The sequence below is a fragment of the Podarcis muralis genome, chromosome 8 (assembly GCF_964188315.1).
Source record: "Podarcis muralis chromosome 8, rPodMur119.hap1.1, whole genome shotgun sequence".
NCBI lineage: Eukaryota > Metazoa > Chordata > Lepidosauria > Squamata > Lacertidae > Podarcis > Podarcis muralis.
Genome location: NC_135662.1, coordinates 9578323 through 9866680, shown reverse-complemented (window position 1 = coordinate 9866680; position 288358 = coordinate 9578323). Strand labels below are relative to the sequence as shown.

At 45.7% G+C, this 288358-nt stretch overlaps 1 protein-coding gene and 1 non-coding gene across 4 annotated transcripts; both read right to left on the bottom strand.

Annotated features, from left to right (window-relative positions):
• Nucleotides 1–48991: 48991 nt before the first annotated feature.
• TRNAA-UGC (transfer RNA alanine (anticodon UGC)) lies at nt 48992–49063 on the bottom strand. The gene has a single exon. It is a non-coding gene; the product is annotated as a tRNA-Ala (tRNA).
• A 44367-nt stretch (nt 49064–93430) lies between these two features.
• Nucleotides 93431–212710, bottom strand: ZFAT (zinc finger and AT-hook domain containing). 3 transcript variants are annotated; one of them, XM_077932723.1, is made up of 17 exons: nt 178527–178895; nt 170382–170434; nt 168695–168865; nt 162028–162294; nt 158240–158413; nt 154391–154547; nt 151319–152763; nt 147597–147829; nt 133274–133361; nt 131030–131179; nt 126718–126891; nt 124138–124226; nt 117169–117307; nt 108056–108174; nt 107264–107381; nt 106052–106182; nt 93431–97278 (listed from the first exon to the last, which is right to left on the bottom strand). In XM_077932723.1, exons 3-17 carry the CDS (start codon nt 168846–168848, stop codon nt 97036–97038), a joined length of 3681 nt encoding a protein of 1226 aa, XP_077788849.1. In that variant the 5' UTR covers nt 168849–168865; nt 170382–170434; nt 178527–178895; the 3' UTR covers nt 93431–97035. The 3 variants fall into 3 exon arrangements, with proteins under 3 accessions (XP_077788849.1, XP_077788850.1, XP_028591943.2); XM_077932724.1 differs by lacking the exons at nt 170382–170434; nt 178527–178895 and adding an exon at nt 212687–212710; XM_028736110.2 differs by lacking the exon at nt 170382–170434 and having other exon boundaries at nt 178527–178894.
• Nucleotides 212711–288358: the final 75648 nt, after the last annotated feature.

Sequence of the window (288358 nt, the reverse complement as noted above, 5' to 3'; positions counted from 1 at the left end):
TTTCTCCCTCCTCTAGCTGCCGCGTCACACTGTTGGCTCATGTCAAGTTTGTGGTCAACCAAGACTCCTAGATCCTTTTCACATGTACTGCTCTCAAGCCAGGTGTCCCCCATCTTGTATTTGTGCCTCTCATTTTTTTTGCCCAAGTGCAATACTTTACATTTCTCCCTGTTAAAGTTCATCTTGTTTGTTTTGGCCCAGTTCTCTCATCTGTCAAGGTCGTTTTGAAGTGTGATCCTGTCCTCTGGGGTGTTAGCCACCCCTCCCAGTTTTGTGTCATCTGCAAATTTGATCAGGATGCCCTTGAGTCCATCATCCAAGTCGTTGATAAAGATGTTGAATAAGACCGGGCCCAAGACAGAACCCTGTGGCACCCCACTAGTCACTCTTCTCCAGGATGAAGAGGAACCATTGATGAGCACCCTTTGGGTTCGGTCAGTCAGCCAGTTACAAATCCACTGAGTGGTAGCATAGTGAAGACCGCATTTTACCAGCTTCTTTACAAGAATATCATGGGGCACCTTGCCAAATGCCTTGCTGAAATCAAGGCAGGCTACATCCACTGCGTTCCCTTCATCTACCAGGCTTGTAATTCTGTCAAAAAACGAGATCAGGTTAGTCTGACATGACTTATTTTTCAGAAATGCATGCTGATGGATGCACCAATGTATGCACCAACCTTTATGCTAACCATGGTTAGTGCCCTACCAGAATTTGCAACCATGGTTAGAATCCCGTCCCTCCCCCCACCAAAAAAATAAATCCTGGTTGCAGCTAATCATGGATAAAGGCTGATGCATGGATTATACTTACAGAGGTTAGCACTGAAAAAGAACAGGGGGTATATACATACCAGAGGGGAGGAAGATGGGTGTGGAAATGATATTATTATTATTATTATTATTATTATTATTATTATTATTATGGCATCCAACTCAGAGGTGCTGGAACTGAGTTATGGTGAGTTCCGACACCTCTCAGGTGGGTGCCATTGCCTTTCTAAGAGAACAAGGGAGGTGTTCATCCACCTCTTTTTCTAGAAAAATAGCATTGATTATGATTATTTCAATTATGAATTGGTTCCTCTGAAGCCTCGCAAAGCAATTTCACAATAAAATAAAAGCATATAAAATAATTGCATATGTTGAACAGTTTAAAATCAATTACATGTCTCAAAATGGTTAGAACAATTCCATTAATATCTATATCTATACATAATGCAATACAGATGGGGGCAGGGGGAATCTCCATTTAGAAGGCTTAATAATAATAAATAATAATAATAATAATAATAATAATAATAATAATAATAATAATTTATATCCCACCCTCCCCAGCTGAAGCCAGGCTCAGGGCGGCTAACAACTATAAAAGTAACACAGCATTCTAAAATCAATTCAAAATCAAATTAATGGCAACCATTGGGCCAGAGTTCTGTGAGGATTGCCAAAGGAGGTCAGGCTGTGCCCTGGCCAAAGGCCTGGTGGAACAGCTCTGTCTTGCGGGCCCTGCAGAAAGATGTCTAGTCCCACAGGGCCTTAGTCTCTTGTGACAGAGCGTTCCACCAGATCGGGGCCACGGCCGAAAAAGCCCTGGCTCTGGTTGAGGCCAGCCTAACCTCCCTGTGGCCCAGGACCTCCAAGATGTTTTTGTTTGAAGACCGTAAGGTCCTCTGTGGAACATACCAGGAGAGGCGGTCCCGGAGGTACGAGGGTCCTAGGCCTTATAGGGCTTGCTGAAAGAGGAAGATCTTTACAGATTCTGCAAAGGCAACAGAGAAGGACCCTGACTGCTATGTAATGGGAAGGCGTACCAAATGGCAGGTGCCACCACACGAAAGGCCCAGTTCCATCATTGTGAAGAACCAACCTCCTGATAAGTGGGTCTCTGACATCTGCAGGATGCTCTCTCCTCTGCAGCAAACACAGTGACTGGTTGGAAATAAGGGGTGAGGCGATCTTTTAGGTACCCTGCTCCCAAGCTGTACAGTGGTACCTCGGGTTAAGTACTTAAATCGTTCTGGAGGTCTGTTCTTAACCTGAAACTGTTCTTAACCTGAAGCACCACTTTAGCTACTGGGGCCTCCTGCTGCCGCTGCGCCGCTGGAGCACAATTTCTGTTCTCATCCTGAAGCAAAGTTCTTAACCTGAGGTACTAATTCTGAGTTAGCGGAGTCTGTAACCTGAGGTACCACTGTATAGGGTTTAGACCAGGCGTAGGCAAACTCCGGCCCTCCAGATGTTTGGGACTACAATTCCCATCATCCCTGACCACTGGTCCTGTTAGCTAGGGATGATGGGAATTGTAGTCCCAAACATCTGGAGGGCCGGAGTTTGCCTATGCCTGGTTTAGACCTCATGTAATATTACGCTTGCAAGAGGCATTTGAAAAGTTTTTCCACACTGTAGCCATAAAGAAGGAAAGCACAAATTATTAATTACTACATTAGCAGGATTGGCAGCAGCAGCAGCAGATATATTCTATGCTTGTGATAATATTTTATTCTCTTGCTAATTACGGTGTTTCAAATGCGCATTTTACGTTTGCCTCCCTTTAGTGGTGTTTTCTTCTGAAATATTTAAGATAAAAGAATTATTAACTTGGCTTCCTTTAATGTGCATTCTATAGCTTTATTTTTAAAATATTTAAGATAATACTTTAGTTCCTTGTTAATTACGTTGCTTTGAATGTATACTTTGCATTTGACTTTCTTCTGCAACGTTTTATTCTGGATTGCCTTATTTGAAGTTTTAATGTAGGTTGTAAACCACTTTTGAGAGCTCCCCACCCCTTAAAAATATAAAGCAGCGTGGAAATGCAATGAATGATAACGAATAATAATAATAATGAAGTTGCCACCGTTCCTCCGCTTGGCATGCAACATCTCCAATGCTGGGATTTACAATCTTTCCCCCTTTCCCCTGTTCTCACTCTTTTAACTCAGGATAATGGCTCTCCACGGGCAGCTATTAATGCATTAAATCATGTTCACAACTGTTGACACAATGAAGGCATCTTGTATGGCTCCTTTGGAAGCTGCCAGGCATCAATTAGCTCAGTGATATTTACATAAATATCTCCATTTTGGGGGCAGAATTGTCCATCTGTTTTGCTGAGAATTTAATTACTGCCATTAAGCAGGGGAAAGCAGAGTGGATGGCTCTTGAATGTTAACCTCCTTTCCAAGACACAACCAGAGGCAGGACACAAGGCAGGAAACCAGGCAAGGACAGGTACAGGATCTCAGGCAGGATTTAGCATACAGCAATCTTGCTCCCGCAACCTGGGGCGGGGTCTGACAGCCTTTTATCTTTGTCGGGGTAGTGGCCAGTCCTGATCCCCCGGCGACTCACCTCCCTGTCTTGCCCGAAGGCAAGCACTCCTCCTGTGAGTACTGAGGTCTCTCCTTCTCTCAGACCTTAGTCTCTGCAGCTCGGGAGACGTCGGTGGGTTACTAGACCCAGGGGCTGCCTCAGCCTCTCCTGACCAAGCCGGTAGTGGAGCAGCTGTAAGTGATGGCCCAGCTGAAGGCAACAAGGTAATCCCCGCATCTGGAGCCAGGGCAGGCTCAGGCCCCTGACTTGGCCCAGCTGGTGTTTGTTGCAGGGGAACCTGTGCAGAGTGGGACTCTTCAGGATCAGGCCCCAGACTAGGTTCAGATGATGCCTGAGGCAAAGGATCCAGTACAGACTGAGTCTCCTCTGGTTCAGAGTCTGAGCCCGAGTCCCAGGCCATCACAATGACAGGTGCCCCCAAGGAAGTGAAACAACTGCAGGTGCTTTGAGAAAAGCCTTGGCACAAGATTAATGTTTGTGGTTACCCAACTGGTTTCCTGTAGGTTAATGTTTTCACAACGGTGGGAATGTGACAACAGATTCCATTTAAAATAGGACCCAAAATTGTTATTGCCATCTGTCTGTCTTGGGAGGCAATGGAGGACTGCACCTTTGGGAGTGAAGTTAAATTGTTGGAAGGTTACATTGCTAGCTGTGGCTGTAGAAACCGATACAGGAGAGACATGTTTTGTTGCAGCTGGGGCAGATGAAGGTGTCTGGTTGTGCTGCTGCAGATGCACCAGGGCCTTTCTTCTCTCTGCGCTCCTCCCAGCTGTCATTCCTCCTCTGGTCACGGCTATGGATGCACAACCTGACTGTCTCCAGGTTGTCTACAATGGGTTGCCAACACAGCGGGGTTAATGTTGCCAGCCTTCACATCATGTTCGCAGACATCTTTGTAACACAGAGTTGGCCTGTTGCCTGAAGCCAGTTCCCCATAGGGCACATTTTGGGGGGTCCTACTATGCCAGACCCATGGGCTGAATGCAGACCTCTCTATCCGGCCTGTGGGTCTCTCATGAGGTCATATTTCTCACAGTTCAAAGTATTGGTGCTGACTTTTACAGCCCTAAACAGCCTCGGCCCAGTATACCTGAAGGAGCATCTCTACCCCCATCGTTCTGCCCGGACACTGAGGTCCAGCGCTGAGGGTCTTCTGGCAGTTCCCTCGCTGTGAGAAGCCAAGTTACAGGGAACCAGGCAGAGGGCCTTCTCGTTAGTGGCACCCGCCCTGTGGAACGCCCTCCCACCAGATGTCAAAGAGAAAAACAACTACCAGACTTTTAGAAGACATCCGAAGGCAGCCTTGTTTAGGGAAGCTTTTAATGTTTAATAGGTTATTGTATTTTAATATTCTGTTGGAAGCCGCCCAGAGTGGCTGGGGAAACCCAGCCAGATGAGCAGCGTATAAATTTGTTGTTGTTGTTGTTTAGTCAATTAGTCATGTCCGACTCTTCGTGACCCCATGGACCAGAGCACGCCAGGCACTCCTGTCTTCCACTGCCTCCCGCAGCTTGGTCAAACTAATGCTAGTAGCTTTGAGAACACTGTCCAACCATCTCATCCTCTGTCATCCCCTTCTCCTTGTGCCCTCAATCTTTCCCATCATCACGGTCTTTTCCAGGGAGTCTTCTCTTCTCATGAGATGGCCAAAGTACTGGAGTCTCAGCTTCAGTAATAAATAATAAATTATTAGTATAATTTAAATTAATATAATTTAAATAATAATTTATTATTATTATTACTATCCCTGTGCCATGCTGTCCCTGACTTCATTTGCCCACCTGGAATGTGACCTTCATGTGCAACAAAGCTTCTTGCTCGCCTCAATGGAGAGTTTTGTCTGTGTGTAGAAATCTCTGGCTTGCTGCGATGTAGCTTATTGTACAAAGGCGCAGTATCCAAAAAGTTGCATCAGTCGTGGTTGGAGATTGGAGGGGCAGAATGCAGGGAGACCAAACAGTAGGTGGAGTGGGAGCTAATGACAGGCTGAGCCAGCTAAGTCTCATTTTCTCCCCATCCTCCTACCTGATGAGTTCTACAAGGGCAACACTGAGATGGAAGAAGAGGAAACAGACAGGGAGTTCTGCAACCCCCTGAACTGGTTGTAAGTAAGAAGGCAGAAAGGTGAGGGCTGGGTGAGGGCAGATTGAGGTCAGTGGGGCAATACCCCACCTCCCCTAATGGACCACTTTCCTAAGAATATATGAACTGCCTGCTGGATCAAGCCAATGGCCCAACCCAGTCCAGCATCCTGCTCTCACAGTGGCCAACCAGACGCCTGTGGCAAGCCCACAAGCAGGACCTGAATGCAGGATCACTCCCCTCTCCTGTGGTTTTCAGCAATTGGTATTCAGAAGCATTGCTGTCTCCAAATGTGGAGGCAGATCATAGCCATCATGGCTAGATGCCATTGAACAACCATAGATATAAATGTAGATCTTCTGCATCCTAAGCTGCTCATCCTGGTGGATCTTGCCATAGGATTGGCCCCTAAATGGTTCCTCATCCTTTCAAAGGGGATTCTGCAGGGTAGGTTATGAATGTCCATTGTGAAACTTAAAGGTAAAGGTAAAGGGACCCCTAACCATTAGGTCCAGTCATGGCCGACTCTGGGGTTGCGGCGCTCATCTCGCTTTATTGGCCGAGGGAGCCGGCATGCAGCTTCCGGTCATGTGGCCAGCATGACTAAGCCGCTTCTGGCAAACCAGAGCATGTTACAATATGGATGCAATGCGACCGCGAGTAGCAGGTGGCTTGAAAGCAAAACATAATGGGAATGTTGGAACTGTTCCGTGGGAACAGAGGGAGAGTCTATTTTCAGTGCAAAGCACCAGAATTAGCTCAGAGTGAAATATGACCTGTACAGGAAGTACAGGAGGAGGAGTTTTGTTATCTTTTTTGATGGAGTCTGAAGAGAGCAGACGTGTTTCTCTGTAATGCTGCAAAGACAGAAATAAAGGCATGTAAATACATTTCTGTCTATCTCTTTCCCCTGCCTGGGAGGGGGGGGGGAAGAGCGGTGTGTTCTTCTCAAGTTGAGGAGGATCGCCGATCGCGACCTAGCCTGCATCTGCCGGGGAATGCAGACAGGGAGGTCACCAGGAGATCATGCCGGGTGCCTGGAGAGTGGCCAGTTTCTCCTGATATGGCAGATTTCCTAACAGAGCAGCACATGGAAACGCCGTTTACCTTCCCGCTGGAGCGGTACCTATTTATCTCCTTGCACTTTGATGTGTTTTTGAACTGCTAGGTTGGCAGGAGCAGGGACTGAGTAACTGGAGCTCATCCCGTCGCAGGGGTTCGAACTGCCGACCTTTTGATCGGCAAGCCCTAAGCTCTGTGGTTTAACCCACAGCACCACCTGTGTCCCTATTGTGAAACTTAGATGGTTTTTATTTAAATCTAAAAATATGCATTTATCACTAAATGCGCATCAGTAAACTAAGCCCTCCACTCGGGGCAATCATGTAAACGGCACCTGATTGTCTGTGTTAGGCAAGCAAACATTTCAACATTTCCTTATCTTGCTTTGTACAACACCCACCTTATTATTTCTATAATTTCCTCCCTTTATCTCTGTGACTATTCTCAACAGAGATAATGATGAACACTGCAAAGTAGCCTTGAGTTATTATGGGGGAAATTGGAAACGATCACGTTGCATTCTAATGCGATATCGCTCATTTCTCACTCAACCTTGTAAACATTAAGTACTCTCTCATCTAATCCCAAACCCAGAGGCAGGAGACACTCTCCAGCTGGGCTGCTTTCCCTGAGCCCAAAGTTCTTCCTTTTCTGTTTGAAGTCTCCAACAAAGCATCTCTCACAGAATTCAGGCTCTCTGGGGATCAGAAGCAAAAGAAATCTCTCCAAGAGCTAGCCCCTCTCCTTTCCCTTATGCTCCGTCAGAAGATGTCCAGAGGGAGTCCAGAACGTATGAACAGGCTGCTGGATCAAGAATTTAGTCTTGTTCTCAACCCTACCCACTGCTGAGTGGAGCCATGCAAGGTCGCTTATACCCAACAGAAAGCTCTGGCCCCATCCTCAGCCCCAAACCTTCATCCTGAGCCAGACGAATGAGACAACTGTCATCTCAAAGGCTTCCAGCCCTTAGGAGAGGAGCTGGCAAAGTCTCTCAGCACTGGCTCCTTATTTCGGACCCCTGGGGCAGGGGAAATAATGCAGTCTCTGAAGGCACGTAAAGGATTGCGAACAGCACCGGATTTAGGTCAGTACAAGCAGTTCACCTGCACAGGGTGCTGAACGGAGGGGGTGCAAAATGGAGAAGATTCCAAATTGAAAATATCCATTTGGGGGCACTCAATTTTATCCCCACATGGTACCATATTAAGACAGATTACCAAAGTCCGCCCCTTCCACCAGCTTACTGAAGCTAAGCGGGTCTGAGTCCAATTGGTACCGAGATGGAAGACCAACAGGGAACCACGTGAATGCCACATTGGGTTCCAGGTGGAAAAAAGGCAGGATGTAAATGGAAGGAAATAAAAATCATTATCTACTCCTGTCCCTTTTTTCAGCACACCAGCAGCTGGGATAGCTCAGTTTCAAGGTGATGTCAGGCAAGCACAGGTTATCCACAGGGCAGGAAAGAACTTGAGACATGAAATGCAATTAGCTGTTGTTCACAGAAAGTAACAACACAGTAGTATTCCTCTGGTTCATCTCATCTAGCTGAAGATGTTGCTGAAACTGACCACTGGCCCCAACTTTCCCCTCTAGACTCTCACTCTGGATCCCTCTGAAGTAGACAAAGGGGGCATCAAAGGGGTGGACTCCTTCTCTGGGCCTGTCTGGACTGTTGCTCAGCTCTCTTCTTGAGAGTGGTGGTGGTGGTGGGGGGCTGTCCTGCTATTGGCTGGCAGGGGCAACTTCTAACTCCTCTCTGTCTGAATCTGGGCTGACACTGAGACTCTCAACCTCCAGCCCTATTCTGAAAGGGCCTGCTTCTCCTGACCCCACCTTGATCACTCAAACCTCCTGCTCCTAGCACCTCCCAGCTCATCCCTTCCTCAGACTACTCCCCAGTGTCTCCCCACCAGGATCCGGGTTCTAAGAATTCTTCTTCTATGTCCTCCCTAGGGGGCTCTTGGGAAGAGGAAGAGGAAGAGGAAGAGGAAGAGGAAGAGGAAGGAGAAGGAGAAGAAGAAGAAGAAGAAGAAGAAGAAGAAGAAGAAGAAGAAGAAGAAGAAGAAGAAGTAGTAGTAGTAGTTTGGATTTGATATCCCGCTTTAACACTACCCTAAGGAGTCTCAAAGCAGCTAACAATCTCCTTTCCCTTCCTCCCCCACAACAAACACTCTGTGAGGTGAGTGGGGCTGAGAGACTTCAAAGAAGTGTGACTGGCCCAAGGTCACCCAGCAGCTGCATGTGGAGGAGCGGGGACGCAAACCCGGTTCACCAGGTTACGAGTCCACTGCTCTTAACCACTACACCACACTGGCTTCCACCACTGCTCCTCATCCAGCCTTTCCCTGGCACTCAGTTGGTAGAGCATGAGAATCAAGCTCCACGTTGGGCAAAAGATTCCTGCATTGCAGGGGGTTGAATTAGATGAGCATTGCGGTCTCTTCCAGCTCTACAATTCTATGATTCTACGACCAACCAACCCCCCCCCCCCCGTAAGGTGGGACCCAAAAATTTCAAGTTCAATACAAATTTTCTGGCTGCTTTCTCAGACGGATGCATCATGAGACCCCATTCAGAACATAAGCTGCCTTATAATGGTCAGAGCATTGGTCCATCTCGGTTTATATTATCATCACTGGGTGGCAGTGACAGTCCAGGGTTTGGGACAGAAGTCTTTCCCTAGCCCTACCTTGGGATTGAACCTGGAACTTTTTGCATGTGATGCATTTGCTGGCCTCGGTCCAGTATACCTGAAGGAGCATCTCCACCCCCTTCTGGCAGTTCCCTCACTGTGAGAAGCCAAGTTACAGGGAACCAGGCAGAGGGCCTTCTCAGTAGTGGCGCCGCCCTGTGGAACGCTCTCCCACAAGATGTCAAAGGGAACAACAACTACCAGACTTTTAGAAGACATCTGAAGGCTGCCCTTTTTAGGGAAGCTTTTAACGTTTGATGCATTACTGTATTTTAATATTTTGTTGGAAGCTGCCCAGAGTGGCTGAGGAGGCCCAGCCAGATGGGCGGGGTATGTATGTATGTATAAATAAATAAATTATTTATTATTATTATTATTATTATTATTATTATTATTATTATTACTACTACTACTACTACTACTACTACTACTACTCACTGAGCAATGGCCCGTCCCCAGACCTTCCAAATTCAGAATCATTTTCTTGAGAAGCAGTTAAGCCTCATCAGAATAACTTTGACTTTCCATTCATTTCATGGGTGGGCTGGGGAGGGGGGTGAAATTATTGCTGCAGCAGAAATGCACACTCTAATAATGGTGCCAATTAATGTGCATATCTGATTAGTGCTGCTACAATCTATCCGTTTTTTAAAAAAAAAAAATTGTGGGGCTTCGCACACCCTGACAATCTAATTCGGGGGAACTAAATCATTACAAAACTTCCTTGCACATTATTCCGGAGGCAGCCAGCTCTACATTATCAGAATCGCCAGCTCTGCCAATCCTGTCTGGAAACCTGAATGTGTTAGGTCAGCAGGCACAATTTATGGAGAATGGAGCTGGTACCTGTTTGGGGAGTTTTATTATGTTTGGGCAATGATGTGCCATTTCGAGAGAGCTGCTTGCTTCTAAGAAAATGACACAAAATTGCCTTGATGAGCGAAATGAAAGCGGAGCGGCAAATATTTGCACTCCCGGCAAATCCTTTCCTGCGGATAAATTTTCCACAGAGAGAGAAGAAACAAAAAAAAAAAATGCCAGTTAGGAACTTTGGCTATGTGGGTATTTGTATTAGTGGTAGTAAGAGTGCATTTATTTATTCATTGCTTTCCACAAAATAAAGTTTCCACATGATTGCAAAAATCTAATATGTAAAACAACTCGACAACCAAATCCATAGAACGAGTATGCAATAAATCGATGCAATGCAGGAATCTAAAGCACCCATGACAGATGACCACCCAACCTCTGCTTAGAAACCTCCAAGGAAGGAGAGTCCACCACCTCCCGAAGAAGGCCGTTCCAATGTCTAACGGCTCTTAACATCAGAAAGTTATTCTTCGTGTTTAGATGGAATCTCCTTTCTTGTAGCTTGAAACCACTGATTTGGATCCTACCCTCCAGAGCAGGAGAAAACAAGCTGGTTCCATCTTCCATGTGACAGCCCTTGAGATATCTGAAGATGACTATCATATCTCCTCTCAGTTTTCTCCTACCCAGGCTAAACATATCTGTCATGGTCCAGTCTATGGGTTATCGAAGTCCCGGCTGAGGACTTCAGGACCGGGGGCAAGATGGCAGGGTGGGAGCAGGAATGAGAGTCCAGAAGCCAGGGGTCCAAGGGTCAGGAAGCAGGGAGTCATGAAGTCAAGGATCCGATGGTCGAGAAGCAAGGAGTCTCAAAGCCAAGGGTCCAAGGGTCAAGAAGCAAGGGGTCAAGAAGCCGAGGACCAAGGATCAGGAAGCAAGAAGCCAAATGCAGCAAGGCAGGAAATGAATTGCTGTGGCAAAGAGCCGAAGGGAAATGCTGACCTTATATCGATTCCCGGCTCTTGCCACCAGGTGCAGTGAGTTACCAAGCTGCCTCACCTGTGCAGCCGTGCCTTGCCTCTCCAGAACAAACTTAGGAAGGCCCCAGTCCTGCAAAGCCCTACTGGTCACAGGGCCTGGCTCCTGCACACACTCCTGAAAATACCCAGCTCAATCAACCATTCTTCATAGGGCTTGGTTTCCAGACCCATGATCATCTTGGTTGTTGTCAACATCCTTCTAAAATTGTGGCACTCAGAACTGGACATAGTATTCCAGGTGTGGTCTGACCAAGGTAGAATAGAGCAGGACTTTTACTTCCATTGATCTGGACACTCTACTTCTGTGGCTGCAGCCTAGATCAGGAGACACCCTATGGGCCATAGTTTTATTTATTTTATATCCTACATTTTCATCATGATCATATGTTTCCAGAACTATAACACAGTTTGAGGCCAGGAATATAGGTGCAAAGGATAAGAAACAATATTTTCCCCCACCTGCACCATGTGTCAGAATCACTTCCCATCAAAACTGTTTTTTGGGGATCGGTTTCTTTAAAAAACAAATGGAGATCTCTCCACTGCTACTGACAGATCTTCTGGATTCTGGGGCCTTCACACTCCATATCCCACATCCCTGTCTGTGGGCAGACCCAACTGGTGGCTTCTTATGACTGACAGTAAGTGCCTCGCATGCCACACTGTAGGGGTTCCTGCCGAGTTGGTAAGATTGAGCGATTGAATAAGACTGTCTGAGGGTGCCACTTTGCTGTGGAAAAACAGCAAAGACTCACGCAGCCGAACACCACTCAACTCTTCCTTGCAATCCGTTGTGACAAATATTCTATTGTTCCACTTTCTGTGTTTAGACAAATTCTTAATGGCTTTTGGGCTCCCGGGTGGTGTCCTTTTGATGCGTATTTGCAATTCAGATTTGCTTTCCAATTTTTTAGACTTCACTAGGTGGCGGGAAGGGGGCTTCCTGTTGAGCTTTGAGAAGGAGATGACGAAGGAAGCCTAACAAGACTTTACACTCACCTGCTAAAATTATTATTACCTTTATATCCCACCTTTTTCTCCATGGTTCATCCCTCCTCATTTAATCCACACAACAAGCCTGTAAGGTAGGATAGGCTGAGAGACTGACAGTAAGCTCCATTGCCCAGTGGGGATTTGAACCCTAGTCTCCCAGGTCCCAGTCCAACACCCTAACCACTATACCAGAACTTACCTGGCAGTCATAGAAACATAAGAAGCTGACTTATACCAAGTCAAACCATTGAGTCAATCTAGCTCAGGACTGTCTACAGCAGCCTTTCTCAAACTTGGGTCCTCAGTTATTGTTGGACTACAACTCCCACCATCCCTGATCACTGGTCCTGGTAGCTAGGGATGATGGGAGTTGTAGTCCAACAACATCTAGGGACCACAGATTGAGAAAGGCTGGTCTACATTGACTTGCAGCAGCTTTTCAGGATTTCAGGCAAGAGATTTTCGTAGCCCTACGAGTAGTGGAGATGCCAGCAGTCAAATCGGGGACCTTCTGCTCCACTACTGAGCTATGGTTCTTTCCCCTTCAGCCAGATCCTGCCTGGCTCTTTCATAGCGCCAAAAGCAGCAAGAGCTTGAAACGTTTCCACCTCCTGTCATATCCATCCACTGGATCTTTTGCCCATTCTCATCCTTCACCTGTTCTGGAGCATTGCCAAAAGTGATCAAAGTCACGGGTGATCCAAGTCCCAGCTGGGGACGTCGGGACCGGAGGCAAGATGGCGGGGTGGGAGCAGGAATGGGAGCCCAGAAGCCAGGAGTCAGGAAACCAAGAGTCTGAGGGTCAGAGAGCCAGGAGTCAAGAAGCCGAGGGTCAGGAAGCAAGGAGTCACGAAGTCAAGGGTCCGAGGAGCAAGGAGTCAAGGAGCCAAACACAGCAAAGCAGGGAACGTGTTGCTGTGACAAATCCGAAGGGAAATGCTGACCTTATATCCCTTCCTGGCTCTTGCCACCAGGTGCTGTGAGTTACCAATCGGCCTCACCTGTGCGGCTGTGCCTTGCCTCTTCATAACAAACTTAGGAAGGCCCCAGTCCTGCTGGTCACAGGGCCTGGCTCCTGCACGCACTCCTGACAAAAGGTCTGGTTGCTACATGAAATGGCACAGGTGCCAAGTGGTATGGATGGAGAAGCTGGACCCTCTCTGGCTATTTTGTAGCTTTTAAGGGGGGTGCAGATAGACTCTCAAGGCAAAGCACACCTGGCAGTCCTAACCTGGTCATTTGTATATCTCTCTGTCAGAGATGAAGGCGATGACATGGATCCAAAAGCCGAGCTAATGCATCCTCTGGCAGATGAGGCTTTCCTCTTAAGCTTCCATTGATTTGCAGAAAAACAAGCTATCATATTGCAATATCTCAAAAAGGGGGGAGGGGGTTCAGGTGATTGCCAAACAAAGGACTGAATCTTGTTCTCCTTTCCAGGAGTATTTTCTCCTTCTGATCCTCAAGAGCTGTGCCATCACTCCCCTTCCCTGCCTTAATGTTAGAGAGTCAGGTTAAACTGCTGGAAGTCCAACACGCTTGATCTTATGGGGAACAGCCTGAGCGCTTTGAAAGTACGCACCCCATTCTTCCGATTGTATATTGCTGTAGCTAAAATTTTAATCTTGTATTTTCTTTATACATCAGATGTCAAAGAGATAAACAACTTCCTGTCATTTAGAAGACATCTGAAGGCAGCCCTGTTCAGGAAAGTTTTCAATGTGTGACATTTTAATGTATTTTTAATCTTTGTTGGAAGCCACCCAGAGTGGCTGGGGAACAAATAAATTATTATTATTATTATTATTATTATTATTATTATTATTATTATTATATCATAGAAACCTATCCTGGGACCTTATGGTGAAGGGGGAGTGAGAAATAATAATAATAATAATAATAGTGATAATAATAATAATAATAATAATAATAATAATAATAATAATAATAATACAATATTCCTGCCAGTTGCTGCTAACCCAGTGGGGGGGGGGGGAAACCAGCCTGCATTATTCACCCTGAAACCCTAAACTCCTTTGGTCTCTGCCCACCAACACACAGCTGGAGGAAAGGCTCCACCCCTCCTTGACTGGGACATCTTGCTTCTACAGTCTCTAAGAAGTCTTCAAGACCACATCTGCACCCTGTATTTATACCACTATTATATCACTTTAATAGTCGTGACTTCACACAAAGAATCCTGCGAACTGTAGCTTGCTAAGGATGCTAAGAGCTGTTAGGAGACCCTATTCCCCTCACAGAACTGCAATTCCCAGAGTGGCTTAACCATCAAATCCCTCATCCCTGGGGAACTTCAAATGGTTGTTGGTCAGAGCCAAAGAAGCCAAGCCAGGAGTCAGGCCAAGGCAGAACCAGGAAAAAAACAAACTATTGTTCCCTTGTGTGAGGAGGACGGAATCCCAGTATGAGCAGGAAGTTCTAAGAAGTTCTAGGTGGGGTTATGTCAATGAGAAACCTGGGTGGGTGGACCCACTTCAGTAGCTGGGAGTTTGTCATATCACAGAGGTGCTCCAAGTTTGTGTGTGTGTGTGTGTGTTTGTGTTTTGCCTCAGCGGCTCTCCAAATGTGGGAACACAGAGCCATGGCTAGCCACATTCAACCCTGAAAACCCTTGACATGATGCTCTGCATTTCTCAGTATGGGAATATATGGGTTCCCACCACCATTCCTGGTGAAACTCAGGAATGTTTGCTGGAGATGCCTGAATTCTTGAATTCTGCAGGACATCCATTCAGGGGATATATGAAATATTGTTTCCCCTTCAAATTACCAGCCATTCGAAAGCTTAGACCAGGCATGGCCAAACTTGGCCCTCCAGCTTTTTTTGGAACTACAATTCCCATCAACCCTGACCACTGGTCCTGTTAGCTAGGGATGATGGGAGTTGTAGTCCCAAAACAGATGGCGGGCCAAGTTTGGCCATGCCTGGCTTAGACCATCATGGGCTGTAGGGTGTGTGTGTGTGTGTGTGTGTGCAATAATTGCAACAAAAGAGTTTTCCTTCCTGTTAAGGTTTCGTTGTAAAAAAGGCAAGCGGACTGGAATCTCTGCTTTATGCTTCTCCCTATTTGCTACACTACACTTCCCTGATTGCTGCATGGAAGTTTTCAGGTCTTCTGCAAGACACTTGCTGCTCCAGAGAGGAGTTTCTTTTTCGTCCCCGGACTGATTGATAAATGCTTCTGTGATGTGCTCAGATGATGAATCACTTTGCTGCATTGAAAAGCGATGCTCTCAACGTCCCCACAGCCAAATCGGTTCGAAGACCAGCCGTACCAGATGCAAAGCCTTCGTTCTCATTCTATCTCCATAAATTAAGTCTGGACTTTTTCTACTTGCTTTTACTCCAGGTAAAAGAAACCCTTCCACCATCTACAGTGGTACCTTGGTTCTCAAACTTAATCCATTCCGGAAGTCCATTCCAAAGTGTTCCAAAACCAAGGTGCGTTTCCCCATAGAAAGCAATGCAAAATGGATGAATCCATTCCAGACTTTTAAAAAACAACCACTAAAACAGCAATTTAACATGAATTTTACTGTCTAACAAAACCATTGATCCATAAAATGAAAGCAATAAACAATGTACTGCAGTCACACAATCAATCAGTCAGTAGCTGAACTGGGTTCCACACAGTCACAAAAACAAAACAAAAAGAGCCACAAAAACAAAAACGCAAAATAAGTAGCAAAACCAGACAGACCTCAGCGTAACACTCAAAACGGAAGTGTGGCACTCAAAACAGAAGCATAACACTCAAAATGGAGCATGTTCAGCTTCCACAAAAAGTTCGCAAACCGAAACACTTACTTCCGGGTTTGCAGTGTTTGGGTTCCAAGTTGTTTGAGTACCAAGGTGTTTGAGAACCAAGGTACCACTGTACTACCTATGACTTTAAAAAAATAAAAATGGCAAGCCAACCAGAGAAGATTTCTTGTTCTAATCTGCCTGTCCTTTCGGAAATGCAACTGGATGCACAGCCTTTATCTCAAGACAAAAAAACCACATCTGCCATCATGTAATTTACATTCTCTCAAAGAAACCGAAGGTAACACTAAAGTATTTTGACAGTGGGCTGATAGCTAACAGTTCTAGCTCCGGTGTCACAATAAGCCTCTCTCTCTCTCTCTTTTATCTCTGTCGAGACTTGGCTTTGATCTTTTCTCAGGCAATGTAATGTTATGCCCGGATTTGGTAGTAAAATGTATGCTGTCAAACTGAGTCATACCTATAAGGACATTATAATAACACAATGTAGTGCTAGTCTAGGCCAAATATTCTCTATGTTGAAAACAGTGCATTTCACACCTCTGAATAACAAAACAAACAAAAAATAGTTTGCCAAACATTTGGGGATAAGTAGTCATTGCTTCTCCAAGTGCCACAATTTCCCAGGGACAGTCCCGGATCTATTGAAGCCGTCCCGGTTTCTCATTTGATTCCAGAATGACCCACTTTTCCTTAAGACATCCCTATTTTCATTGGAGAAATGTTGAAGAGTATGATAAAGGTAAAGGGTAAAAGGACCCCTGACCATTAGGTCCAGTCGTGGCCAACTCTGGGGTTGCAGTGCTCGTCTCGCTTTATTGGCCAAGGGAGCTGGCTTACAGCTTCCGGGTCATGTGGCCAGCAGGACTAAGCGAACCAAAGCAGCTCACGGAAATGGCGTTTACCTTCCCGCCGGAGCGGTACCTATTTATCTACTTGCACTTTGACGTGCTTTCGAACTGCTAGGTTGGCATGAGCAGGGACCGAGCAACGGGAGCTCACCCCGTTGTGGGGATTTGAACTGCCGACCTTCTGATCAGAAAGTCCTAGGCTCTGTGGTTTAACCCACAGCGCCACTCGTGTCCCTCGGAAAGTATGATAGGATGTCCCTATTTTCATCTGAGAAACAGGTTTTCTCCTATTTCCGCTGGTGCTTCTTGACCTTATTTTCCATCTTCTTGTATTCCTCCCAATCATCCAAGTCTTACTCTCATTACCCCAATTCCATTTCATTGGCTATGACAGGCAACCTCTGTGATTTTGTTTATATGCGTCAGTGGTGTCATCCCATCAGTCTCAGCATTGTGATGTCATCAGCAGGCATCATCAACACAGGCCAGAGCAAACAGGATTCACCAACAACATGGCTGTGAGGGCAAAGAAGGAAATTGGTGCTAGGAAGAACAGGACCAAACAGCACAAATGAGAAATGAAAAGACGCTTTGTTCCTGTTTGTTTGTTTGTTTGTGTGTTTTCTTCAGAAAGAAAAGATATGTTTGAGCGGAGAAAACCCTCTGGAAATATTTGCCACGTCTTTGACATTCAGCAATCTTTTGATAAGTTATCTCAGTAGTCTAATATTTGCCTTCCCTACCAGATTTCAATATTTGATATTTGACCATTGCTATTTGCCTGCGGAGACACAATGGTATTTGCTTCCTATAGTGGACAGGCAGTTGTGTGTGTTTTTAATATTTGGTGATATATGAAAGTTTCCCCATGTGAGATGAACTAGCCAGAACCTACACTCACTCCTTGGTCAACGATAGGATGGGCTGAGTATTTCAGTCCCATTTTCGTCTTGCTGACCATCAGTCATAGGTTTGCCCTGTCCTGTTCCATTGCATACCATTGCACCCCATTGTGTGCCATTATGCTCTCTTCTGCATCACTGTGTGCGTATTGTACACCATTTCTGTGCACCTTTCACATGCAGCTGGGAGGGTTTTTTTCTTTTGCATGAAACGCACACATCTCAATGTTTTTTGATGCAATCATCAATACAATGCATAGCTTGCATGCATCTTTTATGTGAAATAAGTGCTTCCATGTGCACCTTTGGACATTAAAAATGATTTCAAAATCTAGAGAAGTGTATTTCCGAATTCTGAAATGCACTTTTCTGGCCAAATAATGTGTACAAAAATGCATTTACTGCGGCAAAGTGTGCATAAGAACACATACAATAGTGAAAATAACATACATTTTTGTATGTATGTATTATGTATTATATGTATTACAATGTATTATATTTTTAAGGAAAATTGCAAAGCATGAATATTGCATACTGTGTGTGTGTGTAAAAATGTAATAAAATTGTGAAAATTTTTCATGAGGACTTTTTTTTTAAAAAAAAGAATAATTTGCACACAGGCATGGAAATCTGGAGAACTAAACCTAAGGTTGGTAAAAATGAGAAACCGAGGGAAACTGCAATTGATGGATTCGCCCATCCCTAGGTAGAGCATCTCTAGATTTTAGACAGAAGGCAGTTCTTCTCCAGAAATTTAGGCCTGTGAAGGCCAGTGTCAACACCTTTAGTTGTGCCTAGAAATGGAGGAACGCAGTAAAGGTTTCTTAAAGCAAGTGAAATCAGTTCAAACTGGCATGGTTCAGTCTAGGCACCTGAAATTCCCCCCAAAAAGTCTTCAGGGGCAGTCTCACATATAACACATCACAGTAATTACTCAGAGTAGACCTACTGAAATGAATAGAGCTGAGTGGGTCATGACAAATTACTTTCAGCGGTTCTACCCTGAGTAAAAGTTAGTTGAATGCAACCCGGGGTGCTATATATATATATATATATATATATATATATATATATATATAGGAACCATCAAAGGTGGACTTTAATATCAGAAGGAATTGTGCAGTTATATGAATGGTAATTACTGGAAGTGATCCTTGCACACACATCAAGGCCGCCGGAGGGCCAGCAATGTATTCCAGAAATGATCTAAATAATGGAAGGATCTCAAAGTCCTATTCCAGAAGCCGAAGATATATTTGAAATGGCTGTTTTGCTGGCCATCTTCCAGCTAATTAACTCGGCAATAAAAGCTACCACGAAAAACACACATAGAGGGGATTCTGTACCCATCAATGTCCTTCTCCACTGAGCAGAAACAGCATTATGGGTTTTTATTGGGACAAGAACAGCCGTTCACATAACCCCTCCTTATCTCCTTTCCTCTGCGCTTGTTATCGTGTTCCTACCCGTTGCAAGTGCATGATAAAAGAATAGACATTTCTGATGGCACAGGCTGTTTGCTTGCCAACGACGTCAAATTAAAATGACTTGCCCAGATGGCTCTGTTGCCTCCTCCTGATCTCACAGATACCACATCCCAAGATTTAAAAAAAGATAAATCCTTCAAAAGGCAAATCTCAAATCAAAGCCGTTCTGCTCAGCCTTGAAAAGATGGAGAGGAATGAGCTAACCCTATTGGTACCAGCAGCCAGGGTGGGATTGTTTATTATTGGTTCGTTTAAATGGGTTTCACTTACCGTAATTTCAATCCACCTTTCTATATTGCTATACACAGGGCGGTTTGCAAGATGAAGAAACAACAAAATATAGAGCAAACAATTTTTTAAAAAGAAAGAAAGAAAGGAACATTTCAGGGTGTTTTAACAGAATGAAGAAAAACAGCAACAATAAAATATTACACTAACACATTAAAAGCCTAACAATCAATTTACAACTCGCAAGGATGACAGGGAGATTAAGAGGAAATTCAGTACGGAAAGTTAATAAAGATTGGATAATGTTTACAGAATACCTTAACAACTATTGTGATAATGGTAAACTCCTGGCAGACTTAGAATGAATCTTGAAATACAAAGAAAGTACATAACAGAAATTTCCTGATAAGAAATGGGGAAGTTAAAAAATAGAAATGAACTGTATGCAGATTAACAAAACGTAAAATAGTACAATGAGCAGAATTGGAAGTTAGTGTCTAGACTCTAAGGTGTGTTTATGTTCTAATGTGTGTAGTGTGTATTGTTTGTACTACAAGTATTGTCTAATTTAAATAGTATAACTTATGTTATGTGTAAATTGATGTAAATTGATGTATAATAAAGGTGATTTTAATATATATATTTTAAAAAAGCACAACAATCACATTGAAAAATGGATTTACATGACATATCCAAATCACCCTCTAATGTTGCCATTGCTCTTTGGTATCTGATATTCCAAAAATGTTTTTAAAACATAGATTAAAAACTCCTGTTTAGCAAAGAACCTCTTGTGACGATCCGATCCAATACAAGCCAGTCGTATTAAGAAATTTGACAACTTCATATGAAATAAAGTAATATTCATTGGAATGCAATAGTGCACAAGATTTGGCTGCTGTCGTTCAATATAATATTATTGGGGTGGCTCATGATGGACCCCAGCTGAGATCCCTAAATTGCTTTGTGTGAACATAAAATAATTTGTTTTCAAAGTATTAGCATCCTGGTGCTTGTTAAAATGCTGGTGCAAAATAATTAGTTCCCCCAGTATTAACATTCTGTCATTTCATCTGCTTGTTGTTATTCATGTATATAGCATAATCAGTGTGCATTGGGTTTTAGAGAGAGCAACGGAGCAGGTCCCTGCCCCAAGGTGCTTACAAAAGCATAATTCAACACAGAGAAATGACAAAGAAAGGGGAAAGAATGTGGGGCAGGGAAAGAAGCAGTAAACAAGGAATTATTGTGAAAACAAATGTTGGAAGACTAAGGACAGATCGAAGGATTCCCTTATTCTCAATGTTGTTGTTGTTGTTTAGTCGTTTAGTCGTGTCCGACTCTTCGTGACCCCATGGACCAGAGCATGCCAGGCACTCCTGTCTTCCACTGCCTCCCGCAGTTTGGTCAAACTCATGCTGGTAGCTTCGAGAACACTGTCCAACCATCTCATCCTCTGTTGTCCCTTTCTCCTTGTGCCCTCAATCTTTCCCAGCATCAGGGTCTTTTCCAGGGAGTCTTCTCTTCTCATGAGGTGGCCAAAGTATTGGAGTCTCAGCTTCAGGATCTGTCCTTCCAGTGAGCACTTAGGGCTGATTTTCTTCAGAATGGATAGGATTGATCTTCTTGCAGTCCATGAGTCTCCTCCAGCACCATAATTCAAAAGCATCCATTCTTCGGCGATCAGTCTTCTTTATTGTCCAGCTTTCACTTCCATACATCACTACTGGGAAAACCATAGCTTTTACTATATGGACCTTTGTTGGCAAGGTGATGTCTCTACTTTTTAAGATGCTGTCTAGGTTTGTCATCACTTTTCTCCCAAGTAGCAGGCATCTTTTAATTTCGTGGCTGCTATCACCATCTGCAGTGATCATGGAGCCCAAGAAAGTAAAATCTCTCACTGCCTCCATTTCTTCCCCTTCTATTTGCGAGGAGGTGATGGGACCAGTGGACATGATCTTCATTTTTTTGATGTTGAGCTTCAGACCATATTCTCATAGCACATAGTTAAAACTATGGGACTCCAGACCCTCAAACTGTCTATTTTCTAAGGACATCCCTGATTTAGAGAAGCTGTCCCAGTTTCTGATTTGATCCAAAATGTCCCACGTTTCCTTAGGTTGTCCCTATTTTCATTGGAGAAATGTTGGACGGTATGGAGTTATCTGAACCCCGGGCTGTCTGAAGGCAATCCTGTATAGGGAAGTTTTTTTAAAAAAATATGCTTAAGGTTTTATTATTTTTTATATATGTTGGAAGGCTGCCCAGAGTGGCTGGGGCAACCCAGTTAGATGTGTGGGGTATAAATAGTAAAATTATCATTATGGAATGGGATGTCCCCACAATATCCCACCTTTATTCCAAGGAACTCATGGGGTGGATCTACACACTGTGTGTGTGGCGGGACACACGCACTATAAATAAGTCAGAAATTAAATCATTATAACAAAAGAAAACGCTATGGAAAACTGCAAAGAATTTTCTTTTGCTCTCCAGCGCCATCTGGTGTTGCATGTTTATAATGCTGCTTTTGACTAACGTAGCTGAGTCCAAGGTGGCTCCCTATTTTATCATTTCAACAATCCTGCGAGGTAGGTTAGTGTGTGTGAGAGAGTGGTCCAAGGTCACCCAGGGGGCTTCATGGGGATTTGAACTCAGGTCTCCCTAGCCCTAACCCAGTGCTCTAACCGCTATAGCACGCTGACTCTCTCCCCTGCTCACATTGCTACTTGAATAACATGGATGGGATGAGCAGCGGAGGGAGCAGTGCTCATAAGATCCACGCACATTCCCAATATTTTTCAGTGCCTTGGCCATATTTATCAGAAAGAGCTATTAATGTGATACTAGCTCAGATAAGTATGTGATTAAAATGTGATGGGAATAAATATTTACCCAGATGGCTGCTCCCACCTCATTTTAACAAAATTAGCGGTATTTGGTTTTATGACAACAGTTCTGAAACTGGCAATTTAGTAAACAATTCATTCTATGCTTTGATGGCGAGCCGAATATGCGTGTGTGTGTGCACGCACGCGCATAGAACTTTTAGTGCACATAACTTTCACCTAAACAAATTGGAGCACAAGTAATTAAGCAAGTGGTGACAAACTTATCAAATTTATGTTTATTAAGCCAGCTCCATCACTTTGGTAGCAGGCAAGTATTAAACATGAGTAATGGCTTGCTGTGAAGGTAGATGCAATTATCGGGGAATAATCACTACGAAGATATTGCGCCACCCAAAATTAATTTATCACAAAGAACAAATGCAATTAATTGCTTGTCGAGCAAGAATATAGAGTAATGGCATGATGATCACCAAGTGTGCTCAGCTGAGCTGGCAGTGCCCCCCTCCATCTTTCCACGCCAGCAAAGGGCAGCATGGGTTTGGCCAGCCACAGGAACATACTGGGGGTTGGGAGACAGCCTACCCCAGCTGCTGGGACCAGTCAGGTATTATGGTAGCAGCAGCATTGCCCATTCTAGCATTGCTAATTAAGCAGGGCTGTTTCCCAACCTCAGATACAGTGGTACTTCGGGTTACAGACGCTTCAGGTTACAGACTCTGCTAAGCCAGAAATATTACCTCCGGTTAAGAACATTGTTTCAGGATGAGAACAGAAATCGTGCTCCGGCTGCGCGGCGGCAGTGGGAGGCCCCATTAGCTAAAGTGGTGCTTCAGGTTAAGAACAGTTTCAGGTTAAGTACGGACCTCCGGAACGAATTAAGTACTTAACCAGTAAAGGGACCGCTGACCATTAAGTCCAGCAATGGGTTGCGGCGCTCATCTTGCTTTATTGGCTGAGGGAGCTGGTGTACAGCTTCCGGGTCATGTGGCCAACATAACTAAGCCACTTCTGGCGGACCAGAGCAGCACACAGAAACGCCGTTTACCTTCCCGCCAGAGCGGTACCTATTTATCTACTTGCACTTTGACATGCTTTCGAACTGCTAGGTTGGCAGGAGCAGGGACCGAACAACAGGAGCTCACCCCGTTGCGGGGATTCAAACCGTCGACCTTCTGATCGGCAAGTCCTAGGCTCTGTGGTTTAACCCACAGCGTCCCATACCTTTTCCTTAAAGGTAAAGGTAAAGGGACTCCTGGCCATTAGGTCCAGTCGTGACCGATTCTGGGGTTAGAACATCCCTATTTTCACCAGAGCCATATGGGAGGGTGCGGAGTTATGCAACCCCTGAGCCAAGGAGATATGTAACAGTACAACCTACAGAAGAAATGTATAGGGAGGTTTTTTAATGTTTAATGTTTTATTATGTCTTTATATAAATTGGAAGCCACCCAGATTGGGTGGGACAACCCAGTCAGGTGGGCAGGGTATAAATAATACTGCAAGAAGACCAAACCTATCCATTCTGAAGGAAATCAGCCCTGAGTGCTCACTGGAAGGACAGATCCTGAAGCTGAGGCGCCAACATTTTGGCCACCTCATGAGAAGAGAAGACTCCCTGGAAAAGACCCTGATGTTGGGAAAGATGGAGGGCACAGGGAGAAGAGAAGACAGAGGACGAGATGGTTGGACAGTGTTCTCGAAGCTACGAACATGAGTTTGACCAAACTGCGGGAGGCAGTGGAAGACAGGAGTGCCTGGCGTGCTCTGGTCCATGGGGTCACAAAGAGTCGGACACGACTAAACAACATTATTATTATTATTATTATTATTATTATTATTATTATTATTATTAGTTTGGTTATATAGTTACTCATCTCCTTGACATCTGACGGGAAGGCGTTCTGCAGGGTGGGCACCACTACCCAGAAGGCCCTCTGCCTTCACTTCTCGCATTGAGGGAACCACCAGAAGGTGCTCAAAACTGGATCTCAGTGTCCGGGCTGAATGATGGAGGTGGAGACAGTCCTTCAGATATACAGGACCAAGGCAATAATCACATAAGCAATAACTTCTACAACTAGTAGAAGGCTTAAATGCTTCCCTTGGTGCTTTGATGAGTTGAAATCCAGCGAGTTTGGCATCACCTGAGTCTGTCTCCTTCAGGTCATCATGCCTTACTAGGTGTGTGGAATTATCAATTCATGTATCCCAAATCAGTGCTGTCTGAGCTGAATACAATTACCGCCTCAGAGTGACGGTGGCGGTGCTCTTTAGCATCCTTGCCTGGGGAGATCAATATCCATCATTTCTTCCACTGGAAAATTCAATAGGTAATTGCTCAATTCACGGCGTGGCTACAGAAGCTAGCAGAATACTTTGTGCTGGCCATCTGCTCTACAATACCAATATGCATCCGCAATGTGGACTCTCAATCTTTTTCCTCTTAATTTTCACTGATTATACTTCTGCACCCGTGCCAAGTATTTTCCCATAAGCCTCGTGCCAAAATCCTGAAATGTTTACTTTTCTCATGAAACCATCTAACGAGCGAAGCACAAGGGTGATGATAATGGAACTATTAATAAGGGGGCTGTGCTGGAGTGGGCTCCATTTTACCGTGACAGAAAAGGGCACAGAAAGAAAGGTGATTTGGGGAAGGGCTGTAGCTCAGTGGTGGAACATCTGCATTACATTCAGAAGTTCCTCGGTTCAATCCTGGCATCTCCAGGTGGAGTCAGGAGGGAACTCTGCCTCAAACCCTGATAAGACAAGACAGCACAATGGTCTGAATCAGCATAAGTCTGTTTCCTATGTTCTGTGTCTCCAAAAAGTTTTACACATCACTTGGGAAGACAGGCGAACTAATGCCTGGAAGAAGCAAAGATCACCAGTGTCAAAGCAATTATTCTTCAGCATCAACTTCGTTGGACTGGTTTTGTTGTGCGGATGCCCGATTATCGTCTTCCAAAGCAGCTACTCTATTCCAAACTTAAAAATGGAAAGCGTAATGCTGGTGGTCAACAAAAGAGGTTCAAAGACTCTCTCAAAGCAAATCTAAAAATAATGTAGTATAAACACCGACAGCTGGGAAACACTGTCCTGCGAGTGCTCCAATTGGAGAAAAGCCTTTACCAAAGATGTCATGGGCTTTGAAGATGCTCGAACTCAGGACCCAAGGGAGAAATGGCCCAAGAGGAAGGCATGCTTAGCAAATCCACACTGTGATCAGCTCCTGCCCAGAAACCTATGTCCCCACTGTGGAGGGATGTGTGGATCCAGAATTGGCCTCCACAGTCCCTTACGGGCTCACTATTAAAACTGTGTTTATGGAAGACAATCTTACTCGGCCAAGAGTGATCACCAAAGAAGAAGATGTCCCCCAGAGGCATCACCTCAGGATTGTTAAGGGCTTCAAACCTGACCATGTTCCTTCACAGCTCAACATCATCTATGGGGTAGATGGCATTGTGTTCTTGCGATGACAGAGGTATGGGTGGCAGCATAAAAATTCTGAAAGCATCTTTTACTGGCCAAGGGCATCTTTTCCCTGTCCAGTTGTATTTATTTGTTCCCAGTGCAATACTGGTGACATTTTATATGAAGGTGGGGCATCTATTTCAAATGCCAACTCAGGCACCCTATGCAAGAGCACCCTCCCCTTTATTTTTGGAAATGGTAACTTAAAGACAATGAAGAATCAGTTCAAAACGGTGGTAAGATTTTATGAACTGTATCATGTGATGAAGAAATGCATCATTTAAAAAAATGCAAAAACACAGAGTCACAATTGGTGAACAGAAATTCTGCAAAGTTGGTAAGGGGGGTGGGGAATATGAATGTGCAAGTTTCGCAAGGAGAAAATTAGAATTTTGAAGCCAGAGGTGGGTCTTCCTGGAAAGTATTAAAGATAAAAAAGATGAGCTATGGTTGGAGATGCACAAATCTTTCCATTTCTAATATCTGCAACCTCAGTTTGCCCCATTGCTGCATCAGTTTGCAAATTTGTTTTATTTTTAAGTCCTCATGAAAATTCATCATCATTATAGTGCAAAGTTTTTAACATACATGTATGTATGCAATTTTTCCTAATGTACACATTTTTGCAAAGCAATTTTCACTAACATATGCATTTTAATGCACACTTGACCATGGTATATGCATTTTTGTACGCATTATTTGGCAGGAGAGCTGCACTGAAAATCCAAAGGAGCGTGAATTTGGAAGGGTGATAAGCTCACAATTCAGTCCAAACTAAATTCATTTATGTATGCATTTTCTCCTAATATACACCTTTTGCCAGCAATTTTCCCTAACAGGATCCCCCCCCCCCCCGCTTATTTTCATTAACACACACTTTTTAAATACACTTTCACCCCAACTATATTAATAACAATTAATATAGGACAATGCACACAGTGACTTGCGATCTCGATCACACGCAGTCTGTAGTCCGCTGGCAGCAGGAGTTCAATAAGGGTATGTCTTTGAGTTAACATCTTACATCAAAAACCTGACAGTACCTAACTATCGAAGGCTTTTCACCAAAGCCAGACTAAATGTCTTCCCCTCTGCAGTACTGGATGGTAGGTTGAGAAGAGTTCCCTACCAGGACAGACTTTGCTCATGTGCTCAAGACATCGATTCCATAAATCATATTTTGTTGCATTGTGCGAAGTATGAGCAGGCCAGGACTGAACTGATACTACCCTTGCTGGTGCCTTTCCCGGGAAAATCAGAGGCTCATTATGTCAGGTTCCTACTGGAAGACCGGACAAAAGCTAGAACGTTGGCAGTGGCAAAGTTTTTATCGGTGGTTGCAAGAACAAATGAGCCCTATATTCTAAACAAAATGCTTGATTAACCTGGAGGTAGGCTGTATGAACTGTGTATTGATTTGTAATGTTTTGTTGGGTCTCTGGACTGTAATAAAGATTGTTGTTGTTGTTGTTGTTGTTAATAACACACATGATTTAGTTGGGAGAGCTGCACTGCAAAATTAAGAGAAGCATGAATTTCAAAAAATAGCTGCATTTTGGTTCACAAATTGGTTCAGCAGACTGACATGATATTGCAAACTGAAAGGCCATCCCTTGCCGTAACAGATCGCAAAGCAAAAAATATGGACAAAATCTGGAGGTGATTTGCAGCTTTTTGCATCGCCCGTCAAAAACATGGGAGAGTCCTTGAATTTTGAATTTGCCTGATTTTTTCATCCCATCCCTAATTATATCTCTTCTCTCCCCCTCGTAGAATTTCCTGTTGGCGAGAAAAGCATCTCTCTAGTAAGTGCTTCTTAACATGCTGCCAAAGGAAGCCCTTGGAGAAATAACGAAGCAAGCCTCGTTATAGTATCCATTTCTGCTAAAAGCCATAGCCGTATAACACACCAAAAGAGAGAGAGAGAGAGAGAGAGTAGAACATTCTGCGGTTGATAAAATGAACATTAATATAGAATTACACTAATGCAGTGGAAAACTGCCCAGATAACAAAATGAACCATTTTCTAATATACTCACCTGTACCTTTCCGAGGCTTTTAAAGAGTGATTTGCAACTATGTTAACAGGGCTGCCTGCAAAGCATTTCTGAAAGCGAGCTGAGCTGTTCTATCTGCTCACATAATCACCCTGCCATTCCATTTAAGCCAGATTGCCTCCATTCTGAGGAAATGCTAATTAACAACCATTTAGACAGAAAGAGCTACGGTTTTACAAGTGCAACAGAGAAGGTCCTCTTATAAGGAAAGAAAACCCTTTCCCCCACATCTCAGAAAGTGTTTTAATAAAAATCATCATCAACTCAAAGTAATAATAAAACATTGGGCCCTGGAACATACGGAATGTCTTACATAGCGTCAGTCACAGAGACTAACTTAGCCTTGTCTGTAGCAGAGGAGTCGGGATCTCAGACCTGAAGGCCAAATCCCTCTCTGCCTGGCCCTCTGGACTCTCCCCACATGCCACACCTCCTCCCTGGCCACACCCTTCCCAGGCCACACCCCTTCCCAGTCCGCTTCACATCCTGATTGAGTGCTGATACCTGACTAGAATGAGTCATTGAACTCTGCTAACGCTTCTTACTTGCCTGGAAAAAGAGGGTCCAAGTCAGCCTCCTGCACAAGGGTCAATTGTTCGTTTATTTCTCCAACCAGTTTTGTCTGCCCCGGCCCACTGCTGTCGCCTTAGTCGCCACTAACAGGTCCCAATGCATTTTGAGAGGACGTAAGCACCAATCAGCTGCTGTCCTCACAAGAGTAACAATTACAAGAAGAGAGTTGTGCTCGCTGGGCCCCTTTATATCTACAATGGCATTGTTCGCAGGCAGGGCTGTAGCTAGGGGGTGGCAAGGAAGGTCCCCACGAGAGTGTGCGTGCAAAATCAGCTGAAAAATATGTCCATAAATATGTGTATAAATAAAAATATTGATTATTGCCTCATAAGGAAAAGTTTTAAATCGAGGGTCTTTATATGATATGTGGGGTCCCCGTTTCCCCCCTATTTTTTCTGTGTCACGTTCCTTTTTCAATAATAGTAATAATAATTTCTTTATACCCCGCCCATCAGGTTGGGTTTCCCCAGCCACTCTGGGCGGCTTCCAACCGAATATTAAAAACACAATACAGCATCAAACATTAAAAACATCCCTAAACAGGGCTGCCTTCAGATGTCTTCTAAAAGTCAGATAGTTGTTTATTTCCTTGACATCTGATGGGAGGGTGTTTCACAGGGCGGGTGCCACCACCGAGAAGGCCTTCTGCCTGCTTCCCTGTAACCTCACATGTCGCAGTGAGGGAACCACCAGAAGGCACTCGGAGCTGGACCTCAGTGTCTGGGCTAAGCAATGGAGGTGGAGACGCTCCTTCAGGTATACAGGGCCAAGGCCGTTTAGGGCTTTAAAGGTCAGCACCAACACTTTGAATTGTGCTCGGAAATGTACTAGGAGCCAAGGTAGGTCTTTCAGGACTGGTTTTCTATAGTAGATAGTAGCTGCTGATCGGCTGGGCATCTGAGATGCAATAAACCCTAATTGTTGGCATCAAACATTAAAAACCTCCCTAAACAAGACTTCAGATGTCTTTTAAAAGTAAGATAGTTGCTTATTGCCTTGACATCCGCTGTAAATTTCACAAACTCCAAATACACACTATTTCACATTGCGTACTTAGACTCGTGACATTTCAGTCAAGCACAACACAGCTTTCCAGGAGTTGTGGGGAGGTTGGAGGAGAGGTGGAAAGAACAGCTAATTTGTCCATGGCTAGGGGGCTCAATCTGGACAGTTCTGTCAGGGGTGAAAGATCACCTCGCTGCAGCTCTGTTCGCAGAACAGCCGCACGTCAGAGGAGGAAAGCTTTGAAGGAAGGAGTCTGCTGTGCGTTCATAGGCTCTCCTTGCAGTTGAAAACTTGGTGGAGCAGGATTCTAAGTCAGACCAGAAGCCAATGCATGTACAGTCCTCATTCCCTGTCTCAGACCTTCTCCTTCTAACACATGCAAGATGGTGGACATGCAACAGAACTCACTCTTCTCCTCATGCGCTGACTTATTTCCTCTCAGAATCATAGAATTGTAGAACTGAAAGAGACTCCAAGTGTCATTTGTTCCAACTCCCTGCAATGCAGGAATCTCAGCTAAAGCATCCATGACAGATGGCCCTCCAACCTCTGCTTAAAATCCTCCAATGAGGTGGGTGGCACTGTGGTCTAAACCACTAAGCCTCTTGGGCTTCCCGATCAGAAGGTTGGCAGTTCAAATCCCCACAACGGGGTGAGCTCCCATTGCTCTGTCCCAGCTCCTGCCAACGTAGCAGTTCGAAAGCATACCAGTGCAAGTAGATAAATAAGTACCACTGTGCTGGGAAGGTAAATGGCATTTCTGTGTGCTCTGGTTTCTGTCACGGTGTTCCGTTGAGCCAGAAGCAGTTTAGTCCTGCTGGCCACATGACCCGGAAAGCTGTCTGTGGACAAACGCCGGCTCCCTTGGCCTGAAAGCAAGATGAGCGCCGCAACCCCATAGTCACCTTTGACTGGACTTAACTGTGCAGGGGTCCTTTACCTTTTCTACTGTCAGAAAGTTCTTCCTGATGTCTAGTCAGAATCTCTTGTGTCGTGTCTTGTTCAGACTGCAAGCCTGGGAGCAGGAAATGTCTTGTTTGTAGGCATATGTAACCTGCTCTGGGAGGGAAACCTATACCTGCAAGATTTACATGAGGGGTGCCTTGTCAAATATGGTTTTAGATATGTCTAAATGTCAGTGGATTGTGTCCCGGTGATTTGGGAGGTCCGGCTTGCAGGCTTTCGATGGGCACCAGGTTGGCCACTATCAGAAAAGGATGAGGGAGAAAAGAGGCCATTGGTTTGATCCAGTATGGCTGTTCTGGATCATGTTTTATGATTTATGTTCTTATGAGAGTGTGAACCAAAAAAGCCACTTCTGACATAGAAGGAGGTGGGGTTGCGGGCTTCACCCTCCCACCATGCGTGCGGGAGCTGGCTCTCAGCCTCCGCGCGATTGAGGGAATCTTGATCGCATTATCCCCTGGCCAGCCAATCGGCTGGCCTGGGGGGCGTGGCCTGCTCCATTTAATGCAGGGGTGGCCTGGGATGTGGTTGGAGGATATGATGGCTGGGATTAGGGACTGGTTGCAGGTTTGAGGGTACTGGCGGCGAGCTTTTGCTCGAGTGGCGGTTAGGCATTGGTATTGGTATGTAGATGGAAGGGGGGGAGGAAGTGCCATCACCTCCCCCGCATATTGAAGGGTCGTCTGATAAAGGATTTCGGGGGCGTGGCCCTGTCTGAAGCCTATGGAGGTGAGGGCCTAAGGCACGCCCCCGAGCGGTGACCCTGGGGGAGTTCCTAGTTGATGTGCATCAGCAGGACTCCCCCTACTGGTGGTTAACCCCTCCCGGACTTCAAGCGAACAGGCAGAAGCCGGATAGTCGGTAAGGACCAATGCCTAAGCCAATACCGCTCATCACCTGTAACCAATAAAGTTGTGGCCATATTTAGCCCATTAACCTTAAATATCTGTGTCACGTGTCTTTATTTCCACTGGGGGGAGGCGGGAACTCGCCACGCAACTCCTGAGTTCTAGTACAGTGGTACCTCGGTTTTCAAATGTGATCTGTTCCGGAAGACGGTTTGACTTCCGAAACCTTTGGAAACCAAAGCATGCATTTCCAGAAGCATTTACATCTGGAAAACTCAATAAGAAGTTTGGTTTCCGAAAAGTGTTCAAAAACTGAAGCAATTACTTCCAGGTTTTCAGTGTTTGAAAGCCAAAATGTTCGACTTCTGAGACGTTCGAAAACTGAGGTACCATTGTATTTGAATGAAATTCAGAGTAGCAACTTTCCCCCTCTTCCTTTGCTCTACTTTCAAGTTGTTCCTGCCCTCCTGAGCACAATATTAAGGTTTCTTTAATCTGGAACCTTCCCAGATTTTTTAGGTTGAAATTAATCTCCCTCTTAAGACTTTGAGTCCTCGGGAGCCAAGACAGCTCTGTGCTTTAAATTAGTGAAGCTGAATCCACATACACTCACAAATCAATAACCTAAAATAAAGCAAGAAATAAATCATGGAAGGAAGACATAATTCTGTAAAATACATTTGGAAGTAATAGAGGAGTAACGATGGATGGGTGTTAAAAATAAGAACTGTTTGGTATAAAAGACTGAGTGTTTGACCCAGCCCAGAAAAGAAACAATGGGAAGAGCTGGCAGAGGCTAGAGTTCAGATTTGGCTTATTTTCCCCACCTAATCCTTCCTCAAAGGGCTGTTCAGAGAATAAAACTGCTCAAGCCCTTGAAAAATATAGTGCCTAGGGCAGGGGTCTGCAACCTTTAAGACAAAAAGAGCCACTTGGACCCGTTTCCGAAGAAAAACAACAACTGGGAGCCGCAAAACCATTGCGATATTTAAAACAAATATATCTCCGGAGCCGCAATCTGACAGCGGGCGGGAAGGTGACGTCGGGACAGTGCGTGACCAACACACGCACCGCCCCCATACGACGTCACAGCAAGTACAGTGCCCGCCACAGTGGGGAGTGTCGGGGCGCACAATGCACCTCCTCCCCTTGCTAGTATCTGCCCCGGAGCCGTGGCAAAGGTGTAAAAGAGCCACATGCGGCTCCGGAGCTGCGGGTTGCAGACCCCTGGCCTAGGGAGATGCAAGGCATAAAAGTGACCAATTTGTTGGCTATTTGCAGTATGGTAGCGCTGCAGAGAGCTTGCTGGGGAGATCATGCATTAAAAAGAAAAGGACTCAAAAATAACTTAAACAAGGTTTTAATAAGAAAAACAAAAACTCCATTTACACTAATACATCAACAAACCAGACCCAACCACCAACCCATCCCCCAGGGTAATGGGAGAGCTAGGCGCTGCTCCTTATATACTAAACCCAAATGCTGACACACCTTAATCAAATACAACTCAGCAGCACCTGCTATGTTTCACAGCTGTAAAGCTGGGTCTCGTTATCTTGCTCTGGCCCTTGCTCTGGCCCATTGGAAAGACATACACATCGAGTGGAACAATGATGAACCTTTACATTTAAAGAAACCATTCAACACAATTACCTGAGGTGCACATTTTGAGAATGCATATAAGGGATCAAGGATCAATTGCTACAATTTAAATAAAAAAATGGAGAAGCGATGGGATTGTTATTATTTTTAAGCAGTTGTCTGTCTTATTTCAGGGCTCAGTCTCTGCCAGGGATAAGGATGCTCAGGCTCAGGTGAAGGGCCTTTTCGGTGGCACCTCCACACATGTGAAATTCTCTCTTTGCTGAGCTATGCCTAACCCCCTATCTCTATACAGTGGTACCTCTGGATGCAAACGGGGTGCGTTCCGGAGCCCTGTTCACAACCTGAAGCGAACGTAACACACAACTGCGCGACTGCGCATGCACGGGTCGTGTTTCACCACTTCCGCACATGCACGTGATGTCATTTTGAGCGTCTGCGCATGCGCAAGCAGTGAAACCCGGAAGTAATGCATTCCGGAAGTAACTGTAGTTCCTGGTGGTTGGTTAACAAATACAGTGGTGCCCCGCAAGACAAACGCCTCGCAAGACGGAAAACCCGCTAGACGAAAGGGTTTTCCGTCGCGGAGGTGCTTCGCAAAACGAATTTCCCTATGGGCTTCCTTCGCAAGACGAAAGCCCATAGGGAAATCTCCAGGACAGCGGGGAAGCGCAGCGCCTCTTCCCCACTGTCCTCGGACCTCCTCCCGCCGCCAGGCTTCGGAAGGCTGCTCCGAAGCCTGGCGGGGGGGCGGAGAGGATTTTTAAAAACCCCAGGACAGCGGGGGACTTCTCCGCTGTCTGGGGCGATTTTAAAATGCTGCCGGGCGGCAGCGCTGACGCCCGGCAGCATTTAAAAAAACCCGGGACAGCGGGTTTAAAATCGCCCCGGGCGGCGCATTTCTCCGCTGTCCCGGAGGGCTTTTGAAGGCAGGCGGGGGGAGCAAAGACTTTCGCCCCCCGCCCGCCTTCAGAAGAGGTCCTGGACCCAATTAGATAACATGGATTAGTTGCTTCTGCTGATATTAATAATTGATGTCATTGATCTATGCTTTTCACTGAAATGAATCCCAAAGCAGCTTACAAACAATAAATAATAATAACATGATAGAGCATAACAGAACATCACAAAAACACAAAAAAACCCCTGTGAGTAAAATACTGACTTATATGAAAAGCTAAGTGTCTATGATTTATTCTAGCCTAGGTATTTTTGTGGGGAACATTTGATCAACGGTGGATGAGGGCAGAAGCAAATCTAACCAAGTTTTAATGTGCTTGGGAGCAATTGCCATGGTGCTTAACTCTTCTACAAGATAATAATAATAATAATAATAATAATAATAATTTATTATTTATACCCCGCCCATCTGGCTGGGCCTCCCCAGCCACTCTGGGCGGCTTCCATAAAAACCAAAAATACAGTAAAATCACATGTTAAAAACTTCCCTGAACAGGGCTGCCTTAAGATGTCTTCTGAATGTTAGGTAGTTGTTTATCGCTTTGACATCTGCTGGAAGGGCGTTCCACAGGGCGGGCGCCACTACCGAGAAGGCCCTCTGCCTGGTTCCCTGTAGCTTTGCTTCTCGCAATGAGGGAACCGCCAGAAGGCCCTCGGCGCTGGACCTCAGCGTCCGGGCAGAATGATGGGGGTGGAGACGCTCCTTCAGGTATACTGGACCGAGGCCGTTTAGGGCTTTAAAGGTCAGCACCAACACTTTGAATTGTGCTCGGAAACGTACTGGGAGCCAATGCAGGTCTTTCAAGACCGGTGTTATATGGTCTCGGCGGCCGCCCCCAGTCACCAGTCTAGCTGCCGCATTCTGGATTAATTGTAGTTTCCGAGTCACCTTCAAAGGTAGCCCCACGTAGAGCGCATTGCAGTAGTCCAAGCGGGAGATAACCAGAGCATGCACCACTCTGGCGAGACAGTCCGCAGGCAGATAGGGTCTCAGCCTACGTACCAGATGGAGCTGGTAAACAGCTGCCCTGGACACAGATTTGACCTGTGCCTCCATGGACAGCTGTGAGTCCAAAATGACTCCCAGGCTGCGCACCTGGTCCTTCAGGGGCACAGTTACCCCATTCAGGACCAGGGAATCCTCCACACCTGCCCGCCTCCTGTCCCCCAAAAACAGTACTTCTGTCTTGTCAGGATTCAATCTCAATCTGTTAGCCGCCATCCATCCTCCAACCGCCTCCAGACACTCACGCAGGACCTTCACCGCCTTCACTGGTTCTGATTTAAAAGAGAGGTAGAGCTGGGTATCATCGGCATACTGATGAACACCCAGCCCAAACCTCCTGATGATCTCTCCCAGCGGCTGCATGTAAATGTTGAAAAGCATGGGGGAGAGGACAGAACCCTGAGGCACCCCACAAGTGAGAGCCCAGGGGTCTGAACACTCATCCCCCACCACCACTTTCTGAACACGGCCCAGGAGGAAGGAGCGGAACCACTGTATGACAGTGCCCCCAGCTCCCAGCCCCTCAAGATGGTCCAGAAGGATGCTATGGTCGATAGTATCAAACGCCGCTGAGAGATCCAGCAGAACTAGGAAACAGCTCTCACCTTTGTCCCTAGCCCGCCGGAGATCATCAACCAGTGCGACCAAGGCAGTTTCAGTCCCATGATGAGGCCTGAATCCCGACTGGAAGGGATCCAAATGGTCCGCTTCTTCCAGGCGTGCCTGGAGTTGTTCGGCAACCGCTCGCTCAATCACCTTGCCCAGGAATGGAAGATTTGAGACTGGGCGATAATTGGCCATCGTGGCCGCATCTAAAGATGGTTTTTTAAGAAGCGGTTTAATAACCGCCTCTTTCAGCGGGTCTGGGAAGGCTCCCTTACAGAGGGAAGCATTCACCACCCCACGAAGCCCATCGCCCAGTCCTTCCCGGCTAGCTTTTATAAGCCAGGATGGGCAAGGATCCAGGAGACAGGTGGTTGGTTTCACTCGTCCAAGCAGCCTGTCCACATCCTCGGAGGTAACAGATTGGAATTGATCCCACTCAACTTGACTAGACAGAACTCTAGCACTCTCCCGCCCCGGCCCTGCTCCCACGGTGGAGTCTACTTCTTCCCGAATCTGAGCGATTTTATCTGCAAAAAACTTTGCAAAATCATTGCAGGAGAACATGTGGCCCGTACTGGGCCCCGATGTTGCAGGTGGTTCCGCTAAATTGTGAACCACCTGAAAAAGTCTCCTGCTGCTGTTTTCTGCAGATGCAATAGAGGCGGTGAAGAAATTCTTCTTCGCCGTCGCTATCGCCACTTGGTAGGCTCGACGTTGAGCTCTAACCTGTGTCCGGTCAGATTCGGAATGAGTTATCCGCCACCGGCGCTCTAGCTGTCTCAACGATTGTTTCATTGCCCTCAGATCCGTGGAAAACCACGGGGCTGTCCGGGCTCCATGCAATCGGAGAGGGCGCTTCGGAGCCAAACAGTCAATAGCCCTGGTTAACTCCACATTCCAGCGGGCCACCAGGGAATCGGCTGAAAGGCCATCAACATGGGATAAAGCATCCCCTACCACTCTCTGGAAACCATTTGGATCCATTAGGTGGCGGGGGCGGACCATCCGAATTGGTCCCACCTCCCTGCAGAGGGGATGGGTCGCAGAGAAGTCCAGTTGCACCAGGAAGTGATCTGACCATGGCACTTCTTTCATTTCGCTTTTACTTAGTGTCAGATCACCAACATCCATAGAGGTAAACACCAGGTCCAAGGCATGTCCACGGCTATGGGTAGGGCCAGACTTATTCAGGGACAGCCCCATGGAGGCCATGCTTTCCACGAAGTCCCGAGCGGCCCCTTGTAAGGTCGTGTCGGCATGGATGTTAAAATCCCCTAGGACGACCAAGCTAGGTGTCTCCAGGAGAACATCCGCCACGACCTGAAGCAGCTCGGACAGGGAATCCTTGGTGCAGCGGGGAGGTCGGTACACCAAAAGGAATCCTGTAATGCCCCTATTGCCCAACTTCCAGAACATGCACTCAGAAAACTGGGTCTTCCCAATAGGACGCCTGGTGCAAACTAATGACTTCCTAAAAATCACTGCAACCCCCCCTCCCCGCCCACATGACCTGGGTTGCTGTGCGTAAGAGAAACCTGGTGGACAAGCAGCAGCAAGGACAGGCCCATCTGCTTCATCCAGCCAAGTCTCTGTCACACATGCCAGGTCAAGTCCTCCATCCATGATCACGTCATGGATGGCAGTGGTCTTATGAATCATTGACCTGGCATTGCACAGCAACACTTTCAGGTCATGTGGGTATCCCTTGCTGATTCTAGTATCCATCCGGTCAGGACCAGACCCGGAGGCAGGAATAGTCCTCAGACAACGACTAAACCTGCCCCCTCTGTAATGACATGGTCTAGTCTTAGCGTAACTCCTCCTCCTACCCGTGATCACTGAGATCAGTTGTCCCAGTGCATCCCCCCCTGTGGAACAAGAGAGTGAGAAGCTTTTCCCCAAACCTCTCTCTCCAACAGAAGGCACAAACGTCAGAACTACATTAATGTGTGGAAGAAATGCCAAACACAGTGCTGCCGTGCTCTGCCACTAATCCATCCTGTCCTGTCCTTGTCGGGTGCCCTGTAGCTGCGGCTTTGAGCAAACGGTAAGATTATTGTCCTCCCATTATTAGATGTGAGATCTCCATTGAGCCTCGAGCCCTAAAGCAAACAGCATCCCAAATTCTTTAATTTCCCGACTGCAATATCTAAGTAACACCGTGTGCAATCAATAATGCTATTGATCAAATTTTGGACGGCGTCTATAATAAGCTCTTGTGAAGAATGCGCTAGCAAAGAGCTTGCCCTCTACAGCAGCTTGCCTATTAAAATATAGGTCACTGTGTTTATTTAGTTCTTTTATCGAAGGTATTTCTGAAGTACCCTTCAAAATCGTATTTCAGTTTACAAAAGAAGAGAAAAGAATGAAACAATTAAAATGGAAATGTCAAAAAGGCAAATAAGCTAAAATCCACAGAATTCTAAAGCCAGCCTTAAAGAGTCAGTAAGGGTCAACACGGTATCTAAAAAGTTAAGAAGAACCTGTCGTGGAAATGCAGGATGTTCGTTATCTTGAATAAATAGGCGAGATCACAGATAACCAGCAAGACATCCAGTAGGTAACCCTTTATTTAATTCTACTGCAGTACGTCAACCCAAAGGCACTGCCCTGAACAAATACTTCACCAAGGCTTTTATAGAATTTTGTAACTAATAAATAATTAGTAAATATTAGCAAATGCATCAAAGCAACGAAAACATGCATGCGACATAGGTTTTATCTCTATTAATTTCCTTTATTGCTGCTTATATTTCTTATCTTTTGATACATTATCCTCTGCCGTGTCTTTACTGTGGATATGGCACAATATGACTGTGCTACCAAAGGACTTACACAGGATATGCTACAGAGTTCAACAAACAGTCGCAACAGCAGTTAATTAGCAGAAGAGCAAACAGTATTGGACTTTGTCCTGAGCAGAGGGTTTCTCCAGTTCAGTTTGAGGAAACACAATTTGTCTTTGTCTTTGGTTTTTATTATCTATTCTCTGTCTTTTATGTTGTGATTCTTTGTTGTGAACCTCCCTGAAATCTATGGGTATAGAGTGGTATAATTTTTTTACATATCATAATTGTTGTAAGAAAAACTGCTTCCTTTCCCTTATGGGGTATTCTGGAGCCCATATAGAATTTTTAAGTGGGTTCCCTACCGGTAGGAGAAAATAGCAGAGGCCAACCAGAGTATATCTGAGAAGCAAACCGGCTAGTAAGCCTGATTTTTATTAAAGGAACTGTTGCAACAGTGTCCCCACTCACCAAATGCAGGAGGGAGGAGAACCCTGAACAATGGTGCTCAAGCCCTTATATAGACTTTTGAAATTGCCCATCCTGTAGCCCAAAACTGCCCCCCAAAAAACATTATACATGAATTACAGAATGAGGTGGTCTACAGCAGAAATCCTGTCTGCCAGGATACCTAATAATGGTCACTGATTGTATTACCTTGGCAGCCTGGCCATTCTTTTGTGATGGTTAATAGTTTAGTTCCTGAGTCCAGGTCACAGGCTCACCCAATTCATACACAAATACGCCTTTAAGACAGGATTTGCAAGCAAAAAGACAATGGGATGGCTTTCCCCATTTGCCTCCCATTCTGCAGAGGAATATTTGAGGCCATTGGGCGAGTCAAAATGGCTTCAGGATTGCTCTCCCATACTATTTCGGGCACATGGTTCATATATATAGATATGTGTGCATTTATGAATATTTATTCTATATTTGAGACCTTAAAATTCTTTTTTTTTTTAAATGTTTTATTAAATTTTCTTTCAAACAGTCAAAGATTTACAGAATAAAGAAAAAGAAAGAAACAAAGAGAAAAAGAAATACATAGAAACCAACTTTCCAGAATATTTTTACCATTCCAACTGGACTTCCCCACATCTTCCGAACCCTGCGTTCTTTGCGATAAAAGCATCAGCAATTTGTTACCTTTTTCCATATCTTACTGTATCTTTCAAATATTATGTTTCTAAATTCAAAATACTATGTCTCAGTTGTTTGTACCTTAAAATAAACATAATATAGTTATTTCATATTGTCCACCTCGTCTTTCTTATAACTTAATTTCCAGTTCACCTAATCGAGTTGCTGAAGCAAAAGTTTCCTAATCATGCACATTCTTAACATTCATACAACTTGTAATGTTTTTGCAAATAGTCCTTAAATTTTTTCCAGTCCTCCTCCATTATTTCCTCTCCCAAATCTCGGATTCTGCCAGTCATTTCAGCCAATTCCATGTAGTCCATCAACTGCGTCTGCCATTCCTCCAGCGTGGGTAAATCTTGTGTCTTCCAGTACTTTGCGATGAGAATTCTTGCTGCTGTAGTAGCATACATAAACAAAGTTCTATCCTTTTTTAACACTTTCTGGTCTACCATGCCCAGAAGGAAGGCCTCTGGTTTCTTGGGAAAGGTATACCTAAATACCTTTTTTAACTCATTGTAAATCACTTCCCAGAAGGCCCTCACTTTTGGGCAGGTCCACCAGAGGTGAAAGAATGTCCCTTCAGCCTCCTTACATTTCCAACATTTGTTATCAGACAGGTGATATATCTTAGCAAGCTTGACTGGGGTCATGTACCACCGGTATATCATTTTCATAATGTTTTCCTTCAAGGCATTACATGCCGTGAACTTCATTCCGGTGTTCCATAACCTTTCCCAGTCCTCAAACATAATGTTATGCCCAATGTCTTGTGCCCATTTTATCATGGCAGATTTAACTGTCTCATCCTGTGTGTTCCATTTAAGCAGCAAGTTATACATTCTCGAAAGTATTTTGGTTTTTGGTTCTAACAATTCCGTCTCTAGTTTCGATTTTTCCACCTGGAAACCAACCTTTTTGTCTGTTTTAAAAACCTCTTGAATCTGAGCATAATGTAGCCAGTCTCGCACCTTATTTTTTAATTTCTCCTGGCTCTGCAACCTCCAATTGTCTCCGATTTTTTCAATTATTTCCCAATATTTCGGCCAGTAGGCCTCCATGTTGGGTCTTTTTCGAGCCTTAGCCTCCACCGGTGAAAGCCACCTCGGGGTCTTACACTCTAGTAAGTCTTTGTACTTCATCCAGACCATAAATATTGCTCTTCTGACAATATGGTTTTTAAACAGTTTATGAACTTTAACCTTGTCGTACCACAAATATGCATGCCAACCAAAAGCATTGTCAAACCCTTCCAGATCTAGGACATCAGTGTTCTCCAACAAAAACCAATCCTTCAACCAACAGAAGGCTGCAGATTCATAATACAACCTCAGGTCTGGCAGGGCAAACCCCCCTCTTTCTTTCGAGTCAGTTAGTATTTTAAACTTTATTCGGGGCTTTTTGCCCTGCCAGACGAACTTGGAGATGTCCTTCTGCCACTTTCCAAAACATTCCACTCTGTCCACAATCTGTAGGGCTTGAAACAAAAATAACATTTTCGGCAATACATTCATTTTTATAGCTGCAATTCAACCCAACAAGGAAAGTTTCAATCTTGACCAAATTTCCAAATCTTTTTTAATTTCTACCCAACATTTTTCATAGTTGTCTTTAAATAAATTCAAGTTTTTGGCGAGACCTTAAAATTCTTATAATAACAATACAGTGGACACTCGGATTGTGAATGTGATCTGTGTGGGATGCACGTTTGCAACCCACAGCATTCGCAACCCGCAGCGGCGTGTCTGCACACGCACGGGTTGCGATTCGGTGCTTCTGTGCATACGCAAAGTGCAAAGATTTAGCGCTTCTGCGCATGCATGACCGCCGAAACCTGGAAGTAACCCGTTCCGTTACATCCGGGTTTCGGCGGGTGCATAACCCGAAAAAACGCAACCTGAAGCGGCTGTAACCTGAGGTATGACTGTAATAATAATAATTTGCATTGCTGTTTTCCATTTATAATGCGATTTAAGGAATTTTGGGCTAATAGAATTCGCGAAGCAAAGACAGGGATAAAAGGCATTTCCTTCACAAACTTAATAAGAGTCTGCCGTCTCAGGCCAATGGCCCATCTAGTCTAGCATCCTGTTACCACAGTGGGCAGCCTCATGCCTATGAGAAACTCGCAAGCGCCACTTGGGCGCAACAGCACCTCTCTCCTCTTGTGATCCCCAGCAACTTACATTGAGGGCCTTGCTATCTCTAGCAGTGGAGATGGAATATAGTCATTGTGGCTGGTAGTCTTAGATGGTCTCACTCTCCATGAATTTACCTGTTCCTCTTTTACTGCCATCCACGTTGTTGGACATCACATGGGAGCTATGTCAAGAACTCCTTTATTTTCTCTGTCCTGAATTTTCCAACATTCAGGATGTCCCTGAGTTCTAGTGTTATTGGGGCAGAGGGGGACGGGACTTATCTCTACTGACTTTCTCAGAAGTCCAAACATGCAGGTGTCTGTGTCGACCCAATAGCACACCTGGCGCTACCACATTCACCTTTCAGTTGTCCGACTAAGACATTCCTGTTCACTCATTTCTGTTGGTCAGTTTGACTCATTCTTGTCATAGCACTCTCTCACTTAAAAAAAATTAATTAAATTATTTATTTGGTTTTTTCAAATTAAAATTTTAAAGAGATATCTCAAACATAAATAATAAAAAGGAATCTCCTGGACTTTATTATTATTATTATTATTGCTCATCTTTCACTGACGTGGGAAGAATTTCTCCTTTTTATAGTATGTTATAGTATTACTTGGTGCTGGAGGAGACTCTTGAGAGTTCCATGGACTGCAAGAAGATCAAACCTCTCCATTCTGAAGGAAATCAGCCCTGAGTGCTCACTGGAAGGACAGATCCTGAAGCTGAGGCTCCAAGACTTTGGCCACCTCATGAGAAGAGAAGACTCCCTGGAAAAGACCCTGATGTTGGGAAAGATGGAGGGCACAAGGAGAAGGGGACGACAGAGGACGAGATGGTTGGACAGTGTTCTCGAAGCTACCAGCATGAGTTTGACCAAAGTGCGGGAGGCAGTGGAAGACAGAAGTGCCTGGCGTGCTCTGGTCCATGGGGTCACGAAGAGTCGGACACAACCAAACGACTAAACAACATAGTATTACTGGATGAGCACTTTAAGAATTTGCTTAATTGGGTCTTGTTTTCTTTTCATATCTGGTTTTGAACTCGTTCTTATGCTGTTGGTATTACATCTATATTCCACCTTTTCTCCAAAGAGCTTGAGGTGATGTATACTCTTCTCCCGCTCTTGCAGGAGTAGGTTAGGCTGCAAAGTAGGTTAGGCTGAGAGATAGTAGCTGGACCAAAAGTCACCCAGTGGGTTTGATATGGGTCCTAGCCCACCACTCTAACCAACATCCCACCCTGAGTCTAATGACTCTAATGAATTAACTAATAAATGCCATCAGAATATAACGTACAGAGTGGCTGAATATAGCACGATTTTGCAATTTCTTCAGCTCAGCGGAGTGTGATTGAATGGCAAAGATGGCATAGTGCTTAGAAAGTTGGGTTTTGAGTCTGGGGTGAGATGTATGTGCTAGGTTCACATCCCTGATCAACCACGAAGGCTCAAGTTGCAGAACACATTGTGCTGTAAAAAGAGATCTGCAGCCAGCTGAAACGAAGCATTTCACTCTTGATCCGAATTGCAGGTCCTCTTGCAAAGGGGTGCCACCATTTAAACTGCCAGCCTGAAGCTGGAACCCCAGCAAAGAAAAGGGATGACGTATCCAGCCTTGGCTTGGTTCTTTTCTGCGGCCTCCAGCTTCCCGTGACCTAAGCAAACTCAAAAGCCTTGTTACCGCCTCATTCAGCTGACACAGCTTGGAGGGCTAGTCCATTGCCCTGGCACCCTGACAGATGACGCCTTCGTCAGAGCTGCACCCTCCTATGCCCACAGCTGCATTAAACCACTGCGCAACTCAGATGGGAAGGGTTGCATGAAGGAGGTCCTCCAATGATGATGCTCATGTCTAGGATGGTACCACTGAAGACAGGCAGTCTGTCCATCACCAATACATTCTGAAATGTTGCCCATGAACAGATCTCCAAACCATGCACATAAGAGGAAGAACATGGATTCACGTCCCTTCGGTATCTGTGTTGGGAGCGACTGTGCACATGAATGAATGAAGCATTTTCATCCACACCCCCTCCTTTTTTGCCTGCAAAGCAGAAGCCGGAAGGAGATGACTATTTGGGTCTTAATGAACCAAAATGGACTCTCATCTGTAAGAAGGCTGGGCAAGCACCGCGTCTTGGAGAGTCTAATTGCATGATTGGGGTCACTGGCCCGAGACAAAGTTCTGCCATCCCTGATCGTTACCAGCTAATTAAAACTCCAGAGCTTAGTGATCTATCACAGACCAAAGAGAACGGAACAGCCTGGGGTTCTAATTTAATCATATGTGGGGAAGGTTTTGTGCATATTTGGGGTTTTTTTGCCAGCTCCCGCTTTGGGGAAGCAGGGCATGGAGAGAGCTTACTATTATGTCCGTTCAAATATTGATCTAGGTTGAACAGCTGTCAGCTCCTGGAGCTGGAATCTACAAATTCTTACCTCTTTCGCTCTGCTAATGATTTTTTAAAAGCCTCAAGCCTGCAATGCAAGGCTGTAAGGAGCATCACGTCACATCAGATCAAAGGTCCTGGATAGTTCTAGGGAGCTGGCAGGCAGGCCATGAAGACAACAGCCCTTCCCTCTTGTATGACCCAGGCTCCTGTTATCCAGAGATTCTGGGTGTGTGGGGTGTGTGGAATGTTAGGGGGAGGGCAGCAGTATTTGCAGGCTGTCATTTGTCCCTGCAAGCAAACATCGACCCCATGCTCTGCACCAGCTGTAGCCTCCAGACCAACATCAAGGGCTGCTTCACACAAACACATTGCAGTAATCCAGCTGTGTGGCTAATAATAATAATAATAACAATAACAATTTATTTGTACCCCGCCCATCTGGCTGGGTTTCCTCAGCCACTCTGGGTGGCTTCCAGCAAAGATCAAAAATACATTAAAATGTCACACATTAAAATGTCACACATTAAAATCTTCCCTGTTCTCTCTCATCATCATCATCATCATCATCATCATCATCATCATTTATTATTTATACCCTGCCCACTCTGGGCAGTTTCCAACAAAATATTAAAATACAATAGTCCTTCAGATATTAAAAGCTTCCCTAAACAGGGCTGCCTTTAGATGTCTTCTAAAAGTCTGTAGTTGTTTTTCTCTTTGACATCTGGTGGGAGGGCGTTCCACAGGGCGGGCGCCACAACCGAGAAGGCCCTCTGCCTGGTTCCCTGTAGCTTTGCTTCTCGCAGTGAGGGAACCACCAGAAGGCCCTCAGCGCTGGACCTCAGTGTCCGGGCAGAATGATGGGGGTGGAAATGCTCCTTCAGATATACTGAGCTACCAATACACGGGCAGCTGTGGTCAAGCCATTCTTCCCCAGGAAGGGCCCGAGCTGGGAAAAGCTACTCCCAGCCACTTGCACCTCTAGCGATAGAGTTGGATCCAGGAACATCCCAAACTAGGCACTCGGTCCAGTATATCTGAAGGAGCGTCTCCTCCCCCATTGTTCTGCCCAGACGCTGATGTCCAGTTCCGAGGGCCTTCTGGCGGTTCCCTCACTGCGAGAGGCCAAGTTACAGGGAACCAGGCAGAGGGCCTTCTCGGTAGTGGTGCCCGCCCTGTGGAATGCTCTCCCATCAGATGTCAAAGCGAAAAACAACTACCTGACATTCAGAAGACATCTGAAGGCAGCCCTGTTCAGGGAAGTTTTTAATATGTGACATTTTTGTGTATTTTTCATCTTTGTTGGAAGCCGCCCAGAGTGGCTGGGGAAACCCAGTCAGATGGGCGGGGTACAAATAATAAATTATTATTATTATTATTATTATTATTATTATTATTATTATTATTATTATTATTTGACTTGATCCTTCTGTGTAAGCACAACCCCATTCAGGGCAGGCAACTTACTGACCTCCAGGACCTGGAAAATGCTCATCCACACAGCCTCCACCTTGCCAGGATTTAGACTTGATTTATTAGCCCTCATCCAGCCCACCACTGCATCCAGATGCCTTCTTGGCCATCACCAGTTCAGATTCATGAGTCCATCAAGAGGACTCAATGAAATGATGGAGTCACAGCAGAGTTTCAACTTGGAATTCCAATGCACCTCTCGTTCTCTTGAGACGCCAAACCACATTGTAAGGCTTGACAGTTCAAGCACTGTGGACCTTAGCCAAAGAACGGTGTCGTCTCTTCGTTCCAAGTGCACTCCAACAGTACCACAATGTCATTACTGGGTAGTTCATAAATCCCAGAGTTGTTGGCATTTATTGATTAAAGCTCCAAGGTAAATTGATCAGTTGCTCTCTCTTGCCAGCAGGTTATTAAAATAATACAGTGGGAGGTAATAAACGCCATATCAGTGACTCATGGAGATAAGACCGTGTGTCTACTACAAGTCTTGAACCTCGGCCAAGGAATGGTGTGGATCTTCTTCATGCATGCACCCCACTGCCTCCAGTCTTCTGGGCTTTCTTTTTGGGACGAGCAACTTTAAGGATGAGCAACTCGCCCCCATTCCTGCTCCACTGTTGTTTTATTCATGGTTATCCAGTCCATTAGGCCTAGGAATGTAGGGCAGCAGAAGGGGAATTAAATTCCTGGATTTTCATCTAAACTCTAAGCTACACACCAATCATCCTCTCCTTCCTTTATTGTACAGTTTGGGGTTGAACAAGGGGAACAATGTTTTGAATGTTTCCTGAAATGTAGAAAGTCAGCAGGGCACATCAGGAGGGGTGTCCTAGCCTCCTGTGCAGCTTCTTTTCTATGTGCAAATGTATTTTAAAGAAGATTGCAGAGCATTCCAAAAAAGTGATTATTTCAACCAAACATGATATGCCGTACTTTTCTGTCCATAAGACGCCCCCACGTATAAGACGCGTATAAGAGGGCATTCCACAGGGTTGGTGTGACTACTGAGATGGCCCTCTGCCTGGTTCCCTGTAACCTCACTTCTCGCAGGGAGGGAACCTCCAGAAGGCCCTCGGAGCTGGACCTAAGTGTCTGGGCTGGATGATGAGGGTGGAGATGCTCCTTCAGGTATATGGGGCATAGTAAACCAAAGGAAAGAGAAGTTTGACTTCAAATTGCGCATGCAGGTGATTCAGAAGCGACATGGTGAACAGCTAAAGCTATATGGGAGAACTGGGAATTTTAAATTGTACAAATGTCACCATCGAGGAAACCACCTGGCCAAAGTTTCACCCACAAACTTTTGCTGGCACAACCTTCAGCCCTATCTGGTGACCAGCAGGACATAGGAGGAATTCTGGAGACCAAAGGCCCACCTCTGGTCCAGCATCTTCTCCTCAGAGTGGCCAACCAGGTGCCTACAGGAAGCCTGCGAGCATTAGCACAACTGTGCCCTCCCTGCTTCTGAATCTCCGCCATTCCGTGTTCAGAGGCATGCTGCCTCCCAATATATTTCATCATAGAGGTTATTCTCATCAGGGCCATACTATGGAGGGAAACTGTGCAGGAACTGCCAGAAGGCCCTCAGTGCTCGATCTCAGCTACAACGCACCATCTCTTGACCAGCATCTTGTTCTCACCAAACAAGGTAGCTATGGAGATCCTGCTGGAGAAGGAGCTGACTGCAGCAGCGCCTCTTCCCCACTTGTGAATCCCAGCAAAGCACACACTGCCTCCAATCACTAGTAGCCACTGGGACCCCTTCTCCTCCGTGAATTCATCTAATCCTCTTTTAAAGGATCCAAGTTGGCGGCTGTTGCTACTGCACTTGTAAGAGTCTCTTTAGCTTTCCTCCAGCCACTGACGGTTGCTTCGTCCTTCCCAGAAATTGCTCCTTCCTCTCAACATCGTTGTCATCCTTCCTTAGCAGCTCGGTAGCACATGGAACAAGGAAATGAGGAAAACAGATTGATGTTTGAGAGGCCCTTTGTGGATTTCTGGCATGCATGTGTGCGTGTCGTATTCTCGCTTTTTAGAAAAGGGGGAATTGAAAGGCTGGTGTGTATCTTGAAGATTTCGATAGCTTGGGAAACGTGCACATTAACAGTCATCTCCTTTTCCGAGGATTATGCTCGGGAGATCAACAGCTCCAGCTTAAGCATGATGAATCCCTGGCAAAAGATGAGGGGGAGAAGATTCATTTTTATCTCTGCAAGACCCTCCTAATGAAGTAGGGAAGGACTGGCTCACTGCAAACACGGTAGTTCGTGATGACCCCTGCTTCGTTGGATTAAGTTATAGGACATCAGTACACCAGACACCCAAACCAGTTTAGGTGAGTAGATTGGAGGAGGGGTTTTAAAATGCTCCCCCCCCCAAAAAAATAAGAAGAGAATAAGACCTATTTCTTTTTATTTGGGGGGGGATCCTTCTTCACTAATGTAGGAGAACTCACTGTTAGTAGAAACATCACAGTGGTACCTTGGGTTAAGCAATTAATTCGTTCTGGAGGTTTGTTCTTAACCTGAAACTGTTCTTAACCTGAAGCACCACTTTAGCTAATGGGGCCTCCAGCTGCCACCGCACCACCAGAGCATGATTTCTGTTCTCATCCTGAAGCAAAGTTCTTAACCTGAGGTACTATTTCTGGATTAGCGGAGTCTGTAACCTGAAGCGTATGTAACCCGAGCTACCACTGTATGTATGTATGTATGTATGTATGTATGTATGTATGTATTCATACCCCACCCATCTGGCTGGGTTTCCCCAGCCACTCTGGGCAGCTTCCAGCTGAATATTAAAAACAATACAGCATCAGACATTAAAAACTTCCCTAAACAGGGCCGCCTTTAGTTGTCGTTTAAAAGTAAAATAGTTGTTTATTGCCTTGACATCTGCTGGGAGGGTGTTCCACAGGGCAGGCGCCACTACCGAAAAGGCCCTCTGCCTGGTTCCCTGTAGCTTTGCTTCTCGCAGTGAGGGAACCGCCAGAACGCCCTCTGTGCTGGACCTCAGTGTCCGGGCTGGATGATGGGGGTGGAGACGCTCCTTCAGGTATACAGGACCGAGGCCATTTAGGGCTTTAAAGGTCAGCACCAACAATTTGAATTGTGCTCGGAAACGTACTGGGACACAATTTTGCATATCTCCAGTCAGCAGAGGGCAGGGTTGAGAACAACCGATAGTCGGGGGGGGGGATTGCACTAAATTTGCAAGCACCACCTCTTCCTCTCCCTGCATGAAACAACCATAAAAAACCCTAGGTCTCGTCATGTAGACTTCAGATCCAACCTATCCTTGTAAATGGGAAGAAACTGTAATTAAGTAGCCTTTTTTTCTTTACAAATGGAAGCTCTCCATGTGTTTTCTTTTAACCTTTTAAGCAATGCTACTTAAGCAAGGCCCCACTCTGACATCGCAGAGTGTTTTACATATTTTGTTGGGAGCCACACAGAGTGGCTGGGGCAACCCAGCAGATAGGAGGCGTTTAAAGACAATCATCACCATAGACTTCCTGGGAATGGTTGTAAACCAGTATTTTTCCTTCCAATCTTCCAATCCCAATATTACAAGTTCATTTTCTCTTCCGCGCAAAAAGCCCATAAAAAGCTTCCAGTCCTGAATAAATGCTGATGGCGATTTTTCTCCAACATGTTAACTTTGCCATCTCCACCAAGTCCAATAGTTTCAGCAGCCATTCCTCTATAGTGGATAGGGCTGCATCTTTCCATCTTCATGCATGTAACAATTTCGCCACTGAGATTGCACACAGCAATCTTGCTCTCCAGAGTTTCAGACAGAAAGTCTCTCCCAGACCTACCTGGAGACGCCGGGGATTGAACCAGGGACCTCCTGCATGCAAAGCTGGTGCTCTACCACTGAGCCACAACCCCTCCCTGATATCTTTCCCAAGATAACCTTGGGGGTTTTCTATGTAGAACATGCAACCGAATGATGGGTATAGCATAGACCTGAGTCCTCTGTACACACTGAGAATCCTTATGGCTGGCTGACAACCAACAGCCTTCCAAGCACACTTTGGCCCATCCATCTTGATGCTCTCCTGCAGCTTTTACGGTCCTTAGCTTGCTGGCTGATGGATGAGAAACATCCAGCCACATTTCACGACGCCTGGATTACCTAATGGCTTGGGAGGTGGGGGGAAGAGACAGACTGATTCTCCTGCTGCATCTGGTGTCCCCATCTACATAACTTGAAGGATGCCGAACCACCATCTCAACTGCTGCTCAGTTCCACCCCATTGTGTGCTGGATCTGTCCAGTCTTACCTAAGTCTTACCTAATTTCTAGCAGGTACCTGCTGCATTACTTTAAAAAAAAGAAACCTGTTTGGAAAGGCAAACAAGAATTCCATTTTCATACCCTCCCCTTACTATATGATCTGTGCTCCCTGTCCTTATATACCTTTGCCCCAATCCTATTGTTAAGCTAAGGTCTCTCACCCTACGTTACCAGCATAGAGTGGGATTGCCCTCCGTTGAACATTTTCCCGGACCATAAATGGATGGTCAAGTGATATATACAGTCATACCTCGGGTTGAAGTAGCTTCGGGATAAGTATTTTCGGGTTGCGCACTGCGGCGACCTGGAAGTAATGGAGTGCATTACTTCTGGGTTTCGCTGCTCGTGCATGCGCAGATGGTCAAAATGACATCACGCACATGCGCAGATACGGGTTGCGTTCGCTTCTGGATGCGAACAGGGCTCTGGAGCGGATCCCGTTTGCATCCAGAGGTACCATTGCACATCGAACACGCAAAGATAACCACAGCTACACCTCCACCCGAAGGACACAAACTGGTCTGCAATCCTGGCCTAAGCGAATGTAGGACATATGCCAACACAGTCAAAAATATTTTTAAAAACAACAACTTCACACATACACACACACACACACACTTGTTCTGTCCTCACACCCAACACTTTGTGGTGTCATTACCACATCTCCAGAACCTCTGCTCAAAGGAGTATGCTGGCAAAAGCTCCACAATGCAAAGGGAGGTGACCAGTCTATAACCTGATGACTGAAAAAAACAAAGGAATAGAACTAAAGGAAAAGTCATGGTAATACAGTGGTACCTCGCAAGACGAATGCCTCGCAAGACGAAAAACTCGCAAGATGAAAGGGTTTTTGGTTTTTTGAGTTGCTTCACAAGACGATTTTCCCTATGGGCTTGCTTTGCAAGACGAAAACGTCTTGCAAGTTTGTTTCCTTTTTCTTAAAACCGTTAATACAGTTGCGACTTGACTTCGAGGAGCAACTCATAGCACGCAGTGTGGTAGCCTTTTTTGAGGTTTTTGAAGACTTTGGTGATTTTTGATTTTTGATTTTTTTCCCCCAAAACTTTTCCGAAACCGTGCTTCACAAGACGAAAAATTCGCAAGACGAAAAAACTCGCAGAACGAATTAATTTCGTCTTGCGAGGCACCACTGTATTGCTAACATTAAAAATTCAGACCATGAGTCAAACCTGCAGACAGTGCCCCCATCACCTTGTTCTAAACACTGCCCCAGAGTTTTCAGCAATGAATTTCTCCAACCTAAGTGTCAGGTGGCAGAAGCAGGTTGCCAGGAACTGAAACAACAAGGAAAAGTCCTTACCAACTGTTCTTTATTCAATATTCACAGAGAGAGGCTTGGAAGTGCAGCCTCTAGGAATAACGGTGTTACCCTGAGTGAGTCTCCACTCCCTCCCTCTCTCCCATCATGCATCATCACTACAGGTGCTGAGAAGTACCCTCTGCCTTTGAGCTCTTTGCTCTCCTACTTTCAATGCTCACCAGGTTCTGGGAGGGAGGGGTCTGGAATGCTTTCTAAGGACACTGTGTCCATCAGCTGTTGCATTCCTGGTGCTTCTTCTTCCTCCTCTCCCATTATTTCCCAGCTTTTCCCCTCATCTGCCTCTGAGCTGTGACCTCCCTCAACCCCCTGATGTAATTCTGAACTGTCTTCTTCTTCCCTGGAAGGGTCAGGCTGGGTAGGCGGTCTCCACCATTCCTCCTCTGCCCAGTCCCTGACACGAAGTTGCATCTACAGTGGTACCTCGGGTTACAGACGCTTCAGGTTACAGACGCTTCAGGTTACAGACTCCACTAACTCAGAAATAGTACCTCAGGTTAAGAACTTTGCTTCAGGATGAGAACAGAAATTGTGCGGCGGCAGCAGGAGGCCCCATTAGCTAAAGTGGTAAGGTAAAGGTACCCTGACCATTAGGTCCAGTCGTGACCGACAATGGGTTTGCGGTGCTCATCTCGCTTTATTGGCCGAGGGAGCCAGCGTACAGCCTCCGGGTCATGTGGCCAGCATGACTAAGCCACTACTGGCGAACCAGAGCAGCGCACGGAAACGCCGTTTACCTTCCTGCTGGAACGGTACCTATTTATCTACTTGCACTTTGACGTGTTTTTGAACTGCTAGGTTGGCAGGAGCAGGGACCAGGCAACGGGAGCTCACCCGTCTAACCCACAGCGCCACCTGTGTCGGGTTTAACCCACAGCGCCACCTGTGTCCCTATCAGCTAAAGTGGTACCTCAGGTTAACAACAGTTTCAGGTTAAGAACAGAACTCCAGAACAAATTAAGTTCTTAACCCGAGGTACCACTGTACTTCTGCATGGCAGCGCCCCCACTAATGGATGGTCGGAAGGTGGTATTTCAGCTACTATCTCAGCAGTTTTTAGGTGACACCAGAGCCAATAGGGTTCCACCTGGTCCTGTACACCTGCTGATTCTACCCATGCTTGTCGGTCTGAGCTAATCTGGCCACCCACTTGACTGCCAGCCTCGCTGCCTCCGGACCACCAGCCCTGACACCAAGTCAGAATCACTCTCCGCAGCTGGGCTGTTGGCCAATTCACGTATATCCTCCATATATCTAGCATAAAGGGGAGACATAAATCATGCTGCTATGAGTAATAGCAGCCCACACTGTACTGCTTGTTTGGCAGTGTAATGAACCTCCATTGTGATTCAGTTCTCTTCTTGTTTCATTCGACTCTTCCCCCCTCGCTCCCCACCCTTTAAAGATAGCCTACAAACAAGAGTGGGTGATTGCATTCACAGTGGGGATTATCAGCCGCCTCCTTCCAAGCCATTAAGCATGGGCCGCAATAAAGAGCGCGTTGTCCTGTTATGATACTGAATCTGGGTAATCCATCAAAGAAGTCAAAACACAGAACTCTGGAAACAAATCACCTAGAACTGATTCGCCAGATGCAAAACCCAGCCACAAAAGTCAGAACTCCGAGCTGCAAAAAGCTGCTTCATACAGCTCCAGGGACATCAGAGCTATTTGGTTTTCACCTACTTTGTAGCAACCATCACAACTTTGTAAGGTTAGGCATTGGGTAAGCCTTGTTCGAATCCCCGTGATGGGGTGAGCTCCCATTGCTCGGTCCCTGCTCCTGCCCACCTAGCTGTTCAAAAGCACGTCAAAGTGCAAGTAGATAAATAGGTACCACTCCGGTGGGAAGGTAAACGGCGTTTCCATGCACTGCTCTGGTTCGCCAGAAGCGGCTTAGTCATGCTTGCCCCATGACCCGGAAGCTGTCTTTGGACAAACGCTGGCTCCTTCGGCCTTTAGAGAGAGATGAGCACGCAACCCCAGAGTCGTCCGTGACTGGACCTAACGGTCAGGGTCCCTTTACCTTTAACCCTTGTTTATGGGATGGGAGGTTGTTGCATCCACCTGCCCCTCCACGTTAAGGGTATCCTGTTAAAGGGATTCCAGGGGTGTGGCTCATGTCTGAAGCCTGGGCGTGGGCTAGGGCTAGGCCACAACCCCATTGGGGACCCTGGGGGTGCCCCGATTAGATGTACAGTGGACGCTCAGGTTGTGAACGTGATCCGTGCGGAAAGCACGCTCGCAACCCGCAGCGCTCAGAACCCACAGCGCCGCGTCTGCACCCACGCAGGTTGCGATTCAAAGCGAGATTTAGCACTTCTGCACATGCGCAAGCACCAGAACCCGGAAGTAACCAGTTCTGGTGCTTCTGGGTTTGGAGCAGTGCGCAACCCTAAATTGCGCAACCTCTGTAACCCGAGGTATGACTGTATATCATAGGGCTCCCCCTACCGGTGTTTTAGCCATGTGATGGGCAGGAGTCAAGATATAGTCCAGTTTCACCCAATGCCTAAGCCAAACCGCTCACATCTGTAACCAATAAAGTTGTGGCCTATATTATCCCATCAACCTAAACATTCATGTCCTCGGGACCTTGCCACACAAGCTTCTTCATGCGCCCAGGGACATCATAGCAGGCTTCTTGCAGAGGAGCAAGAGTCTCAGAAAGGTTGGGGTGGAGCTGGAAATCAGTGAATATCAGTTGCTGATAGGGGAAAGTGCTCTTATGCCCAAATCTGGCTTATGGGGTTTCTCCTGGGGCACTGTGAGAGTAGGACGCTGGATGAGATCAGCCTTTGGTCTGATCCAGCAGGATTTTTATCATTTCCTTAACTTCCCCTCCAAAAGATTCCTTTCCCTCCTAGAATGATTCTGCAATCTGTTTTGCATGTAAAATGCCATCTTGCCCTTAAGGGGTATTGTGGATGTAAGATATTGAGAGATGGGAGTCATTAAACCTTACCCTTTGAGGCAGGTTGAATGCTCTCAAAATGCACATTATTACCATATTTATTTATATTCTGAGAGGACTTCCAGTTTTTATATCTGGATCATATTTCCAAAAAAATAAACTCCCTGTTTAGGAAATGTCTTTGGGGTTCAAAGCTACCGAGAATATCATTGCAGAGAATGAAGTTACAAATTAAGGAAGGTGGATTTGGAATGCCAAATCCAGAATTATACCATCATGCATATTTATTGGCAAGTATCAAACATTGGATGGGACGCGGGTGGCGCTGTGGGTTAAACCACAGAGCCTAGGACTTGCCAATCAGAAGATCGGCGGTTCGAATCACCGTGATGGAGTGAGCTCCCATTGTTCAGTTCCTGCTCCTGCCAACCTAGCAGTTCGAAAGCATGTCAAAGTGCAAGTAGATAAATAGGTATCGCTCTGGCGGGAAGGTAAATGGCATTTCCGTGCGCTGCTCTGGTTCGCCAGAAGTGGCTTAGTCATGCTGGCCACATGACCCAGAAGCTGTACGCCAGCTCCCTCGGCCAATAAAGCAAGATGAGCGCCACAACCCCAGAGTCGGTCACAACTGGACTTAATGGTCAGGGGTCCCTTTACCTTTACCTTTATCACACATTGGAGACCTGCTGATGGTCTTAATCTCCCAAGCTGGGCATCCTTAAAGTATACATATACTGTATAACACCTTTGGTTGGGTGGACAGTATTAGGATCAACATATTTGAAAGTTCCAACAACCCTTGAAACAATTAAATCAGTTAGAAAGATATGGAATATATTAGCTAAAAAAAATAAATTGGATCCATTTCCATATGCTAAACTTACTCTGTGGGGAATTCCTGCTTTAATAATTGGGGGAAAGGGGTATTGGGGCTGCAAAAAAGACTCTAAATATATTGCAAAAAATAGTCAAAGCAGACATAATTGGGTGAAACAGGCTGCTGAGCTAACCTGACAGAGGACACTTTATTTTCCCGTGTGTGTATATGAGAGAGAGAGCCTCTGCTGAGAACAAGAAAACCATGGTTGGAGAATGTATTTCCACAAACCTGACTTCTACTCTTTTTTTAATAAAAAAAAAGGAAAGAATGAGCTGAAGCAATTACCTTCGGGCAAACATTTAAAAACCCATCTTGCTTCTTTATTACAATCCCCAAAATTAATGACTGTGAAAGAGACCTGTTATGCCATGGTAATACTAGATAAATCTCCTGGTCTTCATCTCTCTAATATGTAGACCTTTGATGCAGCCTCTGTTCCTCTTTCTCTCCCTCTCCTTTATCAGGACAGTAATTCCTGGAAGAAGAATCTGTCCAACCCATCTTTCCATCTTTTCACCAGATAAGAATCTGACCTATTGCTTCTTTCAGAGACTTGCATAGTCTACAAAGACTTTCAGAGACTTAGAAGTTTATTTGGTTCTATGTTTTCAAGAGAATCCATCAAGACTGCACATTTTGTGACTTTCAGAGATTTAAAAGATTTCTGTTTGTTTGGTTTTGCAGAAGGTGCATATTTCATATACCGTATTTTTTGTTCTATAAGACTCACTTTTTCTCTCCTAAAAAGTAAGGGGAAATGTGTGTGCGTCTTATGGAGCGAATGCAGGCTGCACAGCTATCCCAGAAGCCAGAACAGCAAGAGGGATTGCTGCTTTCACTGCACAGTGATCCCTCTTGCTGTTCTGGCTTCTGAGATTCAGAATATTTTTTTTTCTTGTTTTTCTCCTCCAAAAACTAGGTGCGTCTTGTGGTCTGGTGCATCTTATAGAGCGAAAAATACAGTATTTCATATTGTTCAATGTTCTGTATGGATTATATAAAGAGTTGATATTGATATTGCATTGTTGTGCTTGGTCATTGTGTTGCCTTGGATATTATCAACCCATCTTCCTGCCAGCCCTCTGTGAGTTTATCGACAGGCCAAAACTCTTTTCAGGAACTATAAGGTTAGAACCACCTAAACAGTATAGAAATTTATTCATGTATGTGACCACAGCAGCAAGAATATTACTTGACCAAAAATGGAAAGAAGAAGTCCTGATGGAAGAAGAATGGATACAGAAACTTATGAAAGATGCAGGAATGGTGAAACTTACTAGGAAAATAAGAAATCAAGATAACAAACTTTTTAAAAAATAAAGGAATGGAAATGGTGTATTGCATATTTACAGACAAACTGTAAACAGATAAGGACATTGGCAGGATTATTGCAGCTTCAAAAGAGCGTATATTTAAAGTAGACGAATAAAAGAATAAGTTAATTTTAGAATACAGTGGTGCCTCGCAAGACGAAAAGAATCCGTTCCGCGAGTCTCTTCGTCTTGCGGTTTTTTCGTCTTGCGAAGGAAGCCCATTAGCGGCTTAGCGGATTAGCGCTATTAGCGGCTTAGCGGGCTTAGCGGATCAGCTGTTAAGCGGCTTAGGGGATCAGCTGATAAGCGGCTTAGCAAGCAAGAAGCCAAAAGCAGCAAGGTAGGGAACGTGTTGCTGTGGCAAAGAGCTGAAGGGAAATGCTGACCTTATAACCCTTCCTAGCTCTTGCCACCAGGTGCTGTGAGTTACCAATCAGCCTCACCTGTGAGGCTGCACCTTGCCTCTTCCAAACAAACTTAGGAAGACCTCAGTCCTGCACTGATTCCTATTGGTCACAGGGCCTGGCTCCTGCACGCACACCTGACTCTATCATCTATATCTATCTGTCATCTATCTATCTGTCATCTATCATCTATCTATCTATCTATCATCTATCATCTATCATCTATCATCTATCATCTATCATCTATCTATCTATCTATCTATCTATCATCTATCTATCTATCTATCTATCTATCTATCTATCTATCTATCTATCATCTATCTATCTATCTATCTATCTATCATCTATCTATCATCTATCTATCATCTATCTGTCATCTATCTATCTATCTATCTATCATCTATCTATCTATCTATCTATCTATCTATCTATCTATCTATCTGTCTATCTGTCTGTCTGTCTTTCTATCTATGTATCTGTCTATCATCTATCTAAATGTTACTAGGAAAACGCTTGCAGAGGCAGCCCAATTCTTCTGGGAGGTGGATGGCATGGATTTGTCCCTGAGAGCCAGTGTGGTGTAGTGGTTAAGAGCGATAGACTCGTAATCTGGGGAACCAGGTTCACGTCTCCGCTCCTCTACATGCAGCTGATGGGTGACCTTGGGCCAGTCACACTTCTCTGAAGTCTCTCAGCCCCACTCACCTCACAGAGTGTTTGTTGTGGGGGAGGAAGGGAAAGGAGATTGTTAGCCGCTTTGAGACTCCTTCGGGTAGTGATAAAGCGGGATATCAAATCCAAACTCTTCTAAACTGTCCTTTAATCTGCCCCTGTGTAGTCACAGTGAGGAACATGATCTGGAGCATAAGGACTGGTCCCCTCTAGCAAATCCTATCCCTGTGATTTAGGATGTAAGTTACAATCAATCAATCAATGAGGCATCATAACTAAATTTGGCTAACACAGGTGTGACTCCGGGCTGAAAAATAATCCGCCGCCTCGTTTTAATTGCTGCTAATTAAAGGAAGAACGTTAATGTGCGGAAACCTAATTTGCCATATGTCCTGGCAATAATTGAAGGGCAGGGAAAAGGGTAAGTGTGCGTTAGATCATAGGAATGAGGCTCCTTAGCCCTAATAAAACACATTAGTGTCATCGGAATCCCTTGGTATATTTACTATCATGTTCACAGCCGTCCTCGAGGCATCTGCTGGGATTCAATTATGAGGGGTGCCACCAATCTGTTAAAATTGTTGTTTCAAGCTGCGTCTGGGTTCCAGTGTTGTAGCATATCCAAGTTTTTGCAAGGTTGATCTGGATGGAAATATTATTTTGGGGAAAGTTTTTGGAAGCAAAATAATGGGACATTTCAAAGGAACAAAGCAAAACGTATGTGCATGCGTGCACACACACACATCTCTGATTTTTTAAAAATATAATTTCTATTTATTTTCCATTTAATATTACACATTCATATCATCTTTATCCACTATACCGCCTTGGCTTTTAGAGCCTATCGACTTCCTTCCCTCCCGCCTCATGGCTTTCGAAATTAACCTTTATATCATTGCAATTTACACATTTTCCAATTCTAATTACACTCATTACAGAATAGCTCAAAAATTTAAATAAATATAGAAAGATAGAAAACTTCTCATTGCAAGTCTTCACATAACCCTGCTAGCGATGTTAATTGCTTATGATGATCTTTCAGATATCATATGAATTTACCCCAGTCTTTTTGGAATACTTGATCGTGCTGGTTTCAGATTTTTCCCGTCAGCTTCACCAGTTCTGCAAAGTCCATCATCTTCATCTGGCACTCTTCTTTCATTGGTACTTCTTGTTGCTTCCATTTTTGGGCTAAAAGAATTCTTGCTGCAGTTGTTGCATACATAAGCAGTCTTTTATCTTCCCTTGGTATCTCTTCACGCACTATACTCAATAGAAAGGCTTCTGGGGGTTTTTTAACAGAAGTATTTTTAAACGCTTTCTTTAACTCATTATGTTATGTACTGAGCTGAATCCTAGAACAATAAGATCCAGAATGAAGTAGTCTGATTGGTTCGCAGGAGCCACCCAATCCTGCTCCAGGTGGAAGTGAATCCACAACCTGATTGGCCTTCAGGAGCAGCCAGTCAGGCTCCTGGATGAAATGAATCAGCAACCTGATTGGCCTGCAGGAGCAGCCGGGAATTAGCCAATCACGGGGGGCCCATTGTGTAAATAATGCATATATAGCTAGACGTTTTGGGGAAAGTTTCATTCATTGCTACTATGAGCTGATTAAAGACCATGAAATTCACAATTGACTCAGAGTATATTTCACATTATATACCATTTCCCAGAAAGCCTTTACTTTACCTCTTTACAACTCCACCACACATCTCCAATTTTTTAAAGCGTTTTTTCACTTTAAAGGAATTTTATATCAGTCCATTATAATTGATACTATTGATTCGTACTCTTCCTGCCTCTCCCACCACCACCCCGCTGCCCCAACTGAATTGTGTTGACTTCTAGCCCAATTCTGAAATGAGGAGCTAAATTAGCATATTGTCGGAGGCTCTGCCGAAATGAATTCTGCAAGGAGATTCTTAAGCTGCTTCTGTAAGTGGCTTTGCTGCAGTGGCTTTGCTGTTGATTCATAAAATCATAAAAATTGCCTTCCTGTAGAAAGGCCTGCAAGTCACGTTCTCTGCCACAATGGCATCAGCAAGAACAATAGGCATGAATGTATACAGACCATCAATGGAAAAATCCCTAGCAAAATGCAGAAAAACAGGCCCTGCAGGTATCCCTATTTTCCAGGGACAGCCCCAGACTTAGAGAAGCCATCCCAGTTTCTGATTTGTTGCTGGAATGCCCCACTTTTCCTTAGGACGTCCCTATTTTCATCAAATAAATGTTGGAGGGTATAGTAGGATGCCCTTGTTTTCACTGGAGAAATGTTGAAGGGTCTGGAGTTATGCAACCGCCGAGCTAAAGAGCAAAGTAACTATGCAACCTTTAAAAGACATCTGAAGGCAGCCCTGTATAGGGAAGTTTTTCAATGTTTAATGTTTTATTATGTTTTTATATATGTTGGAAACCTCCCAGAGTGGCTTCCAACATGCAGTGGTACCTCGGGTTACAGACGCTTCAGGTTACAGACTCCACTAACCCAGAAATAGTACCTCGGGTTAAGAACTTTACCTCAGGATGAGAACAGAAATTGTATGCTGGCGGTGCGGCTACTGTATAAAAAATGAGTAGTAGTAATAGCAGCAGCAGCAGTAGTATTGAATAGGACATCTCTATTTACATCGGAGAAATGTTGAAGGCTAAGGAACAATGTTCACTGAAAGATGTTATCAGATTCAGCTTCCAAAGTGACCAATCACAGCAGCATCACTGGATTCCAAAAACAAACAAACAAACAAACAAACAAACAAACAAACAAACAAACCATGGAAGAGAAATTCTGGTCTTCAGTAGGATCTCTTCAGTTTGAATGAGCCATGTAACTTCAAACTGGTAAAAGGTAAAGGTAAAGGACACCTAGACAGTTAAGTCCAGTCAAAGGCAACTATGGGCTTGCGGCACTCATCTCACTTTCAGGCCGAGGGAGCCAGCGTTTGTCCACAGATAGCTTTCGGGTCATGTGGCCAGCAGGACTAAAGCGCTTCTGACGCAACGGAACACTGTGAAGGAAACCAGAGCGCATGGAAATGCAATTTACCTGCTCGTCACAGCAGTACCTATGTATCTACTTGCACTGGCATGCTTTCAAACTGCTGGGTTGGCAGAAGCTGGGACAGAACAACGGGAGCTCACTCCATTGCGGGGATTTGAACCACCGACATTCTGATCGGCAAGCCCAAGAGGCTCAGTGGTTTAGACCACAGCATCACCCACATCCCTTGCAAGCTGGTACAACTGAGCAAGCCGGCATCAGTATACCAGCTCTAAGGTCAACCCTCCCCTGCCCCAAATCTTCCCAAACAGTATTTCTCCCCCCCCCCCCAGGCCCAATCCCTGAAGGAAGAGCAAATGGATTTATGCTAGATTGTGCCTTTTGGCAGTTAATGATTCAACGCCTGAATAAATAATCTTGGAATATATCTCTCCGTTCAAGATGGATGAGTTGCCACACTGGTATTAAAGATATTTAAGAATTACCATCTGTGATATAAATCATCCAGATGTTCCCCAGGATGTCGCCGTGTAGAACAAAAACGAGGGTGTGGGAAAAGCGAAAGGAGATGGATGTCACCTTTGGACGCTTTTGACCTTAATGTATTTGATAAGTATCACCTACCTGCCTCAATCTTCCTATGCAAAAGGCAAATTGTTTTATGGGTCACACAAATGGCACGTAATGAAAGATTAGATACTGTAAACATTTAAATGGCTCTTGTCTTCTCAGTGTCTCCAGAATCAATATATAAATGTCGACGGTTAGCATTTGAAACTAGATCGCCCTTTGTAATGAAAAGTCCTTTTTCATTCTAATTTTGCTGCAGGTTTTATGGAAGGCAATTTTGGGCCTTGCAAGTCATTTTGGTGTCTCTACTCTGAGTAAAACTCCACCCCTTACCTAGAACCGGAAAAAAAAAACAATTCTCCTAAGACAACTTTGCTTGAAGAATTAAATAAATAAATGCGTGTTTTCTTTTATCCTAATTTGATTTTCACAAGAACTATTTATATTGTTGAATTCAATATGGTAAGATGGCGGATAGAAAGGGTAGCACAGTATAAACTGTATCTTGAATTTGTAAATGGATACTATTGCATTAAAAATTATAAGAAATAAGGCTAAGATGTATGTATTTTTCTTAAAGTCTAATTTAAAAAAACAACAACAATGGGTTGTATCCAATGCTGGTGCTACTCAAAGAAGACCTATTGAAATTAACTATCATAATTAACTTAGATCCATTAGATTCCTCTGAGTGGAATCCTGCCTCCACCCCACAAAAAATGAATTCTGGAGTTTTTCTTCCAGGTTTTGGATGAGTGCAGAATTTCCCCCCAGATTGAACCATAGTCTTCCTTTATAGGTAGCAAAAAGGTTTAGGGACATTAAGGTTCACTTGGGCTCTTTCGTGCATTTGCAGGAGCCTAAACCACTGACCCTCTTGGGCTTGCCGATTCGAAGGTCGGCGGTTCGAATCCCCACGACAGGGTGAGCTCCCATTGCTCGGTCCTTGCTCCTGCCAACCTAGCAGTTCGAAAGCACATCAAACTGCAAGTAGATAAATAGGTACCACTCCAGCAGGAAGGTAAACAGCGTTTCCGTGCGCTGCTCTGGTTTTGCCAGAAGCGGCTTAGTCCTGCTGGCCACATGACCCAGAAGCTGTACACTGGCTCCCTCAACCAATAAAGCAAGATGAGCGCCACAACCCCAGAGTTGTCCACGACTGGGCCTAATGGTCAGGAGTCCCTTTACTTTTACTTTTACCCAGTGGGCACATCCCAGCAAAAGTTGTTGTTGTTTAGTCCAGTGTTTCCCAACCTTGTGCCTCCAGCTGTTTTTGGCCTACAATTCCCATCATCCCTTGCCACTGGTCTTGCTAGTCAGGGATGATGGGAGTTGTAGGCCAAAAACATCTGGAGGCACAAGGTTGGGAAACACTGGTTTAGTCGTTTAGTCGTGTCCGACTCTTCGTGACCCCATAGACCAGAGCATGGCAGGTGCTCCTGTCTTCCACTGCCTCCCGCAGTTTGGTCAAACTCATGTTGGTGGCTTCAAGAACACTGTCCAACCATCTCGTCCTCTGTCGTCCCCTTCTCCTTGTACCCTCCATCTTTCCCAACATCAGGGTCTTTTCCAGGGAGTCTTCTCTTCTCATGAGGTGGCCAAAGTCTTGGAGCCTCAGCTTCTTGATCTGTCCTTCCAGTGAGCACTCAGGGCTGATTTCCTTCAGAATGGATAGGTTTGATCTTCTTGCCGTCCATGGGACTCTCAAGAGTTTCCTCCAGCACCATAATTCAAAAGCATCAATTCTTCGGCGATCAGCCTTCTTTATGGTCCAGCTCTCACTTTGATACATCACTACTGGAAAAACCATAGCAATAGTTACTCCCAACTAAAATTGCATGTTTGTTTTAAGGCTCATCCACAATAGGAGTTTTAGGTAGCAATTAATGCAATTTATGGGCAAGTCATTTCATTTTTCCAAGTTCCCCACTTTTTGTGCCGTGCTTCTGCTTGCAAGATTGCTCAAGTCATGGCGTAGCCAGCCTGGGAGCCTTAGGAACTAATTTGAAGCAGCTTTGAAAGGACAATGCAACAGTATCACTTAGATCTGCCTAGATTTGTAAGATGAAATAAACTGGGTCATTAGATTATGTGGCACAGCTAATGAGACGTTTTGGTTTAATTACTTGAGAAAAAGCCTCTAATCATCTGAGATGGGTTTTTCTTTTCTTTTTCTTCTTTCGGGAAAAATATTGTCTGGGAGCAATATTTGGATTTGGGGGACAGATGGATACCAAAATTCAGTGTCCAAATACCACCAGAGCCCCTGTTTTCACCCCATCCCAAGGAACATCACTGGGGGAGAGAAACCATACTGTTTCTTCTAAGGTTTCAGCTTGGTCCCAAACCACTTCTCTTTCCTCGTCTCTTGGCTAAGCCTCCTTTAATGAGTTCAGGTGTTTTTTTGCTCCTTCATCTGCTCTCTCCAGGAGTGTCGTGTAATTAACCATATGAGCGAGGTAGGGTGCCACAAGAAAGTGTCGAGCAACACAGCTTTGATGCTATGACTTGCGCTAAAATGATTGTCTGGTTTGGAAAGTAAAATCGGATTGCTTTTTTAGGCCAGCGTCTAAGGTTTAAATGAAATCTGTAGATTTAATGGGTGCAGGGGGGGGGAGAGAATCTTTGCAGATGTGCATCAACCTCAGTGTAGGCGTGAAACTAATTCAGAAATTGATTGCAAAAGGGGGGGGAGCAGATGCTGAGATTTTGAGAAGTGCACTTCCTATCACTTACTGAAATTTCCCAACTACTCACATCTTATTATGCATCATTGTATATGCTCCAGTTGCATCTCACTCGGGAAAGCTATAGTTAAAGCTATGGTTTTCCCAGTAGTGATGTATGGAATTGAGAGCTGGACCATAAAGAAGGCTGATCGCCAAAGAATTGATGCTTTTGAATTATGGTGCTGGAGGAGACTCCCATGGACTGCAAGAAGATCAAACCTATCCATTCTGAAGGAAATCAGCCCTGAGTGCTCACTGGAAGGACAGATCCTGAAGCTGAGGCTCCAATACTCTGGCCACCTCATGAGAAGAGAAGACTCCCTGGAGAAGACCCTGATGTTGGGAAAGATGGAGGGCACAAGGAGAAGGGGACGACAGAGGACGAGATGGTTGGACAGTGTTCTCGAAGGTACCAGCATGAGTTTGACCAAACTGTGGGAGGCAGTGGAAGAGTGCCTGGTGTGCTTTGGTCCATGGGGTCACAAAGAGTCGGACACGACTAAATGACTAAACAACAACAAAAGGGACAGCTCTGGTTTTCTAGCTACCCGTCCTTGTAAATCGCTTCTGTTGCATGGTTGTAGAAACATAAGATCCACTGGATCAGGCCAGAGGCCAGTCTTATCCAGCATCTTGTTGTCACAGTGGCCAACTAGATGCCTGTGGGAAGCCAGCAGGATAGACCTGGGTGCAACAAGGCTGTCCCAACAAGGGGCAGAGCTACCTGCCCCGGCACCCGGAGTGACGAGGGGACGAGGCTAGCCGCCCTCATGGCGAGCATCCCCAGCTGTCCGCCGTGCACACAGAAAGTGGGGGGGGGGGCGCTAGCCACCTGGACAGCGAGCGTCGGGGGCATCGCTAGCCACCCACGGCCGCATCAACCCTAGTGACCCGCCACCCTCACAGCGAGCGTGGGGAGGTGGCAGTGTGGCGATGTCACCCACCCTCAAGGCTGACACCTGGTGCGGAGTGCACCTCCCGAACCCGTCTTACTCTGCCAGTGGTCCCAACTGTACTGAGTTTAAGGGAGCTCACCCCATTAAATTCCATCAACTCCACATGAGGGGCAGCGCCAGCAGTTAGATCTCACCTCCTCCAAATGCCCTTTGAAAAAGAAGCGTCTCAACAAAGGACTTATCCACACTTCCTCACCTTCCAGGCACAGAGTGCGCTATAATGTCTGAGCGCTCAGGTTTTTGTTTTTTTTCTGCTCTGGAACTTTCCGCATCAAAGCTGAATTGGAGCAAACAGCAATCCACAGAGAACCCAAATTTCTGCTTGTTGCACGTCAGTGTTAAAGAGTGGGTTTCCATGGGGAAAGCACCAGGGCAAAAAACAGAGCCCTCGAACACAGAGCTTTAAAGAAAGTGGAAGGCAAAATGTAGGTGTGGATAAGCCCTAAGATAAGCTTCACCCCTCCCCAAAAGCCTGGGCAAAGAGTTGCATCATCACCAGGTGCCAAAATGCTATCAATGTCACCAGGAGATGCACCTCATAGGAGAGGTCATCCCTGTTGTGAGCATAGCAGCAGGGATCATTCAGTTAGAAACGTAGGAGTCAATTCTGTTTACAATTAGCCAACCGGGGGGGGGGGGAGGGGAGGCATTGCTGAGCAACCCCTTCTGATGGAAAAGTTTGTTTTTGCTGGGCAGGTTGGGTCAACGAGTGCTTTCTTTTTCTTTTTCCCTGCCAGCAAACAATTAACGATCAGCAGCTTATGACTGGCCGGGGTTCCAGGATGGGGAGTTGAAAAGAAGAGGATTTTGAGAGACAGTCGGTAGGTTGGGAGATAGGGAGTGAGAGGAGAGAGAGTTGGTTCGGGGTAGAATCATTCACTCTGAGGAATATATCAAAAGCTACAGAAAGGAGTCTCTGAGCTTGGTGTGAAGGACAGTCTGTGGTGTCCTGTAAGAGTAATTAGGCCAAGAATTAACTGGGAGGCTGAGCCAGGAGAAGTAGAAGCTGTGAGGATACAGTCTACTTAGGTCTCATTCCAGTCAGGAGGGGAGAGATTCTTCTACAAAAAGAGAAGACTCCCTAACCAGTTAAGAGGGGTGTGGAGATCCCTTGGGTCTGTTACTTGGAGTCCCTCAGGAGTAGGGTTGTCTAAGGGGTGTGCAACTGACAGGAGGTACCACCTTGTTGAGGGGACGCGGGTGGCGCTGTGGGTAAAAGCCTCAGCGCCTAGGGCTTGCCGATCGAAAGGTCGGTGGTTCGAATCCCCGCGGCGGGGTGCACTCCCGTTGCTCGGTCCCAGCGCCTGCCAACCTAGCAGTTCGAAAGCACCCCCAGGTGCAAGTAGATAAATAGGGACCGCTTTCTAGCGGGAAGGTAAACGGCGTTTCCGTGTGCGGCTCTGGCTCGCCAGAGCAGCGATGTCACGCTGGCCACGTGACCCGGAAGTGTCTTCGGACAGCGCTGTGAGATGGGCGCACAACCCCAGAGTATGGCAAGACTGGCCCGTACGGGCAGGGGTACCTTTACCTTTACCTTTACCTTTACCTTTACCACTTTGTTGAAGAACCAAAGTATTAAGTGGCAACAGCTGTGCAACAACTGAGAAGGAACTGAAGTGAAATAGCATTCTGATCTGAAGTATCCTATGTTTTACCCACTTGTGTCATAAAACTCCTTTGTTTAATAAAATCTTTGTTGTTTATTTGATCAAATCCTGCCTGAGACTCCAAATTATTTAGTTTTTTCTCACACAAGTTAATCTGGGGTGGTTTGTAGGAATTCGTGGAACTGGTGTTCTGTGAGGTGGGTGCACTATATTTAAGTGAGGGCAGGCCCGACGATGCCAGAGGGCAAAGTGCCGTCGTGCCATCGCACCCCTCAGATTGGCAAGATCCTTGCTGAGGTAACTCAAGTTCTGACTGGCTGTGTCGTTCCGAAGGAGTCCCCTCCCTGTGTAGTTGTATGCCACCATTTTCTCAACAAGGCCTGACCGTAGAATACAAAACCTTGTTTCTTTCTCCTCAAGTTGTATATGTTGTGGAGCTTACTGCCATGATATACTCCCCTTAAAAGCTTCTTCCTTACACACTTAGATCGTCTGCATAGTATTAGTGTCATGAAATGGTGTGTTGCAGTTTCAAATATCATCAATTAAATCCTTGGCTAATTAGGCTCAGTTGAGAAAATTGCAGCATAATCAAGCCCAAAAGTTTTTTGGGTTGTTTTTTTTTTAGGAATTCAGGGACCTGAATATTCATCTGAGGAGGGTTGGTTGACTCCATCCTCTCCACAAGTGATTGCTCCTTATTGTTTCAAGTGGCCTTTTTGATTAGCGTTCCATGTTCAGCCATGGGGCTAAACAGTTGCACTCATTTGCTGATGATTGTGATGCGAAATACGCTCTCCGAAGGGAGATGCAAAAATGAGCTGATTGTGATTTAATTAGGACTCGAGAATCTCCATGAGCATTCAGGGGATCTGAAGGAAACAAAACAGTTTCCGGCAGTTTTAGTTTTCTCAGGGTAAAGTAGGATTCAGGCAGGAGGAGCCGCACATGGAAACAGATTTTTATTAGTGGGTCCTTCTTGCCACATGAGCAAAAGGCTTGTGGGAGCAGGAATGGTAGAGGCCCTGCATCAGGCATAGGCAAACTCGGCCCTCCAGATGTTTTGGGACTACAACTCCCATTATCCCTAGCTAACAGGACCAGTGGTCAGGGATGATGGGAATTGTAGTCCTCAAACATCTGGAGGGCCGAGTTTGCCTATGCCTGCCTTGCATCCAGGGGTGGGTCTGCATACTATAGTGCCCTGTGGGAGCCCAAAATTTGGCGCCCCCTTCCCCCAGTGAGGTGCTGGGCTTTGGGAAGGAGGCAACAGATTCTGGCAGGGTTCTAGAGCCATCCCACCTTCTTCCCAAAGTTGGGAAAGCACTAACTAAGCTTTGAGAAGGAGTCGGGAGGACTCTAGGACCCTGTCAAAGCCTCCGTCCTCCTTCCCAAAGCCCAACGCCTCATTTGTCAGGCTTTAAGATGGCGCCTCCTCAGCTCAGCGCCTAGTGTGTGTGCACAACTCGCACAGCCCTAAATCCAGCCCTGAAATTTATCTTGTGTTGAAATTGCACTCTCGTTGCAATGCCAAACTGATGACCGACATTACAAACTCAGCAGAGCTGGCTCAACCATTGGGCAGACTGAGGAGGCTGCCTCAGGCGGCAGAAGCCCCAAGGCCGCAGCCCTATGGGTGCCCCAGCTGCCCTGTCACCTCTGCAGAACCATGCCAGTATCAGCTGAAAAACTGCAAGATCTTGCAGAGTGCGCAAGATCTTGCATGATTTCTCTGACATCTCGCCCAAGTCAGGCAAAATCTCACCCCAAATTGGTGCCAATGCTGCTGGCAGAGTTGGCAGTGTGGGTCAAGTGGTGCTGGCAGCAGCAGGAATGGCGGCAGTAGCAGGGCAAAGGTGACTTCCCATTTCGCAACAAAACAGGACACACTGCCCTTGTTTGCAGGTGTGGGGAGTCAAGGCTGGTGAACATGCATGGATGGATCATGGATCTAATGTTGCTTTATCCATCACTTGGTGCTTGATTAATCAGGCCTGGTGTAGGCATACCGCAGAATGGGAGTTGCAGAATGGATTGCACCATTTCAGACTGCAGGTGGGGAAGGGAATTACATTGGCGGTCACTATTCCCCCCCACCTGGGGGAAATTTTGTGGCAATATATCACCATGCAGCATCTCTTGAGGTGGTTTTTGTTGGGAAAGCTGGAGGCCACTAGGAACCTCTGGAAAGAACTCTAGCTGTGGGGAGTTCCCCCTTCCACAATTTGCCCCCCCATCCCTGAAATAAATGTGTAACAAAAGTCATTTATTTCTTAACACATGCTAAGATCACTTCCACTGAAATCTGTGAGCTGCAACCCTATACCCACTTACTTGGAAAGAAGTCCCATTGAATTCAGTGGGTATTTCTTCTGAGTAGGCCCGTGTAGGATGGGGCTGGTTATTATTAAAGTGTTTCGATTTGGGCTTCCCTGACTACCCTTTACGCCTCCACAGGAATGCCCGTTTCCCTCTTTCGAGAACATTTGGAGCGCATAAATAGATGGATTAAACCGAAAATGTGGCTTGAGAGATATTAAAAATGCAGCACTTTCTGCGAGATCTGAGTGCAGCCCAGACTGGAAATTGTTTGGCAGTTTGTCACCTGGGCTCGTCCGGATAAAAGAGCAGCTCCAGTGCAATTGCATTCCCATGTTTTGACGTGAATCGGGCTGCGCTCAACTCCTTCACATTCAATTCTGCAGAGCTTGTGTCCATCCCGCACATTGTCTTGGTGCATGAATAATGCATTGCAGCCCCTTCATTTGCCATTATCATTATTGCGGCTTTAATTAAGTAAAACAGCCTTGCCCGGCTATGGCAGCCGTGCGAGGCGACGCTCAGTTTATTAGCTGGCATAGCATAACACGGAGATTGGCGCTAATGGCTTGGAAGGGCACAAGCACGCCTCGGTTTGAACAGTGGGAGTCCAGAGTAGCAGCAACAGCTTCGTACAGTTGAGTGATGTTTAGGAGAAGTGGCACTATAGAGAAATGCAATCTGATAGGGGAAAGCCTTTTACGGTTTTACAATTTGGAGCGACGTGAATAACAAGATGGGTTTTTCTCAGGTGGCATGGTGGCTGGCTGAGCAGGACTGATTGAGGAGAAGAATAGGGAGAAATCAAGGAGTATGAAATGTATCTGTCTTTTCAATGACAGGAGCCTTGCTTGTCTCCAGCAACTGATATTCAGAACTACAAGTGCAATCTGCAACAAAATGTTCCAGCGCAGACTGCTTCCTGTTCAGGCTTGCATTCCATTCCCCCAAAATTTTAGTCAGCATTCCATGCCAACTGAGCATGCCCAGGCTTCATTGGCCTATTTGTAGGGTCTCCCTCCCTCCTTCCCAATGAAAACCTCTGGGTTACCCCTGTTAGAATTCCTGCTCCATGATTGCAGTCATAGGATTGTTGTCTATCACATGATGGTATATGTTTCCACTCCACTAAGTGGGAAGTGACAGAGACAGGATGTTGGTGTTACTGTGTTCCGTGAAGTGGGACTATTGTCCTTTGTTCTTTTTTCTCTTTGCTGTCTGATGCTAGAGAGAGAGGGAGCCATGTTGCAGTGCTCCCTGTGTGTTTATATGTAAACAAAGTAGATTAGCCAAAATGCTGAGTTGCTGAGGTCTGTTACGCAAGTTGCGCAAACTCTGTGGATCCCTAAGTGTGCCAATGTCTGTTGGCATTGGTTGCTGTGATGTTTGGGCAGAAGAAAGCTTTTGAAGCTCCCGAACGATCGACCAGGAGGGAAAGAACATGCCAGTAGGGCATGTGTCTCTGCCAGGGTCCTACTCGAGTGTAGGACGAGCTCCGACAACCCCAGGCCTAACGATTCCTTTCTTGTGCATGGGTATGAGCTACACAATAAACAGCCCTCACTTCCCAAACATTGGAAATCGGAGGAAAGAAGCTGCCTCTGAACATGGAAGGTTTATTGCATTTTCACGACTGATTGTTGTAGATAGATCTATCCAACCAACCATGAATTTGCCCTGTCCCTCTTAAAGGCCATCTGCAAGGCAGTAGCGTAGCAAACCAGGGGGTGCGCTATGGGGTTCTGTAGGGAAGCACGGGGGTCTGTACTGTGGCCTGGTGGCTGCCAGGTGTTTTGGGTGCTGCAGGGGGGCGGAGCCACTTCCTGCCCCTGAAATCAGCAGCTGGCTGCCCTAAAAGAAAGCTCAGCAGCTTTGATTTACTCAAGAACTTTGGTCTGCCCCGGGCACCAGCAGGGGTTGCTACACTACTGTAGCAAGGACCACCATTAATGCAATGTTACACCTGTAAGCTGCATCAGGCTCTGCAACAGCTCTATGACAGTGTCTGGGAACAATCCCCATAAGATGTGTCTCCTGTTAAGCAGCTGCTGTCAAATTCGTGGCCACCACCGTGGCAGCAAAATCCATTTTTTAAAAAAATGCCCTCACCTGCTCTGCTATTTGAGGGTGTTGGGGAGATAGATGTATGAGAGAGCTTTCTGCATTGAAATGGAATGGCCACTCTATAGCTAAGAGAAGCATGAAAATGTCACAGGGATGTGGGGAGAAGGAGGTTTGGTGTCAGCTGCAATTGCCAGGCCAGAGTCAGCATTAAAGGCTTTGAACATTCTTGGTCTTTTGCTTCCAAAGCAGGTAGATGTTCTCCTGGGCTCTTTAAATCACACCATTTTTTTGGACTTCCAAAGCATGTCCCAAAGCCTTAGCCTATGGGAAAGCCCCAGGTGGGCAGCTGACATACCGTGGGCAGCAAATGGGACAGCATTGATTTTGAAATTTATGCAGCTGTTCTAGCAGAAAATCATTTTAAACGGTGAAGAGCCCCTGGAACACTGTGGCTGGGTGCAGGATTGCTATTACAGTCCAGCAATTTATTTATTTATTTTGAAGTGTGAAAGAAATCTACCGAGTTCCCAGAAGGAGAGAGAGTATTTTGAACAGGCACTGATGCAAGGAAGGAAATGAAGAAGGTGGAGGGAGGGTGAAGGTTAAATGATGGGATTTGATCCCGCAAAATAGAGGGGGCACCAACATGGATGGCTTTAGGCAAACTCAGAGAAGGAGAAGAGGAAGAGGAAGAGGAAGAAGAGGAGGAGGAGGAGGAGTTTGGGTTTGATATCCCGCTTTATCACTACCCAAAGGAGTCTCAAAGCGGCTAACCATCTCCTTTCCCTTCCTCCACCACAACAAACACTCTGTGAGGTGAGTGGCGCTAAGAGACTTCAAAGAAGTGTGACTAGCCCAAGGTCACCCAGCAGCTGCATGTGGAGGAGCGGGGAAGCGAACCCGGTTCACCAGATTACGAGTCTACCGCTCTTAACCACTACACCACACTGGCTCTACATGCTTGACACTATGGCAGGGGGCGGAGAACACAGCCATCAGGGTTCATGGCCGCTGATAGCCCTATTGTCCATGGATTTGTCCAGTCCCCTTTTAAAGCAATCCAAGTTGGCGGCCATTGCTGCATCCATTCCATAGTTTGACTATGTGCTGTCCACCGCTCTTAACCACTACACCACACTGGCAACTTGCCACAATGGCTATGTTCTGTCAGTTGCTGGGAATCACATGTGGGAAGTGCACTGTTGCACTCTTGTCCTGCTTGGGGGCTTCTCATAGGCATCAGGTTGGCCACCAGGTTCCTCTTAAGCACTTAATGCAAGGGTATTTGCGGGTAAATCAACTGGGCAATGAAAGGCTCAGTGGTGTAGCGTGGGAGGGCCACAGGGGCAGTTGCCCTGGGTGCAAAATTGTTAGGGCCACAAAATTTCAAAACCTGCCTCAGTACAGTTGTGTGCTTCTGTCACTGGGCTCTCCATGCAAACCAGGAAGTGATCTCTCAGACAATGGAACGGCTCTTTTTTTCTTATGTATGTGGTTGCGATCTCCTGGGTGACACAGATGCCATTAGGCAGTTGAATATTCATGCAGACTCCTTCCATTTCCCTCCCTGCAGCCCCAGCCACTGGCAACCCAGGCACTGACAGGGCGTCTATTGCATTTATACCCCACCTTTTCCTCCAAGGTGGCACACATGGTTCTTCCCTTCTTCCTCAGAGCTGGATTTATGGCAGAGAGGCCAGTGGCGACACCCTGGGCGCCGAGCTGAGAGGGTGCCGCAACTGTGACGTAGTGCACATGCAGAACAGAAGACGAGAGGTGAAGGTGCAGAATTTTGACCTTGCACAGGGTGCCTCTGACATGTGAAAGACCAAGGTCTGCCCCGCCCACAACAAACCTGCGAGGTAGGTTAGGCTGAGAGGCACATCATGCGCTGGCTTGGACACAACCTCCACTTGGTCTGCCCTGCCAGTCCCAATGCACACCTGTCAATGCTCCTGTTCTCTTTCTGCTCCTGTTATTCACCCCCTCACCTGTTGGGAGTTGCACTTGCTTGCTAAAGCCAGTGTAAGAGGAGAATGAATGTCAGGACTGGGGAGTTAAAAGGGTGGGAGAGGCAGTGGCTATCTTGTCTGACAGAGAGCCTTTTCTGTCTGTGACATGCTGAAGTGTAATTGTGGGGGAAACAGCAAGGGGCAGCTAACACTGAATTCTCATTTTGAATGTTCACTTCATCCTATGTGTAAGCAAGTAGAGGAGATTGGGGCTACTACAGCTCAAAGCTGCAGCAATCTCCTTTCCAGCATGCTTAAATTTCTGGTGTGAGGGTGTCTTTCCAGAGCAGACAGAATCTTGTGTTCCTTCTATTCTAGCTCACATGCCTTATATATATAGCAAATCTTTCTTTCATACACATCATTTAAATCCACGTGTATTTTTCCATCAGCTTTCCCCTCCTAAGCCACAATACCGTCTCCTACAATTTAAGATGAGTGCTGATAACATCTGCCCCCCTCCCACCCACCCCCCACTTTGATCCTCTGCTCTGAAAAGTCAATCTTTTCATAAGTTTGATGAATAGGATATTTTTCATCTGTGGACATCAAAGGATTTCATTAGCCTTTATTGATTTAAGCCCCACATCTCCCCTTTGAAGGAAGAAGATTTTGTTACACCTGTTTTTTTCTTTTTTTAAAATAAAAAGATGGGAGGGAAACTCAAGCGCAAATGCACAGTCAATGATTTTAGAGAGAGATCCCCCGTGCTTTGAATACCAAAACCTTGTGGTATATTCACCCATAGTTTGAAGCTACTTTCACTGGACATCCAGGTGAAATTTTAACATCCAAACCAGGCAAACGTTAACAATTATTTTGACATCATTGCCTCACCAGTAGCCTTAGTTTCCATGTGCTAAGCTGTGTTTATGCACAGCACATAGTCAAACTATGGGATGGATGCAGCAATGGCCGCCAACTTGGATTGATTTAAAAGGGGACTGGACAAATCCATGGACAATAGGGCTATCAGCAGCCATGAACCCTGATGGCTATGTTCTCCGCCTCCTGCCATAGTGTCAAGCATGTAGAGCCAGTGTGGTGTAGTGGTTAAGAGCGGTAGACTCGTAATCTGGTGAACCGGGTTCGCTTCCCCACTCCTCCACATGCAGCTGCTGGGTGACCTTGGGCTAGTCACACTTCTGTGAAGTCTCTCAGCCCCACTCACCTCACAGAGTGTTTGTTGTGGGGGAGGAAGGGAAAGGAGAATGTGAGCCGCTTTGAGACTCCTTAGGGTAGTGATAAAGCGGGATATCAAATCCAAACTCCTCCTTCTCCTCCTCCTCCTCCTCCTCCTCCTCCTCCTCCTCCTCTTCTTCTTCTTCTTCTTCTTCTTCTTCTTCTTCTTCTTCTTCTTCTTCTTCTCCCCCTCCCTTCAGTAACTTCTCAGATAAGAATTAACAAGCAGTTGGTAGATTTATCATCCTTTTATTACAGCTTCATGTTGCGAGCACAAATACACAGCTCTCCACAAGGAGGGCAGTTGCCTACTCTAAACCCTCCTCCCGACTTCTGAAGCAAGAAAGGCGCCAACAGGAAGTCCCCCCTCCCTCTGCCTCCTTTGTTCTCTGATACATTCAGACCGCTGAGTCCAGGGAGAGGGAGGGTCCCTCATGCTCTTGATTGACGTCTCTTCTAGCTGTCCCCTCCCTTATGGTTCCCCTGTCATTATCTCGTAGCTAGGTAACTCCCCTCTACACTGTTCAGGTTCTGTGTTTGCATCTGCCTCCCTCTCTGCTTCTGAAAAAGCTGGAGGCAGGGGTGTGGGGAGGAATATGCTCCCTCCTCTTCTGAGAGAAGCTGATCTACCTGCGACTGCATTCCCCAATCTTCAGATCCAGACCAGTCCCTAACTCATAGGCTGCATGTATGGAAACCATAGGAGGGGAGAGTGTTGCTGTCTTCAGCAGGCCCAGTGCTGGTCTATGCCCCATACAGTTTGAGGGAGGGCAAAAAGTGCTACCATGGCGCCATCAGAAACTGACATGGGTGTGTGTGCAAGAATAAGGTCATTTCTGAGAAGACAAGGTGCATGCTAACTGCCCCGTTCACATCCATCCCTTGTTATCTGAATACCAGGAGCTCCCTGGACACTGAGGAGTGGTGGTTGGATATGGATGAATTGGGAGTTGGAAACTGGCTTGGAAAAAGGGATCAGTGATCCGGGGGAGCCTGTGACAGCCAGGAGACGAGAGTCAGAGTCAGGAGATGCTGCAGGATTGCAGAGTGAGGACTGGAGATAGCTCAGGTTGGTGTAGGGTCAAGGGCTCCCACACCTCTTCCTGCTGCCCCACCTCTGCTCCACTGTCTCGCAGGACCAGGAGAGGACTGAAGTGGCAGGAGCAGAAGGTGACCTGCAGGCAGAGTCTCCGCCTGCTTGTGCACAACTTGAGTGGGGGAGATACATAAGCCGAGTTTGGGGGCAGGACGTTTCTGTTGCTGCAACTGCCTCATCGGGTGCATGCCTAGGAGTAGCTGAGACATGGGACTAATGGACCTGCCTGTCAGATGCTGTCAGTGGCTCCCGGCTGGTTGCCCAGGAATGTATAAAGACAAGGAGAAGTTTTCTGCAGTCCTTTTTTATTTCAGTCTTATTATTTTATTATTTTATCTTATTTCAGCCTCTTGGATAATGGCTTTGTCCTGAGTGAATCTCTCTCCCCACCCCACCCCATCTCTCCCACTTCCTCCTTTGTCATTCTCGTCTCTTCTATGGGTGCTGCTATGTGCCCTCTGTCTTTGAGCTCTTTGCTCTCCTACTTTTAAGGCTCGCCGGGTTCTGGGAGATGGAGGGTCTGGGATGCTTTCTAATGACAACATGTCAGCCAGCTGTTGCTCTGGCTCTCCCATTATTTCCCAACTTTCCCCCTCATCTGCCTCTGAGTTGCTACCTCCCTCAAACCCCTGTTGTAAATCTATACTGTCTTCCTCTTCTTCCTCCCTGGAAGGGTCAGGATGGGGAGGCAGTTTCCGCCATTCCTCCTCTGTCCAGTCCCTGACACCACCTTTTCCTAACTTGAAAGCGTACTTTTGACAATAGTTAATTCCTCCCTTTGGACATTCCTTGCCGTGACACTGGACATTCCTTGCCTGGCAGTGCTGTGACACTGACCTTCTCCCACCGTTCTCTTATCTGCCCACCGACACCCTTTAGATTGTAAGCTCTTCGGGGCAGGGACCCGCCATACCCATTGGTGCAACTTTACCCATAGTAGTGAGGGCTCTGCTGTTTTGCACATTTCCCACATCTGTTAATTTGGAGGGGGGGGAATTGCAGTGAGTCACTGTGGCATGAAGTGCTCCACAGCATCTTTTTTTGCTCCAGTGGATCACTGACGCAGAGAGGGAAACGGAGATACAAATGAGCTGCTGAAGCGGAAGGGAGTGCCAACCCACGAAGCAAAAAAAGAGCAGAACAGGGGGAGGGAATCTGCACAAATTTTAGTATCATTAGTGAAGGTTGGGGGTCTCTGGAGGCAGCAAACTTTGACCGGCAATAACACACAGTATTTACTCAAAATCGTTCAGTGTGCACAAATCATTTGCTTTAGCGCAGTAAGCCTTACAATACCCATATCAGTATTATTTCCCTCATACCGCAGAGAGGGATGGGCAAATCTTTCTATTTCGGTTTCTCTGTTTCCAGTTTTCCCCCATCTCAAGTTCAGTTCTCCACAGTTCCACATCAGTTTTCTTAAAAGAAAAGAAAAGTCATCGTGAAAATTCAACAATGTTTTTATTAAGATGCCTTTTTTTGCGGAGCATTTCCCTCCCATATAATGCATTTCCGTGTTATTTTCGCTAATATTTACGTTTTTAGGCACACTTTAGCCTAGCAAATATATTTTGTACGCATTACTGGGCCGGAGAACTTGCATTGCAAAATTCGGAAAAGTGCACATTTTGAAGAATTTTTTCATTTCGGGGATCATACTGGAAAATATAAATTATGTAGGTTCACCTTTAAATGTGAACTGAATCAAATCCCTCCTCCATCCCTAACTGCAAGGGATAGTGGCAGCTGAGTTTTTTTTTAATCTCCATTGGAGACAGTTGCAAATGGGAGAAAGTATAGAAACAATGATCATTAAAAAGAAAAACGAAAGAATCTCCAAGTCAGCTCTTGATTATTTTATGCGCTGCTGTAAATGATGAAACGGCAAGGCAGAAAAGATATTTTAATTTGTGTGATCCATCAAAATATTTGGGACTAGTCTTGTTTAAGGAGCCTGGACTGAATTGTTTCTAAGACTCAGCATTCTGGCAAATATATCTGCTGTGACCTACTAGTCCTTTGAGGATATCCACCATCTTACGGGGTGTGCATGATCAATGTTCATCACAAGTTCCTCCCTGTTTTACTGAAGCTTATGCTGATCTAAGGGAGTATTAATGAGCTAGAACTTCTGGTTTTCCCTCTATGCTCTCTTTGTTCTCAGCCCTGAACTAGAGAGAGGTCTAATCCTCTATTGATTGGAGGTGATGTAAACGACACATTTCAATTTACCTGATCGATCGTGGCAGCTGTGGGGAGTCAGAGGCTTCTGAAATAGGTATTTCTCTACAATCAGCTCGTAAATATATCTTTCATTCATGACATGCGCTTTTAAAATGTAGAGATAAAAATTCATGGCCCCTTGAAGTATCAAGGTATCTTAGCTGGTCATATGCTGAATGTGAGACAGCTGTGTGATCCAGCTCCAAAAACAGCTAATACAGACTTAGGATGCATTTACAGAGGTACATAATGCCCAGAACACAACCACTAATAGCTCCATCCTATTTCACACTGGTCAGATTTCAGTTGGGTAGGGGTGGGAGACAAATAAGATTATATTTGCATTTTAATGAGAAAGTACCTAATTTGCTGGGACGCAGGTGGCGCTGTGGGTTAAACCACAGAGCCTAGAACATGCCGATGAGAAGGTTGGCAGTTCGAATCCCCACGACGGGGTGAGCTCCCGTTGCTCAGTCCCTGCTCCTGCCAACCTAGCAGTTCGAAAGCATGTCAAAATGCAAGTAGATAAATAGGTACCGCTCTGGTGGGAAGGTAAACGGCGTTTCCGTGCGCTGCTCTGGTTCGCCAGAAGCGGCTTAGTCATGCTGGCCACATGACCTGGAAGCTGTACGCCGGCTCCCTTGGCCAATAAAGCGAGATGAGCGCTGCAACCCCAAAGTTGTCCGCAAATGAACCTAATGGTCAGGGATACCTTTACCTTTACCTTTACCTAATTTTCACTTCTCAAACCAATCTGTGATTCAAAACACAGCTATCCTCCGGAATTCGCATTTCTCTGATTTTTGAGGTGCAGTCCTCCAACCCAAGAATGTGTACAAAAATGCATGGATTACTGAAAATAATATACAAAAATATTAGGGGGAATTGCTTGCAAAAAAATGTCAAGACTGAATTACCAAAAAAAAAAAAAAATGTATATATTGGGAGAAATTTGCACTGAAAGGCTAACATTTCCACGAATCTTTTTTTAAACATATAAATAAATCACAAATTGCTCTGGAAACATGGAGAACGGATTGGGGAAAAATGAGAAACTGAAAAGATCAACTCCTCTGTGAGGAAAGGTTGCAGCTTTGGAAAGTCATTAATTTAGACAAAAGGCAAGTAAGAGGAGACTTGATAGAAGTTTGTAAAATTCTGCATGGTATGCATGAAGTGGATAGAGAAAAGTTTCCCCACCCCACCCTCTGTCCTAAGGCTCAAACTCAGGGTTGTCTAATGAAGCCAGATTTTGGAAGACTCAGAATAAATAATTCACTTTTTCATGTAGTGCGTAGTTTTACACATCACTTGGGAAGACAGGCGAACTAATGCCAGTGTACTGGAAGAAGCAAAGATCACCTGTGTCGAAGCAATGATTCTTCAACATACATCAGCTTTGTTGGACTGGTCATGTTGTTGGGATGTCTTCCAAAGCAACTGCTCTATTCCAAACATAAAAATGGAAAGTGTGATGCTGGTGGTCAACAAAAGAGGTTTAAAGACTGTGCAAGTAGATAAATAGGGACCGCTTACTAGCGGGAAGGTAAACGGCGTTTCCGTGTGCGGCTCTGGCTCGCCAGAGCAGCGATGTCACGCTGGCCACGTGACCCGGGAGTGTCTCCGGACAGCGCTGGCCCCCGGCCTCTTGAGTGAGATGGGCGCACAACCCCAGAGTCTGTCAAGACTGGCCCGTATGGGTAGGGGTACCTTACAAGGCAAATCTAAAAAAATGTAGTATAAACACCAACAATTGGGAAACACTTACCTGCGAGTGCTCCAGTTGGAGAACAGCCTTTACCAAAGGTGTCATGGGCTTCGAAGACACTCGAACTCAGGATGCAAAGGAGAAACGTGCTAAGAGGAATTCACGCTTGGCCAATCCACACCGTGATCAACTCCTGCCCGGAAACCAATGTCCCCACTGTGGAAGGACGTGTGGATCCAGAATTGGCCTCCACAGTCACTTACGGACTCACTGTTAAAACTGTGTTTATGGAAGACAATACTCAGCTACGAGTGATCGCCAAAGAAGAAGACATGCAGGGTATCTTCTGCACAGGTGTACTGGCGGCAGCATTTGTTTTCTGAAACGCAGGGCAGTGTCAGGAGCCCAGGCTGCCATCTTGATAACACAGCACGCAAGTCGTAATTAGCTTGAAGATTTATTGGAAAACAATTAGCCTCTGACGCTCTAGCCAAGCGTCAGTGTCTTACGATTCAGTTGACCCTTCTAAGGAATGTTTCCAGCTTCTGCAGAACATCCTGAACCTATGACCCTTACATTTCTGGTTTTGTTTTCCGTCTAATACCTTTCCCATTCGTCTACTCCTGGGGCTCATGGGGTTAAGTTCCTGCTCTTCAGGTGAGGAAATGCTCCCCCTGCCTTCTGATCCTACCTATGCTTCTTGAGAGCGTTGGCTTCTCTCCAGCCTGCCCTCTGCTAACGGTTTATCTACATTCCTTTCAGTGTCAAGAAGGGGAGAGTTGACAGCCGACTGCTTACAGCTGTCTGAGAGAAAATGCAAGCCTCTCTGTTGCTGGCTACCTTCTAACTCATGCTGGACTTCTCTGCTTTGGGCAGATGGGCTCATGACAGGCAGGCCTTTTACTCAACGCCAAAGCCAAATCTCTCTCTCTTGTTATGCAGCCTATATTTCAACACCACCCCAACTCTCTTCCTCGCATGCCTTCCTTTCAAAGCTTCACGCCCAAGTTTCTCCAGGTGTATTGAATTGTTGGTACACTTAGCGCAGCAGAAGGGGGAGATGCTCTAAAGCTTATCAATCAGCAGCGAAAAGAATTTCTGGTCTATCTCGTAGAGCAGTAGCCCCGGATAGATAATGGAAAACTAGACCCTTGCTAGAAATCATTATCAGAGTCTGGGTCAAACAGGAAGGCAGCGGGGTGACTATTCACGTAGAAAACAGACGGTTGCTGGCTCTCGGTGGAACGGGCAGCTCTTTTGCTCAGGAGCTCCTTGAACATTATTTATGGGAATGTGGAATGTTAATATATCCATACATCTAACACATTGTACATTATACATCTGGGCCGTCTTAACTTTCTGGTGGAGTTGGGAGTTTGGGTGGGGTGGGGCTTGAGCTTCAATGGTTCTGCTCTTACCTCCAGGGATGTTTCCAGAAAGTAGCCATGGAAAGTTAGCGCTCAGCCCCATGGGAGTTGTCCTGCAGGTTTCCATATTGTCCCCCACGCTATGAAGCCTCAGGAGATTTGGAGATATGTGTCATCAATATGCAGATGACATCCAACTCCATCTCTCTGTCCCAGCTGACTCTAGAGAGGCAGCGGATGTGTCAGCCAGTGCTTGGAGGTGGTGATGGGTTAGATGTCGAGCAATAAACTGAAGATGAATGTTGGTATGATGTGTCCCAGGTTCTCATGTCTGGAAGTGAGTAAACAGACAGTTCTGGATGGGTTGCACCTCCACCCCAGTAAGAGCAGGTCCGCAGCTTGGGTGTGCTCCTGGATTCAACAGTCACTGGAGGCTCATTGAAGTGCCATTTTCAAGCTCTGGGTGGTTTGCCAGCCACAACCCCCTGTCCGACAGAAATGACTCGGCTACTCCCCTCTGTGTTCTGGTAACTTCCAGGTTGGGTTACTGCAATGTGCCCTGCTTGGGGCTTCCCTTGAAGAGGACATGAAAACTCCACTTGGTTCAAAATGCACTGACCAGATTACTGGCTCAGGTTCCGTTTAGATCTGAGGAAGTCAGACTATCCTCTACCATGGCCAGAGCCTTTTCAGTGATGGCTCTGACCTGGTGGAATGCTCTGTCCCATGAGACCAGGGCCCTGCAGGATTTAACCTCCTTCTGTCGGACCTGTAAGACAGAGCTATTCCAGCTGGCCGTTAATCTGAATTCAGCCTGATCTTTTATTTCCCTTCCCTTCCGTCCCCCTCCCCTTTTATGAAGATCACCCGCTCTGAAACCCCACAGCTAATTCTCCCCCGGTCTCCTCGCTGGCCCAAGTAGGACCAATTCAGCCAGCTAGCCCTGGGGATTAGCTAATGCTTATTTCCCATAAGCTGATTTTTGAATTTTATTGTTATTCATGTTCTTATACTGTATTTTATGCTGCTTTTATAATGTTTTAAATTTGTTGTTAGCCGCCCCGAGCCTGGTTTTTGAACTGGGAAGGGCGGGGTATAAATAAAAATTTATTATTTATTATTAGATCTCATGTATCTCCTGTATTAAAAGCACCTGCATTGGCTGCTGGTTTGTTCCTAGCTAAACTCAAGGTGCTCACACGGGTGTTTAAAACCCTAAACGACTCAGACCTCAAGCTACAAGAAAGGAGATTGCGACTAAACATCAGGAAGAATGTTCTGACAGTAAGAGCTGTTGAACAATGGAATGGTCTCCCTCTGGAGGTGGCGGACTCTCCTTCCTTGGACGTTTTGAAGCAGAGGTTGGGTGGCCACCTGTCACAGATGCTTTAGCTGAGATTCCTGCATTGCAAAGGGTTGTACCGGATGACCCTCTGGGTCCCTTCCAACTCTACAATTCTATGATTCTACCTGAAAGACCATCTCCATCCCAACAGACCCCCTCAGGAGATAAGACTGGCAGAGGGGTGTGTATGTCCTACTGGTTGTTCCACCTCCCTCAGGATGGAGGTGACCCAGGGGAAGAGGGCCTTCTCTGCCGCAGCCCCTCCTTCCCCACAGAGTTGTGCCTGGCATCTTCATTCTACAGCAGTGTTTCTCAACCTGTGGGTCCCCCGATGTTGTTGGACTACAACTCCCATCATTCCTAGCCAGCATGACCAGTGGTCAGGGATGATGGGAGTTGTAGTCCAACAACATCGGGGGACCCACAGGTTGAGATCTGCTGTTCTACAGCTCTTGACAATGCTGAAGATACGACTCTTTGCCCTGGTGTTTGACCCCTGAGATGAATTTTAGGACCCACCGTATTTCTGCAATTTTTTTCAGGTGTTTCGAATATTGCGTTTCCAACTCAACCTGGGACCTTAGCTTGAAGGACGGGTAATTAATAATTATCATAAGGATAATAATTCTCTTAAAAATGGCTGCTGTCCTGGGTTTTACTTCTCTGCTGGTGCTTTCCTAAAATACTTCCCCTCACATAAATCTGCCCACCAACAGAACACTATGGTTTCTATGATCACACGCTTATTTCACAGGTGCTTTCTAGAAGAGTCTTCGTAGGCAGCTTTCCCTCTGAGGTGTCAACCTTATGAGCACCAGACGCTGCTAATTAGTGAGAAAATTAAGAACACTCTAAAATCAGCTGCATTTCTATTTGGGGCAGCAGGTTGCGGGGGGAGGTTAAATTTGCCCATAATTATTTTTAATTTTAATTTCATATTGAAAAGCACGCTGTATGAGGATGATCGTATGTGCAATTAACATTTAATGGCTTTTCAATATCTCTCTATCTTACTCAGACCATATTCAGGCTTTTCCTGAATATTGGCATGTTTAATTTCTATGTTTCGTGTCCCGGAATTTGAGATCTTATTAAAAATAAAAAGGCAACAACATTAAATTGATGCCTCGAGTTAATGAAACCATGTATTGGTGCTGTCTTTGTTATTCAATCTGCGCTCAAAGAAGCGTGCAAGCATTTCCTATCTGTGGGGGAAAGCCACAGTGACATTTTTTTTTAAAAAAAATATTATTTTACAGCTGTTCTTTTAATAATTCATGGCGGGTTGAAGTGACAAGGGAGAGAGAGCGCTGGTGTGTGCCTGTGTGTCGGCGGACGGCCAACCACGATTTATTCTGCCTGAGTGACAGCGGTGGCTCTGACACCCAGCCTGTATCTTTGACTATCTGCCCACAAGACATTTTGCTGTCCTTTCTCTGTCATTCAGAGGATGAGATTGCAATGACAAGTGTGACACCACCTGTCATCCTTTCCACCTTCCGATAACAAATGGGCGCTGTGCCCCCCTTGCTCTCTCCCGCCCCCCGCCCCCAAGACAATGCTCTTTGCGTTAATGAGATTCCATTATCACATTCTGTGGTTTCCCCCTCATCTCCTCTTGCAGCCTACCTGAAATAACCATTTCGGAAAGGGACCACCTCTGAAAAACTCTCTCTGCCAATGCACCGTAAAGTCTGCAGCACAATGATGTCCCTGTGGGATATTCCTGTGTGTGGGATTCTGCAGTTTTTGCATTTCCAGATGAAACACCCAATGCCGGAGTTGCTGGTGTGATGTAGGATCGGCTGAAGCTTATGCAGTTGGCTGCTGTGGACCTGGTAGTGGGACCATGGCCTTTTTTCTCTCTGCGGTCCTCCCAGCTTTAATTTCTCTTCTGGTCACTGCTATGGACACACAACCTGACTCCCTGTCTCCAGGCACTGCGATAGTCTGTAAGGGATTCTGTCAGGGGTGCAGGTGGTTGCTCACGAGTAAACAGCCAGGACTCCGACCTGCCTTTTACGGGTTTTATTAAGCTCAAACTATGTACAGTGCAGAGGGACGCACGTAGCGCTGTGAGTTAAACCACAGAGCCTAGGACTTGCTGATCTGAAGGTCGGCGGTTCAAATCCCCATGACGGGGTGAGCTCCCGTTGCTCGGTCCCAGCTCCTGCCAACCTAGCAGTTCGAAAGCACGTCAAAGTGCAAGTAGATAAATAGGTACCGCTCTGGCGGGAAGGTAAATGGAGTTTCTGTGCGCTGCTCTGGTTTGCCAGAAGCAGCTTAGTCATGCTGGCCACATGACCTGCAAGCTGTCTGCGGACAAACACTGGCTCCCTCAGGCAATAAAGCAAGATGAGCGCCGCAACCCCAGAGTTGGTCACGACTGGACCTAATGGTCAGGGGTCCTTTACTATGTACAGTGCAGAAACCCAAAGTTCATGTCCGTCTCAGTCATTTGCAGATTCCAGGAGTGACTCCTTCCTGTCCCCCCCCCCAGCATAAGAACTTAGACACCCCAAATCTCTGCCTCCTTTCTTTATATTTGACCCCTTGCGAAAACTAGGCGGCAGAAGCGGCATGTCTGTTTCCCGATCAGTTGGGCTGGGTGCGGTGCTAGGGCTCACAGTAACCTCTGTGAGCCTTTGCCTCACTTCCCCCCTTTTTCTCCCTCCGTTTCACAAGAGGCGTCACTCTCTCCACCCCCTGATAAAGTGTTACTGCTCAGCAACGTTGGAGGCTCCCTGTACGCTTCTGCCCCCCTCCCCACTTTCAATGGCAGTACCCCAACAGATTCCCACATGGCAGGTTGATGTTGCCAGCCTTCACGTCACATTTGAAAACATCTTTGTAATGTAGAGTTGGTCTGCCAACTGGCCTGGTGCCAGAAGCCAGCTCCCTCCCTTGGGAGATCCTGCCATCTTACATTCTGTGGAGGAGACCAAGCCAGCGTAGAGGTCACTGAGACACATGCTGGGGATGTGGGCTTATGTCAGAGGGCAGAGGAACCAACCTCAGCGGCAGGTTGCCAGGAACAAATAAGACATGGAAAAGTCCTTACCATCTGCTTTTATTCAGTATTTACAGAGGGAGACTTGGGAATGCAGCCTCTTGGAATAATGGTGTTGTTCTGAGTAAATCTTCACTCCCCCTTCTCTTTCACTTCTTCATTCATCAACAACACACCCACACCCATGACTGCCACTTAGGGCCATCTGTCTCAGAGCCCTTTGCTCTCCTACTTTTAAGGCATGTCGGGTTCTGGGAGATGGTGGGTCTGTGAGCTGTCACCTCCTTGGTGCTTCTTCTTCCTCCTCTCCCAATATTTCCCAGCTTTCCCCCTCATCTGCCTCTGCGTTGTGACCTCCCTCAAATCCCTGTTGTAATTCTGAACTGCCTTCTTCTTCTTCTTCTTCTTCTTCTTCTTCTTCTTCTTCTTCTTCTTCTTCTTCTTCTTCTTCTCTGGAAGGGTCAGGCTGGGGAGGTGGTCTCCACCATTCCTCCTCTGCCCAGTCCCTGACAGCTTGGGACAGAACATTTCTGTTTGGAATTCTGTCCTGCCATTTGAGTTCCACCTTAAACAGCATAAACAGATTTCTAAGGAAATCAGCCCTTAGCCCTGAGCACTCACTGGAAGGACAGATCCTGAAGCTGAGGCTCCAATACTTTGGCCGCCTCATGAGAAGAGAAGATGCCCTGGAAAAGACCCTGATGTTGGGAAAGATTGTGGGCACAAGGAGAAGGGGACGACAGAGGACGAGATGGTTGGATAGTGTTCTCGAAGCTACCAGCATGAGTTTGACCAAACTGCGGGAGGCAGTGGAAGACAGGAGTACCTGGCGTGCTCTGGTCCATGGGTCACGAAGAGTCGGGCATGACTAAATGACTAAACAACAACAACATAAACAGCAACCTCTCCGTTGATGCTGAACTGGACAAGCGTATCGGCAAGGCAGCTACAGCAATGCCTCTCCTTTCCAAAAGGGTTTGGGGGGATGTGATGCTAACGTCCAATGCCAAGATGAAAGTCTACCAGGCTTGAGTGCTGAGCACGCTGCTTTATGGAAGTGAGCCATGGACCATTTACAATTGTCAGGAGTGATGCCTCAACAGCTTCCACATGCACTGTGTCAGGAAGATTTGGGGTGTCGACATTGTATTACAATATGACATCAACAGTAATTTGAAACAATTTATCCCCCTCTCTCCCTTCAGTTATATAAAGCCATATAATGATGGTTATCTAGGTGTTGATAAAAAGAAATGGCGCACACTGATATTTCGAAGCATGCAGCCTCTAATTCTCACATGAGGATTTCAAAATCATTTGCTTCCCCACAAAAGCCTTGGCTTATTATGTTCAGAGCCACGGAGATTTCGCTGCTCCTTCTTTCCCTCTTCCTCCAGGTGGACGGAGGCAGGTGACAAAAGTTCACATTCTGTTATGAACAGTCGATTAAAGCCGCTGAGGTTGCTGTTGGCTAGCAAAGAAGATTGTTGCTCTCTGCACTGGAGGCTTGCAAGCAGAAAGGTCACCCGGCCTCCGGAGTGGCGAGATGAACCTCGCAGAAGTTGCAGTTTCTGCGGAGGAACAGTGTAATTACTTCTGCAGGCTTGCAAAAGGATTAAACAGACTTTATTGGGTTGACTCCAGCGTGAGCCAGCCATTGCCATTGTTTCATAATAATTAACATGCAGATTAGAGAAAATAAAGTTGGAAGATCCTTTTTTTTTTAAACTTGCATTAAGACAAATATTTCCTTTCAAAATGCCAGTGGCCTTTCATGTCTTATTTTAGCACTTGTCTGCTAGTAAGTGTTTTCACTCAGCCCTATTTTTTTCTGTACAGAACGAGAAAGTCTTTGTACATTTCCAAGCCTTTTTATTAAAATGCTCTATCCAGATGCTATATCTATTGGGTTCAAGAAGAGCACAGCCTCACAGGAGCTTAGATATAAATTGATTTGCGAACTTTAGAGCCTGGTTGCTAGATAAGATGGCTCTTAAAAAAGAAAGAAGCGTTCCTTATTTTATTGCATTACATTTAAGCTAAATAATGCAGTCCTTTTTATGTGGGATGCAATTTAGAATAACAGAGTATGCAAATTAACAAATGTTAAGGAAAGAAACCGGAATAATTTCCAAGATGCAAGGCTCTTTTTTTTTTTTTAAGGACTTAATAGATTCATGGAAGAATTTGAAGGACATTACGGAAGGACACCAGGACACAGGCTTTGTAAGCCAAATTCCCAGGATAATTAATTGAAAACATAGGAAGCTGCCTTAGGTTCAGTTGGACCATTGATTCATCAAGCTCAGTGCTGTCTATACACTGATTGATAGCAGCTCTCCAGTGTTTCAAACAGAGGAACTACTAGAAGAACTACTACCTGGGATTGAACCAGCGACCTTCTGCATGCAAAGGAGATGCTCTTATCACTGAGCTAAATTTTTCCTCTTTATTGGATGATTCCAGGGTCTTCTAGTGTTAAGAGAGCGCACATTCTTCTTCACTTGCTCCACACCACTTTATATGAGCTGGACCATAAAGAAGGCTGATAGCCGAAGAATTGATGCTTTTGAATTATTGTGCTGGAGAAGACTCTTGAGAATCCCATGGACTGCAAGAAGATCAAACACATCCATTCTTAAGGAAATCAGACCTGAGTGCTCACTGGAAGGACAGATCGTGAAGTTGAGGCTCCAATACTTTGGCCACCTCATGAGAAGAGAAGACTCCCTGGAAAAGACCCTGATGTTGGGAAAGATGGAGGGCACAAGGAGAAGGGGACGGCAGAGGATGAGATGGTTGGATAGTGTTCTTGAAGCTACCAACATGAGCCTGACCAAACTGCGGGAGGCGGTGGAAGACAGGAGTGCCTGGCGTGCTCTGGTCCATGGGGTCACAAAGAGTCGGACACGACTAAACGACTAAACAACAGCATTCTCGGCTCATCACAAAACACCAACCTAACAAGAGCCCTTCTGGATTAGACTAAATGCCCCTCTAGAACCTTCATCCTCCTTCCAACAGTAGCCAGCTATCCAACCATGATGTCTCCAGGAAGCCCATAATCCGCATATGAAGACAAAAGGCCCTTCTCATTGTTGCACCCCATGAACCCATGGTGTTCAGTGGTACACATGGAGGGTCCAAACGGACACCTTTGCTAAAATCCATTGACAACCTTCTCCTCTTCCGTGAATGTGTCTAATACTCTTTTGAAGCCATTCAAGTTGGTGGCCAGCGTGACACCTTGTGGCAGCAGCTTCTGTAAGTCACTGAGCACCATGAAAATAAGCGCTTCCTTTTTTGTGTCCAGAATCTCCCACTACTCAATTTCACGGAATGGCCCCAGGCTCTGTTGGTAGGAGAGGAAGAATAACTTCTCTTTACCCACTTTCCTTAAACCACACATTTTATGCACCTATAATGTGTTCTCTCCCTTGCCTCTTTTTGTAAACTCCCAAACACTATGACTTTTCTTCGCAAGGGAGTTGGCACGGCCTATTATTTGGTTGCCCTTTTCTGTCTTGCTGAAAAAGGTGCCATCTACATTTGCATGATCAGGCTGCTTTTCTTCTAAATAAAAACACATTTCCTCGATCAATACGTGCTCATCCATTCCAGCCTTAGAGAAGAATTTATGGCACCGAAGAAAAAGATCCAAAATGCAACATTTGGGAAATAACTCAACCCTCCATCCCATATTTTGAGCAAATGAGGATATAAAAGTAACAGTTATGAGGAATATGAAACCAGAATTTGTGAGTTATCCTGAAATGTTTGTTTGCTTGGCACCCATAAGACTTGAGAAAGTCAGTGTAAATTACCGTCAAGCGAAATGCTGTTTTGTAGCTGACAAAGCTATGTACTTTTCTGAAGCGAACCCCTTCACACAAGCTACCAGCCTGTGTTGTTATCAGAACAGGAAGTTACTACACATATTCAAAGATCACCTTTCCATTGAACAATGAGTGGTACATTTTATTTATGAAATTGCAGTTTAACTAACACTTATTTCAATAGCTCAATAACAAAACTCTATTGAGAATATACACACGTTTAAATTTAATTGGTTAATTAATCCATTTAAAAGACAAATAATATCTATTCAGCGTTATTTAATTGGCCGATTTAAATTATGCTGAGGCACAGGTCTCTCTTTTGGAGAAGGTACAGTGGTACCTCAGGTTAAGTACTTAATTCGTTCCGGAGGTCCATTCTTAACTTGAAACTGTTCTTAACCTGACGTACCACTTTAGCTAATGGGGCCTCCTGCTGCCGCCGCGCCACTGGAGCACAATTTCTGTTCTCATTCTGAAGCAAAGTTCTTAACCCGAGGTGCTATTTCTGGGTTAGCGGAGTCTGTAACCTGAAGCGTATGTAACCCGAGGTACCACTGTACTCGGGTGGCAATCCTTTCTGAAACTCTGTCACTGTGGGTGATATTTGGCCAGAAGGACCAGTGGTCTGACTCATTGTGCGACAGCTCCCCAAGATCCTGGACTAAGCTTTGCCTTCTTGGAGAAGCCAGAGACTGAAACTGGACCCTTTTGCACCCACAGCATATACTGTACCACAGCCTTTCTAGGACTAGGCGAATGAAAATGTTTAGGTACAAATGTCCAACCCACCACAGAATATGCTTCCCTTGCTTCTATGCGTATCCCAGCAGCTGGTTCAATTCTGCTCTTTTGGCTCCTTCTTCAGTAAAAACTAAAGGAAAAAGCAATCCCCACCCCTCTCTCTCTGCCATTTCATTCTCTCTTGTGTAGTTTATGCTTTTTTAGTTTTCCTTCCAGTCTCCATTTCTCTCTTAAGCCCACATGCCGACGACACAGTGGGCATTCTTCAGAAAAGGTTGTGAGGGCAAGTACCTAACCAACAAAGACTCCTGTCCCTACAGGTGCTGTTGTGACTTCCATCAGCTTCAGCCAGCATGCGAAGAGGAAAGGGATGATGGGAACAGTAGTTCAACAACACCCAAAGGGCCAGTCTACAAGTTAAGCCAGAGTTCAAAACCCCACTGAGTCATGAACAGGCCAGTGGCTCATCTAGCCTAGCATCCTGTTCTCAGAGTGGCCAACCAGATGCCTGCAGGAAACCAAGGAGCAGAACATGAGCACAAGAACATGAGCACTCTCCCCTCTCAGGGTTTCCATCAACTGATATTCAGAAGCATTGCTGCATCCAACTGTGGAGGTAGAGCATAGCTGTCATGGCTGGTTGTTGTTGTTTAGCCGTTTAGTCGTGTCCGACTCTTCGTGACCCCATGGACCAGAGCACGCCAGGCACTTCTGTCTTCCCCTGCCTCTCGCAGTTTGGTCAAACATGCTGGTAGCTTCGAGAACACTGTCCAACCATCTCACCCTCTGTCGTCCCCTTCTCCTTGTGCCCTCCATCTTTCCCAACATCAGGGTCTTTTCCAGGGAGTCTTCTCTTCTCATGAGGTGGCCAAAGTATTGGAGCCTCAGCTTCACGATCTGTCCTTCCAGTGAGCACTCAGGGCTGATTTCCTTAAGAATGGATAGGTTTGATCTTCTTACAGTCCATGGGACTCTCAAGAGTCTCCTCCAGCACCATAATTCAAAAGCATCAATTCTTCGGCGATCAGCATTCTTTATTGTCCAACTCTCACTTCCATACATCACTACTGGGAAAAACATAGCTTTTACTATATGGACCTTTGTTGGCAAGGTGATGTCACAACTTTTTAAGATGCTGTCTAGGTTTGTCATTGCTTTTCTGCCAAGAAGCAGGCGTTTTTTTATTTCGTGGCTGCTGTCACCATCTGCAGTGATCGTCATGGCTGGTAGCCATAGCCTTTTCTTCCATGAATTTGTCTAATCCTCTTTTAAAGCCATCCCAAGTTGGTGGCCATCATTGCCTTCTGTAAGGAGAAAGTTCCATAGTTTGACTATGCACTGTGTGAAGGACTTTCTTTTACCCACCCTAAATCTTCCAACGTTCAGCTTCCTTGGATGTCCACGAGTTCTGGTGTTGAGAGAGAAACGTTTCTCTATTCTCTTTCTCCACGACATGCATGATTTCATAAAATGCTATCATGTCTCCTCTTCTTCGCCTTCTCTCTTAACTAAATGTCCCAAATGCTGCAACCGTTCTTCATAAGGGAGTCGCTCCATCCCCTTGAACATTTTGGTGACTGTTTTCTGAGCCTTTTCCAACTCCACAACATCCTTTTGGAGGCGAGGCAATCAGAATGGTACACAGTACTCTAAATGCGGTCATGCTGTAGATTTGGTAGGGGCATTATGACATTGGCAGTTGTACTTTCCTTTCCTAATTATTTCTAGCGTGGAAGTTGTCTTTTCTACAGCTGCCACACATCTTCATCGAGTTAACTACTCTGACTCAAAGGTCTCACTCCTGGTTCATCACCTCCAAGCTGGACCCCACGAGGGTGTACATGAAACTAATATTTTTGACCTCAACATGCATCACCTTACACTCTTTTGCAATTGTGGCGATCACACAGGGTCCCCGGACGTTTAGCGGTCTATTGACCCCTGTGCCACCACTGTGCTCGCTTCCCCGCTGCCACCAACTCGTTACTCTCGGGTGAAACACTGAGTCCAGACAGTTGTTAAAATTGAGCCAAATACAGTGGTGCCTCGCAAGACGAAATTAATTCGTTCCGCAAGTCTCTTCGTCTTGCGAGTTTTTCGTCTTGCGATGCACGGTTTCCCATAGGAATGCATTGAAAATCAATTAATGCGTTCCTATGGAAACCGCCTTCAGACCAGGTCCGGGGACAGTCTGTCCCCCGACCTCTTCTGAAGGCTGGGGGGGGGGGGACAAGGGCTTTTCTTCCCACCCCCAGCATTTTAAAAAACCCCGGGACAGCGGAGGACTTCTCCGCTGTCCGGGGCGATCTTAAAATGCTGGCGGGCGGCATTTTAAAATCGCCCCGGGACAGCGGAGGACTTCTCCGCTGTCCGGGGCGATTTAAAAGCCCCTGGGAAGGCAGGCAGGGGGGACAAAGACTTTTGCCCCCCGCCAGCCTTCGGAAGGTGTTCCTGCCCCGCTGCCCGGCTTCGGAGGAGGTCCGAGGACAGTGGGGAAGACGCGCTGCGCTTCCCCGTTGTCCCGGAGATTTCCCTATGGGCTTTCGTCTTGCGAAGGAAGCCCATAGGGAAATTCGTTTTGCGAAGCGCCTCCAAAACGGAAAACCCTTTCGTCTAGCGGGTTTTCCATCTTGCGAGGCGTTCGTCTTGCGGGGCACCACTGTAAACAAGTTTATTTTATAAGCATCAACAAGTTTATGGTTTCTCAGATAATTTTCCTGACAGTATCTTAACTTTAGTTTCTTTACTGGCCTATACCTTCCTAATACCTTCTGACTGATTCTATCAACTGTTTGACTGACTCCTCTTAACAGATTCTCTCACTCTCTCACATAAAGACTAACCCAACCCACAGACTTCTCCTCTCTCCGTCTCTTCTAACTCCAGACTGACTTCTCAACCACCCTAACTCTAACTCCTCCCCTTGGGTTCCCATTGGTTAGTCAATTTACAATTAGTTAACCCTTTCCTTATGAACCCAGTATGATGTCACAAACCTAGGAGGGCAAACACCACAGCAATGAATTGTGTTTGTCATTATATTGCCCATTTGTGAAGCCTATGGGTGATCAGTCAGTTGAGCATGAGACTCAAGGCTGTGGGTTCGAGCCCCGCGTTGGGCAAAAAGGTTCCTGCAGTACAGGGGGTTGGACAAGATGGTTTTTCCAACTCTACAATTCTATGATCCTGGGCCTGTAAATCCCTCTTAATCTACTCAAGAGGGTGTGGAGTCTTATATGTGGGATTGTGCTGAGATTATGAAGAACCTTTTGTTGGTTGTGCCCCAAACAGTCTAACACAGATAGCCCTCTCTGGCATCAAATTATGGCAGATATACTAAACACACAAATAAGGTAGGAGGGAAGTTATTAGTAGAACAGAATGAAGACTAGAATAAATCTTTGCCAAAAACATACACAGGGTGGAAAAAACCCCAAGCCAAATGTTATTACTGCATTCAGAGCAGTCATAAAGGTAACATTTGCATAGACTTACTGTTCGGCTTTCCATCTGTAAAATGCATCACATTTAGTCAGGAAAAAACAACAATAATTTCCATCCTCAATCGGCAGGAAGCAGAACTACTGTTATCAGGCTCCAAACAAGCCAAGCCTTAAATTGCGGTAGGTGTGCATGACAGTGATATATTAGAATTTTTCTTTTAAATTACACCTGTCACGGACAGTGGAAGTGCAGAGTCAATTTGAAAATAATTTACTTGAAAATTTGTAAGCGATGCATGGCAAATTAGTTTTCGCATCCCACCCCTGCAGCCAGATATTAACACAGGCAATTGCTTAATTGATTCAGAAAGGTTTCTCTACTAATAGTGTGAATCTTGCTACCGTTTAACAACACTGCTCCAAATGCAGTTTTAATGGCAAATGGGCCGTAGATAGAGTAGCTGAAGATTTGAAGAAGAAAAAAGAGAAACACATTTTGCAGCTGTTACTTTTCCTTTTCCAGATTACGGCAAAGAGTAATCTCTGCAAACGAACAATGAAGTTTAATTGGAAACCACAATACAAATTCATTTGCTGCATTAGCCCCGGTTTTCTTTGCATCGCGCCTAGATGATAATGAACAATCCCCATTTACCTCCAATTAATGAATGGGCAAGCATTTTACCTTACTTGCAAATATTGCCTTCAGTTCAACCTGGCTTCCATCAGCTAATTGGCATTTGGAACAGTGAGAAAAACAGCTACCAACCTTATCATCAAAAGAAAGAATCTCCCCCAAATCACACTGAAACCCCAACACAGTATATTCTTTTTTTCTGAATGGTCAAACAACAAGTGCGATGGAAAAGCCAGATAATTAGCTAGCACAGAAAGTCTTCTAAAATGTTTGCGTTTCCTGCAGGCTTTGTGCCATATGGAATTTCGGTCAGCATATGATTAGGGTTGAAGCTAGCCCAATTGGATGGCCAACTTATGCCCATTTCCAATGCAATAGCAACCCTTTTACTGTGCACTGGGTCACCACACCGGACCTGTCTATGTGCCAATCCACATTTCCAAAGCTTGAAATTCTTGACGCCAAGGAGATACTGATCCTATTAAGCTCCAAGTGGGCTGGTTTCTGAAGGAGAGATGCTTCTGACATTAAGGTTTTCACAGGTCTGCCTAATTGCAAAGAAACACCCTTCAACCAACTCAAGACTTGGAAAAAAATATGATTTATTGGGTTGGGTAATTTTTTTTTGTTTTTAAGGGCAGGGAGAACACTTGCTGAATTTGTCTAATTTTAAACCCACCGAACAGAACACGACAGACTTGCGTTATTAATTTTTTTTTTTTGAAGTTCAGATAAAAAAAGATTATCCCTCCCCAAAATAAATGAGATGCACATGATGAAGTCATGAACCACAATCTGTTAGACATGCTTCAGTCACTTGAAACCATGCTTAACTCTGAGATGAATTTGGTCACAAGGATTAAGAATGACAAATCTCTTAGTTCAGATTCCCTTATTTATAGTCATTCAAGCCATCTGAGCATTACACTCGCAAACATGACTGTTTTTGTACATATTAACAAGAACAATTCCTTAGAGATCACAAATCAGGCCTTTAGTGAAGGGTAGAATTTCAGTGTGTTCAGAAGGCAATTTCCCATTTTAACCTAGAAGTGTTTGCGTATCTGATTCACGAATCACATAGCCATTTACACCCTGAATAATTTGCATGTACATTCAGAATTTCAAAACATAAAAGTGCAGGAACAGGGGGAAATCTTTTACATCTCAGGGTGTCCAATCTTCGTATCAAGCATCCTACTGGAGACAGGATAGCTAATTTTAAAAGGTCATTTCTCTGTTTGGTGTGCATCCATTGTCTTTTTTATTATTTTTTATTATTTATTGGTTTTTCCAAATCATTGCAAATCCATACAAATTTAATTTAATACAATTTCTTAAAATAAAAATAAAAATCAGGTTTCCCACTCCTGTTACAAGCATATGTCCATCTCTTCCTCCTGTTGCCCCATCATCTCTTCTTCCATATCCATTTCATCCTTATTTACTTCTCGTTGTCCGTTTTGTGTGCATCCATTGCCATGCCATTTAAACCATCGCTACTTTGCGGGATGCGACATAAAACCAAGTTTGGAGCCATAGGCAGCTGTAGCAGATGGACTTACAACAGAAATGTGTAGGTTCGACAGAAGCTAGTATCTTCCCCACATGCAGTTTAGGACACCGCACTGAATACACATAAATGTGATCCTGCAAAACAGTGACGGGAGTTTTACATTTTCACCTTGTCTGATATTTATTTGAGGAACGGGGGTTTGAGATTACAAAAAAAGAAAGAAGAGAAAGAGTTTTGTCTCGCATACTGGATGACACCCCAAAACAGAGTTTGTGTGAATGACAATACAAAGGATGCACTGGTGAAAAAAGGCAGGAGCTGTATAGTTGCTGTATATTCAGCCAGTTCCTGCACTCTAACCCACAACCTGTCAGGTGGTAGAGGACCCATCCCCCACGGCAGGTTGCCAGGAATGGATAAGACAAAGAAAAGTCCTTGCCATCTGCTTTTTATTCAATATTCACAGAGAGAAGCTTTGGAATGCAACCTCTTGGAATAATGGTGTTGTCCCGAGTGAGTCTCCACCCACTCAGTTTCTCTCACTTCCTCAAGCATCATCACTACAGGTGCTGCAATGTGCCCTCTGCCTTTGAGCTCTGTGCTCTCCTACTTTCAATGCTCACCAGGTTCTGGGAGGCGGGATCTGGAATGCTTTCTAAAGACACTGTGTCCATCAGCTGTCACCTCCCTGGTGCTTCTTCTTCCTCCTCTCCCATTATTTCCCAGCTTTCCCCCTCATCTGCCTCTGATTTGCTACCTCCCTCAAACCCCTGTTGTAATTCTGAACTGTCTTCTTCTTCCCTGGAAGGGTCAGGTTGGGGGAGGTGGTCTCCACCATTCCTCCTCTGCCCACTTCCTGACACAGCGCAAGGAATTGTCACTCTCACATGTCAGCTGTGAGATACCCAGTGAGATGTGACATTGTTCGTGGAGCCCAGTGGATAAGTTCTCTGCTGAAAGCACTGCCATGTAGTCCAAATCACAAGCTGAACATGGGACATAAAATCAGGACACATAGGGCCAAATTAGATCCACTCCCAAAGGCCTACTGGAAAAAACCACGTGGATAAGCTGGTGTAGTCAACATGGTGTCATCTAGAAGTTGTTAAGATTCCATTCGCTCTGGCCAGAGGAGGCTATGGCAAGGGATGATGGGAGTTGTCTGAAAACATCCAGAGGGCACCACATTAGTTTCCCCTGAAATAGAGTTTTTCTCCAAATTGCATGCCCTTTTCTCCACCAAGAGCAGAGTGTTTGAGCCCTTACAGTAAGAGATGCTTGCATCTCTACTTTGGGTGTTTCCTCATAGCGGGTATCTATTTTATTATTTAAGGAGATAGAAAAAGAAGAAGACTTCCATAGATCACCTGTGTCTAATCAATACAGAAGAGTGATTCAGTGCAGCTCAAGGATGCAGAGTTAGTGCTTTTGGTTTTGGAGAAAATGCTCAACGTTTGCCAGGCTGGGAGAAATAGGATCCCGAAATATCATTCTATCACTGTGGCTTCCACAGATTTTTTGGCTTGGTATTACTTCTCAGTGCTTCAACATGGCATCCATTGTATATTATATGAGACATAACCCTGTAGCGGGTGTGTTAATCTAAAAAACTGTGCCCAAGCTATGATTTTTTTAAATATATATTTCTGAAGTTATTGCTATTGCTTGCAAAAAAAGGAAAGGGGGAGACAAGAAAAGAATGCTTCACGGATAGAAAAAAGAAGAAGGGAAGAAATCCACTATATATCTCCAATATACGTGTCCAAAATATGTCACAACCATAAAACACTTGCATTTCGGAAGGGACTGTGCATCTGAAAGACCCTTAGAGGTGGGATCTTTTCACTCGCGTGTCAGATTAGATCCCATCCAAATAAAAACGTGGCATGCTCACTGGCACAGAGTCCCGGTTTAAAAGATTAAAAGATACAAGATAAAAGAGAACACATTTCTTCGGGTAATGATCTCGGGTCTTCAACAATTCACAGTGACAAAAGGAAGGAAAGCTGTCTTTGGGGAGGTTAAAATGCTGAACACCATTTAGAAAAACCGTTTAGGAAGCAGCACTGAAGAACAGCTGGCTCTGATTCACACCACCACATTTTCTGCATGTTGAGTGAACCCGACCCAATGGAGCCTGTTCTTCTGAACAGCTTCGCTGCAGGGCCTGTTGCTTGGCAAGTCTTAAAATCTGAACTTTCCGGGCGATTGCCAAAATTGTCCTTTTCCATCTACAGTCTTCTTAAAGTGCATAACACGCACGCATTTTAGCATTTATCAAGTGCTGTCCACTGCCATTGCCTCCTCTAGCTTTCTTTTTTGGTTCACCTCTTGCTCTAGGAAAAGTATCTTTTATCCCAGAAGGTAGTGGTCATGACCATCCATCTGCATGGATCTGCTTGCTGCGACTTCAGGCGTTCCTTACGAGCAGGGGAGTAGCGCCATGTGAAAGGAAGCTGCGCATGGCTCAGTACGTACCAAAACGTTTCCTGGCAAAAAGAAGAAGCCACCAGTCCAGTCAACAACCACGTGCGCCATCTGCCAAAGACCAAAGATATGATAGAGTAGCAGCTGCGGGAGGTTCTGTTCTTGCCCAACATTAAATATACATTGGAAAACAAAGCATGTAGCAGTTTGGCGGTACCAGAAGGCTGGTCTCCCTTGGGAATTTTATCTAGATTTTCTGTCCAGGCTCCTCCTGCTCTTCCAGCTGCTCCTCCACAGACTGCATGTCTTGCACATACACAATAAGTTCAGAGGCCTCTCCCCCCTGGGTGTAGACTGTCACTGTCCCGATCCCTTCCACCTCGTCGGAGGAGACGACCAAATGGTGCTGCTCGCCCAGCTCGACGGACGCTTGCTGCAATGTTTCCTGAATCATCACCGTGTGGTTGGCTGACTGCTCCTCTTCTGTCACCTGCGAGAAAACGGGAGACGTTACAAAGGGTTTCTTTGGATGGCGGGGCTGCAATGTTGCTAAAACGAGAGCAAGGAAACCTAGGTGCGTATAAATGACTGAGCCCCGTATTTCATAAATTATTGGTACTAAAGGAGATTGCAGTATTTGCTTCAGTTAAATAACAGATGAGCTCGTACAGCTGATGACCCACTAGGGAAGGAATGTGGGTCAGTGGCAGAGCCCTGCTTTGCATGCAGAAAGTCCCAGGAATACTGAACTACTGAAAGACCGAACGGATGTGCATTCATAACCAAAATTTAAGGGTTTCAAAGCATGTACAGGCGTTTCATCGCTGGCAAGGGAACAGGAGAGCCGAGGCGATGACAGAGGAGTTTGGTTTCCTTACACACTTTCCCTTTGCTGAATTGCAGCCCATGAGTTTAAGCAGTTGGTGCCACAAGGGGAATACAGGCACATTAGCGCATTGATATCCACACAATCGACTAGAAGCAATTCCATACTAAGGAGATGTATCTGAACAACAGCGTAGATTAGCCCAGCACCATGGCTCACTTGCCAGAAGGACTGGTCACCATTATTATCAATTTTTAATCCCACCCACCCAAGGACCGATATTATCCTCTGAAGGACCACGAGAAAGACTGAAGGAGAGAACATGTCTGATCCAAAGTCGCCTAGTGAGGTTCATGGCTGAGCAAGGATCACCAACACATTATCCACTGCGTTATTTGCATCATCTGGAGAAATAAGTACAATTCCAGGAAGCCATTTATGCTGAAGTGAGTGTGTTTTAATAATCACACCCCAACACCTGACACCCTCTGTCCCAGCAAATATTTATTCAAAGTGGTGTGCACTAAGATGGTCAGCCTTGCAATGGTTATCTTTGCTGTGAGCCACTGTAGGGAGACAGCAGAGCATGTAATTTATGCAGAGGTTGGTCACCATCGTTTGTTCTGTTGGAACTCTTTCTCTGTTCACCTCCTCCCATGGGGCAAGCTGGAGTTTTGCCCCCCCCCCCCCAATGTGGTCTCCCAGACCAATGGCTACTTTCCCAAGGGGAGCAAAAATGAACTGCATTTAATCGACAGCACACAGTTTCAAACACGAAACATACTCCCTGGGTGTTTTTAAAAAAGGGACAATTTTCTTTCAACGGACGATTTGGATTAAAAACGAGTTAACTCGGAACATCTGAGCCCACTTTACTGTGGATTTTCATTCACAGATCTGCAATTGCCAATGCGCAGTCTTTTGAAACGGAAAGTTGGGGGAAGGGATCAACTCTCCCCCAAATACAACTTGCAGAGTACCTGCAAACTATATCCACTTAATGCCCGTCAGGCCAGTAATGGAAATATCAGATGGCCCAAGGCTCCCTTCATTTCCAGCAAGTATGCTCTCTGAAATAATAATGGTAATAGCAATGAAGCATGAGCATGGGAGAGAGGTAAAACAAAAAGAAAGGGAGCCATCATCATTATTTTTTTTCCTGGAGGAAAGAAAAAATGCAATTGCGTTGTGCCAAAAGGTTTGTTATATGACGCAGCTGTGCTCAACAGAAGGACATTTTATGTGTACATTGATCAGTATATGCCAAGCTGGCTGCGCCATTTAATTGATTTAGGCTGGCTTCTTCTTTTGTTTGGAGAATGAATATACTTTATTCAGGTTTCGTTTCTGTTTAATTTCATTCGAAGGAGGAAAGACGACAACACAGGAGCTGGAGCTCTAGTGAAAAAGCCCAACGCAACACCTCGCAGTGACAGGCGGCAACCGGTAAGCCATGCAGGCGAAGACACTCTACTGAAAACAACCATCCTTTACTCTTCCTTTGGATTCCCTGTTTCTAATAATACTGTGAAACAGCACAGAGCTGGGAACTTGCTGGGCCATGGGGGGAAAGAAAGGCATGTGGTAGCCCAAGTAAATAAAGATCATTGGGAGAAGAGGCAGAAGACACCAATCATTAACGTGTTAGATTTATGATAGGGCCAAGCTTAGCAGTCTCACTCAATTACATCATTACTACTACTACTACTACTATTATTATTATTATTATTATTATTATTATTATTATTATTATTATTAATTTATTTATACCCCGCCCATCTGGCTGGGTTTCCCCAGTCACTCTGGGCGGCTTCCAACAGAACACTAAAATACAATAACCTATTATACATTAAAAGCTTCCCTAAACAAGGCTGCCTTCAGATGTCTTCTAAAAGTCTGGTAGTTATTTTTCTCTTTGACATCTGGTGGGAGGGCGTTCCTCAGGGCAGGTGCCACTACTGAGAAGGCCCTCTGCCTGGTTCCCTGTAACTTGGCTTCTCTTAGCGAGGGAACCGCCAGAAGGCCCACGGCACTGGACCTCAGTGTCCGGGCAGAATTATTATTATTATTATTATTATTATTATTATTATTATTAAATTCTGTTGGTGCTGCTCTCATGATGCATCACGGATAAAACTAGCTTGTTGTGCTGCCTCAACCCAGTCTCCAAACAAAGGGGGAACCGAGTTCTTGTTTTTCACTTACTGCTTGTGGGAAGCAGAGCCCCAGAATTGCAGGGCTGGAAGGAATCACGAGCATCATCTAGTCCAGGGGGTCAGCAACCTTTTTCAGCAGGGGGCCGTTCCACCGTCCCTCAGACCATGTGGTGGGCCGGACTATTTTTTTTGGGGGGGGGGGGTGAACAAATTCCTATGCCCCACAAATAACCCAGAGATGCATTTTAAATAAAAGGACACATTCTACTCTTGTAAAAACACGCTGATTCCCGGACTGTCCGCGGGCCGGACTGAGAAGGCGATTGAGCCGCATCTGGACCCTGGGCCTTAGGTTGCCTACCCCGATCTAGTCCAACTCTCAGCATTGCAGGAATCTTTTGTCCAACGTGGGGCTTGAACCCACTGCCCTGAGAATAAGGGTATCGCACTCTACCGATTGGGAAGGATGAGCTTGGGTTCAAATGGAACAGCAAGCCATGCTCCGGCTTATTTTGTGGCGTGGCGGCAGTGGGGAACTTCAGCAACTTCTGAGCAGCATGCCTTAACTCTTTGTTTTAAGCTGCATTTTAATACGAAGTGCGGACATTAACAAGGATAGTAAAGATGTACCCGTAGGGTTGCCATATGTCCTCTTTTTCCAGGACACGTCCTCTTTTTCATGATGAGAGTCGACATAGAGATCCATAGTCAGAAGTCGGCAAATGTGTCCGCTTTTTTGCTCTTCAAAATATGGCAACCCTAGATGGTGCAACTGGGAGCAGGTTTCCCTGGCGCACCACTTGTAAGGAAAGTTGGGAGAGAAGTGTGTTTGTGTGTGTGTGTGTGTGTGTGTGTGTGTGTAGAGGGAGAAAACCAGAGGATCAATGGGTCAATCAGAGGATCTCAGCTGGCTTCACGGAGTCTGTCAGCTGCCTACCAAGGTACTGGGCTATCCAAGGCAAGCATTAAGAACTGCACAGATTACACATATATAACAATTTATACTGCTGGATCTAGACAGGTAGCCAAATGAAAACATATATGGCCATTGAAATAGGTACGCAAACCTCTATTTCAATGCTGTGTTTGGATCCAAAGAGATTTGTCACTGAGTGATGGAATTTCAACGTCTTTTCAGATGGCAGGGGGAGGGGGCCGTTTAGTTTTCCAGGTGGTATCACAAAACAGGTTTGCAAACACCACACACGTTTATTCCTAAGGCAACAAGCCTCGCTGCCCAGTATTCACAGAGCAAGCAAGTATATTGTAGCCGGAATGGGATTCGAAATTGGCTTTGTTTACGTTGAAAGCCGCACATAATTTTAAATGCATCTGAGATGCGCAAATAAATAACAAGGAGAGGAAGATAAATAAAAATGCCGCTGACGCGAAAGTGAAATGAAACTAGAATCTCATTTGGCGCAAGGGCGACAAACGGAATGCTTATTCAATTTTATATTCTCCTGAAATGAAAATGGCCAATAAAGAAAGTTAACAGCCTCTCTACCTGCCTTTATCCAGATGTTTTTCATTGGTTTTGTCATTCCAGGAAAAATGATTAACTGCTTTCACTTGTGGAGCTCCTTGTTCTTGTTCTCTCTCCCTCCCTCTCTCTCTCGGACATCTATCTATAATCCTCTTAGCATGACAAATTGCTGTGTTTTTCAGGTTGGCACACTTCATGTCAGCTCAGCACTTACATGCCCTCTGCTTAGGTCCTATTGGATTGATCTACTGGGGGAATCTTTCCCAAAATATTGCTTTTTTTCCTTTATCCCTCTAATAAGGGAGTTAATGAGACAACAGCAGCTTCCAAGCCAACTGGAGATGCCCTTCCATTTCCCCCCCTGGCAGCACCTACATTCTTTTCAATTGCTACCTGAAGCATCCTCCTTGCTTACTGGCAAGAGCTTGATGCACCATCTATTTGTGTGTGACCACGCACACGCGTGGTGCTGGTTACCTGGAAGTGGTAACCAGAAATGGGAAGCACCCTGGAGATCCCTCCTGGCTCGCAAGAAGTCCCAAAGAGAACCTCAAGATGTGCTGTACAGTGGTAGCTCGGGTTACAGAGGCTTCAGGTTACAGATGCTTCAGGTTACAGACTCCGCTGACCCAGAAATAATACCTCGGGTTAAGAACTTTGCTTCAGGATGAGAACAGAAATCGTGCTCCGGTGGTGCGGTGGCAGCGGGAGGCCCCATTAGCTAAAGTGGTGCTTCAGGTTACGAACAGCTTCAGGTTAAGAACAGACCTCCAGAACAAATTAAGTTCTTAACCCGAGGTACCTCTGTACAGGGAAGTGAGGGGCACATGAGGCTCGTCCACCTGGGAAGGTAGCTCATCTAGGCTTTGCAGGATATCTTCAGGAGAAGAAAAGGCTAATCCTACACAAATCCAGAGTGGAGTCCCTAAGGTGGTTGGACGGCACCTGGTATGCCTCCTTCTGGCAACTCCTGCAGCCAAGCTGGTGCCAAACCTATTGCTCTGCTTTCCTTTGGGCCACATCAGCCAGATCAAGAGGGGGACCTCCATACACACTGCCTAGGCTTGCACCCTGGGGAGGTCACTTCGGTGCTGCCAGTGCAGCAGATTGACTTCACCCCTGGAGACACACTCCATTGGCTCTCAAGACAGATGAATGCCAACAACTTTCAATCTTTCCCCCTTGATAAAAAAAAAAATATCAACAAGAAAGATGGCCCATCCTCTGGTTCATTTTAGGTGCCCCTGTTTGCAAGTTCTATAGCTCTAAAAAGGTACCCCTGCTCATACGGGCCAGTCTTGACAGACTCTAGGGTTGTGCGCTCATCTCACTCTATAGGCCGGGGGCCAGCGCTGTCCGCAGACACTTCCGGGTCACGTGGCCAGCGTGACAAGCTGCATCTGGCGAGCCAGCGCAGCACACGGAACGCCGTTTACCTTCCCGCTAGTAAGCGGTCCCTATTTATCTACTTGCACCCGGGGGTGCTTTCGAACTGCTAGGTTGGCAGGCGCTGGGACCGAGCGACGGGAGCGCACCCCGCCGCGGGGATTCGAACCGCCGACCATGCGATCGGCAAGTCCTAGTTGCTGAGGTTTTACCCACAGCGCCACCCGCGTCCCTATAGCTCTAGGATGTATCTAATTTTTACATTTGTCAATAATAATAATTTATTATTTGTACCCCGCCCATCTGGCTGGGTTTCCCCAGCCACTCTGGGCGGCTTCCAACAAAGAATGAAAATACATCAAAATGTCACACATTAAAAACTTCCCTGAACACGGCTGCCTTCAGATGTCTTCTAAATGTCAGGTAGTTGTTTATCTCTTTGCATCTGATGGGAGGGCGTTCCACAGGGCGGGTGCCACTACCAAGAAGGCCCTCTGCCTGGTTCCCTGTAGCTTTGCTTCTCGCAGTGAGGGAACCGCCAGAAGGCCCTTGGCACTGGACCTCAGCGTCCGGGCAGAATGATGGGGGTGGAGACGCTCCTTCCGGTATATAGGTATATATGTCAAGATCTAGCATGGTTAATGATGATTTTACAATATGACACCCGAACGAAGCAGCCTCCTGTCTTCTGTGTTACATTTATGAAAGTGATTTAAAAATGTGTGATGGTGGAACCTGGACACCATTTTTTGGTTTCTTACACATAGCCCCTTACGACTAGATGTACCTGCTCACGTTTCAACAGTGTATTTCAGAAAGCTGGGGATCAAGCAACAAAGAATAGTTGGGGCGTTTATTTCGCTCAACTTAATTGAGATTCCGCAGGGCTAGCCAATGAATTGTCCAAGTCCTCAGCTAGTTTGGTTGTCTCGGGCTGCCAAACCGATTCCCCGAATCATCACTTCTACTGAGCAGAGACACCCTGGGGGACGCGGTGGAATACAAAGGAGACTACAAGGAAGAGGTGAGGAGTGGGAAGGAGCAGAAGCAGCCATGCAAATTTTGCAAATGGTTCTGGCCCATGTGAAACCCCGTACCATTGCTACTCAGTTATTAAAGTGTAAAAGGTAAAGGACTTCTGGATGGTTAAATTCGACCATGGGGTACAACACTCATCTCACTTCAGGCTGAGGGAACCGGCCTTTGTACGCGGACAGCTTTTCTGGGTCATGTGGCCATCATGACTAAACTGCTTCTGGTGCAACGGGACACCGTAATGAATGCCAGAGTGTACAGAAATGCTGTTTACCTTCCCGCCGCAGTGGTACCTATTTATCTACTTGCACTGGTGTGCTTTCGAACTGCTAGGCTGACAGTGTGAGGTAGGCCAGTCACCCCAACTATTTGAAAAGGGGAGCCTCGTGCTGCTTGCAGTGGCTGCTAGAACTGGTGCCCCAGCCAACACAAGCAATATACAATGAGCACTGCCAAAGGCGAGGGAGAATAAGAGGAAGATCATGCCAAGATTATTTAGAGTGTAGCCATTTTCATCTGTCACACAAGCAATGCTTCTTGCTCAGCAGTTGGACTGAAACCGAAGGGGCGGGGGAGGGGGGGGAGATCACACTACTCCGTAGCTCTGAGCTGCCACAGGATTATGGCTCAGGCCTTTCAGCAATCCTTGAGCTTTATACTAGTCTAGCTTCTCAACATTTGATAAGGACTCCCTGGAATATGAATGCCCCCCTCCCCCGATCATCTGCATATATAAATATATTTGCTTTATCCTATGCTTCTATCCCCCCCCTTTTTTAACACAAAAATGATTAGCATAATGCCACCAACACAAAGATTTGAAACAAAAGCTGCAAAGGAAGTCATTTGGCAATCAACACAAGAATTTATCTCAAAGGGTGTCTACATAGAATAAAAGCTAACAGTATATAACAAGGACTCAACGCCTTATGCAAGTATCTGAAAACATACAATTTTATTGAAATGTGTTTTTATGAGCAAACCACGATCTTAAGGTTCTTTATGAATAATGAAAGCCCTCATTATAAAAAGAGGGTGAGAAGGAAGACTCATACCTCCATTAGAAAGCCTTTTTTTTTTTCTTCCTGACTCTAACAAAATCCTACAGATCAAATAAGTCCCCAGCAGAACTTCTGCAACCTCACTGCTTCCAATAGCTTGCAGATTGCTACCTCATTACAGGATGAAGCTCAGAAGTGGAACAGAATACAGGTCAATTTTCTCAACTCTCTTGCCTAGAGGCCAATTTAAACAGCCACTTTCACCACAATGTGGAAACCTATCTCTGGAAGAAATGTAGCTACTCTGAACCAAGCAAGCCAGGAGGCAAATGGCACAAGGTTTCATGAGACTGCAATCACATCAGTTTTCTTGTGGGGGATTCCAAGTTTGAGAGTGCGGCCCCCCTGTGTCAAAATCACTCCTGGATGTAGAATGCCAAAATGTGTGTGAGAGAATGATGCTTCAAGCTTTCCCCCACCTGCAACATGCAAGGACATTGAATGCAGCGAATGAGAAAGGAAAGAAGTTTCCAAGATCAGCGATGTCTCCATCCTTTCACCCCCCATCCTGAGTTGGAACCGTCCGGGGAAAATATTGCATGCATGATGTCTTGCTCGCCAAGCTGCCAGTTGCTCAATGCACTAACGTAATAGGCTCACAATAAGTATTTTGATGTCATCTATCAAAACCAGGACGCGGGTGGTGCTGTGGGTAAAAGCCTCAGCGCCTAGGGCTTGCCGACCAAAAGGTCGGCGGTTCGAATCCCCGTGGCAGGGTGCGCTCCCATTGCTCGGTCCCAGCGCCTGCCAACCTAGCAGTTCGAAAGCACCCCCGGGTGCAAGTAGATAAATAGGGACCGCTTACTGGCGGGAAGGTAAACGGCGTTTCCGTGTGCGGCTCCAGCTCGCCAGATGCAGCTTTGTCACGCTGGCCACGTAACCCAGAAGTGTCTCCGGACAGCGCTGGCCCCCGGCCTCTTGAGTGAGATGGGCGCACAGTCCTAGAGTCTGTCAAGACTGGCCCGTACGGGCAGGGGTACCTTTACCTTTACCTTATCAAAACCAGCCCTTTATCTCCTCACAACTTTATATACAGGAATAATGAAGTTGATTACATTCTGTTTTAGGCAGAGAATTCACACATTCTGTAATGCCAAATCCAGAAACAAATATGGTTCAAGGTGGTGCTGCAAGGACGGCCCAGTATTGAGCTGTCTAGCTAAACAAATGTGGTCTCAAATAGCTTAGAAATATTAACTGTTTATTTGCATACAACAAATAGCCAGAAGTATCACTCCTTCTGTCTAATGCACACATACACACACACACACACACACACACACACACACACACACAGAGGAAAGAGTTTTGACCTGTTTCACGACAGTAACAGTTCCTGGGGCCATGGCAACGACAGAGGCGACGGCAGCTGCGTCGTGGGGCTCCGAGCCCAACTCTATGATCTGTTGCAGGATGTTCACAGCCGTGGGGTCAAGTCGTCCCCCTAATCGGAGAGAATGTCAATATGAGAACCAGGACGGCGTTAACAGTAACACAAACTTGCCAATTTTCTGTTCAAACTCATCTCCTTTTGCTTATGTTTCCGCCGCTGCACATCCCGCCATGCCATTGCAGCGAGAACTTCCCCTGCTCACCCCTCGTTCAAATCCCTCTTCACATTCTTCCCTAGTTCCTTACAGAATCCTGTCTTCTCCCCTCACCATGCTTAGAAGCAAGCCCCGCTGGTGGCACTGAGTTTGCTTTGGAGGAATAAGAGCTTACACCCTAATAAACTGGTCAGTCTCCAAGGTACCAAGGTGTTCCATTTACCTTTGGTGACCTCAGTAAGTCGTCAAATCCGGCTGAACGGGCTGCACTGCTGTCACCTGATGGCATTGGGCCCAAACCTGGCAGCTATAGGCTGACATCGCCTGAAGCGAGCTTTTGTCTCCCCCCCCCCCCCAAACCCCACCTTACCCTCTTCACCAGGCATTAGTGGGGTTCGGACTGCTCTGCTAGTTTCTTTTCAATGTTAGAACAGAAGCAACCCGCTTCTGTGCTGTCCCCAACTGCTTCAAGTCTTTGCAGGATTTGGGAAGAAGCTGTGCTGGTGGCATCAGGTCGCAGCCAATATGCGTTTCTTTCCCAGAGTCGCTTCGGACTTGGCAATTTTGATGAAACAAAACAATAGGCTCGCTAGTGAAGCCGCTTTTGTTGACAGCGTAATGCTGGTGTAATGCTGGAGCAGGAAGAACCAGTTCACATGCCATCTTGACTATGAATCTCTCTGGGTGGCTCTAGGTTAGCTACTCTTTCTTGTTGTTACTCTCAGACCTACATTTCCAACTCGTACTGTTTTTAGAGAAGCTTTTAATATTTTTAGGGAAGCTTTTTTAATATTTCATGAATTACTGTATTTTAATATTTTTCTGGAAGCCGCCCAGAGTGGCTGGGGAAATAATAATAATTATTATTATTACCACGCAAGCATTACTGAGCTAATGTAGGGGGACTTGTTTTGAACGCTCAGCATTTATACATTGCTTTTGCGAAACATTCATTTCTCCTTAAAGAGAATGTTTTACCATTCTCCGAGGTATATCGCAGGTCCTGTAGAGCAGCAACTGCGGCCTGAGTTCCTTGCATATCTTCAGCTTCCGTGATATGGAGATACTGCGTTTCTTCAGGAATTTCTGCTTTGGTCTGCAAAAAGAGCCAGTGATTGGTGATCAAAGGGAATTAGCTGGCAGAAGCGCATCACAAAGATGCCAAACAGCTATTGCAGTGTGTAACTATCGACGAGGGACACGGGACGCGGGTAGTGCTGTGGTCTAAACCACAGAGCCTAGGACTTGCCGATCAGAAGGTCAGCAGTTCGGATCCCCATGACAGGGTGAGCTCCCGTTGCTCGGTCCCTGCTCCCGCCAACCTAGCAGTTCGAAAGCACGTCAAAGTGCAAGTAGATAAATAGGTACTGCTCCGGCGGGAAGGGAAACGGCGTTTCCGCGTGCTGCTCTGGTTTCGCCAGAAGCAGCTTAGTCATGCTGGCCACATGACCCGGAAAAACTGTCTGTTGACAAACGTCTGCTCCCTTGGCCAGTAAAATGAGATGAGCACCGCAACCCCAGTGTCGTTCGCGACTGCACTTAGCTGTCAGGGGTCCTTTACCTTTACCTTTAAAGGGCAATGGGGAAAAAAGGATCCTTTTGCCAGATAGCATACATCTCTGCATGCCCACGCAAGAGGCAGTGCATTTTTTTCATCTCATAAGGCAGCTTATGTCGTCGTATTCTCATTTGATTCCAATTACATCCCCCACCTTGACCCTTCTAGAGAAACCCGATATTTCAGGGCCAGCTGCCACTCCTTGGCTTTACCTCCCACTTTGTCTCCCCATCATACTCGACCAATCTGAGTCTATGTTTGTTCTTGAGGTGTCGGTTGAATTCCCACTTTGTACCATACACAAAGTTGCAAACTGGACACTTAATGCCACCTGAAGGAAAAGAAAGAAAGAAAGAAAGGGGGGGGGAGGAGAGAACAAGATGAACTTCATCAGCACAATCTTTGCCTCTTGTTGTTGATGAATTAAGGCATAAGCACGCCAGTAAGAAATGAGCACGCCAGGTTACCAGGTTGCAACTTTATCCAGTTTAATAGATGATTACTTTCCAATTTGCACAAAGCAGATTTTACACACCTTTAAACGGCAACATGTTGTCAGTTATATAACTACTATGTTTTTACGACTGATGCTGAAAATACTTTTGTTTTTTGTTTTTGTTTTCCGGCAGCAGAGTATTTCACGTGAATTCTGCATGCGCGCGCCCACGCGCAAATTGTTTTGCTAATTTTTAACTAGAAGCACGAAAAATGAATCTACTACACACAGAGTTAAGAATTCGTTTTTAATCTATTTCCTATTTCCGTGCTCAAAATCTCTGGCAATTTGGACATACCAAAAAATAAATTGCTCCTTGATTTTATTTATTTTTTTGTCCTGATTCAGAAGAAGCCCTGAAATCTTGCTGTGAAATCTCAGGGTGGGAGGATGCACAGCATGGTGGGAAATGTTACTTTGCACTGAGCAGCAAAACAAAACATAGCCCTGAGTTATGGATGCTTGAGGAATTCCTTATTTGTGAATTCTGATACGGACACACCTGACCCATTCGTCTCAACTTGTGGGGGCACAGTAACCATTCAGACTTTGCATTTTTTTCTGATTTTGCAGTGCAGTTTTTTTTTTAACTATATCTCTTGAAATGTGCATACAATGTCTATTTTAGGATTAATTACATTTAGAAATGGGCATTTGATTATTATGCAGATTTTAAATAGGGGGGGGGGGAATGCAGCAGTGGCCACTGATCCATTCATCCCTATTCTAAGGTAACTCTCCTTTTTAAATAAATAAATCACAAAATCTTATGGTATCTTACTGGAACCGCACAGTGAAATGGTCATTTGCTGCAAGCACTGATCAACAATGAAGGTGAAAAACCTGGGAAACAGTTCCAGAGCTGTTTTGTAGGACCCTGGGCATGGGGTGAGGGGGAAAGGAACATACCGCAAAAGACTCAATACTGAAAAAGAGATATCAGAAATAAGAGCCTTTTCTGTTTCTCTGCTATCCGGTCCCCCGCTGTTAAGGGCTAATAATCACACCAGTGATACATCCGCTGGCTCACTGTGGAATTGGCTCAGCATGTGGGAGCTGCCATGACACGTCTTGTGATCTTTCCTGTAATCCTGATTGGATGAGGGGCAGTCTATGAGTGAACTAAATAACTATCGCATATATAAATGGTGTCTCTACATCCCAACTCCACATGCTTTCGTGCAGTGGCAAGCCACCCTAATCTCGCAGCAGTATGTTGGAGAATTTGCCACTGGCACATTGTTTATCAGTTGCAGAAATGTCTTTGCGCCAAACGTTTTCCGTCTCCAAACCAAACTCTTTCAAGATGGGACTTCGTCAATGTGGCGGAATGGAATAATTTCCTCTATTTCATTTCATAAAACCTCATTAAAGTGAGGTTCATTTGCTGACATTTATTAGTCTTCAAGGATTTCCTAAGTCCTGCCTATTATTATCTTTAACCGCTTTAGACAATGCAGGCTGCTTGATTTTATGCTAAACTGGAATAGCTTCTCTGTCAAATGTGTTAATATGCAACATTGCACGGCTCCCTAGTAAAGTACCTTTGGCACAGGATAGGAGAAAGATACCATCAGTTACCAAATCTGAAATGAAATATTCATTTCGTATCACCCTCTTAATAAAAACTCAATTAGACTCAAGACCTTCCTCTATTTCTTTTAAATTAAAATTACTGTAACAATAACACCCTGCTAATTAAAATGGGCACCTTTGTCACTGCGACTTTAATTAAGGAACAACAAATGGAAGCATGCAGTTGAGCCAGTAGCAGAAAACTGTGCGACAGCTAATTGACACCGCAGCTAAAGAAAATTAATTTCCATCCAATTCATTAAATACTTTGGCAATACAGAGAGGGGGGAAAGGTCACTGAATGACATACCTTATCTGCTTTTGACACCCGTGCATGTAGTCAAATCATATTGGAGTATTTCATATTTCTGAAATGCCAAAGGAGCAATTCCACTGTTGGCCTCCCCACCATCCCCCTGGACACACACACACACACACACACACACACACACACACATATATATTAATGCACTAACTGGTCGCTTGGAAGTGACATTTAGTTTCTATATTGCATTAATAAGGGGTCACAAAATGAAAAGAAGTCGCAGATAACAAGCAGCCAGAAAACCCCTGAGGATCTGTGTGTTACTGATAGTATGGGAAAACGCTCATTTTAGAAGGCTTCCTATCTGCAGTTTCCCACGGCGAACCTCCTTTGGCTTCTTACAGTCCTTGAGTTTAAGCTACAGCATCAGGACACCCATAGGGAAACTTACTGGAAAACACTTCCATTAAGTACTTTTCTTACTAGAACTCTACGTGCAACTGCATGCCCTGGGCTATTTCCTTATCAATGGTTACAGCTCCAGATCCTTACAGTTTGCCTTTTAAAAATGCAGGAAGGTTTAAGCAACAAAATAATTAATAGGTTTAGCTTCACTGGGCAAATCTGCCTGAAGTTTACAACCTATATTCTGGACACAGTACCTTCTTTTTGGTGACAGGGAGGCCATGTGGTTGGCTGTCTTTGAAGGGTATTTTAGAGATAGCTGGGATGCCCAGGCCCTGCTGTTAGCTCATTTTATCTACAATTATAGTGGTCTCCTGTCATGGTGTGGCTGGATGAAGAGTTGTTGGGGGCCCCTACCCAGCTGGGGTACCCCCAAGGGAATCCCCAGGGGAAGAAGATTCAGAGCCAGGGGGTCGGTGGTGGAATGGCAATGAGTGGTCAGAGGGAGCAGACTGGGAGGAGGAAGGGTCGCAAGCAGAAGAGGTGACAGGGTTTGGTGAGCAGGAAGAGGCTGTGGCAGAGGGCAATTCAGACTCAGAGGCAGCAGTGGAGGCTGGGAGGGAGGCCCGGAGACAGAGAGGCAGGCTGCTGAAGAAGTAAGGGAGTCTCCCTCTCCTGCCGAGACCAGCTCCCTCTCCCCTGGTCTCATAGAATGTGCAGAGAAGTGAGGAGGGCAGAGCAGAGGCAGGTTGTGCACAAACGCAATTCGTGACTGCTTGTGAAATACCTAGGAGAGGAGGAGACTTGGGAAGTGGTGGGAAGGCAGTCCGTGCAAATGCCTTCTTGGAGCAAGACCAACTGGGGAGAGGTTGCTGGGATCACTAGGCCTGCGCTGTTTAGGTTTCTTGCCTAAAGATTTATGGAAGTGAGAGCTGGACCATCAAGAAGGCTGATCGCCGAAGAATTGATGCTTTTGAATTATGGTGCTGGAGGAGACTCTTGAGAGTCCCATGGACTGCAAGAAGATCAAACCTCTCCATTCTGAAGGAAATCAGCCCTGAGTGCTCCCTGGAAGGACAGATCCTGAAGCTGAGGCTCCAAGACTTTGGCCACCTCATGAGAAGAGAAGACTCCCTGGAAAAGACCCTGATGTTGGGAAAGATGGAGGGCACAAGGAGAAGGGGACGACAGAGGATGAGATGGTTGGATAGTGTTTTCGAGGTTACCAGCATGAGTTTGACCAAACTGCGGGAGGCAGTGGAAGACAGGAGTGCCTGGCGTGCTCTTGTCCATGGGGTCACGAAGAGTAGGACACGACTAAACAATAACAATAAAGATTTAACTGCACTAACACCGAGGGATTCCCCCCCCCCTTTTTGATTGCTGACCTGCGGTTGCCTCCAGCTCCTAACATTTCCTTTCTCTTTAACTTCTAAAACAAGTTAATCTGGCTACTATATACAGTGGTACCTCGGGTTACATACGCTTCAGGTTACATACGCTTCAGGTTACAGACTCCACTAACCCAGAAATATTGCTTCAGGTTATGAACTTTGCTTCAGGATGAGAACAGAAATTGTGCTCCGGCAGCGCGGCAGCAGCAGGAGGCCCCATTAGCTAAAGTGGTGCTTCAGGTTAAGAACAGTTTCAGGTTAAGTACGGACCTCCAGAACGAATTAAGTACTTAACCCGAGGTGTATCATTAACATTTGTGTATCATAGGGGGGGAAACGTACAGTAAATCCAGCATGAATTCTGAAGGCATAAGATACGTTCCTGGCTTCCTGTGCAGACCCCCCATTTCCTAATGCAAAGTCGTGAAGGTTCATGAAGTGGAAACTCCTCCCCATTCCATCAAATGTATGCTTGGCCCTGTTTCTATACTTGCATTCTTGGCCGCTGTTGCACAAATACGTTTGTCCATGGAAAAACATGGCTGCCCACACACCTGATGATTCACATGCCAACAGGGATAGGAAGCAGCCTTATTCCAGGCCGGACCATCAGTCTATTAGCTCAGTACTGTCTACAATGACAGACAGTGGCTCTTGAGGTTTCAGGTGGCAGATAACAGGAACTGGATCTGGGGCCATTGGAATGCAATGCACGTGATTTTCAATGGATGTGCAGCCCTCCTTCAAAGTCATAGAATCATAGAATCATAGAATCATAGAGTTGGAAGAGACCACAAGGGCCATCGAGTCCAACCCCCTGCCAAGCAGGAAACACCATCAGAGCACTCCTGACATATGGTTGTCAAGCCTCTGCTTAAAGACCTCCAAAGAAGGAGACTCCACCACACTCCTTGGCAGCAAATTCCACTGTCAAACAGCTCTTACTGTCAGGAAGTTCTTCCTAATGTTTAGGTGGAAACTTCTTTCTTGTAGTTTGGATCCATTGCTCCGTGTCCGCTTCTCTGGAGCAGCAGAAAACAGCCTTTCTCCCTCCTCTATGTGACATCCTTTTATATATTTGAACATGGCTATCATATCACCCCTTAACCTCCTCTTCTCCAGGCTAAACATGCCCAGCTCCCTTAGCCGTTCCTCATAAGGCATCGTTTCCAGGCCTTTGACCATTTTGGTTGCCCTCCTCTGGACACGTTCCAGTTTGTCAGTGTCCTTCTTGAACTGTGGTGCCCAGAACTGGACACAGTACTCCAGGTGAGGTCTGACCAGAGCAGAATACAGTGGCACTATTACTTCCCTTGATCTAGATGCTATACTCCTATTGATGAGGCCCAGAATTGCATTGGCTTTTTTAGCTGCCGCGTCACACTGTTGGCTCATGTCAAGTCCATGCTTGTCAGAGCTGCCTCCAGGTCCCAGCTCACAGAGGACCAACGCTAGCCGGTAGTAATGTACAAAAGTCTTTATTGAAGTACAGTTTCCATTTTCAAGCCGCAGCGCGGAGCTCTACGTCTTAGAAGCTAGACCGGCGAAGCTCCATCTGAGTCTCCACCCCCTGTACACCAGTTTAAGACTCTAACCTTACTCCACCTCTTCCGTCTCTCCTTTCTCCTCTGGGTCCTTCTGCCCCCCGGGGTCCCCTCCTTTCTGGACTCTTCTGACGCTGACCCCCCTGACTCCTCTCCCTCCTTTCGGCGGGCTTTAGGACCTGGCTCCCTATCCGGGCTGCCAACTGCGCCGCCCTCCTGTACATTTGAACTTGGCGCGCGCGCCCAGCCTCCAACCTTCCTCTTGACCGTTTCCTCGCTCTCCGATGGAGGCGTGGCCAATCCTGACTCATCTCCTCCCGCTGGCGGTGAGCCGCCTGATCCCGATACCTGGGACTCCTCCCCCCTACTGCGCTCTGGTGGGGAAGCTGGTCCTGATTTCCAACTGCTGCTCTCTGAGTCCCCTCTGGCCCCTTCTTCCTGGGGTGTCCCCCTAGGCACCCCCCTTGCTCTGACCATGGGAGCCCCTTTCTGTGAATCTTCCGATTCGCTGGAAAGACTCAGAGACCTCGGGCCGCTGTCATCGCTAACATTTCCTTCGGATTCCTCCCCCTCGCTCTCTATTTCCTCCCTTTCCTGTGCCTCTGCTCCTGAGCCCCTGACAATGCTGCAATAAATGCATTTGTTTCTAAGGTACTGCAGACCTCTATCTTCATTGCGGTTTGGAGGACTCAAAGAAACTAACATCTGGGTGCACTCATTGCGATGCTTTTGTCCAGGGGTCGCCGAGCGGGTGGCTGGGTTCAGGGGCGGCTCGTGGGCCAGTTAAACGGCCTCTGTGGGCTGCTTCCAGCCCATGTGCCTTAGGGTGCCGACCCCTGCTTTTGTCCTCCAGTTCCCATATTTGCAACAGTGGAAGGGGGAGGGCAGACAGCATTTATTCTGGATGCATTTGGCTTGTGTCACTGTTTCTGTGTTGTTGGAACATGGGTTAGCACTTCCGATAAATGTGAATTCTTTGCAGACATTTTTTTTTAAAACAGCTAAGAAAGAAGAAAAGAATAATTTGGAAATGCTTTTTAGAAATGTCACGCTTGGGAGAATGATGTTTTATTCATTATCTAGAGCGGCTGTGTTAGTCTGGCATCTATTCTACTGTAAAAAAAAAAAAAGCGAATTTTGAAATCCCTGCAAGATGCTTTCTAAGGAGGGGGAAAGTTCTGCATTTTTCCGTTCAATATGGGGATAAACACTTGGAAACCATAAAAAATAAAACAAGGGAGTCAACTTCCACAAACAGCTCAGCGTCTCCCAACAAAAGGCAATCAAATTTGGCTTCCTTTTAATTCCCCACTTGCAGTAGCGTTACACGCTTTTCAATGTCCTGAATCCTTGAATACATTTCATACTTAAGAAGCTACTGGACTGGGCTATCAGATTTCCAACTGCACAGCAGCAAAATGTCCCTTAAGAGTGGAGCGTGCACATCTCTTGCAGTTCCATCCAGATACTATGTTGTTCGGCAAAACCCGTTTTTAATTAGATAGGGCCCGGAGTAGTGAAAGGAGTCCTCTCGAATGCCTCTCCCTCCCTGCTTCCTCTTTTATCTTCCCAGGCTCTAGTGAACATCAAAACAACAAATACTCATGTAGCAGGAAGGATTGAAAAATGGAGAGAATATTATGAAAATGATATACAGGTGGTACATGACTCCAGTCAAGCTTGCAAAAATCTATCACTTGCCCAATAATAAGTGTTGGAAATACAAAGAAACTGAAGGTACATTCTTTCACCTTTGGTGGACGTGCCCAAGGATTAAGGCTTTCTGGGAGATGATATATAATGAAATGAAAAAGGTATTTAAATATACCTTCTTGAAGAAACCAGAGGCCTTTCTCCTGGGCATGGTCGGCCAATTGGTGCCAAAGAAGGATAGAACTTTCTTTATGTATGCCACAACAGCAGCAAGAATACTTATTGCAAAGTATTGGAAGACACAAGATCTACCCACCCTGGAAGAATGGCAGATGAAGGTGATGGACTATATGGAACTGGCAGAAATGACCGGCAGAATCCGAGACCAGGGAGAAGAGTTGGTGGAAGAAGATTGGAAGAAATTTTAAGACTATCTACAGAAATATTGTAAAATTAATGAATGTTAGAATGATGTTGGATAAAAAGTTAAGTGGTTTTTAGCTATAATGCTAAAGGAATATGAAAAAATGGATTATTAACAGGTAAAAATTCAATGTTACAATATTTTAAGATTAAAGACTAGGATAAGCAAAGAGGGAAATGATTTGCTGAACTAACAAGTTGAACTGGAATACAAAAAGGGAGGTGTGAGGAGGTCCGGGAAACAAGCAAATGAAAGATAAGTGATGGAAGGATGGAATTGTTTTTTAACTATTTTTATTTTGTATTTTGTATTTTTTCTTTTTCTTTTTTCATTTTGTAATATTTTGAAAATTTTAATAAATATCTTAAAAAAAAAAAAGAAAAATGCTCAGGCGCCTACTCTGATGCTCAGCTAGTTATTTTGGAAGTGAGCTGAGCTGATGCAGTGGAACTGAGAAATGTATGCAGGAACCAAGTACAAGAGAAGAATGCTTTGCGGGAGGAACGCTAAGCGTTTAATCAAGTAGGATTTGACCCACAGGGCGGCTTCACAAGTGACGCAGAGAAGAACTGGCTAGGTTAAGAATGCAAGAAGATGGCCTGCTGAATCAGGCCAAAGGCTCATCTCTAGGTCAGCTTCCCGTTCCCCGCAGTGAGAAGAATATCCTGAAGCAACGAGCAGAATGTTAGGTTTGCTTGCTCCATGAGATGCAGTTCATCAAATCAAAGCTGTCATCCTGTGAAGCTGTTTCCGCAGAAACCAACAGGAGTTCCATGGGGTGTGTCTGACCATGTCCATCTGTGGACAGAGAGCTACTGAATCCAGGGGATTCTTCTGCGAGATGAAAGTGGGGTGCAGACTGATTTTTGCAGATCTCCCCTTTCTCCTGCTGTCCTCTGCACTGTTCCAAAATGTCCCCTGCCTCTCTTGAGCTGGTGAAGGGCGGGCGAGGGAGGAGAGCTGCAGAGGGAAGGGAGAATCAGCAAAAATGGCCTCCCCCCCCCCCCACCATTCTATAATAACAAATGCCTTCTGCTGAGCCAGAGACTGGTGGACAAGGAGGGACACAACTGAATACAACCCCAGGTAAATATATTCAGGATTGGAGGTGCCAACTCTGTACAGACAGTTTTAAAATGTAAAAAAAAAAGCAGCGTGTAACTGGGGAAAGAAAATAACCTTTTCTCAAATACAGCAACAGCTTTCTTCCTTTAAAAGTGCCTTTGGCTTCATTCCCATTAAGAAAGAGCCAAGAACACGTTCTGTAGGAATTTAAACCTGGGCCGATCCACAAGAGGATGCTGGCTTCCCTCCAGCTTTCATTCATGTGGATTTTCAATTCGTACACAAGGTTTGCTACAGGTTTTTTCTTTCAGGGAAGTGATGACAGTGCCACACACACACACACACACACACACACACACTAACACACACACACAAAATCCCATCACTGTCCGCCACTGAAAAGCTAAGCCTGCCACAGCATACTCTCTGCAAAAGAAATCTAATTGTGTCTTAATTCAAAGGAGTAATTTTTGTGCGCAACGATTTCAAAATAAGACAGGTCACCTTGCTGGAGAAGGGTTTCAGCGGCAAGCTCTCCAGAGCCAGCATTAACATACTCTTCGTTGGGATGCTTCCTGTTATAATGTCTCTTCAGAGAACCAGATATGTTGCAGGAATAATGGCAGTGTGCACACCGGAAAGGCTGAGGAGAAAGGAAATGAATTAGCCGTATCTGTTTCCTGTCTTCAGAACTTTACAGAAGACCTACGCTTCTAGCTTAAGAAACAGCAAGATTCAAATCTATCTCAATACATATGTTAGCAAGCTAATTTGTTCCATTAGGTAACGCTTCCAGAGCAACACATGCAAGCCAATGCCTTAGCAATGCCTTATCTCCAACTGTATTACATTTTTATGCCTTGCAAAGTTTCACAATAAGGCAGAAATTCATTGACACCAAACAGCTCCGCGAAGTATTTATGTGTCGTGGCTGCTGAGTCCTGGTCTCCTCCATAAAAAGATGGATTGGCAAAGCAAGGTAGCATCACTCACTCGGAAGTTGCAAAAAAACCACCCACAACTGCAGAATTTCCAGCTACTCAATAAATTACACTGCATTAAAATTAATGCCCTGTACTAATTTAGTGACATGCTTCTCCAGGCAGACAGGAGGAACACAGAGCTGATGCCTCATTCAGAAATGACTAGCAAAAGAAACCGATGTGGAGGAGAACATGCAAAGGCTGTGCACAACTCTGCACATATAAATTGCAATTATCCCAAGTGGACATTCAGTGGAATTCCTCAGCCTCATGCACAAGAAGAGTGTGGCGCAAGGGCAGAGCATCTGCTCAGCATTCAGGCTTTCTGCTCCCTATGTCCACGTCCCTCGTGATGAAAAAATGTAAGACAAACACCCTCCATCCCTGTTTTGCATGTGACTGGGACAGGCAAATGAGCAAACAAACATGGCCGCCCAGGTTGCATCTTCTCTGGCCCTCCCTAGAGCAGTGGTGCGATCTTCACTGAGGTAGCATGTTCTCTAATTGGCTGGTGGACCGTTTCCTCTGTATGTTTGGTTGACTGTCTCCCTGCGATGAACAAGGCCTGAAGTAAGGAAGACGAGAGACCTCTCTGTTCCTGTCTCCTCAAATTATACACTATTTTTGTACAGTTTCTTGTTCTCAAGACTTTCTTCTCCAGACTCGGTCTGCACTATTTCAGTGACTTTCCTGGCAATACTGAGGAGAAGTCAGTGACAATGGGAAGAGAACAATGCAATATGGTCTATTTACCGATCAGTATACTGGTTTCCACTGCAAAAAATTTCATTGTCTGGGAACTATGAAAGCTCAGAAATACTATTTTCCCCTGACCGAACAGAGGCACTCAGTCTCCAGAGCTAGTCCAGTTAGAATTGCATCGTGTGCTTTACAAAAAATTAATCACTTCACAAAAATCAATCAGTACAGATGTCCTACAAAGTTTCCTTTAGAGACCTCAAATAAATCCATGTAAATAGGTTCCCTGACTAGAATATTGAACATAACAAGGCATTAACATTCCTGAAACATGTTTCGGGTGCACAACAATGCTGAGAAGCAGTTGCTCATATTCCCATTTTAACAATGGGGAATTGAGGCTGAAAGGTAATTGGCGTAAGGAAGGCGTTTCAGTCCTTCTCTTTACTAGGCCACATCAGAAAACAGTTCCTTGTGCATGTGGTCAGGACTCAGCAGTCCTATCAGAAAAATATAGTTGGCTCTGTGGAGTTTTCACATGTACAAAAGGGTTAAAAGACTGAGAAATGAGAACACTGCAACAATAAAATCTGTCTTTCAGTGTGTATCCTGCAAAATGTGTGTGGAAAGGAACTATCAATATCTTCAAAAGGCTATTTCTTACAGCCACAATACTGCCTATTATTGAAATATCATAGATGCCTGCTTGGCTATTTAACAATAAAAACTGCTTTGACCTTTAAATGGTCTAAAGGTCATAAAAAATATATCTTTGGACCGATTTTGTATTCCAGCTTAGATGCCTTAGCAACAACAATTCACAGAGCCACTTGCAATGTTACGGTGTGATACAGCTTTGGTTTTGAATGAGGGATGTTCTGGTCCAACTCCTCATTCAGGCAGGATAACAACAACAACATATTACTTATACCCTGCCCATATAACTGGGTTGCCCCAGCCACTCTGGGCAGCTTCCAGCATAATAAAAGTACAGCAAAACTGCCAAATAATAAGGACTTCCTGATACAGGGCTGCCTCCAGATGTCTTTGGAAAGATGTGCAGTTGTTTATCTGTTTGATGTTTATCTGTAAGAAGCTTTCAAGGTACCTTTAGACACCTTTTACAGTACGAATTACCTTGCAAAGTTACTGGGAGGCAAAACCAGCATTTGGAGAACCTTGAGATACCAAGGTAACTGGCATGTTGAGGCTTGACAACCATATGTCAGGAGTGCTCTGATGGTGTTTCCTGCTTGGCAGGGGGTTGGACTCGATGGCCCGTGGTCTATTCCAACTCTATGATTCTATGTCTAGCCCTGACCTAAATGTTGGGGACCTTGAGGAGCTGGCGGGCTCCTTGAATCCAATGCTGAGAATTCCCTTGAGGGGACCTCTGCGCTGATACCCAATAATGAACTTCTGGAACCACAAGGAGAAGGTGAAACAGCCCTAAGCCCTCAATAGCACTGGCACCAAACACTTTTAGGGCCAAAGAGCGATGGCTCAGTATTCATTTACAAGACCCGGTGTTGGTGGTCTACTCGTGAGTAAGTGGTCCCTGCTCATTGCCAACAGCTGTGGTTTGGATGTGGTTTAGGAGGCCTGAGTATATAAGACCTCCCTTGTACGTCTTCCACTGGCGAGAAACAACACAGCTCTATGGCTTCTAGTCCCTGGTGGCAGAAGTTGCCTTAGTTGAACTCCCTGTGATGTTGACCTTGGACTGTATCTCTGGATTAGGTTGGTGACTTGAATGACTCTCTGTGCTTCACCTCTGTTTGGAAGATGCTTCTTGGAAGCTGCTGCATCTGCAACCCTTCCCTGGTTGCTGAGTGCTTAGGTGGAAGGCATCTTTTGTAACTGGGACCTTAGTACCTGAGGGCATCCCTGTGGAGAGGCACTGTAACCAGCGATGCAGCCAATTAGTGGGGAACGATAGATACTGCTTTGGTCCAGACTCCCTGCCTCAAGCCTTGAGAAGGTAAGGGCAGCATGTGATGGGTAAGGATGCTTAAGAAGAAACAGCAGAGTCTTCCAAGGTATGGGTTGTGAAAGTAGCTCTGTTCAGAAATGTACAGGCAGAGAATGGATTATGGAGACATAGCACAAGTGGTGGCACCAAGGCAAAAAATCAACGTGTAGCTTCCCAACAGTCTCTAAGCAGGCTAAGGTGCCTCTGTTCAAGGTGATCAGTGCAGCATTTAACAAAACTGGTACCCAGTCCATCTTCCTTCATCCATCTTCCTCATGGGAAGTGTCTCTGTTTACTATCTAGCTGGACAGCCTAAGTAGGCCGAGTGCCAACTTGAACTGTTCCCACCCCCACCCCCCCATCAGCGAATCTTTAAAAATCAACTGTTTTGCATCTGCTTCGCTTCCATTTCTTTACTATAGGCATAGGCAAACTCAACCCTCCAGAAGTTTTGGGACTACAACTCCCATCATCCCTAGCTAACAGGACAAGTGGTCAGGGATGATGGGAATTGTAGTCTCAAAACATCTAGAGCAGTGTTCCCCAACCTTGGGCCTCCAGCTGTTTTTGGACTACAACTCCCATCATCCCTCGCTAGCAAGACCAGTGGTCAAGGATGATGGGAATTGTAGTCCAAAAACAGCTGGAGGCCCAAGGTTGGGGAACACTGATCTAGAGGGCCGAGTTTGCCTATGCCTGCTTTACTATGTATGGTAAGTTGAAAGCAATTCCCAACTGAGTTTAATGAGTAGGAACCCATCGATCCTCTTTATCTTTCTGTACCATTTGACCATTTGTTATTCATTTCCCTCTGAACATTCTTCAAACGGCACCAAATTCTATTTAAGGATATTTATGCCGAGGAATGTAAAACAACTGTCATTCTGAAGGGTAGGCTTCTCGATCATACTTCAACCAAAATTAAGCGGGAAGGTTTCATGCAATTTTAAAAAATATATATAAGCATGCGTTTATTATTTATAATATTGCATTTTTAAGGACGTTGAGGGTGCTGGTAAAAAGAGAAAAGGAACATAGATGTAGTGAACACATAAATAAATACAGAAATGCAAAGAAGGTCATGGAGAGACCACACGCGGAACAAAGTGAGAGATTGTTAAGTACCTGCTTGGTGTCACAAAGCCCACGCATACATTTTAATCGCTGTTGTTCAATTTATCACTTGTGATAGCTCAAGGCCATATTTTAAAAAGAGGGCTTTGGAACCCTTCCCTACACCATGCAGTGACTGCTGAGGACAGATGCCAAATAGGCAGAGAAATATATTTGACTCTCTGAACTGTTGGCTATGTTCCATTCACACTAAAGTAAGTACACACACACACATATCCAGACAAGCAAAAGCACTACCACAGAGCCACAGCAGCAAGATACATTGAAATCACTATCATACCACTTTAACAGTCATTGCTCCTCTCCCTGCAAGGAATTCTGGGAGCTGTAGTTTAAGGGTGCTGAGGGTTGCAAAGAGACCCGACCCCCCCCCCCATCTTCCTCCTAGAGCTACAGCTGCAATCGCTGCTTGACAACCAGTTCTTCTTTCTGGGAAACTCTGAGAGTTGCGTCTCTGAGAGGGGAATAGGGGTTTCTTAGCAAATCTCGGCAACCCTGACAAACTACAGTTCCCAGGATTCTTTTGGGAAAGACATGGTTGGCACAACGCTGCTTTTTAGAAGGGTGCTGTGTATGTGGCCAAGGACCCATTCTAGCAGACAAAAGCACTTGAGGGCGACCTACACCAGGGGTAGTGAGGGCTGTGGCTTGGGGAGAGTCTCAAGGGCTTGAGAGACAGGCCTGGAGGGTGTTGATAGGCTAGTGCCATTTATATGTGCGCACCATTCAGCCTACTACTACTAATTTTTACCCCGCCCATCTGGTTGGGTTTCCCCAGCCACTCTGGGTGGCTCCCAACAGAACATTAAAAAGACAAACATTAAAAACACAATAAAAGATCAAACATCAAAAACAGGGCTGCTTTCAGATGTCTTCTAGAAGCCAGATAGTTGCTGGTTTCCTTGACATGTGGTGGGAGGGCATTCCACAGGGCAGGCGCCACTATCAAGAAGGCCCTCTGCCTGGTTCCCTGTAGCTTCTCACAGTTAGGGAACTGCCAGAAGGCCCTCGGAGTTGGAGCAGAATGATGGGGCTGGAGACGCTCCTTCAGGTATATTGGGCTGAGGCCGTTTAGGGCTTTAAAGATTAGCACCAACATTTTGAATTGTGCTCGGAAACGTACTTTCTATTGTTTTATCTTACTCAGCCTAACACAATCCTCCACTCTCAGCCTTGCCTCAGCCACTGCAGTACATCATGTCCCAGCCACTTAAATAGTTCGGTGCTGATAATCGGTTCAAATGACTTCAGAATTCGCCTTGTTCATGAAATTTCTGGCCAGGTATTCTTTGTTTGCATCTTTTTAAACATATGCCAGAATGGTGACCAGGTGGAATATCTGCCTCAGAAACTATACAAAATGACCGTGTTTTATCATAATCTATTCTGGGATGCACACAAGAAATGCCAGCATGTTTCTGTTTAAGGTGGACATGTTCATTCGCTGAAATAATATTGGTCTAATATCTTGAGAGCACGAGGCAGAATTACTGAAAAGAAAATAATTACCTTATCTTTACTGACGCCCACAAAAACCAATAAAATACAGATGGCATCATATTATACTGTAACTGTAGCTAGCTAGAATTCTTTCTGTAAATATCGGAAGGAAAGACGAATCCCAAAAATGCAAGCATGGAGAAAGTAAATTGGATAAATATGCAATCCTGGATACATTAAAAGATGTGTTCTTTTGAATGCCTGAAGAGGGCTAAAACACATCAATGATAAAATGCATAAGCACCATCATCATCATCACCTAGAATGTAGCTGCTTAGCCTTTGGGGGTTTGTTTCTGTTGTAAAATAGCAGGCCTTTTGTTTTAATATCCCCAATGCACAGGTTGTTTTGAGCCACAGCTTCGAAAGCTACAGGAGGGTCAAAGTTCAGCCCAGGGATCTGAGGCTTAAGGGCGGGGAAGTGAAACAAAACTTAAAGACTAAAGGCAGGGGAGAGAAGTGTACAGAAGAGGTATCTATCAAATCAGGAGAAATGGATAATCAGCTGGATATCAGGGCTTTAAAGCACACCCCCACAGTTCTAGGCATGCCTGTACAGTGGTGCCCCGCAAGACGAATGCCTCGCAAGACGAAAAACTCACTAGACGAAAGGGTTTTCCGTTTTTTGAGTCGTTTCGCAAGACGAATTTCCCTATGGGCTTGCTTCGCAAGACGAAACGTCGTGCGAGTTCTTGCGAGTTTGTTTCCTTTTTCTTAAAGCCGCTAAGCCGTTAATAGCCGCTAAGCCGTTAATAGCTGCTAAGCCGCTAATAGCAGCTAAGCCGCTAATAGCCGTGCTTCGCAAGACGAAAAAACCGCAAGACGAAGAGACTCGCGGAACGGATTAATTTCGTCTTGCGAGGAACCACTGTACCAGTATGGTTTAACTGCAACCTGTGTAGGCAAAACCGGGTCACCAGACGTCATCGCGATGCCAGGTGATTTGGAGGTGGGCAACCCCACCTGCCAAACTTGGCCCATGGGAGGGGGGGGGGGGAGAAGATAGACGTTATAAGGATCTCTCTGGCTCCAGCTTCCCATGCCGATCCAGGGACATCTAAATCTGAACCCTCTAACCTTGGGCATAGTTTGCTGCAGTATCTCAACCGCTGCCATGTGCTGCACCCGCAATAACTGCTTGGCGGCACAGCCGTTCATGCAGCCAAGTCAGCAGCAACCTCCTTACCTTGAACGAAGCATGCTGCTCCATGTGCCTCAGCAGCTGTGGCTTTTGTGCGGCAGTATAATCGCACACTGTGCACTTGAACTGTTTCCCTGAAACAGAAAACCAACCAATTCAGATACAAATGCGTTGTCTCATTTAAACAGAGGAAAACAGATATGAAGTAGCAACCGTCATGATTCAACCCTGCTATTCCTGATTCTATAATGCTGCTTTTATTTGTTTCTGAAGCTGTGATTTACCCGCCTTTATGATACGGTTTCACTGGTATGCTGAGTTTCCATTTACGCATCTTCTTGATGCATGTTTGGTCAGTTGCCTTCAGATGGCAATCTCTGAAATCACTTGAATGTGTTCTATTGAAGGGATGAACTTGAGAGAATGAAGTGTCCTGAAGGAGAATCGCCACCTAAGGCAAAACTAGAACGATTTTGCCTCTCTTAAAGTCCACAGTTTCAAAGGTCTTTGGACAGCCTAAAAGGTTAATTAAATGTGACAAGGGAACATCAACGAGTCAGTTCTCCTGTAGGTTTTCATGGGTGGCAAATCAAGTTGGGGCAGCAGTGATAGGTCAGGAGGTGTTTTAATCCTTCCACCACAACATTTTCCTGATCTAAACTACCCTCCCCAAATGTGGTGGAGAATTCAGACTAGGCAAATGGTGCTGTGGAAAAGGTTATCCCCCTCTTTCTCATAACCCCTTCCCTGTGGCTTCTTTAAGCTTCACAACATTTTAAAATTGACAATAGGAGATCTCGATCATAGATGCCCTACACCACATCTAGCTTTGCCCCAATATACTCAAAAGTAAAGGCGGAGGCTTTAAAAACTGTATAATTCCTGGTTTATGTACATTGGTATTGATACCTTAGATTCGTAGGACAACAAACAAACACAAGGGAGTAACAGACTTTGAATCCTGATGGCATAAAAGAAACTTTAAATAAACCTGAGCATGTCGTAAGTGCTGCAAGCAATTCTCTTCCCGAATGCCCCTTTTAACATTTCACATCATTTATTTATTTGCTTGACTTTCTGCTATACAAGTCTGGACTGCAGAACAGTTTACAGCATTTAAAGCATCTGTCGTGCCTCTTTTTAGAAGCTAAATCGGTAGCCCTTCTCTCTTTAACTCTCAGCTGTTTGCAAACTGTGGAAGACTCTCAGTATGATGCGAGCATATTAAAACCTGCACAGAGGTCTGTTTTACTCCAGCTCCTCCTTCATTACCACGACAGAGAATTTCTGTTTGAAATCCTTTCAGCAACAGCTGTCAAAAACTTAAAAGGGAACCCCAAAGTGCAAGTTGAAAAGGCAAATCTATACTAACTTGTCAAGTTTTCTCCTCTAAATTTTAAGTTGTTGATGGATTTCCAGAGAAGCTTATGCATAAGGCTGACAGTTCCCATAAAACACGGTGGAGGGAAAAGGCTTGATGTTTAGAACGTTCACTATCTAATTGAACTTAGAAGTCATGCTCTGTGTTTCATTAGTTACTGTGAACAGCAATAAACTCGGACAGAGATTCATTCTGTACTGATGTGCCATTCTTGGCAAGAGGAAGGAATAGAAAAATGTTGGACAGGGGACTGCTGAGTATGCAGAAACAGCCTCCCAAGAATAGAAGTGGCTGGCCAGTTGACAGGAAGTGCTAGGTGAATCTTTGATCTAATCTAGCAATGCAACTCTATTCTTCATGCATATAATAAAACTTGGTGCAAAACACACTGCTTGCATTTAGGCATCTTTAGAGAGTGTTGGAAAAGAAACAAAGGTGAGAGGTAACAATGTGTGAGCAGATGGAATCTTAACACCTTGGTGTTTTGGGGTTTTTTTTAGATGCGTCATTGGGCAGGTTGTGATATCAAGGGGCCAAGTGATTCACTCCATGCACAGGGCTTCTGTGTGGCATGGTGTAGCACAGGTCTTTATCTCCCTTACCACCGACTTGTCAATTACTTGGCATCAAATGCTGTTGGTTGGGACTTCAGAGCACCACTTGGGTCTTGGCAAAGCGCTCTGAAGCCCCGCTGATCAGCTGAGGGTTGAAGCCAGCAGCTATTAGCTGACAAGCAGCCTTGAAGTTACTGCCTTCTTCAGGATTGGTTGCAAGATCCAACAGGCCTGGAGTCGCTGCCTATCTGCTAATAAGTGGTAACTTAAGCCCAGTGGAGTTCCCTGTGCCATGACCCCAGTGCAGCTGAACCCAGCACACTTGTTCTCTATGTGCAATGGGAAATCAAGAGTGCCCTTTAAGACTTCCAGTTGTGCATCGGCAGCCACAACTCTGTTTGCCCTGCACCTGATGTTATACATCACATCAGCTGCGGGGCAGGTGGGCATGGCTTGGGGGAAATAACCTTGCAGGCCCAATCTGAACCCCTGCCAGGTCTAATTAGCCCTGTGGGGCAGAACTCCCCCACCCCCGGCGCAAGTTTGTATAGGGTTTTCTATGCAAGCCACCCTAACTCCATTCAGCACCACTGCATTGCTCTGAGACGCTGCTAGCTTGCAATTTCAAACAAGCAATATGATGCAAACCAGGGCTTTGGGTGGTCTCAGCCCTGATAGAGAGCTACTTGCCATCGGCGGTGTGGAGGAGCTTGTGGCTCTTCAGGGTGCCTTTGGATTTGAACTTCTTCCCGCACATATCGCACAGGTGGGTCTTCTCAGTGCTGTGGCGGTTCATGTGAGCTTTCAGGTTGCTCTTGCTGCGAGTGGCATATTCGCACAGGGAGCATTTGAATGGCTTGATGCCTGTGCAAAAAAAGAGAACAGAAATGAAGAAAGGACTGTCTGGAGATGACCGGTCAAAAACTTTGCAGAGATATGAGGAATGGCCACTTGAAGGCAATGTTCTAGGACTACTTCAATGTCTAAAATCCCTGGTAGAGAACAAGGATCCTGAGTTCATGTTAGTAAAGGTAAAGGGACCCCTGACCATTAGGTCCAGTCGTGGCCGACACTGGGGTTCATCTCACTTTACTGGCCGAGGGAGCCTGCGTTTGTCTGCAGACAGCTTCCGGGTCATGTGGCCAGTATGACTAAGCCGCGAACCAGAGCACTGCACGGAAATGCCATTTACCTTCCCACCGGAGCGGTACCTATTTATCTACTTGCACTCTGACGTGCTTTCAAACTGCTAGGTGGGCAGGAGCAGGGACCGAGCAACGGGAGCTCACCCCGTCACGGGGATTCAAACTGCCAACCTTCTGATCAGCAAGTCCTAGGCTCTGTGGTTTAACCCACAGCCCCACCCGCGTCCCATTATTATTATAGCGGATTGCAATGAGCAAGTCTCCCCTATTCCTAGGCAGGGGGTGCTGCTGCTGCTGCTGCTGCTGCTGCTGCTGCTGCTGCAATAAAAAGGAGGGAATGCACAGAGGGATGACGGATGCAAAGGAGCAGGAGAGTTTCAGTTCTTTTCTTCTGCATTGATGGTGGAATATATGAGGCAGAGAGACTGCACTATGTGTACACACACAAACACAGCTAGGTCATAGCAGTTTACTTTTCTATGCGGAAATAATTTCTGGAGCTTTGAGAATATCCAGGCTTGAAAACAACAGCCTTTGCACGGATGACGGTAATAATTTAATTTACCCTTTTGTGTGTGGATATTATCAGGCAGGAATACTCGCTGGACTAACTTGTGATTCATTAATTCAAAAACAAAAGGGATTCGAAATATTAATTACGGAATAACTTTTGACTTATCTGCTGAGGCAGAAAATCGCTAAAACGGGTAGCTTTGATCTAGATGAGCCACAAACAACTGATTTACATAGACTTTGCTGTAGCTCCAATAGAAGATGCAGCAGGAGACTTCAGAAAGCTGACTTATGTCAGAGCTCTGCTTTCGGAGTACTAGAGCAACAAAGGGGGGCGAGGTGGAAATATACTGCTTGCCATTTATCATGTCAAAGATGTTATAAATGAGAAATGCAATAAATAAAGTTAGCAGTGGGAATTAATGTAGAAGCCCTATGCCAGCAGGGCATGTGCTAGCCTATTTTTCCTTTAAAAAAAAAATCAGATGGAATATCCTTCCAAGTGATGTTTAATTGCAGCGTTAACTAAATTGGTCCTAGCAGATGCCACTGCCCTGGTGAAGACTATGCATTCACCAAAGGTGTTCATGGTATGTTAAAAACCTATTCAGCCAGTGCTGTAGCTAAATGTACCACCTGGAAGAATCTTTTATTAGCCAATGGGGCTTAATTCTAGCCAAGTGTGTTTATATTGCAAATCTTAAAAGTTGCACCCCTCTCCTGTTGCCATATCTGTGATGCTGCAAAGGTGCTCTCTGCACTGCCTTCAGCAGTGTTTTCCAAACTTGGTTCTCCAGCTGTTTCTGGTCTACAACCTATTGGGACATTCCTCTGGGCCAGTCCTGCAAAACACTTTGACCCATATCCGTAGATGTTGAGCACGCATTAGCAGAGTTCAGCGAAAGCGAGATTGTGCCGGATATCCGAGCACAATTCAAAGTGTTGATGCTGACCTTTAAAGCCCTAAACAGCCTCGGTCCAGTATGCCTGAAGGAGCGTCTCCACCTCCATCGTTCAGCCCAGACACTGAGGTCCAGCGCCGAGGGCCTTCTGGTGGTTCCTTCACTGCGAGAAGTGAAGTTACAGGGAACCAGGCAGAGGGCCTTCTCGGTAGTGGCACCTGCCCTGTGGAACGCCCTCCCACCAGATGTCAAAGAGAAAAATAATTACCAAACTTTTAGAAGACATCTGAAGGCAGCCCTGTTTAGGGGAGCTTTTAATGTTTAATAGGTTATTGTATTTTAGTGTTCTGTTGGAAGCCGCCCAGAGTGGCTGGGGAAACCCAGCCAGATGGGTGGGGTATTATTATTAATAAATAATAATAATAATAATAATAATAAATTGATGTAGCATCAGAGTCTTTATTTACAGCAAAGAAAACAAAAGCATCATGACGAGTGGTGAGCTGTGTCTTCTCACACAGGCAGTTCCCTCAGAAGTAAACATAGGAGCATATGATCCAGCAATGGAGAATGAAAATACTAACACAACCCCCATCATCCCTAGCTAGCAGGAGCAGTGGTCATGGATGATGGGGACTGTAGTCCACAAACAACTGGAGTCCCAAGTCTGGGAAAAACTGACCTACAGTAAGCACTTTTCCTTGGATGGTGACTGAGGGGCAGATCATGCATGCAAGTTCATCACCTGATGACTGCAACATCAAGTGACGACTTGCATGCCTGAATCATCATAGATCTCGGCTTAATTGGCCACCACCTGCTACCTCCTCAAAGTGCAATACTTTTGAACAGAGTCGGTTTACATTTTCAGCTGCCGGTCCTTGCGTTAAGAAATTCTGGGTTGTGTTCTACTCAAAATATACCCACTGAAGTTAACGGCCCTAAGTTATGTCCGTCCATTTCAATGGGTCTTCTCTGAGTATGAATAACATTGGCTGCAACTCGAAGTGTGAACCAGTCCGAAGGGTGGAAGGCTTAACGAGCTGATGCTGACGAAAGTACTGGGAAAGCAGCAATTCTACGCAAATGCCCACAGAAGTGGGCTTCGAGGGTGAAGAACCAGGACTGTGAGCCTCACAGGGAACTTCCAGACCACTGCATTTTCAGGTGCGATTCAAAAGCGCCAGCAAATTCAAGTTGCTGATTGGGCAGTCATGTGCAACAAACCTGCAAAGATTGGACTTTTTGTGATAAGCAAAGCGATGGAGAAAATGCACTGAGAAGCGTGGGGTGCCACTTGCTTTGATGCATTGTCATCTAACCTCCCTAACGTGCCCTACAAATTGGAATGAATGCTTGTTAAATAACCGACATACCGTATTTTCCCGTGTATAAGACGACCCCTATTTTTTTGGACTGCAACAAAAAAAAATTGAGGGGGGGGGATTGCCTAGAGTTGTTCAGCTTTGGGGGGGGGGGTCAACACCTGCCAGCAACTGCAAATCGCACGCATCGCCATGGCCACCAATCGCCTGCACACTCGCAGCCACAAGCCCACCTGCCCACTTGATTCAACCACAGCCGATTGCACGCACACCTCGCCACTGACGTAAATCAACCGCCCAATTGCCGCAGCCACAGCCAATCATCAGCAGGCCTTGCCACAGCAACCAATCATACGCCCAATCGCCACTGCCAATCTTCTGTTGGCTGCTGCCACCAACTGCACGTCCCCCTCTGCTTTCTGTGTATCAGATTACCCACAATTTTTGCCTATAATTTCTAAGGAAAAAATAACATCTTATACATGGGAAAGTACGGTAATCTGCCTGCAAGCAAATCGGGATGGATGCTCTATGAACTGGAAGGTCTGGAAGGGCCTGAGTTTCCTAGAAAATTCTCCTATGTATCAGCTTGGTAACAAGCGCCCAAATTATGTATCTCTGCAATCAGCCAAGCTTGTGCCAACTGTATTGCTTTGCTTACCTTTGGACCACATCAGTGAGGCTGAGGGTGTGTGTGTGTGTGTGTGTGTGTGTGTGTGTGTGTGTGTGTGTTGTCTTCTGGGCAGCCCAGGAACTCTCTACATGCTGCCCAGGCTTGCATCCTGTGGAGCTCACTTTGCTGCTGCTAACACAGCCGTTTGACTTCATCTCCGGAGAACTCCATTGTGTCTCGAGACAGACCGATGCCAACAACGGCAAGGTGATGAACAGCAGCTGTGAATTAACACCTTTCCCCCCAGCTACCGCCTTCCCTTCTGAGGAAAACACCAGCTGCATGACATGGTCCCTAACCTCAAGGACCCCTCACCCGAAACAGATGCTAGTAAATTGTGTGGTGGAATTCCATGCGTCTAGGTGGGCCATAACCGGAGCATCGGCGTGTCAGGAAGTGATCGCCATTTTTAAACAGATTAAGTGCCAGCTACACTGCAGTTACCTTGATGGGCCCAGATGTGACGCTGAAGGTCTGATCCATTCTTCATGAAGTAAAAATTGCAATAGGGGCATTTCACGGCTCGCTTTCCTATCAGCCCTTTCAGCTGAACTCTCCTGCCAACAATCTCGGAGATGGTGTTCATGGAAACCTCTGGAGAGAGGGGAGGGAGGAGGAAAAAAATCACATGGGGGGGGAGCTTTAACCTTCGGGAAACACATGACAATAATGAGAAAACAGTATTTAGATTGTTCCTTGCCACATCCTTTCAGTGGGCTTCCTTTCCCCTGTTTTCTCTTCTTTCTCCCTCTCTCCTAACCAGCCTTCCAGTGGGGTTGTGCAGTCTTAAGGAAACTGCTTCATTATTTTACAGCTTTTTCAAGGACTGGCCATTGCTTTTGTGTGCTGAGTTGCCTCCATGGTGACTTGCTATTTTTGTGACAAATTAAGAGGCTGGTTGCGCCATTGCTGCAGAAATGGGTGGTTGTTTTCCCCCCCTTTCTGGCAGGGAGCACTCTCAGGCGGCCAATACCGAACCGGGCAGCTTCGCTAACCAAACATTTATTAGCTTCGGTGCTCTCTGAGAGGCACATAACATTTGCTTAAGGTTTCACCTGGGATTTCCAGGGGAGCCCGAAATAACCAAGCAGGCAGGTCGTTAACAACACCAAAAGGCCTGAGAATACAGATGTGAGGCTATAATCAACTAGAAATAATGAAGTGACGGGACCACGTTGCTGAGTCCCAAGAGTGTGTAATAGTCAAGCTAATTGCATGCCTTTTAAAAAGATGCATATGCTGAGTGTATATTGCAGAGTTAGAAGGGACCCTGAGAGTCATCTAGTCCAATTCCCCGCAATGTAGGGATCTCAACTAAAGCATCCATGACAGATGGCCATCTAACCTCTGCTTAACCTATGGGACTGCCTCTCCTGATATGCCTCGCAGAGGACCTTAAGGTCCATAAATAGCAACACCCTAGAAGTCCCGGACCCTAAGGAAGTTAGATTAGACTCAACCAGAGCCAGGGCCTTTTCAACACTGGCTCCGGCCTGGTGGAACGCTCTGTCTCATGAGACCAGGGCCCTGCAGGATCTGATTTCTTTCCGCAGGGCCTGTAAGACAGAGTTGTTCCGCCTGGCCTTTGGCTTGGAATCAACTTGATCCCCTCCCCCCCCTTTCTTTTTTCCTTTCTCCTTCTGTGATGGAACTCCTAATTGGGGACTTCCCTGGCTTTTTCTGGCCCACGCAGGACCAGTCTGGATAGTTGGATAGTGAAGATTTGACGTTTTCATCCCCAAAAAGTTTTTTGATTTGAGTTTCTACTGAAATGAGGCTGCATTTTAATGTTGTATTTTAATCTTGTTTTTAAGTTGTATTGTGTTAGTCGCCCTGAGCCCTGGTCTCAGCTGGGGAGGGAGGAGTATAAATAAAATTTATTATTATTCAAAAACTCAAATGGAGATGACCCTGCAGGGTCATTGCCACGGATCTTGGGGCCTAAGCTGAGAACCTCATGGGCCAAATCTGGATTGAGTGGTCAGGCCTTTCTTCACAATTAAAAGGGGAACAGGGGTTGAGAATATCACCTCCTGTTACTGGCAGGCAGGATGAAGCCTCTGGATTGGCCAAGCGTCAGCAGGGGTCTGTTTTTGAGAGCCAGTGTGGTGTAGTGGTTAAGAGCGGTAGTCTCGTAATCTGGGGAACCGGGTTCGCTTCCCCGCTCCTCCACATGCAGCTGCTGGGTGACCTTGGGCCAGTCCCACTTCTTTGAAGTCTCTCAGCCCCACTCACCTCACAGAGTGTTTGTTGTGGGGGAGGAAGGGAAAGGAGAATGTTAGCCGCTTTGAGACTCCTGAAGGGGAGTGAAAGGCGGGATATCAAATCCAAACTCTTCTTCTTCTTCTTCTTTGGTTTTTGGCTGCTGAAGCAAAGGGAAATGGTCCAGGCAGGCAAGGCAAAGGCTAGAGCATGCAGATTGGGTGTAGAGCCAGGGCCAAGCAGAGTTCAAAATAAGGCAAGCAAGGTGAGGCGAGGCACCAGGAGTTTGCTGCTGCTGTTGCTACTAATAACCATGAGCTGCTCCGACTAAGGAACCACCTGTAGTATCAGGACTCTATAGGGCTGGACCGCTGTTTTCCACATACGATAACCAGCATACACAACACAGCTAAAATCCATTGCTTAGTCTGGAGCACGGCTCCACTATTACGCTACATTTAAGACCATTAATGTGGCTCGTCTTACCTGGGTGGTTTGTCTTTATGTGTGATTTTATAAGTCGGTCTTCGGTAAAAGATTTCTCGCACACAGGGCAGGAATAACTCTTTTTGTCCTTTGAAGGGGGGAAAGGGAAAGAAAGAGAGAGAGAGAGAGAGAGAGAGAGAGAGAGAGGAAAGTGTCTGTTATCAGTTTGCTGAGCTGATTGCTAAACTCATTACTCGCTGAGTAATATATGGCTCCCAACAAGGTGATAACTGGAAGCCTCGGATGCCAATTTCAACTGGCGTTATGAAGAGCAAGAGCAGTTATCATGATGAGGTACACCAAAGGAAATACAGAAAATTAGGCTTCGTTACAAAATAGTTTATCTCAGAATGATTTACAGCTTTTGACTTGAAGCGTGCATGCCTGTATGTCTCTGTAAACGTGATCTACCTCTCCAACTCACGTACAAGCTGCATATGTGATTCAATCTACGTAGGCAGGAAAAATGAGGTGGGATCAGCATGGTAGAATGGACCCATTTTGCTTATTCGGTTTATAACCTGCCCATGTGCAGGTTCCTGAGCTGACTTTCAGACTGTGGTTTTGATTGCTTCTCTACTTAAAAGGAAAAACCATTCTCTGCACGTACACCCTTGTGCAAATTAATTGAAACAAAGCATGTTTTCTATCTTACTCGTAATCCTGTACTCAAAACAAACATGAAAAGTCAGTTGATCATTATGGTGTCAGAAGCCTGCAGCCAATAGAAGGAATGATGCGCTCACCACAATATACTGAGGTTCTACAAAAGAGAGTTATTCCAGAGCTGGAAAAGAGATATCCTGACAGTACTGGGATATTGCGAAGGACCTAGCCCCCTGTCACACATCGAAAGTGGTGAAGGAATTCATGACAGAGCAGCAAATGCAGGTACTTGATTGGTCAGGGAATTCCCAGGACGTAAATCCCACTGATAATTTGTGGGCTATATGCAAAAGTCGCCTCCGTGCTGTAGACTGTACGGCTATGGAGAAGCTCATTCAGGCTCTGATTCAAGTGTGGTACAGGGATCCGAAAATCAACAGTGTCTGTTCGAAACTAGTAGACTCCATACCAAACTGTGTTCAAATGCTGCTTAAAAATAGCGGAGGACATATCCATTACTAATGTACGTATATGTGAGTTTTGTACATGTATATGTGAGTTTTGTACAATAAACTACATTGTTTGTTTCAATTACCGTAATTTGCACAAGGGTGTAGAAACCTTGTCCAACAGGGTGGTAAAGGTAAAGGGACCCCTGACCATTAGGTCTAGTCGTGGCCGACTCTGGGGTTGCGGCGCTCATCTCGCTTTATTGGCCGAGGGAGCTGGGCTACAGCTTCCAGGTCATGTGGCCAGCATGATTAAGCTGCTTCTGGCGAACGGAAAACGCTGCACGGAAACGCCGTTTACCTTCCTGCCGGAGCGGTACCTATTTATCTACTTGCACTTGTGCTTTCGAACTACTAGGTTGGCAGGAGCAGGGACCACGCAACGGGAGCTCACCCTGTCGCGGGGATTCGAACCACCGACCTTCTGATCAGCAAGTCCTAGTTTAACCCACAGCACCACCCGCGTCCCTTCCAACAGGGTGAGGACAGGGCTAAAACATTTCTTCCAGGTGCACTACTAGAGCAATGCAATGGCAGGCCAGTGATTCATAAGACCACTGCCATCCATGACTTGATTGTGGGTGGAGGAATTGACCTGGAAGCTGGGCTTGTTCTTGCTGCTGCTTGTCCACCAGCGACGCAGGTTGTGTGGGTGCAGTGATTCGTAAAAAGTCCTTGGTTTTCACCAGGTGTTCTTCTGGAGAGACACAGTTCTCTGAGTGCATGTTCCGGAAGGTGGGCAATAGGGGCAGTACAAGATTCCTTTCGGTGTACCTGCCGCACCAAGCATTCCCTGCCCGAGCTGCTTCAGGCAGTGCCAGATGTTCTCCTGGAGACACCTAGTTTGGTGGTCCTGGGTGATTTTAACATCCATGCCAACATGACTTTACGAGGGGCTGCTCAGGACTCCTTGAAAGCATGCCCCCCATGGGGCTGTCCCTGAATAAATCTGGCCCTACACACAGCCATGGACATGCCTTAGATCTGGGGTTTACCTTAGTGATCTGACACTAAGTTCGAGTGGAACAAAAGAAGTGCCACAGTTAGATCACTTCCTGGTACAACTAGACTTCTTTGCGACCCTTCCCCTCCGCAGGGAGGTAGGACTGATTCGAGTGGTCCACCCCCGCCACTTAATGGAGCCAAATGGCTTCCAGAGAGTGGTAGGGGATGCATTAGCCATGTTGATGGCCTCTCAGCTGATTCCCTGGTGGCCTGCTATAATGCAGAGTTAACCAGGACTGTTGACTGTCTGGCTCCTAAGCTCCGTCTATGATTGTATGGAGCTTGGCGGCCCCGATTATGGCTTTTCTTCCCAAGCCTGCCCTTGGAAGCTTTTAACAGGCAGGTAAAAAAAAATAATAGCCCTATTTACTCTGGCTTTGTGTGCTGTTACTTAGAAGCTCAAACTTTAGCTGGAACTTTGCATGCACCCTGGGGCTATGTGTCTGTCCTGGCACTGCTCTGAGCAGTTAACGCGGTGCCTCTGCAAAGCAAAAAAGAAAGCAGCCTTGGTTTAAGCAGGATGTTCTTGCATAGCTGCAGCCATGCACAGGACTGAATGGTGGCAAGGACAGTTGAATCAGCTCCCGGAACCTTTGCCCTTTCTAAAGGAAGTGCCTAGCCTTATTCGGACAGCAAGCATTTCCCACTGCTAATTAGATAAGTCTTAATTTGCATTTTTGGGGAAAGTGCCACTGCTTTGAGATGGGGGCTTGAGGGTCACCTTTTGTCCCAGGCCTGAGGTTTTTGTGCCCCTGATGTACAGGTGTGAACAGAGAAGATCTGTTGACAGTCCTTAAAGATGGATTGCATGCCACCTTCGGCCTGCGTGCTGGGCATTCCTCAGCGCAACAGTGCTGCTGTTGACACCACTTAATCTAGCAGGCCTTTGGATTCTTGCCTTGTCTGATGTTGCGAGTCTCTCGGAAGTGGATAAGTCACAGAGGGCTGACAGCTCCCTCACAACGGGCCTGTTACACTGAAATGGCTTTCTTCGGGAAATTTTTACTAAGGAATTGAGTTCTGTGCCATTTCATTCCAGTGTCATCTGAGAGAGCAAAAGGAAGCTAATGGCAATGGCTTCCAAGTCCCAAGACTATTCTTTCTATTTGTGTGTGTGTGTGTGTGTGTGTGTGTGTGAGACCATATATGCACAACAGGGCCCAGATGGTTCAGGAACCGGAAAACAAAATACACAGAAGCTGAAGTATATTATAATTCCAGAGCTAATAATTCTGAAGCCAAGCTGATGAGTTTGAGACTCTAACTCAATTCTGAGCATATGGAGTTAGCTCAGCAAGGGCCCTTGGGAACCCTAACAGGCTGGAAGAGTCGTGCTGCTGCACTTCTGCAAATGCCAAAATCTGCTTCCTGGAAAAGCAAAATGCCAAGCGAGGCACAGAGACAAAAACGTGCGGGCCTCGCAGAGAAGTGACAGGATGCAAGTTGTGTCCACAAAGGGAACGCAGAAGATGCTACCATCATTTAAACTTCATTGCCTGTCATTGCTGAGCTTTAACATGGGCGAGCGAAAAAAATCTGGACTGGCTGCCAATCATTGTCAAAGTGTCTCTGTATTTGTAGTTCTTTCCACAACACACAGCTGGCGTTTTGCACACAAACCCTCGTCTGTGTAAAGCAGGATTACATACACAGCAAGTAATGCCCCCTATTGGGTTTTTGCAGCAGCGTGGATTGGGAATGGCTCGGTAGTAGGCGGTGTTAAGATCACCCCACCATGGAATAAGTCCCTAGTGAGGTTCGGATTGACAGGGATAGTTCATCCCTCATTTGGTTCTAAACCAAGGCGTTCCATGCTTCCATCAGAAGAATAGCTTCCCCAAAGGAAGAAGGAAAACAAGAACAATACACCAGGCAGCCTTGTCCTATTGAGCTACAGGAATTCTATAAGCAGTGGTCTGTGCTGTTGCATCTAGTGCATCGTTCTAGCGGTTAAGGCAAAACAAAAGCTCAATTTACACATCTGTTTGAATGGCTGCTTGTGGCACAGCTCCACATGGGTGGTGGTTATAATTCTATGTTAAAATATTTCAAATCATCATCTGGTGTCCTTCTTCGTGGGCCTCCCTCCTCAAGAGGTCTGGAGGGCGGCAACACGAGAACGGGCCTTGATTTATTTATTTTTTAGCTGTTCCAACAAACATGGTGTCCTTCTGGAGCAGCTCTCAGGTTTGAGAGTTGGGTGCACAATTTTATGATAATTTCCTTCCTATCTGCAGGACTGTTTCCTGCACTGGAGAGCATCTCCTTGCCTCTGTGGCTGCATGCTCAACCAAAAGGCATCCAGTTTTTTTTTAAAAAAAGAAAGAATAGTTTAAATGCTACCATTTTCACAGTTCAATCTCCCCCCCCCCCCCCAAAAAAAAAAGACTGTTTTGCTTAGATGTGCCCATGTGCTGTTTTTCTCAACGGCAGCGTCCTTAGACTATACCTGTCTCAACCTCACGCAGGGAATTCCCAGCCAAAACTTAGCAGCAGCAGTATCAATCATTTGGTGGGGTTTTTTTGCAGAATCTTCCCACCGCTGCCTAGAGAACATGTTGCTACGCTAATCCTTCAGAGTTAACCCTGTCACTCTTCCAGCCGGCCCGTATGATTTTCTTCGTTCAAAATTCTGCCTGCCTGAGCCCGCCCAGGTCATAAGCAGGGAATCCCAAAGAAAGCCTCCAACGCAGAACAGGGGCTTCTCAGAGTGACCTTGTCATATGTGGTGACAGAGCCGCTTCTCAAGGACTCAGGTGGGGTCCCTTTCCAATAACTCCCTGTCACATTCTTGGCACTTGCCTTTTCCCTCGGCAAGGAAGAGAGCGGTATATGGCCTGCTTTACAGAATTTCGCCTTTCGGAAATGTCTTTCAAGACTTTCTGAAGGGCGTGAACAAAAGCAACATACTTTTAGACTGCCACAGCTACTGACAATGGATAGCAGTGTGTTGCAAACGAAAAGAACTGGGCAAACTTTATTACTTCCTTTAGGGCACAGGTGTAGTGATGTATGGAAGTGAGAGCTGGACCATAAAGAAGGCTGATCGCCGAAAAATTGATGCTTTTGAATTATGGTGCTGGAGGAGACTCTTGAGAGTCCCATGGACTGCAGGAAGATCAAACCTCTCCATTCTGAAGGAAACCAACCCTGAGTGCTCACTGGAAGGACAGATCCTGAAGCTGAGGCTCCAATACTTTGGCCACCTCATGAGAAGAGAAGACTCCCTGGAAAAGACCCTGATGTTGGGAAAGATGGAGGGTACAAGGAGAAGGGGACAACAGAAGATGAGATGGTTGGACAGTGTTATCGAAGCTACCAGCATGAGTTTGACCATGGAAGACAGGAATGCCTGGCGTGCTCTGGTCCATGGGGTCACGAAGAGTCGGACAAGACTAAACAACTAAACAACAACAACAACAAAGGGCACAGGCGGCAGAGGGTCTGAGAAACAACAACAAGCCCAAGTCACACGAAAGGTGGCTTCGGATAGTTGTCTGTCATGGTACAATGTGTTACACAACTTTACACAGAGATGCACCCTTATAATACTCCAGTGGCAGAGTCGCCATCAGTCGCGGCTGTGCATCAGCAAATATGCTCACCTGGTGAATCTGCATTAATTTGGCACCGGCTTTAAAAAGCAAACTCTTCATTCTTGTCCAACACTTTTAGGTTTTTTTGGGGGGTTGGGGGTATAACGCAGGATCTATCCCTGCACAGAAAATCACCACTTTGAAGGAAATGTTAGATGTCAGGTTCACAAAGCAGGAACCTCAGTTCCTTAAAAAGCTAGGACTTTGACACGCGAGTTTTCTATTTGCGGGAAAAGTTTTCTCCTCTCTAGAAAGGAACACCCCATAATATGAGCCTCTGCTTGCTTTACAGAACTGAAACAGTTGGTTGATCGCCTCGGTCAGGGCAGGCACTTCCATTAGGCAAACTCAGGTGGTGGAAGAAACTTGAACCTCCTGCTGTCTGGCCGTTCTGGCAAGAACTTCCTTTTAAAAGCAGTTCATTGAAAGTTTAAAATTTCAACTAAACTCAAAAAGAACGACGAGTTGGTGGTGCATGCACGCCCCTGGATGCCAGGGACTGGCTGGTGTAGAATCAAGGGCTTCCACACTTCCTCCTCCTCCTGCCTCCACCTCTTCTGCTCCATTGTCTCCTGTGATGGCCTGGGAATTGGATTCAGAGGCTGAACCTGAGGAATCCCAGCCTGCACAGGAGTCCCCGCCTCCAGGGCCAGCTGAGCCGGGGCAGGGGCTTGAACCTGAAGGGTCCTCACCTGTGCCAGATCCTCAGGAGCAGACACCAGCTGAATCCGCTCTGGCTCTGGAGGTGATCGAGGACCCATTGCCTGCAGGTGCTCCTCTCCCAGCCCTGTCAGGGGAAGGTGAGGCTGCCTCTGGGTCCAGTAACCCTCCAGCCTCTCCTGAGTTGCAGAGGCTCAGGGCAGAGAGGCGGAGGGAACTAAGTTCTCTCAGGAGGAGTGCTCGCCACCAGGCCAGGAGAGGCGAGTCACCTGTGGACCAGGGCCGCCCTATGCCTCAGAGGAGATAAAGGCCAGCCCGCCCAGTCCCAGGTTGTAGGAGCAACATCGTTGGTTACCCGTTCCTGCCGGCACCCTGTCCTGCTTTCCGCCAGAGTTCCTGACCATGCCTGACTCCCTGCCTTGGACCCCGCTTCAGCCTCAGACCGGACACAGACCACGCCGCACGGTAACCCCCCGGGACCAGCACAGTCTCCCAGGACCAGAAGAGGGGTGACATGGGAGGAGCAGACGGTGGCAGAATCCTCGCCTGCTTGTGTGCAGCTCGGTTAGGGGAGATACACAAGTCAAGGTGCATAGCGGGACCTCCCTGCTGCGTCAACTGCCTCATCAGGTGTAGTAGCTAGGAGTCCTAGCTAGGAGTCCATCACCTAGGAGTAGCTGGGAGACGTAGGACTGACGGAACTGCCTTTCCATAACTTGCAAGCGTGCTTTTGACAATAGTTAATTCCTCACTCTGGGGATTCCTCGCCTGACAGGGCCCTGACACTGAGACACCTTTCCTGGAATACCTTGTTCTGAGGAAGGATCCCATTCTTCAAAACGACACAGGCGGATGGGGAAAGATTGCTAGCGCAAAAGCAAGCGTGGGGAGGGTGTGTATGCAGAACCACCTGCCTTGGGTGGTTCCCTGCCTTGCGCTGACCCCGACTTCGGTGTCCCAAATGTACCGCTTATTGGTATATTTGAGGACATACTTGTCCACTTAGAAGGGGAGATGAAACCTTTGAACACACAAAAATACACCTCTGTTTGGTGTCAGAGCACAATGGCCAGGCACGAACAACGGTGAGAGCTATTTATTCACTTTGGCAGGGATCCAAGCTGTTATTGAAGCCCCCAGAGGTGTCAAACGTTCCATTAAAACTCTGTTTTCTTCTCTTGCACTCCCAGTCCCATCTCCCTGCTCGTTGCCACAGTTATTTCCCTACTGGCTCGAAATATTGTTCCCTTTGTTACTTACAAGTGTGAAACGGAGAAGCCTGCTAATGTCGAGCTGCTGGAAACTAATCTGAGTGCTGGAAATGTTTGTTCAAGGCTTTCTATACATTTCTGCCAACACATTTCACCTTGCGCTGCACACAATGTGTTACCTCACCCTTGGGATGTGTCGCAAAGTGGCAATTAATTAGGCCCACTTTTGACTGCATTTCCCTCCTTGCACGATGAAAGGGACAGAAAGTCAATAAGAGCTCTTGTAATGTGGAAGCAAACAAGAGTTTTATTATGTGTGTTATATATATATACACACACACGGACTTTTGTTGGCAATTTTATATATATATTTATTTATATAAATAAAATTGCCAACAAAGGTCCGTATAGTAAAAGCTATGGTTTTCCCAGGAGTGATGTATGGAGGTGATCGCCGAAGAATTGATGCTTTTGAATTATGGTGCTGGAGGAGACTCTTGAGAGTCCCATGGACTGCAAGAAGATCAAACCTATCCATTCTGAAAGAAATCAGCCCTGAGTGCTCACTGGAAGGACGGATCCTGAAGCTGAGGCACCAATACTTTGGCCACCTCATGAGAAGAGAAGACTCCCTGGAAAAGACCCTGATGTTGGGAAAGATGGAGGGCACAAGGAGAAGGGGACAACAGAGGACGAGATGGTTGGACAGTGTTCTCGAAGCTACCAGCATGAGTCTGACCAAACTGCGGGAGGCAGTGGAAGACAGGAGTGCCTGGCGTGCTCTGGTCCATGGGGTCACGAAGAGTCGGACACGACTAAACGACTAAACAACAACAAATATATATTGTAATTTTATGATGTGAACCTCCCTGAGATCTATGGGTATAGGGTGGCATACAAAATTTAATAATAGTTTTGCGGCCTTTTGTGCTTTTTCTGCTTCTCAAAACACTTCCATGTGCAACCTTACAACAAGGGCTCTTTCATGAGCCAAGCGGAGACAATTGTCTCAGGCAGCCGGTTTGGGGGACAGTGAACTGTCAGGCAACACCCCCAGTTGCTCACCCCACTTTGCAAGGATTTCTGCCTTCTCCCACCTTGCTCTAGGAAAGAGCCAAGAAGTCCTTCCTCAGAGGGAGGCATTCTGGGCAAGGTGGCTTAGAGAACATTTGCATTAACCCTTCTGGAAATGCTCTTTCAACTTAGAACTTTTTTAAAGTTTATAGAGCCTCTATAGGTGTTGCAGCAAAGCCATAGTGGTAACAGAGGTCCTCTCTCACAATACTAATACTACTACTACTACCACTACTACTACTACTAATTTATTATTTATACCCCGCCCATCTGGCTGGGTTTCCCCAGCCACTCTGGGCGGCTTCCAACAAAATATTAAAATACAATAGTCCTTTAGATATTAAAAGCTTCCCTAAACAGGGCTGCCTTCAGATGTCTCCTAAAAGTCTGGTAGTTGGGTTTTTTTTTTTTGACATCTGGAGGGAGGGTGTTCCACAGGGCGGGTGCCACCACCAAGAAGGCCCTCTGCCTGGTTCCCTGTAACTTGGCTTCTCGCAGTGAGGGAACCGCCAGAAGGCCCTCAGAGCTGGACCTCAGTGTCTGGGCAGAACAATGGGGGTGGAGACACTCCTTCAGGTATACAGGGCCGAGGCCATTTAGGGCTTTAAAGGTCAGCACCAATACTTTGAATTGTGCTCAGAAACGTACTGGGAGCCAGTGTACGTCTTTCAAGACCGATGTTATTTGGTCTCGTTGGCCGCTCCCAGTCACCAGTATAGCTGCCGCATTCTGTATTAGTTGTAGTTTCCGGGTCACCTTCAAAGGTAGCCCCACATAGAGCGCATTGCAGTAATCCAAGCAAGAAATAACTAGAGCATGCACCACTCTGGCGAGACAGTCTGCGGGCAGGTAGGGTCTCAGCCTGCGTACCAGATGGAGCTGGTAGACAGCTGCCCTGAATACAGAATTGACCTGTGCCTCCATAGACAACTGCAAGTCCAAAATGACTCCCAGGCTGCGCACCTGGTCCTTCAGGGGCACAGTTACCCCATTCAAGACCAGGGAGTCCTCCACACCTGCCCATCTCCTGTCCCCCCAAAACAGTACTTCTGTCTTGTCAGGATTCAACCTCAATCTGTTAGCCGCCATCCATTCTTGTAGTCTTGTAGCACCTCGGCCAGAATGCCTCACTCTGAAGAAAGACCCCCTTGTCCTTTCCTAGGGTGAGCCAAGGAGGATGTGGAAGGCGAACAGAGGCAGTGGTTAGGTGGGTGAACGGGGAGAGGACAATGATGAACGGGAGTGGCAGTGACTCAAACAGTGCAACCTCTTGCACCTGCCCTGTGAAACAAACACGTCTGAACTTCTCTGTGTGTCACGGATTCTGTTAATGCATGAAAGGATTGGAAGACAAACCGCATCTGCCCTGCAGTTGTAGCAGGTCTTGCATTCGCATTAAGAACTGATTTTAAAACATAGCCCACTTAAGCTTCAGGCTGAAAGGTGCTTTCAGGTCCTCTTTCCATGCAAGCAGCCATTTTCTACCTTCCTCCCCACATTGCAATTTCAAAGCAAAGGAATGGACCATCAGAAGCTGACTTTGGAGCTAAACACATGCTATCAGGAGAATGGCAGAGAGAATGTATTGCTGAGCTGTACTACTCCAGAAAGCAAGCAGAGGAACATCATGCTTGAACGCCCTCTCGCATTTAAAACAAACAAAGCCACCACCTAGAGCACACCAAGCTGGCATGTCAGGGAGAACATTTTCCCTGGCATGTCAGTCATCTTTGGGCACAGAGCTTTTTAGTAAGGTGGATGAGTCAAACATTAATTCCTTGCCATGAACTGCAGACTGAATGGTACAGTCCAAGAATCACTGTGACATGATTCTCTTGGCTGTCTTTTTCATCCCTCTGTCAGTCAAAAAAACGCATTACTGTGGACTTGCAATTCACACCCGTCCAACTTCCGCTATTTCAACTTCAGGCCGTTGATATCGCACAAATTAAACATGCAGAAGGTGGAGAGCTTGAAAGCTCTTTCGGCACCGGGTTTTTCCTGAAGCGGAAAGAGATTTTAAGGCATTGTTTCTCAAACTGGGATCAAGCTCTCATCATCCCTAGCTAGCAGACCCAGTGGTCAGGGATGATGGGAGTTGTAGTCCAACAACAGCCGGGGACCTAAGTTTCAGAAATCTCTCTGCCTTGCTTACCAGGCTCTGGTGAGATCTTGCAGGAACTCGGGCAGCCCTTCAAAATCTCGTGAGAACCTCCCAGAGCCCCGTAAGGCAGGCGGAGTTTAGTACATTGTTTAGTACATTGGCTCCGGAAGGTAAGGTCGCTCAAGTGGGGGTGGTTTCAAGGGGATGGAATGACTATACACGTTTTTGCATACACTCGCCATCCCTGGAATATAACCCCGGCACAATATGCGAGTCCATCAAAGCTTGTATCATTTCCCCCATTCCAATTCCTAGCCTTATACTGCGTTAGGTAGTGACCCCATGGAGAATTTCTGTTACCTGACACCTGGGGTCTTGGCGTGCAGCTGGACTATGATTTCCCACCCAGAGAGATAGAGTACAAATGATTTAGCTCCAAAAGGGGGAAAACCCTAGGGTGCCTTTAAAAAGCATCTCTGGACCAGGGCCTATAAATCTATACGTTTCAAGGGAAAGCAACACGCTCCTTATGAAAGTGGATGCACAGCTTGATGGTTCATGCCAGCCAAAAGCAGGTGGGTTGGCAGGAGATCACATGCAATGCTTCCTTCCTCCTCATCAACTTCATTGGACTGGTCATGTTGTGCAGTTGCCTGACTATCCTCTTCCAAAGCAGCTACTCTATTCCAAACTTAAAAATGGAAAGCGTGATGCTGGCAGTCAACAAAAGAGGTTTAAAGACTCTCTCAAGGCAAATCTTTAAAAAAATGTAGTTTAAACACCAACAATTGGGAAAACACTGGCCTGTGAGTGCTCCAGTTGGAGAGCAGCCTTTATCAAAGGTGTCATGGGCTTTGAAGACGCTCGAACTCAGGACGCAAGGGAGAAACGTGCTAAGAGGAAGGCACGCTTGGCAAATCTACACTGTTATCAACTCCCGCCCGGAAACTTATGTCCCCACTGTGGAAGAATGTGTGGATCCAGAATTGGCCTCGGCGGTCACTTACAGACTCATTGTTAAAGCCGTGTTTATGGAAGACAATCTTACTCAGCTACAAGTGATTGCAGAGGTAAAAGAAGGAGGAGGATGCAATGCTTCCTTCCTCCTTATGGAGGGGGGCACCTGCTGACACAATTGCTAGGAACAACTTGCCTAGAAGAGTAGCTGTGCTTAGCCTAATGCGGTGACAATGACAAAGGAGTCCTTTAACAATCTGACGGAAGCATAAGCATTTGTAGTCGTGGGTCTACTACTTTAACAGCTACATCTAATGCACTTGTCACAAAAAAACTCACACCATAAAAATGTGTCCTCGTTTAAGGCAAGGGTGGGGGAACCTGTGGCCTTAAAGGCAAAGCCTGTTACCATATCTCCTTGCTGTCACGAGATACTAGATTTGGCAGGGCCAAAATGATGTGTGACGGACCCTGCCATAAACACAACTGTTGCTTTTTCAGTGGGGCCTAAGGGTAGGCAGAAGAGAAAACCTGGTGCGAAAAAGGCAGCAACCATCATTCCTAGTAACAGATGTTTGGCGGCAGTCTTCTCTCCCTCCTCTCCCTCGGGGCAGTTGCAGAAATCTTCCCTGCTATTTTCAGTCAATGTGCTAGATTATTAAATCGCGTACAAGCTGTGGGTAACTTTCTGATGCACACGAACGCTCGTGGGGGGCCTAGCACCTTGTGCGAAATCAAATGTTGCAAACAGAGGTCAAGAAAAATGACCTTAAAAACAACCACAGGTTTTCTCTGAAAAACAAATTTAAAGGGAAAATTGTCCTCTTGCTCAAGTGAAATGATACTAATGAGGCGGTGTGTATTTATAGACGGATCCCTTCCTTTGGCTTTGAGTCCCTCGCTGCCTTCTGAAAAGCCATCCTGCGGCTTCTGAAACCACAGCAGTTAGTCAGAGTAGGAGGTGAACGATTCTGTTCTTCACCTATTTTTTCCCCCCTAATAAGAAATTCTAACTGCTGGAGATATTGGCCCATGGCCCACCTCCTGTCAGCATAAAAGAGATCTGAAAACATAAGGTGTATCACGTTTAACTCGTGCTTTTAAGAAAAATGTACAAACACAGCCTGGAAGCAAAGAAGAAAGAATGTTGAGAAAATTTCCTCTTGCTCTTCTGAAATTGTAATTCCCAAAGCTGCTCAGAAGGTGGAATCATGAGGGCCCTAGTTGATGAGGCTTAACTGTTGACTTTCTAATCTCCTGTATTCCAAGGCCTTGAGTGTCAGCTCATAAAACGTAAAGCCTGCAGTTAAAGCAGAATAAAAAAGTCCCAAACTGGGTTCACCCCAGCTCCAAAATATAAGTTTGACTCTCAAAAGGGAGGGATCTGAAAGTGAAAAGGCAGTGTACCATAAGGTCTCTAAGGCTCTGCATAAAGGTAAAGGATAAAGGGACCCCTGACCATTAGGTCCAGTCGCAGACGACTCTGGGGTTGCGGCGCTCATCTCGCTTTATTGTCTGAGGGAGCCAGCGTACAGCTTGACTAAGCCACTTCTGGGGAACCAAAGCAGAGCACAGAAACGCCGTTTACCTTCCCGCCGGAGCAGTATCTATTTATCTACTTGCACTTTGTGCTTTCGAACTGCTAGGTTGGCAGGAGCAGGGACCGAGCAACGGAGCTCACCCCGTCGCGGGGATTCGAACCGCCAACCCTCTGATCGGCAAGCCCTAGGCTCTGTGGTTTAACCCACAGCGCCACCCGCGTCCTGGTAAGGCTCTGCATACTTCTTGGCAAAGCAAGCCAATGCAAACACGTTTCCCTTACATAATTGCTCAGAGTACATAGATAACTTGGTGGGGAATTGGCATTGTAAGGGTTGCACATGCATAACACTGCCCATACAATGCCACGTTCTAAGGACCGTCTTTTGCTCTTTAACATGCAATAACCCTGTCAAAAGGGACGCAGGTGGCGCTGTGGGTTAAAGCCTCAGCACCTAGGACTTGCCGATCGAAAGGTCGGCGGTTCGCATCCCTGCGGCGGGGTGCGCTCCTGTCGTTCGGTCCCAGCACCTGCCAACCTAGCAGTTTGAAAGCACCTTCGGGTGCAAGTAGATAAATAGGGACCGCTTACTAGCGGGAAGGTAAACGGTGTTCCGTGTGCTGCGCTGGCTTGCCAGAGCAGCGATGTCACGCTGGCCACGTGACCCGGAAGTGTCTGCGGACAGCACTGGCTCCCGGCCTATAGAGTGAGATGAGCGCACAACCCTAGAGTCTGGCAAGACTGGCCCGTACGGGCAGGGGTACCTTTACCTTTAACCCTGTCAAAATTCAGACTTTCTTGTGCCTAAAATGGGGCTTTGCGTGGACAGTGCAAACCATAGAGAAACATATGTTTTGTTTCACAAACAAGGCAGTACAGTAATAAGCAGGAAAGAGCTAGGCAGCCGAGAAACATCAGAAATGTACCTGTGTTCTGAAAAAAGGAAAAATGTACAGTGGGAAACAATGGGGTCATTTTCATGGATTGAAACTCTCTCCCTGTACAGAAACTCTCTCCCTTTAAAAAAAAGAAAACAAAAACTGCCCAGGATTCAGACTTACCAACTCCGTGTGCACTTTCAGATGGGCCTGGAGTTTGTATTTATCTGGGGTGGAATAATCGCAGTCTTCTGTGGGACATTTCAGCAAAATGTTACTGTGCTTCTGGATGACGTGTCGTTTAAGGCAGTTTTTGGTGATGGATGAGTAGCTGCACTGAGAGCAGTAGTAGAGGTGCTCTCGCGTATGAGTGCGGACATGCATGTCGTAATGCACCTGGTACCAAAACAACTTGCCTGGAAAGAACAATTTAAAGCATGAAAGAGAGTAAATGAGATGCATTCAAGAGTGTTCCATTCAAGCCTTGTGTAATGAACAAAACGCTAGATGAAGTTAAGCAGAGGCTCAAATCCCGACTCCATCTTGAGTAGCAGTGATGGTTTTTAGAACAGAGAGGGGCGGGAATCATAATTGGGACAGGCTTCTGTGTTTTGTGATGAGGCCGATGGTTCAAATGCGAACGGCTGCAAAATCCTGAGGCTTTGAAACAGGGTGACCCATGAAGTTAATTTGTGAATCTAATGGCTGAAGAAGTGTGCCCATGTCACGGCAAAAAGTATGCACCATCATTTCTGCCTCTACTTAGCTTGGATCGAGTAAAATAGTAGTTTACGCTTATGATAAACGACTTAGAAGCTAGTTAGCAACTTGAGCCCACAACGAAACCAGAATCCTTGCACAACCCAGACGTACCGCAATGTTCTGTTGCTAAACTGATGGCCGTCAACTTGTGATGGCTTTAAAAGAGCACTGGACAAAATTCACGGATGTTAAGTCTTTTGATGGCAGCTAGCCAAGATGCCTATGTTCTAGCTCCACAGTTGGAGGCAATATGCTTCTGAGTACCAGCTGCTGGCAACTGCAAGTTCTTGTGCTCAGGTCCTGTTTGAAGGATTTACAGAGGCATCTCGTTGGCCACTGTGAGAACAGGATGCTGGACCAGCTGGGACTTTGGCCTGATCCAGAAGGGCTCTGTATTCAATTATCAGCCAGGCATGTCCTTTTGTTCTGCCCCTGTTACCAGGCAATTCGACCTAAGTTTATTAATCAGTTGGTTGCTTGTAGGGACTGGAATTCAGACGAATGCAAGGTAGCCTTCCTTATGTTTACCCAGGATAGGGATGGGATAGAGATAGTAGCCAGGTATCCGCAACATGCAATAAGGATTTGTGAATGCTGTACAACACTAATCTAAGTGTTAGATGCAGGGCTTGGTGTTTTTTTTTAATGAGTGTTGTTGTTTTTTGTACTGAACGCTACTGGAATCTTGTACATATGCCAATAAAGGTTTGAGAATCTGTATTAAATTACATAAAGACACTGTGTTAAGCTGTGTCTCTTATAGTTTACTCCACAGGTAGAGAATACCTCTTTTCATACATATTGGCATAGCCCCTTCCTACTTGCCAATGTCACTTGTCCAGGGATTGTGAGTGAAACATCAAGCTGGGATGTAGCCTATGCATGGCCACCAAGCTCTAGCCCAGGGGTCAGCAACCTAAGGTCCATGGGCTGGAAGCAGCCTGCAGAGGTCGTTTGACTGGCCCACAAGCCGCTGCCGAACTGTGCTGCCCACTCGTGTGCTGTGCTAAACCGGTGCAGTGCGGGGACTCACTTCCGCGACACTGGAAATCACGTCTGCGCACGTGCAGACACAAAAAATTACAGGCGCGCACGCTCACGCGCATGCACCAACTAGCCCACGGAGGGATCTCCGTGAGACCGATCCGGCACAGGCAAGATAAACCTTGCCAACCCCTGCTCTAGCCAAATAAAAGACCCGGTAACATCAGACACATGTCTTGTACAACCAAATAAGTCATTTGAATAGCAACAGGCCAAAGCAGGGCATGTGATAAGACCTGAATCCTATAATAAAGATAATAAAGGAGTAGGGAAGCTTTTTCAATGCATTCCCTCTTTCCTCCCCTTGCTTCCAGGATCTAGCCTCCATCTCCTTGACTTGGTAGGGGCCTGAATCTAACAGAAGCGGGGGGAAAGTGATTGATACAGCTGGACTTCCTGCATTGGACCTGCGTAAACAATACTCTTTCATGCCCACAATTTCACCTTTTAATAAAAATGCTAAAATTCCCTTTGATCCAGTTAATGTAGGCAGAACGCTGCCCGTGACACACATTTAATTGTTATTTCCTAAAAGAGAGCAACCTCAACGGGGCACAGTTAACGTGCGATCCTTTGCCAATTGCATCCCTGATGAAAAATCCTTCCGAAAGGTATTTCACTAATTGAATTGCTCTTAATGGATGCAGTCCCTATGAAACGCAATTTTCAGAAAGCATTTGAATCAGGAGACTTTATTAGCAGAACTGGCGACCCTAGAGTACTGCCTAGGGAAGCGCACAAGAGGAGACTGAAATTTGCTGCAGCGGCTGTGGGAGGGGACGTTGGAACAGGGTCTGGCTGCCTCAGGAACGAAGGCAAGAGCGAGTGTGCAAAAGCTGCACAGTGGGCTCGTCATAAGATGTGGAAGAGTTGAGGGCAAACTGCAGCCTGCAGCTGTGAGAATTGGGAAAGGGGGTGGAAGAGGCTCTCTGCTAGATAAGGTGGAGTATGTAGATATGTACGAACATGCAAACGATGAAAGGAAGGACAGGGTGGGAGGGATAATAACACTGACCCAGCTTAGTGGAAGAACACGTGCTGAGAATGTGTGAAGTCTCAACATAGTAAGGTCAGGTCAAAGACTCATCTGGTCCAACACTTTGTTCTCACAGAACCTTACCAGATGTCCATGGGAATAACACATGGAGGATCTGAGCATAACACACTCTTGAGGCTTACTATGGTCCAGGAACGTGAACCTGACCCCACAAGATTGTGGGAAGGGGGTTATTTGGCTTGCTTGCTTATGTTCTTGTTTTCATTGTGTACTTTGCGGTTCTATTCGGTTGTTTTCCTGCTGTGGACTGTCCTGAGATCTTCAGATCTTCATCTGAAGCTGTATATAAATTTAATACACAATAAGACTCGCTGAGGGCTCAAATTCCTAAGCAGCTTCCTAAACTGTTCACCACAAGAAGACACCCAAGGTGTCACATCAAAACACACAGGTATCAGGGCGAGGGAAGGTCTTTGCCTGATAAGTTACTGCTAGTCAAGACATAGGTTGGAAAGGCCACTGAACTGGCACAGGGCAAATAAATACGAGAGAGGTCCTGAGATCCACTGCTCCTCTGTTGTGCTCAGTGAATCCCCCCAAATTCAGATAGTTTTACTGGCTCTTAATCTTGCTCTGCCCCTTTCCACCATGACTGGTTCTTGCCCATTCCACTGCATATATCTCTTTCTGTAAAATGATTGTCCGTGCTGCAATCTCCTTTCAGGTGTGCAGTCTATAGCCCTGCCTCATCCTTCGTGCTCTGACCTGTTCCAGCTCCTCTTTTCTAGCTTGTCAAACCTCTTTTTAGCTTCACTGCTCTCACTAGTTCTGCTGCCTGCCTCTTTCCCCGCTATTACACCTGGCACATAGCTCCTCTTGCTGGAAGAGAACAGCCTGCCCCATTTTCACCTCCAGACTGCACACAACTATTGATCTATTAACACAGAAGCGAACTTGGTTTTTGTTTTGTTTTTCTCGGCAGGAAGTAAAAAAACAACAACCCCACCAAAGCTTTCCAGAAAACTACATAAGCCAGGAAATACATAAGCCATCCCATGTATATTTTATCCCACCACCGCCCAAGACTCTGCATACTCCTCACCACAGTATTCGCACTCCCAGTCTCCGTAGACTTTCCTGATCTTCTCACACAAGGCGGTGTTCATCTGCCGTTTCTGCAAACTATCCAAAATCTGCATAAAGGCCGCAGCTCCGGTCCGATTCTCTGAAGGCAATGTGCAAGAATCTGAATTCTCGCTGATGGCGGTGTTGGATTCTGGGTGGGACATTGGCGTGGGGGAGTCTGCCTTTTCAGCAGCTGACTTGTCAGCTTCCTGAGCACCTAGACAGAGAGTTTGGCCCTCTTCTTCAGGGACAGGAGCACACTGCAGAACTTGCTCGCTCTGGTTTATACTGGGGCTCCCATCTCCAGAAATCTGCATTAGTTCGCCTTTCGAATTTAATGTACAGTCAGGAGACAAGTCCTTTCCAGGGAGGGTCTTCACTTCATCCAAAGCCAAAGGAGCACTTTTCTGTAGAAGGTCATCCGAAGTGCTAATTGGGGACACATCTGGCAAGGCTAATTCTGCTGCAGGCTGGCACTGTGAATCTGTTCCACTTGCAACTGGAGAGCTATCAGATTCTACAGGAGGAGCAGGGAAAGTTTCCAAATTGCCACCGGGGTCCTCATCCTGGCTTCCTTCTGCCGCACTCAATTCGCCTGACTTCTTCGGTATACACAGCTCCTTCGAGTTTAAAAGCGAGAGCTCAGCCGCGGTCTGCGACAACTCCTCCCCAAGGGCTTCTTGCTGAATGTCCCCTCCTGGTTCCAGGAGGCAAAAGCTCCGGTTGATGGAGCTGTTAAAAACAGAAGCCTCCTGCAAGTCCCGATGCGCTTCCTTGATGTGCGAGCGGAGCCTGATGGAGCTGACGAACTTCTTCGAACACTCGCTGCAGACGTAGACGAACGGGTGCTTTCGGACGTGAAGCTCGAGTGCTTGGTACTTGGTGGCTCCGTGGCCGCACAGCTCGCAGGCGAAGGGCCTCTCGTCCCCGTGGACCACCATGTGCCTGTCGCGGTCCAGCTCGTTCTTGAACTTGCGCTCGCAGATGTGGCAGTCGTACAGCAGCTGCCTCTTCCCTTCGCGGGTCATCAGCCGGAGCTCGTCAAAGACGTCCTTCACTTTCTTGTCTTGCAAGTCGTGCGCTTCCTTGATATGCTTGATCAGGTTCTTGACGTCCGAGTACTTCTTCTTGCAGAAGCGGCAGTGCTGCTTGATCTTCTTGTGGACTCTCTCCACGTGCACCTTGAGGTGGCCTTTGCTCAGGCAGGTGAAGGGGCAGTAGTCGCAGCCGAACTTCTCCCCTGTGTGCTTCCGCAGGTGGACGTTCAGGTTGGCCTTGATGGCGCTGGCGTAGCTGCAGAACGAGCACTTGTAAGGCTTCTCGTTGGTGTGGATCCTCAGGTGGGCCTGGAGGGAGTGCTTGAACTTGAACACCTTGTTGCAGTATTCGCAGGTGAAGATCTTCAGCTGGGTTGCGCCCAACCTAAAGAGAAACGGGATTGAGACACAAATCGCTTACGCCGCTAAGGCAGGCATGCAAACGTCAGCCAACTTTCAAGACCAGGTTGGTTGGGGCTGAGTGGATGACTGTTTTTCCTATCTCTGCCCTTCCATGCTTCCTGTTGGGTCAGAAAGGGGAGGAGACAACTTTTCTCCCAGTTTTACTTGATCCCCCACCCTGGTACTTTGCCAATTCCAAGAAATAAGTTGGTAGAAATGCCTTTTCCTGCTGTTCAGTAACTAGCTAGGCAACAAGAGGGCTGCCAGCCACTTTCAGGTTGAGCTCAATGTTTATTTCTTTTCTAACTTGGGGATATTAAACAAGCTCTTGACAACCCTAGAATCTGTATCTTAAAAGTGCGTGCTCAGTTCTGGACAGCTCCATGTCACCAGTGGAGAGGAGGGGGCACATTTCTCAACAATTCTCTCTGCCAGATTAGATTGTGGGAATTTATTGTATTTTATTAATCAATTTTTATTGAATGTTTTCAGCATGAAATGCAAGAAAAACCAAACTAACCTAAAGAAGAGAGATAAAAAAAAAATACCAAAAAGAAGAAAGGGAGGAAAGAGCAAAAATACAATAAATACCAAGCACTCTATCGTAATTATATTTTGGAACATGGGGATTTAGAGGGTGCTGACATGGAAAAGATACTCGTAGACCAGAAGTAGGGAACATCCAGCTCTAATTTGACTTGCCAGGTCTCCCTATTTGGCCAAAGAGGCTGTTCTGACCAAGCCATGCCTACATGTCTTGTCAAGTGTGAGGCAGATAAAGACACAGCTGGAATGACAAGAGGTCTCCCGATCAGCGGCACCTGCAAAGTCTCATGCAGAGAACCAGCAGCTGGCTGTCAGGACCTACACAGCGCTGTCCCTTTGCCTGCACAGGTTGATTTCAAAGTGCATGGGCAAAAATAGCTTGTGTGATGTCATCATGACATCAGGTGATTGACAGGTTGGTGGCCCAGCCCACCTGGCAGACTTGGGTCTATGTGGGGGTAGGGAAGATACGGATCTGGTCCACCAGATGGCTTTAGGTCCTCACACCTGACATAGCAGAAGGGCTGAGGAAGGGGCAGCACTTGGGGATGTTTTTGCCCCCTTGATTGGCTCCCCATTCTGATTGGCCAGAAGTCCCGTATGAACCTTCCTGGGTCAGGTGGATCTGGCCCAAGCACCCTGCACATGGTCCGATGCCACTAAGTGACAACTGACATGCTCCCTGTACTCCCCCTCTGGCCTCGTGCTCCCTCCCTCCCTCCCTCCCTCCCATTTCTTCCTTGTTCCCTACCTGTAGGGCTACTTCACCAGATACTGTCCTCATACAATCTTAGTCATGCTAATCACCTGAAAAAGTATGCCTCGTGGACCCCGTGACCAATACGAGGCAAGCAGCAAATTCCACTGGATGCATTTTTTTTAAAAGCATACTTACACTGTGTAATGAAATCAACAATATTTATGTGTTAATTAAATTTCCATACCCTCCTGGATCATCTTTCTGGAAGCTTGGCTTCAGCTGGTTGGTTCCCTTCGGTCGCTTTAAGGTTATGCAGTGTTTCTGCAGGGAGTGAAACAGAACTTGTTTTGAAAATGGAAGTTACCTGCTTGATTTCATCGGTTGCTCGTAAGGGGTTTGCTGAATGGCATATTCCTGGTAGCCCCTTCGCTGAGAGGAGTCTGGCGGTACTGTCTCTGGGTTTGCTGGCTGTTCCGTTTCAGGAGTAGCAGCAGCCTCAACTGGAACTATTATTGTAGCTCCTACAAGCAAAATAAACACACAAAATTCAGTTTTTTTAAAAAATCAATCACCTGCACACTGAGATTTTAAGTGTGTGTGTGTGTGCGCTCGCGCGTGCATGCACATTCACAATAAAATAAGGCAGGCTTCCCCAGATGTTCTGGGTCACAACTCCAGATATTTGGGCCTCAACTCCTAACAGCCCCAGTCAGTATGGCTGATGGTCAGGGTTGATGGGAGTTGTAGTGCAGCAACACCCAGAGGGCACTGGGTTAGGGAAGACTAGGATAAATACTAACAACATATACCAAATAGAAATACTGCCTGTTGAATATTATGTATAATCACCTGGTCTATGTTTAAAAGCAGGAAAATATTAGCAAGAAATTATTGTCCTCATAAGGTAAAGGTAAAGGGACCCCTGACCATTAGGTCCAGTCGTGACTGACTCTGGGGTTGCGGCGCTCATCTCGCTTTATTGGCCAAGGGAGCTGCCGTACAGCTTCCGGGTCATGTGGCCAGCATGACTAAGCCACTTCTGGCGAACTAGAGCAGCGCATGGAAACACTGATTACCTTCCCGCCGGAGTGGTACCTATTTATCTACTTGCACTTTGACGTGCTTTCGAACTGCTAGGTTGGCAGGAGCAGGGACTGAGCAACGGGAGCTCACCCCGTCGCGGGGATTCGAACCGCGACCTTCTGATCGGCAAGTCCTAGGTTCTGTGGTTTACCCCACAGCGCCACCCGCGTCCCTTTACTGTGCTCATATTTGCCCTTCAAACTGCTGCAGCAGCTGGGGAAAGCAAAATGCTTCTTTACTCCCAAGGTTTAGCCTCAGATAAGAGCTGAGTCCCTAACTCTGCATGTCCCTTATGGCTGGGCTACTCTTGTGATGTCTGCAGCGTGGGTTTTATGGCTCCCTCTGTATAAATGCAGCATTTGGGCATTGTCACCATCACGGTCCCAGATTGGCGCATCATACATAGTTGTACAGTATTTCCAGGGATGCTGTGGCTCCATCAGTAATTTTTACACTGTTTTTCATGCTTTTGACTTGAGAGTTTTTTTTCTGCTTCCCTCCATGACTGAGCACACGTTGTATGTTGCAGCCGCTCTGCTGCAGTCACAGCAGACTATCTCTGGTCCAGCATAATAGGAATACTGGATTGCTCTGTTAGTGTGTCTGACCTCTTCCGACTAGAAAATTGCAATCAGTCAGATTCGATGAAAAGAATTTGGCCCAAGTCTCATGCCAAAAAGGTGAAGAATGCCTCTCAACCTGATACCGAGTGTCACTGAAAAAGGAGCAGATTGAGCAGCTAATATAAAAGTTATGCAAGCATTTCAGGACAGCCTTCTCAATACCCCAGAAAAGAGAGACTACTAATGCTCTGTCTTTCCTCCTACTGTTCTTCCAGGAGGATCGAAAGCTTACATGGCATCTTCTATCAGGATTTTATTACAGAACATCTGAAGAAGAAAGGGGCAATTGTGAAGTGTATTCAGCTCAGATGAAAGGTTGACACCGAGTGTTAAGGCATAATAAAATCCCTGCAGCTTAAATAATGTGAACCTGCATTTCAGATGATCTACTGTAGTCAAAGCGGGCAGGGGGAATGCATGAGTTTATCTTATATATGCCAGCTGCAAACCTTATGAAATAAATCTCTCTTTTTCTGTCTGGTGAGACTCTCTGGGGAAATTTTGTGTTATTTAAGTAACGTCTTTATGGGTTTGTGAAAAGAAAGAAGTTACAGTGCCCTAAACATCTCCATAGGTCAGACGTTTTCAACCTTTTTTGGGTCCACGGCTCCCTTGACCAACTGCATTCTTTCTGCGGCACCCCTGTGGGCCTCAGGAGCCCAGTTATGTTACCCCTTGCCTGCAGAGTCAGCAGCCCCTCAGCCTGTTTAAACACCCACCCTTGTGGAGGGTTCCCTCAGCCTCCTCTCTTCTCCCCTCTGCTTGGGAGTTATCTGGGCAGCCGCTGCTGCCGCCCCTGGTCTCTGAGCTCTCTGTCCCCCTACCTCAAAGAGAAGTGCCTCCTCACACTGCCCCACAAGGGCCTGAGAAGCCCCAGAGACACCATCCGCCTAGGGAGCTTGTAGCCAGGGATGCTGCAACAACAGCTGTGTAATAATGATTATTATTATTATTATTATTATTATTATTATTATTATTATTATTATTATTAATTTATACCCCGCCCATGTGGCTGAGTCTCCCCAGCCACTCTGGGCAGCTCCCAGTCGAGTGTTAAAACAATACAGCATTAAATACTAAAAACTTCCCTAAACAGGGCTGCCTTTAGATGTCTTTTAAAGATAAGATAGCTGCTTATTTCCTTCACATCTGAAGGGAGGGCATTCCACAGGGCGGGTGCCACTACCGAGAAGGCCCTCTGCCTGGTTCCCTGTAACTTCACTTCTCACAGCGAGGGAACCGCCAGAAGGCCCTCGGTGCTGGACCTCAGTGTCCGGGCTAAATGATGGGGGTGGAGACGCTCCTTCAGGTATACAGGACCGAGGCCGTTTAGGGCTTTAAAGGTCAGCACCAACACTTTGAATTGTGCTTGGAAACGTACTGGGAGCCAATGCAGATCTCTCAGGACAGATCTCTTTCGGAGGCAGAGGTGCAAGAGGGCATCAGAGGAAGGGAGGGAAGGAAAGAGGGATAGAGGTCAGTGTTGCCCACAGCACCCCCGACCATCATTCAAGGCACCCCAGGGTGCCACAGCACACTGGTTGAAAACCACTGCTATAGATGCATCGGAGAAATCAATGTGGGTGAGAGAGAAAGAGAAAGGCAATGATCTGTGCATGACAAAACCTGCAAAAATCTCCAGCTTCCACTGTTCTGGAACATCTAACATCAGAACAACAGCTTGAAATCCACCGCTGCACAAAACAAGGGGAGGGAAGAACTTGTTTATCTACATCTCAAAAGCCTAATGGTGTCTTGTGTTGCGGGAGAAAAGAGCAGGCGATGTGCTGGCCTTTCTCCCTGCCCCCTTCTACTTCCCAAAAGACTTTTGGTCAGAGTTTAAGACAGTGCTTGATTCAGGATTGAAATGAGATGTCAGCTTGTAAAATCTTTGCAGACTGCTGCGTTCTGGGGCTACGCATGGTTAACAAAAAACGTGTGTGCACTTTTGCAAGTAGACACATTGTGAAAAACCCACACACAGCTTTGGAGCTCCTTAGAGAAAGGGCAGCATGCAATAATAGTACATATCCTTAAACAAAAAAAGAAAGAAACTGTAAATATTTATGTAAGCTAATACCTTAAGACAAGGGGCCAAGGGAAATGGTCAAATTTGCACCACTGTTTAGGAAACATATAAAGTATCAACAGGAAACTTGATTGAAATCAGTAATTTTAAACCAGTTTTCCCCCCTTGCTGATTGAAATCATGATTGAAATCACCTACTCTGCCATGTCTTCAATATTTGTCCCCCTCTGCAATCTTGATAACCGAAAGAAAAATGAAATGAAATGAAATTAGAGATTCTCAAGATTCTGAACTGCAATTGCAGCAATGCAGATGCCTACAATTTAAGAGCTGCATTTGGGGGGGGGGGGGTGAATCTTTATGATGAGATAAAGGGAACGATGATGTCTGCTTCAGATTGTAAATGTTTGGAGCTGTTCATTTTATTTTAATGGCTTCCTGAAGTAAAAGTTTCTAGGAGTGAACAGTTAACAGTTACCTGGAATTGCTTCGTGGGCTGTCAGAACTACACTTATAATAGGATTCTTAGCTCCCGAGAGCTGGTCTGCGTCCTTCGCTGAAAGGCTCTTCTCGGTTCTCTGAAGCCGTTGCCTCTTTGGTGTTCGTTCTCGCTCATCTTCCCTCCTGTCAAGGTCAACGTCAGAATCATTACCTAAAGAGCAAACATCGGAAAGAAGGTAAAAGGAGGAACACGTGGATTCTCATCTTGCGCAGCAAAGTTTCACCCTCAGCGGCTTCCCTGGGTGTTCCACTCTATTCTTGTAAAAGTAACCAGCCTGCAAAATGTTTGCTACTGTCCCTCGTGCACTTTGACATGGGGCTAAGGGGAGCTTCTAAAATGCCAAAATCAGGAAGCAGGAGGGGAACAATTTTGCGACCTCAGAAAGCTTTGCAGTCGAAGCCTGTGATCCAGGAGAGTGGGGGGCCTACAGTGCAAGAACTGAACGGGTACGGTGAGGTTGCTTGCAAAGGTGGCAAATGGTATTTGAAACGGGGTTAACACAGGTAACACTATGGGGAGGAAGTAGAACTTCACTACCGTTGGAGAGTGTGAACGATACCGTGAGCAGAGACAAGGGTACTGGGTACAGTATACGATGGCCAGATGATAGGGTTGCCATAATAAAAATGACGAAGAACTGATGCTTTTGAATTATGGTGCTGGAGGAGACTCTTGAGAGTCCCATAGACTGCAAGAGGATCAAACCTATCCATTCTGAAGGAAATCAGCCCTGAGTGCTCACTGGAAGGATGGATCCTCAAGCTGAGGCTCCAATACTTTGGCCACTTCCTGAGAAGAGAAGACTCCCTGGAAAAGGCCCTGATGTTGGGAAAGATGGAGGGCACAAGGAGAAGGGGACGACAGAGGATGAGATGGTTGGACAGTGTTCTCGAAGCTACCAGCATGAGTTTGACCAAACTGCGGAGGGCAGTGGAAGACAGGAGTGCCTGGTGTGCTCTGGTCCATGGGGTTATGAAGAGTCGGACACGACTAAACAACTAAACAACAACAACAATAAAAAAGACGTTTTTGGCCAAAGTTCTTGAGCAACCCTACCAGATGACAGCTGCAGGGGAAGGGGCCCCACAAAAGCCCTGTTAGTGGGTGCATTGTCCAGTTCCTCACAATCTGGACTTCTTGCTTTCTCCTCCTCTGCCTTCCATCTATATTTACAAGCTGTTTGGGGGTGAACGGCAAGCCCATTCGACTTAGAATGACTAAAACAAATGTGGGGAGGTTTTTTGAGAATTTCCCCACCTCCCCCTTGCAACAGCCTGATTGAGATGAATAGTCTTTACTCTGGCTCTGCATTCCTAAGGAACATTAAGCAATCAGTTTGAACAGCTGGCACTTTGATTTGGCAAACTAATAAACTGACCTCCTGTATCCAGATCTATGCGATTTAAATCCCAGTGTGGCATGCACAAGTAATTTAATGCTATGCTGCATCTGAATTTAGACTCCCATTTACGGGATGTTCACGTCTCTACTGTTGAGGAAGGCGGCTGTCAATGACATATGAATCAGTATGTTTAACAGCATTTCGAGCTAGACTGTTCAAGCCATCGATATTTTCTGTTCAGCGTCCCTAATTGGTTCCTCCGCCGTGTGTCGTGCATTCGTAATTGGAGGGGGCTCCCTGGTGAATCTGCAGTACATGGTTTGGTCCTTTAATTGGCACACTTTGAACTTGCTCTTCATTGGAGCGTTTGGGATTTCGTTTTGTTTAAAATCTTTACCAGCACTCCCCTGCAGGACAGTTGCCATTTTCGCAATATATATATATATAAATGGAGAGGGAACCATTATTTTTGTAACATTTGAACCAGGTGTGAAATGATGAGAGAAGTGGCTTGGTGTTACGTGGGCCATTTGATCTAATTCCTGGAGAAGTGGACATAATAAACAGGGCACTTAGGACACCACTGTTGGTTTTAAGCTTCACCCTGGTCAGACAACCAACCATTTTTCAGGTCCTGGAACCAGATAATATGGGTTGCCTTAGATAGGCATCTACAAGGGAGTTCTCTTTCGCCTCCTGAGCTGGAGAGTACCCTGTTCTGTTGGAATCTGAAGCCCTCTCAGGGAAACTGGCATGGAAAGCCAGAGTTCTTGACAGTTCCCAGTGGGCCTTTCTAGCTGAGTTTGGGAAGATACTGTCTCACCAAAGGCTTAGACGCATCTGAAGCCTTTAAAAGGTTGGTAGGCAGAATGTTAACAACGTAATACAATCAAACCAATATCTCACAGCTTGGAAAATGCCCCATGGGCATTGTCCCAAAGATCCAGTGCATGGATAGCTAATGGGTTGGCCTCCAGATGTTGATGGACTACAACTCCCATCAGCCAGCATGGCCAGCAGTCAGAGATGATGGGGGTTGTAGTCCAACATCTGGAGGCCAACTCATTGGCTATCCCAAGCTAGGCCGTATTTTATGTCAGTATCAAAAAGCAGGCATTGGGCAGTGGCAAGAATTAATTTCCTGCATGACATGGACTGGTTTATTTTTCTCATCAGCTGCAGACAGAAAAGTTGTTTTCTTCTATAAAAGCAGAAACCAATTTCAGCTGGAAAAACCATGAGTAGTCTACGTAAGAAACTGTTATCAAGGTCACCTTTTATGGTTTTAATGAGCTTGTGGGGTCAAGGACAGCGAGTTTCAGTAATGTACATAAAGATCACATTTAAAAGCATTTACTAATCCCAATTATGCTAGAATAGTATAATAGTACTGCTGAAAATAACATGTGGAGGAGACAAGGGACACATGTCACAAATGAGGCAACCAGACGGCTTTCTTAAGCAATAAAACAAAGCAGAAAACAAAGAATGTTACCCCCCAAAGCTTCTTTTAAGACCTGCCAGCTTTATTTAGATCCCATAGCACCGGATACTACCCAATGCTACCTATAAATTAATCTCTGGGGAAAGCAACATAGGCAACCAGCTTTAGTGGAAAATTTCCATATGTACTCAAAATTATCTTGCATGTACAAAGTCAATGCGGGTGCTTAACTAAAAATGAAAACAGCCCACAAATGCAAGAAATCACCTATATAAATGGTGTGACGTACCTACTTTGAACCAAATTTCACCAGGTGCATTTTGCACGTGGCTATCGGCCTCTTGCAACAAACTGAAGATGCCTGGGTACCAGGATGGTGCCTGGCCTGGAGGTGCATGCCTGAGGATCCTCGGATCTTCACAGTTTTCACACACCAATACCCCATCCTGTAGAATTCTATCAGTTATATTTTTATCTGCACAATCCGAATGAATTGAAAGGACCAAAAATTTGAAGAATACAACTTTCGAGCTGTCTGGCCCCCAAATGGCGACTGTAACCCCGGTTTAAGGAGCCATTTGGCACCTAGCTTCTATATCTGAGCTTCTAACTCTGCTTTGAACCAAGGAGTATGCCCTGTCTAAGTGCTTCAAAGTCATCCGTCCAATACAGTTTGAGTGTTAAGGCTCCTTTCTGTAACCTTCCAATACCTCCCTATAGTTGTCAAGCTGTGAAGCCACAGGGCCAAACTGTGTAAGACCATGGCTCTCCTGAATTTGCCCAGAGGCCCAATCAATCCTAAATGATCCTCAACGTTCAACAGCAGCTTGCCTGGCTGGCAACAGGAGCCACAACGGTAGACTTAGCAAACGAAAACACCAACTTTGTGTATGTTGGCTTTCCCCACGTGCAGACATATTGTTCTTCTGTGGATCGCAGCACATGCCTTCAGAAAAACACAAGAGAAAGCTCATTTACCTGCATCACCTTCCTCCTCCAAATCTTCGGGTTTGACGATAATGCAGATATGCTTCCGTAGCTGCCGGGAATTGGAGAATTTCCGGTTGCACTTCCGACATTCCAGGTTGCCTGGCGGAACTTCCGCCAACTCCCCTCCTTCCTCGGGTCCCACTGGAGCAGCCTCGCTTGGAGCGCAGTTGCTGCTTTCTGCCAGTTCTTCATCAGCGTAAAATTTCTTGGTCGATCCTTTCGGCCTGCCTCTTTTCCTCTTCACTACGAGAAGCTCTGTTGGGAGGAATGTTAAGAAGTCGTCAAGCAGCTGTGCGTGGCTCTTAATGAGCACCTACGCTGTTCTTTCAACTGGTAATGGGCGAGTTCGTTCCAAGAGTAGTAGTAGTAGTAGTAGTAGTAGTAGTAATAATAATAATTTATTATTTATACCCCGCCCATCTGGCTGGGTCCCCCCAGCCACTCTGGGCGGCTTCCAACAAAACCCCCAAAATACAATAACCTATTAAACATTAAAAGCTTCCCTAAACAGGGCTGCCTTTACATGTCTTCTAAAAGTCTGGTAGTTGTTTTTCTCTTTGACATCTGGTGGGAGGGTGTTCCACAGGGTGGGTGCCACTACCGAGAAGGCCCTCTGCCTGGCTCCCCGCAGTGAGGGAACCGCCAGAAGGCCTTCGGCGCTGGACCTCAGTGTCTGGGCAGAACGATGGAGGTGGAGACGCTCCTTCAGGTATACTGGACCGGGGCCGTTTAGGGCTTTAAAGGTCAGCACCAACACTTTGAATTGTGCTCGGAAAGAGTGCCTAACCTCAAGGCTGTTCCTGCATTTGAGTCTAAGACTTAACATTTCAGGCTTCCTCAAACTCAGCCCTCCAGATGTTTTTTGGCCTACAACTCCCATGACCCCTAGCTAGCAGGACCCGTGGCCAGGGATGATGGGAATTGTAGTCTCAAAAACATCTGAAGGGCCGAGTTTGAGGAAGCCTGTACTACAGGTTTGGGGGTTGGATTATGGGGTGGGCCAGCCCAAGTCCCAAGATTATACCCCAAAGGGCTGCCCTGTGCCCCAAGCACTTGCTGCTTCTAGTGGCAGCCAAGATACCATGCTTCTTCCTTGTGATGTTGCATTTATGTGCAGGAGGTGCAGCTTTGCAAGGAGGTAGGGGAGCTAAGCCTGGAGTACCAATGAGCCCTAGAGTCATAGAATCATATAATTGAGCTGGAAGGGACCCAAGGGTTATCTAGTCCAAGGGTAATCAGGAATCTCAGTTGAAGCATCCATGTCAGATGGCCATTCAACCTCTGCTTAAAAATCTCCAAGAAAGGAGAGTCCTCCACCTTCCGAGGGAGTCTGCTCCACTGTCGAACAGCTCTTACTGTCAGAAAGTTCATCCTGACGCTTAGTCAGAACCTCATTTCTTATAACTGGAAGCCAACGGCTCGAGTCCTACTCTCCAGAACAGGAGAAATCAAGCTTGTTCCCTCTTCCACGTGACAGCCCTTGAGAAAAAAATATTAAGAAAAGGAGCTCTCTTGAACTTCCGATTCTAAAGCTGTGCACATTAAAAACTGGGTCTGGATTTCTCTAAGCAGTTATTCCTAGGGTCTCATAGTGGGAAGCAAGTCTCCAAAGGGAGGCCTTGCCTTGATTGTCCATGGTGAGGTTATTGGGGAAAATATTTCCCCCCAGAGTTTACTGCTTTTGTTCAGCCCATTTAACTCTGTCCCTTCATTTTTCATTTGAGGTGTGAAGATGTAGGTTTTTAGGGCAGGGGTGCATAAACCCTGAAAGTCTGACAGCTGAAATCCTTTCTGGGCACCTTTTGAAGGTCACATGCCAGTGGTCAGCAAGGCCAATGCCAAAAATCTCCCTGTGTATTTGTTTCTACACATATCCCACCCCCCCTTCTCTCTCTTCTCCACCCAGTCAAGGGGCATTAGCAGTTCACAGGCACATTCCAACCAGATTGGGGGGGGGGGACAGGTTCAAAGCAAGACCACTGGGGGTGTGCGGCCTGGGGACAGTTCCAAGGTCCAAGCAGAAAGGTCAGGAGGGCCACACTGGACCCCAGGGCCTCAGCCTCTCCATTCCTGGTATAGGAAAAGAGCGAGCACTGCCCTCATCTAATCTATTATGAAACCTGCCTACCTGTCTGCTGGGGAGAACCGGCTCTTTTGTCATCTAGACTTCGGGAGGCCAGCAAATGCCACTCAAAGCCATGCATAAGTGGAGAAAACACATTCTGCCTAGACTAATATCCAGAGAGATGACATTTCAAAAAGAAATTGAGAAATAAACTATGTCGAGAGAAAAATCTTTATACTGTTCTTTCTCCAATGCACATTTTTCATCCAAGTGCCATCTAATAATTATGTAATTTTGTAAATTCTTTAACAGGCATGCATTGGGGAAAGGGGGGGGGAGGATTACCGTATTTTTCACCCTATAGGACGCACCGGCCCATAGGACGCACCTAGTTTTTTTGGGGGGGGGTAATTTCCCCCCCAGGTTTGCGCAGCCATCCCCAAGCTAGAAGAGGGAGACGGAGCGCTCCGTCTCCCTCTTCTGCCTTCAGGGACAGCCTCTCTAGCCTCCGTGGGGCAGCGGCTTGCCCTGCTGTCCCCGGAGCTTGTGGGGCTGGCGATGGGGAGAAGCAAGCTCTCTTCTACCCACCCCCAGCCTCCAAACCAGGTCAGGGAATAGCGGGGTGACGGCGCTCCTACTCCCCGCTATCCCTCGAGCTTGTGGGGCTGGGGGGAGGGGAGAAGCAAGCTTGCTCCCCCCCCCCCAGCCTCCAGATCAGGTCGGGGAATAGCGGGGTGGCTTGCTTCTCCCCCCCACCAGCCTCCAGATCAGGTCCATGAATAGCGGGGTGGCGGCGCTCCGCCTCCCCGCTGTCCCCCGAGCTTGTGGGCTGCAGGCTGCTGCCCGCAAGCCTTGCGAGCCCGCGGGACCTCCCACCGGGCTTGCAAGGCTTGCGGATAGCTTCCTGAAGCCTGGAGAGCGAGAGGGGTCGGTGCGCACCGACCCCTCTCGCTCTCCAGCCTTCAGTGAAAGCCTGCATTCGCCCCATAGGACGCACACACATTTCCCCTTCATTTTTGGAGGGGGAAAAGTGTGTCCTATAGGGCAAAAAATACGGTAAATGCTGCTGCTGCAGAAGAGCAAAACCGTGCTGGGAAAAAAACACCCTACATTTTCATTATTCCCTTGGGATGTGACTAACATGTGCTTGGATTTTTAGAGCACTGAGCTTCAATAATTATTTGGTATAGATTCAGAATACATAGGGGAAAGTGTCGGGGGGTGGGGTGGACCTACCGGGTACAATCATAACAAGCTGTACCGCTATTCACACATACACAAAAGGAAAAGCAAAGTTGCCATTTTAAAAAGTATTTTTAAAAAAACCCCACAACAACACAAAACCACTCTTGTCAGACGGTGGTCGTAGGTGTAACATTTAGCTAGCTGATTTGAATCTAGGAATAGATTACAAGCCTGCTGATTTTATCTTCGTAGAGCCCTTGATAGTTTTGAACGCTTCAAAAACAATAACTCTAATGAATGACGGTCACACAAAGTCTTGATACCCCGAGGAGCAGGACTTCACAAAACGCACAGAAAGATCTGAAGATTATTTCCCTGCCATGGGTGGGGAGATAGCTCAAGACGACACATTAAAATTCCATAGCAAAAACTACACGTGCTCTTTTCCTTCCATCATATAACAAATTATACACTGTGGAAGCAAGTTTGCATCACCACTTGAAGGTAAGATTTTCAAGCAGTAAACGATTGGCCCATCACACAATGGCTTTTGCCATACAGGGAGATCACAACTTAAGTGAAATAATCAAATATATAAAAGGATGTCATATAGAGGAGGGAAAAAGGTTGTTTTCTGCTGCTCCAGAGAAGTGGACACGGAGCAATGGATCCAAACTACAAGAAAGAAGATTCCACCTAAACATTAGGAAGAACTTCGTGACAGTAAGAGCTGTTCGACAGTGGAATTTGCTGCCAAGGAGTGTGGTGGAGTCTCCTTTGGAGGTCTTTAAGCAGAGGCTTGACAACCATATGTCAGGAGTGCTCTGATGGTGTTTCCTGCTTGGCAGGGGGTTGGACTCGATGGCCCTTGTGGTCTATTCCAACTCTATGATTCTATGATTCTAAGACATGGAGGGGTCGCTCAATCTCCATGTGTTGGATGTTCACTGGAGATCAGAAGAGAGCCTACATGTCTCGTAAACCCCAAATGAATGTGTGGGGGTCAGAAGATGGACACCACTCCCTTTAAAAAAGAATGCCCGAAAAGGGTAACAAAATTAGAAATATTATCATCCGTACTATCATTACCATATCTGCAATTACCACATATGCGAACAAATAGCCAGCTAATTCAATGAGCAGCAGAACTGAATTTGGTCTATACATCGAGTCCTAGATATGTACTAGAAGGTATTTCTAATTTATTAATTTGATTTATTATAGCCATCCTGGTTGACTGATAAACAAGACAATATTAAAAAATGCAATATAAAATAATTAAAGGGTGATATCCATTGTTAGTCACACCGAGAGTCCAACTACTGAAATAACAGAAATTAAGCTAAATGGGTTGGCTCTGAGTCTGAGTAACACTGGATATCACCCAAAATCAACAATAAGCAATAACAGATGCTTCTTCCAGTACACTGACCCCTGAGCCTTGCTATCATTTATACAATAATGCAGGTGTGTAAAAAACAAAAAAACCCAGATTGTCTGTGCCAAGAAAGAACTGCCTCTGGACGACTGAGCAGAACAGCTTTGCAAATGTGGGTCCTTCCCTCTTTTTCTAGGCCACAGATGGCTTGGCTGGTAACTTTTGTAAAATCCAGTTGCCAAACTGGACTTAGGAAGCCTTCGTAATGACTTCAAGCCTGAAATCCTTTATCATCAGGGGCAATGTTCTTCTTAAAAATGAGGAGAAGTTGAAATTGCCACCCTATTTAGGTGGTGGAGTTGACATCATCATCAGCAAAGTTGTTCAACCTTTGCTGCATGGTTGGGTTTATTCTTTTTTTAAAAAAAAATCCATTATAAATTATGAATAGTCCTTGTTCTGTCTTTGCATAAAAAGAGAGCTATTATCTGAAATGAATCACAGGGACAGATTTTAATATATTTTTTTGCAAACACCAACGTAACATCCAGGCAATCAGCTCATCAAATGACTGCAATTTTATTTATTTTGTGTTGCATTGGTGGCTTTCCAAAGAAAAGCCTGAATTTTCCCTCTCATTGGTAGTTAGGCACAAAGTTGGGCACATTCAGCTTTCAAAAAGATGTGTCGGTTATCAAGTAAATGAGCCATGGCCACAACTCCTGCCACTTGAATGTGATAGCTGCCATCACAAAGAAAGCCTCCACGTTGCTGCCGTCTATTTCTAGTGGTGACGTTGACAGGAGGGCATCATTCCACATTGTGAGCCATGCTACACGTTACAGCTGCAGTGCTGTCTCCTTGCCAGATGGAAGTTTGTTTTCCCCCCTGTAATGGCGGCCTTGCAGCAGATACAATGGCACCCACATTATGGGGGCTGAAGTCTTGTCTGGAGACACCGACTTCTCAGCTGGACACACAAAAACAATTCTAGACCTGCAGAAGGTAGCCTCCCATTCCTTCTCTTGCTTCACTTGGCATTCAGCAATCCAGCTACTACTATGACTGGCCAGCAGGCAGGCAGGTTCATGTGCGACACTCAACCATGGAGTGCAAACGCACCGATGGCCAAACTTGGCCCTCCAGCTGTTTTGGGACTACAACTCCCATCATTCCTAGCTAACAGGACCAGCGGTCAGGGATGATGGGAATTGTAGTTCCAAAAAAAGCTGGAGAGCCAAGTTTGGCCATCACTGAGCTAGAGCATCCTCTGGAAAGATGCCCAAACCACAGCATCTGGCCTCCCAACCGCCTGATCTCTTCATGGTTGTGATGCCACATTGCTGCAAGCTGTATGGGAGGATGATTCAGCCGCAACTGTGAAGGGAACAAGGAGAGGTGATCAGGTGGCAGAGAGCTTGCAGTCTCCAGCAAGGAGTGTGGCACCTGCAGCATCATCCCGGAGGACATTTTCTGTGGCTGGGCCACCAGGGAAGGGAAAGGAAGAGGTGGCAGGAAAATGAAAGTCCTGGGGTGGGGAGAGAAAGCAGGATAACTGGATGTTGGGGGATTGTGGGATGAATGTGAATGAAAGGCAATGGATTGGGAGTGTGCTTGTTCGTGAACAGGGGTGCGGAACAGTTAGTGCAGCTGTGTGAGGTTTCATGCACATACACACACAAAGCTGAGTCTGTGAAGTTGCTTAATTAAGGCTACTTTTCTTTTACGAAAAGGAAGGGGGATAGCTCAACATATGAAGTTGCAGACATTAAGCAAATATTATAATTCATGAAACAAACAAATCCTCTGGCAGACTCATGAAACCATCAAAGCTTTCCATGCCTTATGCAGAGACATTTAATCATTGCAGTTGGAAGCGTTCATGAATTAAGCAAAAGACTTTCCTGCTGTCATGAATTAAGCAGAGGATCTGGTCGTTTCTGAGGCTGAAGCAATTTTATAAATTTAACATAGCGCAAAGAACAGCGGTAATAATTATTTGCATCCTTGCCGACTTCTGGCCGTACCTTCTCCGTTTTTATTTAGATTTGCCGGCGTCGTAAGAGGTCTGAGAGGAATAACGATGTCATCCACCTTAATCCCTTCTTCGGAATGCTTCTCGGAGACATGAGACAGCAGTTGTGACTGGTTCGGGGAAAATAAGTTACAGAGCTTGCACATAAAGATGGATCTGTTTCCTGGAAAATAAAACATAAATTAAGGGGGGGTTATTAACTTCTTTCCCCATTTTAACAGTTAATCTGAAAAAAAGGAAACCCATGAAATTATTCAAGTCAAGATCCTTTTGTTGTTAATTTGCTTTGATCGCTGAGAAGCAACACATAGCGGTTGCTATCCCCCCCCCCCCAAAAAAGTACAACAAGCCCAGAGTTTTTCACTGTCACTCTGCTTGCACTCATAGTTCCATAACAGTGGGAACCGGAGGCATGCAGGGTGCCCTGGATAGCCGCCTACTGCCAGTAGAAATGAATAAAAAAGGTATCTAGATTAATCATTGGCACCTAATCTCTGTAGGTTAGCAGCACCTCTCAGAGCAGTTGAAATGCCGATGAACATCCCAGTACTGTATTTCACTACACCACGCACGATTCATATACAGTGGTGCCTCGCAAGACGAAATTAATTCGTTCCGCGAGTTTTGTCGTCTTGCGATTTTTTTCGTCTTGCGAAGCACGGTGTCGGGAAAGTTTTGGAAAAGCTTCAAAAATCACCAAAGTCCTTAAAAACCTCAAAAAAAGGCTACCACACCGCGTTCTATGAGTTGCTCCTCGAAGTCAAGTCGCAACTGTATTACCGGTGTTAAGAAAAAGGAAACAAACTTGCAAGACGTTTCCGTCTTGCGAAGCAAGCCCATAGGGAAAATCGTCTTGCGAAGCAGCTCAAAAAACAAAAAACCCTTTCGTCTAGCGAGTTTTTTGTCTTGCGAGGCATTCGTCTTGCGAGGTACCACTGTAATGCTATGCCCACGGAACACATAAAAGTTTGTTATCTCAAGCTATTGGATCATGAGCATCATCTACGCTCTTTTGGCTCTTATCTCTCTATGATGTCAAGGGACCGGCCTTACTGTTTGGCAGTGTGTGGCACGTGCCTCAAGTGGCTGAATTTGGGCAACAAGAAAAACAAGCAGATTGTTAGTTAATTAGGTCACTACCTGATTATGACTGCCCGCTTGCACTACAGATTTCTGCTTTTCTTCTCCCTGTAGCTACATGCGTACCCAAAATCTGCTCCAGAAGGACCCCTCCCAACACCCTAAAACAGATTTTAGGAGCATGACTGCAGCCAGGAAAGAGGGAGGGCCTACTGCACAAGAACAAACCTGATCACACAACACTGGATGTCATCCTTCATTATTATTGTAATTTTACTCCCAGGGTGTTATGATTGTGGGATCATCTGCTTGGGTAGCAAAATGGCTCTGCTGGCCTTGGGATACTGCAGCGGTGGACTCAACCGCTTTCTGTTCTACCTCAAGCAACAAAATATATCAGTTTTACTTTCCACACTTGACATGCTGCACTCGCATGCTATCAGGCATCCTTAAAATTAAAGCATGAAACTTTTTTTGCGTCAGCCATAGGCCATAGCAACAAAAGAACATTGCAATATACACAAAACAGAAATAAAATGTTAATTATATAAAACACAGTGAAATAGCCCCAGCTAAAAACCCTGCAATTTTGTTGTCACCTGCTCATCTTGATCTGCCAAGAGAAAGGACACTGTGGCAGTGGTTGGGCGACCTGGAATGGACAATAAAAGAGGGGTGATAATCTCATTCCTCAAGTCTTTATAAAGAGTGCAAGCCAGAAGGGCATGCACCACCAATTCGGTGCTGCCATCTCCACAGGGACATAAGCGTTTTTCGTGTGGAATTTGTTGGAATCGTCCCTCAAGGAGAGCCAAGGGCAAGTTACTAGTGGGAGGTGGCTGGAAGAAGTAAGAAACCCCAGTAAAACGTTCGGGGGAAGTTGGGGTAGGTAGGCAGGGCCAGCTGGATATGCAGAAGTTAGATACGGGCTGACTCCCTTCTGTCTACTTGCGTTGCCAACGTTTTGTTCTCTCAGGGCTCCTGTATCTGTCTTGCCTAGATCGCTTGGCAAGAGCCTCAGCCCTTTAACGGTTCCTGCATTTCTGCAGAGCGCCAAAAACTGCAGAAAATGAAATGAAAAACAACAACCCTTCTGGGCGTCCCCGCGCCCACTGGACCCAGCACATGCTCCTTTGCAACACCCGAAGCCGACGGTAGCCGGGAAGAGCTGCCCACTCTCTCAAGCATAGACAAGAGAACATGTGGCCTTCCAGATGTTTATGTCATTATTATAATTATTATTAATATTAATATTAAGGCCCCGATCTGACTGGGTTGCCCTAGCCAATCTGGCAGGCTTCCAACAAGTTATAAAACCACAGTAAAACACCAAACATTAAAAACTTCCCTGTAAGTTCCCTGTAAGCCTTAAGATGTCTTTGGGAAGTCATATAATTGTTGTTGTTTTGTTAGAGCGTTTATTAATTTTCCAATAAAAAATCCAATTAGCATATCAAATCATAATCCAATAAAAATATTTTAAAAAATATTTAAAAATCCAATTGTCGGGAAGTCATATAATTGTTTATCTCTCTGAAATCTAACGAGAGGGCATCCCACAGGTGAGGCACCACTACCAAGGAGACCCTCTGCCTAGTTCCCTGTAACTTTACTTCTTGCAATGAGGGAAGCACCAGAAGGCACTCAGAGCTGGACCTCAGTGTCCAGGTTGAATAACTGGAGTGGAGATCCTCCTTCAGGTATACAGGACTGAAGCCATTAAACTCCATCCTGATCCTTAGGCCATGCTGGGGTTCATCTGTCAGGACATGTGATCCTCATGCATGCTTTAAAGGCTTTTATTCTATTTTGTTTATTCTCAAGATAGTCACTTTTTTGCAGCAGACGAAGAAGAAAGCTTGCAGATCTGAACTACCTAGCTCGGATTTAGCAACACTTATCTTACATGTGCCAAGAAGTTTGGTGCTATAATGTACTGTGGTTTAGTTGAGCGAACTTCGCGCTTGCAAACTGATTCCCTGCCCGTAAAGTCAGAATAATAATGAACAGCTTCTCATATTGGTTGCAAGGATGAATGGAACTGGAGAGGGAAATCACACAGCACACTGTATAAATAATTACTAATAATAAGAAGGCTGCCACCGATCCCCGTAGCAGATGAACAAATATGCAATGGGTAATTGATAAATCAGTTGATAATTAGGCTGGGAATCAACAGGACAATAACAGAAACAGCCACTTAAGGGCAAAGAATCAAATAAACAATATTCCAAATTAAGCATGAATGGAATTGATGAGGAGGCAGTGGGTAATTAACTAGGAGGGGAAGTCAACAGAGCAATTAATAAGACAATGAATAAAATATGCAGAGAATCAAAGAAGCTGTTAATCGGCTAAGTATGCAGGTACACCATGAGCGGAACGACAGTGGAATTATTCAGCTTGCTGCACACAAACTTCTCCTACCAACCTAAAATCTAATTTATTTCAGGACCGGTTTATTTGACACAAAAGCATTGTGAAAATAAAAAAATGATCAACTGTTGTCATTGTATCAGTCAAAATGCACCCTCCTAGGGCTGCAATTCTGAATGTTCTTACTAAGAAGTAAGCACCACTGGATGCAGTGAGACTTACTTCTGAGTAAACATGTAGGATCTCACTGTTAATTTCCTTACAATGCCCTGTTCTTGCTAGTGCTGCATTCCACAGCAGGAGGAAATAGACTGGGCTCCTTGCTACACACAAAGCCGTACCTCGGTTCTCAAACTGCTGGGCAAAACCTCAGCTACACCAAGCAACACTCATGGGTCAGATGATTGCCTAAGAGTGGTTGGCATGAAGACAGCACCTCATCCTCTCCTTCTTCTTGGAACAAAATGGGGTGCCCTCCTTCTGCCTGGATGTATGATTTCTGGTTGGTTTCGTTTGCATTGTTGTGACCCACCCTCAGACCTAAGGATAATTAGAAACATCACTAATAATAGATGGAGCCACACTTTCAGCCTTCCGTCCATTGGACTCTCCGGACAATGGCAGAGCTAACTCCCTTGGCCCTGCCACCAGCCCCACGCCCGCCCGCCCCCCATTGGTAAGGCAGCTGAGGACATAGCAAAGGGCCTTTCGTTGAGTCTACTCACCTGGCACCTATTTTACAGAGCGGCTATTTGCACAGGCGTTGAACGAGAAATTGATTTACGCTGCAGCTAAGATTTTATGGTCATTTTATAGCCGCTTTGTTATTTACTGTTTTACAGCTGCTTTGTTATTTCTTAACTCTTTTATTGATAGCTTTTAATTGCTTTTATTTATTTCTGCTGTTTTAAATACTGGGTGCCCGCTGTGATGTTATTTGGATAGGGGGAAAGTGTCAAGAGCAATAAAAATACATGGTGCCGGTGCAGTTAACTCTTTATTCAAAGAAACCAAAGCAGCGCAGGCCTAGGTAAAGGTAAAGGGACCCCTGACCATTAGGTCCAGTCGCGGCCGACTCTGGGGTTGCGGCGCTCATCTCGTTTTATTGGCTGAGGGAGCTGGCGTACAGCTTCCGGGTCATGTGGCCGGCATGACTACCGTATTTTTCGCTCTATAACACGCACCTGACCATAACACGCACATCGTTTTTAGAGGAGGAAAACAAGGAAAAAAATTCTGAATGAAACAGTGGATGTATCATTTTTGTGCTTCATGCTGTGGCCACAGACCACATAGCAGCCTGCCCCCCAAAAATCACACACCCACTGTTGCCTGGGGCTGCAATGGTGCAAAAACGTGGTTAAAAAGCATGGATCCACATTGATCCTCAGGATCTTTGGATTGGGCCACCCCAAATTCACCATCAGATCACATAGCAGCCTGCCCCCCAAAAATCACACACCCACTGTTGCCTGGGGCTGCAATGGTGCAAAAATGTGGTTAAAAAGCATGGATCCACATGGATCCTCAGGATCTTTGCATTGAGCTACCCCAAATTCACCATCAGAATACATAGCATGTCCATGGCTACAGCCTGCCCCCCCAAAATCACGCACCCATTGTTGCCTGGGGCTGCAATGGTGCAAAACGTGGTTAAAAAGCATGGATCCACATGGATCCTCAGGATTTTTGCATTGGGTCACCCCAAATTCACCATCAGATCACATAGCATGTCCATGGCTACAGCCTGCACCAAAAAAATCACGCACCCACTGTTGCCTGGGGCTGCAATGGTGCAAAAACGTGGTTAAAAAGCATGGATCCACATGGATCCTCAGGATCTTTGCATTGGGTCACCCCAAATTCACCATCAGATCACATAGCATGTCCATGGCTACAGCCTGCACCAAAAAAATCACGTACCCACTGTTGCCTGGGGCTGCAATGGTGCAAAAACGTGGTTAAAAAGCATGGATCCACATGGATCCTCAGGATCTTTGCATTGGGTCACCCCAAATTCACCATCAGATCACATAGCATGTCCATGGCTACAGCCTGCACCAAAAAAAACACGCACCCACTGTTGCCTGGGGCTGCAATGGTGCAAAAAATGTGGTTACAAAGCATGGATCCACAGGGATTCTCAGGATCTTTGCATTGGGTCACCCCAAATTCACCATCAGATCACATAGTATGTCCATGGCTACAGCCTGCACCCAAAAAATCACGCACCCACTGTTGCCTGGGGCTGCAATGGTGCAAAAACGTGGTTACAAAGCATGGATCCACAGGAATTCTCAGGATTTTTGCATTGGGTCACCCCAAATTCACCATCAGATCACATGTCTGTGGCCACAGCATGAAGCACAAAAATGATACATCCACTGTTTCATTCAGAATGTTTTTTCCCTTGTTTTCCTCCTCTAAAAACGATGTGCGTGTTATGGTCAGGTGCGTGTTATAGAGCGAAAAATACGGTACATTTTAAGTGGGGAGGGAAGGAAAAACACAGAAGGGAAAAGGAGCACGCGAGCGGTGTGCAGAGAAGCAGCTGGCTAAGAATGCAGGAGAGGGATTTAACTGGAGGGAGGAAAGAAAGGCAAAAGTTTCCCCAAACCGAAGCCAGCTCTCTCTCTCCTGCATGTTTTCTGGCTGCCTGCGAGGAGCACGGAGAGGAATTAGAAGGAAAGACCTCTGCTTTCCCCTCTGCTTGCCTGGAGGGGAGGGGATTTGCCTGCTCTTTGTTCCGTTTGAGCAAACACAGCAATGAAACACAAGCGAGTGGGCAGTAAGACCCTGAGGCAGAATGCAGGAAAGCAGCAACTTCCTCTTTTCAGGTTTCCCTCTCCGACGCAACACACGATTTGATTTTTGCTGATTTTTGTTCCTGCGCTCCCCTAATCGGCTCCAGGGACCCCCCCCACATTCGCTCAATAACACGCACAGACATTTCCCCTTCCTTTTTAGGAGAAAAAATCTGCGTGTAATAGAGAGAAAAATACGGTAAGTTGCTTCTGGCAAACCAGAGCAGCGCACGGAAACGCCGTTTACCTTCCCACTGGAGCGGTATCTATTTATCTACTTGTACTTTGTGCTTTCAAACTGCTAGGTTGGCAGGAGCAGGGACCGAGCAACGGGAGCTCACCCCGTCATGGGGATTCGAACCGCCGACCTTCTGATCAGCAAGTCCTAGGCTCTGTGGTTTAACCCACAGTGCCACCCGCTTCCCTACAGCGCAGGCCTAGTGATCCTAAAAGCTCTTCCCAGTACGTCTTGCCCCAATGATGCAGTTAAAAGGACTGAAGGCCCCTGCCTTCCCACCCCTCTCTAAGGCTGCTCTACTCTTTTCATTTCTCTCTGCTCTGGCTGATAAAGTTCCCTGCATCTGCAACATCTGAAACAGGGAGTCTTTTCTACTCAAGGATGCTCCCTTGTGATGAAAAGCATTGAACTTTACTGACCATGCAAACACTGCTGAAGAAAACCTCAAAAAGGCACCAACCCTTTGTTTTGGACATAATGCAGATTTTACTTAACTGCAATTAATTAATCGCCTGCCTTTTATCCAATCAATCAGCCAAAACTATTTAATCGACTAGCAACCCTGATTATTAAGCCAACAGCTTGCAAGTTAAACATGGCATCCAGCTGCCTGCTCTGAAAGAGCCTGTTTCTGCGTGCAAACAGCAACCTCTAGCAGCCGCTTGCAGCAGCTGCAACGCAGAGCTAAAGAACAGAGGCACACTGGCAAATGTTATTCGAAGGAGGGCTAATCCAAATAAAGGGGGGGGGGGATATTTTCAGCAGCATTGACAAAACATCTCCTTCAGAAGTCTTTCGTGATTTTTCTTTATGAGGACGTGGAACAAAAAGAGGACAATTCAAAGAAAGAACTTGCAGCAGCGGTGTATTGGTAGTTACAAAAGTCACCTCCAAAGCACAAAAGGCAACAGACTAAGATTGGGTGGACGAAATGGCAGCAAATCCAGTAGATCAAACAGGAAAAGGCTATAGCAGAAAGGCTAGGACAGAGGCATCATAAACGGAAGTTCTACATACATAGGAATGGCAATTTGCAATTTCTAAACTTCTATAGCTCGAGGTGCCAGGTACTCAAAAGGGTGCCTAGTAGGTCTTCCTGCTTTGAAGCCTTGCTTCAAAAGGCTTATGGAAAGAAAGCCATGGACAGACAGAATCATAGAACTGTAGAGTTGGAAGGGACCACAAGGGCCATCTAGTCCAACCCCCTGCAATGGAGGAATATTTTGCTCAACATGGGACTCAAACCCACGACTCTGAGATTAAGAGTTTCATGCTTTGCCAACAGAGCTACCCCACATAGTTACTCAGAAGAGTGCCCCACTTACTTACCCTGGACTTACACCCAGGTAAGCGTGTGTAGGACTGCATCTTAAATGGAATCTGACTATTCACATGTGCAAGAACTCGTTTTAGTAGTGATGTACTATCTAGGAGTCCACATAATTTTGAGAATAACCCCCAGTGTGACAACTCAGAAGTTAGGCACTGGGTTAGAACAAAACTGGGTTAGATCCTTGTTATACATGACGACCCACAACAAATCAACTTCAACGGCAAAGGCTAGCTAAAGCTTTTTCAAAATGCAAGGACATGAAGAAGCATGGAACTCCTGAGTAAGCAGATGCATTGTTTTATACATTCTGGATGCCCCATGATCATATTATAAAACAGCTGCGTTCTACGCAAAAAATCCAGCACTGCTAGTTTTTGCTTTTCCTTTCCAATGTATCTTATCAACAAAAAAATAGGTATAGTGCGAGCAAATTTTTATTCTGAAAATGTGCATCATGGTGTGGTACGCTGGTTTGACATCATCTGATAGGAAGTGCCTACAGGGGGTGGTGAATACAGCACAAGGTATTATGGGCTGTCCCGTGAATCCACTGGATGAAATAGTGGAAGAATGTTGCCTCAGGAGAGTAAGGAAAATTCTCAGGGATGATTCACACCCTGGCCAGCACTTTCTTGATCTCCTGCCCTCAGGCAGAAGATATAGAAGCATGATTAGTTGCACCAACAGGGTAAAGAACAGCTTCTATCCATGGGCTGTTGGGCTGGTGAATGAAAAGATAACAACAGGGCAACTGACTTTCGGGTTTGGTGGGTGTGCGTCAGTAATAATAATTTATTATTTTTACCCCACCCATCTAGCTGAGTTTTCCCAGCCACTCTGGGCAGCTCCCAATCAAATGTTAAAAACAGTACAGCATTAAATATTAAAAACTTCCCTGAACAGGGCTGCCTTCAGATGTCTTTTAAAGATAGGATAGCTGTTTATTTCCTTCACATCTGAAGGGAGGGTGTTCCACAGGGTGGGCGCCACCACCGAGAAGGCCCTCTGTTTCCCTGTAACCTCATTTCTCTCAATGAGGGAACCACCAGAAGGCCCTTGGCGCTGGATCTCAGTGTCTGGGCTGAATGATGGAGGTGGAGACGCTCCTTCAGATATACTGGACCGAGGCCGTTTAGGGCTTTAAGGGTCAGCACCAACACTTTGAATTGTGCTCGGAAATGTACTGGGAGCCAATGCAGATCTCTCAGGACCGGAGTTATGTGGTCTCGGCGGCCGCTCCCAGTCACCAGTATAGCTGCCGCATTCTGGATTAATTGCAGTTTCCGGGTCACCTTCAAATGTAGCCCCACGTAGTAAACGAGGGGAATTAAGGCTAAGAGAGCTGAGTGGGGGGTGCTCATGTAATCTCACTGTAGACAAGTTGTACAAGTGACAATAAAGTATTTCAATTTCAATTAAAAGCAGGATGGGCAGCTTTGGTTGAGGTTTTCGATGGGACAGTTTGGGACAGATAAAAAGCAGCGCGTTCTTCCCTCGGTGCCAGTTAGGCTTCTCTGTTCCATTAACGAGGTTTCCCGTTCCAAAGCCTCGGCGGCTGGATAGGTCAATGGGTGGAGCACGAGACTCTCAGACTCAAGGGTTGCGGGTTCGAGACCCGCGTTTGGGCGAAATATAGGTGGGCGCAGCTGGAAGGGCGTTGCACTTCCACTATGAGGGGAGGCTATCGGGCAGCTTCGCTCTCCTCGCGTCCTTAAGAAAAAATCGCTTTCTCCGCCCGGAGGGACACAGCCAACTAGGCGCGTTTGCGCACCGAGATGACAAGACAGACGCGCGCGCAAGCGCACACGCACACTTCCGGCCCCGACGCGGCCGACGCCATGCCCGCCCACCACTGAACCGGAAGTTCCGGTGACGACGACGCCCGCTCGGGACTCTCGCGCCACGTCCCGTCAGGCCCCGCGCGGGGGCGGAATCCCTCCGCCGACGCGATTTCCATATATTAAAAAAGGCCCCCCTCGGCGCCCGCACTCACCTGCCGACGGAGCTTCCATGGCCGGATATGAGGAGGGCGAGGGGTGGTAATAAAAACCGTAGAATTAAAAAAGAGGGGAAGAACTAGCACTTTCGTCCCCTCAGGAAAAGCGCCGCCGCCGCCATACCCTGCGCTCAAATTCGAGGGGCGCTAATATTTTGTTTAAAATAAATAAATACGTATCTATACGCGGGCGCGCATTATTAAGCTGCTGTTATTATTAAAACGGCGGCGTGCAGGCCGCGGCGGGGAAAAGGTTATGGCGAATCTGCCGCGTCCGACATGGCGGCTTCCTTCGTCTTCCTCGAGTGACGTAGCGGGAGGAGCGCGCGGGCGGGGGGGGGATGGAACGCTCCCCCGTTGGGCAGGTCCGGGCACGCGCCCCGGCAGGCCTGAGCGGCCGTTGGACGGCGCGCGAGAGCTCCCGCTCCTCTGATTGGCCGGCCCCAGCCCCTCCCATCCTGCTTAGGGCGCATGCGTAGCTCCTGGTCTTCGAGCTTTTTATTAGTAAGAGTCTTCCTGGCTGCGGTAGTAGACGTCACCCTAGGAAAATATATATATATTTAAATTTTATATTACGTTATGCAGGTTCAAATTGAGGGTTGTATCGCTGATTGGTTACTCTAGAATGTTGCTCCTCTCCCCCCTTTAACTGGGCAGTTTCATTTTATTTTCAATTTTTATTGCTGGTTCGATATTTGTGGCCTGATCTAAGCTGAACCACGGCAGGGGAATTGCTACCATAGAAATGTATATTACATCTGTCGGTCTTGCTGTACAAGATCGAAATCTCTTGCCGCCAAACGTTCCTTAGTCTGCATGCTGCCACAGCCAGCTGTTTTCTCTCTAATTTTTATTAAATTTTCTGTTTTACAATTTAAAATACTCCTTTACACAGCCTTCGAATTTCAGTGGCTTCTCTTCTCTTTCCATGGTTCATTTTGCATATCATAAATCCCTGCATATTTTACAAAAACTAAACTAGTCAGTATTGAATTATTGCATCTATCAAAACTTATTTACACTGTGAAATTTATCTTAATGCTGCCAACGTTTTCAGGTGTACACAATTTCCCCCCATAAATTCAATAAACGTTTTCCAATCTTCTCTAAACATATGTTCTTCTTGTTCTCTTATTCTATATGCTTAGTCTGCAACTAAAGAATAGCAACTTATGACAGAATATGCACAGCTTGCAGATTTATCATATAGAATAAGGGCAGCTGATTTCTCTTAAGAGGGAGTGTGAAAGGGAGTAACATGTCCCTAAAGCTGGCGTCATACTCCCTTTCTGGCTCAATTCAAAGTACTGGTTGTGTTAAAAGCCCTTAACTCTGGGCCAGGTTACCTGTTCTCAGAGCCACCTCAGGTCATTCATAAAGCACCAAGGATGTGGCCTTTTCTAAGATGTTGTCACAACTCTAGAATACTCTTCTGCCATCAACATGTCCAGCTTGCTTTTTATGTGTCTTTTAACAGAAATGGAAGGCGCTCCTTAATTTGTCATGCTTTTAATAGGCAACACCTAGTTTCATTTCTGTTTTAACATCCTTTTATTGAAGAAGTGTGCATGCACACAAAAGCTTATACCAAGAACAAACTTTGTTGGTCTCTAAAGTGCTACTTTATATATTTCGACTGCGTCAGACCAACACGGCTACCTACCTGAATCTTTTTACTGTTAGGTTTTCCCCCTAAGTGTTAACTATACGACATATTCTTTGTTACTGCTTTTAGAAACGGTTTGCTAGACTTTCAGAGGTTACATAACATGGTTTTATGAGTATGTTGTGCACCACCCTCTGGGCACTTTTAGTAGAAGAGCAAGCTGTAAGAATGGCTGCTGTGACACACCTGCAATATCTAAAAACAGAATATACTCCTTGCTCAAGGAGCAAACACATCATTAATAGCCAGCCATTTTTTATTTCACTATGATTCTACCCACCCCCTCAAGGGGAAAAGGACGGGGTTTTCCAATGTTATACAGAGGATGGGGAATCCATTCTTCAGCGTTTCTAAATTAGTATGACATCAGAGTCTTTGTGGCTCTCCCAGCATAGGTCAGGAGATTATGCTCCCAAGAGCACAAAAAAATTATTTGTATATTGGATTCAGCAAGTGACAGTTCTGCTTAAAGCTGATTTATAAATAAAATATGCCAAGAAAATGGGGCTAGAATCTCATACCCCATAAGAGGGGAAATAGGCTTGATTTCTGAGCAACGGGGTATAGGGAAAATTTTTCCTCATATTATGGTAGGGATTTCCCTGTAGCTTGCAGGGAAAATAGCCCTGTGTACAGCTTAGCAAATAACACTTCCAAATACAATAGCCTTTGCTCATTCTAATGTCTTGCATTAAAGCAGCCATCAGGGACTACGTGTATTAGAGGACACACTTTTGAAAGCAGTGGGAAGCATGCTTAGAATCATGCTGCAACACCTCGGCTTCCAGCCAGTCAATTCTCTGCAAACCAGTTTACAAGCAAAATCTGTGTTGCCTCGACAAAGTAAAAATAACAGTATCAAACATCTTCAGAAGAGGTCAAGACGTTTTGAAGACTGAAGGCAAAATCCACATGGCACCGCCTAGTGTTTAAGACATTCTTCCCTGTTCAGCAGTACTCAAAGTTCATCATTTTAAGCATCTTCTTCACTACACTGCAGTACTGTTGACCCTTTATATTCTATTAAGAACTGCTCCTCTGCAAAATGCAGGAGGAACGTTTTCAAGTTAGAATGCACTCATGCTCAGGTTGGACATGCAAGAAAATTTGGAGAGAAATGGCAGATAATCTGGTTGGAGGCAAGGCGGAAACTCCCTTCTTGGATTAGAGCAGGATTTTGTTAATCATGTTCCAAAAGGAACAAAAATCTATTAGAAGTTTAGTAATAATAGCAGAACAGGACTCAATTTATATATAATGCACTAAAACGGCCGCCCCCACATACAAGCAAATGATCTTAAGAGCGAGATAAGAGAAAAAAGGAAATATCAGCTGGGATGAAAAAGAGTGAACAGATTTATCTTAATGAGGTACTTGAGTGTAAAAACAGATGGATGTCAAGAGAAATGAATAGCTGCATCTCCTGCCGTAAGCAGAATAAGGTCCTAATAAAAAAGCAGACATGGTGTTGTGTAGAAGAAATATGCACTGGAATTAAATATGTCAGGAATGCCATCTCCATCTGCCTTCCATGCTTCCTGAGCAAGAGTCCCACTCCTATTTCTGTTTGTTTTAAGGGATTTTGGGATCTTTTCTAGGAATTTGGTCAATTTCCTATCTTCTTGGCAGACAGTAACCTTTATTTTCTCATGTAACCTTAAACGAGCAGTAGCTGAAATCAGTGTGCCAGGCTTTACTCCAGCATACTGACACTGGGTAGTGAAACTTGCTTCTGGGTAAACATGCTTAATCTTGCATTATAGGTCCCATTAATAGCTGTGTTTTCTTCCATTGGTTTGAATGGGGTTACAACTAACATTCTGTTTTGTTTTTAAAAGAAATGAGAGATTTTGAGGAAGTACTGTTCCACATTTCAGGAGAGGAAGTGTGACGCTTCCTCAAAAACACGGGCCCTAATAAATCTGGTCCTGAAGAATCAGCCAGAAAAAAGTACAATGCGCCAAAATATATATAGTATGCACAACTTAAAGACAGTTGTGACTCTATGAACATTGCACACGAGAGCAAAGCGTGTACTATACATTCCACATTTCCCAGAGTGAAGAACCGTTCCAATGGGCTTAGGTTGCAATACACGGAATGAAGTGTAACTCAAAAGCCACAGAGAGGTTGGGGAAAATCAACTAAGACATTTCCCCTGTCTCTCCCCAGACAGAGATCATCATACCAGGTGACAGAAGTAGTTTCTATGCCAAAACCAGGCCGAAACCCCAACTGAAATGGATCCAGAAAATCATTTTCCTCCAAGAGCACCTGGATCTGGTCCACAACTACCCGCACAAGAAACTTGCCCAAGGGGATATTGGTAACTGGGTGGTAATTACTTAGATATTCCAAATCCAGTGAGGGTTTCTCTTTTCGTTTTGTTTTAAATTTTATTTACTGATACTTATTTTACTGCTGCCTTCTTCAAGCAGGCAGGGACCACCCCTTCTCACAGGGAGGCATTAATCTCCTACCTGGCCCAGCCAGTTGCTCCTTCCTCGCTAGTTTTTATCAGCCAAGATGTGCAAGGATTCAGAGGGCAAGTGGTCACCTTGACCCATCCAAGCACCTAATCCATGTCCTTGAGCCTTACTAACTGAAACTCATCCAACACAACAGAACTAGACGGTGTTCTGGGCACCTCTCAAGATTCCTCTGCTGTAACTGGTGTCAAGGTCCTGGCAGATGCAGGCAATTTTATCCTAAAAATGCTTTGCAAACAAGTCACAGCAAGCTACCATCAGTAGAAACCCAGGAGAATTAAGAAACTCAGGATTTTAGTCTAACTGTGACTGGGCAGTAATGTGCCTACCCAGAAGGAAATAGCAGCAACAAATACTGTTATTGTTTTTTTAAAAATGTATTTTTATTGAAAAAAATTCCAGAAGTAACAAAAATACATTCAGTGTTACTGTTTTTAAATTGTACAACCCTACAAACAAATCAATTACAGCCAGTTTGAGACATTTTTTTGTTGTAGACAATGTAACTCAAGTTTAATTTTATGTATCCCACCCAAATGCTTAATATAAACATTGACACCTGGGCTCACTATCTTGTGAGGTAGGTTAGGCTAAGATAGTGACCCAAGAAAGTTATTCTAGGGAGATTAGCACCACCATCAGTTGTTTTCATATATTTAAGTACAAGAGAAGGCTAAAAAATAAACCAGCTTGCTTTTTTCAGGGCAGGATGCCACATGGGTATTCATGCATGCCCTTTTTCAGCTTCAGACCCTGCTAAACCATGCCAAATTCTCAGTACAACAAAACCAGCTTATAACTTGAATGTAAATAAGTGACCAGCCAGTCTAAAATTTTACATCCAGAATATTTATTTATACAAGTGATAGCTCGGCATTGTCCAACAAAGAAACAAACTTCCAATATTCTCAAGTTCTGTAATAAACAGGCAGTGCTTAAAACTTTAAGAAGGTACAGTGGTACCTCAGGTAACATACGCTTCAGGTTACAGACTCCGCTAACCCAGAAATAGTGCTTCAGGTTAAGAACTTTGCTTCAGGATGAGAACAGAAATTGGGCTCCGGCAGCAGCATACCCCATACAGTACTGCTAACCACCTTGGGTCTCAGCCACAAAATGCCTATAGATTGTGCTCTCTGCCAGCCTGTACACCACCAGGAATCCGCTTGAAGGAGCAGAAATCAATTACTTATTTGATTTCTGTCCCGCTCTTCTTCCTAAAGAAGCTTAGGGTGGCAACGTTTTAATAAATGTGGGAATCCCACTTTTTAAAAAAGGCACCCTGCCCTGCTCAGCAGCCCAGAGCCAGCAGTTTTCATCCTCCCCCCCCCCCCCCATATATACACACATAAAGATAAAGGGACCCCTATCCATTAGGTCCAGTCGCAGACGACTCTGGGGTTGTGGCACTCATCTTGCTTTATTGGCCGAGGGAGCCAGCGTACAGCTTCCGGGTCATGTGGCCAGCATGACTAAGCCACTTCTGGCAAGCCAGAGCAGTGCACGGAAACGCCGTTTACCTTCCCGCCGGAGCGGTACCTATTTATCTACTTGCACTTTGACGTGCTTTCGAACTGCTAGGTTGGCAGGAGCAGGGACCGAGCAACGGGAGCTCACCCCGTCACGGGGATTCGAACCGCTGACCTTCTGATCAGCAAGCCCAAGGCTCTGTGGTTTAACCCACAGCGCCACCTGCGTCATATACACACATTCACATAGTTAAAAGCAAAAACATTTCTACGGGCTTATCATCTTATTTTGCAGAGCTAATTATGTGTCACTACTTTTGCACTTGCTGCTGCACCAGGGTTCTGAAGCCTGGAAAATGCTGCCTCAGTCAAGCTGGCAAGGTCACCCAATGGCACTTTCTAGCCCTTGACAGCCAGAACAGACAGCAGCGTTGACTGTCTGGCATACTCTTCTGAGAAATGAGGTTTCTCTTTAATACAGCTGACAAGACTTAATAAGGCTGTGCATCAATGCACCGCTGCATAAGGGAGAACAACTTCTCCTTGCTTACTGCAACCTGTTGACACTTTCTGCCCCTCCTCCTCTGCCGTCTGAAGCTATGTGTCAAAGGTGGCAAAACTTGTTCTGCCGGATGACGAACCTTCTGGGGAAATCACAGTTTACAGCTGCAAGGCAGTTTAAATCACATTGCTTGCTCCTGTATTTTACAGGAACCTCAGAATATAAAAGGGACCTTCATGCCACTGACTCCTCCAGACTAAAAGGCTTGCCAGCTTCAACGAGGAGCGACTTAAGGTCATAAATATATTCAGTACACCCTCTGCAAATGCTGCTGGCTTTGTAAAACTTAATGGTAGAAAACCCTACATGAAGGGGAGGACAAATCTTTTCAACATGGCCACTGAATTAAGACTCACTGTGTTAAATGGGTCTTCAACACTACTATCACTACCATGGCAGGCCAAATAATATATTGTTAGCGTGTTGTGACAACAATGCAGGCAGAGTATCTATAATTCCAGAACTCATCTAATGAAGCCAAGTCTCTGTTTAGCACAAGAAATAGCTTCTTCTCACAGCGCACAATTAAAATGCGGAATTTGCTTCCACGAGAGCTAATGATGACCACTAACTTGGATGGCTTTGGAAAATTAGACGAATTCATGGAGGATGGAGTTATGCTAGCCATTATGGCTATACTCTACCTCCAGTGAGCCTTGTGATTTGCAGCAACTGGTATTCAAAGAAAAAGAGGATTGTTGCTCTCAGATTCCGTTTGTGGGCTTCCCAATGGCATCTAGCTGGCCACTGTGAGAACAGGATTTTGGACTAGGTGGGCCTTTTGGCCTCATCCAGCACAGCTTTCCCTAGGTGCTTCTGATATCTCCCAAGGAAATGAGCCAGTTTAATGCACCTGCATCTGGTTAGTTTAAAAGTTACATAAGGTGGCCTTGATTTTTAAAACAACAGGAGCTATTGGACAATTACTGGGACAATTACTGTGGTATTCGAGGTGCAGTGTTAGCAAGACCCCAACGAGAGGCAATAGGGAGTGACATTTCCAGTCTGCCTTGCAGGTGGAACAACTTTTGAGATGAAAATCACCAGCAACCATCTGCAACTCAACCTCAGCTTTCAGCTAACCAGTGCTCACTGCAGTCTATTTCAGCACAAATGGTTTGTAGATTTCAGGTAGAAACTTACATTTTAATAAAGAGATTCTACACTACTTAAGATGCTTTTAAAATGAGCTACTTGTCACTTGCAATACAGCATCATAGTGGCAAGCAACACTTCAATTATATTAGCTAACCAAAGTGTCCGTTTGGACTTGTTTTAGTTCTTGCTTGAGCATTCCCTACAATATGGACTATTTTTTCCATCTTTGGAGAGAACAGACCGGCACACCAAGGACATGAACTGGAACTATATCAAGGTCACATTGAAAATGCAAGATACTTTGCACAGATATGGCATTCCACATACATTGACTATTGTGTTTAAGACCAACCACCGCTTTGCCTTGTTTCAGACTGCTTGCATCCCTCCTTATAGTAAACTATTTGGAATTGGTTTACAGCCGATGAAAGGGAAATTTTGAAAAATAGGCCTTCAGCGTAGATCTTGAAGCAAACCACTGGCACAAAAGGTTGCTAGGGCAAATACACAGTATTGCACAAAACCAAAGACAAACGATTACCACTTTCACAGATAATTGGAGGTTGCATTTATTCAAATGAGGTGGGAATCAGCACAGTTGACGGTTGCCCTCTCCCGCAGTCCATCCGGCTTCACCCGGCTTCACGGCTTGATTATTCAGGAAGGCAGATTTTCCAAATCAGTTGAAGTAAACACCCACCTCTCAGCCGTTCCGTCTGTTAGAGCTGAGTGTAGGATGTTTACATGAACTAAGAATCAGGGATAACAATGTGAACACAACATTGATGCACTTCAAAGGAGTCCATACCTCAATATTTCAAGATACCAGGTACACTGAATGCAATGGAGAGAATCAACATTACTTTCCATCCTTAAATCCCCCTTGCTCAAGCCAGAACTTTCGTTTTAAGGGAGTTAAAATCTCAACTAGGACACATTGCTTTTGAACAGCACATGTCTGTAAAGTATTTTTTTTTTTTTTACCTTTTTCTGTTAATGGCATGTTAAGTTTTTATTGTTCAAAGAACAAGCAAAGATTTAAAAATAAGGGAATAAAAACCACAAGAGGCAATAAAAGGAAGCAGACAGTGGTCATACTATTCCATCATGATGCAAATAATATATCTTATTGACATTCCCTTACGATCTCCCAGAAATTTGAATTTAAAGCATAGCTGAGGTGAAAATTAAAAGATTAATTGCTTGCACATTGCAGCAGGGATCCAAACAGCTACTTGAGATTCATCCAAGAGTTTGAGTAATCTCAGTAGGACTTTACTTTCATATCTCTAAACAGAGCATTCCTCTGCCATACTACAAATTGCTTTTAAAAAGTCCCCTCAATTTTGCTTGCCATTTGAGTCAGTGATCCAATGTTCATAAGAACAAGTTTCAAAGCCCCTTAGACACAGAACTGTTTGCATACTTCATAGGATCCCAACCAGCTTATGACACAAGGGTTATCACAAAGGCATTGTAAATAAAAAAACTTGTCCAGTAGCACCTCAGAGACCAACTAAGTTAGTTCTGGGTATAAGCTTTCGTGTGCATGCACACTTCTTCAGATACCATTAGATACTACTTCTTCAGATATACATTTGAAGAAGTGTGCATGCACACGAAAGCTTATACCCAGAACTAACTTAGCTGGTCTCTAAGGTGCTACTGGACAAGTTTTATTTTATTTTTTTATTTTGACTGCATCAGACCAACACGGCTACCTACCTGAATCTACAAAGACATTGTGTTTGCTTTCATGTGTGTACACAAGCACCTTGAAGTAAGCTACGAAAACTCATTGATGGGTGAAGGAGCTTGGTATATTGGTTTCGCCATGAATTTCTGCATAATTAATAGATTCGGGTAGGTAGCCGTGTTAGGGGACGCGGGTGGCGCTGTGGGTAAAAGCCTCAGCGCCTAGGGCTTGCCGATCGAAAGGTCGGTGGTTCGAATCCCCGCGGCGGGGTGCGCTCCCGTTGTTCGGGCCCAGCGCCTGCCAACCTAGCAGTTCGAAAGCACTCCCGGGTGCAAGTAGATAAATAGGGACCGCTTTCTAGCGGGAAGGTAAACGGCGTTTCCGAGTGCGGCTCTGGCTCGCCAGAGCAGCGATGTCATGCTGGCCACGTGACCCGGAAGTGTCTCCGGACAGCGCTGGCCCCCGGCCTCTTGAGTGAGATGGGCGCACAACCCTAGAGTCTGTCAAGACTGGCCCGTACGGGCAGGGGTACCTTTACCTTTACCTTTAGGTAGCCGTGTTGGTCTGACGCAGTCGAAATAAATAAAAAAATTTAAAACTGTCCAGTAGCACCTTAGAGGCCAACTAAGTTTGTTCTGGGTAGAAGTGTGCATGCACACGAAAGCTTATACCCAGAACAAACTTAGTTGGTCTCTAAGGTGCTACTGGACAATTTATTTATTTATTTTTTAATTTCAACTGCATAGTTAATGTTCATATTTCAGGTTGATAAGGAGTACCCCATCTAAAGAATGATCAGCAATTGTTTTGTCTTCTTTTTTTAAAGCCTCCTCCAGTAACACATGGCTCATTTCACTTGCTTCAGTCATCTGGATTTTCCTTTTAGGCCTGCCCTGGGAACAATGGCCCTTAGAGCCTTACTGAGAAACTATCTGAGTGAACCATGTTTTTGTTTGGGATTTGTGGAGCCTGCATCCATGTAGGAGGCTGGGGAAAGTGACCTTCAGCAACCTTCCAGGAAAGCTAACTGTATTAGAAACCTGTTTCTTCATATATATTAAAAAAAATATTATCTAGCCCAGGGTTCCCCAAACTTGGGTCTCCACTTGTTTTTGGACTACAATTCCCATCATCCTTGACCACTGGTCCTGCTAGCGAAGGATGGTGGGAGTTGTATTCCAAAAACAGCTGGAGACTCAAGTTTGAGAAAACCTGACCTAGTCCATCAACTGGTTATTATACAAATAAGGTGTGTAAATGCCACTTGACTGGGCAGATAATATTTTCTACATATACTACCATGCCTTCCTCCAGCAACCTCAAGTGGAGAGACATCCCATCTATGCAGTGGAGCAGAGAAGGAGCTTGTGTGTTTCAGCAAGCTTAGTGAATCATGTTCCTGCAGCCCTCACCCCGTTGAGACAACAGGTGTGTCAATGGCTCGTGTTTGTACGTAGCACAAGCGCAGTGTCTGATTTTGCAGACTCACAACAGCTCCAGTTTTAGAACTGCAGCCATTATTAACACCCGTACTCAATTGTCTCAGGTGACACTCCAATTCACAGAGGAGGTTTCGATCTGAGCCAGAGAGCAAATGGAATGGCAAGATTAACACTCTAGTGCTGCCACGAAGGAGGTGAAAATAAAGAAAAAACAAAACAGGATAACAATATGGCCACTTCAGCTGGTAAGAGCATATGTGAGAGTAAATAAATCCACTTCAATTGGTTTGCCAAGAATGAAACATATTTTTAGAACTGTTCTAAGAAGAATATCTGAAAGGTAAGCATCATATTGATATTTAGACATCTGAAAGCGAGAACACTGAAGAATTCTTGTTTGTAGCAATAAAGTATACCCTCTCCCTATCATCACAACTTACAATCATGTCTAAATACTTATTGTGAATACCAGTAAGAAACAATCAACTATTTTAAAAACTGCTGATTGACACTCGAGAGGCTTTACTTCTGACAAACATAAACAAAGCATTTTTGTTGGTTATTATAAATCCTAGTTGCTGGCCTGCTATACATAGTGGAGGAGTAAATATAAATGATGTAATCTAAAAAGGAGCCCGTAATGGCAGAAAGCCACAGTCTGTCCTTTCAGTACATTTTTGGCATTTAGGTGGGGAATAGCCTGCTCGAGCACATATACATGGATGCCACATGACAATCCAAGGATGTTGTGCAAAACAGGGTGCTTCCTGAGCATCCTGCATTTCTTGTCCCTTGCATTCCTGCCTTTTTAGATGGTTAACGTCAGATTTTATTACTCAGTTCCAAGCTTAACTTCCAGAGGCTTCACAAACATTACGCAAACAGAAGGATAACAAATATTCTCAGAGGCTTCTGATAGGATGCAGGGCAGCATATACCGGTAAATGATTAAAATGGATAAAAAGGTAAAGGGACCCCTGACCATTAGGTCCAGTCATGGACGACTCTGGGGTTGCGGCTCTCATCTCGCTTTACTGGCTGAGAGAGCCGGCGTACAGCTTCCGGGTCATGTGGCCAGCATGACTAAGCCACTTCTGGCAAACCAGAGCAGCGCACGGAAATGCCGTTTACCTTCCCGCTGGAGCAGTACTTATTTATCTACTTGCACTTTGACGTGCTTTCGAATTGCTAGGTTGGCAGGAGCAGGGACCGAACAACAGGAGCTCACCCCGTCGCGGGGATTCGAACCGCCGACCTTCTGATCGGCAAGCCCTAGGCTCTGTGGTTTAGACCACAGCACCACCCGCGTCCCATTAAAATGGATAGTTAAAATATTACTAAATAATATGTATACTGCACCCCTTTGTAGACATGCATTTGTGCAAAAGGGCAGGTTCTAAGGGAGAGAATGCAAAGAAGGTTTAGGAAAAATGAGGGAGGGGGTAAATGGGCAAGAGCGCATGCTCTGAATACAGAAGACCCCATGTTCAAATCCCTGGCATCTATTTTAAAAGTGTTAAGACAACCCCTCCATGCCTGTCAGCTTAAAATAATGGATCTTTATAATGGATCTTTTTCTTCCACCGTTGTTTATGAATAGCCGGTGGCAGCAAACATCTGACTGAAAGCTAAAGCTTACAGCTTCCAGTCGGGGATGTTTACAGCTACAGACTACTTACTGTGCATCTGGAGCAAGGAAGCCACCTTTGAAAAGAAAAAGAAAAGTTAATTTTAAAAAACATAACAAAAACACCACCACATTTCCGTATCTCCTTTGAACCATTTCATGGCACCAATTATGACAGCACTGCAATCCATCACCCTTGATAACACAGCTGCCATATGTTGAGAAAGCACAGCAGTTAAGCGCTCAGAGACTAACATTTAAGTTATGCAGAAAGGATCTCACTCAAAATATTTATGTAAGCAAAAGTGGGATTTTGTTTTTTTAAATGAGGATTCGGCACCTCCAATACAGCTGACAAGCTTCTGTTGAAGCGTTAGGAAACAGGTTTTAAAGCTTTCTCCAGTAGGAAGCAAGTTGGGGCCAAAACCCCTGGCAGAATCTTGAATTCCAGCTCTCGCTAATTATCCTAAGATTCACCTCTATATAGGGAAGTCTGGGAGCGAATGAACAAGTAGGAACTGAGAAACAAGAAGGAAGCAAGGGACCACTTGCAAAGCTGTGGGAGGGATTTTGACAGGTGTGAAGCTCCGCTCACCTAACAACCGTGTGGTTGCCAGCAGCTTCACCTGTCAAATTTGGCCCATGAGGCCCATGAGGATTTGGCCACAAACCCAAAAAGGTTCCCCATCCCTAAAATAAAACCATCATTAAGTGTGCAAAAAAAATTGCATTCCCCACCCCCCAGTCAAATCTTTCCTTGGACCATTGGAAAAAACTCTTATTTCATAGAATCATAGAATCATAGAGTTGGAAGAGACCACAAGGGCCATCGAGTCCGACCCCCTGCCAAGCAGGAAACACCATCAGAGCACTCCTGACATATGGTTGTCAAGCCTCTGCTTAAAGACCTCCAAAGAAGGAGACTCCACCACACTCCTTGGCAGCAAATTCCACTGTCGAACAGCTCTTACTGTCAGGAAGTTCTTCCTAATGTTTAGGTGGAATCTTCTTTCTTGTAGTTTGGATCCATTGCTCCGTGTCCGCTTCTCTGGAGCAGCAGAAAACAGCCTTTCTCCCTCCTCTATGTGACATCCTTTTATATATTTGAACATGGCTATCATATCACCCCTTAACCTCCTCTTCTCCAGGCTAAACATGCCCAGCTCCCTTAGCCGTTCCTCATAAGGCATCGTTTCCAGGCCTTTGACCATTTTGGTTGCCCTCCTCTGGACACGTTCCAGTTTGTCAGTGTCCTTCTTGAACTGTGGTGCCCAGAACTGGACACAGTACTCCAGGTGAGGTCTGACCAGAGCAGAATACAGTGGCACTATTACTTCCCTTGATCTAGATGCTATACTCCTATTGATGAGGCCCAGAATTGCATTGGCTTTTTTAGCTGCCGCGTCACACTGTTGGCTCATGTCAAGTTTGTGGTCAACCAAGACTCCTAGATCCTTTTCACATGTACTGCTCTCAAGCCAGGTGTCACCCATCTTGTATTTGTGCCTCTCATTTTTTTTGCCCAAGTGCAATACTTTACATTTCTCCCTGTTAAAATTCATCTTGTTTGTTTTGGCCCAGTTCTCTAATCTGTCAAGGTCGTTTTGAAGTGTGATCCTGTCCTCTGGGGTGTTAGCCACCCCTCCCAGTTTGGTGTCATCTGCAAATTTGATCAGGATGCCCTTGAGTCCATCATCCAAGTCGTTGATAAAGATGTTGAATAAGACCGGGCCCAAGACAGAACCCTGTGGCACCCCACTAGTCACTCTTCTCCAGGATGAAGAGGAACCATTGATGAGCACCCTTTGGGTTCGGTCAGTCAGCCAGTTACAAATCCACTGAGTGGTAGCATATTTCATAAAGCACAAGTGTTGGAAGGGACCTTGAGAGTTATCTAGTCCTTGTTGGTGCCTGGGTACACAGTGCTGGACCTCGCTGAGCTTCTGCACCAACTTGGAAAATGCCAGGCAGCTGCGTTCTTCCCCACAAGCGACCCTCGGTATGATTCTGGTGTTTAGTTGGAATCTCCTTTCTTCTAACTTGAACCCATTGGTTCAGGTACTAGTCTCCAGAGCAGGAGCTTGCTCCATCTTCCATGTGACAGTCCTTGAGATATTCAATGGATATCCATATCTCCTCTCGGTCGCCTCTTTAACTACGCAATCAGCTGATGCAAGGCTAACCAGAGATGAGAAACCCATGGCCCTTTAGATGTCGCCCAACAATTCCTCCCATCATCCCTGACCACTGAAAATGCTGATGGTAGATAGCAGTCCAGCAACGTCTGAAGGCCACAGGCTTCTCACCTTCAGGCTAAACAACCCAACCCATGTGCTCTCAGATACAAACACTCCACATTCCTTAAATCAAACAAAGGTCCTGAATTTTTCAATAAAAAAATAAAAACTCTGGAAATGGGAAATTTATTCTGATCACAAAAAGTGACACAATCCATTCATCAATGCTCCCCCACCAAATTCGAGGTGACACTTCAGAGGGAAGGATCAGAAGGGGATCAGCAGCATCTTGGCTCACAGTCACTGGCAGTAGTAAGATCAAAGGCGTTAGCAAGAGGCATCCAGCTGAACAGGTGTCAGGCAGGCAAATGAACCTTGTAAAAGACCAGGTGGGAACCAGCTGTTAATGCTGCGTGCCCTATTTCAATAAGCATTCCGTCATTTGTTATTAGATTAGTTTGGCATGTTTGATTTAAATGACAGTCCTATAACTTGTATCCTTTTTAAAATTATCATTGCTAAACCTGTCAGGTAGAAGCTTGCTGTTAAATAATAGGAAATGACAACAGCAGTTCATTAAAAAAATACTCATGTTTACAGAGGAACCATCCAAGGGTTATTGAGTTGGGGGTAGGGGGGTGAGAGAAAAGGTAAGGTGCTCGGGGAAAATCCAGGTCAACTCTTTAGGGCTTTACTCAACAACCCTTGGATATAAGTTATAGGACTGCCATTTAAATCAAACAAGCCAAACTAACCCCCAAAATCACTGGGCCATTTCTTCAACAGTGCAAAAAACTGAGATAGTACAAGTTATCCACAAGGAGACACCTACACAAAGAAACCCGGCAGTTAAGCATTTTCTAGGTGAGTGAACACATCTGCATGAACAGCAGGCTCACAAAGAAACACAGATGTGTACATTTTTTTAAAAAAATAGAATGAGGAGACCAGAAGCAAATCATTTGCCACGTCTTGATATTTAAAGATCGCTGGTGGTACACAAGTAGTTCTTGGTCAAGGTTAGACTGAGGAGACTACATGCAGTCTAATAAACTGACCTTTTATTTTATATATTTTTAGGACCAAGTGTAAAAAAAACCCCAGTAATTATTTCCAAGAACACACTCTACCAGTAATTCCACAACTAGAAATCTGGAAAGAAATGTGGCATTTCACGGAGAGGTAAGCACATGGTATTTGACTAATTTGGCTGCTCTTAAAACTTTCTATGAGAAGCCACTATTAGAACTTTCTCCTTTCACACAAAGGAAGAATTTGCAGCAAACAGGAGATGCATGCAAGAAGCAGTTGCCATCACTTCTTGCAATCCTTTTTCATCATTAGGCCTGCCATCCTTGCACTCTTACAGAAGAGTTAAATCCCACTATATCTAAAAGGACTTACTTCTGAGATACTTTTATTGTTAACACAGTCATCTTGTCTCAGCTGCACTCAACAATATGTGGAAAAGCAATATGTGGAAAAACAGAAGTACTGTTTTGGGGGGACAGGAGGCAGGCAGGTGTGGAGGATTCCCTGGTCCTGAATGGGGTAATTGTGCCCCTGAAGGACCAGGTGCGCAGCCTGGGAGTCATTTTGGACTCGCAGTTGTCCATGGAGGCACAGGTCAAATCTGTGTCCAGGGCAGCTGTTTACCAGCTCCATCTGGTACGCAGGCTGAGACCCTATCTGCCTGCGGACTGCCTCGCCAGAGTGGTGCGTGCTCTGGTTATCACCTGCTTGAACTACTGCAATGTGCTCTGCGTGGGGCTACCTTTGAAGGTGACCCGGAAACTACAACTAATCCAGAACGTGGCAGCTAGACTGGTGACTGGGAGCGGCCGCAGAGACCACATAACACCGGTCTTCAAAGACCTACATTGGCTCCCAGTACGTTTCCGAGCACAATTCAAAGTGTTGGTGCTGACCTTTAAAGCCCTAAACGGCCTTGGTCCAGTATATCTGAAGGAGCGTCTCCACCCCCATCGTTCTACCCGGACACTGAGGTCCAGCACTGAGGGCCTTCTGGCGGTTCCCTCACTGTGAGAAGCCAGGTTAAAGGGAACCAAGCAGAGGGTCTTCTTGGTAGTGGCACCCACCCTGTGGAATGCCCTCCCACCAGATGTCAAAGAGAACAACAGCTACCAGACTTTTAGAAGACATCTGAAGGCAGCCCTGTTTAGGGAAGCTTTTAATGTTTGATGTATTACAGTATTTTAATATTTTTGGGGGAAGCTACCCAGAGTGGCTGGGGAAGCCCAGCCAGATGGGTGGGGTATAAATAAATTATTATTATTATTATTATTATTATTATTATTATTATTATTATTACTACTACTACTACTACTACTACTCAAAAGCATTTTTTCTTTGGTTTCCTTTTTATTTTTCCTAACAAGAAGCAGTCCAAGTCTGCAGCTCTACTCATGGAACAGACTTCTGTGGGCACAACAGACTTTCCTCCCCTATGCACGCTCAAGATCATCTCCAGAGGGCTGGGAGACCCTCCGATCAGATTTTGGAAGCACACAGACAAAGAAGAAGAAACAGAATTCCCAGGCTGCAAGCACTCAGGCAGCACTCTGGAAGAGGCCCCCGGCTGCAATCCTGTGCACACTTTCTTTAGAGAAAGTCCCAGTGAACTTAGTGGCCCTTCCTTTGCGGTAAGCAGATATATTATTACACATTCTTCTTCCTATGTTATCTGTGGTAAACCATGTGTAAACTAATTAAATCTTTAGATAAAGTGTACATAAAAAAGTAGGGAAAGTTCCTGCACTAACAGATTACAAACTGAAAATCTGGATAAAAATATCACACCCATTCATTAAATAGCTTTTTAAAATAACTTTTTGAAACTGACATTTTGCCACCAAAAGCAGATGCGGCAGACAATCACAGAGGTGTGATGGGGGCCCTTATTTTTGAGAGTGAAAATATGTAATTTCAAAGACTTAATTATTTTTAATTACATAGTAGGCGATAATGTGGCGTTCCAGAAATTAGATTTCTGCAAGAAAAATATGAGACTATTTTGAGAACAGTTTGGGGCAACAAAATCTAAATGCAGAATGCAAGAGTAAAATGAAATAGAAGTTACAGCTACCTATTCAAAAAGCAAAGACTCCTTCTCACGTTAACTTCAGTGGTTGGACTTTATAACACTCAAGATTCCCTTACAACTCTACAATTCTATAATTCTCTGACTACTGTTTCTTCTTCCCAGTCTGAGACTAGTGGCAGATACACCAGGTTCAATCAAGGCAAGGGGTTATGGAGGTTGGTCTGTTTGAAAGAGGCACACCACACTGCCATTTTTTGGCCAGGACTGCCCACACATTCCTTTTCAAAGAGGAAATAAGTCCAAGATACTGGAAGATCTCCCAACAGTAAAGTAACACTCCACTGTTGTGGTTCTTATACAAATCTTACAACAGCAGGAACACTTGGAACAGCAGACCAGGTGCAAGCCTGCCATTGTGATGAACACCTAATTTAGGAAAAAGAAAAGGTTAAGATACACTTGGGAGCAATTTTATGCTGGCTCCTTGCAAGTAGTCTTGCTCCTGAATGGGGTTTGGATCTGCTATAATTTTATGCCAGCTTAATTTACGCCAGCTTCTTTTGTATAGGATTACTCCCTTGAATGTATGAAATGGTTTAACTTAGTGTGTATCTTTTGAAAACTGCAAATAATAACTATTGCCTCCCCCACCCGAGACTTCAGTAGGTGATGATGTGAAGTTTGATCCATTCCACCCAGCACGGTTCCAGCAAAAATTGCTCTTCTGGAACTGCTATTTTAATCAGAAAGCAACATTCCTTCCTAATGCAAATAGCACTTGCCTATCAACCATATTTGTTGGGACAGGACACGGAATAAACTTTGCTTCATCATCTGCTACAGTTCTTTCAGGGGCCATGGGCTGTTATTTGCGGTTTTTTAAAGATACACCTGTCATTGAGAAGTGTTTTTAATGTCACATATAGCTTGGGACTTTATAAACATTGTTGACGAGTGTTCACAAAGCCAGAAGCCAAAACACTTATCCTATGTTCCAGCATTTCTGATTTCCCGATAACAACTTCAGGCGTGTGGGTTATTATCTGAAGCATTTAAATCTGAATCAACAGCTGCTAAGAGTGATTCAGAAAGCACTTCTGCTCTTTTGTATTTGATGGTAACATTTGAGAGAGGGGAAACAACCCCCTTCTTTAGACATTTCTTGGCCCAACTGCTACATAGAACTTTCATTTATACAGGCACGTTTCGTATTTCAAGTATGCAGACAATCTTTAACAGAAGTACAAAAACAAAGTTATTTGGCGATTTGAAGACTGAATTTCCTCTCATCAGTGACCAAAGCAAGTTGTAGGACTTCTCTTATTAAGGACTTGGCTCTCAAAGGATGCAAGTTTCCTTAACATGAAACAGTGCTACTGAACACTCAGAGTGAAAAGCTGTTTTATTCATAGGAGCACCCGGTTTGATGTTTATATAAAAGATACAAAATTTTAGTAGCATTTTCCCCTATTGGTTTCCAGTTGCAACTACTCGTTTCAGACAAGTGTCCCCTTCCATGGCATCATAAAGTGATGTACAGAGTTTGTAGAAGAATATCAAGGTCCAACAAGGCAGCGACAAAGGCAGCCTGAAGGCAGAGGAGAAGATAAACAAAAGGAGGGTAAGTTGGTTGGGGATGGTTGAAGCAGTGCTGAAGGAAGAAAAGACCAGGAAGGCCACAGAAAGTAAAAGAAAATCAACTAAGTAGCATATCCCGCTAAGAGAAGAAAAGCAATTGCGGAAATAAAAGTGAGACCTGGTGTCAGCTACAATAAAATGAATAAAAGAGCACTCTGTTCTTTGGGGAAAAAATGCTATGGGAACTGGCCACAACACAGGATGATATTTGAGACACAAGGTTTTGGACCTTGTGGTCTGAGTAATTGTATCTCTGTTTGAGATTTACAGATTTTCTTGGGAGATAAGTTAATGTGAATAAGCAATAGATGCCCAACGTTATTAGGATTCCTATAATAAAAAAGTTTGTCAACTGTATAACAATAATGCCACTTTCTATCTAAGAAATCACCAACAGGCAACCCACCTGCCAAATCTGGTCCCGAAGGCAATTTCAACATAGCCACTGGAAGTCTTACCAAATTTTAATCGATTTAAAATGATAGAATTGTAGAGTTGGAAGGGATCCAACGGTCATCTAGCTGCGCCAACTTACACAATTTCAATCACAAAGAGAAGAAAAACAATGCCAAGTTATAACTAAAGGAACGAATATCTGTTTATTACAAGTCCCATTTGGGGTGCAATTTGTAAACTTTTATAAACTTCCGCATTTGATAGTCCACAAAGCTCAATTGGTTAGAGCATGGTGCTGATAACATCAAGGTTGACAGCTGGGACAGCTGCATATTCCCGCATTGCAGGGGGTTGGATTGGTCAGCCTTTTTCAACCTGTGGGTCCCCAGATGTTGTTGAACTACAACTCCCATCACCCCTAGCTAGCAAGGCCAGAGCTCAGGGATGATGGGAGTTGTAGTCCAACAACGTCTGGGGACCCACAGGTTGAGAACCACTGGATTAGATGATCCTCAGGGTCCCTTCCAATTCTGCATTTCTATGATTATATGAGCTCTATAACTGTGATGACCAACTATGACGCCTGACTACATGCAAAGAGACATGTTTGCAGAACAAAACTAAACCCCCTAGCTCACGAAACATGGCAGAAGAACATAATAGGCCTAGATTTTACAGAAGCTGGACATCCCTTATCAAGATTTATTACCCTAGATTAATCCCTACTAGGGCAGATTATAGCAATAAAAACCAAGATGCACAGTGGCTGGCAATCAAGAAGTCTGCAGGATAAAGCCAGGAATAATCTGTTACCTGTAGAGCATATATATCCTGCAGGGCACCTTGACATCCAAGCTGCTGTGCAGAAATTGGGAAGCACTGTACTACCCTAATCCAAGTGTGGCAAAAAGCAGCCTTTCGGGAGCCTTACTCATCTTTCCCTGCACCATCTCAGTGGCTTGCTGGAAGGAAGAACAGCATGCTAGGACAGATGACAGCAATCGTTCTGATGACGCCAAAACACGCTCATATTCAAACTGTCCTAGAAGATGAATCAACTACGCTGCAGTTACTGGATATTGATCAGGTCTGCAGCTGAACTATTGCCTCTTAAACTGTACATTCTGGCAAGCAAGGAGGCAGTCCTTTAGGCAGCAATATAACTCAGGCTGAAGTGCAAAGTTCCGGTAATTCAACATGAAAGACTGCTTCTGTGAGCGTTCCAAAGAGATCAATACATATTCAACCACGAGAGGCCATTTACATGATAAAGATGTTAGGAACATCATTATGCCCAAGCATGCCAATTAAGAAGCAACTTCCAAGTAGGGATACAAATCATGATCATCTGTTTCTGGCTTTCAACAGCCGGCATTCATCCCACTCATGCAAAATCTCAATCAAGGTTCTATTCTGCCAGTTAGCAGACAGAAATTCAAAGGCCTCAAAAGGGTGAGCAGGGCTTTTCCTGTATCTTTTAAAGGATCACATTTGTTTTTAGCAACCACACAACTAAAACCCTAGCTTACAAATTTTAACTCCAAGTGGCAATTGTAAGTTATTTTAATATACTGTTATTCTGTTAGCCCCAATTGATTATATTTTGCCAAAGAGTTAAAAAAAATGCTAGTAGCTTGTTAGGATGAGTATTTGCAGGAATGCCTTTTCTCCTAAAAGTCTGTTATCAGTAGACTCACAGTGATGCTCTGTCTGTAAAACCACCCTGTGAGAGAGGCAAGGCTAAGAAACAGTACAAAGTCACCCAGTGTATTGCATGACTGGGTGAGGATTTCAACATGGGTCTTCTTAGTCCAAGCCAAGCACTCTAACCCTTAATTGCTTCTTACAGAAAGCTGAAGCTGGACTCTCAGCACAATTTCTTTTCTTAGCGTATCAAAAGGAACAACCTCCAACCAGTTGTAAAACACAACCTTTGGGCATAAAAGGCCCCGGGTTCAAATCCTGGACATCTTCATTAAAAGTCCAGATAGCAAGGCTGGAAAAGAGAGAGATGCTGCTGCCATTTGGCACACATGGGCCCACCATTTGACAACATGCAGCACATCGAAAATGGGAAAATTTATGGAAGATCAATTGGAAATTCACAAACTGTTACACGATTAGAGAGTACTTTCAAAAAATGCAACATCGATGGTATCTAACACCATGGAAACTTTCAAAAATGTATAAAAATGTGTCAAGTAATTGTTGGAGATGCGGTGAATCAAGAACATTCTACCATATGTGGTGGATATGTAGGAAAATACAGGTATTCTGGGGAGTATCCATGTAGAACTGCAAAAAATGCTAAAGATCTCTTTCAATAAAAAACCAGAGGCCTACCTCCTGGGAATAACAGATTTGGATATTCCACAAAAGAGGAAGGGTATCTTTTTATATGCGACGGCGGCAGTAAGAGTTTTGATCGCAGCAAAATGGAAGAGTAATGAAATCCGCTCTATACAAGATTGGATCCAAAAGCTGACAGAATATGCCGAATTAGATGGTTTATCAGAAAAAATAAAGAATAAATCAAAACAGGAATTTGTTTCAAAATGGGAGGTTTTCAAAGATTATCTGAAAAATAAATATAGTAGTTTAAATTCTATTGCAGCATTCGAGGAACTTCAGTAATACTTGCAAGGTAGATATAAGAAATTAGATTTATTGAGAATAAGTTTAATTATGATAAAAGCGTGTACTGGCAAAAAGTAATATGAATTTGAAATATGGAGTAGACGGGAAGTTGGGTCTTTAGTGTTAAGACCAATAGATGTTTTATTGTTTGCTAAGAAAATTATGTGCCTATAGTTATTTTTGTAATTTGTGTGTAATTTGGTATTTGTGTGTGTGTTTTTTTCTTGTTGTATAAATAAAAAACTTTTAAAAAAAAGACAACATGCAGCAATGTCATATGCTCATACATTTAAATGGTCTTAATACTGCTCAGCCTTTCGAGAACAGAGGTGGCCATTTCTGGCACTAACTGTTATATGACTTTTTCAGTGGAGTGGTTCCAACTCTGTCAAGTTGATTTTGAAGTTTCTCTGTTCACCTTCCTCCTACTGTACCCCTATTAATTTTAGAGGACAAACTTTTTCGTTACGCCACCCCACGTGAAGTGACCCTCCAAACCACCCTCTAAACTTACCAACATACTGTTAGGGCTGTTTTCTTGAATCTTGGAGTTTTCTAATGCAACTTGCCACAAGCCAACATCCAGTAGTCTGTATCCTACAGAACAGAGATACATTCTTCAGTGCCGGTTGTCTGTCTTTAAAGTACCCAGGCAAATATATTTGTGCACATCTCAAGATACAGCAAATCAAAAAGTGTAAAATTGCATCATCTGTCTTGCTTCTGTCAGGCCACATGCTAAAGATGCATTACCCACCTACCAGTTGTTGAAAATGTCCCTAGGCCAAACCCCAGGTAGTTTCACATCTTTTTAAAAATAGTAAGACTTGATTAATAGCTCAGTTGGTTAGAGTGCTGTGCTGATAATGCCAAGGTTGCAGGTTCGATTCCTGTATGGGACAGCTGCACATTTCTGCTTTGCAGGAGATTTTTGACTAAATGGTCCTCAGGATCCCTTCCAAATCTACAATTCTATGCAAATATGTAATTTATTTCTGCAACATTTTATACCCAGTCTTTCCTCAACAAGTCCAAAGCAGCTAAGTTAAAACAATAACATAATCGCAGTAACAATTTCACAATTCAATATAATAAAGCAGCCATAAAAGTACTAAAATTTAAAGATAGAAAGCGCCCTCCTATTTAAAAAATGTTGATTTAACTGCAGCAATTAAAACCACTTCAAAAAGAGAACAATTATTTATGCCCCTTTCTGGAAAAGGAAGACTTTGACCATCCTATGAGAAGCCATTAGAGAGGAAAGAGGATGAGCATCCCTCAGGAAGAAAATTCAGGACTGGAAACAACCAGGGGAAAAGCTCTCTCTGTGGTCCCAGCTGGGTACAATTCTCAGGATAATGGGACACATAGGAGGGCCTCAGAAAAACTATATCAATGGGCAGGCAGGTTCATAACTTGCTTAGGATGGGGGTGTCTTGAGAGAACATCCCATTTAATTTTACTCTTAATGCTGGAGTCTAACCATCAGCTATCTAAATGCTGCAAGCAAACAACCCACCGGTGAGCAGGCTTCCTTGCAGACAGCTGTATCAAGCTCTCCTGTTTAAAATCTGGTCTTTTCCTTTACTCTAGAGTAGCTGTTCACCAACCTGATGACCAAATCAGTCTTAAATTTGTTTTAATACCTTCCAGTGTGTATCTGGGCACAACTGAAAGCATGGCCAATGTTTCTGTTGTTGTTTTAAAGGAACTGTAAAACTAAATCCGAACTTAATACAAACATAAAGTAGCCTTGAATTTACGGCCTTCTTAAAATGTGTGAAATCTGTTTTACTTTGTAAACAAACGATTGGAAGGAAAACATCCTTCTCAGTCATCATACAAGCAACGTTATCATTTTATAACGTAAAGAGGGAAATAAATATTTTAAGAGGTTTAATAAAGGACACCCACAGAGATGACCTTAAAAGGAATTCGTTTGCAAACACAAATAAATAATGGGTTTGTTTTGCTTTTTAAAAATCTGCTTTAAAAGGTAGAAAAGTTTTGATTTTGAGGTTAATGAAGTTAATTATTCTGCTCTTTAAGAATGGGAAGGTCAAACAGCATTGTTTTGGGGAAAACCAAAAATAGCTTTCCTGAATGTAAACAATGTGCAAAGAAAACAGCCCAGTAGCACAAGCTCAGATCCTTGAGTCTAGTGAGCGGCTCACATGTCTTTGTCTGTGTGTCTGTTGCACCCTTTACTAGCCCTGTACAACCTTCTCACTTCCCTTTCAGACAGCTGATCTGTTGACAACGGGGGGGGGGGGGGAGGAGAGAAAAAGAAAGCTGGTCTGTGTATAATTCAATTTGTGCATATTATGTTACACAGCTTAAGAAACAGCTACATTTATTATTAATATTTAACTGTGAGGTATGTAAGTAGCTAACATTTGCATGTTTAGCATTTGCATTTCTTCTATTCATATGCTAAGCAACAGTGCAGTTCCTGTTTGCAGAATAGATTGTGTGTGCCTTTTAATCCTAAACACAAGGTGGATAGTAGAACAGTCTAGGTCTCAGACACTTGGAGGCTCAATGCTGGGCCTCTTATATTGAAGGTGTAGCAGGTCAATCTATATACAATCTATTGCAGAGGTCAGCAACCTTTTTCAGCCCACCATCCCTCAGACCTTGTCGTGGGCTGGACTATATTTTGGGGGAAAATAATGAACCAATTCCTATGCCCCACAAATAACGCAGAGATGCATTTTAAATAAAAGCACACATTCTATTCATGTAAAAACACCATGCAGGCCCCACAAATAACCCAGAGATGCATTTTAAATAAAAGGACACCTTCTACTCATGTAATAACATGCTGATTCCCAGACCGTCCGTGGGCCAGATTGAGAAGGCGATTGGGCCGCATCCAGCCCCCGGGCCTTAGGTTGCCTATCCCTGATGTAGTCTTAAAAAAAAAACAACTGAGGTAGGGGAGCCAACTATTTTTTCCCATGGCTTCTAAATTCTCCTTCTGCCACCATGTTTGCTGTCATGCCAACAACGGCTTCTGTAATATTATGCACCAAATGCTTTGCCACAGCATGATACATGACACCACCAAACCTAACCACCAGCCTACTCAAAAGGTCACATGAATCGGGACAGCAAAATTCCACCATGCAATTCTGTGGCGATGCCACACAAATCCCACAAGGAAAACATGTAAGCAAAGCAGCAGAGATGGCAAAAGTCGTAGCAGATAAAGGGGAAGGTCTCGATGGATAGCTTGGTCTGTACAGCACGAGACTCTTAATCACAGGGTCATGGGTTCAAAAAGGCTCCTGAATTGCAGAGGGTTGGACTAGAGGACTCTCATGGTCTATACAATTCTGTGATTCTATGGAAAAGCTAAAAGAGAGAAAGGCCATTTGCAGATTACAAACAGTTTTGAAAGGCATTTCAGCTTAACTCTAAATTCTATTTTGGCATGTTTTATTTTGTGTTCTTATCCCCCAGTGCTAGTTTCGCTTATTCTCTACTTTAGTCATCTTCAGGTAGTGTTCTGAGGAATTTCCTCGTAAGCTAATCAGGACTCATAAAGGTAAAGGGACCCCTGACTGTTAGGTCCAGTTGCGGACGACTCTGGGGTTGCGGCGCTCATCTCGCTTTAGTGGCTGAGGGAGCTGGCGTACAGCTTCTAGGTCATGTGGCCAACATGACTAAGCCGCTTCTGACGAACCAGAGCAACTCACAGAAACACCACTTACTTTCCCGCCAGAGCGGTACCTATTTATCTGCTTGCACTGCGTGCTTTCAAACTGCTAGGTTGGCAGGAGCAGGGACCGAGCAATGGGAACTCACCCCGTTCCGGGAATTCGAACCGCCAACCTTCCGATCGGCAAGCCCTAGGCTCTGTGGTTTAACCCACAGCGCCAACCGCGAATCAGGACTCATACTTAGTCATAAACTTTAATTTCAGTGGGTTCACTCAGTGTAAAATTTAGTTGACTATCACCCTTTAAAAAAAAAAATTGTCGACTCAACCACTCCTTTCCTTCTTGCATCTTTCATTCAGCTTCCGTTCTTTAAAAACACAATGAAGTTTCCCAGCGACCTTACTCCTAGGGGATTTAAAAAAACGCCTCAGAGGAAATTTCGGATGTGGAACAGAAATGCTGTCTAGGTCACTGATCATTAATAGTTTGTTTTCCTTTTATCTTTCTAACTTTCACTTCAGTGTAAACTCAACTACCATTACTTGGGAACAAGATTAACCACAGATTCTGCTGTAGAATGGGCACACAGATTGCAAAGAACAAGGCCCTATCTAATGAATGTTGTAAAATTACAAGGAATTCTGGGCACTAATTCACTCTTTCTTCAAATGTCTCCCTCAAAAACTATTTATTCCATGAAGCCCTTGCACATCCCTCTCCGTTCCTCCTTTTATCATCTCCACTCCTATCAAAACATCAGACTGCAAGCTCCTTGGGACAGAGCCCTGTATCTTTTTTGCTTACGTTCCAGAGCTCCATGTCCCAAGTAAATAAACTTCTATGCAGTATTGCTAAGGTATTAGGTCACATCTTGGAGGTTTTCCAGTTATGCTTGTGTGCAACATTAGGGCCAAACTTGTGCTTCTCCAAATGGGAATCAGCTTACAGTTGATTGTGAGTTGTGCCACGTGCCAGCACAGGATGACAAATCTTGAAAATTTTAAGGTGATTTAGCCTTCACATTGAGGGAGAAAGCTTGAAGATGCAGAAGTAATTGCTTAGAAAACAGAGAAAAGCCAAAGAGACATTAGGGGTCTGCTGTATAACTAGCTTTGAATTATATGGCTTTTAATTTGTATGAGCTCCATCACCTATAACACAACCCATTCCTTCCTACACACCACCTCTGTCCTTACCCCAATGTCCAAATTTTGCAGCAACTAGCCCCCCCCCCCCAGATGAAAACCAATTACAAATATATCACGGTTTCACAAAGCTAGTGATGTGAAGCTACACCACTCACCCATGATCTAAAAGGCCAAATTCCACCTCAGCTGTTATGAACTCTCAAAGTGATTTTGAGCTACACGGTCTTATTTTGTCATCTGCAAAATCTGAAAAATATACCTCTTACGATTATGATGAGCAAGGCTTTCTAAAGCACTTGGCACAGTGCAAGTTCTGCATAAACAACTTTTTAACCACGTGCATCGTCCAGCCTGCATGCAGTATTTTGAGTTATGGCAGACAAGATGTCGAGTGCCCTGTTGTACAAAACAAATGCATTAGTATTGGCATTTTTAAAATTCCACCAGAGACAAGCAGGAACCTCACTTAAGGATAAAGACACGTGCAGATCACGGGCAGGTTGTGCTAGGATGATCACATGCAACACTTGCTCATTCTCCTTCAAACTTTAAGAACTAACACTAACTGTAGGGAGGAAGACAGTCCTGCAATTTGTTCCCAGAGTGCTGCACTTTAGAGGCTGTACAAATAGTTCTCACTCTCCCATCTGTCAAGAGCTATTGACCAACTAGATGGGAGAATGAGCACATCACAAATGCTGTTTTGTGTTAAACAAGGCAGTACTATGAAGTGCAAGCATGCAACCATGGCCCTCAGCCCTAGAGAACACGTTGAACAATCCCTTTAAAAAAAACAAAACCCCAGCAGAAGTGGAACTGGCGGGAATGGTAACACAACGAAGAGAGGAACAACAACAGCAAACGATACAGGTTGCGGCTAAGCAACCCAGAATAAATTATTGCAAAGTTGCACAACCCATGCCTCTCCTCCCACATCTATGGAAACATGGCACTGCCCCTGCAATTTATCCTAGCATTTGAGAGATAAAGGCTGCAATTAAATATGTACCTAACACTAAGACTTGCCAACTTCCACATGAGAGCTGGCCCAATTTATTAACTCCCACTAAAAGCAAAAGATTAGAAAAGTTGTGAGCCAAGTGGTTAGGGAACTCACGCAGAGTTGAAGAATATTCAAGAAGTGAAGTCACCCCTTTGGTTGAACCCTCTTATCTCCCAAATGCCTCATCCAATTTACCTCAAGTATTCCAGAAACATTCTAGCACCAAGATAAATATTACACAAGGTTTCAGACAGCAAGTGGGGGTGAGCAGGGGAGTGGGGAGAAACTGGGGCAGAAAGAATTTCTGACCCACAAGTACCTATCAACTTTGATCGCATTCATATAAACTTAAGAGACAGAGAACTAGAAAATTGCAGAAGGACTTCAAAGAAAGTTCACAACACATTAAGCTCTGCCCCCACATTCTTCAATTCTCCCTAAAAAGAATTAAGGTAGACTTTAAGTCGGGTAGAAATACCTCCTAAAGTTCACGTTTTCTTTCTCCAAAGTAAACACCTGGTTACTGCTTGGAATGTTGTCACTAATGTTAAATTGCTTACAAACGTTGATGTATATAGAATTGAGTTTAGAAAATCCAGCAGCATGGGGCAGAAAAAATTATGGGGCTTCATTTTCCTATGCAGAAATTCCGTTTTTGTAAGCTCATTTGCAGAAAATGAATGGATGCCAGTTGCAAATACAATACTAGGCAAGCTTGGAATGTAATAGTTTTTTGCTTTGTCTAATAAATACAAGCAAACTGATCGTGCTAAATTAGATCGCACCCCAGCATGTGAGAGTATTTTCTTATGCCAACCAATTTCCCCCCTGTCCTGATGCAAAAAAAAAAGTCTCAATTCAGCCCCCCCTGGAAAACCCACATCACTGTGCTTTAATATATTGCTGCCTCTTGAAGAGAGCTTGAGTTGTTGCATTTTTAAGACAGGACTGTGAGATGTGCCCAGGACAGGGTAGATTTCGAAGGCAGGCATTGAGAAAGACGCTTGGCAGCAACTCCCTGGTAACTGTCAACTGGAGGAACTGCTTGAACACTGCAACAGAAAGTGGCAAATTTCTAGGACTTAAACACTCTGACATCCCCATCTTTCTCCTTTTCAGCCTGGAAGAAACTGTTTGCCGCTTTCCCTTCTATTGCCATCTGTCCCACTGACCACCTTCCCCAAGTTTTCTTCAGATTCTCTCTGTGATGTTGGTGTTCCACAATTTTTTCCAGAAATGGGCATGTTTATTTTAGTTGCATTTAATAAACAGAAACTGCCAAGTTTTCCTAATACTGCATTTGCAGTTGGAACCCATTCATTGTTACTAATGAACTTATGAAACGGGAAAGTTTTGGACTCTGGTTTGAAAGAAGCCGATTTTAGGATTCATTTACACAAGAATTAACTCCGAGAAATGCCAGTAGTTGGAATTTGCTCGTGGAAGTGCCACAATAAAGGATTCCCCAGAGCAGCTGAAATTACAGCTCTGTGAAGTACTTTGAAGTGCTCTGGGGGCTATTTTACTGTGAAACGTGTGCAAACATACTTCATGCAGTGAAGTGGCCACACCTGAGGGGCAGGAAGAGAGGGAGAAAGAATTCTCTCTTCTCCCCAGAGAGGAGATGGTTGCTAAGGCCACTGCTTCATCCACCAACGGGGAGAAGGCCATTGACATAGCCAAACACTGCACCTTATATTTCACGAGGGCTTATGCTCCGTCTTCTCCTGGAAACCAATACAAGAAACAGCAGATGAGAGAGACTGTACAGATTCTTCTCCATTTGCCCTCCCTTCCCCACAATTGCACGGCAGTATTTATTCTTAAGATATGAACAGGTATTTTACTCTAGTATAACTATTGTTTTAATATGGTGATGTATGTAGATGTCACCTGAGAGCAACTTGAAAGCTGAACTTTCCTCCTCATACCACACCGTTCTAGAAACACTGTATACATGGATACCACTTTCAAAAGGTATGTATATAATCTAAGCCAGAAGTGAGGAACCTCCAGCCCTCAGGCCAATCCTGGCCCGCCAGGAGTCCAACCTGAACTGCCAGGCTACTTCCCCAAAACTATGTTTTGATGTCACCTAATAGGCACTAGATACTTGTTAAATCCTGCTTTGGCTGGGTACGTGTTCCCAGAAGTGCACAGCCAAACTGAGAAGGAATGAACCCCCACTCAGCTGATGAGGAGCAGGGTTCAATCCTGCTCAGTTTGGCCGGTTTCCATGCAAACACCTTCTTGTTTCAAGGAAATGTGCTTCCTCTACATCATTTAGGCAGTTTTCCATGAAAGCCTGCATTTGATCCCCTGCCAAAATAGCAGGACCCTCCCATTTTTAGCAGGAGATTCCAAACAGCATCCTTCTGGATTCAGAAAGAGAAGTGCATCAAAATCAGCTAAAATGCAGGGGTTTTTCCTTCTTTTTTTAACCACTGTTTTAGCAAGGGATTCTATGCTACTCTTTGCTAAAAGGAAGGAACAACCCCTCCCTTTTAGTAGCCCACAAGGTGCTTTTAAGTCCCAACTCTGGGAGTTCAAAGTACAGTGGTACCTCGGGTTAAGTTCTTAATTCGTTCCGGAGTCCATTCTTAACCTGAAACTGTTCTTAACCTGAAGCACCACTTTAGCTAATGGGGCCTCCTGCTGCCACCGGAGCACGATTTCTGTTCTCATCCTGAAGCAAAGTTCTTAACCCGAGGTACTATTTTTGGGTTAGCGGAGTCTGTAACCTGAAGCATAGGTAACCCGAGGTACCACTTCGGCACAAGACGTCACTGTGATGCCTTTCGAATCACACATTGGCAGCCTTGCACACCTGCCAGGTTTCGTCAAAGAGGCTGATCCTGATAACGGTCTGCCCCACGTAGACAAAACAGTTTCCCTACCCTGATCTAGACTGTACCCAAACTCCCATTTCCCACACAACCCAACTGTAACAGCTGCAACCTGCTCCCAACTCAATGATGTCCAACACAGAAGATAAAGGAACAGCACATTCTCCATAATGTTCAGTTTGAGGGAAATCCCGTTCTCAGGGCTGCTTGGAAGGCTGTAGGTGGAATAGGATGGAAAACTCTATTACATAACTACTTCCTCATACTCGTGATGCACGTAGAAGTATCCCAACAGGCACTACCACTGAGAATATGTCTCACAGCAACACTATCTTTACTCCCAACAATTTAACCATCTCCTCGGATTTGAAAGGGACTTATAACATGACATATGTAAAGAGCTGTGTATTGTACTGCAAGAGATTGTGTACTTGTTCCAGATCTCATGAGCAAAAAAGTGCAAAAAAAGGCCAATGTGAATAAAACCTCAAGGTTTTGAGAAAAGATGCTTGTGTCACTTGCTATAGAGAACGCAAACATATTTAGGCTAGTGACCTCCGCAAACCCACTAAGGTCATAAGATCTGGAATGATCTGCTGAGTTAACTGCTTCTTGCCCACACTTCAAGATGTGGAAGGCAGCTATGAAATTGGTGACATATTTTCCAAGGGCACATTAACACACCACAGACGGAGCTTAATTTTTAACCCAGTTTGTAAAAAGGCCAATGGAATCTCCACTTTTTGCTTTCAATACCCCTTCTGAGGTTATGCCCTCCCTCATGTGATATGTTATTAGAGAAAGCGAACTCAACTCTGCTGTGTTCAGTCCAAACTGTTTGGGAAGGGAAAAGAGAAAGTAGGGCCATCTCTCAGCCTCTCTACAACTTCTTACAAACAGCTAAGGCAGCCCCAAAAAAGAAAAGGTGAGCAGCCTTCGAAGAGCCCCACCCATATGAGGATAATTATAGCAAAACCAAAATAATTCTAGTCCTTGGGAATTGTGGGGCCGAGAGCGGGAGGAATCAGGCCAGAAAACTGAGATTTTATATAGCAGCTAATTGAGCTAATTGTGTCCATTTTTATTCAAATCAACAAACTGGATAAGCCTCCTGAGGAAAGCAGCTGGGAGGAAGAATTCCCTACCCTGATGTCAAAATGTTAAGAAGTTCACTTTTCATTACTCTGTGGAGGTTTGCCCTCACCAGCATTCTCTAGTGCTGTTCTGCAAAACGAGACAGGGTGGGATAGCATTGAGTAAGCATGCTGACAAGTCTGGCATGTTCAATTAAGACTGTGCTGTGATGAGCTATCGGGCTGATTGCAGAGAAGTCACCCTATGACTACAGCAATTTACATCTGTTCTCATTCTAAAGGTTTCGCACTTATTTCAAACAATCATCTACTCAGGTGTACATGTGATTTCTTCATTTAACCCTGTAAAAAACAACGACGATATAAATAGAGTGGTTTCCTGATACAAAGCAGCAACTGCTCATATATTGAACAGGCAACATCCACATCTTAGATGCACAACTGTCAATCACCGCAGGCCTGGGAACAGCACATCGAAATGGAGTAATTTCAATGAACCACAATTTTTATTTTTAAAAAATCCTGAGCAGCAATGCTGCATCAGCAGTCACTCAGATTCCCCCTAAGAAGTGTACTGTCAGCAGAAAGTTTCAGAAAGCAGAACCCACGTTTCCAGCTCAGGAGCAACCTCCTGTTGCTATACGCTACAGCTCCGAGACTTCTCTTGTCTCATTCTTGCTTCCTCGCACAAACTCCCTTTCCTTCACTCCAACGCTGCTTACAATGGCCATGAAGAAACAAATCTGCTGTTTTAGTCCCAGTCCCTCCCTATCAGACATCATGGGATATATATTTATATATTTAGTCCGTACAACATCATCCATCAACCATCTTAAAGAAGTGGCAAGCCTAGCTAAGGAAAGCAGATAAACAAGGAAGTGAAGAGTGTTACACAAAACTGTCACTTGATACCCGTCTTTTATAGAAACTACTTTGCTGGGAAGCTTGAGGGAAACACTCCGGATATCCCCTGCCCCACTTCCTCAATTCTACAGAGAAAGGGAAAGCTCTGCCAGCTGCTGGGTTATGCTCTTTCCCCAAACACCCAGTTGCCCCCTAAAGGACGACTAAAGTGTCAAACAGCAATCACCAAGACAGGGTGCTCCAAAAAGATAGTCAAAGGAATCAGAGCTGCCTTCTTACGCAGTACAGCTGCCCTAACAGAGAAGACCTCTCAGGGCAAAACGACAGAACTCTTTTGCGTCTTGTATCACCAACTCTTCCAACCCATCTGTGACATTCCTCCCTAAAGGAATCTTGACAGCAAAGCAGGGAAAACATCTTTATCTCCCCTCCACATCACCCAACGTAACCAGAAAAGGACCCTGCGGGGCATGCAGAGGTCATGGCATGCATATATATTTTTGTTTGTGTGTGTGTGTGTGTGTGTGTGTGTGTGTGTGTGAGCTTGCCCATACCATATAGAACAGAGACCCTTTTTCAAACAGCACCTTTCCCTTTTGTACCAGTTCACTTTTCAGCAAGCCGCCACCCCACCCCTTCACATTCCCTTGACATCCTCAATGCCCAGAAACACAGCAAGGAGGAAGCTTGTCAACTTAGGTGGGAGCAGTAGTGTGGAAAGAGACAAGCACAGGACTGTTGGTACTTCTCCGGGACACTTGGGACAGATATGGGGGCACTCTAGCATGGTGCCCCCCCCCAAAAAAAAACCCAAAACCGCAAAAGAGCAGAGAGACTTATTTGAGGAGCCAAATATAGATGCGTTTCAATGTGGGGCTGTCGTTTTCTTTCAGAGAAGTGCCGAAAAAGTGGGGGGGGGAGGAGCTTCCTGCTTTTGACCCCATAAGTGAGGTGGGGGGGGGACACACCTACATAGGTCTCAGAAGCACACAGACCACAATGAGGACTGGCACCTTAGGGTGGTTATGTATGCGTTGGGGGGGGGGAGGAAAGGACACATTACATGAGGGGAAGCAGAGACTTCCTCATTTAAGTCTAGGGGCTTCTGAGGGCAGGAGGAGAAGCACAGGGGTCACCCCTACGTGGGGGGGGGGTTGCAGAAGTGCCAGAAAAAAGAGGGGAGGGCAGTTTCTGACCCCATGGGGGGGGCCATAGGAAATATAGGGGGCAGCCAGAAGCACCTAAGACAGTGAGGAGGGCTGGCACCTTAGGGTGCTTATCTGTGTATTTTGGTTTGGGGGGGGGACACACATTACATGAGGGGAACCAGAGGCTTCCCCCCTCTCCACGTCACCCCTATAAGTTCAGGGGCTCCTGAGGAGAAGCAATGAGAAAAAGGTAGAGGGGGGCACCTCTTCTATGCCCCCCCCCCACAAAGCCCCCCCAAAGGTGAGGAAGGGGGCGTGGCCACGGGGAACAGCGCACCCCACTCCTCCTCCTCCCCCCCCGCCCGTACCTGCTGTGGGGGTGGGGGGTGCGGGGGGGGGCTCTCGCTCTCTCCCCTCCCGCCCAATCCGCCCCCCCTCCTCCCTCCGCCGCTCCGGCCGCCGCTGCCGCCGCTTCTCCTCGCCTTTAGTTTGACCTTTTTCCGTGCCTCAGCTTTCTCCCCGCCCTCCGGGTCTCTGACGTCAGCGCCCTAGCAACCAATCCCCGCGCCGCCTTCCCGTCCTTCCTTCGCCCTCCCCCTTCCGCGCGCACGCTTCGCCCCGTCCCTCCTCCCGAGCTCTCGCGCTCGCACGCCGGTGAGAGAGAGACAAGGGGCGTGACGGAATGGGGGAGGGCCGTTCGGGTGAGCTCACGTGGGCGCGCGGGAGCCAATCGGAAGCGCTGGGGCGGCCGCGGCTCTTGGTTCTGGCCGCGCAGGGGCAAGAAGAGAAGGGGGCGTGGCGTGGGAAGGGCTTCCCTGATTGGAGGAGCGGGAGATGGGAGGGGAGAGGGGGCGGGGCGGGGCTCGAGGTCCTGGGAAGGGAATGAGGAGCTCCCTGTTAGATGAATAGGATTCTTTCTGTTCGTGCGTGGGTTTTTTTTTGCTCTCCGATTTTGACAGTGAGGCGCGCGCTTTGCTGGAGAAGAGAAGCTGCATACGCATGCATTTTTAAAGTAATGCAAAAAATAATTTTACTAGTCTAGATAAATGGATTACTCATGCGTTTGCAGAGTAATGCGGAAATAATAGCACTTAGAAGATAAGTGCATGCATGCATTTTCAGAATACATAGTGCAAAATCGCAAGATAGGTGTAGACATGCGTTTGCAGAGTAACGCGGAAATAATAGCTCTTGCAAGATAAGTGCACGCATGCATTTTTAGAATAGTGCAAACAAAATAGCACTCGCAAGACAGGTGCAGACATGCGTTTCTAGATGAATGCAAAAACAACAGTTCTTGCGAAAAGAAATTAGAAGTGCATGCGCTTGCTTTGAGCTGTGCAAAACCGGTGCTGCTTGCTTGCACCTTTGATGCGCGATTTGCACAGCGCTCGTAGACAGCATATCTGCGGCTTAGGCACATAGGCGCCTGCTCGTCTTGCTTAGCGCGCTGACAACACTCCCGCGTGCTTTGCAGAATACGGAAAAGTTTGCAACATTCTCAGGGAAGTTGGGCAACTTTCTTAAGGGCGTTGAGTATGTGATGTTGCGTTAAGGTCGTCTCTTGCCTCAATTATTGAAGCTGATTCCCGTGAGGGGTGGGGGGAGGCGGGGTATAAATAATAATTCAGTAATGCTACAGAGCTAAGCGTGCCTACCCATAAATAAATTATATTGAATTCATTGGTGGGATTAGGATGGCAGCCTAAATTGGTTAAAGTTAAATTTGTGGCCATGATGCATACCCTGAAGATCAAAGCGTTATGCTCTGCCATGCTGGGATCATAGAGCTGGAAGGGATCTGATGGTCATCTAATCCAATCCCCTGCAAGGTAGGAATCTCAGCTAAAGCATCCATGACAGATGGCCATCCAACCTCTGGTTAAAAACCTATAACGAAGGAGAGCCCACAACCCCCCAAGGGAGACTATTCCACGTTCTAACAGCTGTTACTGTCAAAGTTTTTTCCGAACGTTTAGTCTGAATCTCCTTTCTTGCAACTTTCAGCCACTGGTTTGAGTCCTACCCTCCAGAGCAGGAGAAAGCAAGCCTTTGAGATATTTGAAGATGGCTATCATATCTCCTCTCCGTCTCCTGTTTTCCAGGCTAAACATACCCTCTTCCTTCAGCCGTTCCTCTTAACACTTGCCTTTTCCAGACCCTTGATCATCTTGGTTGCCCTCCTCTGCACACCTTCCAGCTTGTCAATATCCTTCATATACAACAGTGAACACCAGTAGGCAATATCGCTACTGCTCCACCGTTTCTGCCATGCATTCTGCTGTTCCCCTGTGACAGGGGTCTGCAACCCGCGGCTCCGTAGCCATATGTGGCTCTTTTACACCTTTGCCGCGGCTCCGGGGCGGATACTAGTGAGGGGAGGAGGCACATTGTGCGCCCTGACACTCCCCACTGTGGCGGGCGCTGTACTGGCTGTGACGTCGCATGGGGGTGGTGCATGCGTTAGTCACACACCGTCCCGACGTCACCTTCCCGGTTTTGCAGCTCCCAGTTTTTCCCCCCTTCAGAAACGGGTCAAAGTGGCTCTTTTTGTCTTAAAGGTTGCAGACCCCTGCCCTGTGAGAACACCGGGAAAGATCTGTTATGCCAGTGTACTGCCTCAATTTAATCACTTTATCCATGCGATTTTCTGGCAGGAGTTGCTGCAAATGGATTTTTTTTTTCTGGAATCAAATAACAGTAATGCACACTAAATAAGAGCTATATTCCATTGCTTTTCCAGAAGTGCCTTTTATGCCGTGTGAAAAGTCAACCACAATGCAGAAATTCACAGTCAGGGAAATGCCGGGACAGTGGAATAAACTGCTGTGTGAATCGGCCAAAGGCTGCACCTCTAGCTTAACATGTCCTGCCCAGGCTTCACCCACACTAAACCATTTTTCTGTGGATTCCACGCTTGTCTCCCACTCTGGTGCTGCCCAGAGTCAAAGCAGCCTTCACATTCAAAGCGGACTTCATAACTCACATGGTGGGCAGCATACATCTTTCAAAGTTGGTCCTGGAGCCCATCTCCGAAGTCTACAGCTGGCAAGTGGCAAACAGCATATTCACCTACCTTTCCACAGGTCTTCCCCGTTTTAGCTTCTGTAGGGCCCTGGTGGGGGGGGGGGAATTAATACAGTGGGAATTTAGGTCTCGTGGGCCCTGACCTTTGCTTGAATCATGTGTTGGTTTTGATCCCGTATAATTTTGACGGCTTGAGAAGGATCAGTCGTTGGATATGCCAACCTGCAAGGCACACACCCAACTTTTGCAACTCCGTGCATCGTGATTATTTTTTTCCTTCCTGGCTTCTAAATTATGCACAGTTTCTGATTTTCTCATGTAGCTTCACCTCACTCAAATCAAAGGCATGCAAATGGCTGTTTCCCTTTGGCTGCTTGCATTCATTAATAATGAAATAAACAAGCACGGTTACATGTGCAAAACAAATCTTTTCCTAGAGGGGCAGGCTGCATTCTGCCTACAGTATTGTTGGGACGGCTGGAGCGCATGGGTTCTGTCTTCTCCATCGCAAGAGCTATTTAGGGAGGCATCAAATTATTAATGGGAGCGATTGATTTCCCCTGAAGCAAAGAGCCCCTTACTACGCTATTTGGCTAGCTAACCAGACCAAATGCATTATTTCTCCAGAATTCAAAGAGGCAAAGATGTGATTCTCAGAGGAGAAATGTGCATTTTGTATTACTCACATTAGTGGAAAGAGAAGGCTTGCCAATAGCAGCCAGGTGAGCTTTGGAGGTTACTGAGCTCTAGACCTTACAACAATTCTCTCACGTTCAGTCACTCAGTCATTTGGATTTGCAAAGTAGTTTACAAGAACAAAATAAGGTTTGTTATTGATATATGTATATCTGACATTTATATCCCACCTTTCTCCTCCAAGGAACTGAAGGTTGCGCATGTGGTTCTCCACCTTCCTCATTTAATCCCCAACAACAAGGTAGGTTAGGCTGAGAGGCAGCAACTGGCACAAGGTCACCCCCAGCGAACTTTCTGACTGGATGGGGATTCGAACCCAGGTCTCTCCCAAGTCCCTCTTCTAACAATCTATGACCACTACATTTTTTCGCTATACAGTGGTTCCTTGGGTTAAGTACTTAATTCGTTTTGGAGGGCCGTTCTTAACCTGAAACAGTTCTTAACCTGAACCACCACTTTAGCTAATGGGGCCTCCTGCTGCCGCCACGCCACCGGAGCACGATTTCTGTTCTCATCCTGAAGCAAAGTTCTTAACCTGAGGTACTATTTCTGGGTTAGTGGAGTCTGTAACCTGAAGCATCTGTAACCTGAAGTGTATGTAACCCGAGGTACCACTGTAATTCAGTGGTATCTCGGTTTTCGAATGTAATCCGTTCCAGAAGACCGTTTGAGCTCCAAAATATTCGAAAACCGAGGCGCAAAGCACAGCCTGCAATTTAAGAGAGAAAATTAAGAAAAAATAACATACACACTCGGTGGAAGCATTTACTTCTGGGTTTATGGCGTTCAAGTTCCGAAATGTTTGTGAACTGAGAGGTTCAAAAACAGAGGTACCACTGTATTTGCGTTTTTAAATGCATGCTTTCCCTTAATATATGCATTTCTGTACACACGACTTGGCTTACTTGAACGGAGAACTGCATTGCAGAATTCAGAGACCCGTGAATTTCAAAGCACGTCTCTGTTTAGGTTTGCATATTGCTTTGGGAAAGTGAATGAGGCAGATAAGCCTTACAGGCAAACCAAAGTGAATGTCTCGCCCATCCCTGCCTGCAAAGCAACTCCCCAGAAGCGTTCGATGTAGGAGCAACTAAGTTTCCACTGAGACTTGAATCACAGTGCAGAAGATCTCCCAGCCTGCCTTCCTCAATGGCAAGCCTATCATTATTATTTATTAAATTGATGTGCCGCTCTTCATCCGAGGATCACAGGGAGGTTTACAGTATAAAAACACATAAATACAGAACAAACAAAACAGTAACCCCCTCCTGCCCCCAAAACAGCTTAAAAGCCCATAGATTGTTTATTTTATTTTATTAATTAATTTTTATTGAATTTTACAAGAAAAGAAAGAGAAACAAAGAACAATATATAACACTGTAAAGATATTTATATACATGTTTTCCAAAATGCAAACTAAAAGAGAGGGGGGGGGGGAAGACAAAAGAAAAGAAAAAATACTTTTCATAACCAGAGGGTCTTCTCGGTAGTGGCACCCGCCCTGTGGAACGCCCTCCCACCAGATGTCAAAGAGAAAAATAACTACCAGACTTTTAGAAGACATCTGAAGGCAGCCCTGTTTAGGGAAGCTATTGCTATTATTATTATTATTATTATTATTATTATTATTATTATTATTATTGAAATGTCAAAATGGTTGTAAAATCAGTGAAATGTATAAACCTGAAAAGTATAAATAAAAAGTTAGAAAAGAAAAAAAGGGATTTTCCTCCTTCCCTCTTCCGTTATTCAGCCAAGACTATCAGTGCCAATCAACCTTTGACTGGCAGAAATAAGTCAAATGCAAAGTGGGGAAAGGAGATCATAGAACATGTAGAGTTGAAAGGGACTCTGAGGGTCATTTAGTGCAACCCCCTGCAGTGCAGGAATCTTTTTGCCCAGTGCAGGACTCAAACCCACAACCCCGAGATTAAGAGTCTTGCACTCTACCAACTGAGTGCCTGTCAAACTTTGGCACATTTGGCCTTGCAGCAAGAAAGGGGATAAGATTCTCCTATGAGACCCAGGTCCTGTCCCCCCCCCCCCCCATTTCTTCACAATGTCTTTCTGTTGCATTAATCCTGCTTGCTTGCATGAAGCTTAAGTGAAGGTGAGACTGCATCCGGTCTTCCTCAACCATTTGTTCTGATTTTGTTGCTCATACAGCAATCAGCATTCATCCTGATTTGTGTTTCCTGGGAGGGGAGGGGTTATACACCTTCCTGCTCTCCATCCATTCACCCCACACTTTTTAGTTCATTCACCTGTCGCTTCCCTAGGGCAGGGGTGGAAAAGCATTTCGGTCAATCTTATGAGGTTTAGCCTTAACAGGATTGGGCTAAATTTGATAGATGGGCAGGACCACCCACCTGATGTCGTGATAGCATCAGGCACAAGGGTTTTGCCTTCATTACACTGACAGATAAGCTATGGTTTTCCCAGTGGTGATGTACGGCAGGGGGTTGGACTCGATGGCCCTTGTGGTCTATTCCAACTCTATGATTCTATGATTCTAAGTGAGAGCTGGACCATAAGGAAGGCTGATCTTGAAAGACCTACATTGGCTCCCAGTACATTTCCGAGCACAATTCAAAGTGTTGGTGCTGACCTTTAAAGTCCTAAATGGCCTCAGTCCTGTATACCTGAAGAAGCGTCTCCACCCCCATCGTTCTGCCCGGACACTGAGGTCCAGCACCAAGGGCCTTCTGGCAGTTCTCTCACTGCGAGAAGCCAAGTTACAGGGAACTAGGCAGAGGGCCTTCTCAGTAGTGGCACCCACCCTGTGGAACGCCCTGCTACCAAATGTCAAAGAGAACAACAACTACCAGACTTTTAGAAGACATCTGAAGGAAGCCCTGTTTAGGGAAGCTTTTAATGTTTGATTCATTACTGTATTTTAATATTTTGTTGGAAGCCGCCCAAAGTGGCTGGGGAAGCCCAGCCAGATGGGTGGGGTATAAATAATAATAATAATAATAATAATAATAATAATAATAATAATAATTGTTATTATTGCCGGAGAATTCATGCTTTTGAATTATGTTGCTGGAGGAGACTCTTGAGAATCCCATGGACTGCAAGAAGATCAAACCTATGCATTCTGAAGGAAATCAGCCCTGAGTGCTCACTGGAAGGACAGATCGTGAAGCTGAGGCTCTAATACTTTGGCCACCTCATGAGAAGAGAAGACTCCCTGGAAAAGACCCTGATGTTGGGAAAGATTGAGGGCACAAGGAGAAGGGGACGACAGAGGACGAGATGGTTGGACAGTGTTCTCGAAGCTACGAACATGAGTTAGACCAAACTGCGGGAGGCAGTGGAAGACAGGAGTGCCTGGCGTGCTCTGGTCCATGGGGTCATGAAGAGTTGGACACAACTAAACAACAACAACAACAAACTGACAGATAGCTCAGCTGGTTAAAGCATGGTACTGATAACGCCAAGGTTGCAGGTTCAATCTCCTTATGGGACAGCTGCATATTTCTGCATTGCAGGAATATTCAGCTCTACAATTCTACAATTCATTTAGCAGGGAATCCTGATGCAAACCTTCCTGAATTCCTTGCTTTGCTGTAGCAGGCTTCCCATGCAAATCCCATTCCTGTGTTGAATCCTGTTGAAATGTGCAAGATTTCACCCCCAGCTCATCAGCCGACCAGCAGAGGGTTAAATCCTGCTTCTTTGCTCGTGGAAACAGGCAGACACAGCTAATACAGGATTTAACCCCGCTCCCCTACACCATGACATGGCATCACAAGAAACACCATCTGATTGGCAAGTGGGTGTGGTTTGGAGAACATGCCATTGTGGGCTCTCTCAGACCCCTGGGGCAGAACTTGTCGACATGCAGAGGGCCAGGAGGCCAGCTGGCAAGCCCCAGCTGTGCCGTCTCCATCCATTGGCCCATGCTCCGATGTAAATCAGCGACCCAGGCTTCAAAGCCAGGGCACGCTATCAGCAGAGAGAACTGTGCACACAGAATAGGCGTGAGGCTTGTGGAAGCATACTACAACTACAGATTTATTAATCATAAATCAGGACAAAGAAACATGTCGTCTCTCTCTCCTGTCGTCTCAGAGAGAACAGCAAAAGCAAAAGCCATACACAAACGGAAGTTCCCAGCATACTGTGCTGGAATGTAAACAGACATGTGACACGTAACAATCCCATGTCTGTTCCTTAAGGTAGAATGGAATCTCAACAGGACTAAGTTGCAGACGGGTCGAAGGTCACCTATTCCTGTGCACAGGGACATATCTGCCATGGATGCTTTAGTTGAGATTTGGGCATGGCAAGGTTGGATTTGATTACCCTTGGGATCCCTTCCAACTCTGCAGTTCTATTCCAGGAGTGCCTTGATCCACTTCAGTTTTGCAGACCTAAATTTCAGGTACGCGCTTGAACCCCTGTTGTGAAATACAGGTGCTCTTGATGTAACCTCAGCCGATTACTTGTTATAAAATAAAGGACTGTGCTTTAGAAAGGCGTCTGCTCTTTTTTTCTCCACAAGAAGATCTGAGCTCGTGAAGGAAAAGTTACGGGTCTCTCCCAGTGTGGTTACAGTTGTTGTAAAAATGGTATTTAAATTGTCCATTTGGTTTGACAGGCCAGGAAAAACTATATATATAAAAATTAAAATCTGTTAGATAAAACCTCCTGCCATTTTCAGATATATCCTAAGAAAAATAGGACTCTTGGATCATTGATATTCCACTAAAAATGAGAACGAGTGCAGAGATTTTCCCTGTTCGCTTTGGTGTCCCTTTCTGTCATTTTTGTAGAGCTGTAAGTTACTAAAGTCCTCTGTTCACGCGGTTTAGAGATAACCATCTATCAGCATGGCCATTAGGAAACTCAATTTTTATCACTGAGATTTTTTTTTAAAGAAAATAAAATAAAATAATACCTGCTTGCAGTCCACTCTTATTCTAAAGTATTGTTCCGGGTTTGTGGGGTGGTCAGTTTGGATGATGCCCCAAGTTCCTTACAGTTCTTGGGGTCCTGCACCCAGTTATTGTTTGAATCTAAGATGGTCAGACAAGTTTCTTTGTAAACAGACTATGACCTTAGCTCCTCCTCAGCATCCCAAAAGAATGAGCTAGGTTGCAAGAGCTACACTTAAAGAAGAAGGTCTTCACCTTCTTCATCCTCTTCTGCAATTGCACGTAGCTGAGTAAGATTGTCTTCCATAAACACGGTTTTAAAAGTGAATCCGTAAGTGACTGTGGAGGCCAGTTCTGGATCCACACGTCCTTCCACAGTGGGGACATAGGTTTTCAGGCAGGAGCTGATCATGGTGAGGGTTTCCTCTTAGCACCTTTCTTCCTTTCGTCCTGAGTTTGAGCATCTTCAAAGCCCATGACACTTTTGCTAAAGGCTGTTCTCCAACTGGAGCGCTCGCAGTGTTTCCCAGTTGTCAGTATTTATACTACGTTTTTTTTAGATTTGCCTTGAGACAGTCTTTAAACCTGTTTTGTTGACCACCGGAATTACGCTTTCTACTTTTAAATTCAGAATAGAGTAGTTGCTTTGGAAGAGGATAACCAGGCATCCACACAACACGACCAGTCCAACGAAGTTGATGTTGAAGAGTCATTGCTTTGACACTGGTGATCTTTGCTTCTTCCAGTACACTGGCATTTGTGTCCCCCTGGTTAATGGGATGGGGGCATTTCCTCCACCCCTTTCTCCTAGCTGCCATGAAGGAGAACAGTAGCCAGGGAGAAATGTGTGAGTGGAAGCAGGCTAGAAGCTGGAAACACAGAGACATGCCTGCTCTGTTCTGGATCGAAAGTTGCAACTAATAGAGAAGCAATACAATTTGGGGTGCTAACTAACAGTGTTGGAAAGCTAGGAACGAAATGGGATCTTAAACATAGGTCATGGGTGCCTCAACAGAATGTCTAGGGGTGCTATTTTATAACAAGAATACAAAACTGGAAATGAATGAACTGCAGTTAAAATCTCATATTGATTTTTCACATGGTCTAGTCCACTTCTAAAGATTGCAAAAAAACACACAAAGCCATGCTTCTCTAGCCCTAATATTCTTATGTGGGTCCCTTCTCCAGTCTTCAGGGAGTGGCTGGGAGGCAGAAAAGGTCCTTTCCTTCCAGCAGTTGCAGTTTTAATCTGAAATCTTAGGTGCGGTACTGCACCCAGAGCTCAGAAACTGCTCACACTAATTAAATTCCCTGTCGCAAAATGCACCTAGATTACAGCGGTTCTCAACCTGTGGGTCCCCAGATGTTGTTGGACTACAACTCCCATCATCCATGAGCTCTGGCCTTGCTAGCTAGGGGTGATGGGAGTTGTAGTTCAACAACATATGGGGACCCACAGGTTGAGAAAGGCTGTAGGGCCTAGAGCAATGGGAGTTTCAAGTGCCAGGTGCTAAGGTTGTACGCATATATGTCTAAATAAAACCCTAAGACCCTGAGCAATGAAAAGACAACAGTGCCCCCATATTTAATTGATAGAATCATAGAGCTGGAAGGGACCCTGAGGATCATCTAGTCCAACAACCTTGTCCCTGCAACCTTGGTGTTGTCAGAATCACGCTCTAACCAGCTGAGCTATCCAGGCTATAAAAACAATACTAAACCAGAAAATAAAATTTAAGAGCAAAAATAAATAAAACATAGATTTTTTGCAACACATTCTTTTGATCTGCATTAGTAGGGGGACCCTGATTTAGGTGGGGATCAGTAATAAAAGACAACAGAAAAATGATTATGATTATGATTATTATTATTATTATTATTATTATTATACTGCAATTCATCCCAGAGTGGTTCACAACAGAAAAATACAAAATGAGAATACAAAAGACATAAAATCAAGAGAGTGAAGTGTGAGAAAACCTTGCAAAGATCAGGTTTCCCAACGATGACTACTTTGGTGCTTAAAAAATAAATAAATAAAAAATCAGATGATAATGATGATTTTTAAAAGTCTGATTTTTGTTCCTCTGCGTTGCTGGTCCCCAAGCACTTACTTAGTCCCACTTATTGGATAATCCCACACTCTGGAGCAACAGTAAGAGTGCTAGTGGCTGGTGCATTGCATTTAACTTAGGAGATCAGAAATTGCAGTGGGTGGGGTCTCTAGCAATAGTTCCCCATTCTGTTTTGCAAACGTTATCCCACTGCCCTTGAATAAAACAACAGCCTTGTTTTGTCAGCTTCGGAGATTTATTCAGTAAGTTTGCCACTGGGCTGTGCTATAACTCTATATATTCAGCGCACTGGTTTCTCAAAGACCCACTCGCTGTGCATTATTCAGTGGAACGAACATGACTGATGCAGGCACAAGTTGTCGAATGTCATAAGAAGATGCTCAATAATTAATGCCAAGGTAACTCTCCGAGTTTGGTCTTCTGCTTTCACACTAGGCTAGCAGATAGCACACCCGGTTATCTACTCCGAAATCACTCTGCACAGAAAACGCTACACATCTTGGCAAAAACGCACCGTTCCACTTTGGTATTCAGTGTATAGCTCTGGAGACCTATATACGGCACCATAAGCTCTAAACCTTATAACAGATCCATTCAACTCAATCTCAAGGAAATAGTGGGGGAAATGTGGCCTTCCAGATGTTCAGGGCCGATGGGAATTGTAGTACAAGAACATCTGGAAAGCCACATGTTTCCCAACTGATGTTGTCCAAGGTTCATATGACTTGGTTCAGGATACAAGCCTTGGTTGTGCAAGGTTCTCGCAGAAAGAATGAACTTGTCATAGGGACAGCCTGGCATAGACAGGGGTGCTGAATCCTATAATCCAAGGGTGGGAAACTGGAACCAGCTGGTGAGATGGATCTTTATCTCCTCCACTCCCAGGTTTGGCAAGTGTGTGGGGCTGACTACCTGTCAACTGCATGATGCCACAGAGACATCAGATGATCAACAGAAGTATAGTGTCCAGATCAAGGAAAGTAATAGTCCTACTCTATTCTGCCTTGGTCAGATCACACCTGGAATACTGTGTCCAGCACTAGGTACCACATTTTAAGAAGGATGTTGACAAGCTGGAACATATGCAGATAAGGGTGGCCAAGATGATCAAGCGTCTGGAAACTCACCCTTATGAGGAACGGTTGAAGGATCTGGGTATGTTTAGCCTGCAAAAGAGAAGACCGAGAGGAGATGTGATAGCCATCTTCAAATATCTCAAGGGCTGTTGCATGGAGGATGAAACAAGCTTATTTTCTCGTGCTCCGAATGGTAGGACCGAAACCAATGGCTTCAAGTTACAAGAAAGGAGGTTCTGACTAAACATCAGGACAAACTTTCTGACAGTAAGAGCTGTTTGATAGTAGAATGGTCTCCCTCAGTAGGTTGTGGAGTCTCCTTCACTGGAGGTTTTTAAGCAGAGGTTGGATGGCCATCTGTCATGGATACTTTAGTTGAGATTCTAGTTCATGGGTAGGCAAACTAAGGCCCGGGGCTGGATCTGGCCCCATCGCCTTCTAAATCTGGCCCACGGACGGTCCAGGAATCAGGGTGTTTTTACATGAGTAGAATGTGTCCTTTTATTGAAAATGCATCTCTGGGTTATTTGTGGGGCATAGGAATTCGTTCTTCTTCTCTTTTTTTAGATATACAGTCATACCTTGTGTTGCGTTTGCTTCAGGTTGAGTGTTTTCAGATTGTGTGCCGCGGCGACCCAGAAGTACCGGAAAGGGTTACTTCCGGGTTTCGCCACTTGCGCAGACGTGCAAAATGCAGATGCGGGTTGTGTTCTGCTCATGTTGTGAATGGGCCGCTGGAACGGATCCTGTTCGCAACCAGAGGAGCCACTGTATATTCTGGCCCCCAACAAGGTCTGAGGGACAATGGACCAGCCCCCTGCTGAAAAAGTTTGCTGACCCTGGTCTAGGATGACCCTCAGGTCCCTTCCAACTCTACAATTTTATGATTCTGTGGCCTGTTTTTGCATAGCGCTGTACACCTAAGCCACCAAGTTCATCTGACCGTCAAGGCTGACAAATGTCTGCACACAGGGCATTGCAGAGTGTTTTGCAAAGGCTACTGATCAGCAGTAGCTGCAAACCCTCTTCGGCCTAGGTGTGTCTTTACCTGTTCTTGTAGGGCAGGTGAGTGTGGTTGGGACTGGCAGGCATAATTACACCCCCAACTCTACTAGAGCTTCTCAGCTGGAATAACTCAACTGTAGGCTTGCTCTGTAAAGGAGTTTAAATTTAGCTGGTGGCTTGACGCGTAGCTGTGAGCAGAAATAAGCCAGAGCCTTCTGAATAATCCTTACAAGAGCACCTGAAATGATAGGTCTTTATTTGTGTGAGCGCAGCTTTAGAAAAATATGATATTGATATGGAATAATCAGCATCTATAAAAATGCCATCCGTTTCATTCATGGTTTTTAATTTCTTCTATTTCCCCCCACCAACCCCCGTTAAATGACTGATATTATTTGATTTAGAAGTTGCTCTTTTATTTCCTCGCGAGCTGGCTGCCCGCCAGCTTTTAAAATAGATAGCGCTTGATATATTAGAGGCTTTTTAATTAATTACTTGGCTGTTTCTTAACAAGCTTATGCATTGTAACGTGCGTATAAAGGACACTGTGATACAAAGAAGGCTCCAAATGACAGCATGGGTCTTCTTCCTCCTTTTCCTCAGAGCCAATCCTGTGCTAGGGCAACTTCGTGTCCCATGGACCCACCTCATTCCGAGGTCCATGCCCCTCCCTCAAATTCCTGCATTTCCTTCTAATCTTCTTCATCAATTAATGAGGTGGGGAGGGTGGAATTGCATTCAAAGGGGAGAGAGAATTTTGACAAAATTCTTACGGCAGCAGTGCAGGGGTTTTTTGTGTGTGTCTTATTTTGAAGTGGCTGGGAGGCATGTCTTAACATCCTTTCCTTCCTTCTACATATGTCTACATATATACTTTGGGACGTGGGTGGTGCTGTGGTCTAAACCACTGAGTCTCTTGGGCTTGCCGATCAGAAGGTTGGCAGTTCGAATCTCCGTGATGGGGTGAGCTCCCGTTGCTCTGTCCCAGCTCCTGCCAACCTAGCAGTTCGAAAGCACGCCAGTGCAAGTAGATAATTAGGTATCACTGTGGCGGGAAGGTAAATGGTGTTTCCGTGTGCTGTGGCTTTCGTCATGGTGTTCTGTTGCACCAGAAGCAGTTTAGTCCTGCTGGCCACATGACCCGGAAAGCTGTCTGTGGACAAACGCCGGCTCTCTCAGCCTGAAAGCGAGATGAGCACTGCAACCCCCATAGTCGCCTTTGACTGGACTTTACTGTCCAGGGGTCCTTTACCTTTACATACGTCTCCAGTGATAAGCAGTCTGCAGCCTTCCCAGGTGCCTGCATCTCAATTACAACTCAAGGGGAAGACATCAGGAGGCAACCGCACGGCTGGAGTCAGCAATGCTTCAAGACACCAATTGCTGGAAGATACAGAAGGGGGAAGTCATTTTACGCTCGGGTCTTGCTTGAGGGTTTTCCACAGGCATCTGTATGGCTGCTGTGAGAATAGGATTCTGGACTAGATGGGCAAAACCAGAGCAGCACATGGAAATGCCATTTACCTTCCAACCGTAGTGGTACCTCTTTATCTACTTGCACTTTTTGGTGTGCTTTTGAACTGCTAGGTTGGCAGGAGCTGGGACCTAGAAATGGGAGTGCACCCTGTCGCGGGGATTTGAATCACCAGCCTTCTGACTGGCAAGCCCAAGAGGCTCAGTGGTTTAGACCAATTCCCCGACTCTTGAAAATGCAAGAGCTGTTGGCCAACAGGGTTTTTAAAAACCCCATCTCCCAATTTGCTCTGTATTCCATTTAGCCCATCAAGACTGGAGAACTCACTGCAGCCCTCATAGTCTCTGCTCTGCACTTTCCTCAAATGCTTTTGCCTGGCTGCCTGGAATGTGTCCTTAAATTGCAATAATTCCTCTTTCTTGTCTGATGGGCGATGGAGAGGTGGTTGCGCATGTACAAACCATTTTCTTTTGCACAGCCACATTACCTGCTGGAAGATGGGATGATGTGCAGAAGTAAAAGCCACATCCATTATTCTGACCATGCCCACTGCTGCTTGTAGCATGTGGCTTCTGAGAGGTTCCCTAGGAAGGAATGCAGGCCCCACACTGGAAAAAGTTCCTTCAGCCCCTGATCTAGTCTGGCAAAGAGATCTGGAGAATTTAATTTTTGGAATCTGGACTGAGTTTGGATGGGGGGGGGGGCAGGGAGAGGTTGCTTATGCGCCAAAATGGCTACCTTTACTTTTTGTGTAATTTCCAGTGACACACTCCAGTCCAGAACTGCATGCCCCAACATGCAATATGGAAATCTCTTTTCTGCAGAAGGAAGTTTGTCCTGCTGCTGTCCAGACAAATGCAGTTAAATTTAAGTTCTGGGGACATCAAATTTGGCAACAACTGGGAATAAATTTGCTTTCAAACCCTGAGGAGCTATATTAATCTTAAGGCACAGCTTGCTCGACAATTAATTTAAGAGATTCTCCACCGCCAGTTACGTCGATTGCTAACTTTCTCTCTCCTTTTTTGGAGCAGGATATTTGTGGATTTGGCAATGCGCTCCCTTCTGTGTGCTCTTTGCGGGAAACAGAATTATGCCTGGCTAATTCAGACTTCCTACTCCCAGCAGGTAACGCATGGCAACATATTAAGGATGGCTTGCACATATTCCTTTGGAATGTATGGCTTTCTCTAGAGGACGGGTCCCCCTTTAGTGGCATATTACCAAGAACTATGTTATTAGAAGTGCTTAGCACTCGGAAGCACACCATTTGAGCACCCATCTGAATGCCTTCTGGAGAGCACCTCACATTTAGAAATCACAGACTTAGATGTGTTAAGGTAAAGGGACCCCTGACAGGTGCAGTCGTGACCGACTCTGGGGTTGTGGCGCTCATCTCGCTTAATTGGCCGAGGGAGCCGGCATACAGCTTCCGGGTCATGTGGCCAGCATGACTAAGCCACTTCTGGCGTACCAGAGCAGCGCATGGAAACACTGTTTACCTTCCCACCAGACCAGTACCTATTTATCTACTTGCACTTTGAAGTGCTCTCGAACTGCTAGGTTGGCAGGAGCAGGGACCAAGCAACGGGAGCTCACCCTGTCGCAGGGATTCGAACTGCCAACCTTCTGATCGGCATGTCCTAGGCTCTGTGGTTTAACCCACAGCGCCACCCGCGTCCCTAGATGTGTTAAAGATGCATGCAATTTAAGATTTGGGGAATGGCGAAGTGCTGCTCATTGCCCATTCTAGCTGCAACCACATGCTTTCATAACTCTGTTATGCCGTTTTAAGAGTCATGGCTTCTTACCCCCCAAAAGAATCGTGGGAACTGTAGTTAAGTTAAGGGTGCTGAGAATTCTTAGGAGATCTCTATTCCCTTCTCAGAGCTACACTTCCCAGAGTTCCCTGGGAATAGGGATTGATTGTTAAATCACTCTAGCTCTGAGAGGGGAATATGGGTATCCTAGCAACTCTAGCACCCTTAGCATATCTGAAATGCCGTATTCCCTCATAAACCTGCCTGGGCTCTGAGATCTTCAGAGGAGCCTCTTCTCTCAGTCTTGCCACCCTCACAGGCATGCTTAGTAGGGACTGAAGTGAAGGACGTGAGGCAGGAGTTGGTAATGCAGGTGAGCTGTGCATGAGCAAGCTGCCAGCTAGCTCTGTCGAGGCTCTTTTTATTAGCACAATATACAAAACCAGTCGGATACATTTTGGACTGTGACCTTTACATGTCTTCCAATCCCGAGATCGAGGGGTGGTACATAGTTATTTTGGCACCTGTTTTCACCGCGTCATTTTCCCCTTGAACAATGTATTACGAAGGAGACAAAGGTCACAGACAGGGCACGGCAGACCACTAAGAGAGCAAAGGTTAGATAGAGGGCATGATGTTCAGACAGTTCTGGCTTTGTCTGCGGGTGGAAGTGTGCTCCACACCCAGCGGTCATTCCTTCAGGGAGGCAGGAGAGGGCCTTCTCAGTGGTTGCTCCTAGACTTTGGAACTCCCTTCCTCAAGATGCTAGACTGGCTCCCTCCTTGATGTCCTTCTGCCCGTGGGTGAAGACTTTCTGATTCCAACAGGTTTTTGGGAACTGACTGTTTCCTGGCCCCACGTCTCTCTAGCCCCTGCTGCTGCCTCAGCGTCTAGACTGTTCTCTGTCGCAGCCTCTCCCTGCTCACCAAACCCTGTTGCCTCTTCCGCTTCTGATGCCTCCTCCTCCCAGTCTGCTCTCTCCTCTCCCTCTGATCACTCGTCGTCGTCCCACCACCAACTCCCTGGCTCTGAGGCTTCTTCTCCTGGAGCTCCCTAGTGAGTTCCTCAGCTGGGGCCTCCCACCGCTACTCTGCATCCAGCCAGTCTATGACACTGGGGACAACATTTGCCCACCTCCAGTCTGCAAGGACCTCACCTGTTCTCCAAGAATTCTCAAAGATAATAGACAAAAGGTTTAACAGTCTCCCTTTTCGTAAAGCAAAGCATTTTGTGCCATTCATGCATGGGCCTCTTTAATCGTGACAATGGCCTCTCAGCGTGCAAAACCAATGAGCTGGCCGGAGTTAACCATGTTCCCAAAGAGTAATCAGATGTGGTCTGACTTTTCATTGAGACTCCGTAATGAGAAAGTGCTGGGTTGGGGTTTTGTTTACACCTCGATTTTGCCTGGGGGCTTTTAGCCTTTAGCGCAACATCACAATGCTTAGGAATCCAACTCTAAACAGCTGTTTTCAATTAGCAGTTGGAGGGGGGGGAACCACCCATAATCATCTCTAGTCATATTTTCTTTATGACGGTGTTTTGCATATCCTTGATTGAACCCTCAGAAGTAAGCCTTTCGGAAGGATGGATCTTTAAAACAACAACACCCTTTTCTTAAGGCGAAGACACTTCCCTCACCCCCAGTATCTTAAAGATCACTGTATGTGAGAACATAAAGAGAACCATGCTGGATCTAGTCCGGAATGCTGTTCTCACAATGGTCCAGCTCCCTGAGAAGAACCACAGGCAAAACCTGGACACAGCAGCACTCTCCCTAGCTGGTATTGCAAGGCATTCTGCCTCTGACTGTAGCACAGCAGTACCGCCATTGCAGCACAATGGACAGCTCCTAATAAGCAAGCATTCTCCAGCAAAGCATGCTTCTGCTTCTAGTCCAGTGTTTCCCAACCTTTTTTGGGCAAAGGCACACTTGTTTCATGAAAAAAATCTCGAGGCACACCACCATTACAGCCCCGTGACGTCAGCGCGCAGCGTCACGCCGGGAGGGACATGAATTGCTAGCAAATTACATAATCACCTCCTTGAGGGCTGGCTCATCTTCTCCGAAGGCAGAACCCCATTAATTAACAGCACAGACTCACACCATAGCCAAGACGAGGGGGGAAAACCTCAGTCATGCACAGTCATGCACATGTGGGGGCTAAATGAGGACGAAGACCGGGCAGAGAGCAGGGTTCAAATCACCCCACCTGGCCAGGACAATCCCTGGGTGCTCCCTTGGGCCACTCGCCTGACCCACCTCGCAGGGCTGTTGTTGCGAGGATAACACGGGGAGAACCATGCGCGCCCCCGGGAGCTCCTTGGAGGAGAAAGCGGGCGATGAATGCAATGCACAAAATATATGAGAGGCGACCAGGTTTTGCAGGTGAGGGGCCCCCGCCAGCCTCCGCTTCCAACACCCGGCGCAACGACGCCGAAGTTTCCCCCCGGGCTCGGCTCGGGGAGCAGCGCTGCTCCCCCCCGGCTCCCCTTCGCCCTCCCGGCTCTCTCTGCCGCCCACTGGGGACCCCCCTCACCTGCCAAGTCTGGAGCGCCGGTGGAAGTTGCATGCATGCATACAGGGCGCCGCGTTGCCATTGCATTGCACTGCACTCCATGCAACGCCTGCACGCATGCATTGCCTTTCACGCCCGCCAAGGGGTCTCCCCGCGGTCCGATGCGTCCCATCCGGCGCGGATGCAGCATTGCAAAAATAAAACCCCCCCGACGCAGCCCTACCTGGGGGGCAGCCTCCGCCTCCGCCGCTCCGCCTCCGCGGGGATCCCCGGGCTCCATCCTGCCGCCCGATCTCCGCGGGGGCGCAGGCAGGCTGCGCGGGGTCTGCGCGGAAGAGCCCCTGCCCGCCCGGCCACCGCCGCTGCGCTCATTCCATGGCCGGGAGAAGAGCGCTTCAAACAAAACGCCCGGCCCGCCAGGCCACGCTGGGAAACGTAGTTTGCGCACCCCGCGCGGGCGCGGAGCCCAAGGGCGAGGGGACTACGGATCCCGGCAGCCCCCGCGCCGGGGACGGAGGGGGAGAGGCCGGGTGCAGGGATGGAGGGACGGGTGGGCGAGCGAGTGAGTGAGTGGCAGCCGCCAAGCCTTGGCCGAGAGCCAGGAAGGGCCTCCCCGGAGGAGGAGGAGGGAGGCGCAGGGAGGGAGGGAGGGAGGGAACCCCAGGGGTCATCTAGTGACGGCGCCCCAATCGAAAATTTGACTTTAAAAAAAAATAAAAAATCTTTCAATTTTTTAGTTTTTCCCGCGGCACACCAGGCAACATCTCGCGGCACACTAGTGTGCCGCGGAACAGTGGTTGGGAAACACTGTTCTAGTCCACCCCTCCTTAACCCTTGCTTGAAGGTTCTTACTGGGCCAGACCTAACCACCACCACCCACCCTTAAGATGGGTGCTTCATTTTCTCTTGATCTCAGAGTATTTATTTATTTGAAGTAGTCTGACCCACCCTTTACCTCCCCCCTCCACAAAAAATGGCTTCTGGAATGGCTTGCAAGATCAATAGTAAGGTGTTAGGACACCAAATGGCACGACACAAAAGGAAAAGATGATTGGGAGGGAAGAGGAGAAAAGCAAACTCTTCTTTGCAACAAGGAAAGGTAAGTTTTCTTTCTGACCGGGGGCAAGAAGGTGGTTCCTTGTAGCTTCTTGCAGTACACTGGAGAGCCAGTGTGGTGTAGTGGTTAAGAGCGGTAGACTCGTAATCTGGTGAACCGGGTTCGATTCCCCGCTCCTCCATATGCAGCTGCTGGGTGACCTTGGGCCAGTCACACTTCTCTGAAGTCTCTCAGCCCCACTCACCTCATAGAGTGTTTGTTGTGGGGGAGGAAGGGAAAGGAGAATGTTAGCCGCTTTGAGACTCCTTAGGGTAGTGATAAAACGGGATATCAAATCCAAACTCTTCTTCTTCTAGCTTGCTCCTTCTTTGGGAAATGGATGAGGCCAAATTTGTTTCCCCTCATTGTGACGTTCTTCTGAGGAAGTAAGGGGAGGAGCACCCCAGTAGCACTCAGTCCTTCTGGATGACAGCACAGGGCTTCCGCTATGCTGAGAGTTAGTAGCAAGTCCTCTTTCTCCCAGGAGGAGGAAAAGGAATGAAACTGTACGTGTTATTTTTGCTCAGCCCGGGAACTTTTTATAGCCTCGAATCCTACCTTTAGGCACAAAGCTGAGAAATCGAGTAACTTGTAATTATCAGGGCTCTGAATATGCAGAAGGGGCTCATCACGCAGTGGAACGAATGAGCTGGTTGTGACTGCCTTGTTCTCTGTCTGGGAGAGCTGAAAAGAATAAAGTGAGTTACCAATGACTAGCAGTGGCAGAAAGGTTAAAGCTATGGTTAAAGTTAAAGCTATGGTTTTCCCAGTGGTGATGTATGGAAGTGAGAGCTGGACCATAAAGAAGGCTGATCGCCGAAGAATTAATGCTTTTGAATTATGGTGCTGGAGGAGACTCTTGAGAGTCCCATGGACTGCAAGAAGATCAAACCTCTCCATTCTTAAGGAAATCAGCCCTGAGTGCTCACTGGAAGGACAGATAGTGAAGCTGAGGCTCCAATACTTTGGGCACCTCATGAGAAGGGAAGACTCCCTGGAAAAGACCCTGATGTTGGGAAAGATGGAGGGCACAAGGAGAAGGAGATGACAGGGGATGAGATGGTTGGATAGTGTTCTCGAAGCTACTAGCCTGAGTTTGACTAAACTGCGGGAGGCAGTGGAAGACAGAAGTGCCTGGCGTGCTCTGGTCCATGGGGTCACGAAGAGTTGGACATGACTAAACGACTAAACAACAGCAGCAGTGGGCAGAAGATGAGATGTCTCCCCCACCCCTGAAAATAGAACTACTGTTTAGTTCAGGGGTCTGCAACCCGCGGCTCCGGAGCCGCATGTGGCTCTTTTACACCTTTGCCGCGGCTCCGGGGCGGATACTAGCGAGGCAAGGAGGCGCATTGTGCACCCCGACACTCCCCACTGTGCGCTGTACTGGCTGTGACGTCGCATGGGGGCGGTGCGTGCGTTAGTCACACACCGTCCCGACGTCACCTTCCTGCCCGCCTGCCCGCTACATTGTAAGGGGCATGTACGCTGGTCACTGCATTGAAAGGGGGCATGTACGCTGGTCACTGTTTTGAAGGGGAGTGAAGAACACACACACACACACACACACACACACACACACACAAAAAGGTAACTTGTTAATTTAATGTTTATTTCTATGAGGAGGAGTGATTCTGAGGGGTCAAACAAAGAAATAATAATAAAAAGTGACAAAAAAGTTATTTTTATAATGATGAGTTTTGCGGCTCCCAGGTTTTTTTTCTTCGGAAATGGGTCCAAGTGGCTCTTTTTGTCTTAAAGGTTGCAGACCCCTGGTCTAGTTCATCATTATCAAACAGCATATAGGAGCCTGATAGTGCTCCAATCACAGTTTTTGTTTGTTTGTTTTTAAGCCGTTCCTTGAATTAGGCATTGCTCAAAGTTATAAATAGACAGGATTCCTACAAGTGGGACCTGACTGTTACAACAACTGTCTCCCAAACTGAGGTTTCCAAGATGACACCTGTATAAGCTGGGATGCACTCTTGCAGCTCCTTCCTCCTGGGTAAGTCTGTCCAGGTGTCCAGCAAGCCTACCCACAATACACCTACTTTGCTATTTATTTATTTATTTATTTATTTATTTATTTATTTATTTATTTATTTATTTATTTGTTAAAGTTCTATAATGCCCTTCATCTGAGGATCACAGGGCGCCATAGGGTATAAAAAGATGGTGAGGATTCACTCTCTCCATCCCTCTCTCTCCCTCCCTCCCTCTCTCTATATCTTTCTGGTACCCAGAACTTGCTGAAGTCAAAGAAGTCTGCTGTCCCATCAGAATAAGATCTTCACACTAAAACAATTAATTAACGTTCGTTAGATTAAAATATTACTTTAATAAATTGTATAAGTTAATTGTTGGCATTAATCACATCAGCACCATTAAACAGTTATTACTAAGTGCCTTTATTGCATCCAGGATGTTAATTAAATGGAAAGTGATAAGAGATCATGCTGCCTGTTTCAGAACTACACAGAATTATTATCTGCTCTGTGTGAGGGGTTTTTTTTTTTTTAAATGCATAGGTAGTATCCTGTTGAAAGTTGTTTTTTTTTTAAAACGAAACAAAAAACAACAACTAACCCTCATTGATTTCAACAGGACAAATTTAAGCACATGTTTAATTTTCCCACCAAAATCGATGAGTCTTAAAATGCTTGTGTCTGGTTTTATTGTGCTCCATTTCTTTCAAGAGAAAAACAGGCAAATGAAATGTGCACTCGCAAAGCCCACTCTTTGTGAAGATGCTGCGGCTGGATTTAAAGGTCCTCTACACTCCCCCCCCCCTTTCCTTGTGTAGGAAGCAAGATGGTGTCCTGGCCCCCAAACACAGGGACTGTCGAGACTGGCGTGCAGCAGGGATTTGTAGCACTGAGCTGCTACTGCTCAGCCAAGCCCTTCAGCAGATTGGGATGGTCAGCACACAAACCATAGCTGTATCTGTTGCCATTCTGCCCAGCCGGGCCCTGGGCAGATCAGAAAGACATCTCACAGACCTTCCTGCTGCTGACACCAGTCCTCACCCACTGCTAGCAACCACCTGCTTAACCCCATGCCTAAGAGAGAAGGCTAGGAGTTGTGAACCTCAAGCCTGGGCGGCTAAGCCTCTATCTTTACCTTTATCCCTTACCTTTCCCACCCCGACCTGGCCACAGTGATCCATGCGACCGTCACCTCCAGATTTGACTACTGTAATTCGCTCTACGCGGGGCTGCCCTTGAAGCTGTCCAGGAAACTCCAGCGGGTGCAGAATGCTGCAGCGAGGCTCCTCACGGGGTCTCTGTCATGGGAGCATATTCAGTCAGTGCTTTTCCAGCTGCACTGACTCCCAGTGGAGTACAGGGTCAGATTTAAGGTGCTGCTTTTGACCTTTAAAGCCCTTCACGGCCTAGGACCCTCGTACCTACGGGACTGCCTCTCCTGGTATGCCCCACGGAGAGCCTCAAGGTCCATAAATAGCAACACCCTAGTGGTCCTGGGCCCTAAGGAAGTTAGATTAGCTTCAACCAGAGCCAGGGCCTTTTCAACACTGGCTCCGGCCTGGTGGAACGCTCTGCCTCATGAGACCAGGGCCCTGTGGGATCTGATTTCTTTCCACAGGGCCTGTAAGATAGAATTGTTCCACCTGGCCTTTGGCTTAGAATCAGTTTGATTCCCCCCCCCCTCTTTCTTTTTCCTTTCTCCTCCTGTGAAGAGACTGCATCCTAATGTTTTAATGTATTTTAATCTTGTTTTTAAAATTGTATTTTAATCAACATGTTTTTATTATTGGTTCTTAGCCACCCTGAGCCCGGTCTTGGCTGGGGAGGGCAGGGTATTATTATTATTATTATTATTATTATTATTATTATTATTATTATTATTATCTGGGTCTCAATATTCTTCCCAAGCCACACCCTAGACTAGCCCTTGCTTCACACCCTCCTTGAGTGTTTGTGTTTGGCCAGAGCGCATCATTGAACTCTGATCATGCCAGTGTGGTGTAGTGGTTAAGAGCAGTGGACACGTAAACTGGTGAACCGGGTTCGATTCCCCGCTCCTCCACATGCAGCTGCTGGGTGACCTTGGGCTAGTCACACTTCTCTGAAGTCTCTCAGCCCCACTCACCTCACAGAGTGTTTGTTGTGGGGGAGGAAGGGAAAGGAGAATGTTAGCCGCTTTGAGACTCCTTAGGGTAGTGATAAAGCGGGATATCAGATCCAAACTCCTCCTCCTCCTCCTCCTCCTCCTCCTCTTCTTCTTCTTCTTGCTTGCCTGGATGGAGAATAGAGAGGGGGACATGTGAGTAAAAACTAGCCTCCTGTAGAAAGGTGAAATGTCCAACTGTTGCTCAGCTCACTTTTCCTTCTGGCCCTTCCCACCAATGCCATTTGGCCCCTGAAAGTTTGCACAGAAGAATATGTGGCCGTCGGGTTGAAGATTTTTCCTCTCCTCACCCTATACAAGTCACTTCTCACACCAAACTAGGCCCAAGTACAGCCCTACATAGAGTGCATTGCAGTAGTCCAGACTTGAGGTCACCAAAACATGAACTGTAGTGATCAGGCTCTCCCAGCCTAGGATCAGCCATAGCTGGCGAGCCAGACGACGCTGGTAAAAGCATTATGTTGCCTTTGCTTTCATGAGTGAAATACTGCAAGGTATTGAGTTGTCCCTCTGTTAGAAAGCTGTGATTCAAGACACCTTTTTTCCTGAGTTGCTCCCTGGTTTATCTGTGCCATTTCCCCCTTTTCCAGCAGAGGTGGAGAACTGCTAGCAACGTTGCATTTCTGCTTCATGCCTCCTGCACACTCACTCCGGTTTTAATTCTCAAAGCCAGTGATGTTTTAATAAGCAGGAAGAGCGTCACTTGATTTCCAGGTAACAACAGATGGAGCTTACAGCCCTGGCAATTCAGGTGAAAGCTCCTGGATCGGCTGGAGGATTTGAGAGCAGTTTTGGAATGGAAATTGCGGAGGTGGAAGGAAGGCAGCGTGAGAAGACGTCACTTCGTCACTTCTCTTAATGATAACGACTCTTTAAAGGGGAAAATTGCCGGCAGCCTTGTCTGAGTCTGAATCCAGGCATCTGAGTCTTGTCGAAAGAGGCAGCATTAAACAGGCAGACTTTTATTTCCCTTCACTTTATTTATTGGGGGTTTTTTGTTTGGAAATTGTAGCATTGGAAGAGATCTCAGGGGTCATCTAGATCAACTCTGCTGCTCCAGAGAAGCGGAAACGGAGCCATGGATCCAAGAAAGAAGATTCCACCTAAACATTAGGAAGAACTTCCTGACAGTAAGAGCTGTTCGACAGTGGAATTTGCTGCCAAGGAGTGTGGTGGAGTCTCCTTCTTTGGAGGTCTTTAAGCAGAGGCTTGACAACCATATGTCAGGAGTGCTCTGATGGTGTTTCCTGCTTGGCAGGGGGTTGGACTCGATGGCCCTTGTGGTCTATTCCAACTCTATGATTCTATGATTCTAACTGTCCATTGGTGCAGGGAATCAGCTGCTCCTCCAGCCTCTGCTTAAAAGCTTCTAACAAAAGAGTGTGCTAAGGATGTCAGAGGAATCTGTTGCACAATGGGCTTTGATTTTCTTCCATCCACCCCTTTTAACCCCCATCACAGCACAAGACGCTTGCCACAAATTCTTTTTGCCTTAGTCTTCCAAAACACAAGTTTTCTTTTGAACATGTGGACCTTGTACGTAGATTGCCCTGCAAAGGACGGTACTTGCATAGTCATTGTTTTCTCAGAATAGTTCCATTGACAGTAGTGGATGCAAGCTAGTCATGTTCATTGATTTCAAGGGTTCTACTCTGACGAGAACTAATACTGCACACAACCCATTGTGGAAAGATAACTGCCTAGGTAGGAGAAGTGGTCGACATTTTCCAACGTTACACCATTGAGTTGGATTTGTGGTGCCGCAGAGGGGTTATTTCGTACTTGTTGGTGCAGCACTTTGGTTTTATGGATGTTGAGTGATAGGCCAAGCTTTTCGTAAGCTTCTGTAAAGATATTTAGGATGGTTTGGAGGTCATCCTCTGAGTGTGCGCACACTACGTTGTCATCAGCATACTGGAGCTCTATGATGGAAGTTACGGTAACCTTACTCTTTGCATATACGTATACACGTATGGTGTGTACGTATCTTTACCCTTCTTTTAAAAAATGAAAGCTTTGAATCCGTGGGGTATGCTTTATCCATAGTTGGGGGCAGCTGCCCCTTTGCTCCCTTGCAGTTGATGCCTTCTGAAACTCCTCTGCTCCTACAAGAAAGGAGATTCTGACCAAATATCAGGAATAACTTTCTGGCAGTAAGAGCTGTCCAACAGTGGAACGGACTCCCTCGGGAGGTTATGGACTCGCCTTCCTTGGAGCTTTTAAAGCAGAGGTTGGATGGCCATCTGTCCTGCATATTTCATTTGAGATTTCTGCATTGCAGAGGGTTGGACTAGGGGACCAGCTCTACAATTCTATCATTCTGAGCTCCTGCCCCCAAAACTGTAAGATGGCACTCTGCGCAGATGAAAAAAGAGAGACAGAAATCTGTCGAGCTTTGGGAAAAGCTACTGGGCAGAGCAGGGATGCGGGTGGTGCTGTGGTCTAAACCACTGAGCCTAGGGCTTGCTGATCAGAAGGTCGGCGATTCGAATCCCCACGACGGGGTGAGCTCCCGTTGCTCGGTCCCTGCTCCTGCCAACCTAGCAGTTCGAAAGCACGTCAAAGTGCAAGTAGATAAATACGTACCACTCCGGCAGGAAGGTAAACGGCGTTTCCGTGCGCTGCTCTGGTTCGCCAGAAGCGGCTTAGTCATGCTGGCCACATGACCCAGAAGCTGTACGCCGGCTCCCTCAGCCAGTAAAGCGAGATGAGTGCCGCAACCCCAGAGTCATCTGCAACTGGACCTAATCGTCAGGGGTCCTTTACCTTTACCTTTGCTGGGCAGAGCAGATTTTCCCTACTTACAATTTTAAGGACTCATTGGAACTGGCAGAAAAGGAAAGGATGCTATTCATCCAGCCTAGGCCTATTACAGGAGCTTTTCCACAGAGAAGGAATTGCCATTCTCAGAGGTATTTTCCCCACACCCCCACCTCATTTATTTGTCTGTATCTTGCTGGAGAAAGGAAAGAGGTGACTAAGAAAACATGCACTGTGAGATGAATCCTACTGAAAAATTGTTAGAGAGAGAGAGATGTTTTTCTTAAAAAAGGAAGAATCTGGAAGGAAGGCGCTCAAGTAATGTATTCCCTGTGAGGGGAAGTGTCAGTCCTCACCTCGACAAGATCAAAAGCCATGTCAGAGATTTATATATCAAAGTGGAAATCTACTGGTGTCCTGAGAAGGAGGGGAAGGTGGGTGGGGAAGCAGGAATGGCAACCACTCCGGAGCCTTCCAAATAAGTCTTCCAACAAAGCCAGCCGCCATCCCCACATACCACGGATGGATCAAGAAGCAACCCATCATCGCGCGAAGCGACTTCAATTGCAGCCATCACGGCCCTGCTGTCAGTTTTGAGTCACTTGCAGAGCAACTCTGGGAAGAATATGATGAAAGGAAAGTTCTCGCACCAAGCTGGTGAAATAGCAGCTTTCGAGAAGAACCAGCCCACTGTCAGCCACGGGCCCTTCCTTCCATGTGGCATGGAGATGGGGATGTTTTGGTCCTCTTGGGAAAGACAGGGTGGCATCTATGTAACTATAATGCAAAAAACACGAATGCACACACCTCATTCTTGGAGGAAACGGGATGCCCGGAGCAGTTGTTTATGGCCTGAAGGCACTTGCACACTCAAAGCGGTTCTTCCAGTTGCATCAGTTGGGTTGCAAGCTAAGGGTAGACTTGTTTGGAGTTTTAGGGAATGAAATAGGGAATGCCTGGGGGCAGATGGCAGGGGAAGGGGCTGCTGCCTTCTAGCCTGAAAATGCGTTCTTTAATTAAGCTCTGCTGAGCTTGCTCCAGTGAGCTAGTGGTGGCAGCCAGCAGAGCTGGAGCAAGACGCTTTGCTGCCTGTGGTGTAGAACATCCTCCCGCTCCAATTCCATGCACAGAAGTTGGCCAGGTGGGCAGTCGAGTACAGTGGTACTTCAGGTTAAGAACTTAATTCGTTCTGGAGGTCCGTTCTTAACCTGAAACTGTTCTTAACCTGAGGTACCACTTTAGCTAATGAGGCCTCCCGCTGCCACCGCGCCACCAGTGAACGATTTCTGTTCTCATCCTGAAGCAAAGTTCTTAACCTGAGGTACTATTTCTGGGTTAGCGGAGTGTGTAACCTGAAGCATCTGTAACCCAAGGTACCACTGTATTACTCCATGAATGGCAGCAGCAAGGGAATTATGGGGTTACAGCACGGGCCTTGTGGAGCACACTGGTGGAGGAACGGGAGTGCGGAGGGAGCAGACCACCCCTGGCACCACTATTCCAGTAGGGTGCCATCACGGTGGCCCCACCCTGGATACATGCTATGCACCCCTCCCCGCACACCAGGCACCATGCCCCCACAGGTGGCGCACCACACCCTAGAACATGTGCCACGCCCCCGGGTTGCTCACCATGCCGCCGCCTGCTCTCCGCTCCCGGTAGCGGAGCCTGCAGCTTCGCCACTGGTAGAGTACACACCATTGTTCCCCAATACAAGGAAGGGTACAACCTTGGGAGGATGCTACCCGATTTGCCACCCGATCCACACTTCTCATTTTGCCTAATGGTAGAGTTGGCCCCAGTAACCAGAAAGGGATCAAAATTAAGTAAATTAGAGGAGGAGTGGTGAGCCCTGAGGGAGGGAGGGGGCAGGGCCTGAGTGAGAGGGGGTGGGGCCTCCATCAAGGTCATGTCCTGATTTGCTTCACTGGGATGTTGGAAGGTATCCAAGTTCCCCATCTCTGCTAGACCAATCGTATCTTCAGTTGGATCCAATATGGCTGCTTTCTCCCAACCTATTATTTCCTCATCCTCATCCGGCTAAGGGAGCTGGGCATGTTTAGCCTGGAGAAGAGGAGGTTAAGGGGTGATATGATAGCCATGTTCAAATATATAAAAGGATGTCATATAGAGGAAGGAGAAAGGTTGTTTTCTGCTGCTCCAGAGAAGCGGACACGGAGCAATGGATCCAAACTGCAAGAAAGAAGATTCCACCTAAACATTAGGAAGAACTTCCTGACAGTAAGAGCTGTTCGACAGTGGAATTTGCTGCCAAGGAGTGTGATGGAGTCTCCTTCTTTGGAGGTCTTTAAGCAGAGGCTTGACAACCATATGTCAGGAGTGCTCTGATGGTGTTTCCTGCTTGGCAGGGGGTTGGACTCGATGGCCCTTGTGGTCTCTTCCAACTCTATGATTCTATGATTCTATGATTCATCCCTCTGGGCCAGTGGTTCTCGAATCATTTTTCTTTGGGCCACACTTTCAAAATTAACACGTGCTCGTATCTCACCACGTTTTTTAATTGATAAGAAATGCATTGCAAAACAAAGAGAAACAACTCCTAGCTGTGCTTGATTTGGAAAAGAGATCTATCCATATTTTGCCTAATAATAATAATAATAATAATAATAATTATAATAATAATAATAAATGCTATGCTTCACTTAAATGTCTAAATGTTTCTTGGATTGTCCTTGAAGCTTCCTGCCCACTTGCCATTTTTTCCTGCCACTTCCTTTGAGAACCACTGCTCTGGACACTAAATTCCTTTCCAAAACCAAGGAGAACCTCAAAGAAGCAAAATGAGCTGGAGGTTCTCCCTTCTCTTTGAGATGGGTGTGATGAAGGCGATTTCTATCACCTGTCAGGGGTTGCTTATCACTCTGAAAAATGCCTTTCATCCTGTCACCTTTACACTAACTTGGGAGAAAAGGAAAAGTGGAGCTATTTACAAAGCTTTGCTGACTCTCAAATCCTCTCCTTTTTTATTTCGGTGGTGAGGAGAGGGTTGCTATTCTGTTATTATATCCAGGGCAAATGCCGACGGTTTGTTTGCCAGCCTCCAATGGGTGTTTTAAAGGTGACCCGGAAAGCGAAACGACATTTATATTGCATTGTTTTGCTCTCCTTTATTTTTTTAAAAGAAGGTCTCAAAAGGGTTTTTTCAAAAAAATAAATATAAATAAATAACATGGAGAAAAAGTGAGAAATGTCAGGCTCTGACTAGAAACAGAGAGGTATTGTTGCCTGTTCTAGAAAATTGAAAAGTGCAAAAATAGGGAAGGCAATCATTTGGCTGAAAGTTCTGTGGTTAAATTTTTTGCTAGCATTCAAGCTTCTCGGTCTCCCAGGCACTGAAACACAACAAATTCTGTCCTGTTGACTTCAATAGCCCAGAGGCAGACAACTTTACCTGGCTCCCTGTATTCCCGCAAAGTTTCTGTTTATAACATGGATTGAGAACCTCTGACCCATCCAATCTCTCTATCTGGATCCTCAAAATTCTCCCCAGACCAAACCTCTTGCTGGCTTTGCTTTGCACTCTGTTTTTGGGTCCCCCCCCCAACTGAAATGTATTCTTGAACTCTGGTGATGCCTCCTGCAGGGGTATATGTGTGTGCATGTGTAGAAAATGTAGCCTATTATACAAAGGCAAAGTTTAGATTCATTGCTCTGCTCACTTTCAGACCCTCCAAGTGTCCTTATTACAGAAGCCGTCCTGGTTTCTGATTTGATTTTTTTGATTTGATCCCAAGAGGTCCTGCTTTTCCTTAAAAGGTAAAGGTAAAGGGACCCCTGACCATTAGGTCCCGTCGTGGACGACTCTGGGGTTGCGGCGCTCATCTCGCTTTATTGGCCGAGGGAGCTGGCGTACAGCTTCCAGATCATGTGGCCAGCATGACCAAGCCGCTTCTAGCGAACCAGAGCAGTGCACGGAAACACTGTTTACCTTCCTGCCAGAGTGGTACCTATTTATCTACTTGCACTTTGAAGTGCTTTCGAACTGCTAGGTGGGCAGGAGCAGGGACCAAGCAACGGGAGCTCACCCCATCACGGGGATTCGAGCCGCCAACCTTCTGATCAGCAAGTCCTAGGCTCTGTGGTTTAACCAACAGCGCCACTCACATCTGCTTTTCCTTAGGACGTCCCTATTTTCATCGGAGAAATGGTGGAGGGTATGGAGTTATGCGACCCATGAGCCAAGGAGATAAGTAGCTATTCAACCTTTAGAAGACATTGGAAGGCAGCCCGGTATAGGGAAGTTTTTTAAATGTTTAATGTTTTATTATGCTTTTATATAGTATGTTGGAAGCTGCCCAGAGTGACTGGGGCAAACCAGTCAGATGGGCAGGGTAGAAATAATAAGATGGTGATGATGATGATGGAATAGGACATGGGTAGGCAAACTGAGGCCTGGGGGCCGGATCTGGCCCAATCGCCTTCTAAATCCAGCCCACAGATGGTCTGGGTATCAGCGTGTTTTTACATGAGTAGAATGTGTCCTTTTATTTAAAATGCATCTCTGTGTTATTTGTGGGGCCTGCCTGGTGTTTTTACATGTGTAGAAATTGTCCTTTTATTTAAAATGGATCTCTGTGTTATTTGTGGGGCATAGGAATTCATTCATTCCCCCACCCCCCGAAAAAATAGTCCGGCCCCCCACAAGGTCTGAGGTACAGTGGACCAGCCCCCTGCTGAAAAAGTTTGCTGACCCCTGGAATAGGATGTCCCTATTTTCATTGGAGAAATGTTGGAGGATATGCCTCTTGCCCTGCCCACCACTAGGTGTGACTATTTTTCTAGAAAAAGAGGTGCCAGAACTCACCATGACTACCTTCCAAAAGTCCCCCCACTCCCATCATCCCTCATCATTGCTCCTCAATTTGTCTCACATTTCTGGTCCTGGCTCCTTGGTCATTCTCTGGACCAGTTCTTCATTATGGTCCCAGCTTCTGATTTGCTCTTTGATGCTGTCTCCTGGTTGCCTTTGTATCTGTGCTGGTCCCGTGGGTTACCCGAGAAGTCCGGTCCTGTTCAGTTTCTGTTAATTGGTTCTCGTGGGAAACTTGCAGATTCTAGCTTCGCACAATTAACTCAGGCTGGTGTCAATTTACTCTTGGCAGAAAGCCCAGGTCTGCTTGACCTAGAAACTACTCACTCTGATTGGTTAACGACCAGCACTCTGCTCTGTTATCAAGGGATTGCTAGCTCAGTTTGAAGTGAGGTGTTGTTAGGAGTAGAAGTGCTGTGTATGGTTTTGAGAGAGAGAGAAAGAGAGGATTTATTTTGCTTTTATTTGTATGCAGAAACTCTGCTGGTTTTATTTTCTCCTTTTTAATAAATCCTGTAAATAGTTATTCTGAGTCTAGCTGACTAGTCATTACCGCCGCAACTAGCTTCTTCGCTGTGCAGGAAAACTCTGCTACGTTTGGGCTAAAGCCAATAGGGCTATGCCTGACACTTCAAAGTTCCATGAGGTTATGGGCATTGTGCTGCCAGCCTGAGTTGCGGTGGTGTCAGCATCAACGGCGTTGGTTCCAGTAGTTCCAGAAGTTGTTGTTCCTGCTGGTGCAGCAGATGGACTCTGGCTGGTTCCTGACTGTGGTGAGCTGGTGACGCAGCGGACACAAGGACAACAGCTGCAGCGTGTGAGTGCTGGGTGCTGTGGTTCCTGTTTTCTCTCTCGGTGGTCGTGAGTAGCTGGTTCCGGGTTCCAGGGACATCGCTCTCAAGATGGCCTCACAACCAGTTCAGATGGCTTTTGAGCATCTGAATGACTCCAATTACTTGCTGTGGTCGGAACGCATGCAGGCAGTGCTGCAGAGGGATCGTCTCTGGCAAGTGGTGAGTAAGTTTCCTGCGAAGCCTGATGATGAAGACCTCGATAAAGACCAAAGAGCAAGGGCCACAATTGTCTTGGGGCTGGAAGATTCCCAGTTGCCGTATGTGAGGGGAATCAAGACAGCTAGAGGTGTGTGGCAAGCACTTAAAGAACTCCATGTGCGTGAGACAGCGGTTTCCAAGATGTTCATTTGCAAGGCATTGTACAAGGCAATGTTACAGCCTGGGGTTACAATGCAGGAACACCTACACAGTTTACAGTTAAAGTTTACTGCGCTACAGGAAAGAGACTGTGCATTAGACCAGCAGGAGAAGGTGGCTATTATTTTGAGTTCTCTCCCGGAAAGCTGGGATAATTTAGTTTTGTCTCTAGAAGGCATGCAGGAGCGTGATTTATCAGTCAGTTACGTTACTGGGCGTTTGATTGAAGAATGGCAGAAGAGGCAAGAAAGGTCGTTGGCTGCAGAGGCTTCTACAGGCGGGCGGTTTGGAAGGAGTTCTCATGCTGTGCCAGAGGTGAAACAAAAGCAGCGTACCGGTGAGGAGTCAGCGTTTGCTGTTAGGCGTTGTTTCCAATGTGGGTCTTCAGCGCATCTAAAACGACAATGTCCGGAGTTGGTCAAGTCTCAGTGGCCGGTGCAGGAGCAGAGACGAGATCAGCAGCAGCAGCAGCGTAAAAAGAAATTCTTCAAATGAAAACAGTCGGCTCAGCTGGTGACCGGCGAGGTCAAGATTGCTGATGAGAAACAAGCGGTCTGGGTGGTCGATTCGGGAGCGTCTCGCCACATCGTAAATTCAGATGAATTGTTTGTTTCCAAGAACTCAGCACAGCGCAGCCAGGTGGCTCTAGCAGACGGAAGTACTTCCGAAGTGATTTCGGGGGGTGCAGTTTTTGTTCCTTGTCTTCGTGAATGCCTGCAAAATGTACTTTGTGTGCCTTCATTAAGGAGCAATCTGATGTCTGTAGATTGTTTGCTAAAAGCTGGGTTTAAAGTGTATTTTGAAGGAGACAGTTGCATTATTAAGAAGGCTGGTGAGATTTTAGGCACTGCTAAGTCAGAGGGAGGCTTGTTTTGGCTTAAAGCAGGATCTCAAGTTGCAGCAGTAGTCAGTAAATCTCAGCCTGCAGTGAATAACAAAGCTATACATGACAACTGTGTGCACTTATTGCATAGGAAAATGGGGCATGCTTGCTGGAAAAGTGTACTAAAAATGTCTGAATTGGCTGATGGGGTAATTTAAAGAGTTGTAACAAGTACCTTGATTGTAATGTTTGTAAAAAGGTTAAAACCCACAGAGTCTCTTACCCCAGAAGTGACAGAGTTAGTGAGTCACCGCTACAGCTGGTTCACATGGACGTAATTGGTCCATTTGCTGTAAGCAGGGGTGGATCGCGTTTTTCACTAACAATTGTGGATGACGCCACGCGTTACTCCTGGGTTTTTCCCATGAAGAATAAGGGTGACGTGTTCACTAAGTTTAAAGGCTGGGTGGCATCTGTGGAAAGATTTCTGTCCATTAAACTTAAAAGGATTCAGACGGACAGAGGTGGCGAATTTATGTCAAATGCCTTTAAAGATTGGTTACAAAAGCGTGGCATTGGGCATAGAAAAACGAACGTTTTTTCCCCAGAGGAGAATGGCGTTGCAGAGCGGAAAAACAGATCTTTACAAGATATGATGTTTGCCATGCTTGACGATGCTGATTTGCCCATGTCTTATTGGGGGGAGAGCATGCTCACCGCGTGTTATCTCCAAAACAGGCTCTTTCATCAAACTATAGGTACAACCCCGTACTTTAAATTGTTTCAGAAAAAAACCAAAATTGACCATTTGCATGTGTTTGGATCAAAAGCCTGGGTATTAATTCCGAAACAAATGAGGAAGAAGGGAGATCCTAAGACCAAACAGTTAGTGTTTGTGGGTTACCAGGAGCTGGGAAAAGGTTTCCGCTTTGCTGAAGGGAGAAATGGCATCGTGATCTCCAGGAATGCCAGTTTTTGTGAACATAGTGGCTGGGAGAGACTACATGCCAATACTGAGGTTTGGTTTGAACCTTCCCAGGAGCTTCATGACTCTGAAGGTAAACATAGGGAGTCAGAGTCTGAGGGGGAGGAAAGTTCAGATAAGAGCTCTCAAGAAAGTGGAGTTAGCCAAAGACCAGTTGCTAAGCAACAAAAGAGAGGTCGTAGTTCTGAGGAGGAAAGTGGGTCAGGAGAAAAATTTTCTCCCAGAAGATCTAAAAGACAAAACAAAGGAGTGCCTCCGGTGCGTTTTTCTCCAGATTCTGCAAATGTGTTTAGTGTAATTGCAGAACCTAAGAGTTTTCAGGATGTGTTAAAGTTACCAAAAGAGGAGGCAGAGCGCTGGAAACAGGCAATGGAGGAAGAGATGTCCTCTCTAAATGAGCACAAGGTTTTTACACCAGTAGCAGCGCCTGAGGGGGCAAAGATTGTAGGCTGCAGGTGGGTGTACAAACTTAAACCTCTGGTGACAGGAGAGTACAAATACAAAGCTCGTTTAGTGGCTCAAGGATACTCTCAGAGGCCTGGAAAAGATTATGACGAGACTTTTTCCCCTACTGCTAAGGGGGACAGTGTAAGGCTGATTTTAACGCTTGGAGCAAAGAGAAAACTCCTGTTAAACCATTTTGACATTCAGACTGCATATTTACATGCATCAATATCAGAAGACCTGTATCTAGCCGAACCGCCTGTTTATGAGACAGGTTCCGATAGAGTGTTAAAATTAAACAAAGCTCTATATGGTCTCAAACAGGCTGCAAGATCTTGGAACAAATGTTTCCATGAGGCCTTAGTGTCATTTGGTTTCAAGCAGAGTACAGCTGACAATTGTGTTTATGTACGTGGTACAGGCAGTGATCAAGAGTTTTGTCTGATTTATGTAGATGATGTATTGTATGCCTGCAAAACAGATAAACAAACTAAAAGGTTTGCCAAGCAATTGTCCAGTAAGTTCAAAGTGAAAGACTTAGGCCCGGTTAGGACATATCTAGGGTTGGAAGTGTGCTGGGCCCAAGATGGCAGCTGTCTAATTAGTCAGCAGAACAAAGTTAAACAACTACTGACTACATACAGGATGCAGGATTGCAAAGGGGCAGCGGTGCCTATGGATCCAGGTTTCATAAAAACACTTCATGTAGATGAGAGTCCTGAATTTGAACATCCTGATGTATATCACTCTGTAATTGGAAGTTTATTGTATCTAGCACAGTGGTCCAGACCTGACATTAGCTATGCAGTAGGCATATTAAGTAGATTGGTCTCAAAACCCACACTAAATGCCTGGAAAGGGGTAAAACAAGTTCTGAGGTATCTCAAACAGACAATTGGCTATATGTTACAATTAAATTCTTCAGAGGATGAAATGTTGAGTTGCTACTGTGATAGTGACTGGGGAAATTTGCCGGATAGAAAATCTGTCACAGGACTAGTCATAATGGTCGGTGGAGCTTTAATCAGCTGGCGGTCACGCAAGCAAGACGTTGTAAGTGTGTCATCAACGGAATCAGAGTACGCCGCATTGAGTGAATTGTGCAACGAGGTGATTTATTTCAAGCATTTGTTAGCAGATTTAAATGTAAATTGTGGAGAACCAGTACAAGTTTACATTGATAATCAAGCTTGTATAACCTTAAGTAAAACAGAGGGTTTCAAATCGCGTTCCAAACATATCTCTGTAAAATACCAAAATGTACGTTGCTGTGTACAAGACAATATAATCACCTGTACTTATGTATCAAGTGAAGAAAATGTAGCAGATGTGTTAACTAAACCATTGGCAAAGATAAAGAACAAGCGAATGTGCAAGGGTTTAGGTTTGCTGGAAAAATGATCTCCTACATAGGTGTATTTGGTGTTAATTGTTCAGCAGAATCTGTGAGGGGGTGTTCAGTTTCTGTTAATTGGTTCTCGTGGGAAACTTGCAGATTCTAGCTTCGCACAATTAACTCAGGCTGGTGTCAATTTACTCTTGGCAGAAAGCCCAGGTCTGCTTGACCTAGAAACTACTCACTCTGATTGGTTAACGACCAGCACTCTGCTCTGTTATCAAGGGATTGCTAGCTCAGTTTGAAGTGAGGTGTTGTTAGGAGTAGAAGTGCTGTGTATGGTTTTGAGAGAGAGAGAAAGAGAGGATTTATTTTGCTTTTATTTGTATGCAGAAACTCTGCTGGTTTTATTTTCTCCTTTTTAATAAATCCTGTAAATAGTTATTCTGAGTCTAGCTGACTAGTCATTACCGCCGCAACTAGCTTCTTCGCTGTGCAGGAAAACTCTGCTACGTTTGGGCTAAAGCCAATAGGGCTATGCCTGACACTTCAAAGTTCCATAAGGTCCATGGTCAAAGGTGCAACATAGAGGAAGTCCGTAGTAGCTGAAGCTGGGTGCAGGGCAGGGAGTCGGGTGAAGTCAGGAACAGGCTTGGAAGCAGGGAGCCAGGGCGGGTCAGGAGCTCAGGCAGGAAAGCAGGACAGGGTTCAGGCAGGAACTAGCAACCAACAATGTTGCTCCTGCAACTTGGGACTGGGGCTGGCTGGCCTTTATCTGCCCCGAGGCATAGGGTGGCCCCGATCCTCTGGTGACTCGCCTCTCCTGGCCTGGAGGTGAGCACTCCTCCTGCGGGAACTTAGTTCCCTCCGCCTCTCTGCCCTGAGCCTCTGCAGCTCAGGAGAGGCTGGAGGGTTACCTGACCCAGAGGCAACCTCATCTTCCTCTGACAGGGCTGAGAGTGGAGCACCTGCAGGCAATGGGTCCTCCATCAGCTCAGGAGCCAGAGCAGACTCAGCTGATGCCTGCACCTGAGGATCCAGCACAGGTGAGGACCCTTCAGGCTCATGCCCCAGCCCCAGCTCAGCGGGTTCTGGAGGCGGGGAATCTTGTGCAGGCTGGGATCCCTCAGGTTCAGCATCCGAGTCCGAATCCCAGGCCATCACAGTATTCTGATTGCCCTTTGGTCCTGGTTCCCAGTTCCTGGTTCATGACTGTCTTCAAATGTCTGCTCCTGGCCCAGCCCTGACACCTAAAGCAGGGTCCTTCCATCTTGCACCCCAAGATGTTGCTGGACTCTGACTCCCATCATCCCCAACCAGCTTCACCAGTGGTCAGTAATGATAGGAGTTGTGGCCCACAAACATCTAGGGACCCAAGGCTGAAGACTGACCTGAGGCAAAGCCACCATTGGATAGACCTCCGTTCAGATGTGTTTTTAGAGTTCCTGGCAGAGAAGAGAGTTAGCAGTCAAATATGATATTCTCAGAAATATGTATAGCATGCAAAGTGATGCATATTCCTGGAAGGTAAATTGAGAGCCAGGTCATTGGTACCTTACAAGGTACCTGTCAATGGAGGGCTAGCACAGTTCAGTGTCAAGAAAAGGACATTTTGGAGATCCATTGGGACTGAATTGCCCTCAGATATGTCAAGTAGAAAGGAATTATCATACAGGTGTGCAGGCTGTCGGCCAGGCACCAATCTGTGGCTGATGGAGTGTTTTTTAAAAAGTCTTCTATTGATCGACAAGCTTTTCCAGGAGGTTACGACCTTTTCGTTTCCATACAAGGTTGACGGACATCACACTTAGACCTGGGGGATCATTGCCTCTACATTATCCTGAATATGTAAGGTGATGTTCAAGGGAATGTTAGCACACAGCGAAGAACGGACCGGAATCCTGATGAGCAGTCCTTGAACAGAAGAGGTTTAACCTTTGCCGGTTGATCAGACAGAGAGTATTCTGGTTCCAAAATCTTCTTCATGCCTTCATAACGATGCACATTGGCAGCAAAGTTCCAGCAAGGGCACAGACTTGTACATGTTCCACGGGAAGAATGACATGCACACATACACACCCACCCGTGCTAATTGCTGAAAAGCAGGTACCTGGAAGATTATTTCAGAGAAGGCCTGGTGAATGGGATGCGATAGAGGCTTGCTGGTGTCAGCTGAAACAAACTGTACAGTGTAATTGGGTCCCCGAATGTAGGTAGAAAATAACAGCCACTCTTTAGAGCACCTCAAGCATAGTTGTCAACTTACAGATTTGAAAATAAGGGACCAGCAGCCTCGAAAATAAGGGATCAGCAGCCAAAATAAGGGATTTTCTGGGCACAGGTATGTTCAACTTCTGAGCCCCTCCAAGCCAAAGGCAGAAAGCCCAGCCAGCAGCCAAACGAAGCCTCAAGCAGTGGTTCCCACAGCGCAGCAACCCGGCAAAGGGGATGCAGCAAGGAAAACCACCGTCACCTCTCTGCTGGGAAGTGCTGAGCAAAGGCGAGTCCCCAGGCAATGCGGCTGATTTGATCAGCACAAGGCATGCAAGCTCCACCCCCCAGTCGTTCTTAGACTCCTTATTGGGTGAGCAATGCAGCCAAGCAACACAGTTGGAGCCTCCCTCCTCCCTGGCCGGCAGGGAGGGAGGAAGAGGAGCTGCTTCCTTTGAAACCTGGGAAATTTAAGGGACATCATCAATAAGGGACAGCAGCGGGACACGGCGCTGGGATAAGGGACTTTCCCGCAATTGAAAATACCAGATAATAAAGCGTTTATGTCCGCTCTTTTTGATCTAAGATGTTCGCACCTTGAGCTGGGGATCTCCGCATCATTTAAAAAACTGAAAGACAAAATTAATATTTATACATAGAAAATATAACGAGGCAAAATTCTAGAATAAGATCAGTTAAAATACCAATTTACATATCAATTAAAACTGCCAAAACAATAACCTGTACAATTAACCTGTACTTATCTCGAACTTCTATTATTAGTAAGGTGGGCAGGGACTTCCACACAAAATTATTGATCCCTGGTAAAGGCCAATTGAACCGCAGGGGCATAGGCATTGCCAAAAGCACCCTGTCAGAAGATTCCAATGAACCCTCACCTGCCCCAGTCAACATGGCCTAGGGTCAGATTTTCACTCCCTTCCATGTGCCATTCATAAGACAGAAACAGTGGCAAGTTTTAAGCGCCTCCTAAAGAGTGTGCTGGGACGCGGGTGGAGCTGTGGGTTAAAGCCTCAGCGCCTAGGACTTGCCGACTGAAAGGTCGGCGGTTCGAATCCCCGCGGCGGGGTGCGCTCCCGTCGTTCGGTCCCAGCGCCTGCCAACCTAGCAGTTCGAAAGCACCTTCGGGTGCAAGTAGATAAATAGGGACCGCTTACCAGCGGGAAGGTAAACGGCGTCCCGTGTGCTGTGCCGGCTTGCCAGATGCAGCTTGTCACGCTGGCCACGTGGCCCGGAAGTGTCTGTGGACAGCGCTGGCTCCCGGCCTATAGAGTGAGATGAGCGCACAACCCTAGAGTCTGGCAAGACTGGCCCATACGGGCAAGGGTACCTTTACCTTTACCTTGAGTGTGCAGAGCAACCACTTGCACACTGCCAAAATAGGGGGCAGGAAAGGACCCAGGACTGCATGCCTTTTTCATCTGCATTTTTTAAACAGTGAGTGAAAAAGATAGTTTGGAGCAGCATTTGCAGGGATGTGACCTAGGAGGAAAGCAGCAAGCTGGAGAGAGAGAGAGCAATGTTTGATTTCTGTTTGAATCCAAGGCTGCAACTATGGGAGAAACAAGACCTTTTGGGGGTGTTAATGCTGCGAACCCCTCCATTGCAAGCTCAGGTTGTACAAATAAACTATTATTATTATTATTATTATTATTATTATTATTATTATTATTATTATTATTGGGTGTTATAAACAAGAATAAAGTTATACAAAGAAGTATACCAAGTTTTCTCATGTCATTTCCATATCACAAATATAGCATAACAAATGTGGAAAAATATCTACAACATATGTCTCATTATTAGTGGTTAATTACAAGTTCTTGGTTTATGAATTGGTTTAAACAATTAGGAAGGAGGAGGAGGAGGAAGGGGGCGAGTGTTGACAGGTGGTTATGCTTCTATTATTTTACTTAGTGTGTGTGAGGGGTTGTGCCAATGTTACTTTTATGGGTTCTCTTACTATTCACTTGTTGTATTTCCTTGGTGGTGAGAGAGCCTGGAGTGGCTTAGGGTGTAGTTGGTTGTCTTTGGTTGGCTGTAGTGAGATTTTTGTGTGTGAGAGAGTGGGGTGTGAGTGTGTATTTTTATATCAGGTTAGCCAGATTGATTCGTATACTGTCGGCGGCTTCTTGTTGTTGTCTTGTTGGGATGTGTATGTGATAAAGGGGAACCAAACCGGGGTGAAGGCGTCTTCTTCTATTTGAGCCCGTGTCAGTTTCAGTTTATTGGTTAGTTTTTCTAATAAGGCTGTTTCCCATATTATTATGATATATGTGTAAAATGCCATATATCACAAAGACACCTCAGTCTCCGTTATGCCTCATTCCCAAAAGGAAACACGAACTCTGAGTAAGGTCATCAGTCCCCTGGAGATTGGGGTGTCGTGCAACAATATATCTAATTGTTTCAGGGTCCCTCATTGGAAGTGGTTCATAAATTAAATCATCTTCTTCACCACTTTGGAATTCTCTTGAATCCCTTTTGATTTTCACCACCCTGAATAATTGAGTGTCATCCTTGAGTTCAACCACCTCACAGTTCCTGGGGGATTAAAGCATAGCAGAGTTTCTACTAAAAGTGTCAGATTAAAATTATGGGGACTGTACCATGAATGCCCAGAAACATTTTATGCCTTTGATTTCCTCTGTTCCCTTAGAACCACTCTCCCCCACCCCTCCCCCCATGGCAATGGCTGCTAGGAACTCCTGCCAAAAGCGTTAATGAATTTTGCATTGAGTTCTGACTCTTGGCATTTAGGGCTTAATAATAATAAAAAACCTTCTTTGCCTTTATCTGGGGGATTCTGTTTCCTGCTAATTGGTGTCAACATCAATCAAGATCACGGGCTCAAACACCGCTGGTTTCAAGGCCCATTTTTTTTTGCTAATTTCCCTTTTAGCCCCTTCAATAACTCGGTGGTTACTTTGGGCCATTTGCACAGGAATGTGTCAATAAAAATCCCTTCCGCCCTAAACCTTGCAAATCAGAAAGTGTGTGTGTGTGTGTGTGTGTGTGTGTGTGTGTGAGAGAGAGAGAGAGAGAGAGAGAGAGAGAGAGAGACAGACAACATTAACACATTGGTAAATGCTAATGCTGAAACGAGACTTGTTTTATTTTAAGTCATTTGCTCCTGCAGGGTAGATAATGTTGCTCCATAGGGAGAAAAGTGTTACAGAAGTTGGGTGCCACCCTCACTCCCTGCCAAGTGATAGAAAGATTCCTGGGGGGTTCCAGGCGCTCACCCAGGGTTTGTGCTCTTTTAAGAAACAAGATTTATTCACATGTTTACACCTTCAGTCTGCACAGAGGGAGTCCAGATCTTACAGTATGGCCATCTCAAGCAGGAACTCCATCAGTGTGGCACTGGAGTCAACAGTATCTCACCCAGCCAGCCTTCAGCCAGCCTGCCTAAGATGGATCTCAGTTTTAATTTTCTGCCTTCTGCTTCCCAGCACACCTTGTTCTAAAGCAGGATTTCCCAAACTCGGGTTCCCAGCTGTTTTTGGACTACAACTCCCACCATCCCTAGCTAGCAGGACCAGTGGTCAGGGATGATGGGAATTGTAGTCCCAAAACAGTTGGCGACCCCAGTTTGGGAAATCCTGATCAGTGTTTCTCAACCATTTTTCTGACTGTGGCCCCCCTGTACCATTGGTCGAAAGGTAGCTATTTCAATATTTTGTTTGTAAACAGAACATGTTTTATTTCTATATTTTTATAATTTATACAAAATGCAATTACATAAAAAATTATACTTTAAGTATTTCTCGATCAATGTGACCCATGTGCTTGATGACCAGAAACTATATCTATATCTATATCTATATCTATATCTATATCTATATCTATATCTATATCTATATCTATATCATCTATATCTATATCCGGTTCTATTGCTGTGAGGAATAAGCAAATATCAGCTCTGTCCATTATGTTAAGGCGATTCTGCATTAGGCTGAGTAAATAATTCACCTGATTCTACCAAATACGAAGTAGGAAGTGCCTTGAAAAACAATTTTGCTTTATCCCAAAGCTGTGGAAGCCTTATAGATATTGTACTCTTTATTCAAAATAATGGCATTTTTCTTGACTGCAAGTTACTTTGGCTGCTATGTTGCTCTGTAGCTCTGTGAGCGCTTCTTGCAAAGAAACATCAATGTCAGCAGCATTCTCTGCTCTCTGTTTTCTATTTTCTTCGCTTCTCTGTTTTCTGTTTTCTTTTCTCAGTCACTTCTCTGTTTTCTTTGCTTCTCACTTCCCTCTGTGTGGCCCCTTAGTCTCATGCCGCGGCCCTCCCCCCATTTACACAATGTTCACTTGTGGCCCCCTTGGAATATCCTGGGGGTGGGGGACAGGGGGCCCTATGGCCCCCGGTTGAGAAACGCTGATTTGGATGACAGGAGTTTGCAAAACTAAACATGGCAGGGAGAAAGTAAAGTAAAGAGCCAGTGTGGTGTAGTGGTTAAGAGCAGTAGTCTCGTAATCTGGGGAACTGGGTTCGCTTCCCTGCTTCTCCACATGCAGCTGCTGGGTGACCTTGGGCCAGTCACACTTCTTTGAAGTCTCTCAGCCCCACTCACCTCACAGAGTGTTTGTTGTGGGGGAGGAAGGGAAAGGAGAATGTTAGCCGCTTTGAGACTCCTTAAGGGGAGTGAAAGGTGGGATATCAAGTCCAAACAACAACAACAACAACAACAACAACAACTTCTTCTTCTTCTTCTTCTTCTTCTTCTTCTTCTTCTTCTTCTTCTTCTTCTTCTTCTTCTTCTTCTTCTCTTCCTCCTCCTCCTCCTCTTTCTCAGAACACGGACTTTCCGTGGACAGACTTTCTTCTTCTTTTTGAATATTTTTTATTAGGAATTTCAACATAACAAATTTATCAAAAACACACCATCCTCATCCCCCCCATTTTCCCCTCCCCCCTCCCCAAAAAGGAAAAACCCACCCTCCCACCCCGGACTTCCCTCAGTTCCTCTCTCTGGTTTTTCAGCACATGTTATTCTCTGCATGTTATACAATTGTAAATATCTAAATTTATCTATCTATAGATTACCAATAAAAAGTTTGTGTATGTTTATTCAAAACCTGCCAAGGAGTCCAGTTCATTTTGTTGCTTCTTTAAATACTTTGTAAACGGTTCCCATTCTTCTTTAAAATCACAGCTGTCCTTATCACGTAGTTTGTGTGTCAATATCGCCAGTTCCGCATCAGTCCATCAGTTTCTCTTGCCACAGTTCTTTGGTCAGGATTTCTTCATTCTTCCATCCTTGTGCTATTAAGACTCTTGCGGCCGTTGTCACGTACATGAAGATGTTTTTCAATTTCCTTGGCTTGCAGACTTCCAATGATGCTGAACTTTGGAAGATTTGGGACCGATAAAAGAAAGTGCCTCTTCATGTAGTTTATAGTTAAAACTATGGAACTCCCACAGGAGGCAGTGATGGTTACCGACTTGGATGGTTTTAAAAGGGGATTAGACTAATTCAGGGAGGACAAGGCTGTTGTTGGCTACTGCCCCTGATTTCTCTGCTCTGCTGCCTCCACAGTTGGAGGCAGAAATGCTTCTGAAAACCAAAGAAGGCTCTTGTGCTCAGGTCCTGCTTGCCAGATTCTCAAAGGCATCTGGTTGGCCACTGTAGGAACAGGATGCTGGAATAATAATAATAATAATAATAATAATAATAATAATAATAATAATTTATACCCTGCCCATCTGGCAGGGTTTCCCCAGCCCCTGTGGGTGGCTCCCAACAGAATATTAAAAACACAATAAAACATCAAACATTAAAAGCTCCCCTAAACAGGGCTGCCTTCAGATGTCTTCTAAAAGTCAGATGTTTATTTCCTTGACATCTGAAGGGTTTTCCACAGGGCGGGTGCCACTACCAAGAAGGCCCTCTGCCTGGTTCCCTGTAACCTCACTTCTTGCAGTGAGGGAACCACCAGAAGGCCCTCGGAGCTGGACCTCAGTGAATCTGAACAATGGGGGTGGAGATGCTCCTTCAGGTATACTGGGACGAGGCCATTTAGGGCTTTAAAGGTCAGCACCAACACTTTAAATGGTGCTTGGAAATGTACTGAGAGCCATTGTAGGTCTTTCAGGAGTGGTCTTGGCGGCCACTCGCAGTCACCAGTCTAGCTGCCGCATTCTGGATTAGTTGTAGTTTCTGGGTCACCTTCAAAGTTTGCCCCACGTAGAATGCATTGCAGTAGTCCAAGTGGGAGATAACTAGAGCATGCACCACTCTGGTGAGACAGTCTGTGGGCGGGTAGGGTCTCAGCCTGTGTACCAGATGGAGCTGGTAGACAGCTGCCCTGGACGCAGAATTGACCTGCGCCTCCATGGACATCTGTGAGTCCAAAATGACTCCCAGGTTGCGCACCTGGTCCTTCAGAGGCACAGTTACCCCATTCAGGACCAGGGAGTCCTCCACACCTGCCCGCCCCCTGTCCCCCATGGGCTCGATCCAGAAGGTTCTTCTTATGTTCTATTGAGGGAATCCACAGAGGGTTACTTGCCCCCTGACTCCCCCTTTCAAGAAAAACTTTGTAGCTACGCTAACCGCGTTGGTCATATGGAGGCAGAGAGTATCAAAAGCTATTTGATGGTTGAAGGCTTTTTAATTGCAAGGAAGATCCAATTACAAGTATGGCACTGATGTGGTTCCAGCTCTATCCTGAACCGCATCCATTAAACAGTTAAACGGGATGATGCGGCTGGTAGCAGGACCAGGGGAGGATTATTTTTTGATCCTGTGTTAAAATTATTACTTACTTGCTTAGTATGCTGCTGCGAATTTGGGCACTTACTCCCCGGTGAGCCAGCATCTGCCGGGAGCTGACACCATTTGCTGTATAACAAATATAAATAGCCTCTGCGAGGCAAGGCTGAGCTTTGATGCAAAGACACATCAATAAGTTAAGGCATCTCCTCTTCATGACATGAATTACCTTGTCCAGGATGCCACTGGATAATCAGAGACTTCCATTGCCAATGGCAAGACCGGGGCGAAATTGACCTTCACTGGCGGAGCCGTTGTGCATTTGGGGACTGATGAGACTGCCGGGGATGTGTTGAGTCACTTCGAGCACCAACAATATGCTTGTCATCGACATGACACGTTGCCTGGGGCAGCATACCTGGATGTGAAAGAGATTCATCGCAAGGCCAGAAGATGCTTTTCGAATTGCTCTGCACGATCGTTGCGTAGGGGACATAGGGAAAGAAGTTTCCTCCGACCAACTTTGCTCATCCCATGGTTTCACATAGGGGTGAACTGAAATTTCTCAGCTTTCCCTTCTTCTACACACCCTCCCCACCAAAAAGAGAAAGAAGGTAACTTTGTGGGGGTTTTCCTGAGTGTTCACCGTTTGTGAGATAACACCCACAACGAATCTTGGGAACTGTAGTTTGCCCTGCACAAAACTACAACTCCCATCACCCTTGGCGACCTGAAGATCCCAGGATTCTTTTAGGGCAGCCTTTCTCAACCTGTGGGTCCCCAGATGTTGTTGAACTACAGCTCCCATCACCCCTAGCCAACAAGGCCAGAGCTCAGGGATGATGGGAGTTGTAGTCCAACAACATCTAGGGACCCACAGGTTGAGAACCACTGTATTAGGGCAAGCCATGTGCATTAAATATATGGCATATATATAGGAGTTACGGCCTCTTGCAGTGGAGGCTGGTCCATCATAGTGAATGGACCACCAACCTCTGCAAGCCCCTGCCTTCCTGTTTATAGCCTATCAGGGATGGCTCTCCTTGACTTCCACTCTACCAGTCCTAATGGGCACCACTCACCACTGGCTCCATTCCATGTTAAGAGAGGGGTTCGCCTCCAAATGGTCTCAGTCAAGTCCTTCTATTTCAGCCACAGCTCCCAGCGAGTCCAGTATGGGAATCAGAACACTGAGTTGGTGAGTTGCCTTACAAGGTTGGCGTAAAGATCACTTAGATAACACACATGGGTTTGAACACTAAGAGGGCTATATCGGTGCTCAGCATTGCTATTATAAATCCACTCCTTGCAACATCAAAGAAGAGTCTTTAAAAAATGCCAAACATGCTTTTAGCTTCTTTCTGCCGCAGTGGCCTTATTAGGAAGAATTCGGCGTTCTGCATGTTTTAATCCTTGAAGTTGTGCCGAGTGAATTTACAGGCACTATTATCCACATTTCGATTTTCCTCCAGTGACTTTAGTCCTGCCCAGAGCATCACACTTGTGTAAGCTGAATTTTGCAGTGTGTGTGTGTCTACTGTCCATGGACCCTGCGATTCAGAAGAAGTTCTGAACAAGCTTCCCCTGTGCGCAATGCCATGTGCATAAGCTGTGCACACGTGATCAGAGGCTCTTTATTTACAGGATTCCCAATGGAGTGGAAAGAATTTACACATGTGCAATGGTTTGTTCAGGCCTTCCACTAATATGTGAAGGCTTGTGGAGACAGGAGGACAGTTGTACATCAAGTTCTGGAAACTGCAGGATCAGAGAGTGCTCTTGCGCTTGGTTCGTGCTTGTGGGTTCCTCACAGGCCACTGTGGTTGGACACTGTGAGAACAGGATGCTGGACTAGATGGGCCACTGGCCTGACTCATCAGGGCTCTTCTTATGACAGCTGTCTCCCCATGCATTCACCCTACATCGTTCTGAACATCTCAATGGGGCCAAGCGATACTTCAGCCAACAAACTGTGGACTATGCTTTGAAATGAACCTAACCATTTGTTGTCTGTTCTGAAGCAGAGAATCAAAGAGCTGGAGAGGTGGCATTGGAGAGCATCTAGTACAAAGTCCTGCATGATGCAAGAAATCCAGAGATGGGGCTTTCAGAACATATTGGGTTGTTCAGCCTCTACTCCAGGGGTCAGGAAACTTCTGGTCCTCCAAGTGTTGCTAGACTATGGCCATCTAGGGTGCTGTTGATGGGAATTGGAGTCCATCCTTGCTCTTCTCAAAGACCTCCAGTGATAGAGAGCCCACACCTGATCTAGGCAACTGGTCCCATTATCAAACTGCTCTTACCATAACAATGTTTCTCCTGATGTTCAGCTGAAATCTCCCTCCCTGGAGCTTTAGCCCATTAGGTAGGCTAGTCTCAACCCAGCCCAGCTCATCCACCCCAATCTACAAATGGGGATAATTAATAGGGCTCTGATGAGTTTGACCAAACTGTGGGAGGCAGTGGAAGACAGGAGTGTCTGGCGTGCTCTGTTCCATGGGGTCACGAAGAGTCGGACACGACTAAATGACTAAACAACAACAATAGGGCTCTGAACAGCCCTTCTAATCCACCCCATCTGTCGCTTCTGGATCGAGCCAATCTGCCTTGTGCAACCCTGGGGATCACCTGCCTTGGACATGATAATTAAGGTAGGGTTGCCATCTGTCTTCCTTTTCCAGGACACGTCCTCTTTTTCATGGGTATGTAAAATGAGAGCCGTCATAGCGATCCATAGTTAAAAGCAGAAGTCGGCAAATGTGTCTTCTTTTTTTGCTCTTCAGAATATGGCAACCCTAAATTCAGGAGCAGGATTAAGGAGCTTTTAACACAGGCTTCCTCAACCTTGGCCCTCCAGATCCCTGACTACTGGTCCTGCTAGCTAGGAATCATGGGAATTGTAGGCCAAAAACATCTGGAGGGCAGAGGTTGAGGAAGCCTGTTTTAACACCTATTTTTACATATGGTTGGGAAAGGCAAGGGAAGGAGGAACTGTTTAATCTTCTTCTCCCAGGTGGATTTGATCCTGCAAGGTGCTACTCCTTCATTACACAGGGAAGCTGCTCACAAAGGAGGAGGAGCTAGCACCATTAGATCATCCTACTCTCCAGCTGATAAGCAGAAGGGTCTGATGTGGGGTGCGATTTCAGGGGGCAGGGAGGAGAGGTCTAGCAGGAAGAAGGAGATGTGGAGTGGGAGAGGAACCTGCCTGCCTTCTCAGGAAGCCTGAGCCACTAGCTACTGTAGGTCTATCCTTTTCACAGCTACCCCTTCCTCCTGCCTGACACCATGCCCCTGAGAGCCTTGGGCCACTCTGGATCTCTTGACCCATGGTGTCCCAAGGCTGCCTCAACCTCACTTTAAAGGTAAAGGTAAAGGGACCCCTGACCATTAGGTCCAGTCGTGACCGACTCTGGGGTTGCGGCGCTCATCTCACTTTATTGGTCAAGGGAGCTCGCCTACAACTTCTGGGTCATGTGGCCAGCATGACTAAGCCACTTCTGGTGAACCAGAGCAGCGCACGGAAACGCCGTTTACCTTCCTGCTATTTATCTACTTGCACTTTGACGTGTTTTCGAACTGCTAGGTTGGCAGGAGCTGGGACTGAGCAACTGGAGCTCAACCTGTCGCAGGGATTCGAACTGCCGACCTTCTGATCGGCAAGTCCTAGGCTCTGTGGTTTAACCCACAGCGCCACCTGCGTCCCTTCAACCTCACTTTACCAAGGTCCATAAATTTCCCCAGATCAGCTCAATTTGGTTCAGGACTCAGCTGAATCTGGTGCACAACCCTGTGCTTGCCTTACAGGGTCATTCTAAAGTTTACAGCAATGATAGATGCATAGTGCTTTGAATAGCGCCCAGGTCCCATCCAAACTGTATATTTGAAGCAGTACTATACCACTTCAACAGCCGCGAAGAGTCCTGAGAACTGTAGTTGGTTAAGGGTGTCGGCCTCACAAAGCTACAGTTCCCACCAAGGAACTAGAATTCCCCATGACTATTAAAGTGGTATTAAAAAGTATAACAGTGTTTTAAACTCATGGTATGGATGTAATCTCAGTGCGACTCTGAAATGCTGCCTGAGCACAGTGACCCACCAAATAAAGCTATGAGAGAGAGAATTTGCTTTATGGTAAGAACATAATAGGGACGCGGGTGGCGCTGTGGGTAAAAGCCTCAGCGCCTAGGGCTTGCCGATTGAAAGGTCGGCGGTTCGAATCCCCGCGGCGGGGTGCGCTCCCGTTGCTCGGTCCCAGCGCCTGCCAACCTAGCAGTTCGAAAGCACCCCCGGGTACAAGTAGATAAATAGGGACCGCTTACTGGTGGGAAGGTAAACGGCGTTTCCGTGTGCTGTGCTGGCTCGCCAGATGCAGCTTTGTCACGCTGGCCACGTGACCCGGAAGTGTCTCCGGACAGCGCTGGCCCCCGGCCTCTTAAGTGAGATGGGCGCACAACCCCAGAGTCTGTCAAGACTGGCCCGTACAGGCAGGGGTACCTTTACCTTTACCTTTAAGAACATAATATACTTGGGTTTTATGATATTGTGTTTTATGGTGTTTTAACGCTGCAGTCTGGCTAAGAAACCGATGTTCACCAGCTTTACTACTGCTCCCCCCTCAACTGCTAGGTTGTGTGGGATGGTGTTGGCTGAGATTCTGAAACAAATAGCATATCCAAAAGTTTTTATGAATCTCAGGAACATAAGAGCCATCTTGCCAGATATGCCCCAAAATAAACCTTTCTCATTGGGGAAGATGTTCTGGGGAGCTCAGAAGCAAGGTGCGAAATGAAGATGATCTTAGAATTGTAGAATTGGAAGAGTTTGAATTATTGTGCTGGAGGAGAATCCCATGGACTGCAAGAAGATCAAACCTATCCATTCTGAAGGAAGTCAGCCCTGAGTGCTCACTGGAAGGACAGATCTTGAAGCTGAGGCGCCAATACTTTTCATGAGAAGAGAAGAGTCCCTGGAAAAGACCCTGATGTTGGGAAAGATGGAGGGCACAAGGAAAAGGGGACGACAGAGGACGAGATGGTTGGACAGTGTTCTTGAAGCTACCAACATGAGTTTGACCAAACTGCGGGAGGCAGTGGAAGACAGGAGTGCCTGGCATGCTATGGTCCATGGGGTCACGAAGAGTCGGATACGACTAAATGAATAAACAACAACAACAGAGTTGGAAGGGACCCAAAGGATCACCTAATCCGACCCTTTCAATGCAGGAATTAAAGAAATTGTGATGGCCCATTGCTGAAATTTGGATCTTGGCCTTTAAGAAGCACATTCATAACGTCTTTGAACATCACTGAAGCTAACAGCAAAATCAGAATCAGCTGCTGCGTGTTGACAGTTTTGTAGACAAAATGGGCCCACACGGAAGTAAAAGGGAGGTGTCATCATGTTTAGGGGAACCCTGAGGTTTGCAGAAGTCCAGAAAAGTCCAGTGAGGACTGAGCATGCTCAGTGGACATGAACTGTTGAGTGCTTGTTGATGTTAGAGCTCCGTGTGCAGGTGTGTAACGGAGTACGCTGGAAAAGTGTGTGGCTGGCTGGCTGGAAGTCTAGGCATTCCACAATCCTCTTTTATTGCAGGTCTCACATTTTTGTGTGTCTGTGTCAGACCCTCCAAGTACCCCTATTTTCCAGGGACATCCCTGATTTAGAGAAGACATCCCAGTTTCTGATTTGATCCTGGAATGTCCCACTTTTCCTTAGGATGTCCCTATTTTCATTGGAGAAATGTTGGAGGGTATGGAGTTATCTGATCCCCAAGCTGTTTGAAGGCAGCCCTGTATAGGGAAAGTTTTTTTTTTAATGTTTAATGTTTTATTATGTTTTTATATATGTTGGAAGCTGTCCAGAGTGGCTGGGGCAACCTAGTAAGAAGTATAAATGGTAAAATTATCATTATGGAACAGGCCGTCCCTATTTTCTGTTGGAGAATTGTTGGAGGGTATGCTGTGTATTACCATCTATCTGTCTAATCTAATCAATATCAGTGTTTCAGCTATTCCTCAGAAGGAAGATGCTTCTCAATCCCCTGATAACTTTAGTTGACTTTCCTTATTTCTACATGGATAGCGAAAAGCTAGGTTTCCATATGGCCTGGTGATAGGGAGCAATGTTGGCGACGGCGACTGCAATTCCCCAGCATAATTCCAAGGCTTCACATTATCATGACATTTGCTTGGAAGCAGTCTAAAACTATGACAGGAGCCTGGAGAATAACTTCAGCAACGTTAAAACAAGCTCCAAGTGTGAATTCAGAATCTAATGTATGCTATAATCCTTTGGGCAATAAGTGCCAGAGGGAGCCTATTAACATTGGAAAGCTACAGAGCTATTTTTGGTTGGTGGGATCACATTTGGGGCTGTCAAATTACCAACACAGGATACATGGGGAGAAAAAAAAATCTGACAGTTGCAGCATTCAACACACATGCATGGGCAGAGAAAGGATGCACAAGCTCACAGGGCTGTTTGCAGGGTCTACAACAGGGATGGAGAACTTGTGGCCCTCCAGATGTTACTGGACTCCAGCTCCCATCCCCCCTTCTTCCTCTGACCTGTCTTCTGTATCCCACCACCATTCTCCTGGCTCAGAGCCTTCCTCCTCTGATGCTTCCCTGGGGGCCTTCAGCTGTAGCTTCCCACCACTCCCCCTCCTCTAGCCAGTCCTTGACAGAAGGTCTACAAGAGACACCTGAAAGTCAATAATGAGGATGCTGGCTGAATCTCTCCTGGAAGAATAATCTACCTCCACTGCGAGAGGCATTGGGTCTCTCAATACCAGTTAGGAACTGCAGGAGAGAAGAGTGCTGATGTCACAGCCGGCCCATGCACGAAGCAGTTTGAAGCAAGCTGCTTTGAGGCGTCACTCAGAGAGGAGGAGAATTCATCTCCCAAAGTGGTGAGACGAGTGATAGGAAGATTGGGAGGGGGGCGGGGCTGCACCTGCTGCTGCCTCATTGCCACCTTTACTCCCTCCACCATCAGGATGTTAGGAAATTGATGTTCCGTTCCACCTTAACAGATGTGTGGAGTTGTTGTATGTCACATGTCTGTTTACAGTCCAGCACAGCTTGCTGGGAACTTCCATTCTGTGCATAGCTTTTGCTTATGCTGTTTGCTTGGACACGAAGGGGAGAAGACATGTTTTCCCCTTCGTCCTGATGCTGAATAAAATGCCTGTAAATACGCTTTACCTGCCACTTCTGTTGTTATTCACTCTGCTGATTAGAGCCTGTTCAAGTTTCTGAAGGCTTCTGAAGCTGTGAGTCACTGTTTGATGCTGAGCCAAGGACCGGAGATTGCCTGGTTGCTGGCCGGTGGGCTGGAGCCAGCTGGGGGCTTGCGAATTACCCCCGTTCCCTTGGACGCATCCCAACACAGGACTCCCCCATCACAGGCAGAGCCTATGGGCCACTGCCACCTCCTGCCCTTTGCCCCTGTCAGGCACTCACTGCTGCCAGCCGCTTATTCCTTGATCCTGGCGGCTGCAGCAGTGCACTCGTGGGCGGTGGCAGTGGTGCACTGCTCTACTCGCCCCTGGGCAAGCACCTCCCTCCTGCTTGTCCTCTTTGCATCAACCTGGGGATGAGTAGAGGAGTGTGCCACAGGTGGGGCTGAGGGGCAGAAGGTGGCAAGCACTCAGCAGCGGTGAGCACCCAGCAGTGGCAAGTATCAGGTGCTGGGTGGAAGGGAGGGGCCAGGGTTTTGCCTCTAGTGGCAGAATGTCTTGAGCCACCCCTGGCTGCTGAGCTCAGGTCCTGCTCATGAGCTTCCCAGGAGAAGCATCTCCTTGGCCACTGTGAGAACAGGATACTAGACTAGATGGGCCATCAACATGATCCATCAAGATCTACTTAAGTTCCTATGGCTTGCGTTGGTTGTGTCAGCGATGAGGCTCTTGTAGATTTCAGGATCACAAGGCCAAAGCTAGAGAAAACCATGTTGATTGCGGTGTTTGAGTGACCCCCCCCCCCTTTGGGATCAGGAATAGGATACTTGTGTACACTGGTAAGGAAGCTGAACGCTAAAAGAATATCTCTCGGAGAATTACATTATACATTTATGTGCTGGCCTGAGGGTAACCCTACCATTTGTATTATAGAGCTGCTTATAAAACAGTTCCGATTTGAGCTGTCAGATTTTGAAGTCCAGCTAAGCCGCTTTATCCCAGATGAACCGTGAATACGAGGCATCCTTTTAATAGAAATGGAGGCACAAGGGTACCATTAGGCCTTTGTTCGAGTGCACTGACATAAGAAGAATGGACAAACAGAAGAAAAGAAAAGTTTACCAGGAACTAAATAATTGAAAACTTCTTCTCCTTGGAGAAAGTTCTTAATGGAACTGTCCAAGGCACTGCTACCACTCTGAGGTTTATGGTAAGAAAGAGACGGAGGCGGTAAAAATACCTCAAGACAGATAGGGGAAGGTGATCAGGATTGGTGCAAATGAAAGCGGAGGGTTTTTTATCTTTTGTGGGGTTTTTTTGACAATTTCATCAGGCTTCTTTGTCTTGGGGTTTCGAACTATTACAAATTCCCCTCCCTACCGCGAATGGACTAAGAGTGAGAAGTTGGTATGTGATGGTTGGGGGAGGAGAAGGAAAAGAGAAGACAAAGTAGCTGAACATAAGAAGAGTCCTGCTGTATCAGGCCCAGTTAATTTAGCATCCCCTTCCCACAGTGGACAGGGAAACTCGCAAGCCCCTCTTGTGGTTTCCAGCAGGTATTTGGAAGTCCACATTGGATTGACTGCCAAGTTCAGCCATGGGCTCTCTTTAAATCTCTTTAGCATTGCAGATATTAATCCTGTGCAGCATGAAGCGCCCGGATGCATAAAAACTGGCTCCTTTTGGAATAAAACAGTGTCCAGACCCATTAGCTTGTTCAAAACTTTACTTGCAGAATTTTCTTCAAAACAGAACAAAAACATCAAAGGCACATCCAAATAATTCCATAAGATAAGATGTGCTTAACTAAGCATAGGCTCAGCATCTTCTTGGAAATATTATATAATTCCAAACAGACCTAGAATCAAAGGTCTCTTTCTCTCTCCTTTCAGCCTCCATTAGCCTGGAGCTGTTTTCTCTCCCTTCAGGAGAACCTTTTATACATCCTTACTCCTACTAAGCCTGGGAACAAAAGACCAAAGTCAACTCCCTACACAATGGTGATTTGCAATTCAATACCTTTCCATGTGATCTAAGGTTAAACACGCACATGAGAGCTAGCAGAGAACAACAACAATTAATTATCAAGCCATCCATGAGCTTAGAAAGCCTGTCTTGCTCTTCTTTAGCTTCAATGGAATTGGCCATTTAAACCATTTCAGCAATACAAACAGGCATTCACCATTTCAGTGTGAATTACATAATTATGCTTAACAGGGCGAGGAACTTAGCAAATATAGCAGGCCCAGTCAGGTTCCCCCCTGGGAGTGGCCTGCCCCCAGGCCTACTCAAAATTAGCTGATTATGCGAGCGGGCAGAATCTACTTTCCCAGGCAGCAAGCCCAGTCCAGGGACATCCTTTGCTGCCCAGGAAGTGGCCTAGAGGGCGGGGCCTCTGCCACCAGATCACAATGGGTGGGTGGAGTTTCAGTCCACAACGATGCCCACCTGAGAGGTGAGCAGACTTGGTTGTCTCCACTGCCTGATAGTGGAGTGTGCATGGCTGTGTGTGCGTTTGATAGTAGAGAAAACGATTCAGTGGGACCTTCCTATCTCAAATTTAAAAGTACATATAACATATTGGGTTTATTTCATTTGTTTGTTTATTAAATTTGTACACTTCCCTTCATTTGAAAATCACAGGGAGAGGGGATTTTTATTGGTTGTCTGTTTTTGTTGTTCTTGTTTTTATTATGTCTTTTATATTGCATTTTTATATTGTGAACAGCCAAACTTGAAGAACCAATACTCTGTCCCAGTGTAAGGCAGCTTATACTGTTGGAAGGAAGGAAGGTTAGGAAAGAAAGGGTACGCAAGCCTTTGGTGGTACTCTTTAATTCTCCTTCTCAAATTAAATGACATAAAAGACTGTACTGTCTAAATTTAGACTGCCATCTCCTTAGAGCAGGGGAGCTGTCACGTTGCTGCTTTGTAAAGTGGCATATATGTTGATGGGAAGAAGGAAAGAAAAATTCAGCCCAGTGAGTAAATTGACCAGCTCTGCATCCTGATGGAACATCCTTAAGCGTCTGATTATTCAGAAATAGATTCTTGCTACCAGAAGAAAGGCGGGAGACGGCGTGCTCAGATTCTCAGCGGAGTCTGACAGCAGTGGAAGGAGTAACATCCAGGTGCCACAACTGAGTCATCTCCCAATGACATTTCAAAGGTGGAGCCAGAGAAAATCATGTCTGAATATTCAGCGTGTCACTTTTGAGAAAAAATATTCTTGTCAACTTTGTTACATAATCATTATCTCCAAGGGATAGATGGTAGGGAGAGGGTGATTTTAATAGAATGCTGCGATGGGATTGTAAGCTCCTTTACTCAGGCCAATGGACTCTGTCCAAGTGAAAATGGAATTGTATCTAGGGCTGAAATTGAAGTTTGGGGCGGGCGAGTGTGCCTGTGCACTCTTGAGTCTGAGAAAATCTATCTCTGGCTCTTTCCGTATTATACATTTAAAGCAGTAAAAAAGGTAAAGGGATCCCTGACCTTTAGGTCCAGTCATGACTGACTCTGGGGTTGCGGCGCTCATCTTGCTTTATCGGCCGAGGGAGCCGGCGTACAGCTTCCGGGTCATGTGGACAGCATGACTAAGCTGCTTCTGGCAAACCAGAGCAGCGCATGGAAATGCCGTTTACCTTCCCCCCCAGAGTGGTACCTATTTATCTACTTGCACTTTGACGTGCTTTCGAACTGCTAGGTTGGCAGGAGCAGGGACTGAGCAACGGGAGCTCACCCCGTCGTGGGGATTCGAACTGCCGACCTTCTGATCGGCAAGTCCTAGGCTCTGTGGTTTAACCCTCAGCGCCACCCGCGTCCCTATTTAAAGCGGCAACCTACCCTTTTAAACAGTCATGGCTGAGAGTTTTCCGGAGTCCCCTATTCAGAGGCGGTTTTAAGGTAGCATGACCAGTTCGGCCTCCCTGGGCACCTCTCAGCAGGGGGCGCCACAACAATGCTATAGAATGGAGCTCGAGAGGTGGGGGTGCTGAATTTAAGCACCACACCGTGAGCCTGAAATTTGAGAGCCCAAAGTCAACCACTGCTCCATTCCACCCACAAAGCTACAGTTCTCATAACAATTTAACAGTCAATCCTCCCTCTCAGGGAACTTTGGGAACTGTACCTTTGCGGGGGGGGGGGGGTAGGGACCTTATAAGAACCACAAGCACACTTAACAAACTACAGGATTCTTTGGTGGAAGTTGTAATTGTTAAAAGTGGCATGATACTGTTTTAAATCTTTAGCTCAGGTGGGGCCATGGTTCTGAAATTATGAGTAGAGAAGCTAGTCCAATCCAAACTGGGTTTTGTTTTTCCCTCCCCAAGATGTATTCCGAGACATCTTGAGCATTATGAGGAGTGGCTGATGGAGCTGGGTATGTTTAGCCTGGAAAAGAGAAGACCGAGAGATGATAGGATGTTGTTTAGTCGTGTCCGACTCTTCGTGACCCCATGGACCAGAGCACGCCAGGCACTCCTGTCTTCCACTGCCTCCCGCAGTTTGGTCAAACTCATGCTGGTAGCTTCGAGAACACTGTCCAACCATCTCGTCCTCTGTCGTCCCCTTCTCCTTGTGCCCTCCATCTTTCCCAACATCAGGGTCTTTTCCATGGAGTCTTCTCTTCTCATGAGGTGGCCAAAGTATTGGAGCCTCAGCTTCAGGATCTGTCCTTCCAGTGAGCACTCAGGGCTGATTTCCTTCAGAATGGATAGGTTTGATCTTCTTGCAGTCCATGGGACTCTCAAGAGTCTCCTCCAGCACCATAATTCAAAAGCATCAATTCTTCGGTGATCAGCCTTCTGATAGGATAGCCATCTTCAAATATCTCAAGGGCCGTCACATAGAAAGGGAACAAGCTTGTTTTCTCCTGCTCTGGAGGGTAGAACTTGAACTAATGGCTTCAGGTTACAAGAAAAGAGATACCGACTAAACATCAGGAAGAACTTTCCGACAGTAAGAGCTGTTTGACAGTAGAATTGTTCTCCTTCAGTAGGTTGTGAAGTCTCCTTCACTGGAGGTTTCACCAGCAGAGGTTGAAGATTCTAGTTGGTCTAGGAATGGTCTCCCTCAGGAGGTTGTAGATTCTCCTTCCTTGGAGATTTTTAAGCGGCTGTTGGATGCCCTTCTGTCATGGATGCTTTAGCTGAGATTCCTGCATTGCAAGGGGTTGGACTAGAGGACTCTATGGGTCTAGGTCATCCAGTGAATTCTGGGCTGGCTCATCCTGGTCCCTGCAATGGTGGGACTATTCACCAAGCTTTGCTGATAGGGATGTTGACAGTGGTCTTTCTGCTTGCTCCCATGATCAGTAGCTGGAATGGAAATGTTTGCACCAAAGGAATGACACAACCATCTCTCTAGCAGTGGCAGGCAGTCACCTGAACTATGTGAAGTGAGCGCAGAGATGCCACTACTCAATCCAAACTGCCCGTAGGTTTGGATTGCAGCCTAACTCCACTTTGCTATGTATCGGTTCTATTTATTTATTGAGAGCATTTCTGTACTGCCCAATTTAAACATTCCAGATTGGTTTACAATTGCTCATAAAGTACAGGAAAGCAGCATTAATCAATAAAACCGTTGACGACAGTAAAAGGTAGGGCCATAAACAACTACCACAGAAGATAGATAGCTAGATAGCTAGATAGCTAGATGATAGATAGATAGATGATAGATAGATAGATAGATGATAGATAGATAGATAGATGATAGATAGATAGATAGATAGATAGATAGATGATAGATAGATAGATAGATAGATAGATAGATAGATAGATAGAGATAGATGATAGATAGAGATAGATGATAGATAGATAGATAGATAGATAGATAGATAGATAGATAGATAGATGATAGATAGATAGATAGATAGATAGATAGATAGATAGATAGATAGATATAGATAGATAGATAGATAGATGATAGATAGATAGATGATAGATAGATGATAGATAGATGATAGATGATAGATGATAGATGATAGATAGATAGATAGATAGATAGATAGATAGATGGATGGATAGATAGATGATTGATAGTTAATGTCTACTTTCTATAGTGCACCATTCATGAAATCAGTCCCAGGTGCCCAAATATGGAGAGGGAATGTCTTTTGCTCATTTGGGGTTGGTAGTAGGAGATTGGAGCCCTCTTGTTTCAGAGCATGATGATGGATGAGGAAGACCGGGTAAGTTGATTGTCTTCTGTTCATACACTCGCTGTAAGTAGGTGTCTGGAACTCCTGGGGTCTCTCACTATTGGTAGATAACAGTATCTTCATAGCCCTATAATATATGCATCTTTAACTACTCTTGCACACATTTATGGCCCGGTCAAGGGTCCCTGATACACATATTGGTGTCTTCTGAGATGTACACTTTGCATACTTATTGCGGGGGAAAGCTGTACAACACCGTTGTTTCCCATAGAAGTCCTAATGTGTACAGCTGCCCTAATCCCTCTCAAAATAAGCTCTGTGTCAACATATTTACAGTGTTTGCTGCTATTCAAATGCAAATATCTACCGCAGCTCTCCCTCCTAGCCATTGTTTGTTTGAACTGCCACGACTTTTGTCACTTGCCTTTCAATACATTAGTCCCCATTTGGGAACCTAGTGCCTTTTGAAAGAACAATATGAAGCCGGAACTTCAGAAGCCAGCCTTTGTATCGGGGCTCTGGAAATGAATTTCCTCGAGGCTGATGACTTTGCGGTGTGACACACAAGCGCAGGATCACAGGCTTCAGATGGGACCGGGAGTACAGCGTAGCACGAATGTGATGACCTACAGAATATTAAGTGCTTCGCACCTAGGCAAGCTTTGCTCTCTGAAAAGAAGTTTTGAATCTGTGTTAAATATTAACAGTTCATCAGGGAGTACATGGAAAGCTATTCATCCCCATAAAGTCATTTTGTCTGAATATCCAGAACACAATAAAACCGCTTTGACCTTTTTAAGGTTCAGCTGGGGCCTCTGTTGCACTAACATTTATTGGCATTTTATAGCTCCTATTTATACAGCATGTTCCATTTACAAAAGCGTTTAACAGTCTTTATTGTGTTCGTATCAGTCCTGTGAAGCAGATCACCGTGATCCCAGTTTTGCGGGTGGGAAACTGAGGCTGAGCATCAGAGGCCCTTGACTGAGATCTTAAAATGAAAGTGGTGAAACTTGTACCCACATTTCACAAATCTGAGGTGTGCTAGTTGATGCATTGTACCAAATCGACTGAAAGTAGCTTTCTAATTCTGTTGATCACTGTTCTGGGTGCAAGAGACTTTCAGAGGGGTTTGGATTCTGCTTATTTAATGTGTTTAATTAATGTGTTTCATAGAGTTGTATGCAACCCCAATATTCAGGCAGCGAGAGACTACAGGGTTTCCTTCACTTACCCAGGTTCAGTTTCATTGGAATGACGATCAATGGAGACTGTGCTGTCTTTAGTATATTTGCTTTTATTCACACATATATACAACCTGAGCATAGGATGGAGGGGATTAAAAAAGGTAAAAAGGTAAAGGAGCCCTGGACGGTTATGTCCAGTCAAAGGCGACTATGGGGTGCTGTGCTCATCTCGCTTCAGGCCAAGGGAGCCGGCGTTTGTCTACAGACAGCTTTCCGGGTCATGTGGCCAACAAGACTGAACTGCTTCTGGTGCGGGTGGTGCTGTGGTCTAAACCACAACCTTACCAATTGGAAGGTCGGCGGTTCGAATCCGTGCTCTGTCCCAGTTCCTGACAACCTAGCAGTTTGAAAGCACACTAGTACAAGTAGATAAGTAGGTACCGCTCCTTATTAGGTCACACTGGATTCTTTAGATGTCTCCCACCAGTGGCGTAGCTAGCTGCTTGGGTACCCAGCGTGGCGCAAATGCCCTGCACCCAGGGGCGGGGCAAGCCGGGGCAGAGCACACTGCATGGAACCTCCATGGAGTCTGCAAACCCCATGTTGCCTTTTCAGGCAGCGTGGAGCCTGCAGGTGCCTGAGCCATTACAACACTTCCCAGGAGAGATGTGTGGCTTGGGTGCACTGCAGATGATGACACCTGGGGCGGACCACACCCATCACACACCCCTTTCTACGCCACCACCTCCCACTTTTCTTTCTTGTTGGAATCATCTGCATTTGTGCTTTCAATATTTCACATTTAAGAAACTCCCACCCATCTTGGACTCCTTTCTCTCTGAGTATTTTTTTACCATGAGTATTTCTTACTCACTCAGTAGCTCCTTCAGCTTTCTGAAATCAGCCTTCTTACAGTCCAGAGTGCATTGTCTGACTGCAATCAGCTTTCTCTTGCCTCTGTATCATGGAACCCAAGAGGACATGATCACTTCCTCCCAAGGTTCTGAGTTCTTCCGCTTTGTCACGTGACAAATATCCAAGATAGATGATCCCCTTATTGTTTCTTCCACTTCCTGGCAAATGAAATTATCAGCGAGGCAAGAGGAATTTGTTGGACCTTACATTCTTGGCAGAGTTTGAGTTCCAACAGATATTTGGGTAGCTGAAGTCTCCAGTGACTATTGTATCTCTCCTTTTTGAATGTTTGGGAGATGTTTGGGCTGCCCCAAGTTATAGCGTTGGGTCCAGCACAAAGCAGGCATGTTTCTGTCTCTGCAGTTTCCAGCATCAGCCCAAAACTCACATGAGGTAAGTGTCAGCAGGCTATTGATGGTTCCTCTTACTCTACTTTTCTCCATCGTCTCCATCTTGGCTGGCAGTTCAGATATTCATGATGCAAAGAAGGATGCACTTCCTATAGATTTGGTAAGAAGATTAGACTAAATCAGTCACGTCCAGTGTACTGAACAGGTTCTTAAATAAAAAAACAAGAAAAGAGGATGGGGTGGGTGTGCGAGAGATATTTCGAATCTCTCTTTATATATAGAATACCAGGCATTCTCCTAATAGACTCCTTGCATTGGCTTAGAGTGACTGTGTTGAAGCCTCTTCATATATCTGAATCACCCCACTCCCTCCCTCCCATTCCTTGCAGCATTAGCAGAAATATCAGATACAGATCATTAATCACAACGCCTGTACTGTCCTTGAATTATTTAATGCAATATTTGAGGAGCTGTGAATTATTTAAGGCAGTATGCGAAAGGTCCTCTCCGATAGACATGCAGCGATTATTAAGAGCCATTGCTAAGTCTGATTTATTTTGCCACAATCCCATACCAGTGCTGAATGTTTCATAAACAGAATCTGCCCCTTTAGGTTGCTAAGCCACTGGTGGAGGAAGCAGCAGGAGGAGACACTCCTGTAGAATATCATGGGATGTTTGCAGCTTCCGGATGTCGAGTCTTCAGCTTTTCTCCGCAGGATTGCAGAAAATGTTAACAGCAACCTTGACTCTGTTTGGCGGCTTGGGAAGTGTTATGGGATGATGATGAACAGGAAGTGTGCCATTTCCCAGAGGTATTTAGGGGCAATTCTTGCAGGATGCTTCAGTGTCAGAGACCAGGTGGAGAAGTACAGCTCTGATAAGGAATGGTGGGAGCCTCCCCTTCTCCTGACCAGGATCCTGAAGCTGCCCAGGAGCAGCGGAGCAGTATAGATTTGGAACAGTGGTTTGCAGAGGGGCATAGTTCTGAAGACAACAGTTGGGATGAAATGGGGGTTGAACAGCAAAGTGAAGAAGAACTGGAAGAGAGAGAGCTAACAGACTCTCTCTCTCTCTCTCTCTCTCTCTCTCTCTCTCTCTCTCTCTCAAAAGTGTCCAGCCTATCAGTCCAAGGTCATGTAGAGCAGATAAGGTGGCTACACAAATAACAAGGTGGTTGCGAGATCAGGTTGCAAGACAGAAGTGACCAGGGTGGAAGTGGGTGGAAACCTTAACTGGGAACACCTTCATTCCGAGAATGGCTTTGTTCTTTTGCTGTGATCATTAAAGACTCTTTAAATGGTAAGCGACTCATTTCGCTTTGTCCTGCTTATCTACGGTCAAAGGGGGCGGGGGAGGAAGCCGACTCCCCAAAGCCTGACATTCAAGCAAGGATGTCTGAGGAACCTGGTCTTTGTGAATTCCAATATGGGCAGATGTAGTTCACATATTCTGGAATAAGGTGCAGATCAGTGTACAGCTATCCTCCATAACTTTTCACTTTTTCAAAAAGTTGTGATGCAGTTCTCAGCTCATAAAATGTCTCTGTGTGTGTGTGTGTATGAGATGTGATGATATCTCATTATGGGTAAGATTGTTACCATCCCTGACGGAAGGTAGATCATGGGAGAATTTGAGATCAGGATGCTTTAGATAAAAGGGTGGTGGTCACTGTTGGGTTTTCTTAATATTGATGTGGTCAATGGTGCTACTCTGAGGTGTGTGTTTGTAATTATAAACTGCATGGAAGCACATCTGTGAGCTCTTGACAATTCAACACACCTGTAGTATCTTAACAATTTAACTAATTAGCAGGGGGGAGTTTACCTGCTGCACCGAATGCAGCGATGTGATCGGGTAATTGATCATTTTGAGAACTGTATTTCAGTTGACCAAATGCTTTGTATGGTACCGGCTGGTGTAGAGTGGTGAGTTGCAGCTGTTTATTATTTAAAATAAAGATAAGCAAAGATATTACGGGCAAGCTTTTTTTCCATCGCCCCAGTCGCTGCGCAAACTCGGTTGGCGAAGAAAGTCCAACAGTCACAGCCCCGTGTCTCCAATTACAGGCCTGTCTGCAACTAACCTCTCCCCCCTATCCTGGAAATCCATTTTGCTGTGCATTCATAATGTCTTGCATGTATCAAGGTGAACATACACAATCTGACTTTCAATACTGTTTGTGCCCGCAAAAGCTTCAAGGAAAGCACCCTAATTTGCGTCCCACTGGTGCATTTCCTGTAGCTCCTGCTGAAGTCCTGCAACTTTGTATACAGCAAATGTTCCAGTTCTTCTTGTTGTCTACCTATGGAACAAGTGAGCCCTTCCAGTTGGCAATAATGGGGTAACCCTGGGGAACAGTGGCATAGTGTGGGTTGCCAGTGCCCGGGGCCATGCAGAGAGATGAGTGGGAAGGGGAGGGAAACCAGCGGAGTACGCATGCGTATTCAACTGCCTCCTGGCATCCGTGTCACCCGGAAGATTGCAGCCTCAGAGATAAGAAAAGAAGAGTCATTCCATTGTCTGGATAGGTCACTTCCTGGTTTGCATGTAGAAGTTAAACCACTCTGAAATTGTAGCTATCGATTCTTCCTCCCAGCGAATGCTGTGAATTGTAGGGGAGCTGCCTAACTTCTCTCAACATCATCCAGAAACTTTGGGGGACGCCAGGACAGTTGAAAGTAGCATGATACCACTTTAACTACATTGTGTGAATGTGGCATTACATCCTTTATGGGAAATTTTCATTTGACCTTCTCAAATGTAATTAATACAGTCTGGCTCATCATTTTTCTCTTCCAATGACTCTCTCATCCTGCATCCCCACCCCTATTCATCCAAACCAGTTTCAGGAATGAGAGGGAGGCATCATTTAAAAACCAGACAACAGGTTCAAGCTATTCTTTTGCTTAACGTCGCCTGACTTTTATGGGAGATGAAAATGTTGTTCCTTTGACATCTTTTCTCATCTCCGCAGCTCTTTGAAACTCTTGATCAGGATTTTTTTTTTTTTAAGTTTAAGGCTACAACTTTCAAGTTCTGAAAACAAAAAGAGGAGAAAGAAACTGTTTCAGCCATGTATATTAATCCAGAGTCTGCGATCTTCACCGTAAAATTATTTCTTGGATGTTACCAGCATCCACGACTAAAGAAAGTGATCAGATTTAATGAAAGAGGTTTCTCCCCCCCTTAATTGTTTTCTTTGAGAGAAAAAAGTGATTTATTTTACAATTCAAGTTCCTCTTTCCCCCCTGCCCCAACATCTTTTGAAGTGTGCAAAATAAAAAGAAATGTAGATATGAATCTAGACCTGCACTGTGGCTTTTAATTGTGTGTGGTGGTAGCACCAATGTTCTGCCTATTTTTGCAATCTATCCTGAAATCCCAGAACATTTCAGGGCTCTAGAGAACTGATGGGAAGGGTATAAATAATACAAATTATTATTGTTGTTATTGTTATTATTAACCTACTAGATCTAGTCACTGTCCTATGTAGTCCAGCATCCTGTTCTCACAGTGACCAGATACCTATGGGAAGCCCATTCCCTAATATGCTTTTTTAAATGTTATTTTCAGGAACATACGCATTTTATGTACACTTTATCCTGGTATATGCATTTTTGTATACATCACTTGGCTAGAGAACTTCATTGCAAACCTCAAAGAGACATGTGAATTCTGAAGGATGGCTGCATTTCAGTTCAGGCATTGCTTTGGAAAGTGTAATTTGGGTGAATTTGCCTCTAGCTGCAAACCAAATCAAATTCCTCCCATCTCTGTGTGCATAGAATCATAGAATGGTATCTAGTCCAATCCTCTGCAATGCAGAAATATGTAGCTGTCCGCATACGGGGATCAAACCTGCAACCCTGGCGTTATCAGCACCATGTTCTAACCAACCGAGCAGTTCCTAAATAGTTGGAACAACCTTGAAGTCCAGTAGAGACTTGGACTGTGCACACTGTTGGTTGATAATCCTGAGGCCAGTGCCTTTGCCCCCCAACGCAGCGTCGCCCAGGATTCATCACTCCAGTGTCCTGTCACGCTAATGTGACCCATATCCAAGGACATGAGCACACGACTAGCAGAGTCGAAACAGAAGCTGAGCCTTGAGGTGTAACATCTAAGCCTAATTTATTGCGCACAAAATCAAACGTAGCATAACAAAGAAAACATGGCCTCTCTGTCTTTCTTCCTCAGAGAGAGAACTGCAAAAACAATACAGTAGAACCTTGGGTTGTGGACGTAATCCGTGACGGAGGCACGTCCGCAACCTGCAGTGTTCGCATCCTGAAGCTCTGCGTCTGCACAGGCGCCAGCGCGATTTGGCGCTTCTGCGCATGTGCGAAGCACGCTTCTGCGCTTCTGCGCATGCATGAGCAGCGAAACCCAGAAGTAACCCATTCCGGTACTTCCAGGTTTCCTGCGGTCCACAACCCGAAAACACGTAACCTGAAGCATCCGTAACATGAGGTATGACTGTAGCTATACAGAATGAAACAGCGTATCTCAATTTCTGCTCACAAGACTCCAACAATCAGTGCTGGAATGTAAACACAGACATGTGACATGTAACAATCCCACACATCTGCAGCATGGGAGGAATGGAATTCCCAGCAATGGAACAATCTTGAAGGCCAATAGAGACTTGGACTGTGTACACACTCCCACATACTCTGCGTCCAGTGTGTTCCCACCACTGTCTTTGGAAGCTGGGCACACACACACGACATTTGCCACAATTTGTGTCTGTCCTTTATCTATTTCCGCTTCTTCTAAAATACGGTGTTTTGATGCATTTCCTAGCTGAATTTTAAGGTGGCAATGTGTACACAGTTCCTCTTAAGGTCTTGTGAATTGGCTGGGACAACTGTCCCTTGAAAGAAACTTCCTGAGAACTTCCTGGACCCATCAACTGTGCTGTGTACATGTGCACATATGCGCTGTGTACGTGTGCACATAACTGGCATAGAATTGCAACATGTTTTCACAATTAGCAATTTCTTTGGTCCTCCCTCCTACTGTTTTCACAGTTTGAGTATTTTGCTCCTACCATCTCCCCCCCCCCCCCGGTTATATATCAGAGGAAGAAGAGAGGAGAGCATAGAGGAGGCAATTTATAAATGCTTTGTTTTAGATGCCTCGTTGTGTCTCTAATAATAATGCTTAGCATATCCATGGCAACATGACACACAACGAGGCAGCCAGACAAAGCTCTTTGGCAACAATGCACAACCACTGAGTGGCTATTCCAGCTCTTCCTTGACCCTCCCTGAAAATGGTTCCAAAATTCCTCAAATTGCAGCTACATATATTATGTTCAGATGGGAAAAGTGGGATTATTCAATTTCCTTGTGGAATCACCCTGAGTTGTTCTGGGGTTCATTCTGTCTCCCTGTAGCAGCCCATAACAATGACTAAAAAGCTACCATGCCACTTTCATCAAAAGGGGCATGAAAATGTTCACGAAAATGCCCCCAATCTTTTGGCCCAGCTGCATTTAAAAACACATTTATCCATTCTTTAGATGCGGCATACAGATGCGACATCTACCATCATAGCCAAATTATACATACATAATTCTCAGCAACCATTTCTTGTAGTTTCCATAGCCCTGTTTTCTTCTGCAGTCCATCATCTTCATTCCCCAAGTCTCCCATCCATCAAAGAGGACAACCAGTCCCAATGGGCTATTGTGTCCAATAGGAATCAACCTTCTCTTAGTCCCTCCCACCTGGGATTTGCAATTCATAGAATTGTAAGGAGGTCACTCCAATTGGCCCACTATTGCTCATGGGTGATATGGCAAATGGTCACCTGTAGCACAGCGAGCCTATTTTCCTGTGATTTCATTTCTCTGTTTTGAAGTGTTGTAATATGCTTTTCAAAAACTTTTATTTATGTATTTATTGAAGCAAAAATTATATACGGTTTGGTTGTAAATAGAACCTCTCAGCGGTTTACAAAAAAAAGAAAGAAAGAAATATTAACATAGTCAATAAAAGAACAATTTTACTTTTGCAAACCCCTTTGAGATGTCTTTTAATGTGAGTGGTATGAAAATATTATTAAATAAATAATTGCGTAATTCTGCCAGATTGTTTTCCCTACCCTTTACTTGATAAATGACAGCCTGGTTCTCAGAGATCAATTTTTCCTTCCATGAAACAGATAAAAATGGTCGGATTTGCCACTTCTGCTTATCCTTGCTCTTAATATTAAAAATGCATTAGAAAAATAAACACTAAAAACCAGCCAGGATACACAGTTCAGAACTAAATTTTAGAACAGAAGGGTAGAAGAATACATGTTAAAAGCCATCCTAAGAATAGCAGTGCATAACCACTCCAAACAGTCAAACAAAAACAAAAAATATTTTCAGAAAGCGATGCATTAAGAAAAGTATGCAGCTGGAAATTTCACCCTGTCTGACCCTTGCTACATTAAAAAAAGAAAAAAAAGATTAGTCAATCAATACCAACTAAAGAGATTAAGTGCAAGAGAAGCAATTAATTGAAGTTAAATGAACTTTGACAACTTCCATATTAAAGTAAATCACTAATTAAGAAAATTACAACATGGTCTCTCTTGGTGAAATGAGACAGTTCCAGACCCCAGTGAGGGGGTAAGTTAGATTTTTTAAAAAAATGTATGGAGACAGCAGAATGTGTCTGAGAGGAAAATTGCTAGATGGTCTGTAACACCAGGAAGCACGATCCTTCCCCAAATATTGGCTGACTTTTTGTTCTGCTGTATCTTTAAATCATAAAGGCTGATCACCGAAGAATTGATGCTTTTGAATTCTGGTGCTGGAGGAGACTCTTGAGAGTCCCATGGACTGCAAGAAGATCAAACCTATCCATTCTTAAGGAAATCAGCCCTGAGTGCTCACTGGAAGGACAGATCCTCAAGCTGAGGCTCCAATACTTTGGCCACCTCATGAGAAGAGAAGACTCCCTGGAAAAGACCCTGATGTTGGGAAAGATGGAGGGCAGAAGAAGAAGAAGGGGATGACAGAGGACGAGATGGTTGGACAGTGTTCTTGAAGCTACCAGCATGAGTTTGACCAAACTGCGGGAGGCAGTGGAAGACAGGAGTGCCTGGCGTGCTCTGGTCCATGGAGTCACGAAGAGTCGGACACGACTGAACAACTAAACAACAACAACAACAACATCTTTAAATCAAGGGTAGGAACCTCAAGACTGGTGGTTGAAGGTGTCCCTCCAGGTCTTGCTATCTGGCCCTTGGAACAGTGCCCATGGCATGCCCCCTTTCCAAGGGTCACACCCCTCACTGGCCCTACTTTGTACCCTGAGTGTTTTTTTCCTGGCTGGAATGTGTCCTTGGACTCTGGTAATGTCTCGTTTGCCTGGACGGAAATGTGGAATGTGGTGGAATGTGGCCCTTGTGGGAGGTGGAAAAATAGATCTGACCCACATGTGCGCAATTAACAAAAAGAATCAGCTGGGTGCTTAGATTCAAAATGTGGGACTTTGAACGACTGCAGCAATGATGCTTCTTGCCCAGAGATGGAAAGAAGAAGTACCCACCAGAGAAGAGTGGCAGACCAAGCTGGTGGAATATGCAGAAATGGCAAGATCAGAAATCAGGAAGACTAACTATTCTTAAAAGACTGGAATAACTTTCTAACATATCCTAAAGAAACATATCCTAGAGACAGTTGAAATCATTGTCAGGAATACAATGACACTTGTAATGTAACATATATTTTGGATACAATGATAATATAACCGATAGATTACAGTAAAAGATGCAGGAATAAAATCTTAGAATTGGAACCCATGGAGGGAAGGAAGGTGTCAGGGTTCGAAAGAATCCTTTCCTTTTTTTAATGTGTGAAATGTTATGTTTATGGTGTATAACTTTTATGTATAACTAATAAAAAATTATAAAAAACAAAATGTGGGGCTTTGCGCACTTTCCAGCGAGGCGGTGCCCCCAGCAGAGTTAAAAACACTATCAGAGTTAACCAGCAGCTTAGTGTGGAATATAGGTTGTTTAACTCTTTTGCATGTCCCATTTAGTCTTCCTTAAAACACTTGCCCCCTCCCTCTACCTCTCCTGCAGTGAATAGACTACACAATGTTATGTAAGTTTAAAATGTCTTACTAAATCTGAAGGTTTATGTGATATTCCATACAGCAAGGAGAACACAGGTGGATTACTCTTGGGCACAACATACAGCATATAGTGTCAAACATGTGGTCTGAGCTTGAAGGAAGTTCAGACACACCTGTCCTGGTCAGGTACATGACATGAAAGAGAGTGAGTAACAGGGAGAGAAGCAGCTTCACTTCAAGTTCTGCTTGCTTGTTTCCCACAGGCATCTATTTGGCTGCCGTGAGAAGGCTGGACCAGATAGGCCTGTCGCCTGACCCAGCAGACTATTATTACGTTCTTCTGGCAACAAGCCACAATGGCTGTGTTTTGCCTCCAAGGTCAGAGATCATAATGCTTCTGAATACCTGTTCCTGGAAACCACAAAAGGGGAGAGTGCTCTTGTTTTCAAATCCTGCTTGCAACCTTCCCATGGGTTGGCCCAGGCATAGGCAAACTCGGCCCTCCAGATGTTTTGGGACTACAACTCCCATCACCCCTAGCTAACAGGACCAGTGGTCAGAGATGATGGGAGTTGTAGTCTCAAAACATCTGGAGGGCTGAGTTTGCCTTTGCCTGGGTTGGCCACTGTGAGAACAAGATGCTGGACTAGATGGGCCACTGCCCAAATCCAGCAGGTTTGTCTTATAATAATTACGTAAGAACATAAGACGAGCATAATTACGTAGTTTATATGTAATCCTTATATTTCTATGCCAATCTGGCCAGGAATAGGAAACTGGAAATTCTTCTAGCTCCCTTTGAAAACTACGGTACCAATGACTCTCCGTGACTGTTAAAGTGGTACAACAGTGCTTTAAATGTATGCCATAGGTGTGATGAATGAAATACACATGTACAGTGGATGCTCAGGTTGTGAATGTGATCCGTGCGGGAAGCATGTTCACAACCCGCAGTGCCGCGTCTGCACACGCGTGGGTTGTGATTTGGTGCTTCTGTGCATGCGCAAAGCATGATTTAGTGCTTCTGCGCATGTGCAAAGCACGATTTAGTGCTTCTGCACATGCGCAAGCGCCAAAACCCGGAAGTAACCCATTCTGGTACTTCCTGGTTTGGCGCAGTGCGCAACCCAAAATCGCACAACCCAAAGTGTCTGTAACCCAAGGTATGACTACTAGCCAGGGCTGACATGCTCTGAATGCATTGCAGGGCCGCCATATGGAGTTCTGGGCCTGGTAAAAAGGACAGTGGCCATGCCAAACAAGCCAGGATCGCCCCCACAGCTGATTGTTTCCAAACGCGTATCCAGCGTTCACTCATGGCTTCTCTGCCGCTTTTGTATTTTGCAGCTTTGTTCTGAAACTTATTCCAAAACTCCAGTCAAGGCCCCCATGCATCATTTAAAAAGCCACGAGGAATTACGTGGGCTTCAAGCTGTGAGCAAGGACTCACTAGCTCTCGGAATGCGAAGTAAATTTAGCCCTCAGCCTCCACAGAGAGCTCCAGTCTTTTGGAGACAAGCTATCCAAATCTGAAGCGGATCAGCCCACTTTTATGTCTCCCCTCCCTTTGCCTAATGCATTCTTTACAAGACGAGGGTCTGCCTTCATTCTGACCTCTGGTTGTTTTGTAAATGAGATGGTGGTGGAAACACTCCCTTGCTGGGGCTAATCAAAACAGTTTGCCCATCTGCAATTTTAAAGCAATATGGCATAATACATTTGTTAGTGGGGTAAGGCAAGGAGACGGCTCCTTGTCATCTGCATCAAAGCCCACATTGCAAAATTGGAGAAGAAGAGGAGTGATGCTCCCTCTCAGGTAGGGGTCAGCAAAAACAAAACACACATTCACACACACACACACACACACAGAGAGAGAGAGAGAGAGAGAGAGAGAGAGATTTAAACCCCTTCATTACATGTCATTTCCAAATTTGTCTACAGGGGACGGGAGTCTTATCCTGCCTGTCTGAGACAGGATGTGATAAGAGGTGTGCACAGCTACCAGACACTGAAAAGATATTGAAAGACCTGTGTTGGCTCCCAGTACATTTCTGAGCACAATTCAAAGTATTGGCTCTGACCTTTAAAGCCCTAAACGGCCTCAGCCCAGTATACCTGAAGGAGTGTCTCCACCCCCATCGTTCTGCCCGGACACTGAGGTCCAGGGCCGAGGGCCTTCTGGTGGTTCCCTTGCTGTGAGAAGCCAAGATACAGGGAACCAGGCAGAGGGCCTTCTCGGTAGTGGCACCCGCCCTGTGGAATGCCCTCAAAGAGAACAACAGCTACCAGACTTTTAGAAGACATCTGAAGGCAGCCCTGTTTAGGGAAGCTTTTAACGTTTGATGGATTACTGTATTTTAATATTTTGTTGGAAGCCGTCCAGAGTGGCTGGGGAAGCCCAGCCAGATGGGCGGGATATTATTATTATTATTATTATTATTATTATTATTATTATTATTATTATATTAAAAAATCTATAAATGACAGGGTAAAGTTAGATACATCTTGTGCATTTCCCCCCAAATGCACACTGTGACTCTCAGCCTCTAACCCTGTCTTATAAGACCCTCCTTCTCCTGACCCCCTGCTTCTAGCATTCCCCAGCTAATCCCTTCCCCAGTATCACACCACCAGGATCCAGGATCTAAGTCGTCTTCTTCTGTCTCCTCCCTGGGACTCCTCCCACTGTTCTTCATCCAGCTGGTCTCTGATATTGGATCCCAGTGAGGGCTTCCACACAGAGAAAAGAAGAAGAAGAAGAAGAGGAGGAGGAGGAGGTGGAGGAGGAGGAGGAGGAGGAGGAGTTTGGATTTGATATCCCACTTTATCACTACCCTAAGGAGTCTCAAAGTGGCTAACATTCTCCTTTCCCTTCCTCCCCCACAACAAATACTCTGTGAGGTGAGTGGGGCTGAAAGACTTCAAAGAAGTGTGACTATCCCAAGGTCACCCAGCAGCTGCATGTGGAGGAGCGGGGAAGCAAACCTGGTTCACCAGATTACGAGAGTACTGCTCTTAACCACTACACCACACTGGCTCTCCTATTTAACCTGTTACATGTAGGCGTGAGTGTACAATGCCCCCCACCCCAATTTCCTCAGCATCTGTGTCTGTAGCAGAACTGATTTTGCACCGCTGCCATGGTAGACGGCACGGCGATTGTGAGGACTATCCTGCATTTTCATTGCCTAACGTAAAACAGCCAAGGCCTCTCGTCCTATTTTTGTCTCGTTTGATGACCCCCTCCCAACCCAGAGGAAGGGGTAGCAATTAAGCCATTTGCTCGCCTGCCGATAAATCTTCCCAGCGATAAATAGCTAATCACCTTTTGCTTTGCTCGTTAAATACTAATTCGGAATGCCTGTGCATGGTTAATGTGCGTAATGTTGAAATGTATAATTATTTGCCTTTGCTAACTCTGTGGCAGCAGAACTGATCCCCCTCCCCCTCATCTCGGCTTCCTTTTAATAGCCAACCGCATCCGTCTATGACAGCCGCCTTCATTAAAGGAAAACTTGCCCACGATTCTTAATTTTTATGTGTTGCCAAACAGGAGGAGGTTACATTGCAGCCCAAAGCAACCCTCTGAGACCGGTTGCTAACGTTTCAATTTAAAGAGCTGCTTCCAAAACATTTCTTCAGAAAGTTGATAAAGGGAAGAAATGTTTGTTCACCGATGGGAGAATGTATGAGCTTTCAGATGTTATTTTATTTTTATTAATCCCAGCTGCTTCTCCAACAGAGCTCAAGGCAGCATATATGGTTCTCCCACTTCTTCTTTAATCTCCACAACAACCTTGTGAGGTAGATTAGGCTGAGAGGCAGTGACTGGTCCAAGCTCACCTGATGAGCTTTATGGCTGAGTGGGGATATGAACTCATATCCCAGTCTGACACTTTGGGTGTCCTGAAGTTTGAACTGTCATGGGGGCCCCTTCGCAACCAGCAGCGAGGTCTGGATAACACTTCAGTGTTCCACGACAGATCACCTTTCCAACATCTGTGCTACCAACTCTCAAACTTTGGAAAGGGTTGAAATATATACAACAAAAAATTAATCTATCTGAGTTGTGTGTCTCAAATTGGGTCTACTTTGTTGTTGTTTAGTTGTTTATTCGTGTCCGACTCTTCGTGACCCGCATGGACCAGGGCACGCCTGTGCACTCCTGTCTTCCACTGCCTCCCGCAGTTTGGGCAAACTCATGCTGGTAGCTTCAAGAACACTGTCCAACCATCTTGTCCTCTGTCATCCCCTTCTCCTTGTGCCCTCCATCTTTCCCAACATGAGGGTCTTTTCCAGGGAGTCTTCTCTTCTCACGAGGTGGCCAAAGCATTGGAGCCTCAGCTTCACGATCTGTCCTTCCAGTGAACACTCAGGGTTGATTTCCTTCAGAATGTATAGGTTTGATCTTCTTGCAGTCCCTGGGACTCTCAAGAGTCTCCTCCAGCACCATAATTCAAAAGCATCAATTCTTCGGCGATCAGCCTTCTTTATGGTCTAGCTCTCACTTCCATACATCACTACTGGGAAAACTATGGCTTTAACTATACGGACCTTTGTTGGCAAGGTGATGTCTCTGCTTTTTAAGATGCTGTCTAGGTTTGTCATTGCTTTCCTCCCAAGAAGCAGGTGTCTTTTAATTTCGTGACTGCTGTCACCATCTGCAGTGATCATGGAGCCCAAGAAAGTAAAATCTCTCACTGCCTCCATTTCTTCCCCTTCTATTTGCCAGGAGGTTATGGGACCAGTGGCCATGATCCTCGCTTTTTTGATGTTGAGCTTCAGACCATATTTTGCGCTCTCCTCTTTCACCCTCATTAAAAGGTTCTTTAATTCCTCCTCACTTTCTGCCATCAAGGTTGTGTCATCTGCATATCTGAGGTTGTTGATATTTCTTCCGGCAATCTTAATTCCGGTTTGGGATTCATCCAGCCCAGCCTTTCACATGATGAATTCTGCATATAAGTTAAATAAGCAGGGAGACAATATACAGCCTTATACTCCTTTCCCAATTTTGAACCAATCAGTTGTTCCAATCAATATGAACTAAAGTAGCTTCTGGAGCCCCTCTGGGATTAGGGTCCCTGAGGCATAAGCTTCATTAGTTCCATAGTAGATCTGCCCCTGCTGCCAAGTTTCTTTTAGGAATATGACCATGGCACCCATCCTGGTGCCTTCTGGGTTTTGGTGGACTACAGCTTCCATTATCCCTGTTCATTGGCCATGCTGGGAAGAGGGTTGATGGGAGTTCAACAGCATCTGGAAGGGGACCAGGTTGGGAAAAAGCTTTCCCCAAGGAGCAGGATAAACCAGATTTCTGATTTTGTAAGGAGTCCAGATGGAGGGAGGCTCTGGGGAGTGAGACACGGACAATTCACTGAGCCTGAATATAACACACAACCCACAACCCTGCTGCCTACATATTCTCTCGCGCTATAGACCTGCTATGATATCTGACTTGCTGTTATTGCTACGATGAAACTTAAGTAACTATAACAGCTCTAAAGCTGATGTGATGGTTGCACTGGCTCCCCAAGAGGTCAGTGCAAGACATTAATAAGAAATGGTGCAGTCAAACAGAACAAAATTAGACTGGATCCCCCTTGTCTTTGTAGTGATAAAAAGTTGTTTTGTTTTCTCTCTTCTCTTCCCCCTCTTCTCTTTCTTTCCTCCTCCTCCTCCTCCTCTATTCTGTCAGACTTCTTTTGCAGAATGACATGGGTTGTTACTTTAAAAGAGCTGGGAGCCGGCAAGAGAATTAAAAGCTGACTGAGCAGGCTTAACTTGCCATTTCTATGATAAATTCTTGGGAGCAAACAGCAATCCAAGTTGATGGGGGGCTGAGACCAGTTCTGAAGGACACAGCAAGTGGAACGGGCAGTTGCAGGGATTTGGGTTTGGCAACAAACAAACACCGAACTGATCAGCAGAACTAACCAGGCATGATGGGGATACACCTTGTGTCTTACCATTAGGGATGGAGGAGAAATACATTTCTGTTTTCAATTAACAAGAAACTGCCTAATTCACAGTTCCCAAAACATTGCATAAACCGAAACACAATTTTCCTCCGAAATTCGCACTTCTCTGAATTTTGTGAGCTACCTGTGAAGAGGGATTGACTGTTAAACCACTCTAGGAATTGTATCTCTGCGAGGGAAATGGAGACCTCCTAGCAACTCTCAGCACTTTTAGCAGCCTGCAAGTTCCAGAATTCTTTGAGGGGGAGCCATGACTGTTTAAAGTGATATGATAATCCTTTAAATGTATCTTCGGCGATCACTCGTAGCCGGGTAAGATTATCTTCCATAAACACGGTTTTAACAGTGAGTCCGTAAGTGACTGTGGAGGCCAATTCTGGATCCACACATCCTTCCACAGTGGGGACATTGGTTTCTGGGCGGGAGTTGATCACGGTGTGGATTTGCCAAGCGTGCCTTCCTCTTAGCACGTTTCTCCCTTGCATCCTGAGTTTGAGTGTCTTCCAAGCCCATGACACCTTTGGTAAAGGCTGTTCTCCAACTGGAGTGCTCGCAGGCCAGTGTTTCCCAGTTGTCGGTGAGTATACTACATTTTTTTTAGATTTGCCTTGAGACAGTCTTTAAACCCCTTTTGTTGACCACCAGCATTACCCTTTCCATTTTAAAGTTTGGAATAAAGTAGTTGCTTTGGAAGACGATCATCAGGCATCTGCACAACATGACCAGTCAAACGAAGTTGATGTTGAAGAATCATTGCTTCAGCACTGGTGATCTTTGCTTCTTCCAGTACACTGATACAGTTCGCCTGTCTTCCCAAGATTCTGCTCGAGGTTTTCCAACAGGAGTGTGGTTGGCCACTGTGAGTGTGGTTTTCCAACAGGAGTGTGGGTTTCCAACAGGAGTGAGGTTTTCCAACAGGAGTGTGGTTGGCCACTGTAAGAACAGATGCTGAACTGGGTGTTTCCTTGATCTGAGCCTCTTCTTACAGTCCAATGTAACCTGAGCAGAAAAAAAAATCCCAATGAATAGCACCTCCTAAACATCTCTTATCAACAACCCAGGGTGCATTGT

What these genes read in the sequence shown, in the direction of transcription:
- ZFAT (XM_028736110.2), bottom strand. An exon ending in TCTAAATAAAAACGGAGAAG is followed by an intron (nt 162,295 to 168,694) that starts GTACGGCCAGAA and finishes TCCTCCCAACAG; the next exon opens with AGCTTCTCGTAGTGAAGAGG. An exon ending in CTGTTACTGTCGTGAAACAG is followed by an intron (nt 97,279 to 106,051) that starts GTCAAAACTCTT and finishes GTTTTCTCGCAG; the next exon opens with GTGACAGAAGAGGAGCAGTC.